Source organism: Carassius auratus, chromosome 31, assembly GCF_003368295.1.
Source record: "Carassius auratus strain Wakin chromosome 31, ASM336829v1, whole genome shotgun sequence".
NCBI classification, from domain to species: Eukaryota; Metazoa; Chordata; class Actinopteri; order Cypriniformes; family Cyprinidae; genus Carassius; species Carassius auratus.
Window position 1 is genome coordinate 22543974 of NC_039273.1, and position 272267 is coordinate 22816240.

A 272267-nucleotide genomic window follows, 5' to 3' on the forward strand; every position below is an offset into this window, starting at 1 on the left:
CCACTTTTAGGGTATGACCCAAAAAGCGCAGTTTTTTTTGTGTTTGTCCCCTTTAAATGAAAATGAGCGGGTGCTCCTGTCTCACTTTTCAGAAGAGTGCGGAGCTTTAAGAGCTCATGCTCGCTGGCATACTGGTCTTACAGTTTAACTGGTGGTGACCGTTTTACTGACCTCACATCGCTTACAAATGCAATTTTTAATACCACATTCTGGTATCAAGTGAAGACAGCATTAGTTAAAACAGGCAGAGACAATGGTAGCTTTAGCAACATCAACCTTACAGAGAGCCAAGAAGCTCTTTTGGAAAACAAAATATGATGCGTGATGCTTACTGGACGTTTGCAAATGAAACGAGGGTATTGATCCCTCTTTTAGAAGTAATTTTTGTTCAACTCATTTGTGAGGTAGTCGAGTCTGGTGTAAAATGTTAGCACAAATGTATAGAACTTTTCAGTTTCTTTTCTGGGACATTTTCTTCAAAAATGAAATGTAACCACCATGATCTCAGCGGTCTATAGAGATGTTCATTGGTGCATCCCAACACACAACACTTTTAATGGCTCTTTGGCGCTGAACATTGTACATCCTGCAGCAGTAATGGTGGACCGCAGCTTCTCACTCAGGGCTGTGTTTATGCTAATAGGGAAGACAGCATCACAAATGGGCGGGACTTTCGCCAAATATGACATCATAGTAGTGAGAAATCTGAAACTGCTAGTGTTTATAGCTAATTTATTTGGATTTATAAAACATCATTATAGGCTGATTGTTTTCACACACTGCGACCAAACACAACTGTGTTCAAACACCTTATAAAAGTGATTTTTGCATTCTATGGCACGTTTAAAAACAAATCTTAATTATTCCAATATTTTGACTGGTAATGTTTGGATTGAGAACAAACCCATTTACTTGGAAAAGATTAAAATTTTGATTAGAAAAAAAAACTATTATTTATTTAAAGTATTTGGTAATTTACTTATTTATTTTATAAATTAAGTTACACAATAAACATGGTAACGTCTGCTCAAAACTTATTAATTACTGTTATTAAACTTTCAGTTCTATTCGTCCTTCTTTCCCTGTCCTCCTCAGCTTTTCCTTCTCTTCTCATATCAAACTTAATTTCTTATAACTTAATCCTCTCCACCCTTTCCTTCCTTGTCCAAATTTGCACTTTTCCTCTAAACTCACTCTCTCTGTTCTCGCCCAGGATTTAATTAGTGTGAACTCACTATGAACTCAGCGTCAAACGCTTTGACATCTGGCTGCTCGGCTGTTGTTTTGTCAGGGATTGTTTTGTAGATGTCTCATATTTTCCTTCTAGTCTCTCTCCATCCCGAGTGCCTGATGGCTTTTAGGACAGGCACATTATATTTTATAATGTGTACCAACACTGCTGAGCGAAGTTGAGCTAATTTGAAAAAGAGCGTAAATCACAGTTGGGAGAAAATCTGTAAGAGATGAGAACGTGGGGATGTTATAGAGACAGTGAGTGTGTGTGTCGAACAGATGGAAACTGAAGAATGATGGCCCATATTATTCATGTGTGCCGCAGCTCTGTGTGTCCACACATTGGACTGAGCTACAGGTGGCTGCCAAATATGACATATTGTCATATTTGAGTTAATAAACGCAGACATGATAGGACAGATGTTCCCGTGTGAAGATTGGTGGGCTGTCTGGATGTGTGGTGGGATGGTGGATGATGATGTCATCTTGCCAGAGCAGAGGCTGGGTTTTAGGGGTGGGGAAAAATTAATTCCCCCATGCATCATGATGCAAATATTTCTGGATTGATCCTCAAAAAAAGGGAATATAATGCAATCTTCTTATTGAAAAGCATATAATGAAAAAAATGGGAATAGAGTGATACTGGTGGAGTAATTGAAAATGAGCGACACCTGCACCACTCACCGGTCTCGAGTCCCATGGAGGAGCTCCGGAAGAATAAAGGGAGGAGTTACGACAGTAAAGGACGAGAGAGGACCAGGCCTGGGTTTTAATTTTTATTTGTGTGCGGCAGTCATTCGCAAGGGGCTGTCATACTGTTTTGTATTTATTTTATTATTAACGTTTTATTTAAATGTCCTCCGGTTCTCGCCTCCTTCTTCCAGTGACTATGAACATTTTTACATTGTTACAGCCATACACTGCATAACACTGTGAAAGCAGTGGAGAGGGCACATTTGGAGCAGTATTTCTGTCATCGACAAGCTTTGTTTATTAAGATAAATAGACCTAACAAAAATAGAAAGGATGCAGAAGCTTTATTTTACATGAAAAATAACCAAATATCCTGCAATTTTTATACTAAAAGCCCTTAAAAAGGAAATTAAAAATAAAATGAAATGTAGCTGATGAATACAAATTTATCATTTATATACTGTTTAAAAGTCTCTTATGGTCACAGAGGCTGATTTTATTTAATCAAATCTATATACAAATTATAAAATATTATTACATTTTAAAATAACTTCTTCTTTCTTTGGCTGCATGTTTCTGCTATAGGATTAAAAAAAAGCTTTAAAAAAGTAATTGTGACTTTTTGTAAGTAAAAGTCAAAATTGTGCAATATAAAAATATATTGTGAGAAAAAATTCACAATTATCTTTTTTATTTATTGTAATTCCATGACGGAAACAGGCTTCCAGAGTTTCCTATTGTAATATATTTTTAATTTATTTTTTTTTTGTGTGATAATCATTTTAATATGCCGATTTGCTTCTCAAAAAATATTTTATACTACTTAATGTTTTTTTAAATTGTGATATCGTTTTTTTCATTGTTATTTGATAAATTCTGTCTTACTGTCACTGTTCGACCATTTTAATGTAATTTAATTTGTAATTTAATGCATTTTTTATTTTAAAGCAAAATAATAAACTGACCCCAAACATTTGAATGTTAGCATAGATAAAAATAATTTCCCCCAACTGAAAAACGGATGTACAGTAAGATTGCGACTCTCTGAATCAAAGCCAAACTGAAGTGTGAGGTGCCTGTTGGGAGAGAATAAAAGAAAAAAAAGGAAAAGATATTGATAGAGGTAGAGGCACAAAAAAAGGAAGAGTGACAGACAGAAACCTTCTTAATCAGTGCGTCTCGTTCCAATCATCTGCTGTAGATTAGGCCTGAGATTGCTTTGGTGTATTGGGGACTAGAGTTGGTGCCATTGTCACCTAAACGTCTGCGTCTTTCCCCTAAACTTTCACAGATAGTCTGTCTGCAGATTGGCATCAGGTGAAAATCTCATTATAAAGACAGAGATGCCAGCTTTGGGCAGCGTGTTCTCCACCCTTTACCATTAAACTGCTTTTGAAGTCACTTGAGATTTAAAGGAGGTAGTTTTCTCGGCCAAGGAAAAGACTCCTTGTTAGAAATGATTTGTCAATTTGGTGACAGCGCCTGAAAGTGAGAAAGCAATGTTAGTGTGTGGTGACTTCATTTCTAGGGAAAAACTCTGGAGATTCAACAGCCATTGAGGTTGAGTCATTCTTCGCGAAAACTTTTGCACGTTATCCACACAAATGAGTGGGTGGAAGGAAGAGGGGGTTTGGCTAGAAAGAAAAGGAGAAAAACACTTGGGGTACCCAATTAGGGTCTAAAAGATGACACGTTGGATATCGACATTGACAGTCTCACCATGGTAACCGGTTTCGTCGAACAGTCTCTTTCCCTCCCTCTCTCCATCTTGTTTCCCGCAGTCGCTCCTTGTTCTTGCTGCATATGAAATTTTCATGAGACGTGCTCGAGTGGGTGTCCATCTGAAGCCCTAAAGCACAGGTGCGATTAGTCTAATGGGATCTACATGCAAAACAGCTGCAGTTTTATGTGAGAGAAAGGAAAACAAAAGCAAAATATAATCTAAACAAACAAGCATGCAGACAAAACAGGTCTAGACAGTTTTTTTTTTTAATGTACACACTCCCCATGGTTTCGCAGCTCGGAATCGAAGAGCACATCTATATTAATAGAAAAAATTCAAACGTGCTCCTAGTGTGCCGTAAATTATGGTAGGGACTTTATAATGGACGCATATAAACAAACAAATAAAACAATTCCGGCCAAGATATATTTCAGATGTGAGTTTGATATTTATTGAGTGTATAGCGCATATTAAGGAAATATATAAGAACTTTTACATTTGACCAACTATTCACCAACAAATATAAAATATCATAATTAAATATTATCAAAACATTCAACTGACTGAGTTAACACATTTGACGGTGGTGACAAAACCCCTGAATTTGTAGTCATTTTAACTATAAAAAACACATTTTGATAAAAAGAGAAAAGATGGGAGGTTGAATCAAAGCATAGCTCAGTAGCTTAGTACATATAAGATACATAAATGTAGTTTCATTTGTCTGTGTACAAATATTTTTTTTTAATTTTGCCCCGTTTTGTCCCACTTCTCAAGAATCAGTTTTTTTTATACACACTTTAACATTCCTGATGTATTCATACCCAAAATTAAACAGAGAAGAACAGAATTTTCAGAACTAGGGGTCATACAATCTCCAACACCGTCTGAGTTATTTTTGGGATAACTGCTGTGGGTTAAACTAGATGTTCTCAATCTCAAACCTAGAGGGAATGTGGTTGAAGAACAGATACCCTATTTGCTTTGCCACCAGCATCAGTATCAGTGTCGTCTTGCAGTTTGAATCTTAATGATTGTATATTCAATTCGAAATATGCTTAAAATATGCTTTTCTCCTGGATTTTCATGGATTTTCATGGCAAACTGGAGCACTCTGGGCCCACAGCCAGCATGCTAGGATATGCATGATTGTGTTTCATCATCAGGTTTGTGAGTATCTCCGCATGTTGGATTTCACCTGCCGCCACAGAGCTCACCTGCTGGGAACAGCCAGAAATGTCCTGCTCATTTTCTTTGAGATGAAATGTTCACTCGCATTGAACAGCACCCTTAATACAGTTCATAGAGATAAGAGGCGGAGAAAGAGGGGTGCTGGAGTTTAAGCAGCCACAGGATGATAGACACACAGAGGAGATATGACCATCTCAGACAAGGTTTTATGGTAAGTGTTCCATTACAGCCGAGCAGGGGCTCAGATGTTGGAGAGAGTGTGGAAAATTAAGGTGAAAGAAAAAAAGAGAAAAGCACATGAGGATAGATGCTGCGTATGAAAAAAATGTGAAGAGCTAAGTTAGAGTAACTACAAAGATAATTATAACAATAACTATTTTAGCATCCACCCCAACAAACGACGTTCTGTTTATTATAAGCGCACACTGCAGTTATGATAAAATCATGAATAAAATCTTTTATCTCCATACCAAAGCCTTATGCGTGTTCAGACAGTGATTCATATTTTATGAAAATTAAAAAGCAGTTGCACGTATGGCAGCCCGCTGATTTTGACTGCCGGGGTAAATCAGTTCAATTGTGTATTTAACTTTGTTTATTATTATTATTATTATTATTATTATTATCATCATCATCATTAGTGTTTGCAGAGTTCCCTTTTTGGGACCTCTGTTTTAATTGGGGGGGGGGGGGGGTTTACAGCCAGAGTGTTTTGCATTGGTAAACTAGGTGGTGTTCCGGTTTTCTTCTTTCAAAGCGAGAGTCTGGTACAGGTGTGGATTGTTACCTGTGATTGGTGTTTGGGCTTAAAAGAGGGAGATTCAGAGAGCAGAGGGCGTTCTGGGCTGTGGATGTGTGTCTCCCTCTCCAGTCCTGGATTGTTCTCTTAATAGTGTTTAATTTATGTACTGTTTTGATGTGCTTTTGATTAAATGTTTATTTGTTGAATCTAGTTTTGAGTGTGGCCTTCCCTGTTTTGTAATGTTACTGCACCCAGAGCCAGGTGGTTGATTGTAACATGTTTCCAAGCTACTGACAGTACTCTAATATGCTTAAACAAACACAAACATGCGTAAAATAGTCATTTTTTAAATTATGCTGATAGTTCTCAGTATTGAATGAAATATAAGTATTATCAACATTTATCTCAACTATTTTCACTCTTTGCTATGCATTCTGGATGATGCAGATTTTCCTTGATTTTTTGACATATATGAGGTTTTTGAACCTCAGTTTAAAAATAGCATTTTTGATTACTGAGCTCCAAATCAGTGTTAATTTTGACACGAAATTTTAATTTAGTTTTAGTCTTAGTCTTTTGACTATAATTCTTTTTAGTTTTAGTCAAGTTTTAGTCATCTGATTTGTTTTAATTTTAGTCTTATTTTAGTCGACTAAAATTGCTTGGTATTTTAGTCGACTAAAATTGCTTGGTATTTTAGTCGACTAAAATTGCTTGGTATTTTAGTCGACTAAAATTGCTTGGTATTTTAGTCGACTAAAATTGCTTGGTATTTTAGTCGACTAAAATAAGACTAAAATCAATAACAGATTTACTAGACAATTTTTTACAGCTGGTATAGGAAACAAACTTAACCAAAATATATAAAACACAAATTCAACTTTATTTCAACACAACTGTGTCTTTATTTCGATTCAAAAGCTTTTATGCAGCAACAAACACTGTCATGATAATGTAAACAATAACTAGCTGCCAATTGACCATCAATAAAAGAAAAATAACGTTAGGTCCAGGACCTTAAAGCTTACAGCTGAGCTGAACAATAAGTGCATACATTTAAAGTAAATATTTAATAAGTTGGCAGCTAGGTGGATAAAAAAAGTAACAAGATTTTATAAGGTATTCATTTGTCTAGCAATATTGTATGTTTTAAATACTACAATATTGCTAGATTTGTATGTATAATGATAGGATGTGAACATTCATGTTTCACATGACTAATATAGAAATATTTGTGATATTGTCAACAAGTAGAACATTATAAAATATACTAAACATTAGTATTAATCAAATGTATTTATCATGATACTACGTATTAGTATTGTGCTCGCATCTAATTTGAAGAAGGGGCTATTTTACAGTACTTTTCAGTTCGTAATATTTAATGCTACAACATCTACGCACTGCACTATTCCAATTTTGCTTAGCTCAATAAACAAAAGAACATCGTTGTGAAATTACATTTGAGAAAATGTCCGGGTGGCTCGTCTGTAAATGTCTTTTCAAATTGGTTGTGTTCTTGCCACGAATGAGCGCTCTGCGTGCTTTACACTTTGTTTTGTTTTGTTCGTCGTCAAACGTGAAGTGAGCTGTGGACATTTTGTCGCTCTTTTAGACAGTAGGGACTTTAAGCAACAGCTGCGAATAGAACGGCTACAGCGACCGGAAGTTTGCCGTCACACCGCTGTAGCCAAGAATGTAAAAGTCACTAAGCAACGGTAAAACAGAACAGCGCAACGCAGCATTAATTCATTTATTGAGATCCAAAAAAATATATAATTTAAAAAAGCAAGAGAAGGATTGCTTTTGGCGTTAAATGACAATCTTTTGTCAGAAGAGGAGTTTTTAATATTGTATGATGTAAATAAGTCTAAAAACATAACATTTATTTACCTAACCTCTCACGTTGTAGCGACTCTGGCAAATCAGCTGTTCTCCCGTAGTAGACCGTTAAATTAGAACGTCACAAAGTAGCAGTTAAATTCGCGCAGGCGCAATACAACGCCAGAATGGCGTTGCCGTTCCACCAGAGGCTGTTGCTTAAAGTCCCTATCACCTCTTCGAATGCCGACTTCCCGGGAGCTCATAAAAACTGAAAACCTTCGCTTCACGTCTCAATAAGCCAGGCTCTGATTGGTTCTCTTCTCTCATGCAGTCTGTTCTGTTTTGCCGGTTCTTTTGCTCATTCCTCGCATCTCTCCCGTCTGCTGATTTGATTTTCGTCACAGTCTATTTTCGTCTCGTCCTTTATTCGTTGACGATAATGTCAATCAATTTAGTCATAGTTTTAGTCTCCATCAGTGCCTTCTATTTTAGTTTTCGTTTCGTTTTCGTCGGCAAAAATATATTCGTGACGAAAATAATGACGAAAATATTTAGTCAACGAAATTAACACTGCTCCAAATATGGGTTGTTTTGATATTGTGGGATTTGTGAGGTCACATTGGCAAATACATTTGCATATAAAAGGCTCTAGAGAAGACACTGGCTAATCGTTTTACATCTTTTCACTATAGGCCTTCACTGGCATGCAGTCAGCTGACACCTGTCTACACGGAAGGCAAGTGTTGCGACAAAAGCAAATACAAGCCATTATAATCCAGATGCTGTCTATACTGGAGTATGCAGATGCCTGTTTAATTTATGATGAAATCCAACTGTTTGAGCTACTGCTTACAACAGGTAAAATGTAAGTTTAAAGTAATGTAAGCTTAAGTGTGGCTAGTTTAAACAGCATGTTTCTTTCTTTACAGCCTTCAGAAGGACCACAGCTTCAGGAACAAGTAGACTGATTATTTGTAGTGACATCCCAAATTGCATCAGTTTGTTTGAAGCATTTAATTGGAGATTGTTTTTCATATGCGGCACAGTTCATTAAGAAACTTTTGTTGATAACTCAGATTCTCCGGTTCCATGGCCAGTTCTGGAAGTGAATATTATCCATCCAGTACGATTACAAGATCTCCCCTTTTCAGGTATTTCAAACTCTTTAAAGAAAACTTACGGACCAATTATGGAATATTTACTTGATGTATGGAAAAAGGTGGAGAAAATTATGGGTGGACCTTTCTTATACACTAAGACAACTGCATTATGACATAATAACCATTTATGCAACTGCAACAAACCCTTTGTTTTTAAAACCTGGTCTGATGCTGGTTTTCATACTTTGAATGACATTTATTGTGATAATGGCCTCAAATCGTTTCAGGTTTTAAGGCTTAAGTGTAGAGTTTTCTTTACCTGGATTCTCTTTCTTTCTATATTTAAGACTGAGTTCAGCTTTAAATGCATACGGTGTTCCTTGGGCCACCAATGTGCTTATTCATCCTCTGTGGGAATGTTTGAACATTGATACTCCTTCCAGTGGTTTAGTTTCTAAGATTTATAATTCCATTCTCATACTACAGTATACTTATATTCCAGCTATCCACTCCTGGGAAAGGGATGGTCTTGTTCAACCTGTTTGGGATGTGGTATGGGCCAGATGTTTTTCCGCTTCTAAAAATCTTGCACATCAGATGATACATTATAAATTAATTAATAGAGCCTATTTCACTCCTAGTGTACTATATAAGATTAATGTTAGAGCTGATCCTCACTGCCATTTATGTAATAAATCCACAGTAGGCTCTTACCTGCATATGTTTTGGGAATGCCCGGTGGTGGTTCCTTTTTGGAAAGCTGTATGTTCCGTTCTTTCAGATTTCATACATTTACATGCAAGATCCCCTACTTTTTCTATTGTTAGATGATTCCAGTCTTCAGTTGAATGTTCATCAGAAAAGGACTTTATCAGCTGCAAGTACTGCTGCCAAGAAGACTATTTTGAAATTATGGATAGAACCATCCACTTCCATAACTTTCACTTGGCTATCATACTTCAGAGACATTGTATTGCTGGAAGGTACCACTGCCTTGCTCAACGGCGCAAAGGACAACACTATTGGACAGAGTTGGACAGAGTTGGACAGATGTTGCTAGAAAGGATGAAAAGTTGACATCCCTACTATGCTTCACTGATTTTTTAGCACTTTTATTTTTCTTCCTCTTTCACTGTATAAGTGGATGGCTTCATGGCATCTGTTTGTACATAGTTCTTTTGAACCTTGACTTGTGATTGAAAATAAAATAAAATAAAAATTCAATTTATGCATTTAGCAGACACTTTTATCCAAAAGGGACTTACAGTGCATTCAGGCTATCAATTTTTACCTACCATGTGTTCCCAGGGATTTGAACCCCAACCTTGCGCTTGACAGTGCAATGCTCTACCAATTGAGCTACAGGAACACTTAGGTTTGTTTCTGAAAGTGAAATTAATCTGAATATAAATGTTGATCACAAAAGAAAAGAAAAGAAAAAGTAACTTTTGTTGAAAGCTGAAGCATCCAACTATATTGGGCTGCTTTGTCTGTAAATGACAGTTGTATTACATTTACATTTACATTACTTTTATTCATTTAGCAGACGCTTTTATCCAAAGTGACTTACAGATGAGGACAGTTGAAGCAATCAAAAACAACAAAAAGAGCAATGATATAAAAGATATATATATACAATTATATAATGATATATAAGTTTTATAAGTATAATATTTTGTTTGTGGGTGTTGATACATTTTCCAAAACAATTGCATTAGTCAGTTACAATAGTGACCATTTTACTGTCAAACCTTAAGTGACTGGCTGCTCATAACAGTCATAGAAATAGCAATCCTACATAATCTATGACTACAGAATGTGTCTCACTTTTGATTTCCTGTATTGACTCAGAAATCCACGGGGTTCTGACTACAGAAAAATCCTGGGTGACATTTTGATGGTAGGGGCTGGGTTTGAGTGTAAATAGTGTGAGAGAATTTCTTCTCAAGTCATTAATAATAGAATCTCATTTGAAGCTGTTGCTTAGGCAACCATATGGCAGTTTCTGTGGCAGTCCTGCCTCAGCAAGAGTGAGGGAGGTTAAAACTCAGACTGACAATATCTGAGCTAACACTGTTAAGGTTGCTCCGCTTTATCAGACAGAAACAATAAAGCTCAAGACATGTGACAATGTCAAGCCTGGGCCACTTAGGAGAAGCCCTGCCATGACAGTGAAGAAAAAAAAAATCTGTTTGCTAATGATCTGTAAAAGTCAGGGGTAAACTGAAGAGATAAAGAATGGAATCTGGATTATTTCCTCAGCTTTACTTCAAGTAATCAGGGGATGACATCATTGCGATAATGCAATATGCCCATGTCAGAGAACCAAAATGTCATTCTGATGGGGAGGAGGTCTTTGAAAAGTATTGATTATTTCCCAAAAAGTGCACATGTGGGATGGGGTAAATTCCATTCTAATGATTGTTATGCAGCTTCATAATGATTTATATTTAGAATATAAGCTAAATATACTGTTGTCAGCACAGTTAAACAAAACAATATTTTAAAATTTTAATTAAAATATATTACAAAATTTGATAACACTTCACATTAGGAAACACATATTTACTATTAACTAAGAGTTTTCCCTTAATAAACCTCTAAATTGCTGCTTATTTAGTTGTTTGTAGTAGTTATGTTTAGGTAAGAGGTAAAATGAAGGGATCTAAAACATATTTATGCAGAATAAGGTATTCATGTGTGTTTTGTAATAGGCTACTAATAAACAGCCAATATGCCACTATATGCATTCTAATAAGCAACTAGTTAATAGTGAATAGTGTTATCTAATCTAAAGTGTTACCCAAAATTTACTTAAAGGGGTGACTTAATACTTTTCCATTACATTTTGGGTGCATGCAACATTTTATTTATTTAGTTATTTTTTAATTATGCTGTATAATAGGATTTTTTTTTTTGAAAACAAAGAAATATATTAGTATTCAAAAGTAAACAAAAAATATTTATGTAAATATATTTTGACCTCTATCCACCTTATTTTTCAACACGGAAGTAAGCCTATGGGTGCAAGACTTCTGGTTCATTCTGTTTGGCTAAATGTGAATAATAAAATTTCATAAGAGATTTTTTTTTTTAAAGAGTTCAATACACTAAAAGCAGTATCTGGGGGCCTTAATAGTAAGCATGCATTTATAAATCATAGTGGTCAGTTCATGTTGCATGTGCCCATAGGCCATAGTGGTCTGGATAAATAGTTGTCAGCTTACACTGTAATTGTAGAGAGCAGTAGCATTCAGTTTCTTTTGCCAGTCCAGGGTTAAGTAGCCTTAGGCTGTGGAGGCCCTTGTCACTTTAGCCACTTTCACATCGCGTGTTGGTGCCGGAAAATTGACCCTTCGCAAAGCCCCGCCTTTCTTAGTTACTGTTGCTATTCCTGTCAAGCTTTCATGCCTGGCACGTCTATTACAGTATGTATGCACCAGTGTCAGAAATTTCCAAGAAGATAATCAGTAATTTTTTGGCGAACAGGTGAAATTATACCGGGTGTTCTGAAGGCAGATCAACATTCACAACAAAAAAAAAAATATGTACAAACTGTAATAAAGCAGAGATCAGGTAGTTCCTCACTATCCGCGCTGAAGCTGAGATCGTTCGGCAGCTTAAGTGAAAGTTAACGTGCCTAGCATTTTTTCTACTCACATCTAGATGTCACGTGTCATCACTGGACCTTTACAGGATGTGGTGAATGTATGCACAGATTCCGGGAAATCACTGGCAGTGTGAATGAACCAAAATCTAACGATCCAGGAACAATTGCCGGGACACATTACCCTTGTATTACATAGAATCTCAGTATGTAAGGGGCTTTTGGGTCCTCAGAGCACTGACCCCACTGGCCCAGAACACAAACCAGTCTTGCACATGGGGAAAGGCATATTCCTTATTATAGTACCAAACCAGCAGGTAAACAGGCCCTTTACCAATACTGTGCACTGGGTGGGTTGCTCTGTAAAATACCAAATGGCCTCAATTCACCGTCATGCTTACAGCAAGTGAAAAACATCACAGCAGAGGGGTCTAAAAGAGTGACTGGATGAGTGGAAAATCTGGATTTTTGCCATACCAGTCCATACACACACTTACTCAAAGCTGTTGACACAGGTGTGAAAACCACACTGAGACTTCACCTTTTCAATCCTCCTCTTCCTCTGTAGGCAGAAAACCAGAAGATCAAAAGCACCATGACTTCAAAGTAGGAGGAGCAAGCTATCTGCAAGCCAGGGGGTTAAGCATCTGTCATAATGACTGTTGCAATTTGTAGACCCGTCTTCTGTTTGGGGTTCAACATGGGTCCATGAGGAGAAGGGCATCAGCATTTCCACTGTTCTGCCTCCTGTGTTCTTTCACACATTGTGGTTTCTTCTGGTAGGAGTTTGCAATGTTTTTGTGAAATGCAGAGGAACTTCAAGACTTTGATGGCCAAAAGCAAGAAGGCCATTATTTTTTAACTGTTGACACGTCTTGTAAAAAGTTCCAGAGAAGCAAGTGAATAATCATCAACTATTGTTTCGTTAATGTTTTAGTTTTGGAATGATCTGCATATGAATAAACTGAATGTTTCTGCACATTTTGTTTAATACAGCATAACTTTGAAAAAGGTTTAGCAAGGAAAAGCCCGGAAAGGATTTGATACTTTCAGAACGCCAACCTGAACCTGTAATGAGCAACTTGGGTTGGCTTAGTCTAGTGTTTAATGATCTGGGCTGGCAACAGAAAAGGTGTATTTTCAAACCCCAGAAGGACTGATCCCTGAACCACCACAACACCAATGTGCCCTTGAAAGACACTTGAGCCATTTCAGTCTGTGGGTAACTAAAGTAGCCAAAGTTTCTACCAATCTATTTCCATCTGTATTTAGTACAGAAGAAAACTACTAAAAACTTTTAATTGCAGCTTTACAAATATTCATGCGGTCATTTTTGGGTGATCACTCAAAAATGCTTCCAGCTACTTAAAGGAATAGTTTACACAAAATTAAATCTCTTTCATTATTTACTCACCCTTGCACTGTACCAAACCTGTATGACTTTATTTTGAATTTTTTTATATCTTTTTGTCAATATAATTTAAGTCAGTGGGTTCCCTTTCGATTCTACACTTGTACGTCATTACTTGATGCTATGGGAAAAAATTATTTTCTCTCTGAAAATGAAGCCATTTTTAATAATGCAGTATAACTGCATGGCCATTGGTTCATGCAGTGAAAATATAAACAATCCAATGGCGAGTCAGCGGAGTTGCACAAGCCTATGGCCATGAAGCCAACCAGACCACGATCTTCGCTCTACAAGACTCGAAGCCTTCGCTGTTAACAAGCCTCACAGTGGATCGAAACCTCTCTGTAATTTTATGTGCTGTTGATGCAAATGCCGCACCTTTTTATTGTGGCTTTAGGTGTCACGATCATTAGCTGGAGTGCCCATAAGCTCCAATAGAGGGCACTCCACTCAGGACTCCGCATTGTTGTTTCCATCCCATCTCCATTCAAACTCCATTTCCCATCCTGCCTCACTCCTGGGACTGATTGCACACACACACATCTGCATCTGATTACATACCTGCAGCTAATACACACACACCCATATAAGCAGCACACTCATGCCAACTTACTGCAAATTCTTGTTTAGCCTGTCTGACATTTCTGAGCATTTTTCCTTGTGTTTGTTTCCCTTCCGTACCTGACCTTTGGATTGTTTTACCGACTGATTCTCTGCTGCCTGCCCGCCCCAACATCTGCTCGTTTCTGTTATTGATTCTGGTTATACCTGACATACCTGATGCCGTTACTGATTATTGCCTGTCTGACTATTCTTAATAAAAGTTCTGCATATGGATCCGAATGTTGCTGGCTCATCGTTACAATAGGGAGCCTTGTACGAGAGACTGCCTCCCCTGGATGACTCTGAAGCAGTTGCAGGAATTTATCAAAGAGTGGTTACCATATAGAGTGGTTATTGTGGTCATATCAATGTGGATCAGCCAGCTGTGGACCCTTGGAGAGACACTCAGAGGATGGATCATTTGATCATTTTCTGTGTCTGAATACACTCCTTTCTGTTCACTATATGACACACATGTATATGATATGACTGAAAGAATCTTTTAGACAGTCAATTTAGAAAGTTTTTAAGTTTAACAATGTGTCAAATCTTCACAATAGATATAAGCAGAGATGAAATGTTCAGTTTTTCATCCTCTCTTTCCACACCGACTGCGACTTTCAATTATTGTATGAAACATCCCTCATAAACAAACACAGTCTTAAATGTCCTGTGATGACATTCTAAATATTGTATTTTAAAACTAAATTCGATTTATGCACAGTGTGAACATAGCCAATAGGTTTAGTGTATGTTGTTGTGAATCAAAGCATCAGGTGAATAAAATAAGTAATGATATTCCAATCCATCTTAACTTACTGTGCTAAAACCGAATCGGACATGCCATATTAAAATGACTCTCTTCTACAATCATTTTCCACTCTTTGTCAACAACTGCATTAGACATATTGTGTTACAGGACTCAGGGGAAAATTTCAATGCGAGAAAGTCAAAGTCCATCTCATCCCAGCTCCTCTTAATAGACTCTCCTGACTCTCTCTCTCTCTGTTTTTGGATTCAGGCAAATTATTTTGCTTTCATCAGGAGAGCTGATCTGTTGGCATTTAAATCAAAATGCAAATGGCTGTGAAAGGAAGATGCACTCGATAGAAATTCAAATTGCACAACCAGCAGCTTGTAATCACGAGCAAATTCACAGTGCAGTGTTGACATTATTCAATTTCAAGACAGATTAAGGCATTATGGGAAACTTTGTTTAATCCAGCAAATCAGCATATTGCTTCACTTTTGCCAACATGCTCATAAAATCCATTGGTGGTTTTAGAGTGATTACAACATCTGAGATTGAGTGTGATGTTTGTGTGTGGGTTCAATATTACACCTTTGTGAGTTTTTAAGAAACATGACGCTCTCTGGTTATATAAACTCGCAGCTGAAAACATCCACTGTAATCGTTGTGCACTTTCAACTTGTGGCTGGCTTCACTATTTAAAGCTAATGGGTTTGTCTGCTGTTCTCCAAACCGAACCGCTTCAGAGGTTAAATTAAAGGTCTCTATTCTTTTTTTAAGAGTAAACTTTAGGGTCACTTCATTTTGTTCCACTTGTGTTCAGTTTTTAGCTGGACTGGCAGCTTGTGGAGCATTTTTTGATTTCATAGTTCATGTTGCATGTTTGACTCCATCTGTAGGGAAAAAGTGAGGGGGTGAAGAAAGATGGTATAGAAACTCACAGTCTTTCTTTTTATGTGCCATTTGACCCCTGTGATCAGTACATTCACACGTTCCTCCTTCACACAGCTCTGTGAGTGATGGGATCACCCAACAGGTCAGTTTTATACGGGAAATTGTTTGGACAGAGTGTTGGTATTATCTTCAATCCTTAAACACTGTTAGCTTATTGCAGCTTAAAGGCATAGATTATACTTGACACTTCTATTCTCCAGAAGGTTGTTAGAACAAATGAGAATCTAATAAACTATAAGTCTGCAGAATTAAGCAAAAAGCTCCACAGACTTCTGGAGAATTTAAATGGCTTCATTACCCCTATTTTGAATAGGATTCATTTTTCAAACAATCTTCGAGTAACATCTATTAAAAGGACTTCTGTGAATTTTCATATACTGATCCGGACAGGACTGGGATCTTTGTAGTTAATTTTTTTTTTCTTGGTTTAATACAAGTTAATTAAACTCACAAATATTATTACAATTTTTATTTATATTATTGGCTTGCCACTCTTCAAAATAATCACGGTTACAGGCATCTACATTGGAAGTGAATGGGAGATATTTAAATGCAGAAATGTGAAGCTTATTATTAAACGTATGAAGCTTGTTATTATTATTACTACAAGTGCTGTCCATTGAGCTTTACTTACTGTATCGTCTGGATGGCCACATGCTCTTACTTATTTATTTTCTCCTTAAAGCTGAAGTAGGTAACTTTTGTAAAAATATATTTTTTACATATTTGTTAAACCTGTCATTATGTCCTTACAGTAGAATATGAGACAGATAATCTGTGATAAAATCAAGCTCCTCTGGCTCCTCCCAGTGGTCCTATTGCCATTTGCAGAAACACATCGCTCCCGTTAAGAAAAAACCAATCAGAGCTGCGGTCCGTAACTTTGTTTGTGTTCAAAATGTAGAAAAATGTATATAATAAGGGAGAACACCATGAATCCATTTTCCAAACCGTGTTTTTAGCTTGTTCTGAATCACTAGGGTGCATCTATAATAAGTGTTTATATTCGGACTATTTTAGATTGCTTCGGGGGTACCCCGGCGGAGTAACCCGGTACCTTTGTGATTCTTCATAGACATGAACAGAGAGAAGTAGTTCCGGCGACAATGTTCTTCCACAAGACGCAAGCAGTTCTGTTTATTAACCGCTAGAGAGTCACAAGTTACCTACCGCAGCTTTAACATCATTCCAGCATTTATGGCTAGTATTTGCTTATCGATTTAGCACAAATTCAAATGCAGCACAATCAGAATAAAATGGGAAATAAGCTTACATTTTCCCCATAAACTTAATTAGCCTAATCACAATAATACACTGTGTGCGTAGAAAAGAATCACCCCCATAAAATAATAAAATTTAGTTGTTGTGCAGCCTGAAATGAAGACGGACACAGTTTTTGCTTTATATAGTTATATATATATATATATATATATATATATATATATATATATATATATATATATATATATATTAGGGGTGTAACGATACGCGTATTCGTATTGAACCGTTCGGTACGACGCTTTCGGTTCGGTACGCGGTACGCATTATGTATACCGAACGGTTCGTTGGAGTAATTAATTATATTTGAAAAAAAAAAAAAAAGAGAGAGAGAGAAATATAATGATATGCGTTCAACAAGGTAGCCCAATAACCCAAACAACGTAACAGGCAACGCCCCTGACACTCCCGAAGAAGAAAAAAACACCATCTTATATGTTTATGTTAGGCTACTCAGCAGGCGCTCGCTCACTCAGTACGCACTGAAGGCTCGTTGCAAAATAGCCAATGCGTTTAACAGACTAGAAATGAGAAGATCCTCCAATAACCAACAGGTCTGGTGTTTGGGTGCACTTTGGATTCCCTTTAAGCTATAATGGTGATGGCAAGAGAGTGGTGGATAAAAAAACAACGGTATGTCGCATCTGCAGCGGGAATAAAAAAAAAAAAAAAAAAACCAGCGGGAATATCTGGGATATATGCGTCAGTACTATCTGGGAAAAGACGAAAAAAAGGAGAAACATGCACGCAGCAAACTATCCCTGCAGCATTTAGACACTATAGCTTACAGGGAATCCAACCCAAACACCAGACCTGTTGGTTATTTTAGGATCTTATATTTCTGGTCTGTTAAATGCATTCGACATTTTGCAACGAGCCTTCAGTGCGTGCTGAGTGAGCGAGCGCCCTAGGGGCCGTTCACATATCGCTCCTAAAAACGCGTGGAAAACGCTAAGCACGTCTTTCTCCTCCTTTCCAAAGCGCTTGGGCAGAAGCGCTCATGAGGCGTCTGTATTTGCTAAGCAACAATGACGTGCTCTCTCCATGAGACGCGGAAATTTCAGCGAAGGATAAATGGATTTGCAGCTCTAAAAATCACTTGCAGTAGCTCTGCTACTAAATTTATTTCAAAATTGCAATCCATATACAACTATGATCAGCTGTTCCTTCATCTTGGCTGAGCTCTCAACGTTGTTACGGGAAAGGATGAAGCTGATTGGTTGGTTCTTGTCACATGACCCGCGGTGCGCTTGCGGCATTCTGAAAAGTTGAGATGTTTTTACATTTTGCTGTATCTAAAACGTATCGAACCGAACCGAACCGAACCGTGACATCAGTGTATCGTATCGAACCGAACCGTGAATTTTGTGAACCGTTACACCCCTAATATATATATATATATATATAATGCCACATTCTTAATCTTAAACTCAGGATATTGAGTCAGTAATTGCCATCAACAATAATGCAGGAGGCACTGACACATATGAGTCCAGCACCATTCTGATAAGCAATATCTCTGATTACAGCAGTGGGATTTTAAAACAGACTTTGCATAAAAATGAACATAAAAACCATGCAATGCATCAGTATTCAAATGATATACTTCTCAAACTACTTTTCATAATTTACAGTATAGATTAAACATCAAACATGTTTAAGAGAGCAAAATCTTTTAAGATGTATCTATAAGACGATATAATTCATTATAAATCAAACAGAGATTATACTATCTAACACAAACATTAAAGAGGATCTCAGTTTATAGGATCAGGGTTATTGCATTAAAAGGAACGAAAATCTAAGGGCATTAATTTGATGTGAATTTTTGGGTCTAAATCTTTTAATCTGTTATTAAGAGATGTGCATAGAAAATGACTTGAATACACTTCTGTGATGAACATGCTTTAATTTTCTGAATAATGTGAGGCTTAAATTAAAAAATGCATAGGTGGCATGTCAAGATAGTTAGTTAACTGAGTACAAAGTCTAATTAACAGGCTAATAAAAAAAGAAAACGAGTTAGCATGATTTGTAATACACATATCAAAATTAGAGAACAATCTATAAATACTTTTTTTTTTTTTTAAAGAATATAAGCTGTGGGTATACCACTGTTCTAGTAACATATTTGACAAAAAAAATAAAAAAAATAAAATATGATAAATGAATGATAATTTTTTTTTGAAGTGTGACAGGCGCATTATCTTAAATAAAATATTGCCGGCTGATTGGGAGATGCAGGAAACTGCATGTTGCTGAAGGAGGTTCTGATGAACATTTGCTTTCACCTGCAGAAAACATCCCCCAAACCATGACACTTCCTCCTCCACCTTTCACTGACTTCTTTAGGCACTCTGGCTACAGTCTTCTTTACCCAGTTTGATGGCAAACAAAATACTCCCTATCAGATCCAAATAAATAAAACTTGCTCTCATCACTAACGTGAACTCTGGACCAGTTTTCCTCTCTCCACATAACATGCTCCTCAGCGAAGGTGATTCTAGCCTTGTATTCAGTCGCATCTGCTGCGGATTATTTGTGTTCATAGCTTCACTGAATTGCGTCCATTAGGGCTTACAATCCAAATACTGATATATTTACACATTTATTTTTTTAGACTAAATCATAATTTCTATACATTTTTCCACTGATTATATGATCTGATTAGTGTTAATCTAGCTGCTTCGAGTTCTGTCTCAGATATGTAAGGGCAGAATAATGTCTGAATAAAAACAAAAGAATAATGATAAAAAATAGTGAGGATTATCAAAGACCCAAGACGTGTCACTCTTATAGTTTACAATGCTTATTATGGTCACTCTATTAAAGGAAGCCCCGCCTTCTGAGTAAAAGAGCCAATCACTAATTGGTAAAGTCATTGCGTCACTGCAGCTGTCAGAAGTCCTGGTTGCTATAGTAACAATCAGATTTCTGAGATGTGGCTTCTTTACTCTTTGCGTGCTGTTAGGAATACATAAGCGCACTGGTTGGTCGTGCCTGAAAAATATGTTTTTTGATGCTATTTGAGCATAAGAAACTAAATTTATGAGGCAGTTGTTGTCAGATTTCACTGGTGATTTCAAATATGAAATTTAATCATAAACTTGGCGAACAACTTTGGATAATTTGATGTTTTCCCATTCAAAGAGATATTAGTTGCACTTGCATGCCCGAGAGGTGTTTCAAAGATGGCCGCCGAGTGACATGACTTACCTTAAAGGGACTTTGGGATAATGTCTCATACCTGGCAAAAAGGTATGAGACACAAAGAGGAGAAAATACTGTTGCAGACAGAGCAAACTCACTGATCACGTTGAGCGAAATATTGGATGAACATCCTAAATATTCAATTGAGGGTTTATATGATTGTATCTTTGAAGGGAGCTCAGCGTTTCAAAATTTTGTTGGTATTTTCTTTTAATCTTATCTTCATATAATTAATATTAAAGTAATATTAGTATATTAATGTTTTTGAGCACCGTACCGCTTTGTTTAAATTTGTAACCTAGGAAACGGTTTGCCACCTGCTGTCAGAGAGTGAATTTGCATTTTCATTTAGCCTATCTGCTGTTTTTTATTTTGTGCAGATGTTTTAAGTAGCAGCTTTCACAAAGATAGGGTCAGACCATTCTATTTTTGCTTTAAATTGTGAAAATATACAAACTAAATCAAAACTGCTCAAGCTACACGTGGCAACTTTGTTTGGATAGTGATTTAAATACAGTGGTTCTGCAACAGTTTCATGAATTGCAATTCATATAAAGGCCCATCCAGAATAAAAACAAAAACATGAATGAACGAAATGAATGAATGAGTGAATGAATGAACAAATGAAACGAACGAATGAATGATTGATCGATCTGCCCAGCCAGCGCACACACAAAGTGGGAGATACTCTGAGGGAGACTGTACACTGCCAGTAGACACTGTCTTTAAGCTGTGTCATCCCATCCTCATACATTTTTTACTACTCAAAAGGTATATATATCCAGTATTCTAGCATGCAACGTGGCTAGAAGACATCTCCCTTGAGTTGCCACCATAAGAAACATGTGAGGATAAAAATATGTTTCCTAAAACATAGGGACCAGGGCAATAAACAAACATTTGGAACTCACTGGCAGATGCTTGGCCTCGCAGATGATCATGAAACGAGAGATAATGTAAGGAGGGTGCAGTGGTGAAGAGCAGCAGCATCTTAGAGGGAATGAACAGGACCACCCCTTATGAAACAAAAATATATTGCAATATATTGGAAAATATTATGTAATATATTAGGCATATATTCTTATATATATTTACATTTTTCCAATATATTGCAATATATTAAAAGCGGCAATCATTTGTATATTTTGCAATATATTATATAATGTATGTATCATCAATATATTATTAAATGTATTCAAATATATTAAATATTAGAAAATAAAAAGGGAAAATAATATATTACAATATATCACAATATATTTTAAGAAATATATTGGTAAATATATTTTTCTTTCGTAAGGGACTCTCGAATGAAAGAAGAATAATGTGACCAACAAGAGTGGAATGTTCATGCCAGTTCTTATGGTATGTTATGTTCTTATCCTATCAGATGAGCTTCCACTCGTATATAAAAATTTGAAGCAATACAAGAAACTCAGTCACTTATTTTATTTCCAGCATCATTACTCCAGTCTTCAGTGTCACATGATCTTTCAGAAATCATTCTAATATGTTGATTTTCTACTCAAGAAACATTTCTTATCATTACTGTTGATATAACACGAGCCTTGATATTTTTTTTTCTTCTGAATTCTTAAATGACTATAGAGGTTTACATAATTTTTTACATAAAGTTATTTATAAAATGTTCTGAATTCTAAAAAAATGTATTTGCTTAGGTAAAGTGTATTTATGTTACTGATTTAATACTATATAAATTATATAAATACAAAAATATAAATGCATATATGATGCTTATTTGATCTTTGAAAATAATCAGATTTGCATTATAAATAGATCTAATAATTACACTCCCCTTCTCACTCTGAACAGTTTTGTAAGGCAAGCATCACCATTACTATGGCTCATACTTAAATTTTAACAAAGCCTCAAGTATTACACTTCAGATCATAACAAATCCTCCACTATTTGTGCTATATGAATGACACCTCAAATCATGCAGTTTGTTGAAGATAAATGTGCAATTACTTTTCTGTGCTATCAGACTCACAATTAGATTTTTTGCTAAGTAAAAATGTAGTTTGCAGCTATATGGCATTGATATTCTGATCAGTTCAAATATTTCCAGAATTCTTGTATTTTGTGTCCTTTGGGGAGCTGCTGGAGAGCAGGCACAGATCTGTACTAGAGAGGTGCTCAGTGTCCTCTGTATTCTTGTCATGATGGTTATTGTCTCTGCATTCCCATCGTGACTTCCTGATTCAGCCTCTGCATTCTAATCCTGTCGCAATGATGCGTCGGTGTGTCCGGATTGATAATAAGGATTTACCAGTGTGTGTGTGTGAGTGAGTGAGTGAGTGAGTGTATGTGTGTGTGTATGTGTGTGTATGATAGAATGATGAATAGATACTGTGTGTGTGTGTGTGTACGCACATGTGTGCAAATGTGTGAACATTATGCATTTGTACTCTTAAAGGAATAGTTCTCCCCCTCCAAAAAAACAAAAACAATTTGCATTATTTACTAAACCTCCTATTGTTCCAAACACGTATACATTTCTTTTTTACCATGTAACACAAAAGACTATAGGTTTAGACAAAAATGTCTGAATCAGACTATGAATACAAATTAAACCTATTTTTTTTTTTTTTATGTTCTCTTCCTGATAAAAGCCCACCCTTTCAAGACATGTCAGCCAAACTGATGTGAGCAGACCCAAACATCCACAGTGACTGACAGGCAGAGAGTTTCACTGTACCCAGCACACTTTTCTTGCTGTTTACAGAGGTGTCCCAGAGACAGGTCTGATCTCTCAGAACACTTGTTTCAGTGATATTTGTCAGGTAGCAATATTTTAAAACAGCTTACAACACTTGTAATATTATTCAATCAACTGGAAAAATTAAATTAAATTAAATTAAATTAAATGAATGCATTTAACAGATGTTTTATCCAAAGCGACTTACGGTGCATTCAAGCTATCAATTTTACCTAGCATTTGTTAACGGGGAATCGAACCCCCAACATTGCGCTTTACCGCTTGAGCTACAGGAATATAAAATAATCACAGAGCGAGCCAGCCAGGAGTCGTACCTAGAATCTTCTGATCCATAGTCAGACGCGTTATCCATTGCGCCACTGACCCACTGAAAAAAGAAAGAATAAACCAGCGGTGCTTGCATTACACTACTAAAACTGTTTACTGTATAAAAAGTACAGAAAAAAATACCTTAGAATCAAAAATAATAATAATAATAATATGAACTATATATGTCCAACTATATGCCAGTATTAAATGTTGAAATGTATATTGCAATAGAAATAGATTAAAACTTAACTAGCTTAAACTTATATTAAATATATTATATTAAACTTATACTTTTATTCAACTAGGACATTCAATTGATCAGAAGTAATAGTAAATACTTTTATAATGTAGTAAATCAGCTCAAGGGGGGAATATGAATAATCAATCATAACTAGTTATGGTTAATTATAAATATTTTGATCTCTCAGTGTCAACTGTCTGTCAATTCTAAGAACGTTACTTTCCTGTTTAATGAAAATAACTTTTTTTTGCTGTGCAATACTACTCAGAGCATGTAGCTAAAATATGCATGATTAGGGACTTCAGTTATGAACAAACAATGAACAACCTCAAGTGTGATACAAATAAGACTTTATTAACTACATAAACACTTAAACTAGTCTAACACATACACCCACGGGTGCGCATGCATACAGTTGGCATGGGAAAAAGGGTTAAAGATTAAGCAAGAAAAGAGATGAGAAATAAAAAGGGTTTTACAACTCTTTGTTCCTAGTATGGTGTCTTGCACATGAAATTAGATCGGGGGGTTCAAGAGAAGAATTTTTAAGATTATTATAAAACTGATGTGTTGTATATGCATCAACATATAATATACACTCTCATTTAGATCATGAAAATACGAACTCATAGATACCAAACATCATATAGATGAGGTTATATTAACAAGTGATCCATCATAAGCATGCATAAAACATGATACAAGACAAAAATTCAATTTACAAGAACATTAACAACATACACAATGACCTGAAGTACATGTGTGTTCATTCAAAGAAAGGATTTTCTATGAATTATTTAGAGAAGAGTCCATTTTTATAGCAGTATGTTCTACTCAGCAGACGCTACAATAATGTAAAAAAAAAATTGTTTAAAATAAATGCTTTTAAACATTCAATTCATCCCAAAAAATGTATCACAGTTTCCACAGAAATATTATGCAGCACAACTGTTTTTAACATTGATAATAATAAGTAAAGTTACTTATCTAGGCCCGGTTCCCCAAAACGTTCTTATCACTAAGTAGTTCTTAACCTATTCCTTAACCTCTGTCTTACCGTTATGGCACGATTCCTGACACGTTCGTACGCTAAGTATATCTTCAGAAAGTCACACTTTCGTAAGGTTTGCTTGCAGCACTACGTTTTTTTTATTTATTTATTTATTTATTTTTTTTTGCTACAGAGAGCTTCATCGAGGTCGTGGGAGAGGGCTACAGCCTAATCAAGACCTCGGTGTGGAGGTGAGTCCACACTGTCATCAATGCCCTTCTGTGTCATGCCGGGGATTACATCCTGGTGGATGGAACACTCATCCCTATAGCCCAATCCATCAGTGATTGATCAGGCGTACATAATGCGAAAGGGATACGCGGCCATAAACGTGCAGGTTATAGTGGACCATAGGGGTGTGATCTCCGACCTGGTGGCAAGGCCCAGCAAAACTTCAAGTTCCTCTGACGAGAAGCTTGGTGCCCAAACTGCAGCTGTTTGCCAATCAATTCTGATTGTGAAGTACCTTACCATTAATATAAAAGTGTATTACATAATTTTTAGAAGTCGTTAAACCCATGTCAAGAAGCGGGACAAGTGGCACAATGGGATAAGGAGGGTGAATGATTAGCGAGGGATACCCGGTTCATCTAACCGTCACAACATATCATGTGAACAAATTGCTGACCATTTGATAATTTAATTTATTGTTTATATTTTACTGATAACTTAAACTATGTTAAAATAAATGTTACTGGAATGATTTGAGGAATGTTTCATTTGCATAGAACGTGTTGTCTTTCTTAACGCTGTAATGCACCTTTGCGTGAAGTGGAAAATGGATTCCTGAGCAATGGATGCCAACTAATTCAGCACCCTCACTTGGGACAGCGCCATTGTAACGTCTGATGTAAGAGGCAGCATGTTAAGAAGCTTCCTAAGGGACACTTCGGGGAACACACTTAGGAAAATAAACAACTTTGGTAAGTTATATCTTTCGAGGTCATCTTAGCGCGCTAAGAGTGAGCGTTATCGGGGAACCGGGCCCAAATCAGAACCAATCATTTCAGTTCTTCTCTTTTTTTCATGTGACTGAAGACTGGAGTAATGGCTGCTGAAAATCCAGCTTTGCCATCACAGAAATAAATTACATTTTAAAATACATTCAAATATAAAAGATATCTTAAATTGTAATACTATTTTATATTTTTTAAAAGACTGAACAGTAATAGATGATGAGATAATCAGATACATCATCAATAACAATCAGCAAAAGTGTAGAACAAAAGCAAATAGTTTGAGTTCAAAGCAACTGAATCTATTTATACATCAACAGACTGGGTATAATGAAGAAATTACAACTAGCTGCATGTGCTGCTCCTTGTACAGATGTTAGTCTGACTAATTAATCTGGTTTTATGATGGTAGTATTAACAAGGCTGTTTCTTTGCAGCTGTGTGAAAGAATTTTGAAAATCACCAGAAGTGCAATTCAAGACGCTGGTGCTGTGAAATTGTTACAGCCATAATCAGGTCACATGAAACACAACTGCCAGAGAGGGACCGCTTCACTATTCTGAATCACATCTGAGCCACGGTGCCAGGATGGCAGAGTGCCACAACCATCCCACAATGAGCTGAGTGTTTCTTTACATTGTGATGTGACTGAGTGCTTCAAAACTGCATTTCTTTCTGGATTATACAAAAGTCTCATCTCCCATAATCCTCAGCATGCCCATACTTACAACCAATCTTCATCACTTTAACGTTTCTGAACTGCTATTTGATGCGCTTGGCCTTTAAATTAGATCAGTGTCTGTGTTAAACTTTAATAGCTGAGGTTGTGGAAAGTTCAAGACGTTCTGCTTATAGAATGTGACTTTATGTTTGGTCACGCTGTTAATTGACTCTTTTAGTGTTATGAGGAGCTTGCACATGCTTATACAGCCTTCCAAAGTTCTGTAATGGATCTAATCTCATTCTTCACAGCTTTTTAAATGGGCAAAATACATATACATACATACATACATACACACACACACACACACACTTCTAACCACATGTTAGCTGTGAGCTGTATTTCCAACCCTGTAAGTGTGAATGTTTCTTTGAACTATGGTTTCGGGAAACACTGAATCATTGGAATATGTTGGTAATGATGGCTTTACTAACAATGCTTTTGTGAAAATGCACTTGCTACAGCTTTTGCTACAGATGTTATGGTCATGATCTAAATTCAGATATTGGTGAAACAATATGATTTAAAGGCGAAATAATATGATTTCCATGCTATCATATATAATCTAATAACCAGCAGCAAACAGAACTGAGACTTAGTGTTAACTAGGGATGTGAGGCCACACAACATTCATGGATTGTACCTCGGTTTTGGGCTAAGAAATGCCTTATTTTATAAACAAGGTGGTTGCAAAAATTCTTTTTTTTTTTAGTGAAGTGACATTCAGCCAAGTATGGTGACCCATACTCAGAATTTGTGCTCTGCATTTAACCCATCCGAAATGCACACACACAGAGCAGTGAACACACACACACCCGGAGCAGTGGGCAGCCATTTATGCTGTGGTGCCCAGGGAGCAGTTGGGGGTTCGATGCCTTGCTCAAGGGCACCTAAGTCATGGTATTGAAGGTGGAGAGAAAGCTGTTCATGCACTCCCCCCACCCACAATTCCGTCCGGCCCGAGACTAGAACCCACAACCCTTCGATTGGGAGTCCAACCCTCTAACCATTAGGCCAAGACTTCCCCTTGTTCCCCTTGTTCCCCTTGTTCTTATTGTAAAGCTTATTTTCATATGACTGTACTGTACTATGAACAATTATAAATGAATATGAAGTCAGTGAACTAAAACATTAATAATTTTAGTTTATGTTAAATTTAATATTCAATAATATAAAAATAATAATAATCAAAGATGATTGATTGATTGTTGAATGTTTGATTTATAATTTTATAATTTTACATATATAATTTTATTTAACTGTCCTAAGCAAACCTGTTTACTATTATTTTCTATTATTAATGTTAACAAAGATGGATAAATGCTATAACAAATGTATTGATTGTTAGTCGTTAGTTAATTGTTAGTTAATGTTAGCTAACTAATGGGACCTTGTTGTAAAGTGTTACTGAGAATTTTATCAATTCATGTTATAAATAATAATAATAAAACAAATAAATAAGACTACATTATAATAAATGTAATAAATATAAGGAATTAGAATTTCATATTTGAATAAGGCTGATGCTTAAATCCTGTGATTTGTATTGACTGAAAAGATGACCTGTTGCATGCAAGAGTGTTTTTTTTTTTTTTTTTGGTGAAATCAACCTGCAAATGGCTTTCTAAAAGTTGTCTCTATACATAAAACTTAAAGGGGGGGTGAAATGCTATTTCATGCATTCTGAGTTTTTTACACTGTTAAAGAGTTGGATTCCCATGCTAAACATGGACAAAGTTTCAAAAATTAAGTTTGAAAACAAACTTAAAAAATTGATGTTTGATGGAGTATTTTTGTTCCAAAAATACCAGTTCCGGTTTGTCACAAGTTTTGGAACTTTTTTTCGAGTATGGCTCTGTGTGACATTAGATGGAGCGGAATTTCCTTATATGGGTCCTAAGGGCACTTCTCCTGGAAAGAGCGCGCGCTCCCGTTGAGCAGAGCACTGAGAGCACAACAGACTTCACTAATCAGATCGAGAGCAAGAGCAAACAGCATTAAGGGACCAGTGGATGGAGTTTATTTTTTACAGAGCATCAACGGAGTTGTGCAAGTGTTTTTGTTTGTTCCCTGCATTTCGAAGATGCTTGTTTTACAAACAAGGCCCAGTTTGACGACGGATTTGCACATCGTTTATTTCTTAAGGATAATGCAGTCCCAACGAAAAAGGGTCACGATCGTGTGTTGGAACCGCAGGCGGTGAGTAAAACTGCTTCAAATATCTCTGTGTTGTTAACTTAGCTATCGGCGCGTAAGCACATCAAGTAAACAACATGCGATGTTGTCATCAAACTGCACTTTCCACATGTACAGCTTAAAAAAAAAAAAAAAGACGACATAAAGTGGAACTTAGTCATTTTCCAAAACCGCTAAGCAAATATATACAGTTTCAGTACATACCACATAGAGACGTCGTTGCTGATGCTGCTCTTGGTAAATTTCAGCCTCGGGATCTGATTCTGGATTATAAATATACGCTGAATCTGACTGTTAGCCATGGTTTGTTTTGGATGTTTTTTTTTCCTCACGGTAATGTCACAGCTTCCAAACGCTCTCAACGCAAAAGCCTACTGGCGCTCGTAATTCTTTAGCTCCGCCCACACGTCACGCCTCCAGGCGCTCGTGTTTTTCCGGGAAAAAACGGTACAGACTATCTTTCTCTTATAAATATAATAAAATTTAATACTTTTTGGAGTTATGAAGGGTGCAGTACTAGTCTATAGGTACTCAAGATTAACAGGATATTGAGAGAAAACGAGCATTTCACCCCCCTTTAAAGAGGGAAAGTACTGTAATGTTCAAAAATTAATACACAGCAGCTTCGAAGAAAGATTGACCAGAACATCACTTCACTTACCAGAATGCATGTGTTTATAGCAGCCCTCACTTTAATCAGCATCAGTCACAGCAGAGGATCCTGGGAGGCAGGAACGTCTTTAAACAGCCTGGTGTCTGTGAGAGACCCCTGCGGCCTCAGTGAATCACGAGCAGCGGGGCCTTGATTACCTGCATATAGAGGAAATTATATTTACAACAGCCTGTCTGCAGGTGTCCACACAGAGAGAAAGAGCGTTTGAATTGTGTGTGTGTTTGTCCAGGGTGTGTTTGTTTTTAAACTGCTTTTAAGTTATATGTGGATAATCGTGATTACATGTGAACACACATTTCTATTTTTATTTCATTTTTTTTTATCAAAAACATGCAACATCAGGTTACTGACTGGTTGTTCACATGATGATTTTTAAAAGATACACATTAGGCAGTATGTATAGGCCTATATGAATATTCATACATTAAACATGTAATGACATGTGTTACTGTTATTGTTTATGTAGTAATATATATTTTATCTCACCAAAACTGCATTTATTTGATATAAATTACAGTAAAATAGCAATATTGTAAAATATTTTTAAAAAATAAAATAGCTTTATAAATAATTATTACATTTTATAATGTAATTTATTCTGTATCATTATAATGTAATTCTAATTTTAATTTTTTATCTAAAATTACAATACAATGATCATACATTTTAATTTTTGATCATTACAATGTAATTTTTTATTTTTTATCTATTTCCTTATATGGAATATAAGGAAATAGAATAATATAAATTTTTGTAACAATGTAAAAGTCTTTAAATTGAAATCTTGAATTGAGTCCTTGCTAAATAAAATGTTTAAAAATTCTAAAGAATTAAAAGCCTCTGCAAACAAACATTAGAAAAAAACCAAACAATTGTATATGTAATATAACAGAGTGCACTTACATTCCCAAATATTGCACTTTTTAAGTGCATAGTTTGCTTTGGAATTATGCCAGAAGCAAATTGCTATTCATCATACGTAATTCTTGATGTTTAAAGTTCAGTTTGGTTTACAGTAGTTTTCTTACTGTTAATGAAGAACAGACAGTAGCCTGCCAGAAAACCATACTTGGCTGCTTTACATGGAGACAGACTTGCATTACCAAATATCTCTATCATTTGCTGTGGCAGCATAAGAATGGTAATATACAAAGATAAAACATCAATTTCACACCTAATATGGGAGTTCATTATGATACATTAGAACTGAAAAAGCTTCCTATGTGTCAGTGTCCATTTATTTTCAGACCAAAATTACCTGAATTTACATCAGTATCTAAGCTCATTTGCATTTATGCATTCGCTAGATGCATTTATCCAAAGTATACTAATCACTTCATGCATTTGCTGGGAATTAAACCCAATTGCATCATGCTTTAATGTTTGAGCTACAGGATTGCTGCTTATTTCAATTATTGTATACTTTGTTTAGTATACTCTGGGGATATTTGGTAAATTTAAATGGTGATGGCACCAAAGAGGTCTATAGTACTTTGGAAAAAGTGATTTGTTAGCATCTCCATTCATCTCGGTGGCATTTGCTTGGCAAGTACTCATCCTTGTTACTGGCAATTATGCAACCTGCTCGCAGCCATCATTGCTCATGGCATTACGTTCTGAGCATGGAGGTTTTTAAGCTAATCACCTGAGCTGAACATGCTGTGTAACTAATTATTCTGGAGCCAGTGTAGATTTACTGATTGCACTACAAGAACATGCTCAGTCAAAAGCAGTGGGTAGGGAAAAGGTCCATTGCTTGTTTTTAAGAAGAAAAACATCGGGATTCATTTACATTCATAAAGATTGAGCAGTTTTCAACAGCACAGTGGAAGATTCAGAGTGAAACACTGGTTCTTCTGCTATCTTCGGTGTACCTCTATGAGTTATCATATTCTATCAGATGTGATGTAGATTGAGAGCAACGAAGTGAGGTGTGATTTTGCCTCTCTGACTTCTCTACACCCCGCCGCACTTTCAAAGGCAGGTTATTTTAGAACCATGACAAGTCACAGAGAAGACGTGCTGAAATTAGCACTGACAGAAGCTGCCTAGCTGCACACTAATGGGGCTCCGATTCCCCCTCTCTCCTGCTGAGAACATGTTGCTATCCACACTCCTATTACTCTAGCTCCTGAACACGGCCTTAATGAAGAAGAAAGGTGGAGAGACAGATCTTCAAAGTGAAGCACTCTGGCATCAAAGAACACAGCCTTGAGGGTTCTGGGCAGAAGGCAGACTGACACAGTTACCAGACTTCAGCACATGTGCACACTCAGACACTTGCACACACAAGCAATTCAAGCTTGATAAATGCATAATATTAAAAACATAGATGCACACAAGCATATTTTATACTCAAAAATACACATTGAAAATAACTGTGAAGAGTTGGACGGGGCCGAGGGACGTGGGAGGAGCGAAGCCAGTGGAGTGATTGGAGATGAGATACACCTGTTCGACCCACCGGTCTCGAGGCCCACGGAGGAGATGGAAGGATATAAAACTGGAGCGACGACAGTGAAGGATGAGAGAGGACCAGGCCTGGGCTTTAGTTTATGTTTTGCTTTTTATTTGCGCACATCAGTTGTCCGTGAGGGGCTGATGCGCTGTTTTATGTTTATTTTGAATTTTTAAAATGTTAATTGATTGTCAAAAAAAAATTCCGGTTCCCAGACGCACTGCTGCTCGGCCCTCCACCAGCTGGGTGATCTCCTCCGCGGTGCCTGGCAGTGGCACTGGAAGGCCCTCGGCGGACGGCACGACACTCCTCCGCTGCCGGGTGGACGGCGACGGCTCCTCCGGTTTTGGGCAGCCGGCAGGAGTCCCCCGTTCCCTGCTCCCCGTTCCAGCGGATGGCAGCAGGCTCTGGCCCCCTGGCGAACAGCGCCGACTCCTCCGCTCCCTCACGGACGGCAACCGCCCCTCCACATCACGGGCGGCCGGCAGCGAGCTCGCCCGTCCCCGGCAACTCGCTCCAGCCCACCGCTTTGAGCGTCCATGGCGGCACACTCCTCACCTGCTCGATGGCACAGCGGATTCACCACATCGGCGAGGGATCTTCAGCAGCGCGTCCCTCCTTCTCCCGGGCTTCGGCACCACTGTAATAATCTACATATTCATCCGGAAGAAGGAAGCGGGAACCGGCGGACAATCCAAATGAAACTTTAATAATAAAAAATAAACACAAAAACCACAAAATAAAATAAAGCCCAGGCCTGGTCCTCTCTCGTCCTTCACTGTCGTCGTACCAGTTTTATATCCTTCCATCTCCTCCGTGGGCCTCGCTACTCCCACGTCCCTCGGCCCCGCCCCACTTGTCACAATTACCTAATGACAAATGCACACTCTACTAAACAAATACTCTACGGAAATGACAATAACATTGTCAAAATGATTCACATTCACACAGATCTACAAAAACAACTTCAAATGCTGAATTGTTGCATTGTAACTATGTAAAGAGACTCGTGAACACGTATGTCATGATCATCAGCTGGAGTGCCCATGAACTCCTATAGAGGGCACTCCACTCAAGACTCTGGCATCTTGTATTTCCATTCCCAACTCCATTTCCCATAATCCTGTCCTTAGGGCTAATAACTACCAGGTGTTCCCCATTACCACTCTCCTATATAAACTGTGTTTGGACTCTCAATAAGTGCGAAGTCTTGTTTAGTTCTGTCTGGTATTTCCGAGCGGTTTCCCTGTGTTTGTTCCTTCCGTGTCTGATCTTGGATTGTTTATACCGATTGTGATTATCTGCTGCCTGCCCCGACCTCTGCTTGTTACTGATTCTGAATTTCCCTGACATACTTGACGCTGTGTTCTGATTACTGCCTGTCTGACCATTCTTTTATTAAACCACTGCATATGGATCAAAATGTCTCTGACTCCATGATACAGAAATCTTTGCTATACCAGGATCCGGCAGCCCGGTATCCTCTCATTTCCAAAAATATCTGTTCCCACCCCTATGTCAGCGTTTCAGCTACCCAGCACAACCATGGACCCAGTAGACCAGCTATTACATCTTCGTCAAGGAGGCCTATCTGAGGAGTATGTTCACCGGTTCTGTGAGTTGTCTTATCAAGTACCATTTCATGATGAAGTTTTGTTTAAGGACTTGTTCCGTTTTGGACTCTAATTAACCAATTAAATAAATGTTATCTGGAGGGGAATTTATCTGTAGTTTAAAAGACATAATGGACCGCCAGCCCAGCGCCACTGCACAAGATGGTGTGGTGTATTTTGCCGGTTCTCCAAAGAATCGAACTCAGTCAGGGATTTTTCTCTCAGAAGAAAATACTTTATTTTGCGCAAAACAAAGTCGAGAGCTCCTGGCAAGAAGATCTCTCGTATGCTATTTGGTTTTTCTTTTTATACATTATATGGGGCGGTTCCACATAGTCAACAACTTTATCTTTAGTCTACACATTTCATACATCCCTAGAGGAGAGGCCTTCTGCTTGCTTTACGCAGGCCCTCAATGTATATCTGACCCTGTGTTTCTTATCAGTTTGGTACATTCCAGGGCGTAGGCAACTTTCTATTAGATTTTAATAGAATAATAACTTAAAACAAAAATGGCTAGATTCACATTGATTATCTCCTTGATTAATTAAAACCTTACTACTAAAAATCTTCCACATATTCTCCCCTTTGAGACTTAATAAGTCTCACATTTGATTATTCTTATACAGAGTGCTACTTCATAATCCAGTCATATTAGTTACACTACCTAGTGACTAAATAAGTCACATTGTATTATCACAAGTGACTAGATTATTAAATTCCACATGAGGGATTACTGGACCAAACATCTCTCTCCTAATTTGACTAGGAGCGAGTAAAAGATCCAGTCTCCCTAACCCCTCTTTTAATAGTAAACATTGTTAAAAGCATGAATGTGCAATTGATTCAGCACTGGCCGGTGGTTATCACAGTTATGTATAAAAGACATACAAATACATACATCACATCACACATTGAATATCACAAGATTATGAGAGTTGATCTTCAGCTTAGATACCTTATGTATCATAGAGAGCCTTTTCGGTTACCTTCAAAAATCTATTTCCCATCATTTTGACATCTTTGAATTTAATTTGCTTAACTGTGGCTTTGACTAGTGACCTCAATATAGGAAGTATACATTAAAATAGTAAATCTCCTGTCAATAATGCAATTCCTAAAAACTTTCCCAATTTAGTTATAAACTATGCTCCCCATGCTCCTAACTGTAAATCAAACCAGTCTTACATTTTATTATCTTTTCCAACAGTTTCTTTATCTACCCTTCTTAGCCTTTTCAATTTGATCAGTACTTCATTAAATGCTCCTTCTTGAGCAGTATTATTTGGTATATAAATACAGCATTGTCCCCCAAACATAACACATACTTTTCCTTCTTCAATTCACAAATCTTGAGCTTTTCTATTTTGCTCCTTTCATTCTATTTGTTGCATCAAATTGCTCTATTTTCCCTTCAAATCTTCCTACATCCATATTTCCCTTCTCATAACCTTCAAATTCTTCATCTACCATTACTTGACATTCTTTTTCCACTTTTTCTTTTCTATTTGTTGGCTCATTCCTGCACCCAAGTATTTTGATCTCAGTAGCAGTCCCATCATTCTCTCATTCCATCTTCACCAGGGAGACTCTTTGCGAGTCGTTGCAATGGTCTTTCCCTCGTTGGCAAGGGTGGGTCGTTACTAGCACGCCCTTCATCCCTCACTTCATGCTGTGTGGAGTTGTTGAAGCTGGTTGGGGTATTTTAAGGTTAGAGATGTGAACTCAGGTGTCACTCTGTAACTGTTTTGCTGATTAATGCAAGGCTCTCTTGAGATCATAACTGCACCCTCACTGGTTCTCTTTGATGGGGCGAAGCGTTCCTTGGTCTTACTAGAACTGCTGTCACCTGTAAATGGAAAACTTAAGAGTTTTTTGTTAGTGTTATCAAGCATGCTAATTTGCTCATCTTGCTAGTCGTCCTTCTTGGTGTGACCTGTGGAAATGTAATGTGGGTTGAGGGCTGTCCTGGCCCCTTTTTGAGTTTTCAATTTCAATTTACAATTCCAGTGCTGTCTTTACTATTTTTTAATTCATTTCAATTTTATTCTCAACAATTTGCTTATTTAGTTATCTCTTTGTTTTGTAAACTAAGTTCCACTATATCACTGGATAATTTATCTAGGCCTATGTTGCTCAGTAGCATAGGCCTTTTGACCTGGAAAACACTCAACCCACTGTATTTATTTTAACAGTCAGAAAGACAATATTTCATCCTTTTGACACAATCAGCTCATGATATGCTGAAAAGAAAGTTAAATGTTGGGTAGACAGAGCAAGCTTGCTTTGCTCTGCCTTCCCATGTTAAACGCTGCGCATGTGTGGCACTGTTTTTCTTTCTGCCACAACAAAGACCTAGGTACTGACCAGGAAACTTAACCAAATTCATCCATGGTCATTATTTTTCTGGGCATAAGTTTGCCCTGTGGACCCACATTCATATTTGTATACAGCTGTTTGGGCAAATTGATTGAATTGCCTCAGTGTCTCGTCAGACACTCTCTTTCATGCCATACAACACCATCATTCATACTTTTTCACACACTTTCACTCCCCTTTTTTTTTTTTTTTTTTTTGCCAAAAATTTTTATTTTCTTCTCCTTTTTTCAAAATCTCATAGATGAATTCGTTTAGAATATTAGGCCTAGGCATTGGGCATTTGAGAGAGCCAATTATAATTTCTCAAATGTCACTTGTTCGTCTAATTTAAAGTTTATTCAAATACTTTTTGTTATTGCTCATGAGCAACTCTGAGAAGAGAATTGGAGATCTCTGTAAATCTTGGATCCATGGTCATCAACATTTCCATCTTGTTATCCCCAGTGATGACAGCATATTTGATTTCATGATTTTGGATCTTTGGAATAATTTTTATTCAATATTATTTTATTCAGTTTTACCTTAGAAAATTACCTTTAAACAAAATGGAGTGACCAATATTTCTATTTTTTTTTCAACCATATATATTTTTTCTATTGTTCATCAAGATACCCTTTTTTATTTATTTATTTATTTATTCTCTTTTCCCAAAGCACTCAGCATTGTTGTCAAGTATTCAGTTATGCATTTTTCCCTAGTTGGTTAATGAAACAGCCCTACTATGCCAAATCCAGCTCCATGTTTATCTGATCGGTGAGTCAAGTACTCACTTCTGTCTGTCAGAATATATATATTGTTTTTTCTTTAAAATATAAGATTGGACTGGAACCTATTGAAAAGCAGATTGAGAGAGTTAGTTAAAACACAGAGTTTAAAGAAATGCTGTGAGACCAGTGAATAATCAAGATTAAAACATAGTAAATAAGATAATGAAATAAAATAATTAACATTTGAAGCAGTCTCTATAGTGTTCATTGAATATGCAGGACCTGTGCACTGAAGGGATGGAAGTCCTTCTGATGACATCATCAGCCTGGGCTGTTGTACTGGGTCGTCAGTCTGTGATGGCACCCAAAGACTTGATGTTGTGGCGTACGGTCTCTGTTGTTCCTCTGCTTCGCTTCTGGTTTCTTTCTGCCAGAGTTTGGCATTTCATAATGTTCTTTTCACCCTCAGGAAAAGTCTCAAGTGAAAGATTCACCTTTTCCTGCTTAAATTCAGTCTTTCTCCTTTTTGAAGTGTGTTCTTCTCTTTCAGGAGGGTATAGCGTCCATTAGCCCCTCCCTCTTCTTCTCTCTGCTGCTGTGTTTGCTGCTTTGCCACTTCTCCAGTTCATTGCTTTCCTTTGTCAAGGCACTGTTCCAGAAATCATCTGAAAGTTTAACACTCAGAGACTGCATTAATCAAATGTACCTATGTAACTTCTGACCAAATTGTTTCTGAGCAGTCAGCTCTTTTTCAAATTTTATATACTTTTAATCCTCCTCTTTCAGTGGTCCCTTAATAAAAACAAAATCATCAGGTTGAAAACAGCAGTTCTCTTATTCTTTGTTAGTTAAGCAAGTTCTTCATTGCAGAAAAATAGCAAGCATTTTTTCTTCTTTGCAAAATGCAGAAATCAGCTACCTTTATTATCCAAGTATACTGCAATAAAATAAAATAAACCCTTTTATAACAGCATGACATGCGTATGGTAAAAAAGACTTCAATTATCATTTTTCTTCTATATTTGCATACATGATTCAGCATAATCTGGTATTGGTGAATTAATGTTTCCTAACCAACATAAAATAATTCCTATTATTGTAAATAAAATAATTAAATTAAATTATTTAAGCAACTAGTTCCCTTCCTATTGTAAAATGCCTATGGCTTTTGTATCAAAATGTCTATTAACTTGGTCACCCAATCTTGCTTTCATTCCACATTGCACAAGTTATGTATTTTATTTTTTACATTTAAACAAGCCCAATCTCTGAAACTCTGTAATGGATTAATTTTCATACTGTGTCCCAGGGATAACAAGATATAAATTTTAGATGTCTTCACATATTAGGTATAAAGTTTTAAGCACGTGCATCTTTTAAATTAATTAATCTATTAATATAAGTTATTAAATAATAAATGCATATCTTATTTTAATTAATTTATTATTATTTCTATATTCCACCATATCTGCCATCTCTATATTAGTCCATTTCTTGGAACATTTGTATTTATTTTTCTCTAAAACAACCTTCATACAGTTAACTTTATTGTTTTAGGGCTCCTGCACTTATCCTTTCTGGGTTGCCTCTGTGTTTTCACAGCTGGCTTATTTTCCTCATCCATGTCTAACTGCCCTTCTAACTCTAGTTCTCCTGTTACCTCCATGCTAAAGGCAGATAAGGAGGGGGCTCTGCATATATCTTTTCTTTTCTCATGTTATCTTTCTCTGCCTCCTTCAGGACTTTCCTAGCCTGTTTTATACTCTTCAACATATCTTCACCTTCTTTTTTAAACAGCGCAAGTACTTCTTTCTCTTTTTCCCTTTTTGTTTCTCTTTTTTCTTTTTTCATATTGATGCTTTTAATTTTATAGTTTTTTATCAGAGTTTCCATTTCCTCACACAATGCCACATCAAATGTCCCTTCCTTTGGCCATTTTGTCGTCATATTTTTTGTTCTCTTCTGCCATTTTTTTGAGATTTTGTTTATTTGCTCTTTACACAGTGGATTTTTTAATCCAATGATTTCCACTGGTGTGGCTGCCATATCTTTATTTATATTATTACCACCAAAAATCAACTTTTTAGTTTTATATAGTAACTTGGTTACAATCTCTTCTTTTCCTCTCACTGAATTTAACTATTTTTAACCATTTCCCCCGACTTTTTATTCTTAATTATGTGTCATACCTTTTTGAATTTAGTTTTTTATTGTCTCATGCGTTTACACTTTTTTAATTTTTATTATTATTTAACTGTCTATTTTATTTACTCTATTTTATTATCACTTTTTAGATAACTATTTCTAATAATAATTCTTTATTTTTATTTTTACTTCTCTTTCCTTTTTTGTCCACCCATGTATTAAAACTTTAATGTGGAAACTTCCTCCCTTGCTCTCACTCCCACTGTACTGGGCTCAGAAAATTTTCTCCCCTTTCACACCGACATCCAAAATGCAAAAATCCATTATAGATTTTGGTTCAAACTTTATTGATACTATTTTACTCAACTCATTCACACTTTCTGCACTCTTTATTGAGCCAGAGTGCTTATTCTCGCATACTTTTCCCCTTTATCTAAGGGATAATCAGTCATTAATTATCCTTTTATTATCAAGGCTTGTCATACATTAATCCCTCTCAAGTGGATACCCGTTGCGTCCAACTCCACCCAGCCACCCTGAAGTGACGGTCCAAGAATGGTGCGCAACTTTTACCCACCCAACACAGAATTTATTTGTTCACACATTCATTAGTCCGGACAAAAATACATCCACACAACAAAACACAGCTCACCTAGAGCTCCTTAAGGGCCCACCTATTTCTGTCCTTCGAGAATTTCACTTATACATTCTCAAAGCGGTATCCGTGGGGCTTTTCCTCGCGATTCCTTAACTAATCTGCTTATCCGTTTATCACTGCCCTTTCCTAGGTCACAGCTATCCAATAGACACAGACCATTGCATACAATGTCTTTTTGCCTACACCATTTTTGTTTTAAATCAAGGTTACCTTCCAAGGCTTTCCTATTAATAACCCAAATATGTGCATGCAGTTATTTCTTCTGGAGTAAAACCCCTTTTTCAATTTAGATATCCTATTATTTTTCTAAATTTGGAAGAGCAGATTTTAAGTGTCCTTACCACTCAGAACTGACCAGTCAACAACACACACTAATTATATAAGCAAAAATGCTTACCTTATTCTATGGTGGCCACCACTGTGTGTGTGTTGCTCATCAGTCAGCTCAAAAGCAGTCGTCCACTCTGCTCCTTTCCAGTCCCATCTGGGGTGCCAAATATGTGGTGTATTTTGCCGGTTCTCCAAAGAATCGAACTCAGTCAGGGATTTTTCTCTCAGAAGAAAATACTTTATTTTGCGCAAAACAAAGTCGAGAGCTCCTGGCAAGAAGATCTCTCGTATGCTATTTGGTTTTTCTTTTTATACATTATATGGGGCGGTTCCACATAGTCAACAACTTTATCTTTAGTCTACACATTTCATACATCCCTAGAGGAGAGGCCTTCTGCTTGCTTTACGCAGGCCCTCAATGTATATCTGACCCTGTGTTTCTTATCAGTTTGGTACATTCCAGGGCGTAGGCAACTTTCTATTAGATTTTAATAGAATAATAACTTAAAACAAAAATGGCTAGATTCACATTGATTATCTCCTTGATTAATTAAAACCTTACTACTAAAAATCTTCCACAATGGCTGCTAACCCAGAGCCACTGCACAAGTTGGCAATCACAGTTGATCTTCCAGAGTCAAGTCAGGTGCCTGTTGATCTTCTAGAGTCAAGTCAGGTCAGGTCCCCGTTGATCTTCCAGAGTCAGGTCAGGTCCTCGTTGATCTTCCAGATTCAAGTCATGCCCCCATTGATCTTCCAGAGTCAAGTCATGCCCCCGTTGATCTTCCAGAGTCAAGTCAAGCCTCCGTCGATCTTCTAGAATCAACGTCCAGTCAAGTCACCGCTGACCGTCCGGAGTCAGGTCAAGTCACCACTGACCTGTGAACAAGGTCAAGTCACAGTTGAGTCATCTTTATGAGCCCAGTCAAATCACTACCGATCACCATGGTGGGCTTTGGTCCCATCTGCTCTGCTGCGGGGGACCTCTGCTCTGCCCTGGTGGGCTCCAGCTCCACTTGCTCCTCCCCGATGGGCTCCTGTCCATAACAGTAATCTGTTTCAGAAATACCTCATATTATTGAATTACCACAACCAAATGCACATCGAAAAACAAATTGCATGCGCTTGATCACTGCATGCCATTCAGACAGTACCACTCTAACTGGGCAGTTCTGGGCCAATGTAGATTGCAGTCTGGAACTGAATTTATGCTGATGGCCAAAAGTCTGTCAAAGTGTGACTATTAGGTTATCAGCAGACCAATGAAATGTCACTTAGCATTGTTTTGATTTCACACATACTCAGAGCTCTTCTTTCATTGTAATTAATGCACGGCCTCTGATTGTGGGCATGTATCGATGTGCAGCTCTTGATGCTTTCAACACGAGGGCTCTGTGAGGGCCCAATGTAGGCACCAGGTGTTTGCATGCGATTTAATTTCCGAAGCAGAGTGTGCTTTCAGCACAGTCTGTGTGTATGAAAATAACATCACCGTAATTGAGTCAGAGATGATGGCCCTGACAGGAAATTCAACAAACCAGAACATTCAGTGAGAGTAGCTGCTTTCATAAAACAATCAGATAAAATCAGGGCCTGTTTATTGCCATAAACCCTCAAACTCATCAGAATACTTCTTCCTCTGTGCTATTCAAGGAGACAGTCTCATACACCTTCGCTGATGATGCACAAGATAGTGATATTTATATGAATATTTATTTATTTATATTTTAGCACTAAAATTCATGTGTTTCAGACTGCTAACAAAAGTCATTTGCAGCCTCTGCTAGAAGTTAATTATCGTCAAAGCTCATGGAGACTGTTATGTCATCTGTTAGTGAAATGCACCATCTGAGGAATTATCGTTACTTAAAAAGACAATTGGAGATTTTAAGAAATTTCACATGAGAGAAATTATTAAGAAAACACTTTACATTTCATCCAATAAAACCAAGACTTACAGTGGTAATCTTAAAATAAGATTACAATTGGGAAACTGATCTAATGCAGAAAAGTCTGAACGTATGGACCCCTACTTTATAAAACAAATAATGTTGGAGTTCAATGGATAAGATTTTATGTATGTATGTCTGTACTGTACATGTGGAAGAATTGACAATAAAGCAGACTTGACTTGAATATCATGCCAATACACAGCAAACAAAACTGTAATCACAGATCAGTTTAAATCTATGTAAACAGTTTTTACAGTCTAACGTTTACAAGCTATAAAGTTGTGAACCTAATAAGTGCTTCTTGGAGAATCTGAGGTTGGTATTTCTAAAAATATCTACTTTTAATTAAAATTTGATTTTGAGACAAAAGGTCCCTATATTTCAGGGGTAACATAACAATTATGAAATTAGAACTTAATGTATGATGTTAGATCTAAATGTAATGATCTTAAGTAGGTCAAAAATAAATTTAAACTATAGTCAATTTGATTGCAATTAACATGTAATTGGACCGCCAGGACTGTAACATGACAAAACATATTACATTCAGTTTACAGTAAAGGAAATATATATATATATATATATATATATATATATATATATATATATATATATATATATATATATATATATTGTGACATGCGTCCCGAGCGCTCGTCAGCGTCGCCCTGGCAACACACTGGAATCACCAGCACTAGCTCATCACGGGCTGAGCGGCCGCACCTGCAGCTCGTCAAACGGCGCCTACTTAGGCAGAGGAGGAAGGCAGAGTGGTGAGGAATGTCTCCCAACGAGCACACTAACCCTTACCTCCTCTGTTGCAGAGAGCAGCGTGTGACCGTCAGCCCCACCAAGGAGAGCACAGCACGGGATCCACCACTCAGGACACCGAGAGCACGAGGGACTTGGAGCACCACGGAGAACACCGCCTTCACTCAGAGCACAATTCATTCAATAAATCCACCCTTCGGGGACTTTCTCTGTCTTCCGGTTGTCGTGTAGTTCCTCACCCCGCCACACTGGTGGAGAATGCGGGCAGGAGTGTGAGGTGGATACCGACAACCGACCCCTGAGGAGACCGTTAAAGCCACCCGTTTGTTTTTTTGTTTTTCTTTTTTTCCCCCTTTCATTTGTATCTGCTCTGTTTCCACAGGCGGCCGCTCCTCCCCCGGCATGGAAGAACTGCTAAAACACCTCACCGAGGTGAGCGTCCGCCAGCAGCAGATAAGGGAACACATGGCCTCACGTCAAGGAGACGCCGAACGTGAGCTCGCCGCCCTCCGCGCCGCCAGCCACCACACGCCGCTGCCTGACCCCCGTGTCCAAGCCGTCCAGCTGATGCCACGAATGATGGCGCATGACGACGTGGAGATGTACATTCATATGTTTGAGGCCACCGCAGTCTGGGAGGCGTGGCCAGAGGACGAGTGGGCCCGACTCCTCGCGCCGCTGCTGACCGGGGAAGCACAGCGGGTGTATTTCACCATGACGGCCGAGAGAAGCCGGAACTATGGAGAGGTGAAAAAGGAGATCCTGAGCCGAGTAGGCCTTTCCCCAATCTGTGCGGCGCAGCAGTTCCATGACTGGGAATATCAAGCTCGACAGCCCGCTCGCGCCCAGGCACCCGAACTATCCCGGTTGGCCCAACATTGGCTGTTGACCGGGGGTCCCTCCGCACACCAGGTAGCTGAGCGTGTGGTGATCGACCGACTCCTCCGCAGCAGGCGGCTGGCATGAGGAACCCCACCGATCTCGACGGGCTCGTGGAGGCCATTGAGCTGGCGGAGGCCGCCCAACACCGGGAGATAGGGGAGCGAGCGCCGCCTTTTCCCCGAAGGGTGGTCCAGGAGCGACGCTCACCGGAGGGCACCCAGCGACCCGTGAGCAGGCCTGCGGTTCCCGGCCCCCAGGACGAGCCAATGTCCATCGAGCCGCCGCGTTCCCCAGGACGGACATGGCTAGCAGGCTGTTCAGTCCACGGTCCAGCGCCGAAGGCACCACGGGCCAAGGTGCGCATCAACGGCCGGCCATTCGTCGCCGTCCTCGACTCGGGCAGCGGGGTAAGCCTGATACAACCGACTGTCCTTCCGCCCCGAACAGGTTCCAGAGCCCGGCTGGCGATAACGTGCGTGCCCGGGGATACCAGACATGTGCCGGCCCGGCGAGTGACCATCACCGCGACACCTGGTTCCTGGCACGTCGAAGTGGGAATCCTAAGGAACCTACCGGTACCCGTTCTCCTCGGCCAGGATTGGCCGGGGTTCGATCAGCTCCTCACCTCCAGCACACAGCCTGCTAGCCCGGCCGGGAACCGCAGACGCCGGAGTCCAGCAAGGCGCCCTCGACGAGGCCCCGCGCTGCTGACGACGGACAGCCCTCGAGGAGGTGAGTCCCCCTCCCAAAACCCTAACCTGTTCTTCGATGTCTTCCAGCAGATAGCTGGAGGGGGGACGCTCGCCAAAGAGCAGCGTGGGGACGAACGCCTCAAGCATTGCTGGTCTCAAGTGCGGGTGGCGGAAGGAGAGGACCTACAACCAGCTCCCCACCCCACACCCCACTTCGTCATCCAAAACGGCCTGCTCTACTATGTCGGCCAGCGGAGGGGGGAGGAAAAGACGCTGTTGGTGGTACCGCGGAGCAAAGTCCCGGCGATCTTGGAACTCGCCCACGCCCACCAGATGGCTGGCCACCTCGGCGCCCAAAACACTGTGCAACGGATCCGGGACCGCTTCCACTGGCCAGGACTGGAGGCGGATGTCAAACGGTACTGCCAAGCGTGCCCGACGTGCCAACGGACCTCGCCACATACTCCTCCCCCTAGCCCGCTGATCCCGCTGCCGATCATTGAGGTGCCCTTCGAGCGCATCGGGATGGACCTGGTGGGGCCGCTGCCGAAGTCCGCCCGGGGGCATGAACATATCCTGGTTATCGTGGATTATGCCACCCGCTACCCAGAGGCCATTCCCCTCCACAAGGCCACCGCCAAGAACATCTCACAGGAGCTCTTCCTACTGAGTAGTCGGGTTGGCCTACCAGCGGAGATCCTGACCGACCAGGGCACCCCTTTCATGTCCCGGATCATGGCTGACCTCTGCAAACTCCTCAAAGTCCGACAGATCCGGACCAGCGTGTACCATCCACAAACCGATGGGCTCGTGGAACGCCTTAACCAGACCCTTAAACAGATGCTGCGGCGTGTCGTGGCCGAGGACCGAAGCGACTGGGACCAGATGATCCCGTATGTGCTGTTCGGGGTCCGGGAGGTGCCCCAGGCATCCACCGGCTTCACGCCCTTCGAGCTCCTCTTCGGCCGCCAACCCCGAGGGCTCCTAGATGTCGCCCGGGAAGCCTGGGAACAACAGCCTGCGGTGTGTCGGACCACCCTCAAGCACATCAAGGCCATGAGAGAGCGGATCGACAGGGTCATGCCATTGGTCTGGGAGCATCTGACCAAGGCCCAGCAAGACCAGCAGCGCCTCTTCAATCGGGCTGCCCAACCCCGGGAGTTCCAGCCGGGAGATCACGTCATGGTACTGGTCCCCACCTCAGCCTGTAAGTTCCTGGCCCGCTGGCAGGGCCCATATACGGTCACCGAACGGGTGGGACCCGTCACCTACAAAGTGCGCCAACCCGGTCGCCGAAGGGAAGAGCAGCTCTATCATATAAACCTGTTGAAGCGCTGGGTGGGGACCGGGCCTCAGCTCTCGGCCCTCGCCGCCACCTCTCCCGTGGTTGTGGACATGGATCCCCATCTCTCCGCAGCCAAGAAGACGGAACTGCAGCACCTGGTCGGTCAGTTCTCGGATGTGTTCTCCCCTCTGCCAGGGCAGACGACCGTCATCCAGCACGAAGTCCGAACACCACCAGGAGTTATCGTCCGGCAGCGGCCCTATCATGTCCCGGAGGCTCGGCGACACGCAATTGAGACAGAGGTACAGGAGATGTTGAGGTTGGGGGTAATTGAGCCCTCGCGGAGTCCCTGGTCCAGCCCCATCGTAATGGTCCCGAAGCCCGATGGCACCCTAAGGTTCTGCAATGACTTCCGCCGCCTGAATGAGGTCTCTGAATTTGATGGCTATCCCATGCCCCGCGTCGATGAGCTCCTGGATCGACTAGGAAGGGCCCGGTTCATATCAACTCTCGACCTCACCAAAGGGTATTGGCAAGTCCCCCTGTCTAAGGATGCCAAGCCTAAGACAGCCTTCTCGACCCCCAGTGGCCACTGGCAGTACCGGGTCCTTCCCTTCGGCCTGCACGGGGCCCCCGCCACATTCCAGAGGCTCATGGATGTCCTGCTGAGGCCCCATATGGCCTACGCCGCGGCCTACATCGACGACGTGGTCATCCATTCAGAGACCTGGGGGGAACATTTGGAGCGGCTCCGGAGGGTGCTGCTGGACCTCCGCCGGGCGGGGCTCACCGCCAACCCCCGGAAATGTCACCTGGCTCTCTCCGAAGCCAAGTACCTGGGCTTCTGCGTGGGACGCGGCCTCATCCGCCCCCAGGAAAAGAAGGTGACAGCTATCCTCTCGGCACCGCGGCCCTCTACCAAGACCCAGGTACGAGCCTTTTTGGGGTTGGCAGGATACTACCGATGTTTTATCCCTAACTTCTCCTCCTTAGCCTCTGCCCTGACAGATCTGACCAGGAAGGGGCAACCTGAGAAGGTAGCCTGGAGTCCAGAAGCGGAAGAGGCGTTCCAGCAGGTGAAGTCAGCCCTCACCACGGAGCCAGTCCTGCGAGCCCCCGACTTCAACTGCCCTTTCCTGGTGCAAACCGACGCTTCGGACACCGGGTTGGGAGCCGTTCTCTCCCAGGTCCAGGACGGCGAGGAACACCCGGTGATCTTTATTAGCCGGAAGCTGACCCCGACCGAACAACGGTATGCCGCCGTGGAGAAAGAAGCACTGGCCGTCAAGTGGGCAGTCCTGGAGCTCCGCTATTACCTCCTCGGACGCCGGTTCACCCTGCTGACAGACCATGCGCCACTGCAGTGGATGGCCCGCGCAAAGGACACCAACCCCAGGGTAACCCGCTGGTTCCTTGCGCTCCAGGACTTCCACTTCACCATACAACATCGGGCGGGGACGGCCAACGCCAACGCGGACGGCCTCTCCAGGATAGGGGCAGCTTTCGCAGGTCTGTCAGGCCCCACTCCCCACCCTCCCCATATCTCCCCATTGTCCCGCAGGCGCAGGTCGACGCTTAGGGGGGGGGAGTGTGACATGCGTCCCGAGCGCTCGTCAGCGTCGCACTAGCTCATCACGGGCTGAGCGGCAGCACCTGCAGCTCGTCAAACGGCGCCTACTTAGGCAGAGGAGGAAGGCAGAGTGGTGAGGAATGTCTCCCAACGAGCACACTAACCCTTACCTCCTCTGTTGCAGAGAGCAGCGTGTGACCGTCAGCCCCACCAAGGAGAGCACAGCACGGGATCCACCACTCAGGACACAGAGAGCACGAGGGACTTGGAGCACCACGGAGAACACCGCCTTCACTCAGAGCACAATTCATTCAATAAATCCACCCTTCGGGGACTTTCTCTGTCTTCCGGTTGTCGTGTAGTTCCTCACCCCGCCACAATATATATATATATATATATATATATATATATATATATATATATATATATATATATAATGCAATTATATTACATTATGCTTGTTAAAGGTATTCTAAAGTGTATTTGTTTTTCCAAGAGCATCATGAGAAGGTTGACATTTTAAGATTATGAAAGTTGTAAAATAAGTATTTATTTTAAAAATAAAGTTTATTGTAAAACTTGTATTTATTACTTTTGGATTTATGTTCTTTACAATAAAAACCTATAAATAAGACCCATAGATATTATATTTATTTTTGACCCAAATGAAGAGACTGTAAGTGAAGGATGTATCAGTAGGTTTACCAGAAGATATTTGTCTACTATAGTTTTTAAACAATATTTTATTTTGTGTCAAATTAAATGGCATCAACCACTACTGAATTTCTTTAAAACTTCATGTAGACCTATCCCTCTCTCTCTCTCTCTCTCTCTCTATATATATATATATATATATATACACATGCATACAGTATATACTGTATATATATCTGACTCTAACTTTCTCTCTGTGTCTTTTGTCTTGTACCCCGAACTGAGCCATTGAAAAGTCATCAGCAGAAAAGCCAAATACCATGTTTCATATAAAAATGTAAAACTAATTAAAAAAATAAAAACTTTGGTAATACTTTCTAAGCCTGTATTTATAATATATTATAAGGGTATTCTTAAGGCATTATAATGAATGCATAATGCATTATAAAAAACATTATAATATGTTGTATCATCTCATGAATATTCATAAGAACAGTTTTAATATATTATAATATTTACTTATTTGTGGTTATAGCTTTTAAGAGTATGATTATTTATAACACAATGAGCATGTTGCATCCACTTTTACAATGGATTATATTTCTCATAGTTATAATGTATTATAAGTCTCATATCTTGCCATTTTTCTGATGCTACTTTACTTAAAGTGGTCAAAGACCACATATAAGTAGTAATAATAATATTAATAATAAAAAATTTTTTTTGTCTCAAACAGCCATAAGATTAGATATAAGATCAGATGAATGTGTAATATGACACATTTGCTCTGAACAATTTTTATTGTAATATCAGTTTGATTATTTTGATGTATATACTGTAAGTGTCTTTGCAAGTACTTCACCTTATTCTACCAGACTAGATTCTACCATTCTTGAGCATACTAATACTCCACTGAGAGTTAGTTGGCATGTAGTGGCAAAGTTGCTTATAGTCAATTGATTAAGGGGACCATCAAAATAAAATGTAAACATATAAAACATATAATTTATAAGTTAAGCTCACATCAATTAATTAACATTAGCTCCACAGAAACACTCAAATAACATCAGCATCTAACCACTCTCAAGCTGTAGTAAAATTTTAAAGAAACAATTTCAAGATATGATAATACTGTAAATTAAGTTGATTTAATATGGTGTTCATTGTGTGTTATAAATAATCATACTCTTAAACTTATAACCACAATGTATTATGATGTAATAGAATTGTTGTTATAATTAATCATGAGTTGATATATCATATTATAAGGATTTTTATAATTCATTATGGATTCATTATAATGCCTTTAAGCCCATGTTGCAGGTTAACCAACACTGTTGATGAATGGGTACATAAATCACTCAAGATATGTATATATAATTTAAAAAATGTCTCATGTTCTTAAAGACCAGTTTTTTATGTTTTTGATATTAACGTTTTTTTACGCAATTCAGTGAAGATGTCATGTTGGGGAGAAGTGGAGGAAAGGTAGCCTCAGCCTAGTTTTTTAACTATGGTGATTGACTGGGATGAGGAAGAGGTGGCAAGAGCCAACATATATGATGGCCCCCAGCCATATAATTTTGAACCTGCCGGACGTGAGAGGGCAAATGAGGAATTGCCAAGAACTGTTGTCCGTCAAAGCCAATTAAATGCATGGTCCGAGGAGAATGAGTGGAGAGTTGGTGAAGTGTCCTGGTGAGTTGCTATCATTTAGCAATGCAGCAATGAGCAATGGAGCTAGTCTACGAGCAGATAACCATACATTTGTTTTATTTTTTTACTGTCATTGAATAGCACCGAGTGAAAAATCAACGTTTTCTTTATATCTAGTGGCAGTGGTCATGACATTAGTTCTGATAAGTACCAGTAACCTTTGTCATAGTGTCGTAGTAACGTTACTGGTAAACTTTGTCATCTAGAAATAGAAGGCATCATTCTAGCTATATGGGTGTTTCCAAGCGTTTATCTCTTCCTCCGGTGAAAATGTTGTTGCAAACGTAGCCGCGTCTGTCGCTGTGTTTGGCAGGTGCTTGTGTGGGTGGTGCCGTCCCATGAAAACTCTGGTGGAAAGCTTGTGCTGTAGGGAAGTGAGTGCGTTTTGGTCGCTGTTGGTCGATATCTGTCCGTCCGTCCGTCCGTCCGTCTGTCTATCTATCTATCTATCTATCTATCTATCTATCTATCTATCTATCTATCTATCTATCTATCTATCTATAATCTGTGCTATCTGAATACTCTCGTGACGTCTACTACTCGTCTCTCTAGTCACTCTCAATGTTCTCAAAGCGGGCTTTGGTAAATTCTCTCCCCAGGTGACGCAATGCATTGTGGGGGAAAGGAGAATTGTTGCTAACCGCTGTAAGATAGTACCCACTTTTTCGTATTATATTCAGTTTTGTGATACCCAACAACATAAAATACAATGGATAACAGTTTAAATGTTTGTTACCAACAAACAAATTGCTCAAATTCGTTGAAAAATTAACCCTGCAACATGGCCTTTAAGAATACTCTTATAATGTATTATAAATACGGGCTTCATAGAAAGTATTACCAAAACTTTTCACTACTGTGAAGGTCATCTTAAAAATCTTCCAAGGTAAAATAGAACCAGCAAGATTTTAATTAAATAACTAGCTTGAGTTGCCAGCGAACTAGAAGATGCTGCACAGGGAAGAGACTACATCTAATCTGACTTTTCTGATGCTAATTTTCAAATTTTAGAGTTGCAATTATCAGAAAATATTCTATATAAATATAACAAGCCCCGATACCGGTTCAGGCCCTGGTAATGGCCATATCAGGTCATGTAAATGAGCTCGTTAACTGTGTCTATCTCAGGACTTAAGCGTGGCATAAACCTGCTTCATCTCCAGCAGTCATATTCTCTATAATGGTGCATTTGAGAGCTCAGGGTCTGCTCTCATTCTCATCTCTCACCAAGAGCTTAGTAAAAAAACAATAAACCCCTGTACATTTCTGTGAAATACAGCTCAGATGGAGAGAGAGTGAGAAAGTGAAGTAGCGAAAGAAAGAAAGAAAGAAAGAAAGTGCTGTAAATGAACACAGTACTTCCAGAAAAGTGTATTAAGTTTCATTAAGAAATCAATGGCTGAGTGAACATGGGCACCTTTTATAAGTGTGTGTACTTAGTACCTGTCAGTACTCTGTCTGTACAAACCTGTGTGTGTGTGTGTGTGTGTGTGTGCGCGCGTGCAGGCATCTGTGTAGATTTTCATAAGGAATCAAACTGGCATTAGCCTTTTTTTGAATGAAATCATGTAACTGATAAGACTCCATATGTCTTTCCTGTCAAAAAAATAAAATAAAAATAAACAGACAAAAAAACAAAAACAAAACAAAGACTAAAAATCTGCTTGTTCTAGATCATTGGGTTTCTGGAATGTTTGCAGGTTTTGCAAAGAGACTGTTTTTGAAGGATGATGCTGTTCAAAAAAAAAAAAAATCTGACCCGACAGCAAACCCACATCCTAACGGAAAAATGCAGCTGATCATTTCACAAAAACAACAACAAAAACAAATTTAAATAAGATTATTTCTCTCACAGGAAAAAATACAGTAGTGTGTGTGTGTGTGTGTGTGTGTGTGTGTGTGTCCCAGACTAAGGATTTACATAATGTAGTCGAATTATCAAGTCTTGCCTATAATCGACTGACAGTCAAATCATGTATTTTTTTAAGTTTAATTGAAAGGCAATGTGTATAAACATTCATAAAACGATTCCTCTTAACATTTTAAAGCCACAATGTACAATAGATCACACAAAGATATAGAAGAAAAAATAAATAATATATATATATATATATATATATATATATATATATATATATATATATATATATATAAACATTTTGGATCAATAAACCTAAAAAATAACTGCAGAAAGGCCACAGTGCAGAGAGGATTTGCATTTCGGATGTCGGCAAATCAAATTAAATCTGCTAAATTGCCTGTGTAGAGCCACATCAGTGCACCGAAAAACAATCAAAAATTAATTTACAGAATTTAATTACAACAGAATATACCTTTCTAATAAATAAAAAAAAAATGGAAAAAGTCAGAATCAAGTCACAAGGTGCAGATCAATGTTTGCAAACTGCCTAAAGTGCAGGACAACTTGTATTCAAAACACAAGCCACAAATTGTTAAATTAGATAACCCTGAGTGATCAGTAAATAAAAGAAAAATCAAGAAATTATTAAAATAATGAAACTATAGCCAGTATTGTAAACGTTATCTTTTAAATTGCTGAGACAACAATAAATGGTATAATCTGGAGTGGCAGTCTTGAAACATGTTCACAGCATCCAAAAGATCAAATTAGAACTGGCTAAAATGTTTTGAAATCACGTGTACACTACCTGATAAAAAAAAGAAAAGAAAACGTCTTTCACTCATTTGAGTCTTTTCAAATTGTGTGCGAGGAAAACCAACTTGTAACTTGTGTGTGTCTTGTTAGAATTGACACACACAATTCTACGGTGTTGCTTCTTGCAGGTTTTGTAACACTTTCAAAGTTAAATGTAAAGTAAATATGTTTTCTCATGTTAGTTATTGAATGCATTGCAGCAGTTTGGTAATGAAATGTCTGATGAATGTGTTATTGCATCTGGAAATAACATACCACCTACACTACACCTTACTTTTAAAGAACAGAAAATAAAAGAATGAAAAAAAAAGAAAAAAGCAACCATACCATTTTTCTGAAGCAACCATGCCATTTGCCTTGCTTCTACAGATCTCAGAGCTCTTTTATTATGACTTGTGTTTCACAGGTGATCTGTATTGTTTAAAGCTTTAGGTAAAGGGCAACTTTACTACATCAGAAAAGCCACTCATATGAAGGCAGTTATGTTATGCAAAATCAAAAATGTATTATTTTTCAAATCATTAACTGGTAAATGTATTTTAAAGACATAACATAGTACCGTGAAAGGAACTATTAGGTTTTATTCATCTACAACCTACCATGTAATTAGAATTTGTGTGAATGGAGCTTGGTTACAGTGTTAGAAATGCTACTACTAGTTAAAAAATAATTTTTGGAGTTTTGCAAAAATGAAGGCACATTTCTTTTTTGCAACAAATCACAAACGGGAACAAAAATGTATGGAATTTCTGCCCAGGTTTGTGTTTTTTGAGCCAGATTCTAGCATATACACATTCTAACTTCACGTCCCTGCATGTAAAACAATTACTGTAAAAGAATTACGTCTAGTGACAGGAAAAAGGTAGATAATCCCATAGAGAGTTAAACAACTGATGTTTATTATACTCAAGTTCTCAAAAGTCGTGAAAGACAGTTCGCTGGACAAAGCATAGGCAGGTGAAGCAGGACTGAAGCAGGCAAGGCAGGCTGAAGAGACCACCACTCAGGACAGCGACGCAGGGATGCAATGGGTAAACCAAACCGGCAGGATCCAGGAATCCAGAACGAAGAGCCACGACCAGAACACACACGAACAGATGAAACCACTAGACACACTGAAACAATCTGACAACAAGGCTGGGTGAGACACAGGTTTAAATAGCCCCGGTGATGAGTGCAGCAGGTGGCAGTGATCAGAGTGATAGGTAATCAGTTACCACGTCTCCAACACAACCACACACACAGAGAGGGTGAGACAGTGAATTCATGAACCGTGACAAATAGTGCTAATTAATGCTTCATATTCTCTTCTTGTGAGATAAATTGCATGTTATTTTTTATTTAGTACTTTTGAACCAGATGATGAAGATCTTTTTTTGTTTAGCACTGCACTTCAGAAGCTAGATAAATACATACATGTTTCCCAGGACACAAAATAATGACAATTTACCCTATTCATCCTTTTCAAAAGGTTTACACCCTCTTGCTCTTAATGCATAGTGTTGCATTCTTGAGCATCAGTAAATGTTTTAACCTTTTGTAATTGTTATGTGTGAGTTCCTCAAGTGTCCTCACGGCGAAAAGATGGATCTCAAAATAAACATTTTGCATAAACTTATGAGCATAACTGTATGTATGTGTATATATATATATATAGTGTTTATATATATATATATATATATATATATATATATATATATATATATATATAGTGTTTATATATATATATATATATATATATATATATATATATATATATATATATATATATATATATATATATAAACCTCTTAAAATATAAATTGTTATGTTAGGTTTCTTGTCCTGGAGGACCATTATGAATCAATTCAGTGTATTTCCAGCTGTCAGGATTATTATTATGAAATGAATATAAAGTACTAGTCAATTAACAATCATGCTCTGATGCTTCTCTCAAAGTAGATGAGACATTGGAAGGTGTAGGGGAAAACTTTGAATTAATGAAGAATAAAATGTTTCTGCACTACAAGCCACCAAACAGAATAACACAAAAATAATTAAGGTTTTAAAAAGTGCCACAGAATCATATCGTTAACACTTTTGGGGAATCTATGAATGGATAAATGAACATTTTCCTTATAATATTTCTATTTTATTTTATTTGAGCTTTATTTAAATAAAAAATATTTTAATAGTGCAAAACTATCTTTAGACTTTAAACTGTTATGATGTGTTTGGACAGCTTTTCAGAAGCGCGGCATAACTTTGTGATATCCTCCTTAATAGAATCACGTCAGAAAAGTGCTGCTGGTTGTTCTCAGCCGGTTCTATTCCTTGATTAAGTTTGATCAATCAACTTCTTGATAAGGATCACACACAGGCTGTTGATGGGACTCATATCAGCCACATGGTGTCTCATCAGAACTGAGATGAGAGAGAACAGCAGATCTGTTTTTGACAAACCAGACTGTGGTCGCTCTCACAGTCTTGCTGCCTGGGGTACGAGTCATATGAACTCTGTCAGGCGGCTTCAAACAAATCAAATTGTCCTCAGAAAGAGAGGAATAAAAGAGAGAGACACACACAGTCACAGGGAAGAGTAGAGAAATCATATGAGAGAAGTAAGCATATTAGAAAGGGCCAAAGCCTAAAATGAACCCGAAATGAATCTAAATGTGTCAACAAACCTGTCAGTATCATAGCACACAAACTCTCTGGTGAGTTGCCTGCATTTACAGCATTTGATGACATCATAAGCACATTCAAGACACTAAAGGTAGTCATAATCATGCTGTTTTCTACTTTTGGCTAAGTTCTTAAGCAGCATCACATGGATCCTTCACAAAAAAGCCAATCCCATAATGCTTTTGACCAAGGTACAGTAAGTGAAACAAAATATAAAGTATATGAACACATGACTTGACATGACATGACATGATTTTGTTCTTTTTAAGCTTTGTGTACAATATATGCTATTACTAAACTATAGTAATAATGAGTTGTGACTGTTAGGAATAATTGTTGTCTATATGTAAAGCATTCCAAATCAGTGACTAATGAGACACTTCATTCTAACCAGGGAAAATGCAGCAAGTTTCCAGTGAGTTTTTCTATCCACACGGTGAAAGTGAACATAACAAATTTACAAAATGTGATGTGTCTTTACAGGGACTCTCCGCATAGGCGTAATGGTTTGTATACTGTACTAACTGTATTATCTTTTGGCCAACACCAACCGTACACCTAAACCTACCCCAGATGTCAAAAACAAAAAAACAAACAAACAAACAAAAAAAAAAAACACCATTTACACAAACAAAAAACCCAAGCCTTTTGAATTACAGGGACATATTGTAATAACTATGTCATACCCATGTCATTATACAAATTTGTGTCCTAGTAAACCACCTAAACGTGTGCATGAACGCACACACACACACACACACACACACACACACACACACACACACACACACTCAGAGCACATCAGAGCTTCTTGGCTCAGTTTAGAAATTTTGTCTCGAAGTGCTTTGATCTTCTCTCCCAGTCCAGAAAGAGAGAGAGGAAGGGTAGGATGTTGCAGAGGAAGCGGCCTGATTTGCAGCCTACATTTCTTTTAGTCTGTCCTTTGTTTATTTCTATCCTTTCTCCCCCCTCATGTTCAAATTCATATTGCCATGTAAAGTTTTTATTGGTTTGAAAAAGCAGGGTTGTTCCTAGATGTCTTAATAAATTAAATGTAACTATTAAACAAAAAAATGTTAAGGTTGGAAATAAATTTTTTTTATTTCAACAATTCAATTCAACAATTTCTCAAAATCAACAAAGGATAAAATTAACTTAAAATAACTTAAATGTAAATTTGTATGAAATGTAAATACTTTTACTATGCCATACTATAAAAATGTATTACATCCGTTTCTTCATTTTTAATTTAAATGTTAGTAACAAAATTTGTTTAGGAATATATATATATATATATATATATATATATATTTTATTTTTTTTTTTTTTTTTAGGGACATTCAAATACTTTTTTCTTTAAAAATGTGATATGTAGGTTATAGGAATTAGGGTGGTGTGGGGGTTCATGTTTTAAGAATGCTGTGTCATGTGTGGGACACTCCAAAAGACATGAGATGAAACTTCAGTGTCAAAAGATGCCGTCTAGCATGTTTAGATAGAAAACCACTGGAAGAGTGAATTAATTTTTTTTTTTTTTTTTTTTTATAAATCTGAAAGTCTCATGTTAGCTTACTCTCAATCCCTCTCTGAGAAACTGCTGACTTCAGCTCTTAATTATCCCCCCATTGTGAAAATAATTGAGTTCTAATTGATTAAGTCAAAGTGCATGAACTCGACCAGACATATGCCTTAAGTCTGGTAAACCATTTCATAAAAACACTTAATCTAAATCATTAAATCATAATTCAAGCATATTCATTCATTTCAAAGTTAGAGAGTTCACAAGTGCAAAACAACAGGAATGACCTGCTGATAACTTCATGAACACCCGCTTTATCCTTTTTCTCTTCATCTTTTGTTCTTACCCTCTTCATTCTCCACCTCTCCTCTTGTCCTTAAAGAGTAAAGTTGGCTCTGTGGGTTTGAGAGATGAGGTGTTGGGAGTTTTAATAGCCTAAATAAAGAACACACAGCCATTCTGAGACTCAATCTTAATGTAATGGTGGCAACTCTGTGCTAATTAGAACTAATAGAGGTAAAGAATGAGGTAGAGAGGGTTTTCACACCCTACTGAGCAGCAATTCTGTCCAAGAGAGAGAGAGGAGTAAAATAAAGGATAGTTAGGAGCCTTTGTATGGAGGAGTGCCGTAAGTGAAGGAGATTTACATATATTGACAGACACATTTCCTTTTTGACATAGTGTTATTTAACATTTAATTGTCAGGAATGCCTCAAGTGGCAGTGCATTAATTCCCTCTTGTGTGATCAGTTCTTCCATATAGCTCATCAACAGAGGCAGAGTCATGACAGAGCATCAATTTAATAAGAATCTTGCTGAGGAAGTTTTTTACAGTTGATTGAATGCCAAAGATAGATGAAGGTAACTATATCAGTAGCTTAACTAGGATTGGAACCAATGCAAAAACATTCAATGACCACAAAACTCCCAGAGCGTATAAGTCTGTCACAAAGTACAGTTGGTGGTCTCAAAGCATCATATATCCCTTCAAGAATTTCACAAAATACTAGTGTTCGTTCTGTAGATTTTTTTTTTCTTACAATTTTTGCTTGATTAAGCTAAATTTAGATTAAATTAATTATACCATTAGCCAGTGGCACCCACCCAGACCACTGTGGAGGAGTTTTGCATAGGCATTTCTCTTCTGAAGTGAAGTTTGTCATTTTGTTAGAAAAAAAATAATTATTTTTGCAATAAATAAAAAAATGCTGTTTAAAAAGGTGTAAATGTAATCTACTCCCAAACTATTCTCACAAAGCGTGCCTCTAATTTTTTTTTTTTTTTTTTTTTTTTTTTACAAAACTCATTCTCTCTCCATACTGAAAGAGAGTTTTGATCATGATATCTGATTTCTATGCTGATGTGTCCATCCCTGGGCTGGTGATGTTTTTCATATAATGCATTAAATCTTAATGAGGCCAGCAGCAAACAAACTTTAGATAGCAGAGTAGAAAGTGACATATAAGCCTGTCACACACCCCTCAGTTACTGAGGTCAACTAGAAATATGTGACCCTGGACCACAAAACCAGTTTTAAGTTGCTGGTGTATACTTTTAACAATAGTCAAAAAAACATTGTATGGATCAAAATGATCGACCTTTCTTAATGTATAAATCTCAATTTCGAAAAATTGACACTTAAGACTGGTTTTGTGGTCCATGGTCACACACACACACACACACACACACACACACACACACACATATATATATATATATATATATATATATATATATATATATATATATATATATATATATATATATATATATATATATATATTGAATGAATGAATTTATAAGCAACTTTGCAAAGCAGGTTTTAGTTTGCTGATAGTGTGTAGCTATAACTGTTAGACTATCATCATAAAACCCTCTGCAAGTAATAAATTCAGCTCCTTTATGCTGTAGCTCTGCTGCTACAGCCAAAGCCTGCTTCTCTAACAAATTCAGGCTTCTACAATTAATTTTTAAGACAACTGTTGAACTTCAAATCACTTGCTGTGAGCAATATTAGTGTTATTATGCATAATCCATATAGCTTTCCATTTGTTTCTGAGGATTATGTAAATCTGTGCAAAAAGGGGTAGCGTAAAGTTACTTATACTATTTATTAGTTAAATATCTAGCTGTCACCCAGGGCTTCCATACCACTTGGATCAATGTTGCTTTAATAATCTATTATTTATATATTTAAACACATTAAAATTTAGTTCAAAATTACTTAAAGAAACATCTTTTGTAATGAGACTATTTGTAATGTCCGTGTTGAAATTTGAAATAACAAAATAAAGTACAGTTAGGCACAACCCTAAGTCATGTAGACCAACAAACAATTATAGCATAGGGCATATTATTATTATACTTATAATATAACAATAATTCATGAGTATTTTTTAAAAAAAAATACCACTTTTAAAATTAAATAAATAAATAATGCTATAGATATGTACACTAAAAAATGTTTTAAATTTAATTACTTTATACTTGATGGTTACACAACATGTTTAGGATCATTTAATTGAAATTATTCTTGAAAATCGCATAAAAGGCAGATGCCCCCAAATAGATGTTTAAGAATTTTCTCTTTCTTTATTGTGGACACTTCAGTTAAATTAGTCCTTAATCCAACTATTAATTAACTAATTGTTTAGACTAGCAGATTTTCTAAATATGACATTTTCCTGCTTACAGAAGTTTTCTGTGCAGTTTTATTTTCAGAGGAAAGCTTTGAAGAACTTTCTGATTCTTTCTGATAAAGTGATTCTAAACTCTTCTGTGAGATGAGATTCTTTTATCCTCAGCACACATGCACAACAGAAGGCGCCTGTATCTCAGATAAATCTCTCTGCTGCAAATGTTAGAGTCTGCATATAAGAGAGAGATCAGATGGGGAAAAAAGAGAGTTTGATAAAAGATTAAAAAAAAAACACTTGAATATTACCACCCACCTTCATACAGCGAAAGTAGAAAGATAATTTACAGATTTGATTCTAACACAGATGGAGACAGAAAAAGTATCCGTGCATCTGTCTTTCCAAACTCTTCCTCTCTCTCTACTCTTCACAACATTTTATGGCTTTGTAATTAATCTATATTTTCAAAAGTTTGCGATGTGACAAGATTCTCACTAGTTACTTTTATCAGGTACGTCAGTTTTCTTCAGCATGAAGTGGCACCATGCCACTATGAAGATTTGCTTTTAACAGCTGTACAGAGCTACAGAAGCCGAAAGAAAGCGACAGCATGATTTATCGCGGCTAAAAACAAATCTTTTTTTCAAATAACTCTTCTCAGTTTCATTCTCCTTTTTACCTTGCAGTAAAATGGCATTTAAACAGCGCAATGAGACAAGTCCTCTCATATCTCTTCTTCTTTTATATGTGCACACACATAAACACACACTCAAAAAAATTAATTTTCAGTTTTGTTCACTTTACCTGAACAATTCATGTTGAATTAATGCCATTTTGGCTATTTTTCATTTCAACATGATTGTGTCATGTTAAACTGACTTAAAACTGTCACTCGTTGGTTTAACATAAAGTTTTCATTTTGAAAGAACATGTTTCAATCAAGTACTTCAAAATAAGTTTTACGCTTCCCATCATGCTTTGCACAGGACTGGATATGGGGAGAGAAAATGTTGAAATAAAGTGTTATTTTATGCAGTTTTTAGTAAAATGTGATAATAAGGAGACTTTTTCATGTCTAATGCTCTATTATGTTGCCATTTTAAAAGACTTCATATTGGTGTATTTGGTGCGAGTTACCATTGTGGTGAAGTGTGGAGCTTGTGGTTGGGTTGAGGACCTGGTTAAAAGAAAGTCTAAAATACTTAATTTTAAAAAAGCAACTTTAATGAGAGTGCTAGTGAATGATGTACACATATAGTAACATCCTTAAACTGCAAACAGCTTACATCATGTGTAAAGAAAAGTTATATCTTACTTGCTAATGTTTTTATAACTCTTTGGCTAAACTTGCATGGACAATGGTTCTACATGATGTAAACATATTATCTCTACTCAGATATTTCATGAAGGATGAACTAAAGCAAACTGAGTAAACTCAACTAAAAGTAGACATGTCCTTATAACTTGATTTATTCTTGTCCAAATAACATGGTACAAACATGTGGAACCACTGTCCATGAAAGAGTCATTTTTTTGAGTGCATGCAGCTATTTCGCAGCCAATTGAGGGGGTGAAACATCTTGTTTTTTTCTGAGATGAAAGGACAGAATGTAGCATGGAACATTCTTCAGCTTCTCCCGCTTCACTTTTCAGATAATGACACATGGATGTGTTAATGTATTCAAGACCCAAAAGGTCATGCATATCAATAATCTGCTTTAAATGCTGATTGTGTACATGAGTATTTCCACAGGAGTGTGAGAGAATCCGATAAGGATTGAAAAGCTCTCTCTTCGCTCTTTCACTGGCCTTTGACCTTAGCTCTCCTTTGAGACGGGACACGGTATTTACAGCTTTTGAGGTCATTCAACTTAGGTCCCTTAATATACATTTGTTTGCACATAAGGGATCTGCTTCCAAACCTAGTGAGTTGCCTACATCATCATTGCATGTATTCGCTCACCATATCATGATGCATTGTGATAAGCTCAGTAAAAAAAAAAAAAAAAAATCCATCCAAATGTTCTTATTTCTATTAGTCACATTTTAAATGTTCACATTGATTATATTAATTGACTTTTTTGTGACAATTGATATACTGTTTAAATTTGACTGATTCAATTCAATTCAATTCAAGTTTATTTGTATAGCGCTTTTTACAAAACAAATCGTTACAAAGCAACTTTACAGAAAATTATGTTTCTACAATATTTAGTAGTAGCTAGTAGTTTGTGCACATTTGACAGGATTTTAGAAAAACTAAAAAATAATAATAATACAAGACGTAGTCAGCTAGACGATGAACTATCAATATTATTAATTAAGTTATTATATGATTAAGTCACACATTTAGGAATAATTGTTAGTTCTGTTTGTTGATTCAGGGTTAGCATCATCTGAGGTCCTCTGAGGGTCAGCATCATCTCTTCTCAGGTGTTCTGGATCCAGACTGGAGCTTGTGTAAATCCTAGTTACCACGGGATGTGAATCCCGTGGCAAAACATAGAAACAAAATACAGACATCATTAGCATAGCTGCTGATCCAACAAAGTAAAATTAGTTTAACCCAAGCTAATGAATAAAAATGCACCTTTGATCAGATGCAACTACACTCACAATTAAAAAGATACATTATTCGAATGCTTGACGAAAGAGATGTGTTTTTAATCTAGATTTAAACAAAGAGAGTGTGTCTGAACCCCGAACATTATCAGGAAGGCTATTCCAGAGTTTGGGAGCCAAATGTGAGAAGGCTCTACCTCCTTTAGTGGACTTTGCTATCCTAGGAACTACCAAAAGTCCAGCGTTTTGTGACCTTAGGGTGCGTGATGGGTTGTAACGTGGTAGAAGGCTAGTTAGGTACGCTAGAGCTAAACCATTTAGGGCCTTATAGGTAAGTAATGATAATTTGTAACTGATGCGGAACTTAATAGGTAGCCAGTGCAGAGACTGTAAAATTGGGGTAATATGATCATATTTTCTTGACCTCGTAAGGACTCTCGCTGCTGCATTTTGGACGACCTGTAGCTTGTTTATTGAAGAAGCAGGACAACCACCTAGAAGTGCATTACAATAGTCCAGTCTAGAGGTCATGAATGCATGAACTAGCTTTTCTGCATCAGAAACAGATAACATGTTTCGTAGCTTGGCAATGTTTCTAAGATGGAAGAATGCAATTTTTGTAACATTGGAAATATGATTTTCAAAAGACAAATTGCTGTCTAATATAACACCCAGATTTCTGACTGTAGAGGAAGTTACAGTACATCCGTCTAGTTGCAGATTGTAATCTACAAGATTCTGTGTAGTGTTTTTTGGTCCAATAATTAATATCTCCGTCTTATCCGAATTTAATTGGAGAAAATTCTTTGTCATCCAATCTTTTACATTTTTAACACAATCTGTTAGCTTAGATAATTGGGAAGTTTCATCTGGTCTCGTTGATATATATAGCTGAGTATCATCAGCATAACAGTGGAAGCTAATTCCGTATTTTCTAATAATATTACCAAGGGGCAACATGTATATTGAAAATAGAAGGGGACCTAGGACGGATCCTTGTGGCACTCCATATTTTACTGATGATAAATGAGATGACTCCCCATTTAAGTAAACAAAATGGTAGCGATCGGACAGGTAGGATCTAAACCATCTTAGAGCCTGCCCTTGAATACCTGTATAGTTTTGTAATCGATCTATGAGTATGTCATGATCTATGGTGTCGAACGCAGCACTAAGATCAAGTAAGACTAGAAATGAGATGCAGCCTTGGTCTGACGCAAGGAGCAGGTCATTTGTAATTTTAACAAGTGCAGTTTCTGTGCTATGGTGGGGCCTAAAACCTGACTGAAATTCTTCATACAGATCATTTTTATGCAGGAAGGTGCTCAATTGAGCAGACACAACTTTTTCTAAAATTTTAGACATAAATGGAAGATTTGAAATAGGCCTATAATTTGCCAGTACACTAGGATCTAGTTTTGGTTTCTTAATAAGAGGCTTGATAACCGCCAGCTTGAATGGTTTTGGGACGTGTCCTAAAGATAACGACGAGTTTATGATATTGAGAAGCGGTTCTTCGGCTACAGGTAACAGCTCTTTCAGTAATTTAGTGGGTACAGGATCTAATAAACATGTTGTTGGTTTAGATACAGTGATAAGTTTATTTAGCTCCTCCTGTCCTATGGTTGTAAAGCACTGCAGTTTATGTTTGGGTGCGATGGATGAAACTGAAGTGTTAGATGCTGTAGAATCTACATTCGCTATTGTATTTCTAATGTTATCTATTTTATCAGTGAAGAAATTCATAAAGTCATTACTATTTAACGTTGGTGGAATATTTGAATCAGGTGGCATCTGGTAATTTGTTAACTTAGCCACTGTGTTAAATAAAAACCTTGGATTGTTTTGGTTATTTTCAATGAGTTTGTGTATATGCTCTGCCCTAGCAGTTTTTAGAGCCTGTCTATAGCTGGACATACTGTTTTTCCATGCAATTCTAAAAACTTCTAAGTTAGTTTTTCTCCATTTGCGTTCAAGACTACGAGTTACTTTCTTGAGAGAGTGAGTATTACTGTTATACCATGGTACAGTACGTTTTTCTCTAACTTTTTTCAATTTGATTGGGGCAACAGCTTCTAATGTATTAGAGAAAATAGTGCCCATGTTGTCAGTAATTTTGTCTAATTCATGTGTATTTTTGGGTACAAATAGCAGTTGAGATAGATCAGGCAGGTTATTTGCGAATCTGTCTTTGGTGGCTGGAACAATAGTTCTGCCCAGACGGTATCGCTGCGACATATAGTTAATATCAGTTATACGCAGCATGCACGATACGAGGAAATGGTCTGTAATATCATCACTTTGAGGTACAATATCTATAGCAGTAAGATCGATGCCATGCGATATAATTAAATCTAGTGTATGATTAAAACGATGAGTGGGCCCGGTGACATTTTGCTTGACTCCAAAGGAGTTTATTAGGTCAGTAAACGCAAGTCCTAATGTATCATTTGTATTATCAACGTGAATATTAAAATCTCCCTCAACTGTAACTAGAAGGTCTGAGAGGAAATCTGCAAATTCTTTTAGGAATTCTGTATACGGCCCTGGTGGTCTATACACAGTAGCCAGAGCAAGAGATACATTAGATTTCTTTTGCATGTCTGACAGAGTAACATTTAGCATTAGTATTTCAAAAGAGTTAAACCTGTATCCTGTTTTCTGGGTAACATTGAGAATATCACTATATATTGTTGCAACACCCCCGCCACGACCAGTCTGACGGGGCTCATGCTTATAACAGTAGTTTGGTGGAGTAGACTCATTTAGACCAAAATAATCATTTGGTTTTAGCCAGGTTTCAGTCAAGCAGAGTAAATCAAAACTATTATCTGTGATCATTTCATTTACAATAACTGCTTTTGGTGTGAGTGATCTAATATTTATGAGCCCAAACTTTAAAAATTGTTTTTGTTCATTTACTTTACATTTTTCTGGTTTAATTACGATAAGATTTTTTCTAGATCCTACATTATATTTATATTTATATTTTGACCTCACTATTCTGGGAACAGACACAGTCTTAATAGGTTTTACAGCACAAGTACTTTTATCATTTAAGCGGGTGGAACAAAACTCATCATAATGGTTATTTGAGAATTGACTTACTAGTCACATGGAGCGAAGTGTCCTGGAGATGTTGTCAGAGAGAAGCTCCGCTCCGACTCGACTGGGGTGTAATCCATCAGCGCGAAACAGTCTAGGACGCTCCCAGAAAAGATTCCAGTTATTAACAAATAGCAGTTTCTGTTCTTTACACCATGACAACAACCATTCATTTAAAGCAAAAAGTCTACTGAACCTTTCGACTGAGAACACTACGATAGGCTGTTTATAGCAAATTCTGTTGTAACCCCACATTTGAAAGAACTTAATACTTGAATTCAGCAAGGATGTATTAAAATGAGAATTAAAAGTGATAGTAAAGGCATTTAACATTTTATAAAAGAGTTTCAAATAAATATTGTTCTTTTCCATTTTTATTCATCAAAGAATTCTGAAAAAAGAAACTATTAATATGTTTTCTACGGTGCCTAAAGTGACTTGTACGGTTTACTTAGTTTTGTCATGACCACGGCATAATAACTCGTGGGAACGTGAAAATATGTCGTGGCCACGAGATATTCATATCTGGGAATGTCATATTAACTCGTGGGAAAATCATATTATGTCGTGGCCACGAGATCATTTTGTAGAGGTAAGGACATCCTTATGTCGTGGCCTTGAGATGCTATGTTGTAAATGCAATACATTTAATATGTATAAATAATATAATAATTACTTAATTCAAGATAAAATATTAATGAATCCATCTCTGATAATCTATGCAGGTAAGCTATGCAGGTTTGTTTGCGCATTAACCTCGTGGCCACGATGAAAACATGTTGTTCCCTCAACATAAGAAGTCGTGGCCACGAGAAATGGATGTTGTTCCCTAAAATTTATATAATTTTATATATATATATATATATATATATATATGTATTTAAAATTACAAAAATGAATAATGTTATACAATATGCATAAATTATTTATATTGATTATATTCAAAAAAGAAAACAGCTGCAATAATATTCCACAATATCAGCAATTTTGCAGTAATTGTTACCCACCTATTAAAAATATCTGATCTGGCTTTTTGAGTTTTGTGCAAAAATACACAGAGATCGGAGGACAGGAAGTTAAAACAGAAGTCTAAAAAGTATTCCTTTTGTTTATTTTCTGGAAAGCTAAATCAGTGAAGGGCAGTAAATTCAAACTGCCTGAAGCTCATGAGTCAGTAGTGGAGAGAGATTGCTTGTGAGATGATGAGCTTATTATTTGGTTAAGTACAGTTTTATGGTAATACACTGAGGGTGTGTATTGACATGGATGCTTCGACTGCTTTCATGCTTTATCTCTTCTATTTGCCCTCTGCTGCCCTTCTGCATAACTCACTACATTCAGAGATATTCTTTTTTCAAATGCAAAGGGAGAAAAGAAGATGGATTTTTAGACGATAGAACTAAAATTATGAAAAAAACTAGATTTGGAGGTTTTGATGCCACTTCATGAAACCCTCTACAGCTTTCGATATTTATATATATTATATTTAACTAGGGGTTATCAGTGTTGAGTACTTATGTAAATACATATGTATTTATTTATTTTGCTTATCCCTCCCAACATTCATTTAAAGGAATTTCTCTCCTTTTCTGCAAAATGTGACATCGTTATAACCAGAACTTTCAAAAGTCTGACAGGTTCATTGGTTGTCATCATCGTACCAGTTGATGTGTAAGAAAATGACTTCTGAGCTCTTGAAATCTTAAACCACCCCTCACTTTTAACTTCTTCTGTCTTGCCAGTTATTTCCCCATTAGTGTTTGAAAACACATCCAAACACAAGCGTGCCGTTTCTCATCAAAACTCCATTAATGACTAAAGCTGCATTGAACTTTGATCCAAAAATTAGATTTACGCTGAAACCAAGCTTTCTTCTGAAACCTCTTCTCTTGCATCTTTTTCCTTTCATTATGCCTACAGACATGGGTGAAAAGGCGAGGATAATAACAGCTTCTGAATTTTTTTTTTATTATTATTTAATCAAATCTCTCACTGAACAGGGATAGGAAGAGGAAAGATACGGTTATAACTGGCAATTAACACCAAGTTTATCCATGAAAAGAAACAGGAGGGAGAGAGAGATGGGAAGAGTACCCTTGATCATTATCATTAGAGACTCTATGAAGATTTCAGTGCATTAATATGCCTGCAGATTTAAATTTTGTTCAGTGCTGATGAGATACTTTTGACCAGGAATGATATTATAAGATTTATAATGTTCACATTGCACACAAGTCTGATTTGTTGTTGAATTTTAAATGGTTTTTGGTTTTCACATCTTTAAAACTAACTGTTTGCACTGTTATTTTGCTAGTGATGAAATGTAATCTATCAGTGTAGTCAATATCCGGTGTATCTACATGCTTTGCTATGGTAATGATGTAAGTGCCAGCATGATGCCAGGACATTTTCCTGTGCAAAAAATTGAAAGCTGTCACTGTGGATAGAAGGGACTGATAATTTCACTCTGCTCATGTCTGTCATTGACATCTTGTCGCAGTACTGAACTCAACAGAGCATGTGAGAAAACATTAAGTATTCATGCCTATTCTGTCCAAAATTGCTGTGTCTTCACTCATTGACAGTCTTCACTCAAGTATTCCTAATGGTTCAGAGCAGGTTCAAGTATATTTAATTAGGATTGGAGCTAAAATCTGGAGTGCTTATCATTAAATAAAACTACAGTTAAAACTGAAACCAAAAAAAAAAAAAAAAAAAAAAAAAACAGCTGATAAAAGCATCACAATAATCCACAAGTAGTCCACACAACTCCAGTCTATCTTGTGAAGTGGAAATCTGCATGTTTGAAATAAATAAATCCATCATTAAGGCCATAATCCTTAATTCATAACGACCCTCTGGATATGTTTCTTAAAAACATGCAGCTTTTCAAATTTGTCTCTGTCCATGGTGCTGAAAGTGACTAGACATTTACATTCCACTTAAAGATGAACATGACAATCACATACCAAAGGACAATAATCCCAGTAAATGGCATGAATCTGTTAAGGAAAACATAACAATATGAAACATCTGTTCATTCAAATTGTCTAAGCAACACAGGTGGATGTGTATGTCAGTGACTCCAGGCAGCTCATGGGAGCTGTAGTCAGCCATAGAAAAAAAGTTGAGGAAGACATAAAACAGGGGAAGAATGAGATCAGAATGGAGCCTTCAGGACAGCTTTAAAGTATGGCAATGTACAAACCGTAAAGCAGGAGATTTCACTATGCTCAAACTCCCAGCAGTCTCTGCTTTAAACACAGATACAGAGAAACACAGGGTAGATCTGTGCACAGTGATAAACCTTAGGAAAGCAACAACATTGAGTACAGCAGATAATGTGTTATGCTTTATGACACAATTTTATTAGCACTTTCTATGAATATGGCACAAAATAGGGGCACGATAAACTCTCTTTTTCTCAGCAACTGGTCAATGAAAAGAAGTGCTTAAAAATTTGGAAAATGCTGATTGAACATCAGGAGTTTAAACTATGTATAATATGAGCTGTTTTATTTTCTAATCATATGAAAATTAAATGATTTGATTTTGTCATTTTATAAAGAATAAATATGAAATAAACATCAAAATTAAACAAATTATTTTCTACAACAGTAAACAGAGTATTTTGAGTACAGTAAACTGAGAATGGACTGTATTCTTAGAAAGTCTATTTAGTCTACAAAGCTAACATTCAGAACATATCATCAGGTTTGCAGATGACACAGGGTTCATGAGAAGCAATGACAAAACAGTGTACAGAATAGAGCTGAGGGTCTATAAACATGCTGGAGAATAAATAGTGTCTTTGAACGTCGACAAGACAAAAGTATCATGCTGACTTCATTCCCCTTTGCATGTCCGGAAATGGATGATACAGATGATTTCTCTTGGTATTCAAAATATCTTTTTCTCTGTGGAAGGCACAAAAATGCTTTTTTCTTATTGTTTGCTGCTCCATATCCAAACACCAGACCCTACATTTGTAGATGCAGGTAGATAAATTGCATACTGGGTCCATCAAAATACAGGTAGAGTAACTGAAGGAGACCCATTGTAAGTATCAATGTGTATCCAAACTTTCAGAAAATATTTTTGTTGCAACTATATGCTTCATGCTTAAAGACTAATTGAAATCACACTTTTGTGATTTAAGACCACAAACAAAGTGACTCTGATTGGTATAAGCACCCTAGATGAACTCTTTTCTTCCAATACAAAAGGAAAACTGTCATTCAAAAGCATTAGGTTTATGCCTTAAAATCATACCCATCATAGGCAATGAAACACATGCTTGATTATAAAGTTTTAGCTTATTATATAAGCCAAGTCTGCAATTTTTGTGGGTTAGTTAGAGGCTGGGTTGGTGAAGCCGACTTCAACAAAAAGTTCTGCTTAGTCTGGAGGCTCTGACAACAATGCAATTTAACAGCAATCCTTAATGGGCATGAATAAGTCTGCCAAAAGCATTCCTGACATGAAAGCAACAAAGTGCTTAGTTTGAATTATTGTGAAATCACTCAATATGTAAAGGGCCAGACTAGAAAGTTTTAGTGGTTCAAAATCTGAGAGAATTCACAACCACATTTAATTCAACCACCTTTGCATAAAAATTATAGAATGAAGAGATACGAAGAAAATGAATGCAATCCACTGGATTCATGTACACATAATGAACAGTTCTAGGACTCTTCATGTCTGTGGGCTTTTCATGTCTGCATCATAATGATTTGTCTGTGTTTTTCTGCTTGCATCAAGGACAATTTTAGCTAAACTTAGACTAAGGAAATGGAGTTAATAAATGATGCATGATTTTCACAGTGAGTTGTGTGTATATACAATACACGCACAAAGACAGGGTAGAGCGAGGTAGAGAGAGAGAGAGAGACATACGGCGAAATTACTATTGTTGTAGGAATAGTTCACTTAAAAAATTTAAATTTGCTGAAAATTCACTCACCCTCAGGCCATAAAAGATGTTGATGAGTTTGCTTCTTGATCAGAACAGATTTACAGAACTTTTGCACTTGCTCACCAATGCCGTGAATGGGTGCCATCAGAATATTCTAAACAGCTGATAAACACATCACAATAATCCACATGACCCCAATCCATCAATTCAAGTTCTGAGGACCGAAAAGCTGTATGTTTGTAAGTCCATCATTAAGATGATTTTAAATTCAATTGGCTGCTTATGGCTAAACTACATAATTCATAATAATCAAAAATCTATTATATGATTTTAATTGATGCAATTTATCTAATAATTCAGCAATTCATTCATTTGATGCAACAAAAAATTGCAAAAAAAAACACTTTTGGTGTTCAACAAAACATGGAACAACATGACAGAATATTCACTTTTCCTTGAACTATACTTTTAACCATTAAAAATGTTCTCACTGGCTGTGATTGTGTCATGTCATGCAGCAATAAGACCTTAGGTGTGGACAGACAAATTGCTAGTTGGTGGAATCTTATTACACCTGGGTAGGACACACTGTAAGGTGAGGACAGCAAAACTGCAGAATTTATTCAAACAGTCTAGACTGTGAGACTGTTCCTTCAGTACTGCTCTCATCTCTTTTCTATAGTCACATAAATTCTACTCGAGGCCAATATCAGAGTGATTTTATGGAACATTTAATTTATCTGCAATTATAGCAAACAGACTGCCCTATGGCTCTCATCTATCTAGATCGCACTTTGATTCTTTGGATTCTTTTTGATTTCTCTTATATTTTCTCTGTCTGTGTATGTGTTGTGTGTGTCAAGTCACCTTTATTTATATATCGCTTTAAACAAAATACATTGCGTCAAAGCAACAGAACAACATTTATTGGGAAAACAGTGAGTCAATAATGCAAAATGATAGTTAAAAGCAGTTCATCATTGAATTCAGTGATATCATCTCTGTTCAGTTGAAATAGTGTCTGTTTTTATTTGCAATCAAGTCAACGATATCGCTGTAGATGAAGTGACCCCAACTAAGCAAGCCAGAGGTGACAGCGGCAAGGAACCGAAACTCCATCGGTGACAGAATGGAGAAAAAAAACCTTGCGAGAAACCAGGCTCAGTAGGGGGGCCAGTTCTCCTCTGACCAGACGAAACCAGTAGTTCAATTCCAGGCTGCAGCAAAGTCAGATTGTGCAGAAGAATCATCGGTTTCCTGTGGTCTTGTCCTGGTGGTCGTCTGAGACAAGGTCTTTACAAGGGATCTGTATCTGGGGCTCTAGTTGTCCTGGTCTCCGCTGTCTTTCAGGTCTGTAGAGGTCCTTTCTAGGTGCTGATCCACCATCTGGTCTGGATATGTACTGGATCCGGGTGACTGCAGTGACCCTCTGATCTGGATACAGACTGGATCTGGTGTCTACGGTGACCTTGGAATAAGAGAGAAACAGACTAATATTAGCGTAGATGCCATTCTTCTAATGATGTAGCAAGTACATCGGGTACATGTTTAAGCTAAGCTCACTAAGCACCACCACAGTATATGTCTTCTCATATTTACCTATTTTCATGGGCTGCTTATTGCAGTACCTAGATGTTGACCTTCACTTGCATTGCAATAAATGGCAGAGATAGTGGAAACTACAACTGTTCTCATCGACCAGTGAACCGGTTAAACCTGAGAGGTAATGACACTGGACACCAGAGAGGGGTACATTTGTACAAAAATGCATTTATCTCACGTGAACAAAAACACACATTCAATAATCCTCACAATGCATCAAAATGCATGATAATTGCAAACACAGAACTGCATGCAAATCTCATAATGAAATCGCAAATCAGTTTTCCCTCATAATTAATCTAATATATTTATCAAAGTTATTTTTGCTGCTGACTTGTGAAGTCTTTCTCATTCATGTTTGTACAAATGAATATGGTGTATTACATATAATTAAATAATTGATTTGGTCTGTGCCAATATTTTCTATAAGAATGTAACAGTCGTCTCTATGGCAGCAGAAAATATGGACCAGTGTGAGAGAAATGGTTAATCAATCAGCCCAAATACAGCGACCTATTCCAGAGAATTATAGATTTTCAGTTTGGATCATATGCCAGAAAAAGAATTAGGGACAGCTGTGCCCTTGTTAATATGTAAATGAAATGGCAACACTGTCCTGCTTTTAATTATAATACTAGATGATAGAGTAATTTGGAAATAATGTTCAAAGTCTGTGTGCCATGCTCTGGCTTTTTATGTTGAAGCATAATGTATCCTCTAATCACTTAATGTTGTACAAAGTAGTGTCACATTCATTTGTCAGTGGTTAACCTTTGTTTAGACTTCCTGTTTTCTTCTAGCTCAGATGAAGTGATTGAGTCCTTCATAGTGTCAGGTACACATGTGTTTCAGATAGGGCTCTTTTACAGCCACTTATGGTTCAATTGGTGCTTAGAAATCACAAGCACAGATGGCATACAGTAATTAACATAAATTAAAATCCTCTTTTCAGTGATTGGCTGTTTTTGAGTCCCCAATGGATGTCATATCCTTCCTTTAAATGTATTGCACCTACCGAGCCCTTAAGGACATTCTGTATCTATGAAATCATTTTGGCCCTGTTTACACCTGGTATTAAGATGCAGTTTTGTTGACCCGTTTTATCAGGTTTTTACTGCAGCTTTGATTAAATAAATCAGTAAATATATTCATGAAAGGAAAAAAAAATCATATATAGGGTAACATGGTTGAAAGTTCGAGTTTGATGACCTCTTGATGTTGGATAGGCTAGAATCACTATTTTAAGGGGAGAGAGGTAGGCTTAAACAGAGTCTTTTTTTTTTTTAAAAAAGGAAAAAGAAAAAAAGTAAATCCCTCTTGTGGAAAGTGCCAAGCTAAGTGGCTGAGAGAGAGAGAAAAAAACTGATAAGTAAATTTGCCAGAACTTCACATATCCTTGTTTTCTTGCACCTGCTGTGCTTTTTCACAGCCTTCCTTCACTTGTGCTTGCAGGAAAAGGACACTCAGCCTAATACTTTACTTCTCAAGTGCGCACTGGCCTTTAAGCCAGATGGGTCCTGATTGGGTTTGTGATATCCCGAGTCCCTCGTAATCACTACCAAACACACACACACATCCTGATGAGAAGTACTACAAGTAGAGTCTTCTGAGAGAGATAATGACCACTAAAAGAGGAGAACAAAGAGATACAATCACACCATCATAAATTAGCCATCATCTATGTCCTGATTAGCTTCCCCCAGGAAGAATTCGGATATCAGCACCTGGACCTGCTCAAACAGCATTTAGAAGTTAATGTAGATGTGAATAAAAAGAGCTCACCTTGTTTAGCATGTTAATGGAGCATAAAGTGGAAGTGGATCAAAAGTACCTCAATAACAATTTCTTTCATAGTTTATTCTCTCAACAAGCTGTCAGACTGTGTTTTAGAGGCCATTTATCTGTCAAATTATAGGCTGATGGAGGTGAGGGTTAAAGATGTGTGTGTGTGTCAGATCTGAATCTGAGGTTACATGTTGTCAGTGCAGTTTTCCACACACCGAGTTAAACACTCTCACACGCATATAGTGGGAGAGGTGAATTCTTCTGTAGCAGGATGAAAGGAAACAGCTAATAACAACTGAAAATAAATAAATAAATAAATAAATAAATAAAATAGGGCAATTACTTTGAAACCTTTCATCTAAATTAACATACAACTATTGTTTTAGAGAGTCAAGGTGAGTAGTGATACAGACTCCTGAGCTGTATATATTACACATCAAGAGAACAGTCAGTTACTGAATTTTGTGCTTTGGAAGCAGAAACATGGATGAGCAAAAAGATCAGAGTAGTTCTGACAAGGGCGGTACAATGATGGCTAGACAATAAGCTAGCCTACGTCTACTCCGATCTCACAGAAGAGGTACTGTAGATCAGATAACTGAAGAAATTGATGCTGGTGACAGAAAGGTGTCAAAACACACAGTGCATCGTAGTTTGCTCTTTTATTCTCTGGACAATGTTCTGCTAGGAAACCTGCTAGGAAACCTTGGGTCTTGCATTCATGTGGATATTACGTTGACCACCTACCTAAAGATTATTGCAGACCGCATGTTCCTTTCATGGCAGTGGCCTCTTTCAACAGGATAATGCACCCTACCACACTGCAAAAATTTTTTAGGAATGGTTTGAGGAGCAAGACAATGAGTTCGAGGTGTTGCCTTGGCCCTTCAAATTCCCCAGATGTCAATCTGAATGAGTATTTATGGAACATGCTGGACTTGCATAGTCTTATGCTGGTATGGTTGATTGAGTTTGGAAGTACTGATAGTATGCGATTGGAACACAGTACAATCAAGTTGATGAAATTGCTGGAAATCAAGTGTCCCCAACTAAGCAAGCCAGCGGCAACAGCGGCTAGGAACCAAAACTCCATCGGTGACAGAATGGAGAAGTCAAGTCAAGTCACCTTTATTTATATAGCGCTTTAAACAAAAAAGATTGTGACAAAGCAACTGAACAACATTAATTAGGAAAACAGTGTGTCAATAATGCAAAATGACAGTTAAAGGCAGTTCATCATTTAATTCAGCGATGTCATCCTCGTAGTTAATTTTAAATTGGATCTGTGCAATCATTTGCAATCAAGTCAATGAAATCGCTGGAAATGAAGTGTCCCCAACTAAGCAAGCCAGAGGCGACAGCGGCAAGGAACCAAATCTCCATCGGCGACAAAATGGAGGAAATGGGAAAAACCAGGCTCAATGGCGTTAGTTACCCTTAGTTACTGCCTTTACTGATGTAGAAACCACATGACAACAGTGTCGTGGAAAAATGCGGAAGTAGTGTCTAGCATCCAGCAAACCACTTGCTTGCTTCAAAGCATTTCCTTATTTACTTCTTCTTGCATGTTTTATGGTGGATTGTGTTACTTATTTCTGGACCATAATTACTGTTTACCATCTGCCGCTGGTTCTGTCAACAAAGACAGCTCCCGTAAAAGTAAACGTATGGGCCAACCAAATGATCCAAAAAGAGTTTGGGACAAGAGGAGAGAAAGAGCGAGGATCAATATCGGTGTTGCATTTTCTAGATGGAGAGAGCTTTGTGACAAACTTCAACTAGAAAGAGATGCCAATGCCAATCTCGTGTTTTACTCAACAGGTGAGTTGTTTTGATTCGTATCTTTATAGAAAATGTATGCTATTGTAACAATCAACAAGATTAGTATTATTGGGCATACACGCCAAACATGGGGCATCGCGTCTCTAGACCCGCGCGAGGATGCGTCTGATCCATAGCGTCTTTGCAAGTCATCTACTTGCGCAAATTATTGAACTCGCGTTTGAAAACAAACACAGCATCTATAAAACTTTACCTCATCCGTTAAATCCATGATTTATCTTTCCATCTTATTGATGGCCGTCAGCGGTTGGGTAGAAGACAACAAATCCCATCATTCCACGATTGTTCTTAGCATCATCAAACCACGCGATTGTTATTGTTTTGGTAGTGCATCCTACAACCTGTACTTTTAAGTTTGCAGATTACACAACTGTAGTGGGTCTCACAAGCAACAGAGATGAGACAAACTACAGGAGCAAGGTGAGCCACCTTGCCGGGTGGTGCAGTGACAACAATCTCTCTCTGAATGTGAAGAAGATGAAAGAGATTGTTGTTGACTTCAGAAGAGTGCACACTCATCTTGTTCCTCTGAGAATCAACGGTGCAACTGTGGAGAGAGTGAGCAGTATCAAGTTCCTGGGTGTGCACATCACAGAGGGCCTCTCCCGGACTGACAACACCGCTGCACTGGCCAAGAAAGCACAGAAGTATCTCTACTTCCTCCGCAAACTGAGAAAAGCCAGAGCCCCGGCCCCCATCATGTGCTCAATTTCTACAGAGGCACCACAGAGAGCATCCTGACGAGCTGCATCACTGTGTGGTATGGTGCTTGCAACACATCCTGCTGCAAGTCACTAGACGAATAGTGAGAGCAACTGAGAAGATCATAGGTGTCTCTCTCCCCTCCCTCCAGGACATTTATGGTACCCGTCTCACCCATAAAGCCCTCTCCATCACAGGTGATCCCACACATCCGTCACACATCTTCTTCAGTCTGCTGCCATCAGGGAGGAGACTGTGGAGTCTCCAGGCCAGGACCAGCAGACTAAAAGGACAGCTTCATTCATAAGGCTCTCAGGAAGCTGAACTCCCTCCCAACCTTGCCTCCCCTCCTCTCTTTTGCCCCAGGCACCACTGAACTCTGAACCCCCTCCCCTCTTTTTGACTATAAAGCAGACTTGAATTGACTTGACTAATCACTTATTGTGTGTGTTTTTTTTTAATAACTACTGACTAGTTTATAGGATTATATTCATGTTGGGTATGTATGAGTTTGAAAATTCATGCTTTAAATGTTTCTACCAATCAATTCTTTGTTAAATATATCATATTGTTGTTACAGAAATCATGTCTAAAATTACACTCCGCAAGAGCAGGAAAATTCGGGCCATGTGACTGATAAGATAACATTTGATTTATGTACTGGGAGGAGAAACATCGCCACACCACAAGCAAAGACAATATCTAATTGATCAACACAACCTTTGAGATGGGCCAACAACCTGGTTTAAATACCCAGGACACCATCAAATTATACATTTAGCTTTTTACTTTTAGACATCACTTTCAGCCATGCCTTTTACCATAAATTTTGCACACTTTGAGCATCGTTCCAGTGTGCTTAGACCTGCACACCCGCTGCTACTTAGCCACGATGAGAAGAAACGCCACCTAGTATTGTCAAACTTTACTTTGATAATTTTACTTTAATTTATTTTCTTTTCCGTTGAGATTTTCATGTTCTGAGTTAAGTTTTGTCGAGTCCCACCTCAAGTGCCCATCTAAAACTTCAACCAGCCCACAACTCCGTATCTTCAGCTATCGCCCAACGACTGGCTTCCCAGGACATCACTTCAACGACTACTGAGCTTCCAGCCAATAGTCCAGACAACAAAGGGAACCCCTTAAATAAGCACCGTAAGTACCTCCAGATTCTGAGCTGAACTGGTGCATTTAATATAAATGTTAACCTCATTGAGGAACTCAAATTGAGGGTTAATTAAGTGATTGACGGTTGTTCAAGTATATGCAATTGCACATTTTGTTTTAAATTCGGGATTTCACATTTTCATTCACTTAAACTCATTTTTTCCTCACTTTCTCCCTGCAACTTGTATGAATGTGTGAATGCGTGTCTTCATGTGTTAAATTTGTTTATATGTCTTAGATTTATCCAATAAAGCCTTATTTATATTTGAAAAGAAAAGTGCCTTGTGTTTTATGCTTACAAGTTAATGTCTTAAACTGCCGATCTTGTTACTGTGCTAATAAATAGTGTTTTCACTATACTTTGGATTTTTATATTCATTGCAGAGTTGATGTTATACGGCTCATTCAGTAAATTACCACAAAAACATTTAATTACACCAAAAAACCATGTCATTCTCTTTTCTTTCTTACGGGTATAGGAGAACACAAGCTATTTTAATGTAGCCCTGACCTTCAAAACACATTTAAAAAAAAACAATTTGTCTGATAAAAAAAAAAACAAAAAAACTGTGTTTGAAAGTTAATGGTGAAAGCTACAGGAAACAAAGACAAAAACAGAGCAAAAACAATGAAAACATTCATGAAAGGATTTCTGTCAGCAGGCATCATCTTTTTTTCATGGAAAATGCACCGTACTAAACAAAAAATACTAAAGAAACAATTATGAGAACAAAACCAAACAAATATAGGTAGGCGAGAACATGAAGTGTTGCACATATGTTTCATCATGTCTTTCAGTAATTTTTTTATATGAATTATTTATTTCTTCCCTTGTACAGCCATTCATCTTTTATTTTATGCGGTGTAGTGAGAGTTAAAGATTTCTTTGATCACGTTCTAAACGTGGGCACTTAGTGTGTAATACCATTTTTGGCTCAATTAAATTGTCAAGAGCGTGAAAATTTTTCTCCCTAGCTAATCTTGGGGATGTGACAGAAGCCACATTTGAGAATGATGAGAATTATGAACTACCCTGAAAATCCATCAGAAAATTCTGCCCTGCGGTTCAATTGCATGATATAACATCCACCATCACTCACAAACCGTAGCCAGAGAAACATACAGATGCACAGTGTCCTTCACAATCAGGACACATACAAACAATCTAAAGCAGAGTGCAAAGGGAAGCAGATGAATATCGTAATGCTTTCAGAATAAGTAATGAGATTGCAAACAGGACCTGTTCTTGCAGATGGAAGCTGGAAAATGCAACACTATATCAGCATAATTTACCCAGAACATTCTAAACACGCTGAGGTTCTGAGTCAAAATAAAATTTCTTTCATCATTTACTCACTCTCTCATTCCAAACGTGAAATATGAAAGGAGATATTTAGCAGAATGTTCAATGAGATACAAACAGTGTTACATACAAATACATATTTGTGATAAAAAAGAGACTAATTTAAAAAAAAAAAAAAAAAAGGATGTTCTGAACAAAAGTATTTTGTATGTGTACTTGAACTGTTTGTATTCGATTATATGTGTGTGTGTGTGTGTGTGTGTATGTGCATGCTTGTGCTCCTGCAGTAAATCATTTATCATTTGATTTGGCCAGGAGGGATGTTCATCACAAAACCAACTGAGAAAACCCTTCCAAATCAAATAGCTCAGACCCACCTTTAGACATGAATAACTTCATATTGCCATGACTGATAATATTTTATTTCATTGCCTTTGTACCAATCAATAAATATCTATTTTATGAAATCTAACAAAAATGATTAATGATGTTATTTACAGCCCAAACCGAAGATAAATGAGGACATTATTCCTTCATTTTATGAACTAATACAAAATACGACTTTTCTGTCTCTTTCCCTCTTTGTCATGTTCTTTGTCTTTGAGCATTTGTGAATAGTGAACAACTAGTGCATATAACCTTGAAAACAAAGAACTGAATTCACTATACAAACTATATATTTTTGACAAAATAACAGGTTTTTGTTTGCTGTAATGTAAGTGTCAAGTTGTACACAGTGATGAGAGAATAGGAAATAAAATAAATGTATAATGCTTTTAAGAGATTCTGAAAGGGGTGTCTTTTTTCAGCCGGCTCTACATAACAACCTGTACCTCAAACATGTGATAATTGTGATCAGAGTCCTGCACATGGGCAGATACCTGATGGATGAACCACTAAAATTTGATGTAACGGGTGAAAATATATTTACATTGTCATTTGCATTGCTAATTGCAAGTGTGGTTTGGGAATCAATAGGCATGGGAAAAAACGCATAGATGATCATTGACAATGTGATCAATAAGATACAGTAAAAAAAAAAAAAAAAAAAAGAAGAAATTCAAGCTATTAAATTAATATTTTTATAATGCATAATTATGTAAAGCTAGTTGCACACTGACCAGTTTTGGCAAATTATGTGAATCCTAAAAGATTCCTCTGATTTTAAACCAAAAGTCATACATGCAGTGTGGCTCGTCTTGTAGTGTGTGTTCATTTTTACAGTCTTGACTGTTTTACAGTCGGACATTAATGACAACCGAAACCCCAAAGTGTTAAATGTCTTAGCAGAAGAGATAGCAGAAGTTAGTAATTATATTATTATATTAATTATATTATAATTAGAAGTTAGTTAGCAATAAACTGAAGAGAGGGCCAGGAGAGCCTTGTGGCAAGAATCTCATTTGTGTTTCTTGAGGTATTGGGCCAGAATAAAGAGATAATGCCAGTTTCACTGCTAATTTGCCAGTGTAAATATTGAACAGTGTACAACCACAGCTATAACCCGTTTTTTATTATTATTATTATTATTATTAATTTTATTTGTTTTTTTCAATGCATCTGTAAATTACAGAATATTTTTTCACAGTGTATGACTACAGTACGTCAACATCTTGCTTGCAGTGTTTTTCCCCTCTTGCTCAGACCACACTGTGTCGGCACACTTAGGAAAGTTTAGTAATTTAAACAGGTATTAAATTATCCCCTATCCTCCTTTTTACACAAATAATTCTGAAGTTGTTCAAATCCAAGTTTATTTGCTTTATAAAGTGGGTCACTGAGCCACTGGCTCCAGATATTAGAAAGCAATCTGAACAACAGATGCTGAGGCATAATTTGAGCACAGGCTTTTCACACTGAGATTAGGTTTTAGGGCAGAAATTCCAAATATTTTTAAATAGGTTGGCATAAGCTGCAGGTATAACCAAGTCCAGGTCTTTCTCAACCTCCCATAGGAAATTAAATTTCTTCTAACTTGAGTTCAAAATGTGCTAAATTGTTTAGTCGGTACTGTGTAGTCATTGGGAGATTGTTTACTGGGCTGTATGCACAGCAAGTCCCGGGAGGTTCTATATTGCTCAGCAGTTGCCCTGGCATTGATTCTGTGCCTTTGCTCTTGTTCCGGTGTGTTACGGTGATCACTGTATACTCTGCTGTGTCTGCACATTTAATCTGATTACGTGGGAATTCATTAGGAGAGTTGGCTTGAGATCAATTCATCAGTTTACCCACATCTTTAATGATAAATTGTGCTGTTTTTTTTTTAAAGAAACCTTTTTATTAATATGGTGAACAAAGGGAAATTATATATACTATATATATAATATGCAAGTCAATGGCTACCATCAACTGCTTAGTTACCAGCATAGTATTTTTTTGTTCAACAGCTGAAAGAAAGTCTGAGTAGTTGAAGGTGAGTAAATAATGAATTATAATGAATTCTTTTTCAGAATTTTTACAGGTGCTGGTCATATAATTAGAATATCATCAAGACGTTAATATCACTAATTGCATTCAAAAAGTCAAACCTGTATATTATATTCATTCATTACAAGACTGATATATTTAACATTTTGATGACTATAACTGACAACTATGGAAAATCCAAAATTCATTATCTCAGAAAATTTGAATATTACTTAAGACCAGTACAGAGAAAGCATTTTTAGAAATCTTGGAAAACTGAAAAGTATGAACATGAAAAGTATGAACAGCACTTAATATTTAGTCGGGGCACCTTTTGCCTGAATTACTGCAGCAATGCGGTGTGGCATGATGTCGATCAGTCTGTGTCACTGCTCATGTGTTATGAGAGCCCAGGTTGCTCTGATAGTGGCCTTCAGCTCTTCTGCATTGTTGGGTCTGGCATATCGCATCTTCCTCTTCCTCTTCGGTGGACAATTAAGAACAGGGATACCATGGTCCTTAAACCAGGTACTGGAAGCTTTGGCACTGTGTGGAGGTGCCAAGTCCTGTTGGAAAATGAAATCTGCATCTCCATAAAGTTGGTCAGCATCAGGAAGCATGGAGTGCTCTAAAACTTCCTGGTATATGGTTGCATTAACCTTGGACTTCAGAAAACACAGTGGACCAACACCAGCAGATGAGATGACAGCCAAACCATCACTGACTGTGGAAACTTTACACTGGACCTCAAGCAACATGGATTGTGTGCCTCTCCTCTCTTCCTCCAGACTTTGGGACAATGATTTCCAAAGGAAATGCAAAATTTACTTTCATCAGAGAATATAACTTTGGACCACTCAGCAGCAGTCCAGTCCTTTTTGTCTTTAGCCCTGATGAAATGCTTCTGACGCTGTCTGTTGTTCAAGATTGGCTTGCCACAAGGAATGCGACAGCTGAAACCCATGTCTTGCATACGTCTGTGTGTAGTGGTTCTTGAAGCACTGACTCCAGCTGCAGTCCACTCTTAGTGAATCTCCACCACATTTTTGAATGGGTTTTGTTTCACAATCCTCTCCAGGGTGTGGTTATCCCTAGTGCTTGTACACTTTTTTCTACCACATCTTTTCCCTTACGAAAAATAACCATGGTTTTATTATAGTAAAACTGTAGTAACCCATGGTTTTTTGGCGTATTGACTGCCATTTGTAAAACCACAGATTTACTACAAATACCATGGTTAAACTATGGTTAATATAGCAAAACCATGGTAAATTTGTGGTTACCATGGTTTAACTACAGTAACCATGGTTTTTTGGTTTTATTTGTAGTAAAACCATGGTTAATTTTCGTAAGGGTTCCTTCCCTTTGTCACGGTTTTACGCTGCCTGAAGGAATACGGAGTCGAGGATAAACGGAATAAGGCTTTTAATATATCCAACACAGGGGATATCCAACATGGAGCACAGAGGTAGACACACGTAAGTAGCAAGTGATCACAAGTGAGGAGACCCGACCAAACAGAACTGAAGGGACAAGGCTTATGTACAACAGATAATTGGGGAAACACAGGTGGATGGAATCATTAAATTAACAGGGACATGGAACACATGAGGAAGATAATAGACACCTGGGAACTAATCAAACTAAACACGGAAGACAGAAACTGGGTCACGGGCGAAAACAAGCTAAATGAGTCCAGGTGTGTGACACCCTTCTCCTCTCTATTAATCTCTGTGGAGCTCTGTGAACAGCCAGCCTCTTTTGCAATGACCTTTTGTGTCTTTCCCTCCTTGTGCTTGTGTCAGTTGTTGTCTTTTGGACAACTGTCAAGTCAGCAGTCTTTTCCATGATTGTGTAGCCTACAGAACTAGACTGAGAGACCATTTAAAGGCCTTTGCAGGTGTTTTGAGTGAATTAGCTGATTAGAATGTGGCACCAGTTGTCTTCAATATTGAACCTTTACACAATATTCTAATTTTCTGAGATACTGAATTTGGGAAATTCCTTAGTTGTCAGTTATAATCATCAAAAGGAAAAGAAATAAACATTTGAAATATATGAGTCCGTGTGAAATGAATGAATATATGGTTGCACTTTATTTTACAGTACGTGTACTAACATGTACTTATAGTGTACTTACAGTGTATTTATCTAAGAAAGTTCTGGTAACGCAAGGTAACTACATGGGGTAGGGTTAGGTTTAGGGGTAGGTTCAGGGTTAGTACCTAGTTATTACATAGTTATTGTAATTGCTATAATAAGTACATAGTATGTACATGAGGAACAGGACTGTAAAATAAAGTGCTACCGAATATATTATACAAGTTTAAATTTTTGAATGGAATTAGTGAAATAAATCAAATTTTTGATGATATTCTAATTATATAACCAGCACCTGTATATAAGACCCTTTGAGGTCACTTTAAAAGCACTTCTGTGAAAAAGAAAACGGTTCTGCTATGGACCTTATGTAGCTCCTTTCAGCGCTGTGTTCTTTGTCTTTTGTCTTCTGTTTTTTTTCCATAGTGTGAAGGTAAGGTAGTATGAAATTATGAATGATCCTCTCCATTTAAAATCTCTGCCTACGGACATTTGTTATGACATCTGCTTTGAACATTACAGCGCACATGATAACTTTCTATAACAACAGCTAATTACTCTTAAACAGCGATGCTATAGAGCTGCAGCAAAAATGGAAGTTTAAAGACAAAATTCTAAATATGGCTGCACATTTTTTCCTCTGAAGCATAAGGTCTATTGTTTCAAGCCGAAGAAACAATAGAACCCTTGTTCTTAAAAGTGTATCAAATCTGGAGTGTTAAATTGGTAATACTGTAACCCATAGCAACAACACAGCAATTTGCTCAGAACACTTCACATAGTTTTCATTTATATGCAACCATCCACAACACCATAGAATACTTTTGAAAGTTTTGTATGGGCAAACTATTTATTTATTTATTTTTCTTTCAGAAAATGTATATACAGTATGTAGTTCTTGCTATTCTCTTCTTTACCACATTTCACACACACACTGAAAAATAAAATTGAGCATTCTCCTGAATATTGTCCCATAACAGTTCTTGAATTATATAATGCTTCAAAGGGTTTTGGAGGATAGTAGCATTTAGAAACAAAACAAACAAAAAGTTCGTTCACAGTAATATTTTCTTCTGATGGTCATCTACAGGTACTACTGTCATATTACAGTACAGTTAATCTGTTCCTAAACAGCTTTTGGCTACTGAACTGGTGCTAAATTACTAGTTCCCCCTCCCAATCTGTACAAAACACAATTACTGTATATAGTGTACAAGAACACAACAGTGGACATTAATTCTTATAATAAAAGCACAATATATTGTATACTAGCTGCACTCAAGTTTTGCCTGGTATCGTGTATTGTCTAGTGTTATATTATCAACATAGTTCATCATATATTATCAGTGGGGACAGTTTGCTAGTGATGATTGATATTTATTAATATAACCTTCAATTCAATCTCATTACGCGTCAGTCAGCATCCTATGTTGGGCATTTGGTTTATTTGAGAGGAAATCAATCGCATTAGGCTGAAAATATTTATTTATTTTACTTTTACTAAAACCTAGCAAACAGGTAGCAAACATACATGTTTAGAAAGCCGACCATTTAGACTGCAGTTTTCTTAAAGATAATAAAAAAAATAAAATGGTAACACTACAGACTATATCTAGCACTGTAGTGAATGCTGTCAGTAGCTATTTTAACTGAGGCTATTATTTTAATTGTAGTCATTATTAAGATTTCAGAGATAGCTAGAGAGCTACATATGGCTGCAACTAGAGGGTCTCAGTCCCTTCTATCCGATCTGTAATTTGAATGCTCTTTAATAATGTTCTCAAATAGCATCGAGGCTGAGAATTTGGGGTTAATTACATCTCCAATTCCTCATTCATCTCTCCATCATTTCTGCCCTCTGATGGCACAGTTTAGTTATGTAAGGCATTGAAGCTCATGACATCATCACGTTTTCCACTGCACATTTATTCAGCCAGTAACAGATGTGCTTAATACCCTGCTATCTCTGGCTGTTATATGCCTAATGCTCACCACAGATCTCTTATACACCATCTCCCTATTGGTTTTGTTTCCTTTCATCCCTTTTCTTCCTACAGAGAATGAAGAGTACTCTTGTGTTCCGTTTGAGTGCTTCCATATCCTCCAGATGTGACACAAATGTTTTGAGGTGCTCTTAATGGAAAGCAAGAAAACTCACAATACCTGTCAAATGGCCTCATGGGAAGATGGTTGTACATATGTTAAGCCATCAGTTTTTGAAGTGCTGCTTTATAATCTGGCAACCAGGGGCTGTTTGCTTCATCAATTCAAAAAGAAGGTTCTTTCTCACTGTATCTGGACTCCCTGATAGATTGACACAAAATTCAGAGAAAACAGTTGTGTTGTAAATTATCTTTCACTTTTAAAATTTAAGGTTCCAAAAAGGGTTTTCACAATGAGTAAATAGTAAACAGTTCTTGAAGGAATAGTGTAAGGCTGGTAGAACCTCAGTTACTTTGATCTCCTTGTATATGGACAATAAAAATACAGTGTATGAACATACAGACATGTTTTTCCACATCTCACTGAGAGAAGATGCTAGAAAGCATCTCACCTATTCCACCTTCACATTTGTTCCTTTTCCCTCACTTCCTTTCCTTCACTCAGCTCACTCAGAATTGGTCAATAGCATACTATAAAGTTCTACATGGTTCCAAGTGATTTTCACAGTCATGTTTGGTATCATTTGAAATAACTATTGTATCGTGCAATTGGTACAATGGTCTCAAACTTACAAGAAGTAAACTATGAGGTAATAAAGATCCTAAGAGTTTAGAGCTATTTTGCTTATTGTATAGCATGTGTCCCTTCCCAGTGTCTTTCATGCAAAATACAATCTGTCCCCAAAAGGTGTAAACTCTCCACGTCTAGTCCTTGATTGATGCAAATTCAAATCGTTAATTCCCATCTCCACTTGGATGATGTTTTTTATTGGTCTAAGTTCTTAACTAAGTATTGCTCTGAAGTGTCCATACACTTCATACTGTGTATCTTTCTGAGATCAGGTATGCATTTTTTCCTCTTAGATTATTTTTGAGAATTTAATGTCTTGTATTGAATTGATTCATATATAATTTATTTGGCAAATACATGTTTACCTGAATAATAATACATTGTTACATTTTAATTGATACTCTTTACTCTGAAAATATTGACTCCAGTAGATCACATTGTATCCTTATTACTACATATCTGCGTTAGTAACAGACTGAAGTCTAGTTGAGATGGATCATGGGGCATGCCAACTGAGATTTCAGAGATCTGACTAATAATGTTACTGAAAATGTGCTGAAAGGTTTACTCGCCTAAAAGCTATCCAAGATGTTTCTTCATCAGAACTGATTTGGAGAAATTTAATATTACATCACTTGCTCACTAGTGGGTCATCAGCAGTGAATGGGTGCCATCAGAATGAAAGTCCAAAAAGTTGATACAACATCACAATAATCCACATGACTCAAATCCATAAATTAACATCTTGTTTGTTTCTAACAAAGAAATTCATCATTAAGTGGCTTTTAGCTTCAAACTGTTACTTCCAGTCATTTAGCTAAAATATTGATTTCTGTAGTGAAAAGGTCATCCTGAATGAATCAGAAGAGAAATATGCACAGATCAAGCACCACTTACAGAGTAAAACAGTCCAAAACAATTAGAATAATAAAATATATTGATGGAATTTATTGTGAGAGGACAACTGAGGCAACGATTTAATGTTAAAATGCCTTAATAGTGGATTTGTTTCTTTAAAAGAATGCAGTTTTTCACGTCACAAGATGTTAATTGATTAATTGGGGTCATGTGGCCTGTTTGTGGATAATTATTATGTTTTTATCAGTTGTTTGGACTCTCATTCTGACAGCACCCATTCACTGCAGAGGATCCATTGGTGAACAAGCGATGTAATGGTGAAAATCCATTCATCCATGATCTCAAAAGACAGCATGTAAATTATTCTATTCAGCTCTAATGTGGCTAGCAGTGAGCATTGTTAGACTCTCCATAGGAAAAGACAAAACAAAAGCAAATTGCGTTGATTTTGGTCCAGATTCAGTTTAGATAGTAAACAACAGCATCCAAATGTGTGATGAATCCGAGAGTTGTATTGATTATACAGAAAACAGACTTTTGGCTTTGAACAATGGCTGGCACAATGCTGACAGACAGTGAGAGTAGAGGAAAGAGGAAGAGAGAGATAGAAAGAAAGAGAGGTTTTTACAGGAAAAGGCCTACAGTATGTACAGTCTCTGCTGATCTCTATCTTCACAGTTATAAAATCTGCCAATATCTTCACTGTGATAATACTGAAACATTTACAAAAAAAAAACCTTGGAAATGTATTTACTTATTTATTGTGGAATATATTGTTAAAAAAAAGCTGTTCATCACATTTGTCATGGAGCCAAGCAGGATCATTTATAAAAAGCTGTTACTCATAATTTGTTTAGGACTATGGTAAGACTTTAGGTAGGACTATGTGATATATTTAGCAGAACAAAACTGGAAAATCTCTTCAAGTAATGTTAACCACAAACCTTATTTTATTCATAAACCCTAAAACCTATTCTCATGACTGTGAAACCACATGGGAAATTCCAGAGAGAACCCATGGCTTGAAAATGTTAATTCTCTTTAAGGTTTTATAACGACAATCTAAGCTTGAATTCATTTTTAATTGATTATATATGAATCACATATAACTCAGTTCTCTTAAATTGCAATTTAGAACTTGAACCTTACATAGTAGCAGTTACTACAATATCACTTTCAAAAGCAATATAGAGTGGAACACATTTCACATTTCGATAAAAAGACATGACAGGTGCATTGCAAGATCCTTTTTACTGGACACAAGCACCAGAGAAATACTACTGTGCCCAAGTAAAATATTACTGATAAATCCTGGTCTGACAATAGAGATTTCTGTATATCAACCTGAGAATCATATCCCTGATAATATTTCAGGAATCATACGTTTGTTTGTTTGTTTTTTTGTATATTATGCTAATATTTCAGGAATAATGTGTTTCAGCTGTTTGGCATCAGAACAAGCGATGCCAGATGAATCACTATTGATCTTACCGGTCCAACGGTTTTGCAGAAAGGTATGAATTATTCATGACTCAGCTTGATTCATTCGGACAGCATTGTTTGCAGTGGTTTTGCACAATGAAATAGTAACGGGACACAGAATAAAACAAAAAAAAAAAGAAACAGAATGAGATGGATATTTTCCTACAGTCCAATGTAGGAAACAAAACCTTCAAATGTCTTCTATCATTTGTCAGTGATGAAGCAGCTTTTTATTGCACATGCAGCTTGTGAATGACCATGCATGTGAAGACCATTTATATTTATGACAACATCAAAAAAGAGTATCCAAATACGGTGACACTTTTTTTAAATTAGAAGTCTGATGAAAGACTAGAAATGGGCACATTTACTCTAAAAATAAACTAGCGTTCAATAAATGTTAAGAAATAAATTTATTTATTAATCAAGGACAGTTTGATCAAAAGTGGCAGGATGTGTCACAATCATCAGCTGGAGTGCCCATAAACTCCAATAGAGGGCACTCCACTGAGGACTCTTTTTCGAACTCCATTTCCCATCATGCCTCATTCCTGGGACTGATTGCACACACACACACCTGCATCTAATTACACACACACACACACACACACACACACACATATAAGCAGCACAATCACTCTCAGTCTGGGATAAGTCTTGTTTAGCCACGTCTAGCATTTCCGAGTGGTTTTCCTGTGTTTGTTCTTCCTGTGTCTGATTTTTGGATTGTGTATACCGTCTTTGTTTCTCTGCCGCCTGCCCCGACCTCTGCTTGTGACTGTTATTGATTCTGGATATCCCTGACATACCTGATGCCATTCCTGATTACTGCCTGTCTGACCATTTTTATAATAAAGTTCTGCATATGGATCCGAACGTCTCTGACTCTCAATGTAACAGTATGTACATAATGTAATATTTATAATGTTACACATGATTTCACAAACAGCTTTCTTTTCAACTTTCTATTCATCCAATAAATAATAGAAACAGAAAGCCTGATTAAAGGTTTGAAATTTCACTGGTTCATGAGGAAAATTCAACACATGAAATATACACATAGTCTGTGTTTAAGGAAAAAAGTGCTTGGCAGATTGTGCTTTAAATTCTTAAAGTGTGCCTCTAGTGAGATAATGTATATGTGTTCAGAACACCTGGAAGATCAATTACAATTACAGGTATTCATGCCTGTTTTAATAAGACACTGACTCAATCTGATTACACCTCACTTACATCTGGGCTGCTGACAAACAGGTGTTTGCCATAATCAGAAGTGCCTTTACATTTCTGAATTATTTATTGCCCTTGAGCTCTGACCTGGCTTGTTTTCTTCAGTCTAAAAATCTATTTGGGTGCAGATTTATCTCCTTGCAGTGACAGAAAAATGCATATACATTTGAATCAATCTTCCACTTGCCACTAGTGTATAGTGTGTCTATAACTGTGGCTTCCTCTTCATTGAAAATAAAAAACTATAGGATTCACTATATCTTTGCAAAGGGCTTCTTTACATCAAGTTTAAAAAGATAAATCCAGATCACAATGATCCAGTTTTGGAAATCCCATGTTTTTTAATCGAGGACCAATAACACCATTTGTGGATTGTAAAACCATAATCTAGAATCTAGATACACACCTTTCCAGATCTGGATTATCAGTGCACTAAATAAATGGGACTACACATCATAATGTAAGATGCATCCATGTAAAGACCAACAGGTAGAGCAGTCTGTGTGATCACTTCAAATGTTTTCATTTGAAGAGACCGAAAAACTGTACAATAAAACTACAAACATCCTCTTCCATTTTCTATTTTTCAACCAGACCTCTCATTATCCACAAGAAATACACAAATATTCTGCCAAGAGATGCAATTTTTATAAACTTCCTCTGATGATTGTGTCCTTGTAAAAAATATGCAGTGATAAATAAAATACAATTAAATATAATATTTGTGACAGCTGTTCTTTTACTGTACTAAAAGGGTACTTCTACTTTATCACTGTAATTACATTTCAATATATATAAAAACAGGACCAGATGACCAAAGTGCTTTACAACATCAACTGAAAGAAGCCAAAGAGCATAAAAGTAAAAAAGATAAAATCGTGAGAAATGGTAAACAATGGAAAGACACCCTATATTTTCTTAAAATAGAGCCCAGAAGAAGCATGAAACCTGCCGCACTGCAGAAGAACATCTTGGTTACATATGGACGTCACGTCATTGACCAACAAATTAGGATATTGCTTTGATAGACCAATCTACTTAGAGTGTAAACTAAATGAGCCAATGCACATTGGCATGCAATTATTGCATCCAGCTGCAGCTGATCACAACGCGGGTACAAGAAGGCAGCAGGTGCAATGCCAGGTTATCGCTGAGGAGCCAAGCCGGTGGCGACTGGAAGTGACATCTCTGTTCCCTTCTTCATGGAATGAGGGTTACCACACGTGACTGAGATGTTCCCTTTCAGTCTGTCATTCTCAACGTCACGTCGGTGACAAACGAATTGGGATTCCCTACCAAAGTGCCATGGATACTGCCCCTTCCAGGGCCCTGTGTGAGCCACTTGCGCCCCTTTTTGCTGTAGCCAGCTGTGTGCCAGTGCGTCCGTGACGAGTGTTCCCTCGGTCAGGGTGTAGAACAACTGGCAGTGAGAGGTCTCTGGAAAGGCAAACAGGTCTGAGTTTCTGAGGGTGCGGTGCAACTAATACCTGGTTCCACAGGTTGGCAGAGGGTGTGTGAGTAGAGGCTTTGTTGATGCTCTCGAACAGCCCGAAGCTGCCGGCTGGCAAAGGAGGAGGATGAGTGAGGTCCAGTGTTGGGCAGTCCACAACTCTTTGTGTCTTCCTGGGACCCAGAGATAGAAAAAAATGCTCTGTTGTTGAGAATTTGGTTACCGACCGCAAGGCCAATGGTGGGGTAAAACAACACAAAACATTCTCCATCTGAAAAGAGTGATGCGTTCACCACCGCTTGCCACCAGGTTTGACGGGGGCCTGGAGGCTGCTTGGTTGGAGACTGTTGCGGATGCTGTGCAGGAATGGGGGCGGACACAGGGGGCCGCCCTCGGTGACGAGCAGACTAGGGCACTGCGGAAGGATGGAGGCGGCAGGATGTGTTGCATCGCCTCCGTCTGCTTCTGTCCAGCCGAGAACTGCTGGGTGAAGCTTTCAACCGCGTTGCTGAAGAGGCCAGTCTGGGACAGAGGGGCATTAAGGAACCATACTTTGTCTGTGTCCCTCATGTCAGCCAGACACAGTCAGAGATGACATTCCTGGACCACAAGCATGGACACTGCACGACCCAGAGAACTCGCTGTGACAGTCGTTGCTCGGAGCGCAAGGTCAGGGGTGGTCAGAGCTCTTTCAGAACTTCTGGATCATGACCACCCTCATGCAGGTTCTGGTGCATCTGCAGTAACGCCATAGAGTGTAAGGCGGAAGCAACTTCCCCACAACCCTTATTGGCACTGTCAGTTAGAACAGACGAATGCCTACAGGCCTGGGAAGGGAGCAACAGGTACAGGGACTTAGGACAGAATTGCATCGCTACCGAATGCTCCACTGGTGCGACCACCGAATACCCCTTAACTGCACCACCGTCGAGGGTGCTGGAGGAGTGATTGTCCCCCGAGGGTTGGTTCCCTTAGGGGTTTGCCAGCACTGAGACCCTCAAACCCGTGCTACTGCCAGAAGTAGTTTTGACAGCCGCCTGGATGAGCCTTAGATAGCGGCAGAGGCAACGGAAAACACCCCACTGGAGGTAATGTACTGTAGCACAATGACAGTGACAATACAGGACACAGATAATAATAATAATAATAATAATATAAAAATCGTCTCGGGGTGTGATTCGTTTAGTCTCGCATGCACAACATCCTATGGGTACTGTTTCTGTACTGAAATTTGGTAGCTGAGCTGAACCAGACAGTTATAGAAGTGCAGAGGACAGATTGGCGGAGTAGAACTGTTTCAGCAGCCCCTGTGGCAGGTTGAACTTCCTCAGCGAAGGAAGTACAACCTTTGCTGGGCCTTTTTCACAATGGAGTCTATGTGATTGTCCCACTTCATGTCCTGGGAGATGGTGGTGCCCAGGAACCCGAATGACTCCACCCTCATTACATTGCTGTCCATGATGGTGAGTGTGGTTTTTCCTGAAGTCCACGATCATCTCCAGAGTTTTGAGCCTATTGAGCTCCAGGTTGTTAAGAATGCACCAGACAGCCAGCTCTTTACCCTCCTGTCTGTAAGCAGACTCTTAACCATCCTGAATGAGTCCGATGAGTGTGGTGTCATCTGCAAACTTCAGGAGCTTGACAGAGGGGACTTTAGATGTGCAGTCATTTGTGTAGAGGGTGAACAGCAGTGAGGAGAGGATGCGACCCCTGGGAGCACCAGTGCTGATGGTACAGGTGCTGAATGAGAATTTTCCAGGCCTCACTAGTTGCTGCCTGTCTGTCAGGAAGCTGGTGATCCACTCGCAGACGGAGGTGGGGATGGAGAGCTGAATTAGTTTGGGCAGGAAGATGTTTGGGATGATAGTGTTAAAAACTGAGCTGAAGTCCACAAATAGGATCCTTACATGAATCCCTGGTTTTTCTACATGTTGCTGGATGTAATGCAGTGTCCCATTTTGACGATCCAGTGAAAGGATCACCTTTCACTAAATAAAAACTACATTGCCTAATTCTTTGTATATAAAATGGGTAAAAGTTGTCCCATTTGTCCCTTTGGACATGCCTTACTTAACCCAAAAACAGTTTCTACTGAATGCTGTTATTTTGAACTTTCTATGCACCAGAATCCTGTGGAAAAAAAATATACCACAATTTGCACAATATTGTCCTTCAAATGACTTCATGACCACAGATGTTAGAGCCACAGGTCTGTAGCAAAAAGCTGGTATGCATTACACCTCTTGGCTTTTTATACTCATGCTGTGATCAGTTGAAGCTGGATGCAATAATTGCCTGCCAATGTGCATTGGCTTGTTTAGTTTACACTCTAAGTAGATTGGTCTATCAAAGTAATATCCTAATTTGTCGGTCCCTGACCAATTTTGGTTTTAAAGTAAACCAATTTAAAACAGTTATTCCTGACATACCAACATAATTAATGAACCAAGCAATACAAATATCATGATCAATAATGTAAAACGCAGCAGTAAGATTGAGCAGCACCAAGATGTATATTTTAGAATCTCCTTTTTTTCCCTTATTTGAGCAATCCATTTTTTTATCCGATTCAAATCTGATATATCGTCAAACTTTAAGAACTTTTAAACATGGCCTTGTCAAGCCAACAGTCAAGGTTTTTTTTTTGTTTTTTACATGGATATTCAGATTTCTAATTCTACATCCTGTTTGCTACTTCAGTTTTAAATCAATTAAAATTCAGAAACTGAATTTCTTGATTTTAATTTTGAATGGTTTGCAACCCAGTATAAAATAAAATTGAAGTTGCAAATGAAACAAAGATTACTGGAGTATGTAAAAAAAAAAAGAAAAAAATCTGATTTCACTACTTTAAAATTTGTCATTTAATTCAAGTGGTTACTTGCAATTTCTTTGTAACTGTTTGTGAAATATATAAAACTTTCAGAGTGAAAATAGTTTCTTTACCATTTTTCAGTGCATGTTGCATCATTTACTATATTACTGCATGCTGAAAAAGCACAAAAAGCTTATCACAAATGTAACATTTTATGGAGCAGAGTATAGCCCTTGTTTTCGCACAATGGCTGACAGATGATCATTTGCTGTTGTTAGGTACACATCAGGAAACTTTAATGTTTAGAGACTATGATTGTGGACTGATTGGACATCATTTTCACCTGGACTTATCAGTGTCCAATTGTGATTGGATGTGTAAGTGTAAAGCTCCTGTGGCTGGCACTGAAATGGACATTGCTGTACATTCGATTACACAAAATAGCTATTGGACCGTCACAAATGTTTGTGGAAGAAATCATACTTTGCATAATGATTTGGTAAAAAAAAATAAAATAAATAAATAGGAAGAGAAAGCATGGGTCTCTTTTGAATTTGATATTGATTGTATGTAAAGTCCATAAACACTTGAATCTGATAATCTGCATCCCTGTGTTTAGAGTAAATGTGCTCTCCCATGTTTGAGAGTGGAGCATTGCTTCAGTCCTTTTTATTCTCTCCTGGCCTCCTCTTTCCTCCCCTGAGTGATGATTAGCATGCTCGCTAATGCCTGCTAATGCACTTCTCTTCACTCAAGCCCCTTATCCTGCTTGCTTGTGCGTGGGTCTAAATAAAGATGTATTATTGAGCTCCCGATATCACCCTGACAATCATCAGCCAGTCCTATCTTTCCATTAGTGTCGACAACAAAAGACAGGAGTCGTCTAATTTGCCAATCGCCAAGCATCACTTCCAGGGAACTCATCAATGGGTTGTAGCCCTAATGGTGATCTCAGCTCTGAGCTCAATATCATCAAGTTGGAATTTGTGATTCAGAGCTAATGGAAATGTTGCTGTCTCTGAAAGTTTGTGTAACAAAATAAGGTTTTAGGCAAAAACATCATGCCCATTCAAACTAGTAGACGTGCATAGTTTGAGCAATGTGGAATTTAAATTAAAATAATGAATTGAATCTTTGAAAATAAAGGATGTAAGTTTTTTTATAGGTAAAAATGCTAGTCTAAGGCCGGTGACACTAGCTGCGTGGAGTGAGCGTGGTGTTTCTTCTGCATGGCGGTTGCGTGGCGGCTGCTTCGTGTTTTCTGTGTCTTTACACACCAGGACCGTCCCTGACGCGGCGCTGGCACGCTGCTGCTGCTGTAGGTGACACAGAGGGAGGCCGCCGAAAACCAGGCTCTTGTCTTCATGACAACAATTTCAACATTTTTTTTACACACCTACACCTTCATGTTCAGCATAAATATAAAGCCTACTGATAAAGGACACCGTCAACAGTATTGACGGCAAAATACGATGTTTGACAGGTGCAATATTTGAAAATCTATATTATTTTTTTTTTTTTTATTACATTCATATCTGAATTTGTCAACCTATAGACTTTCAAACATCAAAATGTAATTAATTAATATGTATTTGTGTACAAAATGAAATATAAACATATTTACCTATTCTATTTTGCCTGGAAACGCTTCCAACACGCTTGCGTGTCGCATGAAAAAATAGACGTTGGTTTTATTTCTAGCATGCACCTGTTTTCCGCACGTCTCACGCAGGCAGTCTGCAAGCTCTAACCTGTTAACATGGGAGCCGAATTAAAAACGGACACGCCACGCAGCTGAGATGCTTACACCACACATCCAGTGTGTCACCGGCCTAAAAAAAAACTTCTGATTTTGATTTGAACTCTAAATTAAATTAGATTTTTTACACTAAATTAAAGCTACACTGCCTAATTATTTGTATATAAAATGGGTAAAAGTTGTCCCATTTGTCCCTTTGGAAATGTCTTGCTTAACCCCAAAACAGTTTCAAATAAATGCTATTCTTTTCAACTTTCTATGCATCATAGAATCCTGTTTAAAAAATATACCACAATTTGCACAGTATTAAGCAACACAACTGTTTTCAACATTTATTATAATAAGAAATGTTTCTTGAGCGTGAAAATCAGAACATTAGATTGATTTTTGAAAGGTCACGTGACACTGAAGTAAGTAAATAAGTAAAATGTATTTGTATAGCACATTTCACAGATAAAAATCACAAAGTGCTTCACAACAATAGGTGGAATACACAACACTTATAAATACATTACAGCACATAATCAAAAATAAACAGAAGTACACATAAGGCCACCCTACAGTCTAGTTAAAGGCCTCTTTAAAAAGAAGAGTTTTCAAATGGGTTTTAAAATTTTCCACACAATCCAAGCAGCGTATGGCAGGAGGCAAAGCGTTCCACAACCGAGGTGCCACAACTTGAAACGAACGGTCCCCTCTAGTTTTAAAATGTGTAAGGGGGGCAACTTAAAATCTCTGGCCTGTTGATCTCAGACTACGTGAGGACGTACGCAGCTATCAGGTCAGAGATGTATGAGCCTGTCCTTGTAAGGCTCTAAAAGTTAGAACCAAAATTTTAAAGTGCATTCTAAATTTCACTGGTAGCCAATGAAGAGAAGCTAAAATAGGAGTAATATGTGCCCTTTCACTCGTGTGGGTTAAAAGCCTAGCAGCAGAATTTTGGACAGTCTGGAGACGACAGAGATCCTTCTGACTGCAGTAATGATGCTAAAAATACAGCTTTGCATCACATGAATAAATTACATTATGTTAAATATTTTTTTTTTAATTCATAAGAATTCATAATAATCAATAATCAAATAAATGCATCCTTGGTGAGCATGGGACACTTGGGGAACACATACTATATCTTTTGCAAGCCCAATAAAAAAAAAGAAAACTGTTTAGAAGACCAATAATGTCTTAATTGGCTAAAGACTTGGCGACTATAATATATCAGAACAAACATAATAATGGAAACACTTTTGAAATTTAGGTTTCCATTAAGGTTATCCTAGCAAGTACCAACTAGATAGTACCCATTTAATGCACTTGGCCGTTTTGTCACTATAATGCTTAAGCTGGTAATTTTTAAAACTCATCCTGTAAGCTCAGTTGGTAAGTGAAGCAAGCTAATGCAATTATGAACTCAATTAAGTCACAGTCATAGAGTTTCGGTGAACAGGACCTGTTAATCCCCCAACTGAAGTGTCTAATAGTGGAGGGCTGTAGTGAAAAACCGAAGTGACAATGGGTCTTATTTAACAACTGTTTAATGTATATATGTGTGTTTGTTTACAAAACCAGTTTTTTTTTTTTTTGCAGAAACCATGATTTATTGATAAGTTCAAATGTAAATGTATTCTAAAGTTAGGATAAAGTTAACCAACTAAAAACAATATACAGAAATACTTGGAGGCCATTCACACTCTCACTATGAGAGACCGTTTTTAATTGGTTTATTATTATTATTTTTTTTAAACTGACATTGATGAAATGCACTGCATGTCAAAAGGCTATGAAATGAAAATTGGAATAATTTGCTCAACCTCATAAGAAGCTTACAAGAAGCATCCCCTCATCTACAGTGTTTTGAAAGTGTGAGAGAGCACACAAACAGACTGATTGTGCTAAGCCTCAAACAAAGGCAAGAGTACCTTCAGTAGAGGCTGAAAGAGTAGGATATTGGCAAAACAGATGCATATTTGTGTTTGTGCTCAGGAGAGCTTCCAAGGTTTCTATTTACAACATGTTACAGCATTGAGTAATGTAGCCAATCATATAGATATCTGTTGATTTCTTGAATGCAATGGCCAATCATAAGCATTTAAGTTCAAGCTTCCCCTCACTGCTCAAACAGTGGAGTTTTGTTCATTGCAGAGTTATGAAAGTGAGTTTCAAAAGCTCACAAATCCTCTCTTTATAACAGAGTGTAGACATGATGTACATAATAGATTCATTAATAGAACTTTGTGAGATTGCGACGTTGCGATGTTCTGTTCATGATGGTGCCGAATAACCTTCCAATACGTGTGTAGTCATGTTTTTCATTTGTGGAAGTGACAGTGGCCAGTAACACGCATAATGCATGAGTTCATTATTTTTGCAGTGGAGTATATGAATAATGATGGTACAAATAACCAAATTTATTAGCTATTAATTAAAATAATTAAAATTGCATGTACATAGGAATGTTATGTAAACATCTAACTGCGATTAAGTCCTTACTCATATTATTGGAAATAATTGAATTATTGGTGCACATGTGATCAATTGTGTTGCATCAAACCCCATTTTCACATTCTGTGTAGACAGACAAATTGCTTGTTTCTGGAATCTTGAAACATTTTAGGTACAAGATCTCATACCACTGGGGTTGTGCAGAAATCCCTTATATGAAGACAATTTAGAAATTAATTAAGTGTTGTGAAACTGATGGAAGTTGAGAATTCTTTCTGCACACCTAAGGGTAAGTGTACATGACAACAATTGTTAGGGTGACCATACATCCTCTTTTTCCTTGACTTTTGACTGTTCTCCAACCTTCTTGCATGCCATGATTGGTTGATTATGAACAATACTTGAATGATTCTGGTCAAACTTCTTTTCAGTCTTTACTTTCAGCAAGTATGAAACCAATAGAAAACAAAGCCAAAAGGTGTGTTTGGTTCGAAGAGGGGGTGTGCAGATTGATCGGAGTGTGATGACAAAGTAAAGCAAAAATGACTGATACACTGTATTACTCATACTAGGCCAGTAGTTGGCGATGTCACTTTTTATAGAACCACAACGTGCCTGCACTTATGCATTCCTATACACTGAACATGGAACATGCAAACACATTACTTTTTATTTATTTATTTTTTTTTATCTTACACGGAGACAATAATGGTATTGTTTTCCAAAACTTACGAAAAATTCTAAATTTTCAGTTGAAAATGATGTAGTGTAAATGCCCTGTAACAAAGAACACTTGTATGCTTTATGATGATTTTAAAAAATCTGTTAAATTCATGGTTTTACTTCTTTTACTGTGTGTGTGTGTGTTTGCCAGAATTTTGCATTGAAAATTACAGTAAAATTAGGTATTACATGGTGGCAACTTGCAAATGCAGATTTCATTGAGTGGTGCAATGTTAAATACATATTTAAATTACTGTAAGCAGAAAATATACATTATTGATAGCAAAAATAATAATCAACTAATAAAATATTTACATCTGTGATAGGTCACACAGGAACTTCTGTGAATGTCCTTTAACTTTTTCATTTTAAATTATGCAGTCATTTATAGTTTTTACTAGTAAAAATCATAAATTTGACAAGTTTACATAAGGTCACTGTTTATGGTAAGGTAACATTAGCCTGACTACGTCAGATTTCGTACTTCCACTCAATTTCAGTTCACTTCTGTACTTAGTCTGAGATGGCAAACCATCTCCCAGTTTTTCTCCGGCTCCAAACCAGCCAGCCAATCAATGAACAGATGGCGGGCTGAGAGCTGTGATGTAGACGCTAAGCGCCGAGTTTAGGATCTTAGTTTATGCCGCATTCCAGGCAACCCCTAACCTGTGTTTTCCCAACCTTCTACCCGTGAAAGTGCACTGGAACAGCAGTCAAAACCCATGACTTCCCATCCTTGAACACCTACTAGATCGATGTACTCCCAGTTCTGAGCTCTGACGTCACATAGCCCGAGAAACAACAATGGCAGCCCCTACGGATAATATTGCCTATGGATGCAGTGTTTATTCAAGTGGTACACATTGAAAACTAGATTTTACGACAATATAACGTTGCAATAAAATTAATAATCTAGCTACAATTCCTTGCATTTAGGAAGTTTGACGTGACTTTCCTGTAATGCTACAAAGTCATGAGTCGTGGTTTAAAGTCGTGACTTACAGGCTCTAAAGGTTAGGGGAAATCGAAAACGACAGCGGACATGGAGACACGGGATGCTATTCGCTCTGTTGTGAAGAATATTCCCAGCATTTGCCAACTGAAGCCCGAACAAGAAGAGTGTTTGTTTTACATTTTGAATGGAGGTGATGTTGTTGCCCTACTCCTGACAGGTTTTTGGAAAAGTGTAATTCATCAACTGTCACCAATCATCAGTGAGAAACTGGGGAGTTCGATGCGGCTGAGCCGGTGCATAACATATGTCATAACCAAAAGTTATGTGATTGGCTTACGGGTACACCAATGATTTTAAACTTCAGACAAGCACCCCCCAACAACCCACAACCCACGCCCCCCCCCCATGACCCCCCCCCCCCCCCCCCCCAGAAAGCAAATGCTGGTCAATTATGCCATTCCAGACTGTCTATGAGGCAAAGCGAAGTAGCAGAGTATGGTATTACCAGGCTAAGGTAACATACAGTCCGTCACTAAAAAAACTATTTGTAGTGTTTTTTTTTTGTTGTTTTTTTTGTTTGTTTTTTTACAGCATAATTGAGCTGGTAAACGTATTTTGTCTGTATAAAATGGTGACATCTACATCAAACAAATGTGAAACAACTGGACAGAAAAGCCTAAGAAAGATTTATTTAGACTATCCTTCAGAAAACAAAGCAGATTTGACAAATGCAACAGGAAGCCTTGATGAGGCTCTCAGCAAGCAGACATTTAATGCTTTTGTTTATCAGTCCTCTCGTCATCAAACCGAGGCAGAGGCTTGAAATACCACAATTTGGGAGATGTGAGAATTACTGCACATCAAATGCAACAGCTTCCTCTCAACCCCTCAAAGATCCAAGAATAGAGATTGGCACACGCAGAAGACACAGAGTGGATCGTTATATGTACTTCCTCAAAGTGAACAAGACCCCCAGTGAGCTTATAAGCTGGAAAAAATAGGTTACTCCATAGCCCTGAGAAATCTCCCATCAGACACCTCTTTCTTGGAGCAGATCACATGATTGGCCACATCTATCACAATGACTGTGTTTGTGGGCACAGAAATAGCAGTTTGACTTAATACATTTCAGACTCTTCGGAAAGGGACCGGAAGACACACATGCTCAAATACGCACTTGAAAATGAACAGATACACCTACACAAGTACAAAACGAAGTCACAGGACTGATGCTCTCAATAGAGAACGGCCTTTACTCTGCACTGACTACTGAAATACAGTTTGCAGAGCAGCAATACATTTCTGCCAAACCATAGATGCCCAGAGTCCCATGATGTGGTGATTAATTAAACTACTCTGAAAAGATAATTTAAAGTCATTGTTGTGTAAAGCATCAAACAGAGATTACAAAAAGTAGGTTCAACAAGAATTTTTTTTTATCAAATTTATTACATATACTCTTTTGGACCATGTGAGTAAATGATGACAGAATTGTCATTTTTGGTAGGGTGAACTATAATTTTATTAATTTTATAATTATAACTATGAAAATACCGCACTTTTTTTTCATAGTTTGGCTGGTCCTGCGACTTATAGTCAGGTGCGACTTATTTATCAAAATTAATTTGACATGAACTGAGAGAAATGAACCAAGAGAAAACATTACCATCTACAGCCGCGAGAGGGCGCTCTATGCTGCTCATTGCTCCTGAAGTCTATCACTGAGCAGCATAGAGCGCCCTCTCGCGGCTGTAGACGGTAATGTTTTCTCTTGATTCTTGGTTCTAAATAAATGCGACTTATAGTCCAGTGCGACTTATATATGTTTTTCCTTATTATGACGTGTTTTTGGACTTATGCGACTTATACTCAGGTGTGACTTATAGTCTGAAAAATACGGTATTCAATTATTTCTTTAATGAAATTATACTTTAAATAAGAAACTAAAACTGCCAGTAGGTGGTGGTGAATGTCTTAATGATTAAGTCATCAAGTCATTAATTCACTAATTTGATTAGTTCAAATGGCTTATTCAGTCAGGAGTGAAGTAAAAGGTTCTTTATGAATGGTTCATTGAGATACAACCATGTTCTGAGGCTCCAGCCTGCGAGGAAAGAGATAAGCTATGTACAGACTTAATTTACTGTAGAGTCTTCATCCAGTGAGACAACAACAGATGCAGCATGTCCTGAGTCTCCAGCCTAGACAGACAAAGCAGATCGATCAAGTTCTGAGTCTCTAGCCCAGAGAGGCAGAAGAAACACAGACATCTGCAACAAGATTAAGGTCCAGAGAGCAAACCTTCACTCCAAGGTACCTTTGCTTGCGTGTTCTAGGCTAAAGACCTTCTGCACCTACGCTAGGGCCACATGTGCTTGTTCCAGGTTTTAGGACCCTTTGGAGCTCCAGCAGATCCGCATTCTCAAGCGCTTCGTGGTCAAGGCTGTCGAAATGGATTCCTGGGGCTGGATTCACGAAACATTCTTAAGAAGAAATTTCTTCTTGACTGCCGTTTTCTTCTTATTTTTAAACTTTAGAAAAAAGTTACGAATATTTTGTATTCCCAAAAATTCATCTTAAGAATATTCTTATATTTTTCTTTAAGAATGTTCTCAAGACAAAACCTAAGAAGAATTCAAATTCTTTAAAAAAGAATCTTAAAAATCATCATAAAAATAACTTAAGTTTAGGACAGCCCCAGTCTTAAATTCCAAACAATATTAATTATTTAATGAATTTATTGGGTTATTTCAAATGAATTGTTATATTTAGGCATTTCAAACAACAGCTACATATAATAGATAGGAGGACTAGGGATGTGCACGAGTTTTTGGAGTGACAGCGATGACTGTTGATGTAAACTATGATAAGCCTGTGTGTGACGCTGCTTTTTGCTGACTTCAAAACTCATTAGCAACTCTAAAACAAGTCAGATAGGGAGATTTAATTGAACACCGTTAATTTAAGCTTAAAAATAGATACCAGTATTTGTCAGTAGGCTATTCAGCGCAAATGAATACGCAGGACGCATTTGCTGTAGAAGCGAGGACTCACATACTGGAAGCGTTCACTCTGATGAGAGCGCAAAAACACGGCACAAAAATGAATGAAACATATCGCTGTAGCTTGAGACAGGCTAAGTAGGCTAACTGTTCAAAAAAACAGGCCGCATTAAAAACGTGAAGCTGAGCACCAGTCAAAGTCGCATGAAAATATACAGTCTATGGTGTGTGCTGATTATGATTATTAGGGTAATCTACCGGAAGCGCAAAAAGAATAGTGTGAGTTTAGCAGTGCGTCATGTATTCATTCAGATAACAGCTATTTTCTTCTTAAGAAAAAAATTAAGATATTCTTAAGAATATATTTGAGAACTTCTTAAGAATTTTCTACTTAAGAACATTCCTACGAACTTAGTGGAATTTATCTTAATCATAATTTATTTCTTAAGAAAATTTTCGTGAATCCGGCCCCTGGTCCTTTCCCCACTACATTGCTGCCATCAAAACCAGTGGATGAAGTCACCGCTACCGGACTGCTCAATCAGTCACAGAGAACGTAAATTTTACTTATCCAGACCTCTTCCAGAGACCTTGGAATTGTTGGATATTACCAGTATATGACTTTTCTAATTTACATTAGATATTATATAGCTGATCACAGTTCATAGCAAATCTTTAATGTATTTGTTTGATGTGTAATACGGTTCTTCACCTTATTTCTTTCAGAGAAGCAATAGTTTATCTTTCCAGATAATGTAACTCTGACATTGCAACACCCAACATCTTTTGCACTTTATGCATCTTATGCATTTCATTCTCATTTCATTTATGGTATTAATTTAGTAGCTGTTGATTACTCTTGTCGATCTTTTGTTAATACAATTTATTTTATTACACTTGTGTCCAAATTCCAAAATATAAATAATAAAAAATACACCCATAAATATAATAGCACTGCTTGCTTTGAAAATATTAGGCTTAGTTCCTCAAGAGAGGAAATTTATTTTAAATGATCAGACACTCTTCTCAGGAGGCTTCAGAGAAATGTCAAAATCATCAGAAAGCAAATGGCTAGGAAATTAATAATAAATTATCCATCTGTAAGCCATAGCAACAAAGAGTGTGGTGGTTTGGGTTCCTCGATTTCCCTCTTTAGGGTTATTACAGTTCCCGTTCAGTCAGTCATGTTCAACGTTACGTCAGTGACTGACGAATTGGGATTCTCACTAGAGAGATGAATCACCTTTGAGTGTTAATAAAACAAGCCAATGAATGTTGCTGTGCGAGATTTCCATCGTGCACACCTCTCCGCAGTGTAGCTATATAAGGAAAGAGCATGCAGTCACACATACAGCTTTTAGCTTCATAGCCAAACCTTTCCGCTACGAGGCAAGTGTGTCATTACAGTGTTCCTGTAGCTCAACTGGTAGAGCATTGCGTTAGCAAGCAAGCTAGCGCAAGGTTGGGGGTTCAATTTCCCGGGAACACATGATAGGTAAAAATTAAGGGAAGTCGTGGCCTAATGGTTAGAGAGTCGGACTCCCAATCGAAGGGTTGTGAGTTTGAGTCCCGGGCCGGCAGGAATTGTAGGTGGGGGGAGTAGGTGGGGGCAGTGTATGTACAGTTCTCTCTCCACCCTCAATACCACGACTTAGGTGCCCTTGAGCAAGGCATCGAACCCCCAAATGCTCTCTGGGCGCCGCAGCATAAATGGCTGCCCACTGCTCTGGGTGTGTGTTCACTTGGCTAAATGTCAGTTCACTTCATTAAGTGTTGGTGTAACAGTGCTGATGCTATGATCTTTGGCATGCTCCAGCTACCCATTCTGTGGTCACACTGCAACTCCTCCTGGGTGCTTCAAAACTTCTTTGTTTTTCTAAAAGAGCTATTAATAAAGGAGCAATTACTAAAAGAACTCCATGAGTGATGCTGTGTCTTTTTAAAGATGGTCTTCCACTCATGTGTTTCCGGATGTGGTCGCTTCCTGGGTCCATCTGATGGTCACGATGCTCGAGCACGCTGAGGCAGCTTTTGTGGATGAATCATGTTCTACTTGCGGGAACGTCTTTTGTGGATGAATCATGTTCTACTTGCGGGAACATGACCATTCTAATGTTGCAATCATGTCTCCTCTTCATCAAACGAGGAGGAGTCCCCCTCCCCATTCTCCTTTTTAGTTCCTCCTGCCAAGGAGGAATACTTCGGCTCATGGCCAGGGTGATCTGTGGATTACAGTTCCCCACAGAGTGAGTCTCCATGGGCCCCTCACTCTTCCAGCTCATCGTACGTGATAGAGCCGGTCCCTCCAGCTGGTATGTTTTTACAGCCCCTACTTCACTGTACCCAACAAAAGTGGTGGGTTATGACCAATCCTGGACCTGCACATTCTGAACCGTGCCCTTCACTAGCTCCCGTTTAGGATGTTAATGCAGAAACGTACCTTTCAGTGCATTCGTCCACAAGATTTGTTTGCAGCGATCGACCTGAAGGATGCTTACTTTCATGTCTCGATCCTCTGCAGCACAGGCCATTTCTCCAGTTTACGTTCAAGGGGCATGCATATCAGTACAAGGTCCCCCCCATGGGCTGTCCCTGTCACCTCGAGTCTTCACCTAGGTCATGGAGGAAGCCCTCATCCCATTGAGAGAAAGAGGCATTCATGTTCTCAACTACCTCGATGACTGGCTCATATTGGCCCAGTCTCGACTCGAGCTCAGTTATGCGAACACAGGGATGTGGTACTCAGCCACCTCAGTCAGTTTTGGCTTTGGGTCAACTGGGAAAAGAGCAAACTCTCCCCTGTGTAGAGGATATATTTTTTCTGTATGAAGTTGGACTCCGTCAACCTGACAGTGCGTCTCTTGAGTCAGTGCTGAACTGTCTGGAGTCATTTGAGGGCAGGAGAGCAGTTCCACTGAAACAATTGCAGAGGCTCCTGGGGCATATGGCATCCACTGCCACTGTCACGCCACTAGGATTGCTTCATATGAGACCGCTTCAGCGTTGGCTTCACAATCGAGTCCTGAGATGGGCATGGCACAGTGGCACGTACCAGGTGTTAGTTACCCTGTTATGCCACCAAACCTTCAACCCGTGGTCAGACCTTGCCTTCCTGCGGGTGGAGGTTCCCCTAGTGCAAGTGTCCAGTCATGTTGTATCAACAGATGGCTCTGCCACGGGCTGGGGTGCAGAGTTGCCTTGAGTTGCTGGCAGTATAGCTTGCTCTTCGCCACTTCAAGCTGCTGCTGCAGAACAAGCACGTACTGGTCCGTACGGACAGCACACTGTGACCCTTGTGTACATCAAACACCAAGGTGGTCTACGCTCCCGTCACGTCGCAACTTTCCAGTCATCTCCTCCTTTGGAGGCAGCAAAAAACTGAATGTGGGACTGCACGCATTGTCCTTATATATGGGGCGATGCAAATTTCTCACGCAAACATTCATTGGCCTGTTTTGTTAACACTCGAAGGTGATTCATGTCTCTAGCGAGATCCCAATAGCAGTTGTTTGTTAAAATTCACACAAGGAAATTATTGGCCGTTTCCAGTTTACTGATGTTACGCATGGCATTCCAAACTGTTTCATCATTAAAGACTCACAGTGTCATAATATTTAGATAAATTAATAATATATAGTTAAAAGCTCTGATGAGCGTGTGTCGTCTAAATTTTTACAGTTCCAGACTGCAACATATCAAAATATTCCTTGTTGGGTGTCAAAGAGGTCATTAAATGCAGTTTCAGAGTTTTCTATGTTCTATTATATTTTTCAAGGTTAGTCTAGAAAGGTCCAATATTTGTAAACAAACAAACAAACAAACAAACAAAAAAAACAACAACGTAGAAGTGACAGTGGCATTACCTTTTGCAGAAAATATAGTAAATGCTAACTTCATTGCACAGTATCCATCCCCTCCTTTAGAGCATATTATGTTTTTTGATACACTAGATCACCAGTGCTGTGATAGAGCCATATATGTTTGAGCCCCAATCAGATCAAAAGTCTGAAGAAATTAAAATAATGCAATCACAATGATTGCAGCAGTCTGTCATCTTGTTAATTGCTATTGCTTGCTTAATTGCTTAATTCTACCATATAAAAGTACTGTTACTAATTGTTATGTTACAAAAGCAGCTACAAGTATGAGGGTGTGTACTGATTTTATTAGCAACACTTAAATAATGATACACTTGGTGTCTTAATAGCATTAAATGCTGGTTTGACGTTTATTAAAAGCACACTGTAAGGTTAAAATTAAATGTAATTACTGAGTCATCGGTAGTTTAATATCTTTCAATAAAAATTGTTTTGAAAAACTGGCAGCATGTTTAGAATAATTCCATGTTATGTGAAGAACAAGCAAAAACTTTATCTTTCAGTCACTCATGCATGACATAAAATCTAGCTATGCATTTCTAATTCTTGGATTTTTAGGAAGACAATGCAAAGTTTGAACCTCTTACATGTGTAAATAAGAACATTTTGATTCTGGACCTTAAAATATCCAAGGAGAAATATTGATCAAGCGTAATTATAGTGATTATATAAATGATTTTTAAATATTAAATAAAAAATATATAAATAATATTTATTATAATATAATATGTAATAATTTCAGTTAATCTATATAAAATCAATATTTCTTTGCATTTTGTTATTACTCTGCTCCCTGTATCACAATTTTAATCCTTCTCTCACCAACACTGCTAAATATTAGTTGTTAGGTTATTCTTAATATTAGGTATTAGTATTCATCACAACTCTCAGTGGAGGGCTTATGTGTCTTTGTTAGTTCTTAATCCAATTTTTTTTTTTCCTTTCTTTTTTAAATTTTGCAAAGAGACTCATGAATATTCTTTTAATTAAACCACAAACATACTCCAATTTTCATAATGATATTTATTTCCAAAGGAAAGTCTTTGTATGGACCCAGCATGCCCAAAGATCTAACAGTGAAAAGCCACTTAAAATCAACTAACCTAAGACTCCAACTTCTAGACTAACTTCTGACTTTGTGCTTCTCATACTGCAGTGACGGATATTATAATGTATTATTTTATCTCAATCTCTTCCAGCCACTCAATAAATATACTCAATATTTTATGAGCCGCAATGAAAAATGTTTTTCATCCATAATAGAAGATAAACCATGACATTACTCCCTGATTCGAGACATTAATACTAAACTAAGTGACAAATCTGTCTCTCTCCTCCTCTTCCCTCACACACTTGCTGTTACTCAAACAGATGAGCCTCTCATTTATGAGTTCAACAAAAAAAAAAAACAAAAAGCTTTTGTCTATGGATGACAGTAATATTATTTTCTCTGGGTCTGCGTCCTGCAAGCTCTAATCTGCTTTTTCTAATGGAATTGATTTATTCAGATGTGTATCAAGCTGAGCCATCTTTGAACACTTCAGTATTGCTTTATGCTCCTTCCCCCCCATCTGCACTTCTGTTGTATTTCTCTGTTTTGTTCATAGGCAAACTCAGCAGCAGTCATGATCTCAGCATAAATGCGTAGCCTATTCTTACACATTCCATTGTAAGTTTTTATTTTTATTTTTTTATTGTATCTCCATTTTCGGCCTGATCTGCTTTTATTCAGGAACATCAGAGATCTGGCTTTGCATTCAGCTTTGACACGTTCGCTTGAAATCAGCTATAGCCTTTTAAAATCTTCCTTATCATTGTCTAGGATTGCATTATATGTTTTGCCCCCCGAAAAAATAGCAGAGCTTTGATCATAAATCAAAACATGTAAACATTATCTTACTACATATTATAAGGAGATCTAGTATGGAACTGCTATATATTTTTAGGAGAGTAGAGTGACAACGATATTGATATGCATTTTATGTTATTATTTTGCTATACTTTTATAAAGATCTGAAGGATTTACATTACAAGCTATCAGAATTATATATTTTAGGCTAAATGAATATCAGCACCATATTCTCCTATATCGTATAAGCCATAAAAGCCTGATATATCAAATATATTTTTATCTAAAAGTTCAATAAACTATTATTATTTCATATGTCAGACCTTACAGGGATAAAATGGTTACATGCAACGACATTGTGACATATGTTGCAGTAGCTAAATAAATAAATATAGTACAACCTGTTATACACATTTGATGCAATTTTAGAATTGAACTACCTACTAATCAGGTTGTCCTTGTGAAGCATCCATTCTTTACGTGCTGGTTGGCAGTTGAATATGTTGAAGACACACTCTGATGTCCGATTTGCCTTTTCCTTGTTTTAATCATTCATATTTTGTCCTGAAGAGAGAAAGGATGGGGAATAGACAGATAAAGACAAGGTCTACAGGCATGATGAAGTCAAGATTTATAGTCATAAAAGAGCAATATGAAACTCAATAGTCACAGTAGGGTCGAGTTGACAGATGAGAACACAGGCACACAGAATCAGGTTAGGTATACCTTAAGGGAGTCATCGGATCGGTTTGTCTTTTATTGCTGCCCTGAATGCAAGCAGAGCTGGGACAAACCACAGATGCACTCTTGTGGTTTTGAGGTGCATGGCCTGTCTGTACAACTGCAATACAATTTAAACACTATCAGAAGGGTAAAGAGCATTCTAAATCTTTACAGCAAGGGTGCATTCAACATATTCAACTGTCTCTGGAAAACTGGCTATGATTTATGATGATTTCAAATTGTATTTATGATGTTTTCTTTTAGAAGTAATGTAATGAAAATTTCAAATGATGTTTTATACTTGTAGGGTCATGTAATACATTTTCATGTGCCCATTATATTAGATAAAACTTTAAACTCCCTCTTTTAAATATTGTATTCTTATTAGTTAATTGTGTAAATCGCAGTAATGAACAAATGAAATGAGCCCCTTTCTTGATGATGGCACGAGTTCAGATTTTTTTGACCAGTAGGCGGAAAATGGCATTTCATGACAAATTTTAAAATTTTAAAGTTGTTTATCTGTTTATTACCCATTAACCAATATATATATATATATATATATATATATATGTATGTATATATATATATTAGTGGTTTAGTGGTGGGCCGTTATCGGCGTGAACGTGCTGCGTTAACGTGAGACTCTTATCGGGTGATAAAAAAAATATCGACGTTAATCTATTCTCAAAGTTGGATTGAGAGCTGGGTCTATACTAGGCGAGCTATGATGACTTTCACCTTGATATTTTAGCGCGGATGTAAGCCTAACCGAATTGCACTGTAGGGGGCGAGAACGAGTCTTCGAGCCTGTGTGTATGCCTACTATGAAATTACCACATCAAACGTGACATGCTAACATGGATGCAGCTGAAGTCGCCGTGTTTGCTTCAGGGAATTTTTTTTTTTTTTAAGAAGCTTCCTAATGGACTCATACTTATTGTGCTTTCACACAGGACGCGTTTGCAGTCCGCTGCTCGGTACGTGAACGATCGCTGCACTGCTGCAGATGCACCGTTCCTAGAATGCACTGACGGACCACAACCGGGTGAACACTGGAATCCGTTAACATGGGTGCATAAAAAAAATACGAAACGCATACGGACTGTAGATGGATTATGTGTGAAACAAGCGTAAGGTTGTTTGTACCTTGTGCAATGCAGAATAAGTTTACAGCTGTCTCAAGTGGTTGAGAAAGCACCTAGTGATGCATTTTGGAAACAGGAAATGAGCCCCTGGTCTAAAGCACCACCTCGCTTGAGAAACCCATTCTAAAAAACTTACTTTTAGTCATTATTTTATTTGGGTAGCACATATATTCTGAATGCTTTTGGCAGAATTATAATGAGCCATTTTAATCTAGATTAATCTTAATTAATTACAAGATATATATACAGTACAGACCAAAAGTTTGGACACACCTTCTCATTCAAATAGTTTTATTTATTTTCATGACTATGAAAATTGTAGAGTCACACTGAAGGCGTCAAGGGCTATTTGACCAAGAAGGAGAGTGATGGGGTGCACAGTCACCGGACCTGAACCCAATCGAGATGGTTTAGGGGTGAGCTGGACCATAGACTGAAGGCAAAAGGGCCAACAAGTGCTAAGCATCTCTCGGGCAACTCCTTCAAGACTGTTGGAAGACCATTTCAGGTGACTACCTCTTGAAGCTCATCAAGAGAATGCCAAGAGTGTGCAAAGCAGTAATCAAAGCAAAAGGTGGCTACTTTGAAGAACCTAGAATGTGACATATTTTCAGTTGTTTTACACTTTTTTTGTTATGTATATAATTCCATATATAATTCCATGTGTTAATTCATAGTTTTGATTCCTTCAGTGTGAATCTACAATTTTCATAGTCATGAAAATAAAGAAAACTCTTTGAATGAGAAGGTGTGTCCAAACATTTGGTCTGTACTGTATATATATATATATAAAGGTGACCATTTTCTCTTTTCTGCTCATTTCATTGAAATAAAAAATCAAACTATCAAAAAGTACAACAGCCCCAATATCTACCTCTAAATTGCACAAAGTTTTTGTCTCTCCCACCTCTCCTTCTGCGCCAGTGGACATGTACAGTACAGTTAGTAAATGCAGTCAATCCCAATCAGCATTTGATTGTAATGCAGCTAGGCATATGTACAGCATAACAGAAGTGACCCTGTAAATATTCCATTTATATTCACCAGATAACACTAATCTTTCCGTTCAGTACTGAATCCAAGCATGCTTCCGAGAAAGCCGTTTTCTTTATGAATGTGTTGCCATTACTTTGATAGCAGCTTTACAAAAGTTTTCAATTAAACACATGGCTCTAAATACGTACTTCAAAGGTCAAGTTCAACCGACCAAACTCATTACATTAATGAAAGAAAATATCTTTCCAGTTAAATTAAACAGATCTAGAGGAAAGCTCAATTAAAGGAGCTCATCTGAAGAGCACAATAGGAGTGCATAAAGGGTGAGATGAGGACACTGGAGCTCTGTATGCAAAAAGAAAGTGTAAGACAAAGGCCTCTTTAGCCACAATTAGAATACGGCCTTCTTGGAGAATTCGTGTAGGAAATTCTTTTAACAGACTACATTCTCCCATTGACAGTCATATTAGTGCTGTAACAAAGACAGCCTTGGGAGCCCTATTTTCAGTCTGTTAATTGAATTGTGTGGGAATTGTTGTGCTGAAACGATCTTCAAGTAGTTGGCTGGGAGTCTTAGACAGTAACCAACATATGAGTTGACACTGAGAGTTACACAACAAAAGAAAAGGAAAACCACCTTCTCACTCACAACATCTATCCAATCATACAGAAGTCTGCATGCTTACATTCCCCCATCTGCGCAAACACTGACACACACCATTAGCTCAAACAATCTCCCGTTCTTTGTCTTCACCTCTGAGCTGTCTCAAAGAACCGTGGATTTCACTCCTTGCCGAGATCCTCGTACAATCCCTAAAACCCTTCTGCTACTGAGCAGAGCTTCAGTCCGATCCCACCAGCTCAGAAGTGCATTACAGCACAGCTGGATGGAGAACAGGGAACACTGAGTGCCATGACAGGATGTGCAGTTGACCCGGTCTGAGCTGCGAGCCTGTCGAAACGTCTAAAGGCAAAAGAGACAGGGAATGATGAAAAGGATAAGTCTGAGGCTTAATGCTAATGAAGGATTAAATCCAGCCATTGACTGCAGTTAAAATAATTAGGAAAAAGTCAAAAAGACCATAAAAGTGCAGCAGTAATATAATCTCTGTAATTTTTTTTTTTTTTTTTTGGAGTAGCAGTGGTCTCTATCATCAACTTAAAGGGTTAGTTCACCCAAAAATGTTAATTATGTCATTAATGACTCATTAACGACCCTCATGTCGTTTTAACCCCCTAAGACCTCTATTCATCTTCGAGAGCTTTCGGTCCCTCCTTTCAAAATGTTTGTACGGTATACAGTCCATGTCCAGAAAGGCAGGGGCGCAACTATCCAGTGTTAGAGGGGTACTCAGCAAAACATCCCCCCCCCCACCCCCACTTCTCTAAATAAATAATTGTGCTGGACATCATGTATGGGCTTGAAATTTATTTAAAAAAGTTTATTTTAAAGTATATCAGACAGTCACTGTAAGCCTACCATAATTATATAGTATATATGTACAAGCGCGCACACACACACACACACACACACACACACACACACACACACATATATATATATATATATATATATACATATATTAGGGGTGGCATGGTTAAAATTTTCACAGTTTGGTTTGTTTCACAGTTCAAGAGTCATGGTTTCGGTACAGTTCGTTATGTGCTATGTTTATGGAGAAAAATAAGTTTTTATTTTTTTTAGGGAGGTCTAGTATTAGTTTTTAGGTACAGAAATTGAATAAAGTAATCAAATTTAAAACAGCATCGCATATTTGACTGTATAAATTAAAGATTGTTCTTTATTAAAGTTACAAAAGCTTTTTAAATCAAGAGCAGTGAGTGATTTCTTTGTTGTTGCTGTTCAATTAATATAAAGACTGTCACTTCTGTCACTTTAAGAGAATGCACTGATACATTAGGTCTATGTTCAGCCGGCTATGTCTGCTATAGGATACTATACCAAGACAGGACTTTTGACATAATTTTTGTCTGAATTTGTCCATTAAAACACAATACTTCATAGAGAGCTTATATTATATTGTTTTACGTGCTATTTATAGCAACCAATATTACAGATGCTTTGTCAGATTTAAGTTTTTTTTTTTGTTAACATGAATAACATATTTACAAGCCTCTAAGCATAGACCTCACATTTTAAATCCTACCTGTTGCCTTTCACCATCCACTTATTTAGCTGCTGTTGCATCCCTTGACATGCCATCAACTTTTCCCTTTTTTTTTCTTCTATTTTTAGCCCTTGATAGCTTTTTTGTTTTATCCTTCTTTTTCGAGTTTCAATGACAACTCACTACGTTACTGCTGCTCACTCAGCGCTCTCGAACCCCCCCCCCCCCCCAGCCCCACCCACCCGCGATGACCCTTCTATGTCTAAATTCTGTGATAGATTATTATAAGGGCACCAGCGCCTGTTAGTCCTCTAAAATTTCTATACCTTCTTTATATATAACTTTTACCATATAGCGCATACCAAGTTTTTGCGCCAGTGCAGTAAGGTAATAAAAACATCATCAAAGTAGTCCATGTGACATCAGAGGGTCAGTTAGAACTTGTTGAAGCATCGGAAATACATTTTGGTCCAAAAATAACAAAAACTACGACTTTATTCAGCATTGTCTTCTCTTCCGGGTCTGTTGTGACCACGTTCACAATACTGCAGTGTAGTGATGCCCGGTTCATGAATGAATCATTTGATTTAACCGGTTCTTCTTTAACCAGTTCACCAAAACAAACTGAATTGTTTGAAACGGTTCGCGTCTCCAATAAGCATTAATCCAAAAACGACTTAAGCTGTTAACTTTTGGCTGACACTCCCTCTGAGTTAAAATAAACCAATATCCTGGAGTAATTAATTTACTCAAACAGTAAACTGACTGAACTGCTGTGAAGTGAGAACTCAAGATGAACACCGAGCCAAGCCAGATAACGAACAAAAGATTGACTTGTTCTCGAGTCAAGATCCGGTTGCATCGTTTTTCAGATCAACAGTAGTGATGGGAAGCTCGGTTCTTTTCCACGAACCGGTTCTTTCGGACAGTTCGATTCAATAAACCTGTTGAAAAAAAGTTTAACCGGTTCTTTTGCGTTCAACGTAATGACGTCATTGGTGATGATTGGCCTTCATTCAAGCATTCGGTTTACCCCCGCTCATTACATTAGGCTTGTGTGAGATGCGCCTTGCCTCGCCTGAAATGTAGGCTGCAGTAAGGGGATGGGTCAAAAAAGACCTTTGAAGTTGACACTTCCTGAATCTTGCTGTTTTGTCGCCTGCAAACATCACAAATGGAGGAGATCGCGTTCATGTTTTTTATCACAGACGAAGTGGATGTAATCGAAACACCAGTTTTGTCATTGTGCATCAATTCCTTTGTTCTGCTGAACACAAAGGAGGAAATGTTGAATATTGTTTGTAAACAAGCAGGTTTCTGCCACCATTTCACGTCCATAGTATTTGTCCATACACTCTAAAAAACTCTGGGTTGTTTTTTCAACCCAACTGCTGGGTTGAGGCCGTTGGATAGGACTTTGGGATGTTTTAACCCAAGTTTGGGTTGAAAATAAGTCTCTTTTTTAACCCAGCGTGGCTGGGTTGAGGACACGGACGTGAAGGAGAGCACGCACGTCACTTTTCGCCTCAGACACGGAGGTCTTAACTGCCTCATGTAACGTTACTGAATGGAGGATGTACTTTTAATATAACGTCCGTGAATGTATTTTGTCATATTTACATAAGATTTTACATTATCTGTACTTTTTGAGGCGTTAACAGACGGTTATGGTCACGGTTACACATGTTAATTTGTCTTTTTTTTCTCGCGGTTAAACTGAATGTATGTTTGTCTCCTAAAGGAAACGGCATTGTGTAGTAAAGACTAGCATAATTATTTTGAGGCTGTTGAAGTGGTAACTGTTAAAAGTATTTTTACATGTAATATTTCTTGTCGAGCTCCTGTCTTCATTGTCCTCGCGCCGAGAGTTAAAGACACAGAAGCTGTTTGTGTGAGGAGTCACAGACCTGTGTGAGGATGAGGAGGAGGTGTTCTTCTGAAGAGAGGGACAGACGTGTGTGTGTGTGTGTGTGTGTGTGTGTGTGTGTATGTATGTATGTGTATATATATATATATATATATATATATATATATATATATATATATATATATATATATATGTATATGTATACGTTAATATTTTATTGAAACCATTGATGTCCCTCTTTGCAGAACTCAAACTAACTGGAGTTAAGGACACACAAGTCTGCTTGTGTGAGGAGGTGGTTTTCTCAGCTTCTTCTGAAGAGAGGGAAAGATCATATAAGGCAAGTAAACTTCATAATTTCATGTTATCAGTTGTTGTTGTGTTTTACTAAGAGTAAAATAATGTTTGTTTTTTGTTTTTGTAGATGTTAAAAGCAAGAGACATGGGAGAGCATCATTCCTTTGAGATTTTATGTAAGTTATTTTTAGAAAATAAATGTTTCTGTTGTCTCCTGCTGATTTACTTCACATTTTGATGCAACAACAGTGTGATTACGTGCTCATTTCATTAAAACCATTGATGTCTGTGTTTTTTATTGCAGAAATCAAACCAAGTTTGGAGTTGTCTGATTTGGAGAGTCATTATTCTTGGTCTTCGCTCTTAGAGGTAAAATTCACACAAAAAATCATTTACTTGCCCTCAAGTCATTCCAAACCTATAAGACTTTTGTCTGTCTTTACAACATAAATTAATATATTTTTAGTTTTCTCATAATATTTGTTAATCCATTTAAAGTTAAGATAATCAGTATTTTCAAGCCTCATAAATATAGAGTTATTGTAGAAGTAAATTCTGATATTTATATAGGAATAAATCTTAAATTATATGATAACAAACATGTATGTTCAAAATAAAATACTGGTCTCCCAGACCAACAATGGAGGACACAAATTAAGAGAATATTAAATATATTCATTTGTTTTCCAAAAAATGAGCAGAGTTTGTATGAGTCTGGAAAAACATGGGGAGAGTAAATTATGACCATTTTAATTATTTGGTGAACTAACGGTTTGAAGAGCAGCCCTCCACGTACATGAACATTTGTGAGGTATGTGAATGTCATGTCTGTTTTAATGTTTCAGTAAAGAAGCTTTCTGAAAGCAATGTTTATTCAAACAATATCGCATGTCCTCACACTAATGCTGCCATTATAGCCTCCTGGAGCGCTGTGGTGGACTGAGACATTAAACAACCTCACAAAGTGTTGAAACTTTAAAACCGATTATTTACCTATCCTTATGGATGTGAATACACCTCTACCTGAAAATGGATAGTTTAATTAAATGTTTAATTTTTTCATATGTGTTTCTCTTTCTAGGTCACTGATGAAGAGCAGGCGGTGACTGGGATGAATCCTGGTCAGAGAGGAGAATTTTCTTTCCCCTAAATTGATGCAGCGGTGGTTTTAAAGAAGGACGCTGCCCTGGATGATGTAGAAGATGTCACATGCTGTGCTGATGGGGTTTCTTCATGATTACATCAGTTATGCTAAAGAGATCATGAAAATTTACCGTGATGCATGATCTGTATTCATGGACTATGAAACAAACTGTAAGTGTATAATTTGTTTAAAAAAAAAAAAAGTGAAATGCTTTTTCTGTGTTGTTTAGTAGAAGAGTTAACACTCTGTCATTCATACACCTGCTCACAGTCTTACACACACGCGTTTGTTAAATGTTATAATATCAAAGTTAGTGTTGTGATTTATTTGTGTACTGTCATGCCAGAAAAGTTGGAAAAAAACCTAACTAATTGTAAATTTATTGTATAAGTGTTTTCGTATATTTTTATAAAATATATACAATTGAACAAAGTCCAATTTGATCTTAAGTTATATTCATCAAATGTTCAATGCTTTGTTTATGAACTCTGTAGCTGTTAATGCCATCCTTTTCTGCATTTCTTCTAACATTTTACTTTTTGACTTTTCTCTTGTTTTTAATAAATATTTTCCTTTTGATAATTATTATTTGTGTGTAAAAGTGATATTTAAAATGAACAACATTTGTAGGTTTAATGCCTAGCTCAATTTGGGTTAACTTTAACGTAGAAATGCATTGTTTCCCCACATGGCTGCACTCTGCGAGTTTATTTTCTGCCAGCAGGAGGCGCTAAGAGCGGGAGAGGTAGGTTTCTCCGGTAACGGCTGCAGAGCGGCTCTGAGCTCACAAACGCTGCCTTATCAAGCAAATGCGAAATGATATCGAACATTTTCTAAATGCAGTAGTTTTCCTTCTGAAATACAGTGATAAAAAACACCCGCTCTGGTTTTTGAAACCCTGCAATATAGTCATTTTAAACCATAAAAATGGCAACCCAGCAGGCTGGGTTAAATATGATAACCCAACTGGTTGGGTTAAAATAACCCAGCGCTGGGTTCGTCCCTTTTTGACCCAGCGCTGGGTTGTCAAAATAACCCAAATTGGGTTGTTTTCAACCCAGCAGTTTTTAGAATGTACTATGCAAGTCAAAGCTGTTTTCTAGCAAACATTCTTCAGAATTTCTTCCCTTGTTTTAAGCCAGACCCTGACACTTCTCAGATGAAACCACACAAAGATGAGGCATAATGGCTAAACAGTCCATTTAGATATGTTCAACAGAATAAAGTGAAAATTACAACAATGAAGAATTCTAATTAAGTAAATGCATGTCCTAATTCTTAAGCTTCACTAGGCATGTTTTGTTTTTGAGCTAATCTCAAACAAGCTTATTAGCACAGAATCAGTTCAGAATCAATCACCAAAAGAACCAGTTCAATTCAGACGCACTGTGTCATATTTTTTTACGCACAAATGTTAATGGATTCCAGCGTTCACACTGCAGGCAGTTGCGGTCTGTTAGTGCATTCCAGGAGCGGTGCGTCTGCAGCAGTGCAGCAAATGTGTTCGTAACGAGTCTATTTTTGCTTTGCTGAATCAAAGTGACAGCTCATTGGTCATGGTAAAGATGAACATAGATTGACACTGAAATGCAGTGATTTCACAATAAATGACATTTTTATTAACAAGATTCGGGAGGAGTGCGTCAAATACTTAGCCTAATTGACACAGGTGGACCATAATCAAGTAATCAGTCCCATAGTATAAATATCGCTGACTTATACCTTTATCCATTGATGGTTTATCAGCATCTTTCCTCCACCCCATCTCCTCACTCTGAGTTCACTTTATGAATAGACGGGGAAGTGGGGGTACTCTAGGTTCGGGCCATTCCCGAGCTTGGAGCCCTTCCCCAGACAGCACGCCAAATATGCATACCATACCTCAGGTAATTATATGTAAGCCTGAACTAGTGAAATGTATACTAATTACAGCCTACTGTGTTTCACACACAACACATTGGTTTTTGGCTAGGTTTAAAACAAGAAAAAAGAGCAACTTTAGATAAACGAGAAGCAGAAAAACAAAGTTCATTAAGAACCGTGCAATTGCTTGTAAAAAATGCAAAAGGCACGAGAGTCGACTGTTTCTGTCAGTGGTGTTTTAATTTGAAATATTTGCGATATCCTAACAAGAAAAGTAAGCTAGTTGTTGTGTTTTAATGTTTTGCCGCTTGCCTGAGCAGCTTATTATACAAACCTAGAAGTCAAATGCATGAACAATATGTTGTTTATATTTACTGAGTTTAATCTAATGTCTTATTTAATAATAGTTAATAAACTAGTTTTTTAAACATGATTTGAAATATAAAAGAATGTACAAATGTCATTTGTTCTTAAGTCATTAAGTCATTTGTGGACTAATGCTTATTGGAGATGGGAACCATTTCAAACGATTCAGTTCGATTTGGTGAACTGGTTCAAGAAGAACCGGTTAAATCGAATGATTTGTTCGCGAACCGGATATCACTGTAGACCCAGAAGAGAAGACAATGCTGAATAAAGTCGTAGTTTTTGTTATTTTTGGACCAAAATGTATTTTCGATGTTTCAACAAATTCTAACTGACCCTCTGATGTCACATGGACTACTTTGATTATGTTTGTATTACCTTTCTGGACATGGACAGTATACCGTACATACTTTTTCAATGGAGGGACAGAAAGCTCTCGGATTCATCTAAAATATCTTAAACTGTGTTCCGAAGATGAACGGAGGTCTTACGGGTTTGGAATGACACGAGGTCATTTTTGGGTGACCTAACCCTTTAAGCTCACAAAACTTTTGGCAAATGTGGCCATGGTCTGTGATTATATGACCATATGTGAATACACACACACACACACACACACACACATATATATATAAAGGTAAAGATAAAGGTGGGCTTATGGAACAGCAACAATAATGTAATTATACATAGGCAAGATGAAAAGAAAATACTTGCATGCCATTTAAAAAAAAAGTCATACCATGTGCGTAAATCAAACCGTTTTACATTTTGAACCGGTCCAAGCACTAGTTTGAAAGTAAGAGTATTAACCTATGTCAACAGTGTTATTAAAAACAAAACTGAAGGAAAATCTACAGAAAACAAATAATGCAAAATCTGAGCAGTGCTGAAGTAGATCGATGGACACTGAATTTAATTGACTTTGAAGGTTTGACAGAGTCCTGTGTCCTTATCCTGAGAACTAACACCAACTGGGTGTGACAGGAGAGGAGAGTTGTGAACAGTGTGTGCTTTCCTTATTCTGTTCTCAAGCTTATGGGCAGATAATTATAAATTCCATGCTGCTTCACTCAGCACACGCTCGTGAAATGAAACAGAGAAGCACACAAGCTCATGCGTAACAATTAATTTAGATGTTTGACGGGCCACACAGGCATGTGAGAGGAATAGTACCTATGCATCATTCCCTCAGAGACCTGGAACCGGCTCTGGATTCGTCAAGAAATCATCAAGAATTGGTGCTGTATATGTGAGTGAATGTTGAATGGTGACCTCTGATGCACAAGAAATCAAAATATTGAAGCAAACTAAAACAATTATTACACACCTGAAATAGTAGGGATTCACTTTTTATAAACACCTAGAACACACTATTAACAGAGAACACCTTAGCAAAATAGCAATGCCCTGGCTAGCACCCAGAACACTTTAGCATCTCCAAATGCTGTATTTGTTTAGGCAAGCACACACAAAATATTGTCTTACTATGACACGTTTTAAAATGTGTTTATATTTTATATTATCTTTGTACTACATTTTTTGAATTACATGGTGTTTTTTATACCCAGGACCAGTGGCGGCTCCAGACAATTTTGATTGGGGGGGCAATGGGGGGGTCCTGGTCTTTTCAAGGGGGGTCTCATGAAAACCAACAAAAAATACAGTGGACATGGCTAATAACTGCATATTTCTGCTACTAAACAACAAAAACACCTTTGCAATGTAAACAAATGACAGGCTATATTTGTTATTCATATCCTTCACACTGCACTTTCATGTCAGGTATATTATGCATTTTTATTGACATTGATATTTTTACATTTATTTCCAGATAGATATTATTGAGTTTACAGGCTAAAGTGGTCTTGCTGTTGTAAACACTGTTACTTTTGTAGAAAAAATATTTGCATCACATTTAAAATATAATTATATTTTAATTCATTTCTGAATTGTTTTTATTTTTATAATGATAATTCAGAGAATGAGAAAAGCTGAATAAGCCTTACCAGTGTTGTGATAATTATTTTTACGTGTTAAAAATAAATAAGTACTGTAATATAATAAATATTTATTCAAATAACATAAAAAAGACCAGACCCCTCGATCTATGTGAAACTTTTCTCCCTCAAACAGCACGCTAGTGTTACTTCTACACTACAGCAAAGAGTATAGAAGTTACTTCTATACTCTTTGACTACAGGCTACACACTGCAATATAAACAACGTATCTGCATGTTCTCACATCACATCGTTCTTGTAAAATAGTAATAAGTAAATAAACACCAAAATCACTTCGCTGAGAATGAAACACCACTTACCAGCTGCCACGATGTTGAAAATATCCTCTAGCAATTAAAAAATGCGCGTGCAGCATGAGGAATCTTCCGGGTTGGATGAGGTCGTAGTCAGGTGAACGGTCATCATGTTGGTCATTTTATTTACGGCTAAATTATTATTAATAAATTATACTAATATTATGATTGGGCGTGGGCAGGCATTCACAAAAGTTTATGTTATTACAAAAAAAAAAAATGAGGAAATTTTGCTTTGACAAAAGGGCACTTAAGGGGCAAAGGAGCAGGTGCTCAAGTGAACCGGTTCTTTCGGACAATTCGATCAAATAAACCAGCTGAAAAAAAAATGGTTCACCGGTTCTTTTGCTTTCGATGTAATGCCGTCATTGGCGATGATTGCCCTTCATTCAAGCCTTTGGTTTACCCGCGCTTATAACATTAACACAGAATCAGTTCAGAATCAATCACCAAAAGAATCAGTTCGGTTCAGATGCGCTCTGTGTCAGTCTGCTTCACGCTGAATCACGCATGCGCAGTTATCATCAGCTCATTGGTTCTCGAATCGGACGCGTCCGACAGAAACGGTTCTCGGTTCAGTGTATGAATAAATGTCGAAATAATTATTATTTATTATTGTTCTGCGTAGTTTGAAGAGAAACATTTTTGGATCTTTATCCCGAATATATATATTTTTTAATCAGGAAGAGGCTGGGGGGTCAAATGGGGGATCAAGGCATTTATTGGCAGGGTCTTGAGACCCCCCAAGACCCCCCCTGGCGCCGCCGGTGCCCAGGACAGGAGCAATTTACTGAGTGTTTCATACAGGTTAAACAAGTTTTGAAGACGTACATAAAATAAGATTATTATATTAAACATAGTTCAAATATAATTTGTATTGAATTGAACAAGCTAAATATCACAAACATGAACAGTTTTTGCAGTAAAGGTGGTAGATTTTCGTCACACGAACAGATAAAAAATAAAAATTCAAAACGCTCCAAATGATAGAGGCAAAAACTTATCAACAGTTTATACTAAAAACTAAACACACACACACACACACACACACACAGAGAGAGAGAGAGAGAGAGAGAGAGAGAGAGAGATTAAAGCTTACATGAGCAGTCTCTTCATACCATTACGTGTTCCAGAGTGCTTCTCCTGTGATTTGATTCAGATTCAAGAATCACAAAACGAATTGTTCAGACCGCTTTGCGGACCCGTGTGACAGGTAAATAGAAAATGATCGACTCAAATGATTCATTCAAAACATTTGTTCGCAAATTGGGCATGTTATTCAGTCACAAAAGTAACAAAACGTCCTGAGAAATAAGTTAACAAAAGTCACCAGAAACATTTGTACTCGAGTCAAGTTGAACTGTATTTTCTTTGTCAAAGCTGATGACTTAAATAAGTAAACATCTTTTGTAGGCCCTTTTCCCCTGCAAAAAAGGAAGTCTCACTTACACTCTTGTTTCTGATGCTGTTACACAGCTCGGTACCCGCTGCACCCTCTATAGCCAATCCGCGCAGCCGAAGCGTGTGCCCACCTCTCACCTTCATCATCACCATCATCATCCTCATCCTCACAGTCTGAGCCAGACACCAGCCGAACAAGACACTCTCAGGCAGACCTCGTAAAGAAAGAAAGAGAGAGATACTAAAGCCGGCGCTTTCAGACTGTTTTCCATCAGAAAGGATAAATCAACATGATCAACTAGTGGATCCGGGCAGCTTTTTAGGTCCATGCTTGGATTGTTTATATCTTTTCATCTCAGCTTTGAGTTCCATCACTACAGCCGGACACTTCCACTTGTCAAGACAGTCGCACCGCGCCGGTATCAGAGCACATATATACATGGGGATCATCGCAGCATTGCCCGGAAGATGTGTATCACTGCTCCGCGGCTGATATCTGTGTCGCCTGCGCTCGTGGGATCGGATCCCTCGGTTCATGTCCCCGTGTCATTCCCGGTGAACTGAGATGGCTCTTTGCGCTGTGCTGCGACAGACACGCAGACCGCGGCAGGAGAATCGGACACATGTAATTTTAATTACAACCTATTGCTTTTTTTGTATATTGCCAGTGAAACAACTTTGCGCGTTCCCATCATCGCTGAGTGACTGTCAAACACCCACCGGGTGGAACTGCTCCGGTAAGAGACCTGTACACGCTCCTCTCTCTAACTCTCCCGTGCACATTTGCGCATAGTATTCTAACAAGTGTGTCTGTTTTAATCGAGTTGCATATTATTCATTGAACTGAGGCTTTTAATCAGAGAAACTTAACGCACACTTGTTAGACATTCAGTCCATATAAGTGTCTTGGTCAAGATAAGTCATCCCTTACGAAAATTAACCATGGTTTTATGGAAGAAAAAGTTTAGTAAGTTTGATTACCACAGTATTACTACAAATAGCCTATGGTTAAAGCGCGTCTTTCTGTCGAATTGTCCTCACACATAAACAAACAACGCATCCAGGGTGTATCGATTCACGAACAAATGACTCTTTCAATAAATCGCTCAAAAAGACTCGGCGAAACAATTTCGTTTAGCTTGAGTGAACTCGCCGACTCCTTCAGTGCATGTACTGAATCAACATTTCAGTTACTCACTGAAGTGCAAGTGATTTTGAAACGAAGCACGGTTTGTGTACTACTGACGACTCATAGTAGGCTATCACTTTACTGCAACATTGTAGTAGCATAGCCTAAAATCATACTTACAGGTAGAAAACTTATGAAACTTGTACTGATCTGTACTCTATCAAGAAAAAAAATATCTTTATGAATGTAACATGGAACGTACATCTTTGTACCTGTTTTTAACCCTTAAACGGTGCACACTGTATTTAATAGTCTAACTTTAGAGTGCATGTTAATACTACCAATATGTATTCTTTATAAGTAGAAACTGTAAGGCACAAAGGGTGCTGCTCTTGCTGCACAATGTTTTGTCTGGATTGGTCATGCTTAGAGGTAGCTTAGATTTTCAGTACACATAGATGTTTTGAGTTAATTATTTGCAAAGATTTCTAACCCCTTTTACCGGTAAGCATATGTGCATGTGAAATCTGTGAGGGCAATCATCTGGCCCCAAACAAGTACATCTGGTGCTGCTTTACACTGTATCAGTGGAGTAAATGTGGTACTGAAAGGGAGTGCTTGTCAGAAGTACTTTGGGAACAAAGGGCCCCGCTGTGCAATTATGTTTCTCTTTAAATAGCTGTAGGGGGGCAACAGTCTACAAGAAATCTATCTGTTGTACAAACCTTCAGTGGCCTATTTGAGATGATTTGGTGCTTGATCTCCTTCGTAAAACAGTGTACTCTCTATCTAGATGTGTCAGTAAGAAATATAATTAAAGAAAAGGAATTAGAGTACAGCAGACCTGTAAATTCGCTGTTGACATGTTCTACTCTCCCTCACTCGCATTCTGTGTGTGTCAGGCTGGGCTCCGTCGTATCGATTCCTTCCCATCGCGTAACCCCACCACAGTGCTGTCACACGTGTTGAAAGCAGAGCTTGATAAAATAAGCTGTCAGACAGACAAGGTGCCACACGGCTGGCTTGACTATATTCCAATACAGATCTATCAGAGTCTATTACACTACAGATATGTTTGTTGTAAGCTTCTTTTCTCTTTGGCAGACTTACACAGTCATGCAGAATAGTTCAGGCTGGTCACACCACTGGTGAACTACTGCGAGCCTCAAGGAGCGAATAAAGCGATTGTTTGAACGCGTGAAAAGCTTGTACAGTGGTGCACTGCTAATCCTTTCTCTTAAACCACATTTGTTCTTGTCTTTTATTAAAAAGCCTATACTTATGTAAAATAAGAAAAATTGTGTGGTTTTTCATGAACTTGTGTAGTATTGTCGTTTAATTTTTTATTTTATTATTATTATTTTTTTACAAGATTTTTCCGCTGATGTAAACATATCTTGCTTTGAATATGTTTACTGGAACAACACTAAAACATTAAAAAAGAAATTGTATATATATATATATATTTTTTGAAGGCCTGTATAACTTCAGTGAATGTGAGAGCACCTGACTTTTTGGGCCTTTCATCTGCAAATTTCTCAAATCTCTCCTTCAGACTGGGAAAGACCACCGGGATTAGTCTAATCCTGCACCTCAGCACTTTATTTCTCATTCCTTAGACACTTTGTACGCTAGAGCCTATTTTGATTGTAGGGTATGTGTGAGAGTGTATGAGAGAGAGAGACGGAGAGAGGGAGAAATAGAAAGACTATGAGAGGGGAAGCTCTTCTGGGATAGCTTGTCTGAGCTCCTGGGCTAACGATGAAGTTGTGGTGCCCTATTTTGGGTTTCTTGGGGTTTTCCATTCGTCTCTCTCTGTTTTATCCCACCTTTCATGCCATTATTGAGATTTAATCCTGTAGAGCACAGGAATGATGCCACTACTCAGTCAAGAAAAATGAAGAGAGTTCTCTCTTCTATTTATCTCGGTTCTGCCATCATTAGTTGGCTCAGAGGAGGCATGACTAATGTATGCCACCAGGAAGATGTTGCCGGGCTAATTGAATGGCCAACACAAGAGTGTTTGTGATAAAATAATAATGCAGCTTGGCTCGTTCAGGGAGAAATAGCGAGTTGGTATTGAATCGTCGAGTGTGAGTTGTGTACCTGGAGGTGAGCAGGAGAAATAAAGGACAGTAATCGGAGACGTCCCCCCAGAGTGCACACTCATAAAGCTGAGTGGTTAGGAAGAGCACCATGTTTAAATATGCATGATGGCAGATGTTTCTGTTTTTCATTCTGAGCATTGTTATTTCTCCTGTTCTACAATTCCTAAACATTGAAACCAGGCAGCGGTAACATGCTCAACAACATACAAACATAGAAACCTAGACATTACCGGGGAATCGAAATCTAAACCTGTGAAGAAACAAAGGTTTTGGTCTCGTAATGATGTAAAATGAATAAGAAGTATAAAAGATTCTGCATCATTTCTGGTTTACTAATCAAAATGAAAAAAAAAAAAAAGCTAAATTTTGATACTAACCATGAGCAATCTTCTGTAAAAGTACTTTTTGATGACAAAAATCTACCAAAACTTTCCTATTTATTGCATCAATTTTCTTGATGACTCTCCTTTTGACCAGAATCTATTTGAGCCCAAAGCCACAGTTTTATGTTCTTCAAATAATTACAAAATGTTTTTTTTACGCATTTTCAGACAAACAGTAGGCAATTCTGCTGTATATATTAGAACTGCAAAAGATTTAGAACACAGCCCACAAATATGGATTGGGCTGGAGTGGCCATCTGCACAGAAACAAACATCGAATTCAGTGTTTGAACAGTGATCCCTGCGAACAGCAAGCAATGAACAAACACTGTTAGCCACTTAAATGCATTGGTGCATTTCAATGCTCGGCCAGTCTTTCGCAAGGACAAGTTTAGATGTTTTCCAACCAGCTTTGTATTGTTAAAATGTCTCCATCTTACCTATGCCCGGATCTTCCAATTCATTTGTCAGCTATAGTTAAAATGCAAAAAGCATTATCCGTCAGACTATTGAAGGCTCCATAGCTAATTTTTCTACTCCAGCTCACAAACAATCGGATCAGTCCCAGAACATTATAGGTGTTTACGTTTTGCTAAATCCCATCTTATCGGCGGTAAATTAATCCTTTAAACTTACTTAATGTACATCATTAGAATAGAACATACATTTGGTAGAAGAAAATAATAGTAAATTATAAACAGATCTGAAACAATAAGCATACATTAATCATACATTAATCTCATTTCAAAATGAATATGCACACCCATTCACTAGCTTAGGCTGGAACTTCATAGGGTAAGATTCATAGCTTCACTGGGAGTATTTTTGTTATTTGGGTGTAAAAGCTTGGCGATGCATCTTGATGAGATTTGATGCATGGCATAGCTTTTTAAAATGTAGTAAACTGTCAAATCACTTGCCTTGTATAGCATTATTCTCAGTGGCGCACACTTTGCATAGTAAAAAGGCTGTTTAAAATTTTGTGACAAAAGAAAGTGTATTGAAAGTCTCAATGAGTGTATTTAGTTGTTAACAAAATGCTGATAGTTGTGAAAATCAGCTAGACTTTGTGAGGTTACACTGAAAAGTATAATGTTTAAGTATGCATAACACAATGCTTGCTTAATCAATATAACATTTTTAAAATATTCATTATTCCATTGTTCTGACTAAAATTATTATTTTAATGACCATGCAAATACACATACTGACATGCAGGACCAAAATCTGCACTGATTTGGAATGAAATTCTTTGGAATGGTTATTCAATTGTAAAATCCGACAGTAATACGCTCTTATTGGTAACTGTTAGCATGGTAAAATGAGCAAAATACATACTAAACACATTTGAAAAGCTAGGGATGTGTAGGACATGCCAGTTTTGCAGAGCTCTCTGCGGCATGTGGACACAAATTAAAAGTGGGACTGATAATATCAAATAAGTCAAGCTTTGATTTGGACATGATTTGTTCCATAACAAAAACAGAGGTTTTTCTAAAGCAGAAGTGAGTGAAACCAGATGAATAAAAGAGGAAATACCTTCCAGTTGAAAAACTCATCACGTCTTTAAGGTCAGCCTCTCAGGCAAAGTTTTCCCTCCATTTTCATTGTAGTAAAAAGGTTGCTCTGCTTTGGAATATGTGGAATTCATGTGGGCTTCTTCATTCGTTAAATTAACACTTGTAATAGAATTTCTTGCATTATTGGAAAGAAGTTATGCCCTTGAAACGTTTCAGATATTAATGTGTGTTATTTTGTCAGTGCATGCTCTCTTCTATCCAAACTTGCAATGCGTCCAGATAAAATCTTGTGCGATTGTGATTTGTCTGGCTAGACAGGACACACAGGAAACACAGTTCATTCGATCGGTACTTATAGGCAGCTGTCACATGCAGCCATATGGTGGTGAAACGGAGCTCGACTCCCAGTGGACTTTGGGTCGATCCTCCACAGGTGTGCCAGAAGGTGCGAAGTTCAGTCCTTATTAACCTTGTGCACACAAACACAGTATTCCAAAGTTACCTCCAGAAAAGTCACAGACAGAGCTGCATCATTCATTTAACATGGGTTTTATTCCTGCTTGTCTATTTTGAAAAATCAAAGCCAAAGAGCTCAATGGTAGATTAATGATGAGGGTATAAATACTACACTAATGGCCGGTCTATTCTTCCTGGACCATCTGTTACAAGAGACAGGGTAGTGCTCACTTACATGCATTTGTTACCAACATGGCTTGCATCAACAACTATCAGTGACTGAAGCTACAGCTCAGAAATCACTTCTGAAATGCTGAAATATTACTGTATGGAAAAATCTGCTTACTACAGTTACAATATTTACCAGTTTGTGACCATTGTTCTTTGATGGTCATTGGGTATAGGCTCACATGAAAGCATGTGGATTCCCCAAAATGGGAACATGGTTTGTATAACATTAGCAACACATTATTAGCTGTTTGATAGTGTAGTCAAGCCAAAGGCTAATGATATCAATTATGTGTGAGATGTTGTGAGTGAAACATAAAATGCATTACGATGTTCTGAAACATTGTCTTGTAGATGGCCTTGTATAACCTATACAAGTTTGTTTCTTCTGCTCAATATAAAAGAAGAAATTTGGAAGAATGTTGGTAACCAAACAGTTGCTGGTATCTTTTGACTTATAGTATGTAAATAAATATCATAGCTGTTGAATTATTATATTATGGAAGTCAATGGCTACCATCCATTGTTTGGTTACCAACATTCTTCAGAATTTCTTCTTTTGTGTTCAACGGGAGAAAACATATGAGTTTGTAGTAAATAATGACAACATTTTTCATTTTATGGATGAACTATCCCTTTAACTGTGTGAAAGATGAGTTGAGTGTATGGATTAATTTGCATATTCAATTCAACCAATGTGAAAGTTATCTAAAAAGAATAAAAAGTGTGACATGAGACTAGGTTCTTGGATCCATTGGTTGTTTATTTGGACAGGACCAGATCTGAATGTGAGCTTACAGTAGATTCTAAGAAAAGGGTGCAGCACAAAATGATTGGAGAAGATAAAAGTATGACTTTTTCATTAAAAATTATAAGGTAAATATGTACACACACAAAAAAGGAGGCTATGCATGGTACTGTTTGAAATATGATCATTAGGATGCATGTAGAAAATATACAGTTTGAATTTCCATTTCTTGCCAACTTTAAGTTCATCCCTGTTATAGCACTGCTACATTAGGCCATTTTATTGTATTTTGCACAGTTGTTAAAAATAGTTCAACCATTAAATGTGATCTCAGCTAAATGACTTTGAAAATATGTAGTTCTGTTCATCTCTGCTTTTATGAAACACCACCAGTGTCATGAACAATTAGTCTGTCTGTTGAATTGAGTCTGCTTAGGACCTCAGGGGGGTAGCCATTTATAATGTCTGATCAAACAGAAGTGTATAATGCATATAAAAACATATTATTGATTGTATAGGCTAAGCTAGCAGGCTAATGGACTAGAAGTGCTCTAAGTACACTAAACAGTTAGCTTGCAAAACATAAGCCAAATGAGAAAACACAGAGACTGAGAAATGCTTAATTTGATCAACTTTAGCTTCAGTTATATTATGTGTAACATAATTTGAAATACATTAATGATTATGATAAAATAGTTCAGACAATGCCCTAAAGCAGTTTGGTTGGATTTCTAATCAAGGAATGAATAGAGTAACCAAAAAAAAAAAAAGGTTTGAGGTCCTTTGGGACTTGATTCATCGGGCAAAACTAATTGTTCATGACACCAATCTTTGATATATGCAAATTTGAGAAATAAAAAAAACATGAAGTAAGCACAAAGAAGTAAGGTTTTCTGCTTTCATAGCTACCCAGAAGTTGTCCGTTCAAATATCTGCCTGAAGTTATCTTAAAATGAAAGATGTGTTGGATTTCACTTTTATTTTCTATGCAGAAAATAAATCATTTTAATGCTTTCTTTACCCCACATCTATAAAATATTTCACATTGCACAGCATAATATACTGTAATGTCTCTGTTCATACAACAGTGGGCTGGTAGCAGTAGCTCACATTAGTATGAGCTTTAGGTAACTCTACTGCAGATGCTCAGTAGCTTTGCACCCTGCGGTTAACAATACTCAGCCATTTGCATATTCATTTAGCAGATGCTTTAGTTCAAAGAAACTTTGCCCCAAGTTCATTAACACAACATATGCAAGCACAGATTTCTTGTGATGTGTTGTTTGTCAGCAAATGTTGAGATATCCCTGGTGTCATCTTTGGTGTACTTTCAGGTCTTGTTGTCATCACTAATTCCTATGCCACTTCCTGTGTGATGTTAAGTGTTGGCCAACTTAACCAAACAAAGTCGCTTGCTGAGTTACCAAAACAAATTGTTTCTTTAAAGAAAAAGATGCACCACAACAAAAGAAAACATTTTAGTTTTGCACTGATAAAAATGATTTTGTGATTAAGTAAATACTACATAAAAACAAATGCAATTTCTACATTAAATAATTAAGTTCAGGCAAGAATTAAAAAAATAAAGTAAATTCTATATTACTAATCAATTTATTCTTGTAGAAATTAAAGTTGAAATTATAAGAATATTTTACTTGGAATTGTTTGTTATGTTTACAAGGATTCTTTGAGTAAATATCGAAGTTATGATCCCATTTTTCCCATCATGCACTGGGGCATAATTAAAAATAAATAATTAAAAAAAAGAATTAAAAAGTTTTTACTGTTTTGGAGTTATGTTTTTTTTTTTTTAAGTTTTATTAACTTACTGTTTTGTGATATCTGGAGTTAATTTTCTACTCAAAATGTTGTTTTCTAATGCTACCTTGTTTGAGAAAATTATATAAACTGTAACTGAGGGTAATGTACTTGAGGATTGCGTATTTAAGATAACTAGATTGATATTACTCATCGAACTCTAACTGGCCATGTTAAATTTACTCAATTCCCTTGCTAAATCTACCTAACTTAGTTGAGTGGTAGATTTTCTTAATTCAATACTTAAGTTTACTTAAAAATGTATGTGTGGAAAATCTTGCGAGATAAAAATGAAGTAAATCTACTTATTTATTTTTTTCAGTGTGGGCTTGCAGGCTGAATTAGACAAAAAGACAATTAGGCTACATTGTAGCCTGTTTCGCCAATGAAAGTTAGTTGTTTTTAATGAGCCAATCAAAATGAGTCACAAATGAGTCACAAACAAACTCTGAAAGGTCTCACTTACACTCAGAAATAGTCAGAGTGGATGCCAAATTAACATCTGACTCACTCGCTGAACCGCAAGCCATTACTTTCAGTCAAATTCGATTCGAAATAAGAGATGCAACATACTCTAATGGACAAAGATGTTCTTCTGCTGGTGAATACTGACCTACAAACAGTATATTGATGTCTAAAGCTTATTATATATATATATATATATATATATATATATATATATATATATATATATAATACATTAATAAAAGGAGGTCTTTTAAATACTATCAAGTTAGCTTGTTTTTATCCTGCTAACTCTGTGTAATTTGCATAATGTAATACACAAAACAAGGACGTTTCAAACATTTTGTATGTTTTAAGCTTTGCTCATATTTACTGAAATCTGCTGAGGAGAAAATCATGCTGTGCTTAAAACAACCAATAATATGAAATGTAAATGTTCATCTGACTGATTATTCAAATTATCAAAGGGAAAGATCTTGTAAAAGATGAATAATATAACATGTATTTAAATGTGAGCGTGGGTAAATAACTGTAAACACACAACTCAAAATTTGTTAAGGAACTAGAATAATGAAAAATGATTTTTTTCAGTAAATGTTTCTTTAGTAAATAGATTTGAGCTGAAAGCACAAAATCTGTAAGCTGATTTTTCCTGTGAAGCACTGAATCCACTGAATGAGATGAATGGAAATGGAAGTGACCCCAGCGGTGGAGTACCACTCTGAAATTCTTTATTGTGTTGCGTTTGCAGTGTCATATGGTGTGTGTGTGTGTATGTCTGTGTTTGTGTGTAGTTTTCCTCTTCCACTCAGCCTGCTTGTCTCTGGTTCATTATCATTCCTCACAGACTTACTTATCCTGAGACTTTGGCTGCTTGTCTTGTTTCAGCACTGCTGCATCACTCTGTGCCACCTCCCTCCTCATCTCTCCCTCTCTCTAACACACAGACACACGCGCACACACCCACTCATTTGTCTCGGCTAAGTAGTCTGCACCATCACTGAGGATGATGAGCTGCACAGCCAGACACAACGGATCTGGCAATATTTAAATTTTATGCATGTCTCATCTCAGCGAGAGAAATCATACGGCCCATCTGTGCTCTGCGCGCGCTCTCTCTCTCTCTTCTGTATCTTATTTTCTCTCTTTTCTCTTCTCATTAATTTGAACACAGGTCAGTTTGTCTATACGAGTATCATATGTTTATCTGTATCAGCATTTCTTTTTCTTACAAAGCTTTTCCGGATCTCAAAATCTTTCCAATAATTCTGCAAAACCAGCCAGACAAAGTTATTTACAGTTTTTTGGAAAGTTTTGAGCACAGCAGGATTTTATCTTCAGATCTATTCAGTAATGAGAAAAGCTTAAAATATTCAAATAATTTTAAACTTATTTGTGTGTTTATTAGATTTGCAACATGTTATGTAAATCACACAATCTTAGAAGTATCAAAACAAGCTAAAAATATGAAGATTATATACATAGTTCATACTTTATTTATACAATATTAAAAGTTCAAAGAAAAAAGTATCTTATGTTCACCAAGTATGGAGGTAAATCAGTGGCTAAACTCGAGAGGTTGTTGATCTTAATGTGAGAACTTGTCATATTAATATTTGTATCTGTAAGTTGAAATTTACACTCACAGCTCTGATGTGAAAAGCTGAATCTTTCGATTTGCACACACAGACAATAATCAAAACACCCGTGTTCTGAATTGGAAACTGCACATTAATAGTTACAAATGTGTAAAATGACAGAGTTGCGACATAACTGTTGTTGTTATTTGTGACAACTGGGGCGGGGCCATGAACCGTGGGAACAGAGCGAGGCCAGTGGAGTGATTGTGAAATGAGCGACACCTGCTCCACTCACCGGTATTGAGTCCCACGGAGGAGATCGGAAGGATACAGCAGAGGAGCAACGACAGTGAAGGACTAGAGAGGACCAGGCCTGGGTTTTATTTTGTGTTTGGTATTTGTTTGTGCGCGACAATCGTCCGTGAGGGGCTGTCGCGCTGTTTTGTGTTTATTTTATTATTAAAGCTGCAGTAGGTAAATTTGTAAATATATATTTTTTACATATTTGTTAAACCTGTCATTATGTCCTGACAGTAGAATATAAGACAGATAATCTGTGAAAAAAATCAAGCTCCTCTGGCTTCTCCCAGTGGTCCTATTGCCATTTGCAGGAATACATCTCTCCCGTTAAGAAACAACCAATCAGAGCTGCGGTCCGTAACTTTGTTTGTGTTCAAAATTTACAAAATGTATATAATAAGCTAGTACACCATGAATCCATTTTCCAAACCGTGTTTTTAGCTTGTTCTGAATCACTAGGGTACACCTATAATAAGTGTTTATATTCAGACTATTTTAGATTGCTTCGGGGGTACCGCGGCGGAGTAACCCAGTACCTTTGTGATTCTTCATAGACATAAACAGAGAGAAGTAGTTCCGGCTACAATGTTCTTCCGCAAGACGCAAGCAGTTCTGTTTATTAACCGCTAGAGCGTCAAAAGTTACCGACTGCAGCTTTAAAGTTTCATTTTGAATGGTCGCCGGTTCCGCCTCCTTCTTCAATCAAGTGCATTCAACATTCAAAATGAAAACTTTAATAATAAAATAAACACAAAACAGCGCGACAGCCCCTCGCGTTGTAAGTGCCGACTTGACATTGTGCAGCAAAATTGAAGTAAAGTCCAAAAGTATATATGTCATAAACATTTATGTATGTCAGTTTCTTTATGTGAATGTCATTCTACAAATTTGTAGCTATTAATGTGCAACTTCCAATTCAAAACACAGGTGTTTTGATTATTGTCTGTGTGTGCAAATTGAAAGATTCAGATATTCACATCAGAGCTGTGAGTGAAAATTTCAACATAAAAATACAAATGTTAATATGACAAGTTCTCACATTCAAATTAACCTTTGTAACCAAGGCTGCATTTGTTGTGGACTTCCTTATATGTATTGCAACTTCATTGTATTGGCTAATTAAATAGTGCTGAAATGTATCCTATGTGCAACCGACTTTATTAGTGCTCAAGTAAAAGTATGAAATGTCAGAGAAACGTTAAGGGTCCCCTGTGGGTTTCTGTCTAAATAAAAGTTTAACATTTGAAAATGATGAAATTAAAATTAAATTAAATATGAATATTGGTATTTCACAGATGTAAAATATTTTGATTTAGTAATAATAATATTATCATGCAACCATATAATATACTGTATTTACAGTAAGCTATACTGTTGAATGCACAATTTTTGCATATTTTCATCAGACAGTGTAGCATAGACTCCCTGATTAAGGCATGGAGCCGCAACGCGTAGATGTACCTCTCACCAAAAGAGTTTTAATGTATAAAGCTAGTGATGCAATAAAGGCTTTTTAACTGTTCAAGTGCCTTGGAGTTCTTGTCCTTAAATATATACTATCCTATACAACCAAAGAGCACCGAGATTTCATACCCCATGCAGCACTTCTTGATGCATTCAGTGTTTTAAAGAATATGCAAAGTGTTTATTGTAAAATTGTCTTCGTTTTTTTGTCAACCTTATTTAAAATATGCTTAAGTTTGTAAAAACATATTTATGAAAATATATTCCTTGAGAGTATGCTAATTTAACATTTTAATTCATATAAATTATATTACCTGAAATATACTTATAAAATAAGTTTAAGGATTTCAAGTATACAATCAATGCACTTAAGTGCATTTTTTTTCACAAGGGTCAGTGTGGTTCCATGTTGTAATGTGTGACGTGGATGCTCGGCTCATCCTGATCTTTGACTTGCAGATGGTGGAGCTTATGAAATATTCATCCTGGATCATCCTGTTCATCTTTGTGTTTACAGAGAGAAGCCTTTGAGTTAAATTTTGGCTCAATGCATTGTATATGGTATGGAGGTGTATTTGTGTAACGTGTCACACATTTAATGGTTTTGGAACCTGTCTTTTTCCTTATCATGCTAGTTTATCCATCTGAGTCTTACTTTTGTTTGTAGTAGTGAGATATTTCCCTTATTGCAAATATGTTATCTGTTGTCAACTGTATGTCTGCATGAACAACTCTCCATTTATGTTGATAAAAAAAATAAAACTGTGTAAGATTCATACACAAGGCTGTTATGACCTCAAACCAGGGACATGCTCTATTTTATCAAAGCAGCTTTTATAACAGAGTATCTATTGTTTACAACTGCAGTCATGATATGCTTTAGCTTGAATATCCTCTATCCAGCTTGGAACCAAAAGTATTTTTGTCCCGAGGAAGTAATTCTGTGAGGTTGTTTCACACCAATGATGTGTTTATTCAGATTTAATATACTACAGTGCTTCATCTGACCGCTGGTGCACTTAGGGAAAGGAAGAAAATTCAAAAGAAGACCATTTATTTGAAATATAAATATTTATAACATTATAAATGTCTAACCATTATTATTGTTATTGACACCATTATTTCAGTATTAATAAAAAAGACCTTTAGTATGTAGCATGTTTTGGATAATATCTGTTTGTAATCTATAACCTATATTTGTGTTTATTTCATGACAGGGTTTGAAGAGCAGGACACTGATCTTTTTCTGTGTGACACAAACACATGCAAGTTTGATGGCGAGTGTCTGCGAATCGGGGACACAGTGACATGCATTTGTGATTTTAAGGTAGGAATCAGTGCTCCCCACTCATTAGCACACATGTTGAATGTGGGACCTTGTTAAAGGCAGTACCACACGTGGAGTAAACAAACTGTCACAAATTAAAACACACCTCCACATACCTTCTCACAGAAAACACACACACATTCTCTCGCCCGGTCAGAGTGTTTCACTTCGATCAAACATTGTGCATCTGTGTCTTGTTGCAGGCCAAGCTGCATCACTCAGGTAAATAACATTATCTGTCTGCTAGCGCAGCATGCGGGGGGGAATTTCCTTTGATGCATCTGCTCGATCGCCCAGCCAAGCTCGGCACAAAGATGCCTTGTGCACTTAAGAAGGGTCACGCTGCTTTCATTTCTGCCCTTAATAAAATCGAGCGGCACTAACACTAGTCTGGGGCCATGTGAGTGCCTCTAGCTGTGGTGGGGAGGGTTATCGGTTAAGTATCATGTGCCGCAAGAGATGGTACCCAGGCGTGTGTGGGGATGCCCTTCTCCTGCGGTTGGACGCCCTGCTCTGCCCTGCTTCCAGACTCCCTAACAGAAAAATGTGTAAGAGCGAGATGAATGGATGTGATTCGCACAAGTTCACTTACAGACATGCTATTGATCCAACTCTCATACTCAGAGAGAGAGAGCGAAGGACCAAAATGGAAGGCGGTCAGTCTCTTTCTGGACCACTAGCAACACCAAATGGTACTGCAATCTGTTTGTTCAAGTGACCTGACTGAGGCAGGTATAAAAAAAAAAATTTGCACATTTAACTAGTATGTGTTTGGGAGTCGAACAGTGGAGGGTGATGGTGAGTGTCTGAAATAATTTATTGAACTGTTTTTAATTTGACATGGCACCTTATGAAAAGAACACTCATAGCCTGAGCCTGAGATGTTTAAAAATGTATCTGACACATACAGACCAGACTTTAATAAACAATCACAGACAAAAAAGCAATTACACATCTTGTGTGAACACTTTGCTTGTATAATACAATACCTATCATAAGTTTGGGGTCTTTTGAAAGAAGTTTGTTGTGTTCAACATGGTTAAATTTATTTGATTAAAAATATATTAAAATTGTAATATATTTGTACAATTTAAAACAATGGTTTTCGATTTTTGAATATATATAAAAATAATTTATTCCTGTGATACAAAACTACATTTTCAGCATCTTTACTATAGTCTTCAGTGTGACCTTTCAGAATCATTCTAATATGCTGATTTGGTGTTAAAGAAGCATTTATTATTACTATTACTATAAATGTAAAAATTAGTGTACAGCTTAAATTGTGTGGAAATCATAATAGACAGTTCAAAAAAACTGAATTGATTTTAATCAGAATTCTTCTGTAACATTATAAATGCCTTTAATGTCACCTTTGATAAATTGAATGCATCCTTGCTGAATAAAATTACTCCAAACTTTTGAACGGTAGTGTATATGTGAATTTGAAATACTCACCTATATGTCCTGTGTGCGGTGGTTGTCAGTGTATCTGCATAAATGTCAAGCAAAGTGCTTTTTCTCTCTTTAATTGATGCTTGCACTCTAGCCATCTGTCTTGCAATGTGTGATCAAATGGCTATGTGCAAGAGTCAAAGCACTATATAATATCTGGTCTGGCATGGCTTTGAGCCTGTCATGTTCTAATTTAGAAATGAAACACGATGAAAAACATACACTGACACTTTTTAAATTACACATCTGTGCATGTAACTGTCTTACAATAATGGATCTAAGACGGGAACCAGTAGAATTCATGCACAAAGCTCAAATCAGTAATTGAGAAAATGGAAATTTACTGGTTCAACAGATCATTGAATGATGTCCAGTTTCCTGTTGATGCATTCTTGTTGAAGAATATATATCCCGCTTTTATGAAATTATTTGGCCTGCCCCAGCCCATACCGAAAACAAAGTAAAATTTCCTTACCTGTCCCAACCCGACCCGCAGGTTATGAGGCGGCCTATTTTAATTCAGCTATCAAACTGCCCAGCTATTTCACTTCAGTACCGCATTTCACACACACACGAGCGCGTGCAAATGAGGATTAGCACATGTAGCCAGTGAAATCTCTATCCACAATCAGACGTACATCGGCTTCAGATATTAAGTATTTCATTGCAATTTAACAAGTAATCTGAATGACCTATATATGTGCACTAGGGCTGCATGATATTGGGAAAAAATGTCATTTCGATATTTTATTTCTCTGCGATATATATTGCGATATGAAATCTAATCAATTTTTTTCTTACAAACAAAAATGGGGTGAGCACACTTACATTCTCATTTTAAATGATTTAAACATCGACACCATCGTGTAAATTGATTAATATGCGCCAGGGAGAGAGAGCAAGATAGCGCCCGTGTTGTTTGAAGTTGGTGAGCGTGCGGCCGGGGCTCGCTCGCTCTCTCTGTCTCTCTCTCTCTGTCTCTCTCTCTCTCTCTCTCTCTCTCTCTCTCTCTCACGCTCTCTCTCTCGTGCGCGCTCTCTCTCACTCTCTTTCTCCTGCGCTCTCTCTCTCGTCCGCTCTCCCTCTCTCTTGCATGCTCTCTTGCGCTCTCCGCGAATCACATTCTTCAAGGGTCGGGGAGCAGCTGGCCCGTACAGTTAATGAATAACTGTTCAACTACGACAGCCTACATCGCACATTCTGCGATGTGACTATCGTGGATTCGTACATCGAGATATCGATGCTTAAACGACACATCATGCAGCCCTAATGTGCACTATTTTAAACAAGCCCTCACTAACTGAGTTTAATACCACAGTTATGTTCGAATGCATCTCATTCTTGTTTCTGTGGCGGCGCGTTGGTCTCGTCATGAGGCGCGTGGTCCGGAGTGCTGTATGACTGATGCATCAGTTCAATTCAGCTTTACTCCAAATGGACTTTAAATGAAATCTACTATTGATTTTCACATTTTTTTTGACTGATTTTGCAGAACATTAGACTGCTAACTTCCATGCGCAGATGTGGCAAATTTGTCACAGGATGCGCAATATGACAATTGCGTTCGACTATATATGAACTAGCTGTTTTAAATTATTTTTTATATTTAACGTTAGTTTATCAGTATGTTTTCAAGTATATTTTTAGATTATTGATGATTCCATAGGCTCTAATCACATAACAATGTGATTAATTGCAGTTAATCGAAGACAATAATGCGATTAATCGCAATAAAAAAAGAAATTATTGTTGCCCAGCATTAATATATATATATATATATATATATATATATATATATATATATATATATATATATATATATATATATGTATGTATGTATACTGTATATGTGTGTGTGTACTGTATATATGTATGTATGTATGTACAAGGAGCATTTTACTAAAGACAATTTATTAACAAAGAAATGTTTTTAGATGAGAGAAAGAAAAGTAGTATTTATTGAATGTGTGTGTGTGTAGAAGTGATGCTCAGACACACTAACCCTTCTATCACCTACTTGTATATGTTCACTTAGGGCCTTGCAGCCACAGTAAAAACAACACTAACACACATTTTTATACACGAATGGCTGGGAAAGTGGGAATTTTTGTTTTTGACATGTTCTTCCCCTCTCTTCTCTCTGCACACACACACACACACACACACACACACAAACACACACACTTATGTTTGTTTTTGTGAAAAGGGGGGACATCCCATAGGTGTAATGGTTTTTATACTGTACAAACTAGTTTCTATCGCCCTTCACCAACCCTACACCTAACCCTAACCCTCACAGGAAACTTTGTGTATTTTTACTTTCTCAAAAAAACTCATTCTGTATGATTTATAAGTGTTTTGAAGAATGTGGACATGGGTCATCATAAGTCACCCTCCCCTTGAAATACCTGTGTCATACCCATGTCAGTTGTGTCCTGAAATGTCACAAAAACAAGAGCACACACACAAACACACACACACACACACAACAGACAGAGGCCATCACCTTGGCAGTGTCCTAATGAAGTGATATGAAGGACTGAATGCTGTAGCTCAATAATTCTAGCGATAGCTTCCATTAGGAGCCATAACACAGTAACCTACACAAACACACACACACACACACACAAACAACCACACACACACCCACACATATGCACACACACACACACACACACACAGTTACATGCTAACTGACTTCTGCCCAGACCATCTTACCCCTCCCACTTTCACTCCTTTTCAATCACTCCTTTTTACTGTGTCTAAGAGCTCTGATTAATTCAAGCTTTCTCTTACAATTCTTTTTTCAACACATCTCAGTATATAGTCAGTTATTGTGTTTGATTTGGCAGGTGTGTGTATGCAACAGTTTCTCTGGACATTTAATGAGACTTACAGTGTTTCAGAATCGGTGCATTTTAATGGTACAGGACATGTTTCGTGCTCTTTTATTTAGTGGATACAGTGACCCCTTTAGGTAATCAAAAACATTGCACTTTATTTAATGATCCAAGTTCCCCTCAAATGGTCTACGATGAAACAGAACAGAACATTTATCTCACAAACGTCTGTTTAATTATATTAGATACAACTTTAGTTAGTTTAATATAAATATATATTGTAAATTAAATAAATAATTTCATCATTTTTTTTTTTTTTTTGCAAAAAAAGTTCACACGAAAAGAAAATTATGACTTTTCCATGCATAATTATGACATTGTGGTGTAATTTATTTCATAAATATATTTCAAACATCACTTGAATGCATAGCTTGGCACATTAGTCTAGAATTAATGTGCAGGTGTGCAAGTGTGAACATCATCTTTTTAATGTTGCTCATCCAGTCGTATTTGTAATGTTTTATTCTGGAGTCATTTGTTTTTGAGTGTTAAATAATGTCAAGCTGTTTTGGCTGAAACCGAGCTTATCATTAGTTAATAATCTTATTGTCTGATTTGTATTTAAATCTAAAGATTTGATATTATTTGATATAAAAATAAAACAAAATATCTAATGAGATCACTCCATTTTGAAAGCATTTAAGAGACTGCATTATTAAATGTTCCTGTAGTAATTACTGTAGTTTTGGGTCTGAAGATTCTTGTGCAGTATATGATACACCTAACAATGAGACTGGATGGTAAAAGATGCCTGGTTGTGCGAGGACACTGTGAGGGATGCAGTTCTACAGAGCAGGAAAAACGATATGAGAGATAGATGAGAGCAGTTACAGTAAATGGAAGAACAGGAAGAAAGAATTTCTCTTAATGACATGTTTTAATATCCTCGTCAAAAAGCGGCTGCTGGTTGAAGATGTATGAGGAAACAGCAGTTATATCATCTTTCCTTTCTCCCTATGCATCCTTCACTGGGCATGGTATCCATTTTCTAATTTCAGACTTTCAGTTCTCTGCAACTTTCTGCTCAGTGTTTCATTCATTTCTCCATTCTGTCAATTGCTCATCACATGTTGGAGCTCTCACTTCCACTCTCTCTTTTTGCTAATATAGATATTAAATGTCTGAGTCTCATCTTGATATATTTACCTGACAACAAAGTCAGTACGATTGGAAGTGTGCATGTGTGTGTGTGTGTGTGTGTTGAAGATAAGTGCAGTGATTAAATCAATTGCTACATACCCACACACACAGGCACACATCTGTTGAAATCATGTAGCATCTGCCTCCAGCTGTAGATCCTATGTCTTTTGTCTTTCTTATTTATTTTGTTGATTTGCCTCACACATCTGTATCAACTTACACAGTTCAGATTTAGATATATGGGTCTTTTTCATTAAAAGCATTGCAAATCATGTAATTCCAACAGCAATACTTCAAGTAGTTTCATAAATGAAAGCAAAATGTATATTGTGGGGGTTCTAAAGTCAGATGCCAAGCACACCCTCACACAAAAACCGACCTGATTTTACTAGATTTGAAAATAGATTTGCCTATTGTGACATCACCACTTTTGGTAAATTTGGAATGACTGAACTTAAAATAATACGAAATGATCTTTGAGTGAGCTGGAAGTGTATTATAATAGTTACTATATTATTTTTGAAACACTACCAACAAAAATTCAAATGCAAAGCTTAATGGGACTTTGTCACCTCAGGGCTCACTGGAAAAATATGCCTGTTCTGCAAAATGATATTACATAGCTATTTATATATTTGCACCAGAAATACTTCTTACAGTGAATTATGAAGTAAGTGCCACTAAAAGTGCAAATGAACATGTTGAATGTTATCAAGGCAGTTTTGAATGAAATGTCACTGGTAAATGGCTAATGCTCTATTGCATTTGAAAATAATAAACCCAACCGATAGTGTTAACAAAAGCAAATGTGAGATAAAAACACATTTGCTGAAGCAACCATGCCATTTTAGTTTGCTTTGCAAGTCCGTAAGCTCTTTTATCGGTACTCGTGTTTAACGGGACTGGTACCAAGCACCTCGTATCTCAAATGCAGTTGTAGCAGGTGAGCTACAGAGCAAGTGTACTACATCAGAAAAACCAGAAAAGGTTATGTAATGAAAACCTCAAATTGTTTATAGTTTATAAATAATGCACTATGGAAAAAGTGCTTATATATATATATATATATATATATATATATATATATATATATATATATATATATTAGGGGTGTAACGATACGCGTATTCGTATTGAACCGTTCGGTACGACGCTTTCGGTTCGGTACGCGGTACGCATTATGTATACCGAACGGTTCGTTGGAGTAATTAATTATATTTGAAAAAAAAAAAAAAGAGAGAGAAAGAAATATAATGATATGCGTTCAACAAGGTAGCCCAATAACCCAAACAACGTAACAGGCAACGCCCCTGACACTCCCGAAGAAGAAAAAAACACCATCTTATATGTTTATGTTAGGCTACTCAGCAGGCGCCATCTCACTCAGTACACGCTGAAGGCTCGTTGCAAAATAGCCAATGCGTTTAACAGACTAGAAATGAGAAGATCCTCCAATAACCAACAGGTCTGGTGTTTGGGTGCACTTTGGATTCCCTTTAAGCTATAATGGTGATGGCAAGAGAGTGGTGGATAAATAAACAACGGTATGTCGCATCTGCAACATGACAGGGTACACCAGCGGGATTACAAAAAAAAAAAAAAAAAAAACAGCGGGAATATCTGGGATATATGCGTCAGTACTATCTGGGAAAAGACGAAAAAAAGGAGAAACATGCACGCAGCAAACTATCCCTGCAGCATTTAGACACTATAGCTTACAGGGAATCCAACCCAAACACCAGACCTGTTGGTTATTTTAGGATCTTATATTTCTGGTCTGTTAAATGCATTAGACATTTTGCAACGAGCCTTCAGCGCGTGCTGAGTGAGCGAGCGCATTAGGGGCCGTTCACATATCGTGCCTAAAAACGCATGGAAAACGCTAAGCGCGTCTTTCTCCTGAGGCGTCTGTCTTTGCTAAGCAACAATGACGTGCTCTCTCCATGAGACGCGGAAATTTCAGCGAAGGATAAATGGATTTGCAGCTCTAAAAATCGCTTGCAGTAGCTCTGCTACTGAATTTATTTCAAAATTGCAATCCATATACAACTATGATCAGCTGTTCCTTCATCTTGGCTGAGCTCTCAACGTTATTACGGGAAAGGATGAAGCTGATTGGTTGGTTCTTGTCACATGACCCGCGGTGCGCTTGCGGCATTCTGAAAAGTTGAGATGTTTTTACATTTTGCTGTATCTAAAACGTATCGAACCGAACCGAACCGAACCGTGACATCAGTGTATCGTATCGAACCGAACCGTGAATTTTGTGAACCGTTACACCCCTAATATATATATATATATATTAGTGCTGTCAATCGATTAAAAAAAATTAACTAATTAATCGCACAATTTTTTTAAATTAATCGCGATTAATCGAAATTAAACGCGATTAATCGCAATTAAAAGACTGAAACTTTTTGGATATGTAAATTTAAAATGTAAATAATTAATGTAAACTCAAGACAAAGTATGATTGTTTATTGGAATTTTTGTTTAACTTGTAACACAGATTTTCTCATGTAAACAACATACCTGCAATAAACCATCAATATCCTCCAAATTAACTGTTGGCTTGAAAGCCATATTTATTACAGAAATAAAAACACAGGCATGTAAGTACCATTTGAATTTCAAAACAATCAATGCCAATAAAAAACAAAAATGATTTCCATGCTGAATTCTAAGTGGACTGCAAAAAAATTTCAAAGTATAGTCATTACCAGTGCTTTAAGTGGGCCGGTACACACCAGTACTCAGTACCGCCACTTCCAAATATAGCTCTTGAGCGTACTGCCACCTCTCCGTGCGCCCAGAACGTGCTTTTAGCGTACCGGTACGCTCATTTGGACATCTGTTTTAATAGAGGTTTTAATCTTTTACCTGCACTGCCGATTTTCAGAGCGCCCTTCACAATGCAAGCTTCCTAATTCATCCCAACCAGAGCAGAAACTACATTACCCATTCACCCTTAAGTTATACAAGTGAATAGCGCATGTGTCGCTTTTCCCACTGTTAAGTGTCAACAACTCAATGTGGCCGGAGAAGGTGTGTGAAACTCGTTGTGAGTTATACTAAAGCAAAATCTTGAGTATTTATTGTCTGATAAACATTAAAAACTGTCTGCGGAGGTTGAGTCGTCCTGCAGCCCCCGCTGGCTGTTCATTGGCTGCAGCATCTTTTTTCTAAGTTCTAAAAAAATACCGTAGACGGCAAGGCACAAATTTAGATATTCATTTATCTAATTAATCTATAGCCTATGCACAAAGACAATATGATCTTTTTGTTCCCTTTTTGTTTTAAAGCTTGATGAAGAGAGAGAGCGCAAGTTGCTGCAGCTGCGAGGAGGACAGTGATGCACGCGTACAGGAGTGATTGACAGTTCGCGGCACTGTGTACAAAAAATACTCCGCTACACAATTATTTCTTTATTTTCGTTTAAGCTTATTAACGTTTGCGTTACAGAAAGGTCTGATTTACGCACTGTTACAGTCATTGTTTTTTTTTTTTTAAACGATGACATTTGAGTTCATGATTTTAATGTTGCTGTTTCTTGTGGCAGACTAAATGAAGAGTAATGTTTCTTGTGGCAGACTGAAGAGTAATCCGGCAGAGTTTTATACTGAAACTTTCCATCTAAAAGTCCTTCCTTGGTCTTATCCATATTTCTTTGCACGTTGAACACACATAGGCCACAACTGGAAATAAAAAAAACTGCAACCGCGTTAATTGCGTTATTTTTTTTTAACACGTTAAATATTTCAAATTAATCGAATGCGTTAACGCGCTAATTTTGACAGCACTAATATATATATATATATATATATATATATATATATATTATGAAATTGACCATTTTCTTTTGCGTTCATGAATTAACAAAGATAAGATTTCCATTGCCTCTATATCTCAAAAATCCACCCTGCATCACTGCAAAGTATATTTCCAGTGGACATTTCAAACAGTTTCACTGTGTTCTGATACATTAAATCACCTTCTCCGATATTTATGGCTGGTTGCCTGTGATTTTATAAATCACACTAGAGATTTCAGACTATCAAAGAGTCACCTTCCCTCCTGTGTCTCTGTTTTGTCCTTCTCACGTTTGCTGTCTTTTACCCTCAGGCTGTTAGTCAGCAGTTCTGTGTTTGGTGTGCATGTGTGTTTCCACTGATTTTACAGTGTGTTTGCTGTATGTCAGTTGTGTGTGTGTGTATTCAGATAGATGGATGACCTCTTGTTTAATGACTGATGTAAATAACCTCTATCTGATTCTGTGGGGTTGATATACGAGTGAAACTGGTTCACCTTCTGTGTTCTTGCCTCTGGGTGACCTGCTTCCTCCAGACACCACACCACAGCTGGCCATAATGACACCAGCGGTCTTCTGTGTGTGTGTGTGTGTGTGTGTGTGTGTGTGTGTGTGTGTGTGTGTGTGTGTGTGTGTGTGTGTGCTGTAGAATGTAATAGCAGCCATTCTTTCACTCTTCACTGCCTGCATGCAGATACACTCAGATAGGTGTCTTATGTTTCAGAATGCAAATGTAATTAAAATTTGTCCTCATCTGATCAGACCATTAAACATTTACTACAGAAGCATGCGTCTGTGACACCTGTGCCTCTTTCTCTCTTTACAGTGCAGCAGTGACTATGCTCCAGTGTGCGGATCTAACGGCGAGAGCTATGAGAATCACTGTCTCCTGCGCAAAGAAGCCTGTAAATTGCAGACAGATGTGCTGCTGGTGTCAGAGGGTGCCTGTCCTGTCGGTACGTCCCTGTGTCGTAGAGGTGACTGTCCTGTTTGTGACGTCTCTATGGCGTCTGTTGTACTGAAATCATTAAAATCATTAACACTATAGAATAAGGTTCTGTTTGTTTATGCTTGCATCATTGTTTATCATGAACTAACAATGAACAACACTTTAGCAGAATTTATTAATCTAATATAATGTTCATAATGATCTCAAATCTCTGCTTAAAATTGGGCCAATATTGCACAAACCAAAACACAAATGTTTGTCTTGTATTCCCTTATAGATATACAGTATTTAAACATCCTTAATTTTAGATAACATGTATTTATGGTAGGTTTGCTTTTCAAATAAATTGATCTTGTTTTAAATATAGTGTCACTGAACAGCAAAACAAGCAAACAAAAAAATATTTTGATTTTGTTCCTTTTCTAATGATTTGGTTATACTGCAATCAGTGTTGGGGGTAATGCATTACAAGTAATGTAAGTTACCTAACCTGATTACTGATTACATACAGAATACATAAGTAGCTAGCAAAGTAACGCATTTCTCTTAAATTCACAACAAAATATCTGAGTTTTTGTTATTAAAAACAAAAATCAAACCCAGCCCAGATGACAAAAAAGAAAAGCAAAAGTAATATAATGCCTTACTTTCCATAAACATAACTACAGTAATGCAGTAACACAATATTGTAAAGCATTATTTTTAAAAGTAACTTTCCCCAACACTGCCTACAATAAGGTATAATTTGTTAACATTAGAAAATTATAGAAGATCAACATTTTAATAGAATTTGTTAAAGGGGACATAACACAATTTCTGTTTCATGTTAATCCTGAGTACCTATATAATATTATTGCATCCTTCATATCTCCAAAGAGTCTTTAGTTTTATCAGAATTATAAAAGAAAGATACAGCTTTACGCTTCTCTCTGAAAACAGTCGAGCTCCTGGAGGCTTACCGTAGGCGGAGCTAAAGAGACACGAGCACTTGCACTGGTAAAAGGAATGAATATATTTAACTGCAAACTCCCATTAGCGAAGATATGTCCACATACTCTCGATGCTCAGAGCAGTTTTGCCGTGGTTTGCCATGGAATTGGGCTTCTTTAACACTGTTGCCGCGGGTTGTTTTTCATGTCCGTGGGTTTGAAGCAACTCCAATTACATGATATTTATCCCCTGGAATGCGAATTTTAGCAGGAGGACCCCATCAAAAAACATGTATGTTATCCCCTGAAATGCATTTTTTACTGTGGATCCCCTCGAAACATGATTGGGCTAGTTTTGAGTAGCGATTGGGTGGGTTTTCTTGTGAGAACCTGGCAACCCTGGCTCAGGGGTGCAACATTCCATAGTGAAGCATCCAGCGGGGTTTAGTCTAAATGTGCTGACTTGTGGCCACACAGAGGAAATAACAGTGATTATGAGCTAAAGTAACGGTCATTCACTAATGCCTAATGACTCTGAGAGTGACGAATGCACCTGGTGTCGGGTGAAATACAGAACGACACAGTTGGTTCTGAATGTTAATGGTGATAATGACACTTCTAAAACTGGGATATACTGTATAATAATCTTTTAGAGAGAAACACAGTGTTAAGAGATTGCTATGTCGCAGAGTTCTCAATTACAGCTAAAAAACTTTGTGCAAACATTCTTATATTGTACATTACAAACTGGGTACAGTGCAGATTTAATGTAGTACACTATATTAATGTGTATAGACTTATACAATGAATGTGAAATGTTTAGATACATTTAAAATCTCTGGGGTTTGATTGTGGCATTTTGATCACTTCTGAAAATAATATATCTGTTATATACGGCAGAAACACATTGTGAAAGCGCAACAAACGCATGCTGTTGCAGTTACAATACATGCAGTGTGCAACAGGTCTTACGAATTTAAACAAAACTCAGTTTATAATTGAAAAAGATGAAACATGTAGATTTCAAAAATGTTTATGTAGACATACAGTATTTTTGCAGGTTACAGTTTCTCATGGAGACAGTTTAGATGCAGGCTTGATTGATGTTCTGACAGTGATATTTGTGATGGAAGCCAATTCCAGCCTATCTCACCCGCTGGATCCATATTAGAGAGAAAGAGAAACAGAACACAGCGCTGACAGCAGTCACGGTCAAGATACTGATACTCTAATGTTCAATGAAACTGAATCTTTAAATAACATTTAATACCAGAAACGATTCTTGTTGTTTTCCTTTCTTCATTTATTGCTTTTCTCTCTCATTTCAGTCTCTTTCTTTTTCCTTTTCTTCATTATCTGATCAATTACCCGAGGCATAGAGACCCAGCTTTAGGAAGACTATTGAGTAAAGCTCAGGGGAATCGCGATCGGGCTTGTGTACTCCTATAATGGAAAATGACTTTTTTTTTGTTCCACCTCTTTCTGTTTTTCTCACACACATGCACAATGACACACTTCTACTCATTAGAGGTGACTTCCTGAGAGGACACACACACACACAAAGTATTTTGGTCCAGTTTCTATGTCCTCTTTTTGTCCTCTTTCTCTAGATTAGCATACTTTTATCATAAATGAGGAAGAAGTCTAATTCAATCCAGAATAAAGGTAAATATATAATAATACATATTTAAATATGCATTTCAAGGCTTATATTCAGGTGTAGGTATAGAGAATATATACATTTCTTCTGTGTATGTGTGTATGTCTGTGTGTCCTCAAAGATAAGCATCATATAAGATACATTTTTGATTTGAAGTCAGTATGATTTTTAAAAGGAATTATTACTTTTATTAAATTTATCTAAAATGTCAGAAAATTGTCCTTTTAAACTTCACATTCATAAAAAAAAAAAATCCACAAAAAAAAATCACAAAAATATTAAGCAGCACAACTGTTTTCAACACTGGTAATGTTTCTTATGCACCAAGTCAGTATTTTATATTTACATTTAAATTTATTTAAATGTATGCATTTAGCAGATGCTTTTATCCAAAGCGACTTACAGTGCATTAAGGCTATCAATTTTTACATATCATGTGCTCCCGGGGAATCGAACCCCCAACCTTGCGCTTGAGGGCGCAGTGCTCTACCAATTTTCTAATGATTGAAATGATTGATTGACCAATGATTTCTAAAGACTGGAATAATGGCTCCTAAAAAAATCAGTTTTGTCATCACAGGAATAAAAAAACATTTAAAATATATTTAGAAATAAAAAAAAAGCATTTGAAAATATCACTGTTTTTGCTGTATTTTATTCAAATAAATGAAACTGTACAGTAAGTGACGTGACGTGTAGCCAAAAATGGTGTCCCATACTCAAAATGTATGCTCTGCATTTATCCCATCCAAGTGCACACACAGTAGTGAACACAAACACACACACACACACACACAATGGAGCATTTGGGGGTTTGGCTTAGGGGGACACTGGTAACAGTATTAAGAACCGCTGCTTTAGAACATTGATTTTTTTAAAACTTGTGAATCCTTTAGAATCATTAGAAGACAGTATCGTGATTCATATATGAATAGATTTTTACATGCACCTCTAGTTTTCTCTTCCTCTTTTCTAAAGCAGCACAGCATGGCCTCACCCCCTTTGCTGCCTTTTTCCCGAGGGTGGGGTTTATCTGGGTTTGTTACATCACAAACCCAGAAAGTAACTTGTTGTAGTCACACATATATACTGGATGCATTGAAACATCCAGTATATTTCTGCTAACAGGTGCTGTAAGGGCAGAGTTTCCAAACACAACTTTTGCCTAAAGCACAAATGTAAAACTGAGTGATTTACATATACAATTTAATTATTTAAATATTGAAGTCATACATAAGTAATTTATTTTAGTTGTATGCTCTGTTGACCTGTTATGAGTAACTGTACAATACAATATATTTTATTTGAGTTTACTTGTAGAGTATAAAAATATCATAGATAAAAATAATTTTTTTGAGTTAAAAATAATTAATTCATAATGATGCAGTACTTTGTATAGTTATGAACTTACATTTTCAGTAATTATGATTGGATGCAAAGCAGCTTTACATACATATTTGTAAGTAGCATATTTGCAATATTTGAGTTTTATTTTTTTTTATTTTTTTTTTTTTTTTTTTTTGCACCCTCAGATTCTAGATTTTCAAATAGCTGTATCACATCCAAATATTCTCCTATCCTAAGAACAACAAAAAAAGCTTGTTTATAAATATCAATTTTAAAACAGTGACATTTATTACTGGTTTTGTGGTCATTGGTCACATTGTAAAGATATGTAAACAACATATAGTCATGGATTTGAAATGGTGAAAGAAATTCATGAACTTGATCAGAAGATTTAATATTTTAGTATATTCCCGGTACACTTCAATGCACCTGTACCAACACACTTTTTTCAATTAATGGTGCTTTAATGTTCCGTGTGGGCTGTTAAAATATTACAAATTATTAAACAAATTATTAAAATTATCCTGACCAGCCCTCAAAACTACACAAAAAGTTAAAACATCAAATTAATTCAGAGACATTAACTACATGAAAAGTATTTTTTATATATATATATATATATATATATATATATATAATTTCAATTGATAGGCTGCATTACCGTCAAACCGAACAAAACATCAAAACAAAACATTTAATTGATTTTTACATTAACATTTGTGCAGTGCACTGAGAGTTGAAGCATGCAGATGTTACAGATGGTTTTATTCCTTCCGCATGCACTGAAACATAAGCAGTATGTTCACATTCTTCAACCACCTAACGAAACTGTCTGCTTTAGTGCATGTACAAGAATAAAACTAATGTTATCCTAGTTTATCCAGTGGAGTTAATGACAGGTCATGTAAAGAAAAGAAACCCACTGTAGATGATATTTAATGTTGTGTCCGCTGACTTTAAAGGGACTGTAAGTAGGAATTACTCCCATCTAGTGGTGAAATTGTATTTTGCATTCAAACTAATTTTGCTCTCCAGCGCCTCACTTTTTCAAATGCGCGTTGCATCTACAGTAGGCGATATGTACCAAAAAGCTTTGACAGGATGTCTTCTAATAGCACTTCGTCGAGTTTTCCTTCAGGTGAACAGGTGTGTTATTTCAAACAAACTGCAACATGACAACTAACAAACGAATGTTACAGTATGAATTACTGACTGTGGAAAACATGAAATATTGTAATTAGTAGTTATGTCTTCTTTATTCGTTATATTTTCTGAATTATGTGCATTGTTAGATATCATCATCAAACACTGACTTACCTGTCGAGAAGAAAACAGGCCACTTCAGCGTCTCTTTTGAAATCTTTATCCAGCATTAGCTCTTTCCACCTAGAAAAAGCTTCCCCGACATTAACTCACGTTTCCTTTTACGTTCTATTTTTGACTGTTTTGGCGACGATGTTTTCTTCTCCTGTGGCGCGGCATATGTATGGTCCATAATAAGAATGCAATCCAGACTTTTAAACTTGCCGGTGCAGTTTCAAGCGCCTCTCACTGATCTGCACCGGCGTTTCTGGCTCTGACCGAAAACGCGTTGTGGAAACGCGTTGGCTTAGTACTTTTTGTCCCTCTCTGCTATTATAGTTTTGCAAGATGGCGGAACTACATGGAAGCTTCCGTCGACCTACCCGTCCCATGTATATAAAGATAATAAATTCTTCATTTACAAGGATTAGTTTAAACATTGGCATAGGTATTTGTACACCATTGAGGGCATATTTATGAATAAAAATATTGATTTTAGATAATAAAATACCTAAAAAGTTACTTATTGTCCCTTTAACAGCCTCAAGTTAAACACACTTTATTTCAATGCACAGCTTACTGCACCTATATTAAGAAATTCGGGCGATTCGCAGTCTTTAAGACCATATAATTTGTGCTGTCATTGATAAAAAAAATTTAAAAAATAAACTGTTTTCTAATAGTAGTATTTGTGACAATATAGAAATACTACAAAGTAACCACAGTTGCTTATCTGCTTTTATGGCGCTTCTGGTAAATTGACTGCAGAACCCGGGTTCAAATTTCTTCTGCCAATGTTTAAATGTCTGTGTCCAATGTTCCGCTGATGTTCTCTGGATAGTTGAGCTGACTGGTATGCTGGGGGTGTTAGTAAAAGGCAATTTGTTAAGCTGTGCCATTATTTATAAAGGTTAATTTATTGCATTAGAAGCACACAATAATTGTACCATTAGCACACTTCAGGTTTACTTGGAATGCCATTGCAATGCATTTTATAGTCACTAAAAGTAAGGGATAGTATGACCTCAGTTTGTTATTAGTATATTAATGTAACACTTTTACAGAGTAATTGAATTGCAATTATAATGTCACCACAATACATTTGAAGTTTATTCTGAATGAGTTCTGCTTTTCAAAAATTAAATAGAGTGTATATTATTTAAAGTGTACTTACTGTAAGTATACTTGGAAATTGTTCCACTTTAGCACAAACAAGTATATTTAATACAACTTTAGTTGAACTTCAGCACTGCTTTTGCAAAACTAAAATGCATTTAGTACAAAATGAGTTGTTCTAATTTAGTAGACCTTAAGTTAATCAATTTATAGTGTGCAACAAATATATTTAGTTATACTAAAGTAGATACAAATAAATTATACTTAAGTATAACGTTTTTTTTTTTTTTTCACTAGGGTCCCTAAACTAAATTGTAGAAAAACATTTATCTGATAACTTTTTTTCTTTCAGTACCTTGGGTTATAGGATTAAATCTGTCAACACTACAAATGTGTGTAAAAAATTAGAATATAAAATGCAATAATTTACTTTCCTGCCATGCTGTAGAGTCCAAATAATGTTATTGCTTTGTGTCTGACAATTTTAAAGAGCATTTACAAAACAAAAGGTTTTGTAATGGAGACAAATAATGCAAAATGTGAGACACATTTAAATGCTTCAACTAAAAAATGTCTGTTTTCTTCAATGATCAGAAATTATACTGTAGATTTCAAACAGGCCATAATTCCCATTTTAAATGGGGCACATTAGATGTGTTTAAAAAAAATACTTTTCAGGCTAGTTAAATTTTATATTAGATAATAGTTGTACAAACATATCTAGCAAAAATAAAAATAAAATGGATTGTGAAATGTGGAGTCCCTACCATGGTAGAAGAACAGTCATATGTGTGTGTATGTGTGTGTGTGTGTGTGTGTATGTGTGTGTGATGCAGAGATGTGCATTTGTATAGAGGCAAAGGCAGTAATCAGTGTCAAGTAAAGTGGGCTACATTTCCTCACAAATCACAAATCATTGTGTGTGCTATATAGGGATGCACAAATCTGAGTGTGTGTTTGGAGAGAGAATAAACACAGGTCACACTGTTCTCAAATTGATCACCCATTGCTTGTAAAGAGAAAGATGAAGATGTAGTTATAAATCAGACCCCCTCTCTCTCTCTCTCTGTGGTTGTGTGTGTGTGTGTGCTGGAGGAAGATGGAATCGGAAAAGTTCTCAATTTTGAAAAATCCATCAGAATATCTAGACGCTCCCCACAGAGCAGTTTGAGAGCAATGGTTAGAGAGAGAGAGAGAGAGAGAGAGAGAGAGAGAGAGAGAGAGAGATACTGATGTAATACCAGAAGGACAGACCCAGACAAATAATTTGGCTAATTATGGAAGATCATGACTGCATCGGGGATTGGTCTGATCAGCAAAGGAAACAAGGAATGATCTGGAGATTGAAAATGGAGAAATTAGATGCTGAATACATAGCCCCCGCCTCTCTCTCTATTTCAGACTGCCGAAATGTCACAGGTTCAGAGTAATGTGAACCTGTATTTGAGTCCCTCATTAAAACCGCCTCATGAATATGAACATCCACAGACTCATCTGCATAGCTCAGACTATTTGTGTTACCTGTGACCCAGCATGGGACACAGAAGTTTGGGAAATAGAACAAGAGAAAGTGAGAAACTGAAAGGTTGAGAAAGGGGACACTGCAAAATATAATTTATTTAATCTGTTCTTTTATTTATTATTGTTTTTTAATGGATTTACATGATTTAATCATGTATATGGTTCCTCATGAATCAACTAAGTTACTCAAACATAATTTGTTCATGTTACTTTGACATCAAGTGATGCAATTAGTCAAAGTAGTCTCAAAGTGATATTTTATGCTTTCCTGACAGGATTCATTTATTCTGGTTATGTTTTGCATTACATCACTGAATTACAAAAGATTGTTAGCATTTTCTTTTCTTTCTAAACTGCACTCTTCATCATAATAGTTACCCAGTCTAAATGAAACCATTCTAAATCCAACAAAAATCTAAACAGAATTGGATATTAAACAATGAAGCCATTCCTCACAAAGTTCCATGCAAAGCATGCTGGGAACCACAGTTTCAATATAAAAATGCTGTTCAACATGCTTGATCGACATGTACACCATACATCATTTATTCTTGGAGATAGTAATTTAGAGATTTGCAAAAAATTATAGCAAAAAAATCAGGTTAAGAAGAGAAGCAATTTTGCTGTGTAATTGACAAATAATATGACTGAGTAAATCAAACGAAGATATTCAGTACAGTAAAGAAAACCAAGACCCATCAAACTTTTTCTAGTCTTCTGTTGTCTACAAATTGTAGCCTCAGCTTCCTGTTCCTAGTTGAAAAGAGTGGCACCCGGTATGGTCTTCTCCTTCTGTTGCCCATCTGCTTCAGAGTTTGAGGGGTTGTGTGTTCAGAGCTCTTCTGCATACCTCAGAGTTACTGTTGCCTTTCTATCAACTCGAACCCCAGGAGATCAGCAAGCTTGTCTGACACCAACAACCATAACACATTCAAAGTCACAAAAATGACCTTTCTTCCTTTCTGTTGCTCAGTTTGAACTTCAGTAGACTTTCTTGGCCACTTCTACATGCCTTGATGCATTGAGTTTGGTCGGCTGATTAGATATTTGTGTTAACGTGCAGCTACCTAATAAAGTGGCCAGTAAGTGGCCTGTGTGTGTGTGTGTGTGTGTGTGTGTGTCCACATAAATATTATTAACCAGTCTCTCTTGTATGGCGCCCTGGGTGAACCACCCCCTCTGCCACCCCTAAATAAAAATTTTGTTTTTTATTTAAATAATGACAAATTCAGGCAAATGCACACACACATATATTGTGGAACTCTCATGAATGGTGGCAAACACCCACCCAGAGGAGAAAAAAAAAATCACTTAATAAAGTCATTATTCACTTAATAAAGTTTTATGTGTGCACGAGTAGTATTTTCGCATCTTCTTAACATTATGTTTGAACCACTGATGTCACATGGACTATTTTATTGATGTCCTTTCTACCTTTCTATACCATAAAATGTTTCAGTTGCATTGCTGTCTATGCAGGGTAAGAAAGCTCCCAGATATCATAAAAAAATATCTTCATTTGTGTTCCAAAGATGAATGAAGGTCTTATGGGTTTGGAATGACAGAATTTACATTTTTGGGTGAACTATCCATTTCAATACAAATTATGTCATATTAAAATATTACATGACACACCTATCTGGTACTCGCCTAAAAAGATTAAAGGGGTCATATGATGCTTTTTTAAAGATCATTATTTTGAGCTTTTTTATAGGGGCATGGATGAGCCTTAACTTTGATAAAGAATATCTCTTTGGTTTTGAGACTTTAGTCTTTGCAACTTTAGGGATTTTATCTATGCACAATCAGCTTGTAACACTCAAAAGAGAAAGGAAAACTTGAAATCACATCACATGACCCCTTTAATGAAATGAAATGGTGCCCAGCTTTTGTATTGCAATCTCCATAGATTACATTTTATTAATAGAATACCATCAGTTATTAAGCTAAAACGAATTATTTTGCATTAACCCTTACTTAGAGAGGTGGAGCTATTTTCCTGAAAAACAAGACAAAAATAGCTATTAAGAAAAGTACTTTTGCGGAGGAGCAGGAGAGGCACAGTTAGGAATTTAAAGGAATAACACATTAAGGCCTCGCCGTCCTGTGGCCATCTCAAACGAAGATTTATATTTGTTCTGGGCGGGGAATAATTGGTGGGGTGATTGATGGGAGGGCACAGAGCTATAAGCTGCTCCTCTCCATCATAACAAATTGATGAATGTCAGATTTTCCCAAAGCTGCATTCGAGCCCAAGGGCGGATGGTGAGAAAGACTGAGAGCGAGAGAGCATGATACAGTCTAGTCATAGCGGCTGTGCCCTTGAACTTGAGAGAGAGAAAGTGGGGTTATCTGGGGCTACTTTTTGTTTTCATCTCAAATGAGACCACAAGAACTCCATTATTTATATTTTGAGAGGTACAGATGCAGCCAGAGGGCCGATTTATAAGTGCTAAAAATTGGAAATGAGGTTACAGCCAAGCTCCTTTCCCATTCCACCCTCCCTTTCCACTCTAATGTATACATTTCCCTCTATAGTTATTTTTCTTTCACCCACTAGTTTTGTTCAGGGTGGGGAGATGATCACAAAATTTTCAATTTAATGCAAATGATCTGGACTCAGTTGGCCAGATTGGATTTATATGTGTGGATGAATGATTTTGCCACAGTGTTGCAGACAAACACCTTTTGTATCTATGAGCATGCAACCTAATTATCAAATATATTGTCTTTTTTATTTTTAAGTTGCATTTAGAATTGATTCAAAAATACAACGAAATCCGTTTAAATGGACATGACGCTTGTGGTCCTGACCATCTGTTTTTCTGCTTTGTAGATGCTGGCTCTGGATCAGGGGATGATGGTGAGTATTTGCAACTTATCTCTAATTAATACAGAGCATTACAATAATGATCTCATATCTCGCTCTGTCTGTTCACATCCACACACACACAAATGCTCATACTGAGTTCAGATGACAGCAGCTTCTGTCTGCCTCTCCTGATAGATGGGGATATGCCAGCAGTATTTATGAAGTGAATCTTGGATGAAGAATTTCACTCTAGAGCATGGCTAATTAAAAAGAGATTCTGGATGGGGTGATGGGAAGATCAGGAGAGAAAAACAGAAGAAAGAGAGAGAGGGAGGGAGGTTCTGAAGGGAGGGATGATATATCTACTCTGAAATATTAGAAAAGTTCAGCCGACCAAATGAATGTGAAACAAGAAATGGAGAGGGAGAGACTATGTTTGGAATGGAACACCTAGTGGTCTAGTACTTAAAAAAAAAAAAAAAAAAGTACTGGCAACTACTTCAGTTACCACTTGTTTTGTAATATGCATACTGTGCAGTATTCAGATAGGTTTTCAAAATAGGTTTTCAATTTCATACATCGGCTTTTCATATGACTTTACATCAAGGCTTTAGTGCAAGCGCCACGTGCCCTTTTGACCACCACATGAAAAGAATTGCAGACAGAGTTACGAATTATATGAGGTTGCTACAATACTTGTATGTACCAAGAAAGCAGTAGTGCACACACAGTAAAGAGCGAAAGCATGTATTTAAGCTTAAGATAAGAATATAAAAGGGGCATGGCAATTGATTCAATACACTCCAGTAAGGAAAAAACACCCGTCAAAAATGGATTCAGATCAATTTACATTTACATGATTTTAAGAACTGGGTTGTTGTTGTTGGAAATATAAAGGTAAATATAACTGAATTAAATGAAATTAAGAAGAATTCAAAATCTCTTCGAAGTTTGACAGTTTTAAAAATATCTCATTGCTTTTAAAACTCTAAAAGGCATCATCAGAGATGCAAAAGCATGTACAAACATCTCAAACTTAAGACCTGCAATTGCATTCATCACGTGAATTTTCCAGTAATCTCTGGCTGTGCTTTAAAAGGTCACGGCAAACAGGGTCCAGTTTTAAATTGTAGGAACTTTGAGTGATGCATTGAATGGCACGCAGTGTACTGCTGGAGGTAATAGCTCCTAGAGTTCAATTTATTGGGCAAATCTGATGTGAGTCATGTGAAAGGAACTTTACTGTGTAATAAAGCATGCTTCTAGAATGCTAAAACTCTCTCTGTGATTTTGCGTCTAATAATTCGTTGGCTACAATTACACTAAAAAGAATGACATAAAAAAAAGTATTTAAGCTGCATTTATTTGATCAAAAATAGAGTAAACAACAATATTGTGAAATAAATTATTTAACTGAATTATCAGAATCATTACTCCAGTCTTGAGTGTCACATGATTCTGTTTTAATATGCTGATTTAGTCCTCAAGAAACATTTCTTCTTCTAATCAATGTTGAAAACAGTCGTGCTGCTTTATATTTTGGTACAAACTGTGATATTCTTTTTAGTATTAGGTGAATAGAACTTTCAAAAGAACGGCGTTTAGTTAAAAATAGTTAACCGCTCTTATTTATTCAATTATTGCTGAACGGCTAGCCATCATGCCCATTCAATTGACTGATCAGGAGGTGATAAACATAAGACGAGGGACTGGAAAAGAATGGAACAACAGAAAAACAGTACAGGAAATTGAGGATGAGAAGAAAAGCAATGAAATAAGAGAGAATATAAAAAAAGAATGCGACATCTGAAAGCCATTAAACAGGGATGACACAGGAGATGGACAGTGCAGAACATGTGAACAAATGTAGCTACTGTGGGAAAGACGAGAGACAGGGAACTGAAGTGAGGAAGGGAGGGAGGGAAATAGAAAAGAAAAGGGCAGGAGGAGAGAAGGATGGAGGGGGTGCAGCCACTTAAAGACAGATCGGTGTGGCTCAAGAGAAGAGTTTAGCTTGAGGAAAGCATTGCAGCTCCTCCAGGAAGATCAAACATGTTTTAGTGTCTGAGTGTAAATCATTGATGAGCTCTGGCTCATACATTCTAAATCACACACATACACACGCACAAAATCAGATATGTTCTATCGACGTGGAAACAACACTTCCTCCTCGCTCTCACATAACCAAGCGCCTCATATAACTGAGCAGAGATATAACGCAAGAGTCTTCCAACACACACACACACAAGTAAATGCAATGATGAAAACACACCCAATTCCATTCTTTGACAACTGACTCCTTAAGAAAAATGAGACATTTAGATACAAGCGGTGCTTCTTAAAAATACAGAATTTAAATCAAACTTTTGATAACCTGAGAGAAATAGTATGGTGGAACGTGAGAGCTTATGTGTCCAATATGTTACAAAATATTGTATCTTAATCCGTCACAAAACACATATATTAAATAAGAACTTACTTCATGCTTGTTCAAAAAGTACACTCTTTATAGTTTGAAGGTCTGGAGTGTGAATGAAATATGGATACACTACCTCCGCCATGTTGTCACTGTCATGTGACCTATGGCATCAGCTGTGTTGCTTCTCTGCAATTCACAAACCTTCTCCTATGGTCTCATGGGATAGTAAAGTGTTCATCAGATGTTCAATTCAGAATCTTAATGGAAGTAGTATGTCATCCAAGTACCTCTCATCTACTATTTAAAGGGGTCATATGATGCTTTTTTAAAGATCATTATTCTGTGTATTTGGTGCAGAGAGGTAAAGAGTACCTGAAAACCATCCTTGAGTAAAAGTACAGATACCTTACAGTGACCTTACAAGTCACCAATTCCAAAACACATTGAGTAAAAGTATTAGAGTATCTGATTTTAACAGTACTTAAGTATTTTACTTACACTAAATACAGGCCAAAAGATGTATGTCAAAGAGACATGGCAGTCAAAAACTGTAACATTGTGGAGAAGCTGAGCAAACAAGCAGAGGCAAGGAGGCAAGACGAGGCACAGAAAACACATAAAAAAACAAAAACAAAAAACAAGAAAGAGCTGATTTGTGAGGAGAGCAATCATGCTAATTTTCTGAAACCAAAATAAAAATCAACACATCAAAAAAAAAAAAAAAAAGACAACAATATACTCCAAAAGGTTTCTTCAGTGTAACGCATAAATAAAATAATATTAAGTAAAATTAAAGTCAAAGCCTTCTCACTGGATGTGCTGGTTTCAGCCTCATTGTCAGCTGCAGTCATGTCCACATCTCATTTATAAAACACCTTTCCATAATCGCGACCCCCTTCTTTCAAATTAAATGTACAGACAGTTAATAATGTCCTTAGTTTTACCATCAGCTCAAGCACAAAAGCGGAACAGAGTGGCGTGACAGACACAGTGATGAATCTCATATGTGTTTGCGGAAAACAAGCCACAGACTGTTAAGACAGCTGACTCCACTGTGTCAATCTGTCTCTCTCTCTCTCTCTCTCTCTCGCTCTCTCTCTCTCTCTCTCTCTCTCTCTCTCTCTCTCTTTCTCTCTCTCTCTCACACACACACACACACACACACAAACACACACATACACAATGCGCAAAACTCCACATTTGAACTGTCAATAGCGAATACTTGAACTAATAACAAAACATACTTACAGTAGCTCATTCAGAAGCTCCTGATTGAAGAAGCAAAGTCAGAATGACCTCCTCTCCTAGGTTCATGAAATGGTTCATAAAATGTGTTTCTGTTCTGTTGTAAGTAATCTTAAAGATTCCTAAATGCATCTACTTTCGGAAGGCCAAATAAAGTGCTTTTGCTTTTGCCTAGATACAAACAACATCTCCCTGACATGACTGCTTCAACACTAACTGCGGTTACAGAAACCATGTATTTTTTCTTTGCTTGAACATTAAGTCGCCATTATGCAAATATTGCCACTTAGTGATGTAGACATGTGGGGGCTTGTTTTTAATGAGCTGTTTTGGGGGTGTGGCAGAGTCTTAACTTTGATAAAGAATATCTCTTGGATTTGAGACTTTAGTCTTTGCAACTTTACAGATCTTCTTTATGCACCAAAAGATTGTAACACTCCAATGAGAAAGGAAAAATTGAATGCTTTAATGAATGCTGTGAATTCTAAAATACTACTGTTTTACATACATTTTTCATAGGGAAGTATTTGAATGCAAGTATCAGAATATATATATATATATATATATATATATATATATATATATATATATATATTTGTTGCTGGAAATTCAAGAAAATGGTTTTAAAAGGATAGTTGTCCCAAAAATGAAAATTTTCCAAATTTACACACCCTCACCCTCATATACAGAACGATGTTGGTAATAAAACCCACAGGGATTCAAAATGTCTTCTTTTTTAATCATACTGGATGGGTAAATGATGGGTGTACTATCCCCAAAATAGGGTAATTTATGGGATGGACATATGATAATGCCTAGTTTTTGATTATCAAGTGAATTAAAAAGACTTTGGAATTAGGAATAATATTCAGAGCTGTAGGGTTCGATTTGGATGGAAACTTCAAAGTCCCGCATATTTACTGTAAATCATATCTGTAAACTAAGAAAAGAGGGTCTGGCTATAATTGCAGCAGAAATGCTGCTTCTGCAGAAGACATATACTTCGATATACGTCTTATAGAACTTTCTTCTCATTATCAGAAATCTTTGTGTAGCTAGGCAGATCCGCACTGATTTGACAATCACAGGAATCCATGGATAGCTGTAGTCCAAACTATCAGATTCATCATGCATTATGAACTAACATTCTGCATTTGATTGTAAGTGACAAGAAGGAAGTGATTCTTCACAAAACTCATCTTAGCCCATAGCTTATATCTCCACTTTAGCTTAAATGCTTTGTCTAACTTTAATTAGCAACACTATACACTATCCCTGACAACTGACACTTTATAGTCCATAATGTGTAGAAAATAAGGCTGTTCCTTTACACCCACTCAAAGCTGCAATTTTTCAGATAAAAAGCTGCTGCTTGACCCATATTTAGCCCTTCAGAAAAACTCACATGCTATGTTTACTGCCAATATCGGTTCAAGCACTGCACATTTTCAATTAGCACTGTCCTAATTACAGTGTTTTAGTCAGAGGCACTATTCTAGCTTAGATTACATTTCAAATACACACCAAACAACATTCCTTTTTCAGAATAAACCACTAAGGTGAGGTGTCTTCATCTGTAAGTGTCTGGTTGTTTGTCATCAATAACGCATCACTTTTACGGTTACATTTTTATTTTTTAGAGGGGCAGCTTGGATGATACTGCAACCAGTGGGCTGGTCTCCAACAACAATTAACTAATTATGTAATCATACTTAACGCAGTCCTCTACCACTGAGCCACAGGAATACTTTTACTGTGTAATTTATGTTCAAAGAACATTCCCAGAATTCCCTGCGTGGCACATCACATATGATTATGATTTAATTTAAATAGTTTAGTTTCTTCTTATTTTGTTGTAAGAAATGTACACTAGGATGTTTTTTTTATGTGTTGCATTTTCTGGTATTTAGTTAATGTATTGTAGTGTCATGATTTATGGTTTTGTCGCTGTGCACTGTCTATATTAAAAATATTGGCTGATTTTATGGAAAGGTGATATCTAATCACATCTAATCACTAATGATGCACTCAGATTCCTAATGGTTTCCTACTTTACCACATGCATAATAGTGATTATCAGTATATTTTAAGTTACAAAGCAGACTCTGTTAAGTTCAAGTGGACTGGTATATTAACAATATATAATTATATCTTGTAGTTATAACTCTTGTTATATATATAGCCAAACAGGATAAATCACATTCTGCAATGGAAAGTAAATGTAATAAATGTAATTCATTTAAGAATAAAATGGCCTATTTTTTGTGTTACCAAGGCTCATTTTACAGCTAGCATTTTTGGTATCCTAAATAAACATATAATATTTTTAATACATAATTTTTACCAAATTGCATGTGTAATTACGCATATTTTATCTAAAAAATGTTCTTCACTTGCACTTTTGACTAAGTACTAATGTAAATCAAATAAACCCCAAAAATTTGATTCCTCATAACATGACCCCTTCAAGTGCAGCTCTCAAGATCTCTCATCTAATATGCTCTCTCTCTCTCTCTCTCTCTCTCTCTCTCTCTCTCTTTCCAGTTAATGAGGGTTCAGCCGAGATCAGTCAAAAGGAGACATCAACATGCGACATTTGTCAGTTTGGGGCTGAGTGCGACGAGGATTCTGAGGACGTGTGGTGAGTCACAGACATGTGCGACAGCTTTTCAGGGTCCTGCCGTTCAGAGGGCTTGAGGAACACAGGGGTGTGTCTAATGGCATGTTTCAGATGCAGAGTCTTCTGTAGGTCTGCTTCTGCTGAGTTTATGATCTTTCTGGCACTGAAGTCTATGGCATTTCACTGTGATACATTGCAGTGCATAGCCGAGGGTGTTTGCTTTATGCCATGCGCTGCAGTAAATAATCTCTATTTGATTGTCTTTCCATCTCTCTCATGCTTCTCTTTTAGCTTTGAAAACTCTCTTATGATACCTGTCCCTTATCTTTAGTGAGGCTTATGATTAAAGCACTATTTACCAGTAGGGTAAGTGAAATAAACTTAACTCAAGATAAGCAAATTGATCCTATTTTGAGGATGTTAAGATATCAAAAATTGGGACAAAAATACTAATTAACACTTTAACTGCCTGCTCAACCAAATGGTTGATTTGTCACTTTATGGTAAACGTAGAAAAGCTAAGCTAATGTTTTCAGATAATCCTTTCTGCTGTCAGAATGTACTATTTGCTGAGAAATATAACTTTCTGATCATTCATTATAGTTCATATTTTCTGATTTCCATAGTATGTGTATGAATTCCGGTACTTTTGCCATAAAGTGACATATCAACCATTTGGTAGAGGCCGATATTTTAAAAATTATATGACGTGTTGAAAAAAAATACATTGAGTGTGGTAACTAATGACATAAGGAGATAAGAAATGCAAACAAAACATTTTTCAAATGCTTTTTTCTTGGTGGGGCAGTTAAAGGGTTAAGACAATGCTTTGTGTAATGACAGCAAAACAGGAGTCTAATTTACAGAAGTCCATTTTGATATTATATTGCCAACCTCCCATCTGTTCAGATCTATTGCAAGAATTGCAAAAGCTGATTGAAGGTCAGTGTTCTGACCCATTTGTAATCACTCTCACATGGACAAGCTTTGTTTTTGCCATCATTTCCCCTTTCAGCCTTGTAATTTCGTTAACCCATTGACTAACATGTTGCGCAGTGGCATTCTGTGGCATTCTGAGCAGATTGTAAATGTTAATTGTATTGTCACCGGACTGTGAGGGTCAGTTCGCTGTCAGTCTGTAAGGATGATGGATTATTTCCTAGTACAAGTCCCAGCTTTCAGGACAGTGGACAGACAGCCCAGAGATGGAGGGGCAAAAGAGTGCAGCTCTCTGCTGCAATTCCATCTTCAATTAATAGAGTTCCTCTTTCCTAGCAGACAGATTAAAACCTCAGAACCATGGGAGAGCCATTACCATTCAAATATCCCTCATGGTAATACACTAACCAGACAGATCAGAGGGAGACCGAGGGATGGAGAGAGATAGAGATGTAAAAGGTGACGGGAACAAATGAGGGAGAAAAGGTTAGAAAGAGACAGTGACGAAGAGAGGGAAATGAGGCATCTCAGCGGTTAATGTGTGTGAGTGGCTCTACGTTAAGGTTCATGTGGTCAGTTAAAAGAACTTTCCACAAAAACAAGACAAAATAGGCAGTGAAATTCTTAATAAATACTTTTTATTTTTCTAACAAATTATCAGTGAAAGGAGGTGAATAGTTCACCAAAAATGAAAATTTACTCTGAGATGCAGATGAGTTTGTTTCATCATAGGAACAGATTTGGAGAAATTCAGTATTGCATCACTTCTTCCTCTGCAGTGAATGGGTGCCATCAGAATCATAATCCAAACAGCTGATAAAAACATCACAATAATCCACAAGTAATCCACATGACTCCAGTCCATCAGTTAGCATCTTGTGAAGTGAACAGCTGCATATTTGAAATAAATAAATCCATAGTTAAGATGTTTTAACTAAACCATTGCTTCTGGCCAAAATACCTGCTCATAATCCATAATAATGCTTCCTCCAGTGATAAAGTCCATCCTCTGTTGTTTTGGACTATTTTTGCTTGTAAACAGTGCTTGATCTGTGCAGATTTCTCTCTTGATTCAGAAAAGATTAATTTGACTGGAATTATAATGGTTAGAGAACTCATATTTTTTGATGGAAGCAACTGTTTTAAGTTGAAGACATCTTGATGATAAATGTTTATTATGAACATGCAGCTTTTTTAATCAGTTGTTTGAACTCTCATTCTGACGGCACCCATTCACTGCAAAGAATCCACTGGTGAGCAAGTGATGTAATGCAAAATTTCTGCAAATCTGTTCTGATGAAGAAATTACCTGAAGATTATAAATTTGCCGGAAATGTAACATTTTGGATGAACTACTTTAACCTTATAAGCAAAAGCTGATCGCCAACCTAATGGGGTCAAACTAAGTATTGGTTAAACTATTTTCTATTCATTTTGTAAGAAGTTTTTAATAGCAAACATGTCACAGAATTTAAGAAAATGTCTGATGATTTGCAACAACAAAATATTAATTAGATAAAATATGGGTTACTGATTGGTTTACTGACATTGCCCCTTAAATTAAAGAAATGTACATGGTCATGGCTGTCAGTTCTAACAGGATTGCACACAAAATGTGGGACAATTCATTACATGTTGAATATATGACATTACTTTTCATTCTAGGTAAATTTTATGTTAGAAAATCATTTATTGAATTAATGAATCTAATAACATGGGATTTGTGCCTCTGATGGTTTAGAAATGTCATGGAAATTGCCAGGAGCTACAAAACCATTAAGTAAAAAAAATATAATTTTGACTCCCCTTTATCATCACAGACCAAGGATAATGACATTTAGCAGCACTACAAAATGATCTGTGCCACACCTGCCAATTACATATCAGAACAGCGCTCTGTTTTTCTCTGTGAAATCAGAGGGTTATTCTTCTGCAGTCTCATTCTGCTGATTACTCTGAAAGATGTGTTGTTCTTCTGTTTCTAGTACACAGTTTGTAGAGAATGTGCATGCTTCTTCATTTTCAAAATTTTTAATAATTTTTTGGAGTTCACTTAAAAAGCCTTGCATTAAATTAATTTCTTAGGGCACTTTAACACACAAGACACAAAAAATATAAGAACAACAATATATAGTACCATTTCAAAGTCTGTTATATTGTACTGTTTTTTTTTTTTTAAGAAATTGTATTTATCCAGCACGGATGAAAATTGATCTAAAGTGATCTAAAGTGACAGTACTTCTGCATAATGACACAGGTATTACAAGGAGAGGGTGACTTATGAGGACATAACCCATGTCCCCATTTTTCAAAATACTTACGGTTCGGTACGTGCCTTGGTTTTAAAGTCACGGTTCGGTTCATTTTTGGTACAGTAAGGGAAAGAAATGCAAACATTAAACTGCAGGTTTTTTATTACTATAAACTTTTTTTTTTTACAATTTGTTTACACTTTTTTTAAATACTTTTTAATAAATAAATAAAGAAAGAAAGAATAGGAAATAAAATACTGCTGCAAAGTTCTCCACTAAATAACATACTCTCAGTCTCAAACCAATATCATATAATAAAATATAATGAAAAATAAAAATAAATAACCAATATTGCATTCGGTCATTCTGTACACACGTGCACCATACCAAAAGCCCTGTACCGAAACGGTCCAGTACAAATACACTTACAGTTACACCCCTAATATATATATATATATAAATGCTGTTCTTTCATCAAGGAATACTGATTAAAAAAACTATTATCAAAATAATTAAACTATTAAAATTATCATGTTTCCACAGAAATATTAAGCAGCACAACTGTTTTCAATATTGATAATAATATGAAATGATTATTGAGCACCACATTAGCATATTAGAATGATTCCTGATAGATCACACGGCTGCTTAAAGTTCAGCTCTGCCATCAAAGGAATAAATTCAAATGTTAAAATATATTTAAATAGAAAACAATTCTTTTAAATTATAATAATTATTCACTGTTTTTACTATATTTAAAAATAAAAATTAATGCAGCCTTACTGAAAGTAAGAAAGCATCACAAAATATTACCGACATTGAACTTTTGAATGGTAGTGTAAACATACATACAGAAAATACATTGGGCCCTATTTTAATGATCTAAACGCAAAGTGTAAAGTGCACGGCACAGGTATACTCAGGGCGTGTCCAAATCCACTTTTGCTATTTTAACGACTGAAAAACATTTGGCGCGCCGGGCACATGGTCTAAAAGGGTTGTCCCTATATCTTAATTAATAATGGGTGTTCTTTGTTCTTATATATATATTTATATATATTTAATTAGCCTACAAAACAAATCATGCATTGCAATCCTTTAATTTGTAATATTTGGCATGTCTGTGTGCTGCTGTGCATCCCTGTGTTTAATAAACAGCGTGTACGCTCTTTAAATAACAAAGAAAAAACATTGCGCCAGAATTTAGAATAGGTTTGAGTTGGTCTATGGCGCAGTCTATTTTCAGCTCGTTAAAATAGCAATGGGCCAGCAATGCACCTGAACACAGCTCTGTTTTAGACCAGCTCGCCCATGGGCGCAAAAATGAGCGCAAATGTATTTGCTAACTAAATGATGTGGCGCTGGACATGAAAATGCAAATGGCACTGGACTGAAACTAGCAAACACACTTGCGCTGCCCCTTGCGTCACATTGCGCCGGGTGTATTATAGGCCCCATAGAATAATGAAAACAAAAGGAAATTTTAATTTAACAAAAAATAACTGTCTATTTAATAGGGGTCAGAGAGAAAAGATTGTTTTGTTTCGATCCAAAAATATAAGCAGACTTAAAGGGAGAAACAGCAACAAATGTGTAGAATATGGCCTGTTAGAAGATGTTTGTGTGTCATTCCCTGTAGGTTTTGTGGTTTAATATGCAGGGAATCTTTAAACCCAATATAACTGCTCCAATTCCACAATATTAAGTATATATTTGAGAGTCATGAAATCCCTACTGATCCTTTCTAAGTTGCTTTCATCAATTATATTTTTGGAAAGCTGTGAAAAATGAGAAAATATAGTTTCCATCAGCCACAGCGAACACTGAGTGTGCTAGATTGATTTGCAGAGTTGTAATTCCAGACGTTACAGGACTCCTCTCTCTCCATCACTCTCTTTCTCTCTCTCTCTCTCTTTCGTTACCTTTCTTCCCCTTGGAATCTATTTGTATGTGTGTGCTGTGTCTGATAACCAATTAGCAGCTACATCTGTGAGCACTGATGCGGTCGTTCCTATAGCGTAGAATTCCAGCTCAAGCTAACAGTAATCAATTCATACCCTCTAATCACATTTACTTCAGCTCGGTGAAAATGCAGTGAATCTGTTTTTTTTAATGCTGAAACAAATATATATTGTGTGCATGCCTGGATGTGCTTGTTTTGTTGTCAGATTAATGTTATAAGTGTGGATAAGTAGAGTCAGGCAGGCATTGTTCATGTTGCTTTGACTCGTGTAGGTCTTGCCGAACACTGCCAGGTCTGGTCTGTTATCCTCTGGGCGTATAAGGAGGGATTAGAAATATTACAGCGGGAGTTTTATAAATCAATACCAGACTCAGAGATGAAGTGCTCACCAGAAAAAATATTAGACAGAGGAGATATAGCAAATATATTTTGTCTAAGAGCATTTTCTCTTTCTCTCGCTATGATTTTGTAAGTGTGCCTGTTTGGAAATTACCGTAAGGTCCTAGTTAGACACTTTTCAGTGCCAGACTACACCTTCATCTTATGAACTAGCAATATGTATGACTATGTATGAAGTTTTTTGTTATTCAGTGTAATGAGTTCAAATAGTGTTACGTTTGGTGTGGAAAGAAAGGCAGAGAGTCCAATAGCGAGCAAATGACAGAGGTTTATTATACTCAAGTACTCGTGAAATGACAATGACAGGTTCACTGGATGAAGCACAGACGAGTGAAGACAGGCCCTGAGGCAGGCAGGCAGGCTGAGGATACCACCGCTCAGGACAGCGACGCAGGGAAGCAATGGGCGAACCAAAACGCCGGGATCCAGGAATCTGAAATGGAGAGTGTAGACCAGGAAGCACATGAACAGCTGGAACCCCAAACACACTGAAACGAACTGACAACACGTCTGGGTGAGAGACAGGTTAATATAGCCCCGGTGATGAGTGCAGCAGTTGGCAGTGATCAGAGTGATAGGTAATCAGTAACCACGCCTCCAACACAACCGTATGCACAGAAAAGGTGAGACAGTGAATTCATGAACCGTGACAGTACCCCTCCCCCTAGGAGCACCTCCTGGAGCTCCCAGGAGCACACACCTGTTGATTGTAATCATCAATAAGGGAAAGGTCCAGTATGTCCCTAGCAGGAACCCAACTTCTCTCCTCCGGACCGTAACCCTCCCAGTCCACCAAGTACTGAAATCCGCATCCCCTTTGTCTCGAATCCAGACTGGGAAAAATTGGTGGCTGTAATAAAATCTAGAGCGATGTGTGACCAGGGTCTCGAAGGAACAGACAGTGGCTGGAGTAACCCATCTGGGGAGCGATTGGAAGTCACAAACCGAACATGCCAAAACAAACTCCCGGATGTCACTAGCCATACCAGGTCACCAGAACCGTTGCTTAACCAAGAACTTGGTTCTATTAACTCCTGGATGACAAGCTACATTGCAACCATGGCCCCATCATATGGACCGAACTCCCTCAGGCACAAATAATCGACCCTGTGGACCGCCGGGCGGAGGTGTTACCCCTTCTAAGGCTGTCATGACCTTTGATTTGATCTCCCACCTGAGTTTGAAGATGACTAGTCTCTCAGGAAAAATATACTTGGGAGTAGACGGGCGTTCAGAACAGTCAAATACACGTGATAAAGCATCGGGTTTGATGTTTTTAGAACCCGGGCGGTACGAAAGAGAAAAATCCAAACGTCCGAAAAAAAGGGCACCGAGTCTTTTAGCAGATCTGATATATTCCAGATTCTTATGATAGGTCCATACTATAAAAGGAACCCCAACCCTTCTAACCAGTGACGCCATTCTTCTAATGCAAGCTTGACCGCCAACAATTCCCTGTTGCCAGTGTCATTGCATTCGGCTGGTGATAAGTGATGGGAATAAAATGTGCATGGGTGCATCTTGTCGTCCGAGGAAGAGCGCTGGGAGAGAACCGCACCTACGTCCACCTCTGACGTGTCCACCTCCACCACGAACTAACGTGATGGATCAGGGGCCACAAGAATGGGAGCCGAAATGAAGCGTCTCTTTAGCTATGAAAATTTAGCTTCGGCTACACCATACCATCTGAACGTCATTCAGGGGGAGGTCAACGCTGTCAAAGGCGCAGCTAGTTGGCTAAAATTATGAATGAAATGTCTATAAAGATAGGCGAACCCCAGAAACCTCTGCGGGGCCTTGTGGAAATCTGGGCTTGGCTAATCCACCACAGCCTTAAATTTGTCTGGGTCCATGCGCATCCCCTCGAACGACATAATGTACCCCAAAAATGGAACTGACTGTGCGTGAAAAACGCATTTCTCCGCCTTGACAAAAAACCTATTCGCTCGCAACCTCTGGAGCACTAGTCTGATGTGCCGAACATGTTTCTGGAGAGAGGAAGAAAATATCAGTATGTGTCATCCAGGCAGACACAAATTTACTGATCTACCATCTCTCTCATGACACATCATTGACTAGTGCTTGGAAGACAGCAGGGGAGTTGGACAGCCCGAAAGACATGGTATCAAATGCTGTCTTCCATTCATCCCCCTTCCTTATATGTACCAAATGATAAGCATTACGTAAATCCAGTTTTGTGAATATTGATGCTCCCTGCAGCCTTTCGAAGGCTGAAGACATCAACGGGAAAGGATAGGTATTCTTTACCGTGATGTTGTTCAGCCCTCTGTAATCAATGCAAGGTCGCAAATAAATGCAAGGTCGCAGAGATCCATCCTTCTTACCTACAAAAAAGAATCCCACCCCCGCTGGAGAAGAGGAAGGGTGGATGAACTCGGAAGCCAGCGAATCAAAAATATGTTTCTCCATGGCCTCCCTTACTTACCTGGCCTAATTCAGGTCTATAGCACAGTCATAGGGATGATGGGGAGGAAGAGAAGCAGCCCGGGACTTACTGAACACTTCCTTCAGGTTTAGGTACTCCTTGGGCACGTTAGACAAATCAACCATCTCCTCCTGAAACACAGAACTAGACACAGACGAATGAGCAGACGCAAGACAAGAGGCAGGGCACTGATTACTCCAGGTGGAAACGGAGCCTTGGCCCCAGTCCACCCTGGGGTTGTGTTTGATAAGCCAGGGGTGCCCGAGAACTATGGGGCTGAGGGGAGTGTCAGTGAGGAGGAATTTCAGTGTTTCAGTGTGGTTACATGCTGTCGTCAACGGGATGGGATCCGTGGTGTGCTTGATGGTGGGTAATGAACGGAACATAACTATGACACATACAAATAATTTTTTTCATTTTATTTATTTATATAGTTAGTTAGTTAGTTTGTTAGTTATTGACATTTAAATTTTATTGATGTTTTAGTCCCTTTTTAAATATTGAGTAATTTTATTTTATTTCATGTAGTTTTGCATAAAGATGCAGATGATTTATACATGTATTTATACATGTTTTGCATGTATTGAAAAATCATATTTATACACATGGATGTGCAGAGTTCCTCAGAGGCAGGGGCTCAAATGTAAAAAGAGGCATCTATACATGGAGTAATTCCGTATATACTATAATTACTATAGTAAAGTTGAAGTATATGCATAGGCATCATTTAACTAACTATAGTTTCATCAAATGGTAAGGATATAAATGTGCAGGACGTAAATAATAGTAAACATTACTTACAATTTAAAAAAAAAAAAAAGTAGACTGTGGCTATGTAGTTTTCAGCTGATTTATGAATAATAACAGGAAAATACCGCTTCACTTCACATTGTCCAATGAAATTTGAGCTTGTTTAAGATGCACACAATATAGATCAGTGCAATCGCAAAAAAGTATCACACTGACAGATATAAATAAAAATAAAATATTTTTCAGGATTTGAGCCAGTTGTTTCTGTTTTGTACACCCTTACATAATGATTTTAATCCAAATGCATTTTAGGTCACAAATGTACTATTAATATGCATGCTAATAAGCAACTAGAATTGGTCCCTATACTAAAGTGTTACAGCTTTTTTTTTTTTTTTTTTTTTGATCACACTAAGGCTATTGTTTGTTTAATCTTGAAGCCCCAAAGCACCCCCCTCTCCACGTGCATGTTTATTTGATTTTCAGCTATTGAATTCAGTTAAGTTCACCATTTAAATCCTTGATTCACTCCAAATGTTCTTATTATCAGCCCACTCATGGTTTCTCAATTAATAACAAGTCTTGAACAAATCATCTGACCTGTTTTGTGGACTGGTTTAGATGATTCTTTAAAAAAATAAAAATAAAAACACAAAATAATTTTTTTTGCATAGCTAAACAGTAAAAAAAATGATTACACCACCAAAAAATATATGTTTTTAAATGGTAGTCTGTTGTCTCAAAATTATTCGTTTTTTCAGTAGTTCATGTGGAGGAGAATCACACTGTTCGTATTGCATTAAACAGCCTGCTGCTGGAGCTGAATGTGTCATTTTATTTGGAAAATATATGTTCAAAACATCATATTTCTAATAAGTTAAAAAAGTCAGAAATTAATCAAACAGTATTTCTCTTTCTTTAAAAAAGACACCCAATTATTAATATTAAATAAAATATGTTTGTTAGTTTTTTTTAATAGTAGGCATTTCATTTGCTGTGGTTTGTTTGTTTAAATGGTTTTTTCTTATTATTGTATATGATTATTTATGGAAATTTTTCCAACGTTGGGCAATTCTGGCACTGTGGACTATTAGAAATTAAACATTTAATTTCATTAAATGTGCAACAGTGGATATACTGTACATGCATCAAAATAATATCTCACGAACAAATGGAATCTCCTTGTCTTGCTAATGTGATGTATACACATAGAGTTTTATACTTTTTACATAATTTGACAAAATTACAACAACCTTTGATATTATTATTTTTTTTTTGGGGGGGGGGGGGGGGTACTGAACTATTTAACTGTATTTAATTCTTTTTTTATCTGTTCATAATCATATCTATCATAAACAGTCACATTTAAACACTCTTATATAGATAATTTATTTATCTCAACCTTTTTTAAATGAGTAAACCCAGGCATGAATCTCCTTCTACTGTGGACAGTGAAGTTGACTCTGCTCTCTCTCTCTCTCTCTCTCTCTCTGCAGGTGTGTATGCAACATTGATTGCTCCCACATCAGTTTTAATCCAGTCTGTGCATCAGACGGCCGTTCCTATGACAACCCCTGCCAGGTGAAAGAGGTGTCATGTCAGAAGCAGGAGAGGATTGAGGTCAAATACCTCGGACATTGTAAGGGTCAGTCTCAACTCTGAATCTATTAAACACAAATGTGTTCACCTCTGCTCCAGCCTGACAGTCTAATCACAGTCTTTCTGCTCACAATCTGAGGTCATGAGAAAATTTTACCCTCACCAACTCTGTCTCACACATAACAAATCTTATTTGTTCTTAACAAACCTTAACAAAATCTTACCAGGTTCTAGAGCTTAAGATCTTTACCCGATCCCGATGGGACCTGATGGGTTCGGGGTTAATTTATATAATCTTACATGGGCTCGGGTCGGGCTCGGGCTTGCGCTCATCAACATCGATAATAAGAAATGTTTCTTGAGCAGCAAATCAGCATATTAGAATGATTTCTGAAAGATCTATTCTCACTGAAGACTGAAATTCAGCTTTGCATCTCAGGAATACATAGCATTTTATTGTATATGAAAACAGAAAACCATTATTTTAAATTGCAATAATATTTTATAATATTACTGTTTTTACTGTATTTTTGACCAAAGAAATGCAACCTTGGTGAGCAGAATACTTCTTTCATGAATATTAAACTAAAAATCTTACACTCCCCAAACTTTTGAACAGTAGAGTAGGTCAGTGTGTTATTTGTGTCTTTTTAAAACACATTAAAATTTTTAATACATTACGTTTCCCATTTAAGGAAAGAAAGCAAAATAATAAAATTTTAGCAGCAGCAGTACTGCGGAAATTGAATGTTTTAATTAAATTCCAATATAATTAAATTGCAGAAAATACTTTACTTTTTGTTAAAAGTCCCTCTGGGATTTGATTTATAAATAAATTTTCCATTAAAGTTTTCTTAAAGAAATGTTTTCCTTAATTTTTTGGTAAATGAGAGCCAGGTTGCATTTTCAAGAACCTCTGATTTAAAATTCACTAAAAGTGTTCCATTAAAGAAAAGGCAGCCAACATAAATGTTAACAGCTTTCGTGTGATAAACGGAGCAGTGTGAAGGAGCATACTGAAACCAGTGAGTCTCTGGAGAACTAGCCTGCTTTATGTGTCCTCAACAGGCCACCGTACCCTGATACCTCCCGGTGTGTGTGACAGTTTGACTGAGTGCTGTGACCTGCTTCATAGACCGTGTCAGAAGAGAGTTTGAGAGTGAGAGAGAGAGAGATAAGAAAAGAAAGAAAGAAAGATTGTGATTAATTGAGTAAACAGAGGAGGGTGTGGTGTCACTGCTGTATCATTGATCCCTCCATTGACTTACAAGGATCCCCTTCAAATGTGCTCTTACACACACACATACACACACTTACATTCTTGTCACCATTTAGAGATGAAACACTGTCCTAAATGGTCTTTTAAAGGGCTAGTTCATCTAAATATTACTATTCTGTCATCATTTACCCACCTTTATTGTGCAAAGTCTATATAATTTTAGAACGGTTTGTGAGGAGAGACAGAAATTGAAGACCTAATTGTTTGCTGAAATGGTTTTTTATTAGACACAGCTCTCAAAGTTCATTTGCACATATAGAGTCCTAAAACCTGGAACTTCCAGTTGTCAGAAGCATTGTGGTGGTGATGTTGAAGTCATACAACCATCGTTTATAGACTACCATTTGTGTTTTACCTCTGACAATTGTATTTAGTTTTCAAAATATTGAATACAAATCAAAATCATTCAGAAAAGTTGAGTTCATTTGTGAAAACTAATTGCTTTTCTGAAGGAAACCAGGGTGATGCTAACTTCCAGGTTGGCCTACAGAATTCATTAATTAATGACAATTCATGTTAACAGAGCCCGGCACCAAAGCTGTTGTGAATCTATCCACCTGAATTCCTCTGTAACTGGCACAGATTTTCAGAAAATTACCATCATTTGACAAGTAATTTACAGGCAGTTACATATGTATTCTGAACATTTTATGTAAGCCTTGTTAATCAAATGACAAGGAATTTTATAGTAGTTTTAATATTTAGCCAGTCATCAGACTCATTCTGTCAGATGTCTATATTATATATATGATGAACCTTTTGAATTCTTAATGGATTCTTAAAAGTTTGTCAAAAAATGAATCAAATGTGTTGCTTCAACAAAAGTGCATCATCAATAGAAGTTGTTTGCCGAATTGCAAACAAATGCCCACATTTTGATGGTGTTACATGTTAATTTGCCACTGTGCAAACCACTCAAGATGTTTTCAGTGGTTCAGTGGATTTTTTTTATGCACTTTTTTTAACTATTTTATGCCACTTTCATGATTTCATCGCAAATCAGCCCTTCACAAGATCTAACCTGACTACATAAACCTGATTGCCAAATTACAGTCTCTCTCTCTTGTCCGGGGTGTGTTTAGAGGAGAAAGACCAGGTGAGCGAGGTACCGTGGGGTCTTTACATCCCGTGTCCAGAGCGTTACAAGAACTACTGTGTCCACGGAGAGTGCGAGTATCCTAGCAACCTCTCACCCCCCACCTGCAGGTAACCGCACCACACGGCACACACAACATATCAAACTCTTCCTTCTCTCTCCCACGCGCCCACAGACTCTTTAAAGGACACTGTGAGATTGATTTTGGAGAAGCAGTGAGAAGACAAAAGCAGGGGAGAGAACGAGAAATGAGAGAAGATGAGAAATGATGAAAGATGTGCAAGAAAAAAAGTGAAGGAAAGAGAAAAAGAGAAGATAAATTGTGTGTGTGCCTCCCTCTGAAAAATGACTCATTCCTACAAGCTGTGTGTGTGTGTGTGTGTGAGAGAGAGTGTGTGCCAGCTGGCAGGTGTCCCTTTAACTGCCTCTTCTGAGAGGTCGAGGCTCTAATTAAACAAGACTGTTTTTCCCAGTGTGCACCAGCTCCCCTCTGCACACTCACTCACACCAGCCCCACCGAACACCCCCCCAACTCACACACACACACACACACACACACACTTCCATTGCTTTATTTTGTACCTATAAACACTAATTGCCTAATTATACACAAACAGTGGCATCATCAACATCCTACTGCCATTTGATTATGCACACACTCTTTCCCTGCCCACTACCATCACCTAATGAAAGTAGTTATCGATTATTGTATGCCCATCTTTTCTTTGCTTTAAACTCTAACATTGTTTGATCTTATCCATGTGTGTGTTTTTCAGTTGCCATTCAGGCTTCATTGGGCCGCAGTGTGACAGGAAGGACTATAATGTGATGTATGTGGTACCTGGTTCAGAAAAGACTTACATTCTGATCGCATCCATCATTGGAGTTCTGCAAGTGGCCATTATCTGCCTCTTAGTGCTTTGCATCACACGGTGAGTTTAAAAACACAAATCACTCAGATTTCTAGCTTTCTCGAACCTGCACAGCCATGCACTTAGGTTGGTCAATGTGCACAATCCAATAGTTGGGGTAAAAGGCAGGAATATTAGAGCTAAAAAAATAGACAGTGCTTCGAATGTTGTCTGTTTTCATGTGCATACTTTTATTTCAGTATGAAAATGAAGATGTAAAATGTTAAGTATTAATCTGCAAACAGCACAGAGTTTTCAATTACACAATAATCTGCACATATAGAAGCTCTAAAAGGCCACACAATATTATTTTTTCTGTCTTGCCTTTGAGATTCCCATAAAAGAAAGGTGAGATTGTTTTTGTTGTTGTTGTTGTTGTTGTTGTTTCTTTTTTTTGTAGAAACAAAACCGAAAAATAACACTAACGTATGGCCTCTATATAATGATACTATTTTTAAAAATATTCCAAAATTGTATTACTTGATTCATTCTTAATCTACAGTGTATATCTGTGTCCTCTTATAAAAAATAGCATTCTTTGTTGAAAATTATTTTACAAATAATGGATTTCTGTCTTTTTTTTTAGATGAACAGAATAATCTGTCATTGTTAACCTTTTAGAAAGTAGTTGTTAAGTTTAGGTATGGGGTTGGATTAAGGGTAATCAATTATTTTAACTTTTAGACAAGCCCCACCCCACAAGAAAGTAAACGCCTGTCAGTTACGCAAGGCTAAGTGATACCCTTTCATTGTATGGAAAGAATTGTATGGATAGTTAGTTTAATGATGCTGAAAATTCAGCTTTGTCATCATCAAAGGAATAAATTACATTTTAAAATATATTACTTTGGGGGCATAAGACACTTCTCTCAAAAACAATAAAAATACCATTCTTTTGAATGTTCATATTGCAATGATTCTGGTCAAACTATATAAACTATATATATTTAATAATACTGTATATAATACAGTGACCCCAGAAAGTTTTTTTTTTGGCACTTCAGCACTTATTTTACAAACATTTTATGTGAGCGTTGAAAAACATTTTGGGGCCACTGTATATTCTTTATGAACTGTATTTATTTATATATATATATATATATATATATATATATATATATATATATATATAAAAACACAGTGTAGGGTTCAGTCACAGCTTTGTTGATTATAATGGGACGGTGAGTGTTCCAGTGTTGTCGCATTGCACACATCTTCTATATAATTTATTCAAAATTCAACAGTTTTGTTTTTCCTGCTGCTGAGAAGGACAGTGTGATTTCCTTGATTGTCTGATGCATAAAACAGCAAATAAATTCAGTAACAATTATCAGCTTGATCTAGTTGTGAAGCCAACACAAATAAATTCTATAGCATGCAGTTGCAGACACACACATTTATAAATGTAATTTCTGAAATCAGAATAACTCTGATTGCAATATCCAGAGAACAACCTGTCAAGTCACCTTTATTTATATAGCGCTTTAAACAAAATGCATTGCGTCAAAGCAACTGAACAACATTAATTAGGAAAACAGTGTGTCAATAATGCAAAATGATATTTAAAGGCAGTTCATCACTGAATTCAGTGATGTCGTCTCTGTTCAGTTAAATAGTGTCTGTGCATTTATTTGCAATCAAGTCAACGATATCGCTGTAGATGAAGTGACCCCAACTAAGCAAGCCAGAGGCGACAGTGGCAAGGAACCGAAACTCCATTGGTGACAGAATGGAGAAAAAAACCTTGGGAGAAACCAGGCTCAGTAGGGGGGCCAGTTCTCCTCTGACCAGACGAAACCAGTAGTTCAATTCCAGGCTGCAGCAAAGTCAGATTGTGCAGAAGAATCATCAGTTTCCTGTGGTCTTGTCCTGGTGTCCTCTGAGACAAGGTCTTTACAGGGGATCTGTATCTGAGGCTCTAGTTGTCCTGGTCTCCGGTGTCGTTCAGGGCTGTAGAGGTCCTTTCTAGGTGCTGATCCACCATCTGGTCTGGATATGTACTATATCTGGGTGACTGCAGTGACCCTCTGATCTGGATACAGACTGGATCTGGTGGCTACGGACCAACCTGTCCTCCAACCAGTACGCTCGTATAGGTCGTTTGTCCAAATCCCTGAAATATGACCCATCAGAGCGTATACTACAATTGCGCCCCTATCGCAAAGGGTTGTTTTCATATTAATGTTTTGTACTCTTTTATTTGCGCTCTGATTTTCGTTTCGTGTAGCTCAGTTGGTAGTTTATTGCATTATATCTTGATATGTCATCATGCTAGCATGGGTTTGAACCCAGAGAACGGACGTGCGCGTAAAATGTGTATGCTCAATAAATCAAAATTTAGCATGATTTCTGTGAGGGTTAGGTTTAGGGGTGGGGTTAGGCGGGTCATTCGAATGAATAATCCACCTAGAAAAATATGTACGAATTACTGTGAGATCAGTGTAAAAAGTCCACACATTGCATTTAAATAAACGTGCATTTTGATTGGTAATTACATTATACGTAATTTCATGACGACAGACGCAACGCGATACTGTCATTATTTTTACGCCCGCTAGAGGCCACTAAACTTTCAAACGTTAATATAGGTCATAATAAGGTGTTTGCACAAACGACCTATATGGTCATTTTTTTGTTGGAGGACAGGCTCCCAGAGAACTAATCAACAGTTGCTAATATCGATCAAATGATGAAACTTGACACGCATGTGACACGCACGTCACATGAAGTGAAAGGTGTTTCAAAAGTGCACAGTGTTCACCGCAGTGCCCTCCTTCACCTTACAGCACGTAACCCGTTTCTATAGCAACACACTTTCTAACCACAGCAATGACTTAGGAAACGTCTCTCTCTCATCTGTCTCCGCTTGCGTTCTCCCCATTTAATTTTCTCTAGTCCTGTCTTGCTCTCCTCTTTCTGTCGATGTCTTTGGCTCTCTGTGTTTCTGTCTAGCTAATCAAAGATGCTCAGACTGAAGCACTTTTAATCAAACACACTCCTGCAAGGGCGCAGAGTTGGCGTAGTGATTAGGTGATTGTGATGATTATCTGATGTGCATTGCATGCAGAGTGTAAGAACTACAGGGAGATAGCAAAAGTAATGGTTCAGAGAGTGAAAATGCAAAAAGTGAGGAAGGAACATCAGGCACTCTCTCATGAGTGATCATTCAGGGTCTCTGACCTTTTAAAAGTGTACGGCGCACAGTAAGGCTCGGCCATTTTTCCTCTGCTGTGCTTCTGTAGCGCTCCTTCTGTAAGCGGGCTTTCTGAGGCCTCTGATGTATTATGGTTGTTTTGATTGTTGCTTTGTCCCATAACAAGGCTTCCTGGGATACGCGGGGCTGTGGAATGGACCATGTTGTCACAATGGCTCTGTTGCTCTCAGTGTTTCCTACCAAGGGGGAAATTGCCACCTCACTTTCATATAATGGGATTCGACTACAATCTATTTAATATAACTCTCCTAAAGTAGCCCTGCAGGATTCTAAAGGAAAGATTTTCTTGATTAAAGACAGTGAAAGGTTTGCCAGACAGACACAAGAAGGCAGCGATAATGCAGGGATAACTTTTGCCATTATAGTTTCAGGGGATGTACATGTGAACTTAATAATCATCAAAAATGGGAGGATGATAACAACTGTCCTGATATCAATGAAGAACAACCCCTCACTAAAGGAATGAAACAAAACCAAAAGTGGCATGATCTGGTCTGCCAAATCATATGGTGCAACCATAGACTGTAGAAAACTGAAGCCCCAGAATTATCCGCTGTGATTTGGAGCTGGAGTCTGAGAAGCAGTGATTATAAGGTGGATCCATGGTATCAAAGTCCCGCCCAAAGTCCCGCACATCCAATCACATGCTCACAATCATAAAACCACACACTATTTTAGATAGCATCAATTAACTAGTTGTAAATAACTAATAACTTACTAGAAAAAACTAACACTTGAACATACAATAGTACAAATTACAGAAACCATCTTTGGGGGAAAAAATATTGGAAGAGTCATTGTTTTTTATTTTATTTATTATTATTATTTATTTTGTTTGTTTGGTTGGTTCATGTCCTATTCATTTACATGGACAACACAGGATTTATGAAAGTTATATCATAGAGAGGACCCATGCAGACCCTCCTTAGTGATCTTTGGTAATTAATAATTCATTACATTTGTAAAATAATAATAGTAATTCTTGATGGTTGCACCACATGACATGACATTTTTCAAATAAAATGGTTTACACAACCATTTAAAGGTTTGTAGCCGGTGTGATTTAAAACAGCTGTAATGAAAATTACTTAAAGGGGGGATGAAATGCTCGTTTTCACTCAATATCCTGTTAATCTTGAGTACCTATAGAGTAAGTACTGCATCCTTCATAACTCCAAAAAGTATTTAGTTTTATTATATTCATAAGAGAAAGATAGTCTGTACCGATTTTTCCCGGAAAAACACGAGCGCCTGGAGGCGTGACGTGTGGGCGGAGCTAAAGAATCACGAGCGCCAGTTGCGTTGAGAGCGTTTGAAAGCTGTGACAGCTGAAACTGAACGAAGGCAGCAGCAGCAAGGACTCGCTCCGAGCGGGGCTCGAACCCGGGTCTCCGATGGGAGGCGGACGCACTAACAAGGAGGCAGAGATATTTTAAGCAGTTTTACTCACCGCCTGCGGTTCCAACACACCATCGTGACCCTTTTTCGTTGGGATTGCATCATCCTTAAGAAATAAACGATACGCAAATCCGTCGTCAAACTGGGCTTTGTTTGTAAAACAAGCATTTTAGAAATGCAGGGAACAAACACAAACACTTGCACAACTCCGTTGATGCTCTGTAAAAATAAACTCCATCCACTGGTCCCTTAATGCTGTTTTTTCTTTGGTAATCTGTGCAGGGTTGTCTTGCCCTGGCAACCAAAAACCCACTCCTTTTGTGACATTTCGCGACGCTCTCGCTCTGATCAGTGATTGTCTGTGCACAGCCTCTCTCTGCTCTGCTATACGGGAGCGCGCGCTCTTCCGGCAAACGTGCCCTCAGGACCCATATAAGGAAATTCCGCTCCATCTAACGTCACACAGAGCCATACTCGAAAAAAACTTTCCGAAACTTGTGACAAACCGGAAGGAGTATTTTTGGATCAGAAATACTCCTTCAAACGTACAACTTAATTTTTGAATATTTGTCCATGTTTAGCATGGGAATCCAACTCTTTAACAGTGTAAAAAACTCAGTATGCATGAAATAGCATTTCACCCCCCCTTTAATATTGTTGGATTTTTTTTTTTTTTTTCAGCTGATGAATGATAGAAACATCCAATCAAAATCAGCCTGTTTTTAAATAGCTTGAGTATTTAAAGCATCAGACGACAAAACTGCAGTGCACTTACAATAACTTATAATAACAGAACATGATCCTCAGTTGGTGTGGATGCTAAAATTGTGTTCTTTATAGTTATTGTGCTTGGTATAAAAAGGCCTTTATGATGTTACAAAAACATCAATTTCAAATAAATAATGTTCTTTTGAACTTTCTATTTAACAGTGAATCCAGTTTCCACAAAAATATTAAGAAGCACAATTCCCCCTTAATGTGTTACATATCACTGATCATGAGAGAATCTCATATGGTACATGTCTCAAAGTCAGGATAATTATGGTTCAAATATGCTGCAGTAAAAAAAAAAAAAAAAACTTGTCTTTACATTGGAATTTCTCAAAAACATGCTGCTATTCTTGCTATAATTGCTATTTATTTTCTTAATTCACCCACCATTGGCAAAAAGTTCATTTGAGGCTGTGAATCTAATGCTTTGAGACTTGATTACTTTCTTCAACCTGTTCAGGCAGTGAGTTAAAGGTTCTCTACACTGTGTAAAACGTGATGTTTGCGAGCGAGAGGATGGAACTAATTAAAACAGGAACAGCTTTGGTTTGGTCAGGAATCAGTGTCCCCTGCGGACCCTGCTGCCTCCGAGCAGATTTAAGAGCTAGGGGCACACTCTGCCCTATGCAAAACATGACATTTAATAAAGCAACGAGGAAAATATAATAAAGATTCCCTGTGGTGGAAGGTTTCCCCTGCTGAGCTGCTAGGGAAGAGAGAGAAGCTGTTAATGAGACAATTTAAACCACAGCAAGTGCCTGTCTGTGGCTATCTGATCTCCATCCGTCTCTCTCCATCCCCCTCTTTCTGTGCATTTTATATATTATGATTAGAGCTGTCAGTTTAACATATTAATGTAGTAAAATTAATTATATAAAAATAAAAAAACCTGTTAAAAATTCAACACGTTTAATCATGCCCACTGACCCCTATGTAGATTCTGTAATAAGGAGCATAGATCAATAATATAATAATAACAGTCCTGTGTGAAAGTCTACCTCAGACAGATTGACAAAATGCAATTGCAAAATGGATTACTTTCTAAGCTGTAGGTCACTTGCAGGCTTTTTAATGATATGGAGAAAAGGAAAAAGCAATATATTGATTCCTTAAGTTCTGTGAAAATAATGCTTTAAAACTTGGTAGGTGATTGGTTTGCTCAACCTGTATAGCCAATTAAAGTTAAAGGTTTTCTTCACTGTGTAAAACTTGATGTTTGTAATTGTAAGTAAGAAGATGGAACTAATGAAAACAGGAACAACTTTGGTCTGGTCTGGAATCAGTGCCGTCTTCTTCATTGTCACTGATTTCTAAAGTCGGTACATTCTGGTCAGAAAGTTTATCATTTTAATATTGATAAATGTAGTTATTTGTGATTTAATTTGATTGCTTTAGTTTAAAATCGGATCTTTTTTTATTATTATTTTTTTTATAAAAGCTCCTGGTTTGCTGTGCTTTTTGTTAAAGGGGTGGTGAAATGCTCATTTTCACTCAATATCCTGTTAATCTTGAGTACCTACAGAGTAGTACTGCATCCTTCATAACTCCAAAAAGTCTTTAGTTTTATTATATTCATGAGAGAAAGATAGTCTGTACAGTTTTTTCCCGGAAAAACACGAGCGTCTGGAGGCGTGGCGTGTGGGCGGAGCTAAAGAATCACGAGCGCCAGTAGGCTTTTGCGTTGAAAGCGTCTGGAAGCTGTGACATTACCGTGAGGAAAAACACATCCAAAACAAACCATGGCTAACAGTCAGATTCAGCCGTTTATTTATGATCCAGAATCAGATCCCGAGGCTGAAACTGAACGAGAGCAGCAGCAGCAACGACTCGCTCCGAGCGGGGCTCGAACCCAGGTCTCCGGCATGGGAGGGGACGCACTAACAAGGAGGCAGAGATATTTGAAGCAGTTTTACTCACCGCATGCGGTTCCAACACACGATCGTGACCCTTTTTCGTTGGGACTGCATCATCCTTAAGAAATAAACGATATGCAAATCCGTCATCAAACTGGGCCTTGTTTGTAAAACAAGCATCTTCGAAATGCAAGGAACAAACACAAACAGTTGCACAACTCCGTTGATGCTCTGTAAAAATAAACTCCATCCACTGGTCCCTTAATGCTGTTTTTTCTTTGGTAATCTGTGCAGGGTTGTCTTGCCCTGGCAACCAAAAGCACACTTCTTTTGTGACATTTCGCGACGCTCTCGCTCTGATCAGTGAAGTCTGTTGTGCTCTCAGTACTCTGCAATACGGGAGCACGCGCTCTTCCGGCAGACGTGCCCTAGCACCCATATAAGGAAATTCCGCTCCATCTAACGTCACACAGAGCCATACTCGAAAAAAACTTTCCGAAACTTGTGACAAACCGGAAGAGGTATTTTTGGAACAGAAATACTCCTTCAAACGTACAACTTCATTTTTGAAACTTTGTCCATGTTTAGCATGGGAATCCAACTCTTTAACAGTGTAAAAAACTCAGTATGCATGAAATAGCATTTCACCCCCCCCCCTTTAATAATAATTTATTGTTGTTGCTATTATTATTATTGTTATTATTATTATGACGATAATGATGCTGGTATCATGTTTATTTTACATAATATATTCATCAGTTCACATTTTACACCTTAAAGCCCCTCGTCAGACAGACAGTGATAGTAATAATAATAAATTATTACTAAACAAAAATAAAATAAGTATTACTATTGCAGACTTTTCTGTTATGTCTATCAGTTAAGTATCATGTTTATAACATTTAATGATTTTTTTAAACCTTTAAGTATCTCCTTTTTTTGACAACTGACAGTTATTATTATTATTGTTAATATTATTAAATAAAAATATTAAATGAATTAAGAATTATTACTGCTATCGTAATATCCCCCTGTATAAAACAAGTGAATATATATATATATATATACTGCAGACTAAGCTGCTCTGAGACTGAAAACATTGGATCATATAAAAAAGACACTTCACATTCACATGCAATCCTATATACATATATAACAGACAGCATTTGCATTCTGATTTATTTTAATTAATTGTGAAGCCCTATTCAATATAAGAGTGAGGAACATAAACTTCTTTTTTTTTAGTTGTTTTGTTGTTGTTTTTTCATGTTTCCAGAAGATGTCCACGTGGGAATCGGATAGCACGGCAGAAACAAACCGTTCCACACTTCAACTCTGAAAACACCCTGCGGGCCTCCACCAGACTCATCTGACGAACCCTTAAACACAGAGTGACATGTGCTAAAGACAGCAGAGAAAAGGCCCCGGGAAACTGTGGGAAACATACCCCCCTCCTGACAGGTGTTGCTAGGTGTGTGTAAGAACTGAGACGGGACTCCTGGCAGTGTGCAAACCTTATCGTCCCTCGATTCCTTGTGGATGCAAACAGGGGACAGCCTCATGGGACGGGCCTGCAGTGGTTTTCCAACTGGCCTGCAGCCTTGAGTCAGACTCAGTGGAAAAGAGAGCAGGCAGTCAGCTTCATCAAAGCGTCAGAGCGTACAGCCAAAAACAGCCCTTCCCTGGGGTTGCAACAATCTGGAAAGAGAAGTGCTTGTGGAAGGATGGATGGATGAATGGATGAATGGATGGATGAATGGAGAGGTGTGCCACATGTTGCCTTGTATTTGTTGTCTATGACACCATCGAAGAAATGAGCTCTCCGGGGCTCTCTTTGGTAATGTATTATATATTTCCAATAGGTTATAATTCTTGTGATGTTTTTCTTTGTTTTTATTCGCTGTAATGTAAATAAATAATTTATATCATGTGATTTGATGAATCAATGTGTATGATTTTGACTTCCACAATTTACAATAAGGTTTCATTACTTAACATGAACTAACAATGAACTATACTTCTACAGCGTTTATTATTACTCTTGGGTAATCTCAACGTTTTCTAATACATTTTTAAAATCAAACGTTTTATCTGTTAAATATGAATGCAACTTTATTATGCATGCTCATTTGCAATATTTTTACATTTAGGTTACCTTTGCCACCATCTTAAGGTCACTTAAAGTAGAGTTTTGATACACTAATATTTAATATTTAGTAAATTTCTAAATTAATATCCATTTTCATTATGTACATTATACATAGTACATTATGCATTATTGCTAAATTGACTTTAGAATGATGGATAAAAATGATTGATTTCAGATTTAGTCTTCTATTTTTTTATCCTGACAAATGGATATACAGTATTAAATCAAGCAAGCAAGAAATACTACTACTAAATAACAAGCTCTTACAATCTCTTCAGCAAATTTGTTTTCCAGAAACCTTCCTACAACCATTCCTTCCTGCAAATCTCCTTAACCTTCCAAGTTTGAAGGTCTTGTCACTTGTCAAAAATATCAATACTCTCACAGATTTAGAACTACCCAGCACTCTGTTGATTAGCTTTAGGACTGAGATACATCCTTTCTCGTCACCTTGTTTTTCTTAGCACAATCTGACACGATCAGGAAAGGAAAGTCTGTCTGTCTGCCTCCTTCGGCCCAAAGGGAGTTGTAGGCGGATGAAGCCCAGCAGCCGGTCGATGGCTGTGAGCCGCGCCCATTACCCAGCAATCAATGCTGCCACAAGATCCGACAGCAGAGAGGCTGTCACAACCTCAATCCGGCTCTCTCCTACGCCTCTGAGCTGTCAAATACAATCACCACCAACAAGTGTGTGTGTGTTGTACTGTTACCAATGCCCTCTGTGACCTGAGGTAACTCATGGAAACAGATCCAACAGTCCATGGGAGACAGAATGGCATGCATGTGTATGTGTGTGAGCAAGCTTAGCTGTATAAAACTACAAATGATGCATGAAAGAGGATGTTATGATTCTTGTTGGCATTATGACCAATGACCACACGATAGCAGTGTTGATTCAAGGAAGTGGGTGGGTGGGGTTGTTCTTCAAAAGTCTTCTCTAGAAATGACAGGAGAAAATCAAGATTTTTTCCTGTCTGTTTTATGTGAGAGGCCATTTAAAAAAAAAAAAAAAAAAACACTGTAAAGGCATCTTATGTCATTTCCTCTTCATTGTGTCACTTAAATTGACAGTTCACTATTGTTACAAAACTCAAAGACAGATATAAAGATAATTTAAAGCAAAAGAGGAATTTAAATAAATGCTATTTCGTGGAAATGGTAAAATAAACACATTTTGCCATAGCAAAAGTTTGTTACTACTATTTAATTATTAAGAATATTTGAAATATTGTTTCTATGAATTGCTGTAGAGATTTGAAATTGCTGTATAGACCTTATGTTGCTCACACCCCTTTCAGTGCTGCGCTCTTCGTCTTCTGTCTTCTGTTTGTATTTCCACAGTGTAAAGGTAAGTTTGTACGAATTCTAAAGACATCTACACACTTGTACTCTGACACTTAAAGTCTAAATACAGGTGCTTCTCAATTAGAATGTCTTGAAAAAGTTCATTTTGTTTCAGTAATTTAACTCAAATTGTGAAACTCAGCTATTAAATAAATTCAGTTCACACAGACTGAAGTAATTTAAGTCTTTTTTCATTCATTCATTCATTTCATTGTGATTTGGCTCACATTTAACAAAACCACACCAATTCACTATTTCAACAAATTAGAATGTGGTGACATGCCAATCAACTAATCATTTCAAAACACCTGCAAAGATGTCCTGAGCCTTCAAAATGGTCTCTCAGTTTGGTTCACTAGGCTACACAATTATGGGGAAGACTGCTGATCTGACAGTTGTCCAGAAGACAATCATTGACACCCTTCACCAGGAGCCACAAATATTCAAAGAAGCTGGCCATTTACTGAGTGCTGTATCAAAGCATGTTAACAGAGAGTTGAGTAGAAGGAAAAAGTGTGGAGAAAAAAAGATGCACAACCAACCGAGAGAACCGCAGCCTTATGAGGATTATCAAGCAAAATCGAATCAAGAATTGGTGTGAACTTCACAAGGAATGGACTGAGGCTGGGGCCAAGGCATCAAGAGCCACCACACACGTGTCAAGGAATTTGGATACAGTTGTCATATTCCTCTTGTTAAGCCACTCCTGAGGCATCTTACCAAGGCTAAAGAGAAGAAGAACTGGACTGTTGCCCAGTGGTCCAAAGTCCTTTTTTTCAAATGAGAGAAAGTTTTGTATTTCATTTGGAAACCAAGGTCATGGAGTCCCGAGGAAGGGTGGAGAAGCTCATAGCCCAAGTTGCTTGAAGTCCAGTGTTAAGTTTCCACAGTCTGTGATGATTTGGGGTGTAATAACATCTGCTGGTGTTGGTCCATTGTGTTTTTTGGAAACCAAAGTCACTGCACCCATTTACCAAGGCATTTTAGAGCACTTCATGCTTCCTTCAGCTGACCAGCATTTTTATAGATGCTGATTTCATTTTCCAGCAGGTGTTGGCACCTGCACACACTGCCAAAAGCACCAAAAGTTGTTAAATGACCATGGTGTTGGTGTGCTTGACTGGCCAGCAAAATCACCAGACCTGAACCCCATAGAGAATCTGTGGGATATTGTCAAGAGGAAAATGAGAAACAAGAGACCAAACAATCCAGATGAGCTGAAAGCCACTGTCAAAGAAAGTGGGCTTCCAGACCACCTCAGCAGTTCCACAAACTGATCACCTTCATGCCACACAGAATTGAGGCAGGAATTAAAGCAAAGGGAGGTCCTACCAAGTATTGAGTACATATACAGTAAATGAACAAAAATTTCAGATGGCCAACAATTCACAAAAAAAAAAAAATGTTTTTATTGGTCTTATGAAGTATTCTAATTAGTTGACATTGTGATTTGGTGGGTTTTTGTTAAATCATCTCAATGAAAAGAACCAAAGACTTAAACTACTAAAGTCTGTGTGCAACTTTTTCACGACATTCTAATTCATTGAGAAGCACCTATAAATATAAATAGACTATGCTGTACTAAAATGTCTATAAAGAATACAGTGTCAGCACAAAATAATATTTTTATTATAATTTTAATGTTTATGTACAATATTTTAATGCACATGTCATTTTGCATTTAGTGAACTTAAATTATTATTTTTTCCATGTTAACCCTTACGAAAAATGACCATGGTTTTATTATAGTAAAACTGTAGTAACCCATGGTTTTTTGGCGTGTTGACCACCATTTGTACAACCACAGATTTACTACAAATACCATGGTTAAACTATGGTTAATATAGCAAAACCGTGGTTATTTTGTGGTTACCATGGTTTAACTATAGTAACCATGGTTTTTTGGTTTTATTTGTAGTAAAACCATGGTTAATTTTCGTAAGGGAATGCACCAGCATTGTTTTATATATCTAGGTTCCCATACTACGAATCTGTGCTCTGCATTTTTTCCAATCCAAGTGCACACACACACAGTAGTGAGTAGTGAACATAAACACACAGGGCCGGGTTTCCCGATAACGATTGATCTTAGCTCTTAAGAACATTTTTTTATGAGTAAATTTATGATTTTTATTGTTTCATGTGCGTTTCCCAAAAGTACATGTAAAGCAAACACACGTAACTATGCTTTAAATGATACTTAGGAGTCGCTATCTGTTTGTCAAGTGCTGAAATGTCACCTTATAGAATGGCTCTTAATTGTAGTACACAATTGTTTATTGACGTTAACGTAATGCTGCATTCCAGACAGACAATTTGGATACAGGCTAATAATTATAATACAATACAATATTATATTATATTATAGTGTATAATATTATACTTTACATAATAATATATAATACACTTTATATACAGTATAGCGAGAGAGAGAGGGAGAGAGAGGGAAGTTATTTCCCGGTCCAATACATTGCTGGTTCAGTAAGTAATTGACATATTTTTTTCCCCACGTCTTTGAAGCATTTCCTACATTATGTTACTTCTTTTATTCATTTTTCCCGCAGTCATTTAAGTTATGTGTATTTCTATTTTTTTCTGCCCTTTTTAATTATTTCATTTATAAATAAAAAAATAAATAAAACGAGTCATAAAGTGTACAATAAAGCACAATCAAATCCTTATATTATAATCACATTGCACTTGAATCAAGTTAAATGTGTAATCTGCCGATTGTCCTGCAGGTATTTAAGTATTAAAGAGCTACTGCTGCTGCACAAATAGCATATAAAATAACCTGTAGCAGATCTATACAGGTGAAGCTGGAGGGTTTCAGAAGAACTCTAGCGAATGCTAACCAGCTATCTAAATGCAAAGCAACAAGCTTATTGGGTATGAATGCAGTATGAATGCTTGTGCCATCTTTCTCTAAAATAAAGGCTACTTTGTTTAATATTTTATCACTTAAGTGTGGCTTGAATAAAATACTTTTTCAGGCACTTCTCATCAAAACACAAAAGAAAGACTGCCACGAGCCTCATGTAATGAGCAAATTTGTATCTGTGAGGGAGTGTGAAGCCTTATAAATAAGCCTGGTTACCACAGGCACTTTTCTCTCACAATTATGAATAATCTACACCAGTGCTGTGTGTGGCTGTAGAATGAAGTGTGTTTGTGGCGAGATCGAGGCTGAAGGTAATCAGTTACTTCCATGACTTGATCTAAGTACAGATTCTTAAAATTCCTCCCTCATGTCATTACCAGGTACACCAGGATCCCTTCTTCTCATAGGGTTGCCAGAGTCTGGCTGTCAGCAGGGAATCTCAATAACAAGTACAGTAGACACTCCACAGACACAGTTTGTAGGGATATCTACTTCTAGTGTTAATATACATTTATGGGGAGGGATGGGTTTGGTCTTAAAGAAAAATAACTGTAAAGGAGGGAGCATGGGGTTGAGGTCAGAAAGAGAGAAAAAATTTGAGAAAAAGAGTAAGAATAAAATGTTATTAATAATCAATAAATCCTAGGCAAAGATCTATAATGCAAAGATTAACTTCAGACACAGGGATTATCAAAAGTGAGAGATAAAATTAATAATAAAATAATCAAGTCAAAAGGTTTGAAGGGGCCTTTTTGCATCAGTTGTTTAATTATTTATTGATTGTGTTCTAAAAAGGGAGAGATATAAAATATGATACTGGAATTTTTTAATATTGACATCTTATTGTTTAATAAACTACATGCACTTTGCATTGCATTTTCCCTTGGCGTATTAGACATGTCATGAAACGATTTCCTGTAAACTGTAAACAATCTACAGTTTGTACAAATACTGTACAACAATACAACTTCTGTTACAAAACTCAATATGTATCCATAGTTTGGTTTAAATGGCTGTTAGAAAACTTATTTATACAAAATATTTAACAATGAGATTTGTGCTGTGGGTATAATTTTGGGACTCCATATTAATCCAGTTGATTTGTTTTACCATACCACTCAGGAATTTTTTTGACATTTTTATTCATTCACATCAAGATTTATTGTTCTGGTATAGTGCATGTTGTAAATACTGCAAAAAGTATGTTTCTTCCTTGGTGACCTGTTTAAGGCAGCAGAGGTATAGATCTCCGAGCACCCATGGAAAAATATAAGATATTCTCAGTTAACTTTAACCAATAAAAATTTATAAAATAAACACACAATTGGGATTTTGTGTCATTGGCGGAAAACACTGGCAAAAACATATATTGGTACCTGTGGAAAGCAGCCATGCCTTTTAAGAGACCAGGGCAACAAGTAAACAACAGTCACACAGGTTAAGACATAAGGGCATAATGGACATGCAAAGTACCTTTTCATTTTCCACATTTGTCACAGCAGATCTTAATCCTATGCAAATGATAGTATGAATCATGTTTTAGTGTGGGCTGAGAAACACTGCACAAAATGTATAACTCACTTACAATACAACAACTCTAGGAAGCTCTACAATTGAAAGAGAGTCCATGAAGAAACTGATAACCACAAAATATTATCATGTTTCCACAAGTTCAGTCATAGCCACAACAATAAAAAGTGAACCAAACCAGTACCTTCCTATACACATTTCTAGCATTGTTTTTCGCCAAATTTAGTTTTGATGTTTTCAATTAACTTTGTATTTAACCTGGAACATTTCTTAAATTTGAAGTATTTTTAAAGTTTGTGTGGGTTATTTGGTTAATAACCACTGATCTTTATTAGAAATCATAGTAAGAACATACATAGTAAGATGCACCATTTCCAGTGGCTTCACAGTTTAGATAGAACGCATCCAGTCATATAGATCAGTGTTAATAACACTAATGACGTCAACTGGTGATAGCATCTCTTCACACATAAGTTGGGTAACTTTATGTTGTTTACTTCCTCAGCTTCCAGTTTTTGCACAATAGCACATTATTCAATTACATCACAATTTGGCATTTAGTTTTGGGATGATTTCGAAGTATCTTCCTAAATGCTTCAAAAACACATAGATACTCTTTGAATCCCATGAGTAAAAGGGGAGTTCATATGTACTGAACTTGTGTCACTTCACTGTAAGAGTTTCCAAGGAAGCAGCTGTGGTATTCCAGACAATCTGGTCTTGTTTGTGCTGCACTTATGCTCTAATGTTGCAATTACATATCGTTTTCTCCAGGGGGCGACAAGTCGTTTCTAAAAGATATGCAACCTGAGCCATTTGCCTTCAAGTGTTTTTGAGATATTCCCATACAAAACAAGAGATCAAGATGCAAGTTCGCTGGAATGAGAACAATGGGGGAAAAATTGATAAGGCAGGAATCCCCACCCTTTTAATGTAATCCTAATAGACAGAATTACATCTCTCGCCCTTTCTCTCATCCTGTCTCTTAATTCCTCTTTTTACTGTCAATCAAATGCATGTTAAAAGTACTATTTGATAACTAAGGAAAGGTTCTAAATCACCATGTTATTTACTACTGCATGAGCCTAGTGCTATATGAGCACATACATGCCTGCCAACTGTATGAACACAATATGAACTTCAAAATTCATGCGCTTGTATGCTATGAAAATGTTATATCTGTTTTAACATGTAAAGTATCCCCAGAGTAGAGGTCAGAGGTCCATGAATGGACTCTTTTCCACTTTCAGAAGTATGTGTTTCCACAGCCATTGCCCTGCAAAGGAAAAAGGAGGGGAAATGACATCATGGAGGAATATATAACAATGCAGAAAGGAGGAAATGGGAGCAATTAAGACATTCTGTGTTAGCGTATATAAGAGGCAAACACCAAAGAAAATGACAAGGAGATTCCACACAATTCTTTAAGATTTAATAATTAATTTCATGCTTGCAGTCTTTTTATTGTCCACTATATTTCCCTGCATAGTGAAATGTAAAAGCAGAGTTTACCAGTTCTGCTGCTAAGTTTCACCAGGAAAAATGCCTCCACTCACAATGCCTGAGAACTGTTTGTGTGACATTGAGTGTTGCTTAGCAAATATTTATTTAAAGGGAAAACATACACTTTTGTTTTATCTTCCTTTCTGTATCTCTTTCCCTCTCTCTTTCTTTATTCACAGATGAGCTGATCCTTCAAACATGACTCTTAATATTATAGTGCTCACTTCAATATAAACACAACAAAACCTAGAGAGCCAGAGAGAGTTAGGGGGAGGTTCTACATGTGAAGAGAGTTTTTCATGTTCCACTGTACACACCCACATACTCACACTTGACACATGCAAACACATAACTCCCTCACCAATAGGCCAGGCTAGCTGCCATGGAAACCAAGCTCCACCCCCATGGGGTGTGGACGGTCTTTTTAAGCTGTGGGGAAGCCTCTACACTGCTCTTCCAAGAGAGAGAGGAAAGAGTGAGTGTGGCTATCTCCAAAAAGGGGTGGGAACGTTGGACCTGGAAGTTGAAAAGTATTCCCAAGCCTGTAAACAAGAATCAAAGCTGTAAGAACGTGGTTGCACTAAAATCAACTAGGAGGGGAACTCAGTACAGCCGGAACAGCTCACTTGAAGTTGAAGAAAGGTAAAAAAAGAGGCCATTTTCCTAAGTAAAGTTATCCGTCAAGACCAAGAGCAGCTTCAGAATGGGAGAAGATGCAGTGCAAGCAGAGAGGAGCAGCATGGTAAGCTCACATGAGAACCAAAAGCTGGTGGTGCCAAGTCCCAGCCCCACTCAGTCTTCACCTACACATAGTGGAGAACCTAGCAGCCCTGGGCCTCTGACTGGGGGAACTACAGGCACTCTCACCAGAGATGGAGCTCCACCAACAGGTCAAGTGAATGCCATCACTGTCTTGACACTTCTAGATAAGCTGGTGAACATGCTGGATACAGTGCAAGAGAACCAGCATAAGATGGAGATGAGACAGGTCGAGATAGAGGGTGCGGTGACGGGCATCCAAAATGATATGACCAAGCTCTACAAAAGTCACACTTCCACCTCCAACACGGTCGGCAAACTCCTGGAGAAGAGTCGTAAGGTCAGCGTCAACATGAAGGAGGTCAAAGACAAGATGGACAAGCAGGCCGTCCAGGTGAAGAAGTTGGAGGCTAACCATGCTCAGCTGATCAAGAGAAACAACTTCAAAGTGCTCATCTTCCAGGTAAAAGTACAGTGTGTTTAAAGGGGAGCAGTGGTGGGTTGTTTGATGTGCTCAGATGAGGACATTTAATGATTGCATTGTGTGGGGGATCATTGCTGCATGTCGGTGTGCACTGAACCGAGTTCAGCAGTCTCCAACTCTTATAACAATCAGGGATATTAACTGAGTTAAATGAATCTAAATGTCATTTGACAAAATTACCTAATAGTTGAAGAACAGATCACATGCCTCCTTCAGGGTAGATCCATTTCTGAAGCAGGGGAGAAGGGTCATAGTTCAGAGTGTAAAGATGAAAGCAATGCTTCAGAGGGTGTGATTTCGCTCAAGGGCATTGTGAGGATGGATGGAATGGAAGCAAGAACTAGGTGGTCGCCTCTTATCTCTGTCTCTCAGGCTAATGGTTTAGGGTCAAAAGCTGAGACAGACTACCCAAACTGTTTAGTGTTTCTGGGATGTCAAACCTGGTCAAATCCGTGGCTTTATATGTGGATGTTTGAGCACCTGAAAACAGAACTCCTTGTAAGTCCATACAAATTTTGAACTTGACTCAAAGTATTAACCTCTCAAATACCCAGCTAGAATTTTAGACATCCCAATACTTCAGAAAGAAATCAGCAGGATTCCAAACTAAGAGAGAGCTAGAGTGCTCGAGAGAGACTCAATAGGGGATGCTTGTTTTGAAGCTTAGCCAAAAGCTATTATTTAAAGCACAATAGCCTTGAATAGAAGGTGTGTCCAGAGATCAGCTACAGTGCAGCATAATGTGTATCCTGTTGTCAGAAGAGCCATGCTGAAATGTGCTATGCTACAGTGGCTAGCTGCTGTTTACTGCAAGACCTACAATCAACCGAATGACTCAGTGATTCCAAAGTCAGAGAGCACTGAGAGAGGCCTTCCATTTCCCTCTCTCTCTTCCCAGCTGTGTGGTTACTGCAGAAGTACATGATGTAGAGAATGAGGGAGGGCCTAGAGAAACACATTTTTAGAAAGTAAGCTTTCCATCTCTGTGCGAAGAGAGTGTTCAAACTTAGACGGGGAGGTAAATTTCCTTCGATGAACTTGTGAGAAAGCAACCCTGTGGTTTCTACAGTTGCCGTCATAAAGTGCCGTTTGTTAAAGCTGGCTAAAATGTTGTGTGTGTGTGTGTGTGTGTGTGTGTGTTGCTATGGCATCTGCCTTGTTTATTTGGAGGGAAATCTGATTGGAGGGTATGACAGTTGAGATTTCCCCCTTTGTCCAAATTATTTCAGGCTCATTACTTGCAGAAAGTGATTTAGTTTGCATTTGCAAAGCAGTCCAGGGATGTCTGGTCAGCATCTGATGGAATATGTAATCCAGCCATGGGGTTCTTATGGTCTCCTGATCTGTCCTGTATCATAGTTAGGATGGGTGGCACTGTGGCAGACACAGGGGCAAACTGTTCCCAGAGATTTAGCATTTCCACCAAACATGCCTGACAGACCCACACAAACATTCTGGGACAATCCTTGTCTTATTTTCTTTAATGTTCCTTCATTACCCCACCCCCACCCCACCCCACCCCTTCCAGTCTCCCATGGGGTTGCTGGGTTTGTTTCTAAGGAATGATAGGATCTGACCAGTAATGTGACTATCTGTGACTACTGTGACTACTTGGCATAAAAGTCATTTGTGCCAAGTTTTTCCACACCTATATACAATTGTCCACTACTAGACAAGCTTGACCAAAACTTTAGTATAGCTACATCCAGGTGTTCACCACACCCTGCCTGGCTTTGTTTTTCACTTTTATCTTCCCCTGCTGTTGTTGGATTAGGGGTGCTTGGCTGGCTCCCCCTTTAGGCAGACTCACAGGCAGGAGAGAGAATGCTGTTCTTGCATTAGCAGAAACTCTGGCTGAAATGCTCACATTCCAGAGGTGGAGCAAGTCTTTCCCACTTACAAAATGATATAAATAGCAACCCAAATCAATTAGAACTCCATAAAACATGAATCAAGACACTGGTCACCACATTCACAACAGAGAAAATGAAGAAGGAGCTTGTAAAGTTTGTTAGCTTATGGGGAGATTTCCTGGATTTAGCCAAACATCATTTCATTTGCAATTATTTTGCATGATGCAACGTTCATAGAACATATTTAACTAATTGTCCCTGTGTTTTTCAAAACTTCACATATGGATTGTGTTATAGCTGCACAACATTTACAAGTTCTCATGACATAATGCTCAATTTGTATTTTTTATTTTCATGCTTAAAGCAAAATCTATAGTAGGAAACCACAAGATGGAATATTTTTACTACTAGCCATTCGCTATGACCTAATAAGGCTATCTGTGCCTCTCCAGAGAGAGAGGGGGAAAGAGGGGGAGAAAAGTGTGAGGGCAAAAAGGCCTGTTGGCAGAGAAGACAAGAGAGTTTGTTTTCCGTTGTCCATCAAAAAGGCATGATCTCTCTCCAAACTCATCTTACTGTTAGTGTTCCCATTGGTGTTAAGATGAAAATGCTAAAAGATGAGAAAAGGGCTTCAGTGCAATTGAACATTTGCAACATAGCTGTTGCTCAGTAATATTCCAAAAAAAGAAAAGGGGAAAAAAATGTGTATGTAAAATTACACAAAATTCTGGAACTGTTTTTTTTTTAGCTACTTATTCACTATAACTAACACAAAAGAAATACACATGGGAACTTTAAATAAAACTGAAAAAAAGATAATTTAATAAAATAAAATAAAAAAATAACAAATTATGCTGAAAACACACCACAGTTAGTGTATAAGCTGTAATATTTTGTTGTTGTTGTTGTTGTTGTGAGGAAACAGCAAGATGGCATTAACACTTCATTCCTGAGAAATAAATCATCAAAAGGTTAGTAGATTAAAAAAGAAACACTATTTTTCAAAATATGTAATGTGTGAATGTTGCTGCCACCACCAACTGTTACAGTAAAAAATATAAATCAAACTTCATTTGAATAGAACTGTGAAAAGTGTATTTGGTGAGCTAACTTGTCCATGTATGAGAAAACATAAATGTCAGAGGTGTAAAATATATTGTTGAACTAAAAAGAATCAAACTGCATTATGATGAAATAACAAAACTGTATTTTAAAAAATTAAATTACATGCAAATATTTACACCTCTAGCGGGTATGTGGCCTCAGGGTCTGACCTGCGTAATTCCACTGGATAGGGTTAAATACTGGGAGAGCATGTGAAATGTGTTATATGAGAGGAATTCAACATGTTCATATGCATAAGACCAGTAACAACTACTAGATGCTCATAAGAATCATTTGTTTTAGGAATCAAGCTATACTTATCACATGTACTGTGTTTCTGATGTGCTAAAAATGTTCATAAAAGTAGTTTGTTTGTGAAATTTACTATATTCATGATTAAAAGATGTTTGTATTCAGCCCTACACAATAAGTCTTACTTCTGTCAAAAGAATGAACAGACATATTAAATGATAAAACACTTGTCATTGTAGCATTTATTCCGGACATTTAAACACGCAGCATGTTTATACTTATCCTGACAGTTGTTCAATCTACTGCCTGCAGGTGCTCACCTCCTTTCTTTTAACAGCCAGAATGAAATCAAATGAAATGCAAACAAGTCATTTAAATTCATATTTGACAATCAAATCCAAATTGAGCACAAGCTTACAGAAAATGTATACACTAAGAAACACACACTCACTAATTAAAGAAGAAAAAAACACAAAAGCACACCTGTGATAGCTCTATATGCTAAATAATAAATTATTGAAGCAGATGAAGGCAACTGATATTACTTGGTGTCTGAAAGAATTGTAAGTTAACACTGGCTGGGCCTTCCTGAGCTGGACATACACTGTAATGATCTACAAAAACAGACTAGGTTTACAAAAGCTGAAAGAACTCTGGATCTTTTGTCCTATCTAAATACACACACACACACTGAAGAGACAAAAGCTGTTATTGTGTGTGTCCTGTGACAGGGAGCAATGCCAGCACAGAGGGAAAACTACACACTCATGATGCCATGGTAACACATGGGGACATACATGCTGGGACAAACCAGCCCAGAAACAGACTACACATCAACTACAAAGGAAACTGCAACGAAACCGTACCCTTTCACACTGATCTTTCACCAACCTCTTCTTTCAGGATAAAGGTCAAGTAATAAGTCCATTTAGGCTGATACAAGACCTCTGATTCACATCAGGGTCCCGATTACCCTGTTAAAGTTTATTCTGCAATAATGACTTACTGACTGCACATTATTCCACTTATTACAGTGACTACTTTGGGAGAAGAAGAAAAAATACTTGTGGACAAGAATACTGAAGTTATAACATTATGTGAGAAGAAGAAAACAGATTGCAAAATGCTGAGACTGATTTAGGATCAAGTATTCCAGAGAGCCCTGTAATGCACTATATAGGCATAGGATTGAATCGCATTTCTCGAACTCTGAAAAATAAAATTTCCCAGTGAATAATTGTAATAATGGCAAATAGCTGGTTTGAAGAGATTTGCTCATGTCATGTAAACATCTTAATCCATGTAATTCCTTAACCTGATCGTCGCCAATTATGTAAACTTGGTTATTGTTGCTTGATTTTTTTCCAGGGCTGATTTTTTTTAGAGAGGGAAAGTCTCTTCTACTCAGCTCTTCCAACCCATCCTGCTCCAACAATTTATTTCCGCCTCACATTTTACACACACACACAAAAACACATGCACACTCATATAACAGTACATTCCTTTGCACAAACAAGCAATGCTGAACCAATTAAAGGGTTAGTTCATCCAAAAATGACAATTATGTCATTAATGAATCACCCTCATGTCGTTCCAAACCCGTAAGACCTCCATTCCTTTTTGGAACACAGTTTAAGATATTTTAGATTTCGTCAGAGAGCTTTCTGTCCCTCCATTGAAAGTGTGTACGGTCTACTGTCCATGTCTAGAAAGGTAAGAAAAACATCATCAAAGTAGTCCATGTGACATCAGAGGGTCAGTAGAATTTGTTGAAGCATCGAAAATACATTTTGGTCCAAAAATAACAAAAATTACAACTTTATTCAGCATTGTCTTCTCTTCCGTGTCTGTTGTGAGCGTGTTCACAACACTGCAGTGATGCTGCTGACGTGTTATCTTTGTTATTGGGTGAACCAGAACCTTTTATTAACATGCCGAATAAAAATTTGTATTATTAATATTAGAAAATTTTTAAAACGATTAAGAAAATAAAATACACAAGTTTAAATAAGATAAAACCATATAAATAAGAAACAAATATAAAATAAAAATGTAAACTTACTAAATAAAAAATCTATAAATTGGCATTTATTAACATTGTTTCCAGAGTTTTTTTTTTTATTATTATTTTGGGCTGCGGCTCGACATCGGCTTCCTCCTAATTTGTTCTTCCTCTTCTCTCATGAGGTGCGTTGACGGCAATGGAGGGACAGAAAGCTCTCGGACTAAATCTAAAATATCTTTAACTGCGTTCCAAAGATGAACGGAGGTCTTAGGGGTTTGGAACGACATGAGGGTGAGGCATTAATGACATAATTTTCATTTTTGGATAAAATAACCCTTTAAGCTACAGCTTACAAGTACAAATTAAACATCATGCATATTATATTACAATATAGTATATATAAGTGTGAACATATTTTAAAGATGATTCATGATTCATTACTTAAGCATTTTTTTACCTTTTAAGTAAACATTTACCCAAAACTGAAAATTTGCTGTTTATCAATGGATCCTCTGCAGTGAATGGGTGCCGTCAGAAAAAGAGTTCAAACAGCTGATAAAATATCACAATAATCCACATGGAATGAAACAATTTACTGTTTATGCTTATAAACGGTGCTCTGCATATTTCTCTTCTGATTCAGATTAGATTACTTTTTCACTACTCATATTTTAGCAAGTTGCAATTGTTTGAAATGAAAAACATCTTGATGGATATAAACACGCTGCTTTCCACATCATAATGTTGATGAACTGAATTGGAGTGGATTATTGTCATGTTTTTTATCATCTGTTTGGACTCTCATTCTGACAGCACCCATTCACTTCAGAGGATTCTTTTGAAGAGCAAGTGATGCAATGTTACATTTCTCAAATTTTTTCCTGATAAAAATCAAATTCATTCTCATCTTAATGGCCTGAATGTGAGTACATTTTAAGATTTTGGGGTGAATCAATTGAAATTTCAAATTTAAATGAATATATATCTATAATGATTTACCAATGGTATCTGAAAAAAAGAGAAAGTGACATTCTAGTTAAGTGTGTTCGATTATTGCCTCATCTTGTTGGTTTGGAATAGAACACTATTATAGAAAAATGAATTGCCATCATGCTACGAAATAATTAAAAACAATGGTTAAGTTAGTAGATATTTTACTCTTTAGTTAGTTATTACCAACACTCCGAACATACATTACTCTCTTTTCTCTCTTTCAGTGTGTCGCAAAGAGCACTGTTTATTTTTGGTAGATACAGAGAATGTACATGCATTTCGTACGTGATGAAAAAGCAGAGAACATGGGTGAGTGTATGAGGTTAAAAGTTGCTTCCTGTCAGATGTGATGTTAATGGCCAGCAGGAAAGGGAATGTAAGCATTAAAGTTTTTCAGGGAATTACAGGGGCTGGAGGTCCTGCTGCATCAATGAAGATAAAAACATAGCATGCGCTTTCCACACACACACACACATTTACAAATACAGCCACTTACAACACTCTCTCTACTCTCCACCCTGAGCTAATATTTACCCCCAATACTTCATAAGTAGCCCTCAAGGTGACGCATAGGTCAAGTGTGTTTAGAACATGAAGTGAGTACTGGGAAAACAACTGGATAGCATCTCTGATAACACTATAACTGACAGCAAAGAGAGGAGAGATCATGGTACAGAGAGGTGCCTGCACTTGTGTGTGTATATCTGTGGGCATGCACTAACCGACTGTCAAACATTTGGACATATCTATATAATAAATGAGACATGTAATATACAAATGGATCAACAGGAATTACTGACCTAACCATGTTAAGTCAAAACAAATATTTTAGCTGCTTTAAAGTGAATAACTGAGCTGCTTTTCACTAATTCATCCATTTAAAAAAATGTTTTTTTGAAAATTAAATTTAATAATACAGATAATAGATTTCGTAACGAAATTCATAAACAGTATAATTTTGAAGTCATTCATAATTGTCAAGAAACTCATTTCAATTATTTAAGCCTATAGAGGCCTTTAGATCGAAAGGTTTTTAATTGGACATTTTACTGAAAATTCTGTTATTTATTCACAGTCATGTCGTTCAAACTTGTATGACATTCATCTGCAGATTACAAAATAAAAAATGTTGAATAATCAATGAATCAATGGAGAACGGACTTCTCAAGTTTCAAGCATAAAAGTACCATAAAAAATTAAATACATAATTATATTGAAGACAAAAAATAAGCCCATGATATTCTTTTGTGCCTTTTTGTTGTCTGGAACTGACTAATTCTAAGTAACAGCAGGCATAAAGTAATGCATGCATTTATGTGTCTAGGACCACATCTGGTCAAATAAACATCAAATAAAACCCAGTCTTTTTTCTTGCACAGAGAGTGCAGGCACAAAGCGTGCATTGTGTGCGCTGGCTCAAACTCACGCCGTTTACTAAAACATTCTCTCTAAAAATGGACTCCGATAATAACCATAAACCGTAACAGAAACTGTATTTACCCCTTGTGAGATCTCCTTATATTTTCATGCATATATGAGAAAACATATTACCTCTGCTACCATAAGTGCCAACTTTGCCTGGAGCGAGAGGGACCGGTTTAGTATGCAAATGAATCAGAGTATCATTTGACAGAATGCTCAACGTGAGCTAATCATGATCTTTACTGACAAAAACATATTTTAAGAGAGTCCAAAAATTTTTAACACAACTAGAATATGAAGACAATGTAGATGTAGAGGAAGTTATAGTCATTTACAAGTAATTTTCAGATCTCGTACCTAAAAGGCAGAATGCATGGAATGAACTGTTTGGTTCCCCACTGAGAAAATGACAGGAACTTGTGTCTCTGGAGGCTCTAAGGAGCAATTCTTCAACCTGTTTGTTGCTGATTTATTATATTAAATAACTTTGGGGGATATATGTTAATTTCTGTTTTTGCTATCAGCATAATCTATTCATATTAAGTAATTTAAGATTACTGGTTAGTAGGTTAACCAGGTTAAATCAAGAGAAACTGTTCACTTTAAACAGTACAATTACGCAAGCTCCTGTCAGACACGTGTCAAAATGTCAACACTCCACTTTCATTCTTAGAGGCTTTCCTACATGCTGGGAATTTGTGAGTTACTGACATTGCTGTATTATCTACAGTTATAACTAAAAAGTGATTTAATGACTGTTGATAGACACTCTTCTTGCCACGCAGACTAGTCCAGTGGCTCAGCACCTTTTCATATTGGCTATTTGAGCTACGGATTGCCAGCTTCAGTCTTGAGGACAGTTCTTGAAAACATGCAAATAAACAAATGTTAACAAAGAGCAATAGCGGCATCAGAGGCATCCGAACAAAACAACAACTCTCAAAACAGCACTGACTTCTTTGAGTTGAGTAAATTGTGCCATAAAACCTATTTCTAAAGCTTTGCCAAATAAATGCATGAATAAATATCATTACTTTAATGCAAAGCATTTTCATTATTTCATTCATTATCCTTACTGTATTTTATTTATTGTAATCGAGGGGAGAAAAAAAGCAGTTTTGTCTAAATTATTAATTATATGCCATGGCATTACCTTTAATATATGTCAATTTAAATTGAAAATAATGATTCTACTTTAATAATATTTAGAGAAAGATGATGTCACAGTGCAACCATTTTAATGATCCTAAAACAGTTTTTTTTTTTTTATGTTTTTTTTTGGTGAAATGTGACCTGTTAAATTTGTGGTAGGTTTACTACTAATGATAAATATTTCTAATTGTAACCCTGAAGGAGGATAAATTGTGTTTATTTGTTCTTGTTATGGTTACAATTATAACTTGGTTTGATAAAGAATTGCATTAATTATTATCTAATTCATAATCAAATTTGCTATATCAAATATCACAGACAATATCACTGTTATAAAATACTTATTATATCTATTCTTTTATTTTTTTTAAAGCTGATTCTTATTTTAATTTTTTCAGAAGTTCCTCTTTAAATGCTCAAGTGAAGCATTTAATTTGCCTTTTGATTCTTCTGATTCCCAAAATGTTATCATTTGGCATCACTACCAAAAACCTCTAACAATCCCATCACAACAAAAAGTGACTAATACTCTACTTTAACATCAGGAGGGAAACAATACAAACCTAAACTTTGCTTTCATTACAGTGTTAATTTCGTTGACGAAGACTATGACGAAAAATATTCGTCAACTAACCTTTTTCACGGACGAAAACTAAATAAAAACTAAATAAAAAGTCAGATATGATGACGAAATCGTGACGAAATATAACTGACACTTTAGTCAACGAATAAAAATGAGACGAAAATATATGGGAGGGACGAATGGAGAAGAGATCCAATCAGTGCGAATCTTTGAGGGTAGGTATCAAGCAGCCGAGCCATTTTAAAAAGCCGCGGCAAATGCAAGCGCAACAGCTAAACAAAGCAGCAGTTACACAGAAAAGAGAACAAAGATGAGTTTGCAGAAATTCGCACAGTTTCGAGGACGTTTTCATAACAGTTAAGTTGTTTACACAGGGAACTACACTGCAACCTTTTGAAATGCCATTGCGACCCAAATTTTTATGGGGTCGTAAATGTATCACTGATTATTTTTGTACCTACTTATGTGTAATGCTATGTTTTAATATGAGCATTTATTAAAACAGAAATGTGTATTTTAAGAATACGTTTTATAACGTTCTCCAAGCATTCAACACATCAAGTTGGCTTCAGCCCCGCGATGCGGGAAAGTTGAACTGAGCAGCTGGTTACTCGCGCAACACTGAACCGAGCTCTCTTTCAGGACGTTTGCGTCCTCCTGCACCTGAACGAACAAATACAAATCGCATTTTAAATAAACATAAGAAAAAGAGCGAAAAGTGAAAGAGCTCAATTCAGCAGCGCGTGTTCTGGTGTTCAGGGAGCAAGCAGAGACGCGTCTCAAAGTCTTCTTGCTTTTGTACCGACAACAAATACATACTAAATATGTCGAAATACCCGTCTTGGAAAGTGTGTTCGAAAAAGTCTGTAGTTATGTCTTCAGTGAAAGTAAAGCGTTGGAAAGAAATCGGATGCGTATCTTTGTAATGGATGCATTTGTCTCTTAAAGTGACCGCGCCTAATTTACTAGCTCTGCTGTCAGTGTCTTTACTGTATGAAAATGAAAGTAAATCACTGCACTGTAAAATACTGCTCTTGATTGAATTACTTTGTAGTTTTAACAAGAATTTATCCAAAGTCAATCCGAAAATCAGATAGAATAGATTATATTGTTTTACTAGTGACTAAAAAAAAACAAACAAAAAAAATATTAGGGACCTGAGCATGTTTTGCTTAAGTGTTTCTTTCTTTAATTTCTAATGCAACCTTTTCACACCACAGACTGAACCAAATTAAGCATTGCATCAGACATTATCAAGATGAATTTGTTGTTCTGACACAGTTAACCCTGAGTTATTGCAATATTTTATTACCAATTTCTAAACTACAGCAAATAAACTGTGATATTGTAAGAAACGTTGAAGGTGTCTGAATACATTTTGGTTGATTGTGTATTTTATTTTACAGTGAAGACTATGCAGTGCTATTTTAAATGAACAAAAACAAACTTAAAAAAATTTAAACTTTGTGTAAATAGCACAAATAAAGAAATAGAATGAACATACAATACAAATATAATATAGGTGGTTGTCTATTTCAATAATACTGTACTTCCATCTTGAAAGAATGTCATATGCATTGCATATCATTCAGGACGAATGCATATCTTTTTCAGAGAGCATGTATATTTTTCATTGAGAGCAGGCCTTATGTTTATTTTATAAATACCATTCCATAACAGACTGATGGAAACATTTAGTCAAATCAACTAAGTTGACTTTGTTCTACTAAAAAAAACTAGACTAAGACTAAAAGACTTAAGACTAGACTAAGACTAAAACTCTTATGATATTTAGTCGACTAAAACTAGACTAAGACTAAAACATTTCAGATGACTAAAATGTGACTAAAACTAAATGGTGTGTTATTCAAAAGACTAAGACTAAGACTAAATCCGAATTTGCTGTCAAAATTAACACTGTTTCATTATCCTTAACCTGTTAAATGTCACCCCGTCCCATATACGGGACGCCTACGTTGACTATACTATATTACAATAAAATCTAATCTAATCTTGACAAACTATATATCGTTGGAAAGGTCTAAGACTCCCAAATATATATTTTACCAATATTTTTTGTTAAACATTATGTAGGAAAAGTTATAGATGAATTTATGACAAGAGTGCACCCTCAGAAATCTACATTACAAAAGGAGGTTTGACCTTTGTTTAAAAAAAAGACTTCCTCGTTGCCTTTTTCTCTATCACATTTTAGAAATCATCAGAAGTTATATATCACTTGAAAACATAAAATCTCAAAATCCATCCTTCAAAACCCATTTTAAAATCAGACATTGCATTACCATGTAAATGGTACATCAAAATCATGTTACAAAATGTTTTCAGTCAAGAATTATAAAAATTTAGGTTTGTATCATGCACATTCATGTCTATCTTCAAAAACGTGAGTGACAGTTAACAGGTTTTAAATGCAAATATACAATAACGAACAGTGTCACTCTGTTTTCTTAAGCTTTGTTTCTAAGTCAAAGTTTCAAAGTTTACTAACTGTTTACTCTGACCAAAGACTGATGGAGCATGGCAATTCTATGTTAAAGTTTGTTGGGAGTTGGCCAGATTCATACTTAAACTGTGCCAGCAAAATTGTACCAATACCTTTGATCTATATTTGCCGTCCAAAGTAAAGCTCTTTCGTGGGTGGACAGATCTTCTAAATCCCAAAAGTGGTATTTCAGCCCTGGTTTAGCACGTTGCATATATCCTCAGGGATTACTGTCAGTCATAATGTATCCTTTTTGTTAGTTTTCTTGTTAGGTCAACTCTATTCCTCCACTTTGACAGGCAACCCTCGCACTCACAGAGCTTCAGAGGCCAGAGTTACAACAGCAACACCTTTCTATCATGTTTGAAGCGCAGATGTGAACATTAAGGCTCTTTGCAAGCAGTATACCAAAATAAGAAATATCAAGGCATGCTCAAATTCTACTAATGTACCTTCATCTGTTTGCTTTTTGGAGGCAGCTATGATGTTTCCTTCTCTGCTTATTATATCTCAGCTCTGTGTGTGTGCTTTGGCAGCTGAAAGAAAGAATAAAATAGAACCTGATGAAGCAATTGACCCTTCGCTAACACCTCCCTTAGTTACTGTTGCTACGTCTGACAAGCCATGGCGCTCTCACACCACACATTAAGTTATCACGCAGTGAAAACACATTGAAGAGCAAAGAGGACACTGACACTGCTGCGGGTGTGTGTTTGCTGTGTGTGTGCACTTTGGATGGGTTAAATGCAGAGCACGAATTCTGAGTATGGGTCACCATACTTGGCTGCATGTCACTTGACTTCACATCACTTCACAACATGCCGACAGACAAGACAAAGCTTTTTAGTATGAAACAAAGTCTCAGCTTTAACATTTTGTTTTTTCTAAAAGAAATTCAACCGATAAATAGTTTTGTGTCTCTTTAATGTATCGTGACTCGAAGCAGCGTGTGAACTGATCATCTCTTCCTCTTTACTAGTTAAAGCACAAAATAAACATGAACGAACATCAGAAGGTATTTTCTTTCAACCTCAGAAAGACGTCAATACAGACCATTTTTTCATAGCTAAGTCCACCGATGTTAATCTACTACGACTAGTTTGTTTGTCAGACAAAATGACAGATTCAACGTTATGATTGGTCAGTTCACCTGTCAGTCAAACTCCAGGCGAAGGGTCAATTGAGATTCATAAATGATAATTTCAATGAACGTCAATTTAAATTTCCATGATGCTATTTCTGTTGAGACATAAGCAACAGTTTAGTTCACATAAAAAAAAAAAATAGTGCAATGATGTTTCCTTCATAGTTTAGCCCTAAAAGAACATATATGCCAAAGTAAGGAGCTATTTGCATTCATATATTGTGTCCTTACATTTCAGGCTGTATGAAAACAGTATAGTTAAAGTGATTAACTGGGAAATTTCCTACATGACATGACCTCATCTGTATTAGAATTTAGAGTCTTATCTCTAAGAGAGAGGTTCTCAGGCTCTACTGCGCATTTCTGACATGCCATGGAACTCTCTGATGGGTGGGAGGCAAACAGGACTTCTGTCCAGGAGTCCCTATTGCTGCACTCCACCACAAATGCTTCCTGAACCTCATCCTACTCCATTTCAAAGCCCTACACCAGACTTCCCTGCGTTCTCTCTTTTTCCAGTTGCCCTTCTCTCTCTCTCTTTCTGTCCAGGCTGTCTTCCAAAACTCAGTGGAAATTCTGATATGAGTTGTGTAGGGTCATTCCTGGCCTTCCTTCCTATCGTCTCACTATTCTTCAGCCTTTATGATTGTCTCCAGAAAGGAAAAGTTGGTCTGTACACAATGTTTTTAACAACAGATTTGCTTGTCTCATTGTGTCATTTTAAAAAGCATGCATCCACTACTCAACTTCTCTGCATATAGTGCTTTATATTACAAGCTGAGCATGATAACCTTGATGATGTTTGTGACACTGTATATTCTTTTAAAAGACAAATTCTTATACAAAACTATAATAAAACCTCATTGTGTGGTCAAGGATGTTGACAGCTCTTTGACAGCTCACTGTACTTCTAAGTGCAACAAGTACTTAATTAGTTTAAACCCCTTCATAATGTCCCCTGCAAAGTCAGACAAACCATTGGCTAAAGGTGTCCATTTTAAGAAGAGTTCTCTCTCTCTCTCTCTCTCTCTCTCTATCACTGTTGTTTTGACTTTTCAGACAACCAGAGACATTGGCTTGTTCATGTTCATTTTAAGTATTCCATTAGATTCATTTGATTATCTCTTAAGCTATGGGCCTCACCATGAAGCCTTTACCCTTTTCTAAAAGGCATTTTGATTATATTACAGTAAGACCTTCTGAGAGGCATTAATAGAGTATGATGTTATGTAGAAATGATTAAAGATATCTCCCACAAACACATGGCCGCTCTGTGTATCATCAACATTCTTACACTCCAGTTGTCTAGAGTGTAACAAATATTTTAGGAAGCAATTTCAGCACTGACTTGGATTCTTCTATGGTATTAGTAACTGGGAAACCACTGCATAACAAAGATTTTGAAATCTAAAAATTCTGAGCACTAATTTTGGCAGAACTGTGTATTAAAGGGTTAGTTCACCCAAAAAATGAAAATTTGTCAATTACTCACCTTGAAGTCATCCTAGGTGTATATGACTTTCTTCTTTCATACGAATCCAGTCAGAGTTATTTTAAAAATTGTCTTTGATCTTTCAAGCTGTTTGATGCCACTCAGCAGGTGTTCCACTGCATTGGTTCATGAGAAGTTTAATAAAAAGTGCATCCATTAAAAAGATGAACAAAGGCCTTTGTAGCGAATCAATGCTAAGAAAAATATCCATATTAAAACATAATTATCACTTTAATCTAGCTTGCGCTCACTGTTCTGTGGAGGTCAGCATTGCACACGCTTTGGTGAGTCTCATGAAAACCACCGTTTGTTAACATGGGCAAATCAAGCAAAGTTTCCTTACTTTAGCAAAGGAAAACCATTCTCCTTTTGGCTTATATTGAAATCCTCCGACATTCTTCTTTTACAAATCCTCATTTTGTGCTTCTAATTAGTTATCGCTGTTTTCTCTTGATCTCTCCGCTGCGTTTCCGTGTGCATTACTTCTGAGCGGCTAAAACTGCTTCTTTTATAACTGTGATGAGTTGCATCAAACAGCTTGAAAGATCAAATACAATTTTTAAATAACTCCAACTGAATTTGTCTGAAAGAAGAAAGTCATATACACCTAGGATGACTTCAGGGTGAGTTATTATGGCTTAATTTTCATTTTTGTATGAACTAACCCTTTAAGAGCAATCATATGTAGTGTGAAAATAATGCTGTGTGAACTGAATAATTTATTAGATCTTTTCCATTTTTTGTTGTGCAGGAGGAAAATGAAATACCTTCGAGTGTCTTTGTGAAGGAACCTGAACCATTACCTGAAGTGGAGGAGGAGACCCCGACCATTGATACCAACCGTTCTCAAGAGGAGGGCCTTCAGACCATCGCCCTCTCCTCGGATGAGGAGCAGGGACCAGAAGAGGAGGACGATGAAATTTTGGCTGCTTTGGACCTCGAGAGTGAAACCAGAGTTGAAAAATCTCGAGCTGAGAAAATCAAGCGCTCCAGTCTGAAGAAAGTGGACAGCCTGAAGAAAGCTTTCTCCAGGCAGAATATCGAGAAGAAGATGAACAAGATCAGCACCAAGATTGTGTCCCCAGAGAAACGTGAGAAAATCAAAAAGAGTCTGACACCAAGCCACCGGAAGAACCCTAGTGCCAAGAGCTCCTCTTTCAAGGTCTCTCCTCTCACCTTCAACATCAAGAAGAACCGCAGTGGGGATACTGAACCAGAGGCTGAGGCCTCAGCTCAGTCCGAGAGCACCATTGCCTCCATTGAACTGGCCCCGATTGAGAGCCCAACTGAAGACCTGTCCTTCAAAGAGGTCCACACCCAACTTGCACCAGCACAGGAGGAAGTAAAGGCAGCTGTGGAAGCAATGGAGAAAAAGGAGGTGCTCAACATACTGAATGGCACAGCCGAGGTTGAGCTGTCGATCACAGAAGTAAGCGAGGAGTGTGCTCTTTCTGCCACCCTGCCCCAGGACACCTTCCAGATAGAGGTGTCCCACAGTTCTTTACAGGGAGAGGATGAAGAGGAGGAAAATGGAAAAGAAAGAGTGCAGAGTGAAGACAGCCCTCTAGCAGAAGCTGCAGCTGCAAGCCATGCAGAAAGTTTTGCTGTAGGCCAAGCATCCTAATGTCCTGACCCTCCATTCCAGCCCCAGGACATCCTCCTTAGCTGAAAAAAACACTCTCTCCCTTATCAGCGTCAGCCATGCCTGCCATGAACCCAGATGTCTGCCCTGTCCGCACTGAATACAGACTTACAATACAGTCTATTCAAAGGCAAAATTCATGAAATATAACACTTGCTTTAAAATCTTATATCGCTGTTGTTAGTCCCTAGTCTTTAAGCAGAAATGAATGTGAAAGCAGTCTTATCAGTTCATCTAATCCAACTGTTTGTTACAAACCTTCCGCTTGTGTGAAAACTACTTCAGCTGGTATTACTACACACTCTGTTTTCCTCTGGTGGTGCTTAACTGTCAGCTGAGAAGGTTGGCAAAGGAAAACAAATGGCTTACAGCCAAAGATGTCAACGGACGCCAAGTGCACTCCATCTATCTCATGGTTTTCATCCAACGCACTTCTTCTGGAACAGCCTGTGCACACCTGAAAGTGATATTGATTTCATGCAGCCTAGATTATTTTTAATCTTGGTCCAATTTGGTTTTGTTTTGGAGATTAAATAGTACATATATACTTCCATGTACTATGTCTGTGTTGATCGGAAATGTGTAATGTACTCAATTTTACATTTAGGTTTTCATCAAGTGATACTATGTACATTTTGAACTCATAAATACAGAGACCAAAAGATGTGAGAAAGCTAAGTGGGAAGCGTACTGTCCTAAAAAAATTAACTAAAAATATAAATACTGAATTCTATAATTTTGCTTTATAGTGACTAATGAACATTTAGATAACCTTTTTCTGTCCTGAGCACACACCATGCTCACACAGATTTGCTTTAAAACTTAAATGCAGCATATATGCGGGATACTGGTCTTCCCTGAACTTCATATAATGTTTGTCTCAGGCCCTAGTCAGGAAGCATTCCTGCTTTGGATATATGGTTCTTTTCAGAGACCATTTCTCAAGCTCCCGTTGGCATGATGCTGGCTGAAAATACAGGCACTGTGAGGCAGGTCTAGATTACAGACATATTTCTGAAAGTGATGAAGGAGACGGTCGGTCCAGTTGGATGCAAATAAGCCAGAGAATTGTGGAGATCTGAAAAAGTAAAAAAAAAAAAAAAAAAAAAAAAAAATTACAAAAAAGTTTGGAGTGTTGAACTGAAGTTTCAAAATGTCAGAAATGATGAACCCAATGGGCTAATACCTTCATCATTTTACAATAAATGCAATTTACTTACTAATTTATATTTGTGCACACTTCAGCACTAGCGATAATGCAAACCCAGAAATAAAATGGTGCTGTTAGCGAATAAAGTAATTAAAAAAGGGGGGGGACAGCACTGACTAATATTTTAGCAATGGGAGTATTTCTCCCTAAAAGATTGTTCCATATTATAATATAAAACATAGTAACAAGCCGTTTGTGATAACATTTTACATTTTTTGCTTTACACATAAAGCAATTAGAGCATGTCTTAGCCTTGTGTGGATGTCTCTTTCAGATGTGAAAAGGAATGAGGTTTTACTTTTATGGAGTCTTTAAAAATATAACAAACTTTAGCTAAATTTTGCTGATGCTTATAATCCCTGATCTGTATTTGCATATCCCTTAAGATGTCAATTGTGTTGATGACTTCATAATATATAAAAGAGCTATATGTTGCCTTGGTTATTATATTTTAAAAACATTATGATTCATGCCAAAGAAAAGGCTCAGTTATAGAAGACCTAACGTTTCTGTGACACCTGTTTACCAAATGTTTATTGAAGCACGCTCTGTTCAAGTTATTCTTCTAATTCAAATAAATAAAGATTTCAAACATGTCTTTTTGCATCTGTCTTTTTCCTTGGAATCATTAATATGCTTTTAAAAGTCCTTACAGAAATAAACTCTAATCTACAGGAGAGGCTTTGATTTTAAGGCCAATACATTTAAAAAAATAACATGTCGGCTTCCGATCGACATTTCATAGTAAAAAAGTGATTTATAAATTCATCGTCAGTACATTTAGGATATCTGTTTCAGAATATGCATATTATCTATTTTTTATGTCAAGGTCAGGCCTGTGTTATCTCTTGCACCTTGTTTTTACCAGATAAATGGTCAAATCAAATGCACACCTTCTATGACTAACTCCTATGCACTAGCGCCATCTGGCGTTATTCACTCAAGTAAAACAGAAAAAAAAAAGAAAAATCAAGCGATGTAAATTCTAATGAGAGCCAAATTTCTAACTAGACCATCTTTCAGAATGTTTGGCTATTCTATAGTATAAAGTGATGTAACTTATGTTTTCCAAATAATTTTGTTTGTCCTATGTTTGTTTATTAAATTTTTTTCGAGAGGCATTCTAAATATGAGTTTTTCATCTAAAACAGTTTAACATTTTACATTTTCTATATTTTATTTATTTCATCCACCACTTCATTTACACTGATCAGTAGATCCAGCTGTTCTATTGTATTAACCTTATAGTCACGGTGGCCGAGAGGTTAAGGCGTTGCGCTCAAGCTGGGGAACAATAGTCCGTCAAAGACGGGGAAGAAGGGAAGAAAAGAGGGAAGGAAGAAAAGGAGAAGGGGAAGAAGAGAAAGAAAAAATGAAGAAAAGAAAGGGTGAAATTTGACGTTCAAAGCCCAATCTTCCTTAGCATGCGCGCAGTGATACATCTTCCGGTTTCTTCTTGCGTAAATTCGCGCATTTATATTACACTGTTTCCTATTGCAGGTGCTCCCCGCGACCCAGGTTCGAATCCAGCTAAAGACAACTTTTTGTAATATTGTTAATTGCTTTAAATAAATAATGTTTCAATGTTAATTAAATGTATATATGTGCTTTGTTTGATATTTTTTGTCATGAAAATGTAAGTACACGAATGGAAATGTGTTTTGTTATTATTAGTTATTTAGTAGTTGTTGTATTCATAATTTATTCTGATTAAGCATATTATTATTGCAGTTGTATTGATATTTATTCTGATTAAGGATTTTTACATCTTACATTCAGGATCTTACATTTATTCGACACATTCAAATCTGTCATTTCTAATTAAAAATGAAAATATTCATATGCTGGAAAATGTCTGTGACAAATGACAAATGCAAATTATTTTTTGTAAACACGTTTTATTTTTTCAGTGTACTGATGAAATGGTTATATTAAAGTGCAAATTACAAAAAATCAGTCTTTTGCCAATTATTATTTTATTTTTACAATTATGCCAATAGAACAATAATAAATATTAAACAAATTAAATTTTAAATAAGTTTTAAAACAACTTTAAATCAAAAGGGAAATAAAATGAATTTTTTTTTTAACCTAACAGTAATAAATATAAAATTAAATAAGTTTTCAAACAATAAATTAAAAAGGTAAATAAAACAGTAAATACAGTTTTAAATACAAACACAAATAAGTTAAATAGGTTTTTAAAAAGCAGTAAATAAAATATTAAATAATGTTCAACACAAATATTAACTATAGTGAACTATATTTAAACAACTATATACACACTACAATAAATAAAAATATATACATTATTTGGGAACAGTTCTCCGCATTTCCTCTAACCACTGTTCTTTTGTAACAGTTTCAGACTGTGGGCAGTATACTTTGCCCCTGTACTGGCTATGTCCTGTTGCACTGGTTTTGAAATGTCCGCATTTCTTGCAAGTGTTCGCCTCTACAGTTCTCTTGTAGGGTCTCTTAGGCATGGTTTGGGGATTGGCAGCTGGTTGTGAACTTGTGCCCTGCACAACTGTAGGATGTAACAGTGGCATCCCCTGAACCACTGGCATTCCCTGGACCATCGGGATTCCCTGAACCATTGGCATTCCCTGAACCATTGGCATCCTCTGGACCATTGGCATGCCCTGGACCATTTGCATGCCCTGGACCATTTGCATGCCCTGGACCATTGGCAGTCTTTGAGCCATTGGTATGCCCTGGAACACTGGCACACCCTGAAGCATTGGCACACCCGGGAAACCTGGTGCTGCAGGTATAAGTATATTGGGTACCATCTGCACTGATGCTCCAGGTGCTGATGGCGTAACCAACATAGTAGTCTGTGTTGGTGCCTTGGGTCTGAGAGGAGGTCGCCCAGTAGAGGTGTGCCTCTGTTTTGCCTGACCTGCTGTGCTCTCTGGTAGCTTGTACTGGTGCTGCTCCCCTGATTGTTCTGGCTCAGTCCGTAGGCGTTTGGCAGCCTGGAGAGGTTCCTGAGCTTCAGGGAGGGGCTGAGGCAACTGAATGCCCTGAATCAGCACAGACAGTTCCTGCTTTTTCTGTCTGTTGTTATACCACTGAATCAGGGTATTCTGGTTAACCTCCACCAGCTGCATTGAGGTTCCTCCCATCACCAAGCTGTTGCCCAGTACAAGCTGCCTTATCCTCCTGTAATCCTGGAGGATTAGAGACCATCTCGACAGCGTTCCCTTGCCTTTTCTCTTGGGGCTTGGGTGGGTATTGCAAAGCCTGATGAAGATGGTTTCCACCAGACGGCAACAGTCAGGCCACTGAGCAGGTGCGCTGCTTGCTCCCAGCACACTTCTGATGGTGCTCTCTACTCCTGGGGTTTTAGTGGGCCTCTTTGGTACTCTGAAGCGTCCACTCAGCAGTCTCTTCTGGTGTCTAGCTGCATACACCACCCGTTGCTTGTCCTGGTCAGCCAGGTTCTGCCAAAGTTCAATTATGGTGCTGGCTTCCTGATTGGTCAGGCTAAGGGCTGTGTGACCCCGGAGCTCCACCAGATATTCGGCCAGCTTGTCCACATGTTGGTATCCCGGGACATTTTGGTAGTCAACAGCCTATTAAGAAAACAAGCACAAATAATAATCACATTTGTTAAATGCCTAGTTCCATAACTAGTTCCATTGATGTGTTGCTGTTTAACACAATCTGTATAGTACAAAGCACTAACTAAATAAAACTGATTTGTTGCCTACTAATGACTTTAGTTTAAAATCTGAGCAAAGTCTGGATATAAAGCAGTAGCAAGAAGTATATGTTGATCAATCCTTATTTTAATTTAATATAGTTTATTTGAAAGAAATAGAGAGGAGTGGCACTTACAGTCTCTTCATCGTCATCATCATCCTGACCAGCATCCTCTGGCTCTGAGGAGAGTGGTGAAACAGATGTTTCAGAGGGAAAAGGTGGCACAGCAGTCCCCGAGGGTCCAGGTGATGAAGGAGCAGGTGTAGGATCAGGGACCAGTGAAGGGGATGTGGAACCCAGTACAGCCGTGTCACTGCTGGTGACCACGGTGGAAGAACCCAGTGTCAGAGTGGAGGAGGGAGGTGACAGAACATCCTCGGGATCTGCAATTGTGTGATCCTCGCTGACATCACAGAAGCCCTCATCTTCATCTCGCTCCTCCACATTAAGTTCCTCGATGAGCTCTGCCGTCTCTTCAGAGTCTGGGTTCATGTCCTGCAGTGCCTGACCAGTCTGCTGGAATAGATACTGCACTCCAATGAGCTCACCTGGAATAAAAACAATGAATAGGAATTAAATACAATTGCTGTGCAACATATTTGATACATAAGGCCTTTGTAGTTGTTCATATATTGTTATAGTGTGAGATCATGGAGATCATAGTACAGGAGAAAAAGAAAAAAAAGGCCATAAACCTATAACTGTGGGGCCAAAACAAAGAAATACAATACAATGATGACTGAGAAACATACAAATACAATTACTCAAATGTAATTACTCAAATATTACTACATGTAACTTGACTTTTCTAATCAAGTAAACCAAAGTAACTTCAGTACAGTAAATGGTCACCAAATATTACTAATAATAATCAAGTTATTCTTTCTGAAAATTAACTACTTTCTAATAAAAAAGATTCCACAGCAAAATGACATGTGATTTATGAGATTAAGGTAGACGTTTGTACAATTATACTGAAAGGCCTTTTACTTGAAAGAAAATATCAATCAGATGACAGAGGGCATGTTTCAAGAAAAAAAAAGTTGATCAAGTTGATAGTTTATAGTTCAAAAATACAGATACAAAGTACACTGTATAGGCTTAAATAAAATATTGACTGAGACTACACGGGAATTGCAAGTTAATTAACAATAATAAATTATTTTACCGGTGTAACGTGCAGGGGGACAAAACGTGGGGACCACTTTCCTGCCAAACAGCTTTTCATAATTGCTGTTTACACAGTGAACAAGTTCTCCTGTGTAGCTGCGTAAAGCTGATGGCTCCGATGACATGGAAGCTGCCTCCCGATCCTGGTTCCACCTGTGTAGACCCTCCAACAAATAAATCTGAAAGTTCAGACTGTTTGCACTGGTCCCTGTAAACAGACAACAGTTTTTAGGCAATGTTAAACACACAGACACTTAAATGTTCTTTCTTTGCACATGCAGTGTGTGTTCGACAAATACATACCTGGGATGAAACGGTTAAGGTGTAAATGAAAGGATTCAAGAGAAGTGGAGCCTCTGGCACATCTGTAAGTCTTCAGAAGCACACCTCCTTTGGTTAGGCTCCCGGTCTCAGTATAGAGGGCAACACCAAGAGGGTCTTGGATACACTTGATGTGCTTCTTTTGGACACACCAGATGTGCTCCATCCTTTCTCGATCCAAGAGAGGAACACCCAGAGAGTCATTTCCCTTGCTGCTCAGGAGTTCTGTAAGCAGTTGTTCAAGGAGAAGGATGGTAGTCTCCTCTCCACGGGTCCTCCTCCGGCAATGTAGAGCCAGCTCCTCCCTGGTCAGATGCTTGTTTACATCTTCATCTGTCAGCGCAGGCCAACCCTGGGACATCAACAGCTCTCTCTTTGCTTTGCGAAGGATAGAGACGTCAGCTGCATCCCATTCAAAGATGCATGCTGATAGCCGTGACATGAAAATGGGGTACAACTGATGGGCATCAGTTGTACACCCCAAGGCAATCCTGCGCATAAAATGCCAGATGTCCAAGCGTATCATGAGATCTGGCCAGCCCCTAAACCTGGTTTTCAGCTTGCTCTCGCTCACCTCACTGCAGCACCCACAGTCCACGTACAACACAGAAGGTGGATTTACACCAGCCTGCTGGTATCTTTTCACCAGACCGTCTACCATCATGTCAAGTCCTGCTCCTTCCTGGGCTGTCAGCACACTTATGAGCACCTGACCAAACTCGTTGCCAACAGAGGTAAGCCAGAGTCCCGTTCCCCTCGCTGTCCCAGCCAGCTTCTTGGTGATCTGTAATAAGAGATGATATGAAGCATGCTGTAAATATAAATCAAACATCACACCATGAAAAATACAGATACAGTGCCATGCTGGTATATAAACACCATTAATGAACAAATCCACAACTAACCTTTTTAGTAGAATCCATCTTCAAGACAGAGCCATAGGTGGATGTTATTCTGGCATGGATTTCATCCAGCCTGGTCAGAATGTCTTGGCTGTAAACGGTGAGCAACCACTTGCAGCTTGGCACCACCGTAGGCTCTGGGGGCTCCTGGAAATTTACTGGCATCACCCCGGGTTGATTGAGGAAGTCAACACATTGGGTGGTGTACCGGGCCAGACGATGGAGCCACTGCTCGCTGTGGTTTTCACGCAGCTGCTTTATCACCCTAGTGGGACTATTGCCTAAGCCACGCTCACGCAAGAGCCTGATGACCCGCATATCACAGGCGTACCTTAGGAAAAGCAAAATCCACATATTCATATATTTTAGCTATTTGATTGTAAAGTATTTGCATACACACACACGTGAGGATGGGCTAACAACTGGATGAGGAATGAAAGTGTACTTACTTCCGCGTGAGGATGACCTGAAACTCAGAGCGATGGCCCAGATCTAGCTGTTGCAGGACAGTCTGACTCCAGGACACATGCGAGGCTCTACACTTTGTACAGATAAGGGTTTCTGTGACCATATTGTATGTTCTGTCAATGTCTAGAACCTGCCGTGCCCTTTTGTGCAGACCACCTCCTGTCAGCTGATGTTGTCCGCAGGCTGGATTGGGACAGAGAACCTTAACCCTCCACAGCTTGTATGGCATCCACAGCAGAAGAGTATGACAAAAGAATCTGTCTGGAGCTGGAGCCTGATTGTAAATAAGTGCTGGTTGTGGGGGGTAATACCAGAGCTGGAGGTCATCACGAAGTGCTGGCTTTCCTTTGGATCCAATTTTGAAAAGCCTTTTGCCAATCCACTTGTGATCCTCTGGTGGTATGGTCTCAGACCACAAACGAGGAAGTTGAACTACAGATGGACCTTGCAATAATGCCCCAGAAGGAGCAGTCTGTGATGGAAAAAAAGGCGAAACATTAAGTTTAGTAAGTTCATTTTACTTTTTAATCACTTTAAGAATTTTATTTGTATCCCTGATTACTTTCACATAAAATCATCATTGTATTACATGGTATTACAATGATTATTACGACAATGAAACTGATAACTTTACATTATACACGGAAGTCATCCAAAAAAAGGAACAAAATAATCCTGAAATCCTGTTGAATATGAAATAAAAAAGAATTCTGAGACTTTATAACCAATATCTATTTATTCTGACACATGAATGTTAACATCTATACACTGTTTATCATCAATAAATCAGTATCATGTAAACTCAATTGACATTATGACAATAGTTTGATTGTTGTTGTTTTTTTCAGCATGAATGTGTTTTAAGGAACTACTGGTTATAAAAGTAATATTCAATTTTCATGGCATGTAATCCTTTTTACATCTCCATTAAGTGTCTGGTAAAAGCTGATTTAATTACATTTTTGGACCAACAGAATATGAAATTACTTACAGAGACGATCCTGCATGGCTGAGCGGGATTGGACACATCTGCAGTGGCTCTGGGGACAGGGGTTGGAACTGTAGGATCTGGTGTCTGTACAATCATGAAGTAAAATATAGATTTTGCAAATAGAACATTACAATAACTTAGTCGTCCTAGATTAAATCATACACTACAGTTGCAAAGTTTGAGGCCCAAATGTTTATAAAAGAAACCTATTCTGCTCACCAAGGTTGCATTTGATAAAAAATACAGTTAAAAACTAAAAAGATAGTTAAATTGTGGAACATTACTACAATTTAAAGTTTAAAAATAGGAAATGTAATTTATTTATACGGTGGCAAGAACCAATTTTCAGCATCATTACTCCAGTCTTCAGTGTTACATGATCCTTCAGAAACCATTCTATTGAACATAAACCTTCATTATTAGTTGAAAACGTGAAAATAGCTGATAATAAAACTGCATTACAGTGGTTGCCACACTTATGGTGTTGGGGAAAGCACACAAAGATGAAAATCAAGGGTAAATAATCTTTAATTAACCCACACAAAGGAAGGCAGTAACACATAGACCAAGACAAACTGAACAGACTAAAATTTAAGTAGACAGACCAATGAGGGACAAATGAGTAAATTAACTAGACACAGATTAACTGAATGACATAATCAAGAGGAGACACAAACTAGGTTGAGGAACATGAGGAGAGAAAATACAAAAGTCCATAAATATGACAGGTGGTATTTTTCAGAATTAAGTTTGAAGAACAGCATTTATTTGAAATAGAAATCGTTTGTAACATGATGTTGAATAGAAATCTTTTGTGTCTGAGATTTTTTTATCAATTTAATGCCTCCTTTTTCAATAAAAGTAACACTATCTTAACATCAATAACTTTTGAATAGTAATTTATATGAAATCTATTTATAAAATATATTTTTTTTGTTTATTAATATATGCTTTTCTGTTATTAAAAAATAGTGTAAATAGTTTAATAATTTGTATAGAATGGAACGTGAAACGTGTCTTCATAGAGTACAATATAGATTATGCCATTACTTACAGAGACTGTAGTGCTTGGTCTAGAGGCACTAGACACTGCTGCGCTGGGCTGGTCTTCAGCCTGAGAAGTTCTCCTGGCCAAACTGAGATTTGGCTTTGCTGCAGCAATGTGAGACCCGGTAAATCTTGATTTGGTAAACTAAAAATGTGAGAAGACAGAATGTGTTATAATAGCAAGCATTACTATTTGTGTTAATATTACAATTTTAAGTAAATGCAGCATTTACTTGCAGGAAAAAAAAGAGCTTTAACACATGAGAAGTATTGAGAGAGATGCCATGAGGGACATGAGTCTAGCTCAGTGACCTTCAACAAAGGCAGAGCTCAGTTAGAGACAAAGAGGACAATCAAAGAGTAGAGCCCAGAGATGAAAGGGAGAAAGCAGGAAGGTTACAATCTTCATTTATTCTTGACCATGTGACTTAAACCAAAGCTGAGATATTCAAACCGACCAATCAGCAGACAACAGTTGCCCCCATTGTACAAGAGGTGTGAAAATTAGCAGGTCTCAACCAGCATCTCATAGAATTCTTGCTTTTTCTTTTTTTCTTCTTACTTTCTGAACTTCCTCGAATTTGAACTGAGCTCATACTTCAGTGCTACAAAAAAGCAATTCTTACCAATGAAAATTGTGTTGCAACTCTTGCTTCCACAGGTGCAGTTGGCTGGGGCTGGGGCAGGGGATGAGGCTGGAGGTCAGGCTGACTCTGCTCCATGACCTTCTTTGCTGTTTCAGCAGCATGAGGTTGTTCCACCACCTTTTGTGCTGGTCCAGTAACGTTTGACGCAGTGGGCTGCTTAACACAACCAAAAAAAATTAATAAAAAATACATATAACAATTCAGAAAGAAAACATTTCAGTAAATAATATTAACAAAAAATACTTGCTACATTAATGTTACCTTTAGAGTGTGAAAACCACAGATGCATTTCAGCACACCTCCAAGCAAGGTTGTTTGGCCACGAGACAGCATCGGACATTTCTCAATCTGTAAGTATTACAACAAATGTAATGCACAATACAAGTGAGTATAAAGCATAAAATACTTTATTAAATTAATATATTAATTCATTCACTGATTAATGTCTAGGACACAAGTCAAGCTTATCTTACATATAATGTTAGAGCTGGTATCTCTCTTTAAAGGAGAGAGATACAAGAGAGGAACATTTCACACCTTCAGACCACCTATTCATTCACTGTCCCTTCCCCCTCTCAAATCTCTGAGTCTCCCAGTACACAAAAGGTCTTTGATGTAACTTTTCATTAACAGTATGACATAAATCTCAAAATACCTGCAACATTACATAAACATAACACAACCATCACATTACACCATACCAATGAATGGGACCAGGTAAATGTTTGTAATGGAGCCTAATCTGTTGTTCTCTTATGCAAATACATTAAACAACTATACTAATAATGTTCGATTATGCAAGTCAACAAACACTTAAGTGTTTTTTTTCTCTCTATCATGCAAAGGTAACAAACACTCACTCACCCTTTGATAAATCTCGTACCACTTTTTCTGTCTAGGAGCAGGCCTGTTACCTTCATTTGATGGCCACATTCCTGTGCTGGCAAACTTTTTTAAACGCGAAATCCATTCAGCGTCCGACATAGCTTTATGTGATTTTTGTTGTTTGCCAGACATTTTTATTGACTTTGATGAAACAGTTTTGAAAGAACAATTAAAACAGTTAAAATTACACTAATAATAAAAAAATTGAATACAAAATTTTTTTTGCAATTAGATGATAATTTCTTAACTGTTGTCGTCGTCGGTAATATCGCAGTATTTAGTTTTAAAATGAAGTTTCGCTGTCCTCCGTAAAAATGATGCTGAGCTCCGCGGCAATGATACTCGTCGTAGGTCACGAACTTCGGTAATGAACTTTTTTGACCCTTGACACACCTCCTGAGGACGATGTCATTCTTTCGTACACTCTCGGCACGTTTCGGCAACTTGATTGACACCTGACTAGAAGCGCTGACCCCTCCACCTAGCGGTGATACGCGGAAACGTGCCGCCGGCATCCCCTTGCTCTCTGATTGGCCAAATGTCACGAATGTCAAGAGAATGTTATGAATTGCGCTTTTTGATTGGCTGGAAATGTTAAGGCGCTTCGACGCGATTGGTCCAAATGTCATAGCGCTTCGATGCGATTGGCTGCGCAGTTCGACATTGCTCAACATTTCTGAAATTATGTCGGACTATCCTTCGTCAGCTAGCGCTCGAAATCCAATGGGGTTTCCCCGCACAGGTTCGAATCCTGTTCGTGACGATATTTATTTCTGCGAAACATCTACTATTAGTTTTATTTAACAATTTAAACCACGCCAAACGGTCGAACAAACTGTGAATATGTTTATTAACTTTATTTCTTACCAAAAAAATGACAATATTCAGCTGTACAAACATGTGGTTTCATTTATTTCCCTGTTTAATATGTTAATATTGGGTGAGTTGTTTTTCAATTTTGGGGGGTGTTCCGACCGACATAAAGTTGGTTCGACGTTTGACGTTGGATGTTAGACAGATATTCAGACGAGAAAAAAATCAATAAATTCTTAATGGATGAGTGTAATTGTATAAAACATGGCTTATCTGAAAAGCAATAGAACGTAGAACTGAACACACATCGCAGTTTAAATTCTCCTCGATTTGTTGCAACCGCTAATATATAATATAGAACTGGATTACTCATGACGTCATTAAAGTGAAGCCGCCGCGCCGCCATATTGGTAGTCCCTAGTGTGCGAAAAAATTCCATTGAATTAATAGGAATTTGTATGATTTTAATGAGAAAACATCACCTAACAAGTCAGTGTTTATAAATATGAAGTATCACTGTACATTATTACAATGCGAACACCCTAGGCATGTAAATGGTTATTTTTTAAATGTCGGGAATTTCCCCTACTTATTAAAAAGCTACTTTCATTACAGTAGTGAGCATCATGAACATGATAAACATCAGACAGACACGACCTCAACATATACAACAAACTACAAAGTGTTCGTTCTGAAATCTGAATTTATTGAGAGAAATAACTGACTATATACAGTACGGATTTAAGAAATAAATACAAAGTTTTTTTCCCAGATAGTGTTTTTTTTTTATTTCATTATAGAGAAATATTAACAACAAAATTGTATAATTCATTGTAATATATTAAAATCCGTTTCTGATACTAATACGTTCGTTTAATAATTCCTGATTAACTTTGTTCATAAAGAAATAAGCCATGTTTGTGTTTGATCGGTTACCTGTCTCGTCAGCGCGCAGCAGACACACCCACCAACACGATTTAAATATATCGCTTATCCTGTCCCCAAAGACCGTAAACACTGCAGATAAAATCTGAAGTAAACATTACTTTATTACACATAACATAAAAACGAGTCCCGTTCGACTGATCAGCTTCAAATCGAGTTATTTTAGGACAGCGGTTTGAATGTAACTCAATAGAGCTCGGGCGTTGACGTCATGGAATGGTGCATTGTGGGTAACGGCGGCCATTTTAGAGGCATCGCAAAGCAGGTTTGTAATAAGATAATAGCCAGTCTCCAGAAAAAGTTATAGAATGTGACAAAAAAAGTTGCCTATACCTATACGGACAAACTTAATAATGAAGCCAAACAACGCTAATTAAAAAAAAAAGAGGTTGTAGGCGGAATCGATCCCTATGAACACATGAAAGTTTACCAAGCCTCAGTTTCCCTGATAATTTATCCTACCGGGTCTGTGGAGTGAGCGCTTACACCTCCGATCAATTTAAAAATGTCACTTTCACTTTTTAAAAAGTCACTGGAGGCTCACCTGCAGATCATAAATGGATCTGCAAATTAAACGTGGAGAAAACAATCTTTTTCACTAAGGAAATGTTAACATTAACCAAGCATCAGTGGTGACACACACACACACACACACTTATCAGATTCTGCGAGCTATGAAGCTTGTCTATGCGGGTTTGTTACACTTCAGGAGTAATTACTCACCTATCATACTTGCAAAAATCCACTGTTTTCCTCCGGTAGTTCTGTAATCCGGTATAATATTGACGAACATTCACCTCAGACACAACCCACCATTCACCAAAAGAGTCATTCTACGAAACGGGTGCCCTTTGATGAGATGCATAAGGCACAAACATGTCCCAAAATGTGTTTACAAAGCTTAAATGTATTCATTCAAGTGTTCTTGTTAACATGATATATGATAAAAATATATTTTTTAAAGAATAACATACTATTTTAATCATTTTGTTTTAGTTCATAGCCAAGTTCACATGTCCGTGTTGACCAACATGACATTTTCATCTAAAATATCACCAAATAAGTTATGTATTTTTTTTAAACATTTATTATTTTCAGGATTTTGTGCATGTCCCTTTTCACATAAGATATATTTTATTCAAAATAAACCTTATTTTTTGTAAATATTTTGTTATTTGTGTGCGTCCCTCAGTTTTACTTACCACCCCGTCACACTAACTTGTTTTATCTATAAATAATGTACTGTTGCTTTAAATGACATCAGAGGGCGGAAGTGACATCATTGTAGCCTTCTTTGCCGCCAAGAAAAAAAGCAGGCAAGTACTGACATTCCTCTGCAATCTTTATTTGTTGATTTTTCATGTTAGGAAGGTTCCGTCAAGCTTAAACCAACCACCCCGTCAGGCAAAATAGAAAGGGAAAACTGATTTTTATTTTTTATTTTACATTGTTAATGCAAAAATATATATATTTCAGATAGAATGCATGTATGCTAGGTGAGGAACTTGACCACATGGGAGATCTGCGGCCATTTTGGGCTGAAATTTACCACCCTGTCACATACCACCCCATCACATGTTTTATTATGACGTGGTGGTAGGGGATGTGACGGGTTGGTTCTGCTTCCCATTTGAATGTGTGGAAATCAAGGATTCTAATATAGGCTAATCATTTTTTTTTCTTCTGTTAACTTAACCCTGTTTTGTTCATTCACTCACTCACTATATCACTCAAACACTTATTACTCACTATGTCTTACACTCACTCAATCTATTTAACTCACTCACTGTCACTCAATCACTATCCCTATCACTCACTCAAAAAAATCCTTTACCGGGAAGTTAGTTGCATGTGCTCCACGCAAAACCAGCTAAGATGTCAGTGCTTCACCACACAGCATTTCTCTTTTAACAAAACACTCCAAAAGGTTCCAACAGAAGCAATTGCTTGGGATAGTGAAGATCTCATTGGGAAGTGGTGCTTGCTTAAATATGATAATGATCTTTATCCTGGGATCATCATGGAAACAGATGAAACACATGCCCTTGTAAAGTGTATGCACCGTGTTGGAGCCAATAGGTTCTTCTGGCCTCCAAGAGATGACTTCCTCTGGTATCTCTTCGATGATGTGCTTGAAATCATTCAAACACCACAGCCTGTGACATCCCGCCACATGGAAATACAGAGGGATGTGTGGATGCGACTCTCCCTGTCACTGATATGATGCTCTTTTTTTTTTTTTCAGAGCATCACCAATGTTTTCCATTAAATCTCTAAGTTTAATGTTTCCCTCCCCAGTTGTATAAAGTTTAAAACAAGCATATCATATAGATAAACGCATTGTTCATACCACCCTGTCACAGTGAACCACTCCGTGACATCAGTTACCACCCCGTCACAGGGTCATTTTGTTACAATTGTATGTAAAATAAGTGAAATTTTACAAAAATTAATGTTGAATGATGTTGTTGTTGTTTGAACTAATCAAATAAATGTAACTTTATTGGTATTTTTTAAGTGTATTCGTTTTTTTAGTACAAACAATGAGGCCATTGAAATGTCAAATTCATTTTTCAAGATAAAAAAACTAAGAATAAAAAAAAAATGATTAACTTACAGACTTTCTATTAATGGCTTCCAAAAAAGGGACATTTTACTATTAGGAAAACGTTAGATTTAAAAAATAAATTTCTTGTTTTACTACTCTACTGGCATACATATTGTCCGTGATGGGGTGGTACAAGAAAGACTCCCTTGCCTGAATAAAAAGCATAATATTATTAAGGATTTTGTGCCTGAGGTGGGAAAATATGTTTTTTGGAGGATTAACATATCTGTAAAGTTGTAAGAAAAAGAAAAAAAAGTTTGTTCTTCATGAAAATTTGGAAAACTGCAACATGGAAATGGCACCCGTTTCGTAGAATGACTCAAAACAAGACGCTTAACTTCCTATTTTGAAGTTCGTTCCAGTTTTTTTTTTTTTTTTATACAAGTTGTTCAAATTTGTTAAATACAGTCAGCACAAAAATATCAAAAAGCAAATTAAGTTCAGGATTGGGTCAAAAGAAAATGTTTAAACAAAAAATACAGACACTAAACTGACTCCCTTACTGGCCAAAAACTAGAGAAAACGTAATGTGTTTGTGTCTGAGTTTGTGTGTGTGTATGTGAGAGAGAGAGAGAGACCATACACAACATGTCTCACCATAACTATGTATTATAATATTATCGAAGGTGATGGTTTCCCTCCGTACAGTGGCGACCCAAGCCATCTGACGCCTCTTGGTGATTTCAGACACCTTGTGTTTTTTTTCCAAGTAGGAAAATGTTGAAAACTAATATGATTCACGAGGCGTTTGCCCTGTCGATCATGAAACCGATTACAGCAGTTCACAATACAGCAATACTGAACCATTTTCCAAAAAATAATCAAAATTAATGACCAAATGACCAACGTTACCTAATGCCTACTATACAGTACATCTACTTCTGTACCGCGATTCCCACAATGCATTGCGACGTGACGCAACGATCCCGACCTCTATGGTGCTCTCTGCTGGTAGGGATTAGTAAGATGGCGGATCGAACACTTCCGGTGGCTTCACTGCCTGTTGGCAGCAAGGGGCAAGGAACTCGACCGGAAGTTGAAGTCGGGTGGGGGCTGCCATCTTTTAGCAGAACTTCACTTGCGTTAGCATTCCCATTGACTCCCATTCATTTTGGCGTCACTTTGACAGCGAATAACTTTACATCTGAGGCGTTTAAAGACTCTGTTTGTCCATTATTTATTTCTAAAGATACACAACAATGTATAAAGGGCTCCATTACCTTCTATGTTACATTATGGCCCCGTATAAACAGTTTTTGTAAAAAATAGGCTAACGATTGCATCATAACCACTCGACTCTCTGTAGCATTACCGTACAGACAGGAGGAGAAGCTCGCAGGCAATTAACTTAATATGGCGTACTGGCGTTATATTTTAAAACACTATTCAAAATAATTAATCAGAATACTTACTCCTGCTCACTCACGACAAAGAACTCCCCGCTCAAGCTCGCCGTCTCTGCAAGATTAACGATGGCAGTTTGCACGTACAGCTACTAGAAGATTTACATCTGCAAGACAGGTTGCTGACGTCGTCAAGCTTCGTTTGAGTCTGCGCGTCAGAAACGGAAGTGCTAAAAAACGCTAAAACTGGGCTTCATTTGTCTCAACTGAGTTCCAGTGGGGTCGCTGTGTCAATTTCTTTTACTGTCTATGGTTGGCAGTTTAGAACGCGATGAGCGATCCAGTTATATATATAGATCAGTGGTTGCAACACATAAAGTATTCAGCAGCAGCGCCCTAGCACTTAGGCCATCTAGGGGTGTCTACAAAGTACATGACAATGAAAAAACGAAAATGTTTCCCATCGGAATGTTATTTCATAGTTAACAAATCAAGAACAATTTGTGCACCCAAGGTCTCTGAAAGAAATAAAGACAAACACTTATAGTTCTCACTTGAATTTAAATAAGAAATATTGTAAACAATGTGTTTGATAGTGGTTATTATTATATTATTACTATTAATTTTTTTCTCAATTGCTAAAACCCAATTTCTGAAACCTTGCTCCATTTTCCGAAAACACTGAACACAAAACCTCTGATTCCTCTTGCAAAATGAAACTTTCACCTCAAAACAGTTTTACCTGTGTTCAAAATCAAACACTGCTCTCAAATCATAAACAAATTGATCAAAATGATATACACTATCAAGCAGTCCGTAAACAATACAGCAACAAATAGAAAATACATTGTTTAGATTAAAAACGCATCTCTTTCACCAAGCATTCGAATAATGTATCTCTTAAATTGTGACTGCAGATGTATCCGATCAAATGCGCATTCTTATTCTTTAGCTTAAACTAATTAGTTTTACTTTGTTGGAACAGCAGCTATGCTAATGATGGTTCTATTTGTTTCTATGCTTTGCTACGGGATTGACATCCCTTGGTAACTAGGATTTACACCAGCTCCAGTCTGGATCCAGAACATCTGAGAAGAGATGATGCCGACCCCTCAGAGGACCTCAGATGATGCTAACCCTGAATCAACAAACGGAACTAACAAATATTGCTACAAGTGTGAATGAATCATATAATATAACTGTAAAGTTGCTTTGTAACAATTTATATTGTAAAAAGCGCCATACAAATAAACTTGAATTGAATTGAATTTTTCAAAACATAGTTCTCAGGGAGAAGTAAATTTTTAATCTCAAAACAAAGTAAAAAATTTTCTGTCAATTTGTCTTTTGATGAATGAAAACACATTGTATCATAGTCTACTCTGCTTTGCTCTTTGCTTGTTGTTGTTGTTGTTTTTTTTTTGTTGTTTTTTTTGGGGGGGGGGGTTCTTTCTCCTTCTACCCCTATTTATACAGTACTGTACCCTGCATCTCATAGACTTGTCCTTGGTCTCTGTGAAATTGTAATTATTGTTCAAAATCTATAGACTTTTCAACCATTCAAAATCTATAGATCAGTCAGTACTGTTCCCAAATGAAAAGCACAATGTTCAGGGCCAAACAATTTGTTCATTGTACAGTATACAGCCTACAATGTACTGTAATATAAAATCAAAAATCAAAGGAGTAAACGTGATGATCAATGTGCTTCTTGTCTTTGTGCTGGGTCAGGCCAGAGCACTTCATCGATGTCACAAGCAATATTGTCCCTTCTGAGGCAACGGGGGAAGAAGCCTCTTGCGTGCCGTATCCAGCCCTGACATGATTCCTCACCTAGCAATCCATGGCTTGCAGCAGATTTACTCTTGTATAGGGTTGTCTCATAAACCTTACATCTCCAATCGTATTCAGGAAAGGCGAGTATGGAGGGAGGTACAGGTTCATAAACTGGGTTGTTTTTTTTTTTACGGTGGATTTTACTTGTACTGTGTGCGTGAAGTAACACATCTTCCCTGAGGGTTCATAAGCTGTGTCATTTTAAAACCAACAAACATTGTGAAAAGATGATTTGGCTGGAATGGAAAAATCAGTACTTTTCTTTACCATCATGTAATGTGTTTAAATCTGTGTCATTGTAAATAATGTTGAAAACTTTACTAGGTTGAGAAATCAAACATCACTTCCCCCTCGGGCTACATACATCTATTTTCTAAAGAATTTAACATGTGACTGCAGGTTACTGCATAAAACTCTGAATATTAAATACATGTTTTTTTATTCCATTTGATATGATCACAAAATCTCTGTTTGCTGAGGCAAAACAAATAAATAAAATAAAATGAAAATACTCTAAATAGTAATTTTGTAACATTCTTGATAGATTAAACAAACAAACAAACAAAAAAAAAACACATGAAAGTGACATGACATACAGCCTAGTATGGTGACCCATACTCAGAATTTGTGCTCTGCATTTAACCCATCAAAAGTGCACACAGCAGTGAACAAACACCTGTAGCAGAGGGTAGCCATCTATGCTGTGGTGCCCAGGGAGCAGTTCAGTCGTGGCATTGCCAGCCCGAGACTAGAAACCCATAACCTAAAGGTTAGGAGTCTAACTCTCTAACCACTAGGCTTCCCCATTGGCTAACAACATGACTGCCCCATACAAATTTCCTCAAAACATAATTTTAGCATGTTATGAAGGTGATTGGCTATACCGATTAAAGGGAACTATGCTTGTGTAAAAACAACATTTTCACTTCCTTGTTCTATTACAAAAATTCACTAAATGGAAAATGCTGATGAGCATGCTTTTGTCTGGAACAAACTCTCAAACCACAGTCCATTTAATTTACTTTTTCCACTTTTACTTATAACACTACTTGAGGCCTCTGGGGTCGTTTTTGTGAATAAATTGTTTTTTAAAACTGCTTCCTTTTTCAATCAATCTGTCAAGCTTGTAAAGGTTCGACCTGTAGGTCCTGCAGGAGGCCCAGGATTCGGTACACTGGGAGTGCTGCCATGAGCTTCTGCTTTTACCTGTAAGAGATAAAAATACACACTCATTTATATGTGCTCAAACTGTTCATGCCCTCTAAGCAGTAATTTGGCACTCACGTGGGTGTTGTTTATTTGATTGATTTTAGTCAGCACTTCTGGGTTGGGCTCACTGAAAATCATACGGAACCTTTGATACAGTAGATGCAAGAAAGTGCTGGTTATTGTCATCATTGTAATCAGCTGTGAAGGCCTACTCTCCGATCTTCTGAAGGTCCCCTGTTCTCCAAATATCCTTTTGCAGACTTTGAAGAGAGATGCATATCTGAAAAAAAAAACACTATAATAATAAAGAACAAATCAAAACCTTCTAGATAAGATGCATGTAAGTAATATCATCCATAATAAACTGTCACCCTCGATTGAGTCAGATGATGTCTCCAGTTTGTATCAGGCTGCCCAATTCGTCCCACATTGATATGGTAATACTTCTGGTCCTGTCAGTTACTTTACATGAACGCACTTCGTGTCCATCTTTTGTCTTAGATACTCGACCAGACACATTTTGTTAAAAAAGCACATAGATGGATCATGATTGAAATGTGCATTAGGTGAGCTCTTTCTGGGAATTAGTTATTTCCATTAATCGTAATAATTAAAGGTTATTTACACATAAAAACAACTCATAACTGGCCTATTAAAACTAATTTACAAAAACAACTCTATAGCTCTCTCCAGAATTGTTCACTTATTCACATGGCGACATATCAGCAAGTATTGAACGACATAAAGTGAGCCATTTCGAATGCTGACTGGAGAACTGCACAAGTCGATTCAGTTTCGATTCGTGAACAATTTTGTTTAGAACCCTTAGAACAGGACGGGTTTGTGAACAAGCTTAACCGAATCACAGAAAATATAAAACTCATAAGTACGCTTTGTTCTCTATATTTTCTCTTTAAATACAAGGTTTGTATGATATTGTGTTACGTCCATAGGGACATAAGTGATTTTTTTCTTTTGATTACATTAACCATTGGGTTTACTGTGTGTGTATGCAGGGACGAACTGGGACTAAAAAACAGCCCTGGACTTTGACTAGGCCCGGCCCAAAGCAATCGGCTTGCGTAAACTCGACAACAACAACAATAACGCCAGGCATGAGTGTCACAAGACTTTAATTGTGGCTCATGATACTATACCATCCAAATTACAGCAATAGCACTGATGTTGACTAGATGTTGAGCTGGAGTGGGTGTCTTTTTCTGCTCTTGGTCTAAACTCAACCTGAATAAACAAACGATGGAATTGATTATTCCATGCGGTCTTAAAATGAATGTATTACTTAATTATCTTATTCTATAATATAATATATTTTAAAATACACCATTACAAATGTAACTTCTGTATTCAAAACTGGAAACCAGCTAGATAAAAAGTTTTTAAGCATTAACTGTAATGTTACCAACATTTTTAAAAGTAAAAGCACAACATATTTTTAATATTAGCTACTGGATGTGTCATTTTACAGCTAAGATGTTGAAGTTTAGCTGTTTTAACTACTGTAATCATGTTTCTGCATAAAGGCGCGCGTACACGGTGCGATTTTTGCTGTCGTACGAGTTCGCATGCGATTGTGTGGAAATCGCGTATTCTCGTATGGTCGCGGCTCGTATCATTTGCGATGAATTACGAGCCGAGCAGAGTGGCTTACGAGCACTTCCCGACCTCCCGATCATTTTTAAACATGTCTAAAAAGTTTGTGAGCTATCGGTTTGAATTCGTGCCATTTGTGCGGTTGAACGAGCCGATTTGTTTATTTATCTGAAGTTGACCAATCACGAACTAGGAAAACCACAGAAGAAGAAAGACGAAGACGGCAGCGCCACGGTGAATGTGGACTATTGACCAGGAGGATAAACTCACTGAAGTCTGACAGGAACAGCGAGCACTGTATGAGGTTTCTAGCAATGTGTTCCAATGCCTTTTTAGTTCTCTCTCTCTCTCCCTCTCTCGCTCACACACACATATGTAGTTTACAGGGACTCTCCATAAACGTAACGGTATTCTACTTTAGATCCCCATACACTACCTCTATCCATCACGAAAAAATGCATGTTTAAAATTTCTATTAAACACCGTATAGTATTTTTTAAAGCCATTTGGTTTACGAGGGCATAGGAATTGTCCTCGCAAACCATGTTTACATTTTAATACCCATTTCAGATATTTATAAACCATATACAAGAACACACACACAGGGTAACCAAACGTCCTGGTTTCCTATTGCTGAAAAATAACCTGTACATTTAGGAAACAGTCACGGCTCGTATCAATATTTTATTTGCAGTTATGAGAGCGGGAGAACAGTTGGATTGGATATGTGTGCTCTCTTATCACTCTCGCGGTACTTTAATGTCATACAGTGATCCTTCTGTGCGTGCAGTGGTGCTTCAAGTCGAACGCGTCTATCAACTTCGTGCGATTGCTTCTGGAATTCGCAGGTTGTAAAATCGTGTTGTATATCATCTCTTCCGTACGATTTTCAGATAAAGTCACTCGTGCCGTGTGCGTGGACATACGATCTTCCGACCATCCGAATTCGCACCGTGTACGCCCGCCTTAACTGTCTGGCTCACTTCACTGCTGCTTATATTTTACTGCGAGGTGCTGCTGCTGGAAAATATTGCTATATATTTCAGTTCGTTTGGGATATTTAGCGGCTTCAGTTTTTTACCCGTGTCCACGTTATGCATATTGTTTGTTCGTTTATTCCTACTCTTCCACTTTTTTCTCCTTACTTGGCGGCCATGGCCAGTGCAGCTGGCATCCAACTTACATTGCTGCCACCTACAGTACTGGAGTGTAAAACAGATTAGTGGGCAAAAAAAAAAAACAGGTGATGACTGCATGCTTGGCGGGTGGTGGGCCGGCCCGCCGGCCGTCCTGGAGTACCGGCCGTTCTGTGATTCTCCAGATCACACAGATGGCCAGTCCGCCCCTGTGTGTATGTGTGTAGTTTGTGATCTTGTTTCTTTCACTCCTCCTTCCTCTCTCTGCTTGGCAGGCTAATGAGTGCCACCTGACTCCTGTTTAGCTCATTAGCTGGAGTATAAAGGAACCTCCAAGAGCTGCAGTCCAGTGTGAGAGGCTGAGGTGTTCCATCCTTGCAACTGCCATCTTCTAGTTCCAGTGTTTGGATTTTAAGCTCTTGTCTACTTAAGTGATTGTTGATTGCTTCACCTATAGTGTTAAAGTGAAGTTATTGAGAGTTGCAGAGTGTCTGTCATTTTTAGTGTAACTGCTTAAGTGGAAGTGGAATATTTTTCTTGTAGGGAGGAGGATGTCATTTATTTTAGAAACTACCCTTTTTTTCTCCTGTTTTTGAGTTAGAGAGGAAGTCAGGGAAGTATCTCTGTGCTTTTTCTTTCTCTTTTTGTTTGGTAGGTAAGTTAACACTGAAAACCTTAGTCAGAGGAAACTTTTTGTTTATTGTTTTGGCCTTTCCCCTCCTGAAGCCTTATATATTTTTCCATTCTGTTAAATAAAATACCTCTGGTTGTTTGCTCAAACTGTTGTTACTGAGCTTTCTTGTGTGTCAGCCCTGGAACTTGGAGACGGCAGTTCTCTCAGTCTCTCTCCACCGTTTATTTGTTACCCCCCTTTTCACCCCTAGATCTCTGTTTTTAAAGGGGTACGTAACAAGTGGGGGCTCATCCGCCCGTTATTTTATTTTTAAGACTGCGTTGATTCGGTGAGTACAATTACTCTTTTCTCTTAAACATCTAGTTCTCACTGTCTTTGCTTTAGAGGGAGAGAGAGAGTCTCTGTGGACGTAGAAATGGAGTTTGATTTGTTGGCGTTTACTCTGTCTCCCTCCACGGAGATCTTTCAGAAATGTAGAAAAAAAGATCTAATTTTTAATTTATTTTTTAATTTTAATTTTAAAATCCGTACTACAGCATTACAGTCTGCGGAGGTGAGCAGGAAACCTATTCCAGCTACACGCTCGAGATCTCCCTCTGTTTCTTCTCCTCCTACACCTGTAATCTCACACACAAGGAGTGCTCAGGAATTTGATGTCAGCAAATACATCAAGCTTGTGCCTCCCTTCCGCGAGTCAGAGGTTGATGCCTACTTTGTCGCTTTTGAACGCATCGCAGGAAAACTTAAATGGCCGAGTGATATGTGGGCATTATTGCTGCAGTGTAGCTGTACAGGTAAAGCTCAAGAGATCTGCGTGTCGTGGTCAATTGAGCAGTCTCTTGATTATAATATCCTTAAAACTGCTGTTCTCAGGGGCTATGAACTAGTTCCTGAAGCATATCGCCAAAAGTTTAGAGTCCATGCAAAGTCAGAGAGACAGACGCATGTAGAATTTGCGGAGAGAAAAGAGTAATGTTTGAAAAATGGTGTCTCTCCAGTAAGGCCACTACTTTTGAGCAATGGCAAGAATTGATCTTACTGGAGGACTTTAAAACTTGTCTTCCCGAAGGTGTTGTCGTTCATTTAAATGAACAAAAGTAAATTCGTTGTTGAATGCTGCTGTATTAGCAGATGAGTTTGTTTTGACGCACCACAATGTGTTTCCGTCTGCCCGATTCTCAAACATGCCGTTTACTAATAAAAACACTCTACGAGATTTACCATGTATATCCCCCAATATGGCAAAAAGTAACGGAAATAGGGACAGGTCTGCTTCTTCAGGTGGAAGAGACAAACGTTCCTGTTTTTATTGACTTGATGAAGGGCATCTAATTGCTGAGTGTCAGGCTTGGAAAAGGAAAAACACTGAGACTAAATCCAAAAAGGTGGCATTAGTGCAAACCATGTCTGAAATTAAGGATGAATCCATTCAAACTTTTCTTCTTTCTGGCACTGTTTCCTTGTCTGACACTGCACATCTATCTGTTGTGATTTTGCGTGACACTGGCTCAGCACAGTCCTTTGTCTTAAAAGAATTACTGCCCTTCTCGCAAAGCTCGTACACTGGCACGGATGTGTTAATTCGTGGTATTGAAATGGGGTGTGATAGTGTTCCTCTCCATAAAGTACACTTAAAATCTGATCTTGTGAGTGGATTAGTTAATCTTGGAGTGCGGGAGCGGTTGCCATTTGAAGGGGTGGGTCTCCTACTAGGAAATGACCTGGCAGGTGGTCAAGTGTTTCCCAGACCTATCGTAGGGAACGAAGGTAAAGCTGATGATAATTCTAGTCTTTCCCAACAGTTCCCCTCTACATTTTCTGTGTGTGCAGTGACCAGAGCACAATCAAAAAATTTGTAGATGTTGTAAATCTTACTGACTCATTCTTACAAGTGCCCGTTGAACCTCTAAAATGTGAGTTAATGATAATTAATAATAATTATTATAATAATAATAATTCTTTACATTTATATAGCGCTTTTCTACACACTCAAAGCGCTTTACATAGACAGGGGGTATCTCCTCATCCACCACCAGTGTGCAGCATCCACCTGGATGATGCGACGGCAGCCATATTGCGCCAGAACGCCCACCACACACCAGCTTACTGATGGAGAGGAGACAGAGTGATGAAGCCAATCAGCAGATATGGGGATTGTTAGGAGGCCATGATGGTCAGAGACCAATGGGCGAATTTAGCCAGGATTTTTAATGACCACAGAGAGTCAGGACCTCGGTTTAACATCTCATCCGAAGGACGGTGCTTGTTGACAGTATAGTGTCCCCATCACTACACTGGGGCGCTAGGACCCACACAGACCACAGGGTGAGCACCCCCTGCTGGCCTCACTAGCACCTCTTCCAGCAGCAACCTAGTTTTCTCAGGAGGTCTCCCATCCAGGTACTGACCAGGCTCAGCCCTGCTTAGCTTCAGTGGGAAACCGGTCTTGGGCTCCAGGGTGATATGGCTGCCGGCATCAACCGTTCAAACGGTTCAGCCATCACTGGCACTGGGTGCAGAGGAGCAACGGGGACCTTCTGATTTGGTTTGCCAGACCTCTGACATATCTCACAAATGATAAAGCCTAAGTTTGGGGAAGGTGTTGATGTAATTAACCCACATGAAACTCTTGGTGTTGACCGAGCTCAGCTAATTGCTGCACAGAAGGCAGATCCATCTATAACTTCATGTTTTGATGCTGCCCTTGCCTGTAAGAAAGTGCCCGAAGCTAGAATTGCCTACTACTGTGATAACGGGGTGTTAATGAAGAAGTGGAAGCCAGAGCATAGTGATTCTGATTACCAAGAAGTTCATCAAGTCGTCCTTCCTGCTGCTTATCGTCCACAGGTGCTGAAGCTTGCCCACGAAAATGTACTTGCAGGGCATTTAGGTGTCAATAAAACCTTTCACCATATAACCAAGTACTTCTTTTGGCCAAAGTGCAAGTCCTCAATAGCGGATTTTTGCAGAACTTGTGAGATATGTCAGAGGTCTGGCAAACCAAATCAGAAGGTCCCCGTTGCTCCTCTGCACCCAGTGCCAGTGATGGCTGAACCGTTTGAACGGTTGATACTAGATTGTGTTGGTCCACTGCCAAAAACCAAAAGTGGTTACCAATATGTGTTAACCATCATGTGCACTGCAACCAGGTTCCCTGAAGCAATTCCCTTGCCCAAAATTAAATCCCCTGCTGTGATTAAGGCTCTTGTGAAGTTTTGTACTATATTTGGGTTACCCAAAGAGATCCAAACAGATCAAGGATCAAACTTTACCTCAAAGAAATTCAAGCAGATGTTAGTTGAAATGGGAGTGTCGCACTGCATGTCAACTGCATATCATCCTGAGTCACAGGGGGCCCTGGAGCGATATCATCAGACCTTAAAAGCCATGATTCGAGCATATTGTGTTGAAACTGGAAGAGAGTGGGATGAGGGGCTTCCTTTCCTTCTGTTGGCCACTCTTGAGTCTGTACAAGAGTCAACTGGGTTTAGTCCTGCCGACCTTGTGTTTGGCCACACGGTTCGTGGCCCGATGAAAATGCTGAGTGAACAGCTGCTTTCTGAGAATCATTCGCCTGTGTCCGTGTTAGAATATGTCAGTTCTTTCAAAGACCGCCTGCATTGTGCCTGGGGCATTGCAAAAAGGCATTTAAGTGTTACCCAAGTAAAAATGAAGTCCCGCTATGACAAGAAAAGTGTTGACCGTAAGTTCAAACCTGGTGATCTTGTCCTGGTCCTTTTACCCATTCCAGATTCTGTGTTTGCAGCAAAGTTTTCAGGCCCGTATATTATTGAACGAAAATTGAGTGACACTGATTATGTGATTGCCACCCCAGACCGGAAAAGACGTAAACGCGTCTGTCACATAAATATGTTGAAAAGATATCTGAAACGTGATGAGGGAACCTACGACGCTACTCCAAGTGTTACCCCTGTAGCTGCGGTCTCAACTGCCAGTTATTGTCTTGCTGAAGATGGTTTGGTAGATAAAGTTCCTGTCAGCTCATGTGGAAAACTTAAAAATTCAGTGATTCTGCAAAATTTGCCTAATACTCTTCCCTATCTTACAGTCTGCCAACGTAAAGAACTTCTTCAGCTAATATCCAGGTACCCTTCACTGTTTGCTGATGTACCAGGCAGAACTTCAGTGCTGACCCATGATATTGATGTGGGTGATTCCTTGCCAGTAAAACAGCATGCCTACAGAGTGAACCCAAATAAACGTGCAATAATGAAGGAGGAGGTGGAGTACATGATACGTCATGATATTGCCATGCCCAGTCAGAGCCCCTGGAGTTCCCCCTGTTTACTGGTACCAAAGCCAGACTCATCTTTTCGATTCTGCACAGACTATCGCAAGGTGAACAAAATCACCAAGGCGGACTCATTCCCGTTGCCTCGAATGGAGGATTGTGTAGACCGGGTGGGCTCCGCTAACTTTGTATAAAAATTAGACCTCCTTAAGGGCTACTGGCAAGTCCCCCTAACTCCCTGTGCTTCTGAAATTTCCGCATTTGTGACACCAGGTCATTTCATGCAGTACAATGTTTTGGCGTTTGGGATGCGACATGCCCACGCCACCTTTCAACGCCTGATGCAGAGGGTCCTGGCAGGTGTCACGCATTGTGAGGTCTATATCAACGATGTTGTTGTTTATTCACGCACATGGGAAGAGCATGTTAAAACACTTGAAAGTGTATTCAATAAGTTGGCAATAGCGTCACTAACTTTAAATGCTCCCAAGTGTGAATTTGGAAAAGCAGTGGTCACTTATCTGGGAAAACAAGTGGGTCAGGGATGTGTGAGACCTGTGGTTGCCAAAGTGGAGGCTATCTTACAGTTCCCTACCCCCAGCAATAAGCGTGAGTTGCGCCGATTTCTCGGAATGGCTGGGTACTATCGAGGGTTTTGCAGAAACTTCTCTGCAGTAGTTTCTCCACTCACTGATCTCTTGAGTAGTAGCCGAAAGTTCATCTGGGATTATGAATGTTCGCTAGCTTTTAGTGCAGTGAAAGACCTGTTGTGTAACGCACCTGTACTTCTAGCCCCCAACTTTGAAAAGTCATTCAAATTGCAAGTGGATGCCAGTGCCACAGGGGCAGGTGCAATGTTATTACAGGAAGATGAACATGGTATTGATCATCCGGTGTCCTATTTCTCGAAGTTTGGGTCCTATCAGAAGCAATATAGCACCATCGAGAAAGAAGCTCTTGCTCTTTTACTGGCACTTCAGCACTCTGATGTTTACAAAGGAGGTAGTGCAATCCCTCTTCTTGTGTACACCGATCACAACCCCTTAACTTTCCTAGCCCAGATGTCTAACTCGAATCAACGCTTGATGCGATGGGCATTATTTGTTCAGGAGTATAATCTCGACATTCGTCATATGAAGGGCTCTGAAAATGTGATTGCCGATGCGCTGTCCAGGACCGGTGGGACTGAAATTTAAGTGATGCACTTTTTTTTTTTTTCTCCAAGTCTGGGGGATAAAAGAAAAAACTTAGTGGTGGGGGTGTTACGTCCATAGGGACATAAGTGATTTTTTTCTTTTGATTACATTAACCATTGGGTTTACTGTGTGTGTGTGTGTGTGTGTGTGTGTATGTGTGTAGTTTGTGATCTTGTTTCTTTCACTCCTCCTTCCTCTCTCTGCTTGGCAGGCTAATGAGTGCCACCTGACTCCTGTTTAGCTCATTAGCTGGAGTATAAAGGAACCTCCAAGAGCTGCAGTCCAGTGTGAGAGGCTGAGGCGTTCCATCCTTGCAACTGCCATCTTCTAGTTCCAGTGTTGGGATTTTAAGCTCTTGTTTAAACTCTTGTCTACTTAAGTGTTTGTTGATTGCTTCACCTATTAGGTTAAAGTGAAGTTATTGAGAGTTGCAGAGTGTCTGTCATTTTTAGTGTAACTGCTTAAGTGGAAGTGGAATATTTTTCTTGTAGGGAGGTGGATGTCATTTATTTTAGAAACTACCCTTTTTCTCCGGTTTTTGAGTTCGAGAGGAAGTCAGGGAAGTATCTCTGTGCTTTTTCTTTCTCTTTTTGTTTGGTAGGTAAGTTAACACTGAAAACCTTAGTCAGAGGAAACTTTTTGTTTATTGTTTTGGCCTTTCCCCTCCTGAAGCCTTATATATTTTTCCATTCTGTTAAATAAAATACCTCTGGTTGTTTGCTCAAACTGTTGTTACTGAGCTTTCTTGTGTGTCAGCCCTGGAACTTGGAGATGGCAGTTCTCTCAGTCTCTCTCCACCGTTTATTTGTTACCCCCTTTTTCACCCCTAGATCTGTTTTTAAAGGGGTACGTAACAATTGTTCTAAGCTTACTTGAACATACTGGCGTTTTTAAAAATGAGGATAATCGTGTAGCACACGTTTCGCAAGTTTTACAAGTTTCCAGGAAGATGAAAACAAAGTTAATGTTTTTCAATCCAGGTTTAAAGTCTTTAATCAGACACACATTTTCGTTTGACGCGTTTGCCATTCTAAAACAAGAGTAATAAATTCAGTTAAAATTTGCTGAAACTCAAACTGCCAGCCACCTCAGACTAGGCCTACCTTGTGTTTAGATCACTTATTGTGGCAGGCCTCTATTAATACGTCGATTCATTTTTGCGGAATTTCACCGATATAAAGTTGGTTCGACGTTCTGCCTCGGACATCTTCAATAATTATTTAACGATTTAGCACAATGACAAGAAAAATACTGTGCTGTAATTGTTTTCAAACGTAGAAGAGAACACACCTTGTGTTTTAATGGTTTTAAGGAATTATAACTGATAGACCTTATAATGTAAAAGTGCAGGAAAGGGACTATCTGCAAAGCGCAAAACGGAGAGAAAAATTCCATCTAAATGCTTCACTTGTGAAATGTATAAATAATAAATGTCAAATCAAAGGGGTGTGTCTTATTATGTGTTCATAAAAGAACATTTAGCTGTTGGATTCATTCACATAACTGTAGCATAACAAAAGTTATTGAATTCAGAATTCAGAAGTTTAAATAAATTCATTTTGAATGCATTTTGTTTGTAAATTTAAATGGGCGTGTCTTGTTATTTGTTCAAAGAACAATATTTACAGCAATCTTTTACTATCACATGTAAATCAGGATGCATACTAATGAATTAAATTTGAACCCACACCAGTGATGCGCGGGTCAATGTATTAATAACCCGCACCCAACCGACATTTTCAACTAACCCTCCGGCAACTCAGACCGCAAAAGAAGGAAAATAAAATATTGTACCCGACCCGCTTCCTGACTCGCATTTTTAAAATGTAGTAAATGCTCATCATATGGTCATTGGGCCATAGACGTAGGAACTAGGCAAAAAAAAAAAAATCCTTAATATATTCTAATTTTGTCAAGAATTATAAAAAAAAAATCGTCAATAAGCTCATCATTTGTTCTAAAATAGTCTATTTTTATGTTTCTGTTCAGCAGACATGAGGTTCGGGTTTTGCATTTCTCCATATACGCTCCGTTCACTCATTCCGTGGGGTCTCGCTTAACCCAAAATGGCCTGCTGCCTCCAAAATATGCAAGGAGACATTTAATTGTTTAGTAATAAACTTTGTGTTTTCTGTGTCGCTACAAAGATTAAGTTATACGATGCTGACTTGCCATGAATGCCAGAGAGAAATGCACATTATGGATAACATAATCAGAGATAGCCTATTTATTTTGGTTTTAATATTTTCGTTTAAAAGTAGACATTTCAAGCTTTCTGTAATAGATAGCCTTATATTTCTCAAATCTGTGAGGCACACGCTGAGTTTCGACGCCCTCCAGGTCACATGCAAGTGATTATAAAATACGGGCAATTGATTGATAAAACATTGATCAAAATTAAGATACAATTTATAGAAAATGTACTCGATTACTAACGTAACCTCGGTTCCCTGAAATATGGGAACGAGTATTGCGTCGAAGACGCATATGGGAAAAACCCCTTTTTTCTCCTGAACTGAAGCCTTATTCAATCACGCAGTGAAACTGCACAGCCATTGGATCGTGCAGTGCTATTAAAACAAACCAATGGCTTGGCAGCGGTGCTGCACTAACCTATGGCAGCGAAGCCCGCCAATATGGGCGGGTAATCTGGCTATATATTGGCCGCTTCGCCACAGGAATTCAGGTTACTTCGACTGAAGCAACGACTGAGTTGTGCAGCCTTTTTAGCATGGCAAGGAACGCAGTACTCGTTCCCGTATTTCAGGGAACCGAGGTTACGTTAGTAACCGAGTACGTTCCCTTTCAATACTTCACTCGTACTGCGTCGAAGACGCATATGGGAACCCAGTTCAATCACGCCATGCTAAGAAGGGAGGACGACCAACGCAATCAAACTTGATTTGTTAAACCAAGATATAACAATAGCAACTAGGGGCAGAATAAGCTCAATGAGGTTACGTCTGGCCTAGCCTGATCATCCCGTGTTCGTATCGCCTCAGTAGCCAAGGGACCGAGTGCATACGAGTAGAGTTTGAGCCTTGGGCAAGAATGGCCAAGAGCATGCAAATGAGGAACAAGAAGTTGACCTTCACACAGAAAGTACCCTAGCATGAAGCGCCGGGACGTCTAGATTGTAAAATCTAGCAAATGTGGACGGCGAGCTCCAGCCAGCCGCCTCACAAATTTCTGTGATAGTCACACCACTAGACCATGCCCAAGACGAAGACACTGTTCTCGTTGAATGGGCTCTTACTCCAATTGGGCTTTGCAGGCCCAAAGAAGAGTAGGCTAGCTGGATTGCATCAAAAATCCACCTTGAAAGTCTTTGCTTAGAGACCGGTAACCCTCTGGTGCGGTTTCCAAAGCATATGAAGAGCTGTTCTGATCGTCTTATTGGCGCAGAACGCTCTATGTAGACTTTTAGAGCCCTCACTGGGCAAAGTAGATTCAGCCCTGGATCCTCCTCTGTGTTTTGTAACGCAGAGAGGGTGACCACTTGTGCTCTAAAGGGTGTGGAGAGCACCTTTGGCACATAGCCATGCCTCGGTTTCAGGACGACCCTCGAGTCGTTAGGCCCGAATTCTAGGCAATTAGGGCTTATCGAAAGTGCTTGCAAATCACCCACACGCTTAACAGACGCTAGTGCCAATAGCATAGCGCTCTTTAGCGACAGGGCTTTAAGGCCTATGGACTGTAGCGGTTCAAAAGGGGCCCCCTTCAGGGCTCTCAGCACCGTGGGCAGGTCCCAAGAAGGGACGGTGGGAGGGCAAGGCGGATGAAGCCGTCTGGCACCTCTCATAAATCGGACGACTAAGTCGTTTCTGCCCACCGACTGGCCTGCTATAAGGGCGTGTGACGCCGCTATAGTTGCTACATAGACCTTAAGCGTGGAGGGGGATCGTCCCTTCTCCAAGAGCTCTTGCAAAAATGACAGTATCACTGATACGTCACAAGAGGTCGGGCTTTCACCATGGTCTGAGCACCATGTGGAGAACACAGACCATTTGGAGGCATAGAGGCGTCGTGTAGACGGAGCTCTAGCCTGTGAAATTGTGTCTAGCACACGCTCAGGGAGTCCTGCGGGCTCCCGTCGAGCGACCAAAGGTGCAGAGACCACTTCTCTGGGTGTGGATGCCAAATCGTCCCGTCCGCCTGAGAAAGGAGGTCCCGTCTCAGGGGAACAGGCCATGGGGCTGCAGTCAGCATCTGAAACAGGTCGGCTATCCAGTGCTGATTTTCCCAGAATGGGGCTACAAGCAGAACCCTGCATCTCTGGTCCCTGACCCGCCTGATTACTTGGGGAATCAGAGGGACCGGAGGAAAAGCATAAAGAAGATGGTTGGGCCAGTCCTGGGACAACGTGTCCTTGATCTTGGAAAAATATATTGGGCAATGAGAGTTGTCTTTTGAGGCAAAGAGGTCTATTTCCGCTCTGCCAAAGACATATTTATTTCTCCCATATCTTCTGAACTGTCTGCAGGTGGAGTCTCCACTCTTCTGAGGAGACTCCGCTTCTTGACAGCATATCCGCGCCCTTGTTCAGCTTGCCCGGAAGATGCACTGCTCTCAGGGACCCCAAATTGCTTTGGGTCCATTCCAGCAGTCGCGACGTTAGTCTGAAGAGACGCGTCGATGACAGCCCACCTTGGTGATTTATATAAGAGACCACCGTCATGCTGTCCAATCTGACCAGCACGTGGTGGCTCTTTGGGTCTGACAGGAAGCTCTGGCAGGCTCGTTGAACTGCAATCATCTCGAGGCAGTTGATGTGAAGCCTGCTCTCCTCTTTCGACCATTGGCCGAAAGCGGGTTTCCCTTCGCACAGCGCGCCCCAACCCTTGTTGGACGCGTCTGTGGATATCACTTTCCTTCTGCAAACCATACCAAGTGGAGCACCCCGTTCCATCCATTGCATGTTCCTCCAAGGGGTCAGGGCCGAAATACAGTCCTGACTCACCTTGATATTCAAGCGTCCGTGACGCCATGCATGAGGTGGAACACGTGGTTTCAGCCAATATTGGAGGGGGCACATACGAAGCAGCCCGAGCTCCAGCACCGGCGATGCCGCTGCCATAAGACCCAGCAGCTTCTGGAATGTCTTTAGGGGTCGAGAAGCACCTATTTTGAAAGAAGCCGCAAGTCGCTGTAGAGCCGCAGCGCATACGAGGCGCCAGAGACAGCCCAAAGGGGAGGACCTTGTATTGGTAAGCCACTCCCTCGAAGGCAAATCTCAAGAACGGCCTGTGACGGGGGGCTATCTGGATGTGAAAGTAAGCGTCTTTCAGATCCAGCGAAAAGAACCAATCCCCTGAGCGTATTTGCGAGAGGATTTGTTTCAATGTGATCATTCTGAAGCGCCGTCTCATGAGGGCACGGTTCAGATGTCTTAAATCGAGGATGGGGCGCAGCCCGCCATCCTTCTTGGGAACTAGGAAGTAACGGCTGTAAAACCCTGAGTCGCGGTGTGCTGGGGGAACGATTTCTATAGCTCCCTTCACCAGCAGATTTTTCACTTCGGCACGAAGAACGTGAGCGTTCTCGTTGTGCACCGAAGTGGTGACCGCCCCGCGAAAGCGTGGTGGCCGTCGTGCGAACTGAAGGGAATAGCCGTGTTTTATTACTCCCATGACCCAATCTGATACCCCGGGAATGGCTTGCCATTGTGAGGCCCGGATGGACAGAGGTTGTATTAACTCGAGTGATTGACCGCCGTGGGGGGACATAGCACTCGTGAGTGTTGTGTGAGGAAAACTGCTCGTTTTGTGAAGGAGTGTGTTTTTTTATTTTTTGCACTATAACAGCGCTTTGCTGTCTGGGCGCTAACAAGGGCCCATTGTTTGCAGCAGGAACAACTTCGTCGACATCTGGAGATGGACGGTAGAACACACGGGGCAGTTTGGGGGGTGGTCCGGCTGTGGCGAGACTTAGCCCCCTCCTCTTTCTTTCCTGTCGATCAGGATGACGGCGGCGGCGCAGGGTCCAGCACTATCTTGGGCCGGGGTCCCATGCGCTTAGGATGCTGATACCGTCTGGTGGCCGAGCGAGAACGGTGTCGAGGCTCGGGTTTCACCGGCTGGGCTGCGGTGGTAGCAGCTGGCGCTTGCTTAGGAGGCTGACGAATCGGCACCTGTCTGGGGCGACTGGCAGCAGATGAAGCGCGCTTCGGCAGGAAGTGTCGCATTGCCTGGGACGACTTCTGCGCCTCTGTGAAACGCTCGGCGAATCCCTCTATCGCCGGGCCAAAGAGGCCGCTGGGGGAGATCGGTGCATCTAGGAACTGGGCTCTGTCAGCATCCTTGATCTCCGTAAGGTTGAGCCATAAGTGACGCTCCAGGACGACCAGGTTAGCCATCGAGCGCCCAATGGCCTGGGCGGTGCTCTTGGTAGCACGCAGCGCCAAGTCTGTTGCACTTCTCAGCTCCCTGAGCGTGGCGACATCTGGGCCAGACTCGTCGGTGGCAGCGAGAAGTTTGGCCTGGAAGACTTGCAGCACCGCCATAGAGTGGAGCGCCGCGGCTGCTTGCCCTGCCGATGAGTAGGCAAGCCCGGCGAGTGCCGACGTCGTACGGCAGGGTTTGGACGGATGGTTGGCCTTGGCTTTCCATCCAATAGCTGCTGGCGGGCAGAGATGCACGGCCACAGACTCGTCCAGCGGCGGCAGCCGTTCGTATCCTCTTTCATCAGCGCCGTCAATTGAGGTGAGGGCGGTTGAAGATGAAGTACGGAGGCGCGCTGAGTAGGGGGCGCGCCACGATTTAGTGAGCTCGTCGTGGACCTCCGGGAAGAACGGAGCAGTTCGCTGACGAGGGGCTTGCTGGCCCCCGGCAGAAACCATTCATCCAGACGGCTACGGGCTGGTTCCTCTGGAGGAGACCAATCCAGACCCAGCTCATCCACTGCCCTGGAGAGAACGCGGATAAGCTCGGCGTCTATCCCGAGTTTCGAGTGGTTTGGTTCAGATGACATCGAGGGGGCGGGGTCTGGCGAGCCCGACAGCTCCTCAGCATCTGAAGCGGCTAGAGACATGCTGTCCTCTAGCAGTTCCTCCTCAGTCCCTCCAAACAAAACCAGATCACTCGCGGCAGCAGAGGGACACTGGTCTGGCTGTACAAAGAGGACTGGGGAATCCCCTCTGGGCGGAGAAAACGAGGCACGCGGGGGCTGAGCCGGCGTGAGCTCGCTTTCATCCTGCTGCTCTGAAAAGAAAGCGATTCGCGAGCGCAGAGAGGCGATATTCATGTTCTCGCAATGAGAACATGAATTCCCCGCGAGTGCTTTGTCAGCGTGGGGTTTCCCCAAGCACGCGACACACTCGCTGTGCCCGTCATCAGCGTGCAGAGGGGCTCTGCACGAGCTGCAATGACGAGACGGCATTTGCAACAACGCTGTAGAAAAAGGATCTTTTAGAGAAATTTGCTCTTTCAATATATCTCACCGGATGGCCGCAGGGAAGCGATGTATCTGCGGTGGGGACCGGCAGTCGCGTTCCAGTGCGAGGCGTGTCAACGGCGAGCAGTTCAGCGGAGATCAGCGAAGCGATGTGACGTCGTCACTGAAGGAGAAATAATCTGAATTCCTGTGGCGAATCGGCCAATATATAGCCAGATTTCCCGCCCATATTGGCGGGCTTTGGCGGGCTTCGCTGCCATAGGTTCGTGCAGTACCGCTGCCAAGCCATTGGTTTGTTTTAATAGCACTGCACGATCCAATGGCTGTGCAGTTTCACTGCGTGATTGAATAAGGCTTCAGTTCAGGAGAAAAAAGGTTTTTTTCCCATATGCGTCTTCGACGCAGTATGAGTTAAGTATTGAAAGGGAACGAAAATCTTTATCTTAACAATCTGATTTTCTACAAAAAAATACAAACATTTATTGTTATTATTATCATCATCATCATTATTATTATTATTATTATTAATATTGAAAAGAGCTGAGAATATTTTTTCAGGTTTATTGGGGGGATAAATTGAAAGAACAGCATTATTACATTTGTTACAGTCACATTTATTTGTTACATTTATATTATTTACATCAAGCTTTTGAATGGTATAGTATTGTATATTGTTACTGAAACTTCATAATGTTTCACTTGATTATACATTTAGTCAGGAATTATATTTTTGAAAAAGTCTAACTAGTAAAATGTTTACAGGTTATGTGAAAACTAGTACTACTAGTAGGCTATATACATAAATAAAAAGAGACTTAGTACTCACGTTTATGATCTCTGCTGAATAAAACACTTCATCCTTTTTTTCTGAGGAAATCCATTTCTCAAATCCTCAACCACATCACATCTTTTCGGGGTTCATTATGTCTTATTCCTCTCATCGCGAAGCAAACAGTAAAATTAAAAAAAAAAACTTGAACAGTCTCGCTGCTTTTTCTTCTGTGTGTGTGTATTCAAGCCGCGCGCTTCAGTTTGAATCTGAATAGCGCGTTCAGCGCGGGGGCGTGATCACAGTAAATATAATGAAGGGAGACTTGAAAAACTAGACATCGCGTTGTTTTCATATGGATTACTTCATCACAGAATATCTGTTTTGGCAGCACTTGTTTAGTTTAAAAGCAGACATGTCAAGCATTCTATAGATATCTCTCTCATGTCTCTTCTTTGAGTATTCACGGAGTTACAGTTCATTTTAATGACGTGTTTGTACATTAGCCTACGATCACGCAGACAGCACACCTGGTTTGTTATCTTTATTTTAAAAGTGCACAAAGTTCTGTTGTTATTATGTCTGTATTAAAAAAAGTAGACCCTTTACAGATTCGATTGATGTATTAATCTTATCTGTACAATCAAAACTGAAAGTGTAATTTAAGTTCTTTTCGTGGAGAAAATGACTCATGACGCGTATATGCGTTAATCGACTCCAGAGGGTTAAAAAGAGTTTTCTATAAAACAAAACTTAATGAAGTCGTTAAAATCATGTTTTACCAAAAACAGGTCTTCACCTTTTCTCGTGCAGCTTTCATCTCTACGTGCAGACTGAGTCATCTTCGCACCAGTTATTCAGCCAATAAAGTGTAGGCCTATGTATTTCAAAATTGTGTCTAGTACTATATTAATTACAAAGGTTTATTCGCATCCAGGGGCGTGTCTAGGGGGAGGCTAGACACGGACTGTCCCTCTGATGATAAATAAACATTTAAAAGTTGATTGTTTTGTGCATATTTTTCCATCAGTAGCAGATGAGTCTGACCCAACAAAAATCCAGTTTGGCGCTGTTTGACAGTGTGCGCGCGCTTTAGGCTTAGGGGCTCAGAAAAAGTGCATCATGTGAGAATAGAACGCCAATGAAATGTTTACCTGGCAGAGCCTTAAGGCGTGTCCACAAGGGTGGCACAAATGAGCTTTGCCACTCCAGTTGCCACCCCAAAACAGCGTATGGGATCGAAGTGCATTGAGCGGAACATCGTGATTTTGACTGAAACAGGGTTTTTTGAAAGTCAGAGAATTCTGCGACTTGCGACTACGACTTTGAGGTCCAACGCTAAAGTGCCCTCGCGGTCCCGTCTGCCCCCTGTCCTCAATTTCTGCCGAGGGTAGTATATTAATATTTTTGGTTGTGGACGTTAAAAATGTCTCCACGATCTGCTTTTGAAGAAATATTGTTGCATTGTGCCGCAGCGCACATTCTATCAGCTGTATTTCTGGCGCCACGGAATTATTATAATACATTAACATAAGTTAAAGCAGTTGCATCTGCTTTAAATCCTTACTATTTATTTAAAAGTTTAATTCGTGTGCTTTTCTGACGTTCGGTTCTTCTAAGCACAATCAAAGTGCGGCACGAAAACGAAAAAGCCCTTCAAACTGTGCCTGATTTCTAAGTTATGTTCTGTGCTAATACTGTCGAAACACACAAGGTTTATTTATAGACTAAGTTGGATATGTCTAAAATGAAAGTAAACCACTGAAAGAGGATGCATGTCTGTATGCATGCAGGTCTTAAAGGGACAGTAGGCTACATGCTGCCGTGTGAATTTAAGGGATAGTTCACCCTAAAATTTAATTTCTGTCATTGTTTGTACACGCACATGTTGTCCAAAGAATCTGTTGTACATGTTGTAGAATCTGTGTAACCAAACGGTTTCTGGTTCACATTGACTTTGATAGTAGTAAAACATACTCTGGAAGTCACTGTGAACCAGCAACTGTTTGGTTTTCTTCAAAATAATGCTTATTTTTAGCAGAAGAAAGAAACTCATTCAGGTTTTTTTTCTTCACTATTAAAATTTTTGGGTGAATTATTCCTTTAATGTTCATAAAACACCAAACCCACAGAGAAAAATCACTCAATACTCTTATCTGTTCTATATATTAATCTGTGAATATTAATAATAATATCATCATCGTATTATTAATGTTGACCGGGTTTAACTAACTTTTATGTGACAGCCCTATAGTCTAATAGGGGCCCTGTACCTATCTCTGGGTTCCTGGCTTAGAAAAAGATGCACTAAAACATTGCCTTCCATTGAGTCTCCAGTATTACTGCCCCCTAGAGGAAGATACTGCAGTTGTTCTGAACCAGTATGGCATTCAAAGTTATAAATTATTTTAAAATCAATAAAGTCTTTTATTTCAAATTCAAAAGGTGTGTCTTGTTTCTGATTTCTAAATGAACATTTCAATTCAGGTTTCACACTAAAAAAATAAAACATAACGTTAAAGCAAATCAGTGTAAAGGCACAAAATATGTATTCTTATTTGGTCCATATGTATTCTGAATTTAAATTAGGTTTATCCACCTTTTTCCTGATGTATAAATGGGTGCCGCCATTTGTAAATTCTATTGGTGTAGCTTCCGGTCTCATTTGCGTCCAGCTATTTTTAGCTGTACAGTACAGTTAGTTTTGCTGCTTGATATTGACAATTGATGTGTCCTATAATAGTAATTTTATCTGTTATCTATATTAAGAACACACTTGTTTGTAATGCAAAACGCATCCGGTGCGACGCACCAGTTGCACCTCCTAAGGACGGCCCTTGCTGAATTATATGTTACTGATCACTTAACAAAGTCTGTGCCAATGGCGTTTGGATCTCTTTGGAGAAAGTAGTCTCTTTCTTTTTTTCAGGACGACAGGATGTGGTTCTCTGCTGTCTCCAGCTAAGCAAGAAATCCACTCCCACTTGCAGCATCACAAAAGTGCTCCTTTAAAGTTGGGGGGAAAAAACAGAATAAATTCACATCCATTTATCAAAGCTATTATCAACAAGTGAAATATCAGAGACAAGTATCACTTACAATACAATAATAGTTTACTCAAAACATTTACCCCTAAAATTCTGTCATCATTTTTTTTTATCTTCATGTGGTTCCAAACCTGTATGACATACATATTGTACATGGTGTCTGTGGAACGGCATGAGTATAAGTATAAGTGAGTAACAATTCAGGTGAACAATTTGTTTTAAGGGTTATTTCGTCCAAAAAATAAAAATGACGTCATCATTTATTTACCTGACTGATGGTCTCTTTGCATGAATGTGCATTCATGAGACTCTTTTAGCAAAGCAATTCAAGTTGTGAACAATCAAGATGAATAAAAACAAAATAAAATAGAATCTATATGCAGCACCTTTTTTCTCTGAGGCAAATACATCTGTTGCGCTCATTGCAACAGGAAGTGATCCCGTTCATAGGAAGTGATCCCGTTCATCTGTCATTTTGACTGTCATGGCAACCGAAGCTCCAGTCCAGAGTCACATTTTTATTAATCTTGATTTTTTTTTTTTCAGAACTTGCGTGCAATTCAGAGTGAACTGAACTAATAGTGTTTCATGAACACACAGTCATGCACAGAGACCAACAATCAAGTCAGAATGTTTTTTAAGTATTATGAAAAAGTTCAGTACGTTTCTCACCAAACTCTATTGTATACCTGCAGAACACGTGGAATATACAACACATAATACATAAGACCACTCTGTTATAATTTGGCTTCTATTTTAACAGCTTGATGTTATTCGCCATAGACTGACATTATATAGACAAGCACATTTGGGACATTTTATTTAAATCTCCTTTTGTGGTCTGAGAAAGAAACATATGACATAAGACAAATTCAAGGGTGAGAAAATGTGAACTATCCCTTTAAAGAAAAGCATTTAACTCACTGTAAAAGTAAATATTTTGTTGTAAAAAGAAGTCCGTCTTACTGAAAGACTCCTGAATTCCATGCTGATCTCAATGAGCTGAGGCGGCGTTCTGTCTATCAAAATTAAAATGCATAAATGGGGCAGCAGATAAATAAATGACAGTACAAGCACACCAAAAAAAAATCATATCTGATCTGTAGTTCATGCTACCCATGTGTCTCTTGTGAGAGCACAAATTCCCTTTGAATGATGAACAATTTAACTCATGAAGTATATTGAGTTTGAGTATATTGAAAAGTTATTTACAAATATATACAAATGAATATATATGATAATATATCAGTTTACATTACATATGAAACAAACACATCATACATACACACACACACACACACATACATATTATATATATAATATGTATGTGTGTGTGTGTGTGTGTGGAAAGATCACACCAATCCAATATATTGACACATCAAGGCACACAGCATTCAAATATCATTATTACATAATATTATTTTATGAAATACATAACTTTACAGTAAATTAAGTAAAACACTTACTTTCAGTGTTTTCCTTGTTAAACCCAACATCCCCCTCTGCTCCACTTCGAGTGAAAGAATCTACCCAGCAGGCACACAACGTCATATGACGTTAATATTAGATTAGATTTAGGTCGCGACGTCAGGTAACCAAAATTCAATGTCAAGCCAACGTCTAATGACAACGTTAAATTGACGTCCAAGACCAACATCATCTGACGATGATATTAGGTTGTTTTTAGGTTGTGTTATAAAATAACCAAAATCCAACGTCTAGCCAACGTCTCAAGCCAACGTCACATTGACATCGAATACTGATATTTAGTCGTCAGGTATGGCAACCAAAATCCAACGTTACCTAGACGTCATAATGGCAACGTCCAAACAACGTCAAATTAAAACATCATTTGACGTTGATCTGTAGTTAGTTTTAGGTTGTGGCATTAACTAACCTAAACCCAACGTCGAGCCAACGTCTCAAGCCAACGTCACATTGACATCAAATACTGATATTAAGTCGTCAGGTATGGCAACCAAAATCCAACGTTTTCTAGACGTCCTAATGGCAACGTCCAAACAACGTCAAATTAAAACATCATTTGACGTTGATCTGTAGTTAGTTTTGGTTGTGGCATTAACTAACCAAAATCCAACGTCGAGCCAACGTCTCAATCCAATGTCACACTGACATCAAATACTGATATTAAGTCATCAGGTATGGCAACCAAAATCCAACGTTTTCTAGACGTCATAACGGCAACGTCGAAACAACGTCAAATTAAAACATCATTTGACGTTGATCTGTAGTTATTTTTAGGTTGTGGCATTAACTAACCAAAATCCAACGTCGAGCCAACGTCTCAAGCCAACGTCACACTGACATCAAATACTGATATTAAGATGTCAGGTATGGCAACCAAAATCCAACGTTATCTAGACGTCATAATGGCAACGTCCAAACAACGTCAAATTAAAACATAATTTGACGTTGATCTGTAGTTTTTTTTAGGTTGTGGCATTAACTAACCTAAACCCAACGTCGAGCCAACGTCTCAAGCCAACGTCAAATTGACATCAAATACTGATGTTTAGTCGTCAGGTATGGCAACCATAATCCAACGTTTTCTAGACGTCATAATGGCAACGTCCAAACAACGTCAAATTAAAACATCATTTGACGTTGATTTGTAGTTAGTTTTAGGTTGTGGCATTAACTAACCAAAATCCAACGTCGAGCCAACGTCTCAAGCCAATGTCACACTGACATCAAATACTGATCTTAAGTCGTCAGGTATGGCAACCAAAATCCAACGTTTTCTAGACGTCATAACGGCAACGTCGAAACAACGTCAAATTAAAACATCATTTGACGTTGATCTGTAGTTACTTTTAGGTTGTGGCATTAACCAACCAAAATCCAACGTTTTTTAGACGTCATAATGGCAACATCCAAACAACGTCAAATTAAAACATCATTTGACGTTGATCTGTAGTTAGTTTTGGTTGTGGCATTAACTAACCAAAATCCAACGTCGAGCCAACGTCTCAATCCAATGTCACACTGACATCAAAAACTGATGTTTAGTCGTCAGGTATGGCAACCATAATCCAACGTTTTCTAGACGTCATAATGGCAACGTCCAAACAACGTAAAATTAAAACATCATTTGACGTTGATCTGTAGTTAGATTTAGGTTGTGGCATTAACTAACCAAAATCCAACGTCGAGCCAACGTCTCAAGCCAATGTCACACTGACATCAAATACTGATCTTAAGTCGTCAGGTATGGCAACCAAAATCCAACCTTTTCTAGACGTCATAACGGCAACGTCGAAACAACGTCAAATTAAAACATCATTTGACGTTGATCTGTAGTTATTTTTAGGTTGTGGCATTAACTAACCAAAATCCAACGTCGAGCCAACGTCTCAAGCCAACGTCACACTGACATCAAATACTGATATTAAGATGTCAGGTATGGCAACCAAAATCCAACGTTATCTAGACGTCATAATGGCAACGTCCAAACAACGTCAAATTAAAACATAATTTGACGTTGATCTGTAGTTTTTTTTAGGTTGTGGCATTAACTAACCTAAACCCAACGTCGAGCCAACGTCTCAAGCCAACGTCACATTGACATCAAATACTGATGTTTAGTCGTCAGGTATGGCAACCATAATCCAACGTTTTCTAGACGTCATAATGGCAACGTCCAAACAACGTCAAATTAAAACATCATTTGACGTTGATTTGTAGTTAGTTTTAGGTTGTGGCATTAACTAACCAAAATCCAACGTCGAGCCAACGTCTCAAGCCAATGTCACACTGACATCAAATACTGATCTTAAGTCGTCAGGTATGGCAACCAAAATCCAACGTTTTCTAGACGTCATAACGGCAACGTCGAAACAACGTCAAATTAAAACATCATTTGACGTTGATCTGTAGTTACTTTTAGGTTGTGGCATTAACCAACCAAAATCCAACGTTTTTTAGACGTCATAATGGCAACATCCAAACAACGTCAAATTAAAACATCATTTGACGTTGATCTGTAGTTAGTTTTAGGTTGTGGCATTAACTAATCAAAATCCAACGTCGAGCCAACGTCTTAAGCCAATGTCACATTGACATCAAAAACTGATGTTTAGTCGTCAGGTATGGCAACCAAAATCCAACGTTTTCTAGCAGTCATAATGGCAACGTCCAAACAACGTCAAATTAAAACATCATTTGACGTTGATCTGTAGTTAGTTTTAGGTTGTGGCATTAACTAACTAAAATCCAACGTCGAGCCAACGTCTCAAGCCAACGTCACACTGACATCAAATACTGATATTAAGTCGTCAGGTATGGCAACCACAATCCAAAATTTTCTAGACGTCATAATTGCAACGTCCAAACAACGTCAAATTAAAACATCATTTGACGTTGATCTGTAGTTAGTTTTAGGTTGTGGCATTAACTAACCAAAATCCAACGTCGAGCCAACGTCTCAAGCCAATGTCACACTGACATCAAATACTGATATTAAGATGTCAGGTATGGCAACCAAAATCCAACGTTTTCTAGCAGTCATAATGGCAACGTCCAAACAACGTCAAATTAAAACATCATTTGACGTTGATCTGTAGTTAGTTTTAGGTTGTGGCATTAACTAACTAAAATCCAACGTCGAGCCAACGTCTCAAGCCAACGTCACACTGACATCAAATACTGATATGAAGTCGTCAGGTATGGCAAACAAAATCCAACATTTTCTATACGTCATAATGGCAACATCCAAACAACGTCAAATTAAAAAATCATTTGACGTTGATCTGTAGTTAGTTTTAGGTTGTGGCATTAACTAACCAAAATCCAACGTCGAGCCAACGTCTCAAGCCAATGTCACACTGACATCAAAAACTGATGTTTAGTCGTCTGGTATGGCAACCAAAATCCAATGTTTTCTAGACGTCATAATGGCAACGTCCAAACAACGTCAAATTAAAGCATCATTTGACGTTGATCTGTAGTTAGTTTTAGGTTGTGGCATTAACTAACCAAAATCCAACGTCTAGCCAACGTCTCAAGCCAATGTCACACTGACATCAAATACTGATTTTAAGTCGTCAGGTATGGCAACCAAAATCCAACGTTTTCTAGACGTCATAATGGCAACGTCCAAACAACGTCAAGTTAAAACATCATTTGACGTGGATCTGTAGTTAGTTGTAGGTTGTGACATTAACTAACCAAATCCAACGTCGAGCCAACGTCTCAAGCAAATGTCACACTGACATCAAAAACTGATGTTTAGTCATCAGGTATGGCAACCAAAATCCAATGTTTTCTAGACGTCATAATGGCAATGTCCAAACAACGTCAAATTAAAACATCATTTGACGTTGATCTGTAGTTAGTTTTAGGTTGTGGCATTAACTAACCAAAATCCAACGTCTAGCCAACGTCTCAAGCCAGTCACACTGACATCAAATACTGATTTTCAGTCGTCAGGTATGGCAACCAAAATCCAACGTTTTCTAGACGTCATAATGGCAACGTCCAAACAACGTCAAGATAAAACATCATTTGACGTGAATCTGTAGTTAGTTGTAGGTTGTGACATTAACTAACCAAAATCCAACGTCGAGCCAACGTCTCAAGCCAACGTCACACTTACATCAAATACTGATATTAAGTCGTCAGGTATGGCAACCACAATCCAAAATTTTCTAGACGTCATAATTGCAACATCCAAACAACGTCAAATTAAAACATCATTTGACGTTGATCTGTAGTTAGTTTTAGGTTGTGGCATTAACTAACCAAAATCCAACATCAAGACAATGTCCCAAGCCAACGTCAGATTGACATCAAATAATGATATTTAGTCGTCAGGTATGGCAACCAAAATCCAACGTCTACAAAGCATCATAATGGCAACGTCCAAACAACGTAAAATTAAAACATTGTTTGACTTTGATCTTTAGTTTGTTTTCAGGTTGTGTTGTGATATTAACTAACCTATACCCAACGTCAAGCCAACTTCTCAGGCCTATGTCACATTGACATCAAATACTGATATTTAGTCGTCAGGTATGGCAACCATAATCCAACGTTTTCTAGACGTCATAATGGCAACGTCCACACAACGTCCAATTAAAACATCATTTGATGTTGATCTGTAGTTAGTTTTAGGTTGTGGCATTAACTAACCAAAATCCAACGTCTAGCCAATGTCTCAAGCCAACGTCACATTGACATCAAAAACTGATCTTAAGTCGTCAGGTATGGCAACCAAAATCCAACGTTTTCTAGACGTCATAACGGCAACGTCGAAACAACGTCAAATTAAAACATCATTTGACGTTGATCTGTAGTTATTTTTAGGTTGTGGCATTAACTAACCAAAATCCAACGTCGAGCCAACGTCTCAAGCCAACGTCACACTGACATCAAATACTGATATTAAGATGTCAGGTATGGCAACCAAAATCCAATGTTATCGAGACGTCATAATGGCAAAGTCCAAACAACGTCAAATTAAAACATAATTTGACGTTGATCTGTAGTTTTTTTTAGGTTGTGGCATTAACTAACCTAAACCCAACGTCGAGCCAGCGTCTCAAGCCAACGTCACATTGACATCAAATACTGATGTTTAGTCGTCAGGTATGGCAACCAAAATCCAACGTTTTCTAGACGTCATAACGGCAACGTCGAAACAACGTCAAATTAAAACATCATTTGACGTTGATCTGTAGTTACTTTTAGGTTGTGGCATTAACCAACCAAAATCCAACGTTTTTTAGACGTCATAATGGCAACATCCAAACAACGTCAAATTAAAACATCATTTGACGTTGATCTGTAGTTAGTTTTAGGTTGTGGCATTAACTAATCAAAATCCAACGTCGAGCCAACGTCTTAAGCCAATGTCACATTGACATCAAAAACTGATGTTTAGTCGTCAGGTATGGCAACCAAAATCCAACGTTTTCTAGACGTCATAATTGCAACGTCCAAACAACGTCAAATTAAAACATCATTTGACGTTGATCTGTAGTTAGTTTTAGGTTGTGGCATTAACTAACCAAAATCCAACGTCGAGCCAACGTCTCAAGCCAACGTCAGATTGACATCAAATACTGATATTTAGTCGCCAGGTATGGCAACCAAAAGTCATAATGTTAATGTCCAAACAATGTCAAATTCTAACGTCCTTTGACTTTGATCTTTAGTTTGTTTTTAGGTTGTGACATTAACTAACCAAAATCCAACGTCGAGCCAACGTCTCAAGCCAACGTCAGACTGACATCAAATACTGATATTAAGTCGTCATGTATGGCAACCAATATCCAACGTTTTCTAGACGTCATAATGGCAACGTCCAAACAACGTCAAATTAAAACATCATTTGACGTTGATCTGTAGTTAGTTTTAGGTTGTGGCATTAACTAACTAAAATCCAACGTCGAGCCAACGTCTCAAGCCAACGTCACACTGACATCAAATACTGATATTAAGTCGTCAGGTATGGCAACCACAATCCAAAATTTTCTAGACGTCATAATTGCAACGTCCAAACAACGTCAAATTAAAACATCATTTGACGTTGATCTGTAGTTATTTTAGGTTGTGGCATTAACTAACCAAAATCCAACATCAAGACAATGTCTCAAGCCAACGTCAGATTGACATCAAATACTGATATTTAGTCGTCAGGTATGGCAACCAAAATCCAACGTCTACAAAGCATCATAATGGCAACGTCCAAACAACGTAAAATTAAAACATTGTTTGACTTTGATCTTTAGTTTGTTTTTAGGTTGTGTTGTGATATTAACTAACCTATACCCAACGTCAAGCCAACTTCTCAGGCCTATGTCACATTGACATCAAATACTGATATTTAGTCGTCAGGTATGGCAACCATAATCCAACGTTTTCTAGACGTCATAATGGCAACGTCCACACAACGTCCAATTAAAACATCATTTGATGTTGATCTGTAGTTAGTTTTAGGTTGTGGCATTAACTAACCAAAATCCAACGTCTAGCCAATGTCTCAAGCCAACGTCACATTGACATCAAAAACTGATATTAAGTTGTCAGGTATGGTAACCAAAATCCAACGTTTTCTAGACGTCATAATGGCAACGTCCAAACAACGTCAAATTAAAACATCATTTGACGTTGATCTGTAGTTAGTTTTAAGTTGTGGCATTAACCAACCAAAATCCAGCGTCAAGACAACGTCTCAAGCCAACGTCAGATTGACATCAAATACTGATATTTAGTCGCCAGGTATGGCAACCAAAAGTCATAATGTTAATGTCCAAACAATGTCAAATTCTAACGTCCTTTGACTTTGATCTTTAGTTTGTTTTTAGGTTGTGACATTAACTAACCAAAATCCAACGTCGAGCCAACGTCTCAAGCCAACGTCAGACTGACATCAAATACTGATATTAAGTCGTCATGTATGGCAACCAATATCCAACGTTTTCTAGACGTCATAATGGCAACGTCCAAACAACGTCAAATTAAAACATCATTTGACGTTGATCTGTAGTTAGTTTTAGGTTGTGGCATTAACTAACTAAAATCCAACGTCGAGCCAACGTCTCAAGCCAACGTCACACTGACATCAAATACTGATATTAAGTCGTCAGGTATGGCAACCACAATCCAAAATTTTCTAGACGTCATAATTGCAACGTCCAAACAACGTCAAATTAAAACATCATTTGACGTTGATCTGTAGTTATTTTAGGTTGTGGCATTAACTAACCAAAATCCAACATCAAGACAATGTCTCAAGCCAACGTCAGATTGACATCAAATACTGATATTTAGTCGTCAGGTATGGCAACCAAAATCCAACGTCTACAAAGCATCATAATGGCAACGTCCAAACAACGTAAAATTAAAACATTGTTTGACTTTGATCTTTAGTTTGTTTTTAGGTTGTGTTGTGATATTAACTAACCTAAACCCAACGTCAAGCCAACGTCTCAGGCCAACGTCACATTGACATCAAATACTGATATTTAGTCGTCAGGTATGGCAACCATAATCCAACGTTTTCTAGACGTCATAATGGCAACGTCCACACAACTTCAAATTAAAACATCATTTGATGTTTATCTGTAGTTAGTTTTAGGTTGTGGCATTAGCAAATTAAAATCCAACCTCGAGTCAACCTCTTAAACCAACGTCAGATTGACATCAAATACTGATATTTAGTCATCAGGTATGGCAACCATAATCCAGTGTTTTCAAGGCATCATAATGGTAACATCCAAACAACGTCAAATTATAACATCAATTTATTTTTTTTTTTTAATTGTTATTTAATATAGTGGTTTCACTTTATTGTTATGGTTCATTTTGAAATTTATGTTGTTGCGTTGTTGCACCTACAGTCGTGGCCAAAAATATCAGCACCCTTGGTAAATATGATCAAAGAAGGGTGTGAAAATTCATCTGCTTTAATCGTTTTGCACTTTTATATAAAAAATTCACAAAAATGTATCCTTTCATTGGATAATAAGAATTTAAAACAGGGGGAAATATCATTATGAAATAAATGTTTTTTTTTTCTAATACACATTGGCCACAATTAATGGCACCCTTTTATTCAGTACTTTTTGAAACCTCCATTTGCCAGATTAACAGGTCTATTTTTTTTTCTATAATGCCTGATGAGGTTAGAGAACACCTGACAAGAGATCAGAGACCATTCTTTCATCCAGAATCACTCCAGACCCTTTAGATTCCCAGCTCCATGTTGGTGCTTCTTCAGTTCACTCCTCTCATGTTCTGTAAGGTTCAGGTCAGAGGACTGGTATTAGCAGAAACTTGGCTTTGAGCTCAGTGACCCATTTCTGTGTTGTTTTCGAGGTATGTGTTTGGATTATTGTATGGTTGAAAGATCAAAACATGGACCATTATAAGATTTCTAACAGTCACTTACTGATTTTTTATCTGTTGGTATTTGATAGAATCCATGATGCCATGTTTCTAAACAAGATGTCTAGGGCCTCCAGCAGAAATATAGGCCCAGAAAAAAACAAATACAGCAGTATATTTCATTGTGCACATGGGTTACTTTTTTCTCTCTGTGTTCACCTAACCCATCTTGAGTGTTTGCTGCTAAAAAAATAATTTGTTTGGTTTCATCTGATCATAGAAGCCATTCACATTTAAAGTTCCAGTCTTGGCTGATAACTGAATTATGCTTTAGTTTGTTTTTGAATGAGCTAGGATAATTTTTCTTGTAACCCTCCCAAACAACATGTGTTGATGTAGGTTCTGTTTGACTTTTTTTTAAAAGGTTTTCTGAACCAGAGACTCTGCTATTTGCTGCAGTTCTCCAGCTGTGACCTTTGGCGAGTCTTTAGCTACTCAAACTCTCCTTCTCACCACACATTAGGACGATATAGACAAGTCCTCTTCCAAGCAGTTTTGTAACATTTTATGTTGATTGGAGATTCTTAATTATTGCCCTGATGGTGGAAATGGGAATTTTCACTGCTCTAGCTCTTTTCTTAAAGCCACTTCACCAATTTGTTAAGCTCAATTATCTCAATTATCACATCAGAAATACATTCTTTGGTTTTTCTCATTGTGATGAATGATTAAGGGAATTTGGGCTTTGTTTTCCCTCCTCTTTATATTTCTGTGAAACAGGTAGCCATAGCTGGATAATTTCATGTTTATAATCAAGCTTGAGTGCTCAAAATTGTGGATTTGAATGGGAATATACTTCAGAGATATTTTACTCATAAAAATTTCTAGGGGGGCCAATAATTGTGTCCAATGAGCATTTGAGAAAAAATTTTCATTTCTTATTATCCAATGAAAGGATAAATTTTTGTGAATATTTTTTTAAATAAAATATCAAAAGGATTAACAATGAATTTTCACAACCTTCTTTGGTCACTTTTACAAAGGGTGCCAGTATTTTGGGCCACGACTGTACCTGCTTTCATTAGAGTGTTAGAATAAGTTGATGTACTTGCAAAGTTACTTGTAGTCAGTCAAACATATTCTGGGAGAGCATCAGAATTAGAAATTAAGCAGACAGTCTATTAGTACTATAATGAGAGTTAGTTGACATGTAAGTGCAATACTTATATTGTCAATAGAATATTCAAAAGGGACTATGAAAATAAAGTGTTATGACTTTAATTTGACCCATGACCATTCATGAACCATAACAGTTTATATAAATTGATATCCAATCTGTCACAGTTTTCTGTCTTTCTGTCACAGTCTTATGTCTTTCTGTCACAGTCTTCTGTGAGTGTTGTGTTTGTTTGGTGCCATGTGCTTTTGTCCTGTCTCTTTTCTGACCCCGCCCCACCTTGTCACCTCAACGTCTTGTAAGTGTTACTGCTTCTCGTGTTTTTTTGCATCTTGGTTTTGTTTTTGCCGTGTTGGCTTTTTTGTTCTTAGACTCCAGAGGGTTAAAGTTAATCTTCCCTGCATTTGGACCCAGACCCTGTTCTTTCTTTGCTGGCCCGTGACACAATCTTGTTTGCAATATAATGCAATTCAAACACTCTCAAACATGTTAAGACATATTTAGGAGGATCAAAACAGTATTGCTTACTTAATTCTGGGCTGGAAACATTGTTTATCAAAACATAAACTTGTTGATCTTTGTGTTGGAAAGTAAAGTGAGTGCATGCAGACAATGCAAGCATTACTGTTTATTGTACAGTCTTATGATTATGCAATATAAATGTCTAATTCCTTTGCTATAATTTAGTCTGTTCTTATATATGTTTTTTTTTAAATATATAAAATAATTGATCAGATTGATTGCTGCTTCTTACTTGCATTTTTCATATTTAAAGTACATTCTAGTTAAAAATTTAAAATTACAAATTTCATATTTAAATGTTGATCTCATCCATCAATGATGAATATGCTTAAACTTTTTCTGTGTATGGATTTTGTGAATAAGCACTACAGAATAATACAAGTTAATTTAAAGTATATTATTGTTTATTTTATTTGGATTTTTATTATTATTATGATTATTATTTGTATTTTTTTTTTTTTTTTTCACCCCCCCCCCCCCCCCCATAATCCCACGCCCAAACATAATGCAACACGGTGACATCGCGCTATTGCGCCATTTTGCGAATACTTGGCGGTCTTTTTTGGATCGGCAGGCATCAGTTTATCAGGCGGCCTGCGGTGCACTTACAGCTCAAACTGTGGTGAGTATATCTGGGTATTAGATCATGTATAACGTAAAAGTGTTTATGCCCCCCTATATAATGATATTACTTGTAATACGTATCAAATACATCGAAGTGTTTTAGCTGCAAGACGATGGGTAGAGATAATTAATTAAAAAATGGTAACGTTAACGGTTATATCCCTGAAATAAAAACGCCTGAGTCATTAAAGCCATCTAACTGTTAGCGCTGAAAAACAGTTCAAATAAAGTTTAAACTTGAGACATATGTTTTTAATTATTATATTATTATTATTATTGTTTCGAATAATTTAACGTTAAGCTTTTCATCATGAAATTTGTTCGATTCAATGCTTTTTTTTTCTTCAATTGTGTCATGCGAATTAGTTATACAGGTGTTTATAGTAACTTAATATTCTGCTGTACAAGTTTAATTAATTTTGGATCTCCTTTAGCTGTCAGATTTCTACACACGATGTAAAGAGGCTCCTTTTTTATTTATTTTAAACAAAAACAGCCTTTTCTTCTACAAGCTCTAGTTTTATATTTGGGGTTCAAGTTTATCACTAAGGTATAGTATTTAATATAGTGTGAATTTAGGGGCTATACTATATGAGGTTATAACTTTTGTTTTGTTTTTGCTTTGTTTTGCATTTATCTCTTTGCCATGTTCTGAAGAAGCCATATTGTTGTAAGGTATGTTTTTTTGTTCATTTATAAAAGAGCCGCTAGAACAATCTGCTTTAATATATTACATTAATTAGATTAAAATATTAATAGATTGAAGGTAGTTAATCTGATTCTTCTGGTTTTCTTGTGTGCTCTTCTGTTATCCTATAATTTTGCACTTTACAGTTGCTAGCAAGGAGAAAATGAATGAAATTAATATTTACAGGCCAAGTTGTTGAAATAGTGTTGGTTTTACATTTTGAAATTGCACAATATCAGTTGTTTTGCAATAAGATAAAAACCTGCCAGTTTGGGTGAGCCTATGACTTTTAATCTAGTACCAACTGGAGGACCTGTATGATATCTGCATTAATACTAGATATGATGAACACGTAACAGAAACTATAACACCTGCCTCATAATGTGTCATGTATAATTAATTATTTGGGCATTACTCTTGTATCCACAGGTTGATGAAAAATGAGGTCATGGCCTGTTTCAGTATGAAGTGGGGGAAGGGGAAGCTTGCTTTCACCAAGATCAATCTGTACACTGTTGTCACAGGTAAAACAAAATTAACATATAATACAAATATTAGCATCATATCATTGTGACATTCAGCGTTGTTTAGTTTCTGTTTTAGTTGGTTTAGTGAAAACCAGTAACCTCGTATTGTAGGTACTCATCTGTCACACAGAAATCACACAAACTTCCATATATACACTTCTTATTGATTGGCAGGTCATTCCTGTTGCCAGCCTATCTTTATTGTTCAGAACTCTAACAATTGTTTTTGCATTCTCTAACAATTGTTTTTGCATTTAATGTATTAGACATTAAATGTTAATTTACCTTAAGACACTCTGCAAAAAAATACTGCAATGTGTCTTTGTTGTCATGGTTTTCTTTTGCTAGATTGTCTGCTTAGTGTTTGTCAATTGCATCACAAGCTGAAATATATTTTGATGACTTATAGCATGTAATTTACATTCATGGCTCTTAAAGCTAGGGTAGATTTTTATTTTTTTCTAAGAAACCAAATCAATAGTGTAAGTGGTCTAAATGTATTCTGTGGAAGGCAAATAAATAGTTAATGATTACATTCAGTGATTACTATAGTGCATCATATCCTATACTTACACATTTTCTTATTCAAATATTTCTTACAGAGAGTGTCCAGAAAACATCAAAAGAGACGGGGCAAATACTGCAGCAGCCACTGCCTTTTGTTTAAAATATGCCCCAGCAGAGCCGTCGCAAGGAGGGTGAGAGGCCCTGTGCAAAGTTGATGTGCGAGGCCCTCTACAATTTTGCGTGTATGTGTGTGTGTGGTGGGGGAGGTTGCTGTAGCAAGGCAAGGCAAGTTTATTTATATAGCAAATTTCGAACAAAATGGTAATTCAAAGTGCTTTACATAAAATGAAGTAAAATAATCATGAAGAACAAAAGTAAAACAAGCAATTTTAAAACTTTGGAAATTATTTAAAAATTGACTTGAATTTAAAACAGTTAGAAATAGAAGATGATCTTACAGTTAATACATAAAATACAGTGCAATCAGGTCGGACATCGCACAGTGCTCATTCAATAAATGCACAGCTAAACAGATGAGTTTTGAGTCTAGATTTAAATGTGACTAGTGTTTTAGCACATCTGATCTCTTCTGGAGGCTGATTCTGGAAGCAATGTATTTTGGTCCTAGGTCTTTGAGTGACTTCTAGACAAGTAGAAGTACTTTAAAATCAATCTTAAATGTAACTGGAAGTTAATGAGGACTGGTGTGATATGCTCAGATGTTCTAGTCAGAATCCTGGCAGCAGTGTTCTGGATGAGCTGCAGCTGTCTAATGGTCTTTTTGGGAAGGCCGGTGTGGAGCCTATTACAATAGTCCACCCTGCTGGTGATAAAGCATGAACAAGTTTCTCCAAGTCTTGGCTGGAAACAAAACATCTAATTCTTGCAATGTTTTTTAAATGATAGTATGCTGATTTAGTTACTGCTTTGACATGACTACTGAAACTAAGGTCTGTCTCCAGAATCACACCACGTTTCCTGTCTTGATTTTTAGTTGTTAGACCCCTAGAGTCAAAGTATGCATTCACCTTAAAAACTTCATCTTTGTTTCCAAATGCAATGACTTCAGTTTTTTCCTTGTTTAACTGAAGAAAGTTCTTGCACATCCAGCTATTAATTTCATCAATGCATTGGCAGAGGGAGTCAGTTGGGCTGTATTCATTTGGAGATAAGGCTAGGTAAATCTGGGTATCATCAGCATAGCTGTAATAGGCAATTAGGTTCTTTCTCATTATTTTACTTAGAGGAAGCATATGCAGGCTAAACAAGAGCGGTGCAAGAATTGAACCTTGTGGGTCTCCACATATCATGGATGTCTACTTAGATTTATGCTCTCCTAGACTCACATAATGATCGCTCCTTTTTAAGTATGACCTGAACCATTTGAGTACCATCCCAGAAAGCCCGACCCAGTTTTCCAGTCTCTCTAGTAGTATGTTATGATCGACAGTGTCAAACGCAGCACTGAGATCTAGCAATACCAGCACTGATATATTGCCAGAGTCACAATTTAAGTTAATATAATTTATTATCTTAATGAGTGCTGTCTCTGTGCTGTGATGCGGTCTGAAACCAGATGTTTAAGTGTTTATTCAGCTGATTAAAAACTACCTTTTCTATAATTTTGCCTATAAAAGGAAGATTAGATATTGGTCTATAATTGCTCAAAATGGTGTTATCAAGATTGCTCTTTTTCAGGAGGGGCTTAACAACTGAACAGTTTACTTCTAAACAGTTAAGCACACTTTTGAAAAAAGATGTGGGAAGTGTGTCAATATAGCAAGTTGATGATTTTAGTTGCTGCACTATGTCTTCCAAAATGTTGTTTGTTTTCTTACTGACTATTATTGGAGCAATATCATTAATAACATTCTTAACTTTTGAGTTGAAGGAATCAAGGAGAATATCAACAGAGTCGGCAAAAAATACTTGGTGTTAAAGATATGGCCTCCGTAAATAGTACACTAGTGTTCTCGTTAGGGCTGCACTATTAATTGCATGCAATTGTCATGCATGTCTCGTCAGTAAAGCTGGTTCTGTGATTAGCGGTGATTAGCGGTTGATGTCAATAACCTGCTTTCAAATGGAGCCGCACTTAATAGACAGAGCCGTAGTTCGCTGACAAGCTACGCAATATCGCGTTCATAACCGCATGAGATTCTTCTGCGATTTTGAACGCAATAATGCACCACTTGTCAGCGAACTACGGCTCTGGTTATTAAGTGCGGCTACATTTGAAAGCATATCCTTCTGACAGAGACAGTTCTAGAGTAAGTGGTAGCAGAGATCAATATATCAAAGAAAATACAGAAGTGATCAGATAGTACTACGTCCTTAATAACAATGAATGAAATGTTTAGAGCCCTACTGATGATTACATCTAGAGTGTGTCCACCTTTGTGTGGGTCCATGCACATGCTGAATCAAGTCAAAGGTATTTAGAACTGTTATCATTTCTTTTGTAGTTTTGTTTTCTGCATTGTCTATGTGAAAATTAAAATCCCCTGCATTAGCAAAACAGTCAAACTCTGAGGAAATCATTGATAACGTTTCTGTTACCTCAACAAATGCTGAAGAGTATTTTGGAGGCCTGTAAATAATAATAAAAAGAATGTGTTGAGCACCTTTTAGCACAATCCCTAAATATTCAAAAGACAAGTCATGACCAAATGACACTTGTTTGCATTGATAGACATCTTTAAAAAAGCAGCTCCACCTCCACCTCTCCTAACAGTCCTGCAAACACTCATGGAAGTGAAGTTAGGAAGGACTGCTTCATTGAGGACTGTTGAACTGCAGCTGTCCTCTAGCCATGTTTCATTTAGAAACATAAAATCCTAATTGTTTGTGGTTATAAAGTCATTGATTACAAAATGATTAAATTTTTTAGTGAGCGAATGTTTAAAGATGCTAACTTGATGGCAGTGCTTTATGTCATTACATCAGTTTTAGTTTGATGTATATTAGATGAGTTTGCCCTTCGGCTTAAGATGGCCTTAAACTTTCTGTCACATGATAAAAGTGAAATCGAGAAAGCTACAGGCACACTGGGTTCCCACTTGTTCTTTAAACATTTGTGAATGTTGCGGTTATTATAGCAGGGACCCGACACATATCACTGAGAGCTTCTATCAGTTGTTTTTGGTTCACCTTCAGCAGATTGAGGGTTTGGGGCCTGCTGTTGCTGCAGCGGTCTGAGAGCTCTCACAGGAGCAGGGCCCCCAGGCTTTGATGTTTTGGGACCCTGCTGTTTTCTTGTTGACATTTGCGGGCTTGCAGCGAATGAGTGAGAGAATTTAGTCCAAGCATACACCAATTCTACCATTTTCAGTGAAAAGCACAGAAGTGGAGATGCTGGAGAGAGGAATAATGTGTCTCGTGAGATGGGTTGTGTCTCTGGTGTTTCTTGTGGCTGTGATATGTTGTCTTGGCTTCCCCGGCTGTCTTCAAGAAAGTCATCCTTGAGTGCTGAGTCTTGTATCTGTTTTGATACATCACAGTCTGTCTGTGAGGAGCTCTGAGGGCAGGTCTCTTCCGGGATGGTGTCCATCAGCAGTGCTTTTTGTGGCTGCATGGTGTTATCAGTTGGGAGTGGTCCACTGATGAACGACTGAACTTGGAGTCTTCAAAGTGTTTGAAAGAGTTCACTGAAGTCCTTCTTAAGGATGTTTGACTGCTTTTTGAGAGTATCATTCTTCCCCACATGGATTGATAATTAGATTTGTAGTCTTGTGCTTCATTTTCTGAAGTTCCTTGTTCACATAAGAGACCGTTGCTTGAGGAAGGCAGCATGTTATTGTAGTCCTGCTACGGATGTTTCTGATAATAGAGTCCTAGGCTCGGCTACGCTCTGAGCTGAATGTCACTGTCTGTTAGTAACGGTGTTAGCTGCTAATCACATTTGGGGATTCCTCACCCGCATTCATTAATTCTTCAAATCTGTTTTCAAGATGTATAGTGGGAGGTAGAATACTGGTATTTACAAGCCTTGTCATAGTTGAATCTGGGGTAGAGAAAGCTACGGCAGCAATACGAGAAACTCATGACAATCTGATGTCTTGTGTTCCTCTGGGTCTTGCACCCTGTTTGTGCCATCGATTAGTGTGATGATCCGTTTCGGCTTGTTCCTCTACACTTGGTACAAACTGTTGAGATTCAGAAGATTCATGGGACTCACCGGCTGTATGCTGAGAGGGTCCATGACGACAGTCTGCTGAGTGTTTCGCCTGTTTTGGAAGTCCAGCAAGTAACTTTGTTTCAAGAATCACAATTCTTTGTAGAAGTTTGCAGCAACAGGAGGCATTTTCTCTCTCTTCCATTTGAATGTAGGCAGTTGTTTTCCCATCTCCAGAATGTAAGCTGCTGGCAGTGGGAGGCAAAGTCTTCTTTTGTAGTATTATTGGAGTCAAAAAAAGTTTTTAGTTTTAGCGTTTGTGCCAAAAATATTTTGTTTGAGCACTGTGCTGATCTGCTGAAGTAAAAAATCGTAGAAAAAACTGAGAAAAGTACAGAAATAATAAGCGAAGCGCAGAACAGTAGGCTAGAACGTCCGAACGGTAGCAAAGCCAGAACCGCAACAAACTCAACTTTAACATGCATCTGTTCGATTGTGATGCCTTGCTCACTGACATGCTTGCGCACAAATCATGGCCACGCACTAGCTCATAAGGATCTACAATCATAATTATAATAAGTTAATAAGAATGCTTAAATTAGTTCTAGGCTTGTAGACAGTTATATATGAAGAGTTCAGATGGAAAGTGCGATCCAACATTTTCTTCTAAAATAATTATTTTCTCATCTTCCTATGTTTATGTTCAGTATTTTACTTTATTGGGAAAGAAAAGAAACTGTTTATTGCTATTAAAGTGAAATTAAACGGTACTAGGTTTTTGCAGCTGAATTTTACATCTAAAATCAATTTGCACTATTTGAAAATAATATTTTCTTTTAAAATGTGAACTCTCACTCTTATTCGTATGTTTAATAGTCAAAAACGCAAATGTCTATTGTCACATTTATTTTATGTTTTACATGAATCATTAACCTATCGCATTTTTTCAATTCAAAAGGGCGAAATTTCATAAAAGGTTGAGTAGTTTGCATCTCTAGATAGTCTATTATGTTTGGTCGCTGAACATTTCAATCATAAAACAGTTCTCTAATACCGTAGGCTACTGCTTACATTTTTCCACAAACTCTAGTTATGTTGTGACAGTAAGACCCACATTCTTTGATATGATTGGCCATCTCGACCACTGAGGCAGACCAGCCTAGAGCCTTGCACGGACCTCAAATTTAAGCCCTATCCCTAGACCTAGATTTTTTTTTTAATGGCCAAGCGGCCAGTGCCAGACAGTGAACCTATGGATCAGTTTAGCCTTCTTAAATCATCACGACTTGCCTAAAATAAAATCTATAGATATATAAAACAGTTCAAGTATGTTTAAGAATTAAACCTAGATAAATGTGCGCTATATCCAGTAGTTTGTGCGGAGAGTGCAAGCAAAAGCGTGCTGGCCAGTGCAATCACTTGCATTTTTTTCAGTGGATATGCAGTAATTTTTGCTCATAAAGGTAAGAGTAATACATCATTCGTAACTGTAAATTGTCTACTTTTATTTGTGTGCAATCACATTATCAACAAATCGTTGTGCTTTTATAAAAAAAAAAAGAAAATAGTCATGATGCGCTTTCTACCGTCTCGTCTTGAACAGGAGCACTTAACAAAAATGAACCAAAGCTCAGTGAATACATGACTCACGGACGTGACAAATATATCTATAGAAAACTTTAAATGACTACTTAACAAAATACAACACATCAGAAACAAGAACTCATTCATTATAAAGATAATCCATAAAGATGAACTTTTCTCTTAAGGCTTGTAAAATTAAGAGTTGGCGAGTCAGGATTAGCAACATCATCCTTGCTACACCAACTCAGAAAACTATTTATTAGTAAATAATTCAATCTCATTCCTATTTACCCCATGACTCATTTATGGTAATAATTTTTTGAAGATGCTTTATGTCAAGCTTAAGCCTATTGCGTGCATTTAAAAGCAGAACACTGTCATGCTGCGGGACACTTAACACTGTTAAGCCGCTATTGACAGTCATGTTAGCACGGTCTCGTGTTGTTTCCCTCAGTGCGGCAATTTTTTCATCACTAATTGATGGATGTCTTAAATATAAAAATAAGGAGAAGCCTTAAACAGGCCTAAGGACAGCCCGCATCTGAACTATGATGTGGAAATTGGCCCGAAACCCGGCCTGGAGTGTAAAAAAAGTCAGGGTGAAATGCAGGGCTCTAGACCATTTAAAAGTTAAACTTTATAACTTTTTGTCGTCCTATCAACAAACAGCTTTACTCATTCTTATACTTAGAGTCTTGTACTGTCTATCCGCTATGACTATTTTAGTCTACCAAAGGACAAGATGGGTGGAAAAAATAGTAATAAAAATGAGATATAAATGACATAAAATGCAGGCCAGGAGCGAGGCCCTCTAGAGGTGTGAGGCCTAGTGAAGTTGCACGCTTTGCACAGCCCTTGCGACGTTACTGTGCACCAGACAGGGTGGGTGGAGGTGGCAGGAAAAAAAGAAAGATGTTAATAAAATGTATGTTTTCAAAACTATTCAGTTCCAATAATGTTGATGTTAAAATGTAATTATTTTGTAAATGTTCTGTTCCATGTTAAATGTAAATGATACAACATGTGAATAAATAAATCATATTTGTTATAATCCAGTTCATCTCTTAGTCATTTTTCTGATAAAACCACAAAACATTTGTGTATTCCATTTTCAGACAGTCTGACGTTAGATTCTGACGTCAAAAAGATTTTCATTTTCATCCAAAATGCAACGTCTGACCAACGTAGCAGACTGACGTCAGTCTGACGTTGGGTTCAGACGTCAACCAGATTTTCATTTTGATCCAAAATGCAATATCTGACTAACGTTGGAGATTGACGTCTGTCTGACGTTGGGTTCTGACGTCAACCAGATTTTCATCCGAAATGCAACGTCTGACCAACGTAGCAGACTGACGTCAGTCTGACGTTGGGTTCAGACGTCAACCAGATTTTCATTTTGATCCAAAAATGCAATATCTGACTAACGTTGGAGATTGACGTCAGTCTGATGTTGGGTTCTGACGTCAACCAGATTTTCATCCGAAATGCAACGTCTGACCAACGTAGCAGACTGACGTCAGTCTGACCTTGGGTTCGGACGTCAACAGATTTTCATCCGAAATGCAACGTCTGACCAACGTAGCAGACTGACGTCAGTCTGACGTTGGGTTCGGACGTCAACCAGATTTTCATTTTCATCCAAAATGCAACGTCTGACCAACCGTTAGAGATCGACGTCAGCCTGATGTTGGGTTCTGACCTAAACCAGATTTTCATTTTCATCCAAAATTCAACGTCTGACCAACGTTGAGAATCGACGTCAGCCTGACGTTGGGTTCTGACGTCAACCAGATTTTCATTTTCATCCAAAATGCAACGTCTGACCAACGTTGGAGATCGACGTCAGCCTGACATTGGGTTCTGACGTCAACCAGATTTTCATTTTCATCCAAAATGCAACGTCTAACCAACGTTAGAAATCGGCGTCAGCCTGACGTTGGGTTCTGACGTCAACCAGATTTTCATTTTCATCCAAAATGCAACGTCTGACCAACGTTGGAGATCGACGTCAGCCTGACGTTGGGTTCTGACGTCAACCAGATTTTCATTTTCATCCAAAATGCAACGTCTGACCAACGTTGAGAAATCGACGTCAGCCTGACGTTGGGTTCTGACGTCAACCAGATTTTCATTTTCATCCAAAATGCAACGTCTGACCAACGTTGGAGATCGACGTCAGCCTGACGTTGGGTTCTGACGTCAACCAGGATTTTCATTTTTCATCCAAAATTGCAACGGTCTAACCAACGTTAGAATCGAGTCAGCCCTGACGCTGTGGTTCTGACGTGCAACCAGATTTTCATTTTCATCCAAAATGCAACGTCTAACCAACGTTAGAAATCGACGTCAGCCTGACGTTGGGTTCTGACGTCAACCAGAATTTTCATTTCATCCCAAAATGCAACGTCCGACCAACGTAGAGACGACGTCAGCTGAACGGTGGGGTGTCTAGACCGTCAACCCAGATTTCATTTTCATCCAAAATGCAAAGTCTTGACCAACGTTGAGAGATCGCAGTTCTAGGGCTGACCGTTTGGGTTCTGCACGTCAACCAGATTTTCATTTTCATCCAAAATTCAACGTTCGTGACCAACGATTGGGAGATCGACGTCATATGACGTTGCGGTTGTCTGTCGTCACAACTCAGATTTTCAATTTTCATCCAAAATTCAACGTCTGACCAACGTTGGAA

General features: G+C 37.9%; 3 protein-coding genes, 3 long non-coding RNA genes and 1 other non-coding gene across 9 annotated transcripts; 3 read left to right on the forward strand and 4 right to left on the reverse strand.

The window, feature by feature from the left end:
* Positions 1-23353: 23353 nt before the first annotated feature.
* On the reverse strand, positions 23354-23426 carry trnah-aug (transfer RNA histidin (anticodon AUG)). The gene has a single exon. It is a non-coding gene; the product is annotated as a tRNA-His (tRNA).
* Positions 23427-121532: 98106 nt separating this feature from the next.
* LOC113050880 (tomoregulin-2-like) lies at positions 121533-185120 on the forward strand. Of its 2 annotated transcripts, none has more exons than XM_026214297.1 (9): positions 121533-122160; positions 134840-134949; positions 145079-145229; positions 155913-155939; positions 162097-162193; positions 172418-172566; positions 174882-175005; positions 175672-175827; positions 184319-185120. In XM_026214297.1, the coding sequence occupies exons 1-9, from the start codon at positions 121989-121991 to the stop codon at positions 184413-184415; spliced, it is 1083 nt and encodes a 360-aa protein (XP_026070082.1). In that variant the 5' UTR covers positions 121533-121988; the 3' UTR covers positions 184416-185120. The 2 variants fall into 2 exon arrangements, with proteins under 2 accessions (XP_026070082.1, XP_026070083.1); XM_026214298.1 differs by having other exon boundaries at positions 121536-122160; positions 145079-145208; positions 184319-185117.
* Positions 185121-192884: 7764 nt separating this feature from the next.
* Positions 192885-211643, forward strand: LOC113050881 (caveolae-associated protein 2-like). Its single transcript, XM_026214301.1, has 2 exons — positions 192885-193671; positions 208947-211643. The coding sequence occupies exons 1-2, from the start codon at positions 193153-193155 to the stop codon at positions 209817-209819; spliced, it is 1392 nt and encodes a 463-aa protein (XP_026070086.1). The 5' UTR covers positions 192885-193152; the 3' UTR covers positions 209820-211643.
* Positions 211644-213240: 1597 nt separating this feature from the next.
* Positions 213241-220657, reverse strand: LOC113050882 (uncharacterized). Of its 2 annotated transcripts, XM_026214302.1 has the most exons (10): positions 220566-220657; positions 220284-220457; positions 219665-219802; positions 218611-218694; positions 217601-218091; positions 217155-217482; positions 216232-217033; positions 215927-216136; positions 214894-215306; positions 213241-214628 (listed from the first exon to the last, which is right to left on the reverse strand). In XM_026214302.1, exons 1-10 carry the CDS (start codon positions 220635-220637, stop codon positions 213357-213359), a joined length of 3984 nt encoding a protein of 1327 aa, XP_026070087.1. In that variant the 5' UTR covers positions 220638-220657; the 3' UTR covers positions 213241-213356. The 2 variants fall into 2 exon arrangements, with proteins under 2 accessions (XP_026070087.1, XP_026070088.1); XM_026214303.1 differs by lacking the exon at positions 219665-219802.
* Positions 220658-229159: 8502 nt separating this feature from the next.
* Positions 229160-231054, reverse strand: LOC113050883 (uncharacterized). Its single transcript, XR_003276824.1, has 2 exons — positions 230019-231054; positions 229160-229940 (listed from the first exon to the last, which is right to left on the reverse strand). It is a non-coding gene; the product is annotated as an uncharacterized LOC113050883 (long non-coding RNA).
* An 18321-nt stretch (positions 231055-249375) lies between these two features.
* On the reverse strand, positions 249376-251509 carry LOC113051137 (uncharacterized). The gene is made up of 3 exons (XR_003276868.1): positions 251447-251509; positions 250947-250999; positions 249376-249939 (listed from the first exon to the last, which is right to left on the reverse strand). It is a non-coding gene; the product is annotated as an uncharacterized LOC113051137 (long non-coding RNA).
* Positions 251510-262029: 10520 nt separating this feature from the next.
* On the forward strand, positions 262030-264187 carry LOC113051138 (uncharacterized). The gene is made up of 4 exons (XR_003276869.1): positions 262030-262150; positions 262810-262827; positions 263270-263364; positions 263970-264187. It is a non-coding gene; the product is annotated as an uncharacterized LOC113051138 (long non-coding RNA).
* The last annotated feature ends 8080 nt before the right edge of the window (positions 264188-272267 follow it).

Bases quoted from the DNA above. Each gene is read 5' to 3' on its own strand.
- LOC113050880 (XM_026214297.1), top strand. From the start codon at position 121,989: ATGGCTCTTTGCGCTGTGCTGCGACAGACACGCAGACCGCGGCAGGAG. The intron at 162,194-172,417 runs GTGAGTCACAGA...CTCTCTCTGCAG, and splicing joins GAGGATTCTGAGGACGTGTG to GTGTGTATGCAACATTGATT. The intron at 175,006-175,671 runs GTAACCGCACCA...TGTGTTTTTCAG, and splicing joins CTCTCACCCCCCACCTGCAG to TTGCCATTCAGGCTTCATTG.
- LOC113050881 (XM_026214301.1), top strand. From the start codon at position 193,153: ATGGGAGAAGATGCAGTGCAAGCAGAGAGGAGCAGCATGGTAAGCTCA. The intron at 193,672-208,946 runs GTAAAAGTACAG...TTTGTTGTGCAG, and splicing joins TCAAAGTGCTCATCTTCCAG to GAGGAAAATGAAATACCTTC.
- LOC113050882 (XM_026214302.1), bottom strand. From the start codon at position 220,637: ATGCTGTCTCGTGGCCAAACAACCTTGCTTGGAGGTGTGCTGAAATGC. The intron at 216,137-216,231 runs GTATGTATTTGT...GTCTGTTTACAG, and splicing joins CCTTAACCGTTTCATCCCAG to GGACCAGTGCAAACAGTCTG. The intron at 215,307-215,926 runs GTAAAATAATTT...TTTTTATTCCAG, and splicing joins TCCCCCTGCACGTTACACCG to GTGAGCTCATTGGAGTGCAG.